Source organism: Chiroxiphia lanceolata, chromosome 4 (genome assembly GCF_009829145.1).
Source record: "Chiroxiphia lanceolata isolate bChiLan1 chromosome 4, bChiLan1.pri, whole genome shotgun sequence".
Taxonomy (NCBI): domain Eukaryota; kingdom Metazoa; phylum Chordata; class Aves; order Passeriformes; family Pipridae; genus Chiroxiphia; species Chiroxiphia lanceolata.
In genome coordinates this window covers 34,035,915-34,315,424 of record NC_045640.1, presented here as the reverse complement: position 1 = coordinate 34,315,424, position 279,510 = coordinate 34,035,915, and the positions used below count along the sequence as shown (strand labels likewise).

The 279,510-nt window shown below is 42.1% G+C and overlaps 4 protein-coding genes across 11 annotated transcripts; 2 read left to right on the top strand and 2 right to left on the bottom strand.

Moving 5' to 3' along the window:
• Positions 1-601: 601 nt before the first annotated feature.
• On the bottom strand, positions 602-7,413 carry RWDD4 (RWD domain containing 4). Of its 4 annotated transcripts, none has more exons than XM_032686748.1 (9): positions 7,309-7,405; positions 6,885-6,965; positions 5,950-6,073; positions 5,349-5,461; positions 5,094-5,238; positions 4,189-4,303; positions 2,910-2,959; positions 2,739-2,741; positions 602-1,638 (listed from the first exon to the last, which is right to left on the bottom strand). In XM_032686748.1, exons 2-9 carry the CDS (start codon positions 6,926-6,928, stop codon positions 1,606-1,608), a joined length of 627 nt encoding a protein of 208 aa, XP_032542639.1. In that variant the 5' UTR covers positions 6,929-6,965; positions 7,309-7,405; the 3' UTR covers positions 602-1,605. The 4 variants fall into 4 exon arrangements, with proteins under 4 accessions (XP_032542639.1, XP_032542640.1, XP_032542641.1 ...); XM_032686749.1 differs by having other exon boundaries at positions 5,950-6,049; XM_032686750.1 differs by lacking the exon at positions 5,950-6,073 and having other exon boundaries at positions 5,349-5,458; positions 7,309-7,413.
• A 284-nt stretch (positions 7,414-7,697) lies between these two features.
• On the top strand, positions 7,698-33,886 carry TRAPPC11 (trafficking protein particle complex 11). Its single transcript, XM_032686296.1, has 29 exons — positions 7,698-8,023; positions 8,954-9,123; positions 9,394-9,464; positions 10,331-10,445; positions 14,311-14,410; positions 15,153-15,226; positions 15,439-15,535; positions 16,324-16,457; positions 16,801-16,948; positions 17,418-17,511; positions 18,849-18,928; positions 19,024-19,102; positions 19,188-19,242; positions 20,042-20,187; positions 21,281-21,342; positions 21,444-21,576; positions 22,165-22,295; positions 22,815-22,970; positions 23,499-23,686; positions 24,360-24,508; positions 26,045-26,166; positions 26,823-26,942; positions 27,300-27,365; positions 27,468-27,624; positions 29,185-29,293; positions 29,789-29,880; positions 30,768-30,901; positions 31,281-31,448; positions 32,899-33,886. The coding sequence occupies exons 1-29, from the start codon at positions 7,817-7,819 to the stop codon at positions 32,941-32,943; spliced, it is 3,402 nt and encodes a 1,133-aa protein (XP_032542187.1). The 5' UTR covers positions 7,698-7,816; the 3' UTR covers positions 32,944-33,886.
• Positions 33,887-52,756: 18,870 nt separating this feature from the next.
• On the top strand, positions 52,757-198,277 carry STOX2 (storkhead box 2). Of its 5 annotated transcripts, XM_032685462.1 has the most exons (6): positions 171,818-171,882; positions 172,204-172,337; positions 172,487-172,679; positions 178,803-178,955; positions 185,871-188,136; positions 192,546-198,277. In XM_032685462.1, exons 3-6 carry the CDS (start codon positions 172,661-172,663, stop codon positions 192,739-192,741), a joined length of 2,634 nt encoding a protein of 877 aa, XP_032541353.1. In that variant the 5' UTR covers positions 171,818-171,882; positions 172,204-172,337; positions 172,487-172,660; the 3' UTR covers positions 192,742-198,277. The 5 variants fall into 5 exon arrangements, with proteins under 5 accessions (XP_032541350.1, XP_032541351.1, XP_032541354.1 ...); XM_032685459.1 differs by lacking the exons at positions 171,818-171,882; positions 172,204-172,337; positions 172,487-172,679 and adding an exon at positions 52,757-53,117; XM_032685460.1 differs by lacking the exons at positions 171,818-171,882; positions 172,204-172,337; positions 172,487-172,679 and adding an exon at positions 127,144-127,780.
• Positions 198,278-211,140: 12,863 nt separating this feature from the next.
• Positions 211,141-244,400, bottom strand: ENPP6 (ectonucleotide pyrophosphatase/phosphodiesterase 6). The gene is made up of 8 exons (XM_032686441.1): positions 244,043-244,400; positions 233,427-233,606; positions 227,291-227,402; positions 222,882-223,023; positions 221,707-221,886; positions 219,293-219,430; positions 215,178-215,301; positions 211,141-214,374 (listed from the first exon to the last, which is right to left on the bottom strand). Exons 1-8 carry the CDS (start codon positions 244,296-244,298, stop codon positions 214,151-214,153), a joined length of 1,356 nt encoding a protein of 451 aa, XP_032542332.1. The 5' UTR covers positions 244,299-244,400; the 3' UTR covers positions 211,141-214,150.
• Positions 244,401-279,510: the final 35,110 nt, after the last annotated feature.

Genomic DNA, 279,510 nt, shown 5'->3' with positions numbered 1-279,510 from the left:
TTGTCATGGCAACTTGATTTATACACCAAGGATACCAGCAAAGACAAGTCGATTCCCCTTGGTGAACTAGTGAATAGAAAGATTCCTGCTTGTTCTGACACTGGCAGAGACTAAAGCTAAATGCCCTTCCCTGTCACAGGTTCACCACATACTGCCAGAGCAACTTCTACCTGCAGTAGTATTCCCCGTCAGACACTCTTGCTCAGGGTACAGCCATGAGCCTCCAGTTTATGTCAAAGGCAAGACTGCATTGTTTGGAAAAGGTCCTCCCATGTGTACCTTACAACCTTTTACTACATGAGAGTTGAGTTCAAAAAGAAATCACGACTCTCTGAAATGAAGAGTGCTGCACACAGTGGAGTGCACTCTTTCAAAGGGGCGCTGGACTTGCTGCGTGTACTGAACACAATGGATACTGTCCCTGTAACTCTCAGTGAGGTGATTGACCCTCATACTAGTAACACAGCTACCCTGAGTATCATGTAAACATATACCACAAGAGGGAAGACACAATTCTTCCACCAATTTTTAAGAGTGCAAGTCCAAACTTGCACAGCACAGTAGGCACTACACAATTAAAAAAAAATAAACACATACCACAGCAGATAAATAGGCATTTATTAGAGTTCATCTCAAACCAAACAAAAATAATAAAGGACATTAAGGCATCTTGTATTCAATAGCAGTTTATATAGTAAAGATGACTTCTCTTTCTCATACAAGAGAGGTAGATTAGGAAAAAAAAAAAAAAAAGAGCTCACCCAAAAAAGAGTTCTCCCAATATGTTTGACAAATTGCTGACTTCCACTGTCCCACCACTCAGTCAGCAAACCCCGCTAAAGAATGCCCATTTCTCCAGTGAAAGAGCTACAAAACCCCAACACTTATTGAGAGACTGCAAGAAAGCACTTTTCCTGCCCCTCAGACATCCAGCCACCTGTAAAGATGCACACTGGAGAAAGACCAACAGATGGGATATTGCAAGAGTAAAGAAGACACACTTCTGCTATAACCATTCATTTTTGAGCAGACTAGAATATCTGGCCTTGCTTTCACTAGTATTTACTATTTTAACTAGTGAAATGAGACCACAAGCTCTAGTCTGTTTTGCAATGCAACACTTTTTACATTCTCCTTCTATGTTCATATTAGATAAAGAAATGACAAAGGTCTTATTTCCATGGAATAATTTATTTTGATGAATTAAGCTGTCAAGTGACCAATCACTGTTATAGTGCTTCTTTCTTCAATTGGAATAAGAACATCAGGAAATGTTTACAGTATCATTGGGTTCACTATAACAGGATTTTACTACAGATTAAAATATAAATTAAGAAACACTGCAGCACTATTCACTTCACCACACTGGCTCTCTATATCCTTGATCACAATCTAACCTTCATTTAAGGCAAGTTTGTTGTTTTGTTTTTTTTTTCCAAAGAAGACTACACAGTCTCTAGATAAACTTGTGTGACTAGATTTACAAGTTAGGAAATCGAGCTTTATAAAATGTTTACTTCAGCAAATACAAAAGTTATCAAGAGAGAGATGGTGACCCAAAATTGCACTGTATTAAAAGGTGGAGTTTCCTTGTACCAAAGTCCTTTATTCATCATCTTTAGAACCAGTTTTGCTTAACTATAAAAGAGACACAAAAAGAAAGTATTCAAAGTTTAGACTGCCATTCCATTTATTAGGAAACAAGAACAACATTATCTCCATCTCACATTGAACACATGTATACTTAATTAACAATACAGACTGTGCTACTGTACCAAGAGACTGAAAAGCACCAAAATTAATTCTTAAACACTAAATGAGCTTACTTCCTGAACATGAAAGTTGAATTTTAAAAAAACCAGCAACAAATCCCAGAAAAACCTCAGGCTACTGTTTCTATTTAATTTGAAGGCTCCATCACCAGCTCTCCAAAATAAAAAAGATGAAGTAATGGAACATTATTTTCACACATCTCTGAGAGAATTCCCATATAGAAATTTAAACAATATAAAACCAGACATTAACTTCATATTTCTCAGTTTTTAAAGCTAAATTTATAACTATTAAATGCGGCACGCCTGTTATGAAATCTATCTGGAACCCAAGATATTCACTACAAATAGCCGCTTACAACTTAGAAGGACTCTGCCCAAAACCACCCTCATCATTTACTTGCTCTTATTTAACAACTGGAACTGGTGTTAGGTCTTACACTGAAAATTACTCATAGTCATGTAAAATAAAATAGTTTGCTTTCAAAATTGTCAAGCAGCAATTTTCACTGAATGAGCAAATACAAGAGGGTGGAAAAATTCAGTGCTGAGGGGCAAGCAGAAAATAATTATCCACTGGAGTAGTTGTAGCAGAGAATTGGGCTTGTAGGAGACAGTAAGTTGCTCCCACTTGGCACAGCTCCCTTTTTCTGCTTACTTATCCACTGCTCTCCAGAACCTAGCAGCACCACTAATTTTATTTTGAATCTTGTTCTCATATGAAGACAGAATACTTGCAGTACATTTGGTTAGCAAAGCCCTCTCATCATAAAATTAAAATTTAGCTGCTCAGTAAATAAATACTAAAACAATCAAGGTGAAAAGAGCAACCAAAGTCCTGACTAATATTCGGAAGGACTAGCACTTTAAAGCATTTGAGAAATACGTAATTTAGAACCCAAAATAAGCAACTGTTCTTACTCTTTCTTTACTTACAATAAAAAAAGATAACTTGAAAATACTTACATGCTGGACACATATAGAAATTAATCAGACACCATAGTCAAATCCAAACATAGTTGGAAGAAAAGCAAGAAAAAACACATCAGATCAGTTTTCTTCAGATATAAGTACAAATCATTTTTAATGTACATACACAGTAGTTTCATAATACTGCATATAATACAGTCATGTTACCTTAATTACGTCCACCCAGTTCCATCCTCGTGGAAGCTCCCCTTTGTTATCTGCAGAACAAGAAGGTTTTATTTTCAACACACAAGCTAAGGGGAATATTTATCTTTCTTCAAAATCAACGCACAAAATTCTAAATATCCAAACTCGTCAATTTCTCCACTACGAAGCCATGAGGACAAAACAGCTTGTTCTTTAACCAACCCCAAGTGAACGCGCGAGAGGAAATGGCCTTAAGCTGTGGTAGGAGAGGTTCAGATTAGACATTACAAAAACATTTTTCACTGAGTGGTTAGGTACTGGAATAAGTTGCCCAGGGAGGTGGTGGAGTCACCAAGAGACATCTGGATGTGGCACTTGGGGATACAGTTTAGAGATGATTATGGTGGTGCTGGGTTGATGGTTGAAGTGGATGAACTTGAAGCTCTCTTTCAACCTTGATGGTTCTGTGATTATGTGATTCAAAGTAATTCCGTTTGAATAAAAACAAAGTAATTCCATTTGAATAAAAACACCTCAGTCCATCTGAAATTTAACTTAGAAGGTAACTCCAACATGAGCTGGGCTGACTAGCAATGATGAATTCTGTCAAAGAACAAAATTTTATGCAGCTTTTCCTCTACACAGTTTACATTAAGTCTACCAACTATACATTAGGTTAGGTAGATTATATGCAGAAACCTCTATCACAGGGTACAACTTATTGCTGCAATAGGACTGTATTATCCAGATCATTAGTAAAAGCTAAGGCTGAACATGAGTCATTAGCTGAATCAACTGAAGTAACCAACAGCTTTCAATCAAAACACTACTATTTCATTGAAAGCATTAAATATCTGCAGAAGCACCTCTATTTCTAAAATACAAACTAAATCAGATGTTTTATTTTGGGTTTCAAAACAAATACTTTCATTTAGAAATTACATTTTTAATAATGTGAATTATTTATGAGGGCCCATCAAAAAATACATCTTCTGTTGGTAGAGGTCCCAAATCCTCTCCTCCAACAAGTATTGAAAATTTCACTTTTGTCACAAAGTGAATTAAAAAAAACCTAGAAGACAATGACATCATGAAATCTCTACTCTGTAGAAAGTTGCTTTAACTAGTACCAACATCTCAGGCAAGAATAATTCACATAGAACAAGTAAAACAGAGACCACAGACTAAAGTAGTTAATCTTATAAACAAACGACTACTGACTCTGACTCCAGCAAGATGTCATTCCTATAAAATTTGGATTTTCATACTGACCAAAAAAAGAAAATTATAGTAAACAAACCTGTTTTATCAGCTAGCTTTCGTTTCTGGGTTTTGGATAACTGTTCCTTTTTCTCTTTTTTCTTACTTGCAGGCACATCAGGAGTTCCAATTGCAATACTATTGCTTACCGAAGTCTGAGAAAGACAAAGGTGGTTGAAAATATTTGCATATTAGTTCCATGAATACCTCTGTGTGGTGTGATTACCAAACCTGACATACTGAAATATCCTGGCTGTCAGAAAGAACTAATGTTGACAGCAGCCTGCAGCTTTTAATCAACATACAATCAGGACCATAGTTTTGAAAAACATGTGTTGGGGACTAGAATTATTCTCTTTTACAGTTGGAAAAGGCACCTCTTACACTTTTCAAATTTATCATGGAGTGTGATTTACATTTTAGTGAAGGGATTCAGACTTCCCAAACATGGAAATAATTTCTTCTTCCTCAGAGCAAATCTGAAGCGCTATGATGGCAAATAACGTCCTTACAGAACACAGAAACTACAAATTGACTCAGTCTGACTCCTTAAGACCCTGGAGGTGCACTTATGCAATCCATTGCATATCAGGAGGGCTGCAGTAAATTGCCACCCTTCCAACCCTCAGCAGACACCTTAAATCTCTGTTTCAGCTTCCTTTAGTTTTGCTTCTGCCCCAAGTCTCCATTTTTATGTTACCCTGTGGGACAGAACAGCAGCCCACAAACATTTCGGTATAACAGCAAAGTAACAATCAAATATAACAACCATGACCACGGAGCACTGCAGCACCATACTCTGTGTGATAATTTTAGCCACTAATGTGTATACCCAATGAACTGATTTACAACCTAAAGAGAGAGCTATGAAGTACTCAGAGAAATAACAACCATTTTTTTTCAGTTTTAAAAGCACAAAAGCAAAACCTGAATTTATCTACTTACCACAGTGTTAACAGGCTGATTTTCCATGAACACCTCCTTATTGTCTTTGGCATATTCAAAAAGTGTGTATGTCATAGCAGTTCCAAGATTCGCTTCAACTTCTACCATTAACTTCTCCAATATACTTTGCTTAATAGCTGCAGATCTAAAAGAAACCATTAAACTAAACTGTAAAGCAGACAGATGAAGAAAAGTTTACCAAACAAAAAGCCCCCGCATACAAGGTCAAGGAGTGAAGCTGTCATAAATACTTACATCGTGTTGTTGAAGAAAGCATCCATCGATATGACTGGTGCTGTTTGTGGATATGTTTCCGGCCAAGAAACTTCTATTAGAAAGGCTTTGGGATCACCACTTTCACCTATCTGAAAGGAAAAGAAAAACTTCATCTGTTTCCAGTCACCTACTAAGAATTACAATATCAATACAGAAGTCTTTCATTTCTTTTAGACCAACCAAATTTCTTGAGAGAACAACTATTTTCATAAAGTTATCAGTCAGAAAATAAAGCTGTTATCTAGAAATAGCACTTTGAAGCACACTGATTACAAAACAGCTGTGCTCCGTATGCGAGACAGGTGCAAGACATGACGGTCTGAAAGATGGCATACAAATTTTTTGTCATTCACTTACCTGCGTTATGCCTTCTCGTAATACAAATCCTTCTTCGGGGGAAAGGTGTATTACTGTCTTTGTCTGACACTATGTTTTACTGCATTTAAACTGAGTTATCCTAACTTTTGGCAATTATTTTTCATCTAATAAAAACTAGAAATGACCAAAGCTAGTGAAATGTAAAACAACACACTGTAGACTTGTAGACATGTCACATTTCCCCTTCTGAGGAAATTAAATTTACTAATGCATATAGCATTTCCAGAAGTCTCCCTTCTGTCCCATGGGTGCCTAAATTTTCGTCAGTAAAGTCCTCCAGCCATCCAAAGATCTGCCTCAGTCTGTGCTCAGAAGAACATCCAGGTCTTTAAATCTGAGAAAGCTGGCAAGAATTTCATGCCATAATCTAGCTGCATATCTTGGGCTTGGCACTCCTTGTATGTCTCTCCTGAGCAGAACGGTACCAGTGCATGTGCCCAAAGCATTTCATGGATTTTCTCTTTAGCAGGTAGACAGAGCATGTCCAGCTGCCTCCGGATGAGAGACTGGAACCTTGTAACTGAGCAGCAATGAAGGTTCAAAGTTTTACATGCAAACATCTCTGTAAGTCTCTACATTTCTGACCAGCCAGGGGACATATTACTCAGCAGGCTGGCTCCTTCAGACAGTTTGACAATTCTCGCTACACCAGGCATAGAGATGCAAGGCTAAGGGATAACTGGCTCGTAGTGCCAAGCAATAGGATGAGAGGTAAGGGGCAGAAAGTGATGCACTGGAACTTCCATCTGAAAATAAGGAAGGACTTCTTTACTGTGTGGATGACCAAGCACTGGAAGAGGTTGCCCAGATTGGTTCTGGAGTCTCTCTCACTGGAGATATTCAAGAACCATCTGGATACAATTCTGTGCAATGTATTCTAGGATGACCCTCCTTGAGGAGGGAGGTTGGACCACATGACCCTCTGTGGTCCCTTCCAACCTGATCCATTCTGTGATAAACCCACAGTGGGAGCAGGTTCCTAAATATGAACTATGAAGCATCACTGTACCAAAGATTCTGAAACAGCAGCCTACGGATCTACCCTTCATTGAACATCGGACACCTCTTCGGCTTAGAAACCCCCAGTACGGCAACTACAAGGCAGCAAAGTAACTTCAGGGTGCAACTTCGCCTTACCCTGTACTGGAAGGACACGGGGCTGAGCTCCCTGAAGCACACATCTCCCTCGTAGATGGAGCGCAGCGCCTCCAGCTCCATCTGCAGTCAGGGCAGAGCAGGGGTTACCGATCGCGGCCCCGCACGGCGCTCGCACGCGCGAAGCCGCGTCCGGCCCCGCCACCCTCGGCTCCCTCCTCCCTCCCCTCACTGCTCCAGCGCCCGCTGCCTCCCGCGCCGCCCACCCTCCCCATCCAGCGGCTCCATCCATCTATCCATCCATCCATCCATCCATCCATCCATCCTCTCTCTCTCCCTCCCTCCCTCCCTCCCTCCCTCCCTCCCTCCCTCCCTCTCCCCCTCCCTCTCCCCCTCCCTCTCCCCCTCCCTCCCTCTCTCCCGTCCTGGGCCCGCTCTCCTGCAGGGAGCAGAGCCTAGGACTCACCTCCTGGTCCTCGTTGGCCGCCATGGCCGCAGCCCCGCTCCCCGTGGCCCGGCCCGTGCCCGTTCCCGCCGGGGCTGGGCGGGCCTGGCTGCGCGGCCCCACCGCTCTCGCACGGACACGCCTTCACCGGGGCACCGCCCCCTGCTGTCCCATTGGCTCGCTGCGCGCTCGCCCGCGCTTCCTCCCTCCGCTCACTGGCTCCTTGGCCAGTGACGTCCCTCCTGACTGGCCCGGGCGGTGCGGCCGAGGCGTTGATTGGCCGCTCGCGCTGCTCTTCCGACGCCGCTCGGCGCTCGCTTCCTGAGGCGGGGCCCGCCCGCGCTGCCTCCCGTGACCCGCGGCCGCTGCCAGCTGGTGCTTCCCGGCGCGTCCCGGCTCTATCCCGCCGCGGTAGGCGGCGTTCCGGGGAGGACGGACCCCGGACAACGGGGCGCTCCTGCGGCCGGCCTGGGCCGCCCTCCCGCCACCTCTGTCCCGCTGGTCCGCGGGCCACCGTGCCGGGTGCAGGATGACCCCGCCGACGCACTGGGACTTCCCGGTAGAGCTGTGCTGCCGGCCCATGGCATTCGTCACGCTCACCGGCCTGGACGTGGTGTATAACGCCGTGCACCGCGCCGTGTGGGACGCCTTCTGCGCTAACCGCAGGGCCGACCGCGTCCCCATCTCCTTCAAAGTGCTGCCCGGCGACCACGAGTACCCCAAGTGCAGGACGAAGGTACCGAGTGCCCCCAGTCCTGCAGGGCTCCAGCCCGCTGTCCCCGCAGCACGGCCTCGGGAGTGAGGACGCGGGAGTTGGTGTCTCCCTGAGGGAAGGGCCGTGGGCTGGTCCGCAGGGTCCGCAGGCGGCCGAGCACCGCGCCCGGCCGGACCTGTGCTTCCTCTTCCCCCGCTGTTGGAGGGGAAGCGTGGGAGCTTCAAATCAGGGAAATTGTGAGGGTGAAGGGGAAGCCAAGGGTTGTTGTGAGGGAGCGCAGTGGGTGCATAGGAGACCGGGTGCCTTAGCTCGTGAGCCAGAAGCAGAGGAAGACAGTATGGTTTGTATTTTAAAGTACTTGCTGTTCTTTGACTCAGCGCTAAGGCACCTTGTAAAATTTGAGCTTTAATGAAACCTCAAATTTAACTCTGGAGAAATTAGATATTTGGAATTAGTGTGTTCTGAAAACAGCATGAAGCCTTTAACTAAGTGAAACACAGCAGAAGGAATATTTCTGGTCTACTCTCTGCTTTGCAATGGCAAGTTAAGAAGCAATGTCAATGGATTTAGCCCTTGGAAAACTACATAACTCCATGATGCTGGCAAAGGCAAAGAATTTAAACTGCTGTGTCCTTGCTCTGTTTGAGAGCCCTGTTTTAAATTGAGCCTGATGTTTCATGGCACTATGCGAAACATGCTTCTGAACTTGACCCTTCTCCAGTCTACCTGGAATATGTTGTTCTTTGCTGCTGCTATCTCAGACATAAAGTCCTGTGCCAGGTATCAAGGGATATGTCTTAATAGGGAGCAAAGGCTGAAGGGGAGGAATGTTAAAGGGAATTGACAAACATATTCTCAAGTGACAAGAATGTAGAGACAATTCCTTTTCTCCTGCTACAAATGTTTGTAAATGGATTTGGTAGCTTACTTTAATATCCTCAATATTTTCAGAGGACGTCCTATGAATGGTATATTCCAAAAGGAATCCTGAAGACTGGTTGGATGAACAAACACCTGAATTTGGTTCCAGCACTTGTGGTGGTATTCTATGAACTAGACTGGGATGAGCCACAGTGGAAGGAAAAGCAGTTGGAGTGTGCTACTCGAGTTGAAATTGTCAGGTAGACTTTTTTTTTAACAGTTTATTTGTAAAAGTTACTTAAGTAAAAACAGCCCCTGAAATTTTGCTTGCTAAACTCAGTGCAATTATCCTCTCCCAAAAAAAGGGAACACAGCATTCTGTGAATGATGGAGTATATTATTATGTTTGGCTTTTTCTCCTATGTAACATTCTTCTAGTGCTTCCATCTAGACTGAAATCTCATTTTGTTCTGATTATTCAGAATTAAGAAGTGAAACCTTGACACTGTGCTTTGTTGTCTTTATTTTAGGCAAAGTTTGCAGGGAAGAAATACGAAAGTCGCTGTGGTTTTGATTCAGAAAAAAACACCGTTGCCTCCAGGTACTTGAAAACTCTGTGCACAGTTGTGAAGTTCTTGTTTTTCAGAAGACCAAAGGGACTGAGCTGACTATTGTTTGTCACATTATCTGCAGTTCTTCATCTAATGTTTTCCACATATATTAAATGTGACTGCAAGAAAGTGTAAGGATAAAAAGCACTCAGGGCAGTTGACCCTAAACATTTGATACTTTTCTCCTTAATGTCTTCCTCTTAAGTCCAAGTCTGACTTTTGATACACAGTATCAAAGATGATTTACTAGTGTAATGCACTTGAGGTGCCTTCTTGTAAGCAAGTTGCATTTTAAACTTTGCTTAAGATCAAGAAAAGCAGTAAAAGTATTGAGAGCTTAGAGGAAAGGTATTTGGTACCCGCAAAGGTCTTTTGTCTTAACTCTGTTTCAGTCAATAAAATTTTGGAGCCAGGTGGAGCTATGAAATGTGATACACTTTAACCTTACATTTCTGTAGAGCTGCTGCTTCAGCTGTAGCTGTACACTTTTGAGTGTTTGGCAAAATGGTTTTTTTTGTTTTTGCTCTACCTGCTGTATGTGTTTAACTTTTCTGGATGCTGTTGTATTTCTCAAGACATAGAGTATTTAATTTTGTGAGAGATGAAAAACTTACGTAATACTTGTAGTTTTTTGCTAGAAACTGCTAGAAAGTTTCTGCAATGTGTTCTGCTGGATGAAGCACATAGTATTCTGAAAGAAGTAAGAAAGAATATAATCTTGGTTTTAACTTTAGTAGATTTTTCCATACCTTTTAGAGCTTTAGGTTTACCCAAGGTTTGACTTTTAAGCTTTTAGAGCTAGTTTGACATTGTGGCACCACATACCACTTGCTTGTGCTTTCCTTGACTTCTCTAGGGGAAGATGTTATTGCATCAGAGAGGGCAGCGGCTTTATGTAATGCTTGTGACCTTTCTGGAAAATCACTCTTTGTACTTCCACACACTGATCATCTTGTTGGCTATATCATAAGGTAAGCACTGTTTTGCTCTGTTTGCTGATTGTGGGTAGGTTTACACAACACCAAACCTGCTGGCAACAGCTGGTGTACACTTGTCTCAAATGGGGGAAAGAGTTAGCTGAGCTCGTTAAAAGGGCTTTGAACTAGACTTAAAGGGGGAAAGGGTTAAAACCAGGTAAGCCTGGGGACAGCATGCCAATGTATTGGTGTGCTAGTGAGGACCTTCATTCTGATGGGTCATTGGAACTAGGGGATGGAAATTCATGTGGCAGTGAAGACACAAGGGTTATGGCTGTGTTAGGAATCATGGAAGTGTCTGAGAATGATCACGTAGGAATTAGGGCTTCTCCCCTCAAAAAGATGGTGGGATCAATAGCCCAGTTGAAGTGCATCTAAACCACTGCACAGAGCATAGGCAACAAACAGGAGGACCTGGAAGCTCTTGTACAGCTGGAAAACTATGATCTGGTTACCATCATGGAAATATGGTGGGATGTTTTGCACAAGTGAAGTATTGCAGTGGATGACTATAAACTATTCAGAAGGGAAAGACAAGGAAGGAAAGGCAGTGGGGTAGCCCTGTATGTTAGGGAGTGTTTTGATGGGGAGTGTTTCAATTGTCTAGAGCTTAAAGATGGTGATGATAGGGTTGAGTGTTTATGGGAAAGAATCAGGGGGGAAGGCCAACAAGGCAGGTATCCTGCTGAAAGTCTGTTACAGACCACCCAACCAGGATGAAGATGCAGATGAAATATTCTATAAGAAGCTGAGAGAAGCCTCGTAATTACTAGCCCTTGTTCTCCTGGGAGACTTCAGCTTACCAGATGTCTGCTGGAAATACAACACAGCAGAGAGAAAAGAGTCTAGGAGGTTCCTAGAGTGTGTGGAAGAGAACTTCCTGACACAACTGGTCAGTAAGCCAAGTAGGGAAGGTGCCTACTGGATCTACTCTTTGTGAACAGAGAAGGACTTGTGGGTGATGTGATGCTTGGAGGCTGTCTTGGGCACAGCAATCACAGAATGATAGCATTTTAGATTCTTGGAGAAGTAAGGAAGGGGGGTCAATGTCCTGCTACACTGGACTTCTGGAGGGCAGAGTTTGTCCAGTTTGGGAGGCTGGTTGACAGAGTCCCTTGGGAGGGAGTCCAGGAAGGCTGGACATTCTTCAAGAAGGAAATATTAAAGGTGCAGGAGCAGGCTGTCCCCTGTACTGAAAGAAGAGCCAGCGAGGAAGAAGACTGTTCTGGCCTGAACAGAGAACTTTGACTGGAACCTGGGGAAAAAAAGGAGAGTTTATTTTATATCCTTTGGAAGAAGGGGCAGGCAACTCAGGAGAACTACAAGGATTTCATGAGGTTATGCAGGGAAAAAAGGAAACTTAATCTGGCTGCTGCTGTAAAAAAAAAAAAAACCAAACAAAAAAACCCACAAAAAAACCAACAACAAAAACTCCAAACAAACAATTAAAAATGTTTCCATAAGCACATTAGCAACAAAAAGAGGGCTAAGGAGAATCTCTGTCCTTTATTGGATGTGGGGCAAAACATGGTAACAAAAGAAGATGAAAAGGCAGAGGTACTTAATGCATCCTTTGCCTCAGTCTTTAATAACCAGACCAGTTATCCTCAAGGTACCCAGCCCCCTGAATTGGAAGACAGAGACAGGGAGCAGAATGAAGCCCCCATAATCCAAGGGGAAATGGTCAGTGGCCTGCTACACCACTGAGACATGCACAAGTCTGTGAGGCCAGATGGGATCCACCCAAGGGTACTGAGGGAGCTGGCAGAAGTGCTCGATGAGCCACTTTCAGTCATTTACCAGCAACCCTGGTCAACCAGGGCGGTCTCCAGTCTGATCTCCTTCTATGACCAGGTGGCCCACTTAGTGGTTGAGGGAGCGGTTGTGGATGTTGTCTACCTGGACTGTAGTAAAACCTTTGACACTGTCTCCCACAGCACCAGTGGTGTTCCCCAGGGCTCAGTAAGAGGGCCTGCTGAATTCCACACCATTTTGTTTCTCTGTGAATTTGAGTAAGGACAGTCAGATATGTTGCTTTTAAAGGAATATTATTAAGTATCCCAAGATGTTCCGTTCCTCAAGTGAGACAGAGGCAAAGTGAACTTTTCTACTTCTGCAGTGGTTTTGGCCCTGCTGGTTCTAAATGATTTTCCCCACAAATGTGTTGTTGTTAAGTTTAACTCTTGGCAGGTTTCTGTTTCCCACCACCCCCCTTCCTGGTTGTGCAACTCTTTCTTTCTGTTTATTCTAAGACAGATGCCAATCTGTCTGGCTGCAAATATTATGTCTTTGTCATTTTATAAATTTCTTGTGCTTTCTGTTTTAATATTTACAGGGAACACAACATCAAATAAATTAAGAAGACTTCAAAAACAGATTAGGAAAAGGTTGAGAGACTTGTGTAGATCTAAAAAGAAAGGCTCAAACTAAGGCAAATCATGGTTTAATAAAATTAGTTTTAATTTTCCAACATATGCTCAGGGAGAGAAGTAGTCTTGGTCTGAGAGGCTAATTCTTCTCTCACCTTTGTATTTATATATAAACAGCATAATTCTCAACATAAATTGATGCTGGTATTGTATCCAAGCTGCTCAAAAACTACCACTGGAATTCATCAAAATAGGGTAACCATTACTTCTAGTTTTTCATATTTTACTTTTATTTTGCTCAAGTGGGAATGTTCACTGTGTGTTAACTAGTGTCAGCCTTTGCAAACTGCATTTTATTATGAGATTTATTATGAGATTTGCAACAGTCTCCAAGTTGGTGGAAAAAAAAAAAACAAACCAACAACTGTTTGTGCATATAATCATGTCAGAAATTCTGGTATAAGTCTTTTAATTTTGACATCTTTAATTGAGATTTCACAGTAATAAAAGATTGTAATTTGTTTTACCCCGCAGACTGGCTCATGTTCTCTTATATGACCACAATATAATACCAGAACAAGTATACTAGGTTGACTTTGTCTTGTCTCCCTGTTGTGACTGAATTCATAGTTAACAATTGCTGTCCAGTGGTCTTTCCCATTGTTTTCATCACCATCCTCTCAGTTGCATGGCAGACAGAACACAAGTTGTGATCTGCCTTAATCAAGGGCTACAGTGATCCCTTCTTGGCCAAATCGCAGAGTTGATACTTCAGCCTTTATTTCCTGCACATGTCAGTGCTATTGCAAGTATTCCTCTCCTGGATTCTGGTCTTGTTCTAGTTGATTTTACTCCTTATGGCTTGATCATACAGCATATGGTTCTTAGGTTCTCCTCAGCCTCATACTGCATTTGGTGTTCTTTGTCCTCTCCCCCTGCAACTTGCCTTGGGCTATTTATCTTGCAAACACAAATCCCACGGTTACCTCTGCAAACCAAGTAGCTATTGATGTTTGGACAGAATAATGAAACCTAGTCTGTGCCCTCATAATTGTGTTTACTGATATTTTTTTCCTTCCCACTACTGCCCTCAGCAAATAAGTCCAGCAAATAAAATCTTGACCTGTTCAGACATTGTCTGGGAGCCTCAGCAAGGTTTGCTTGCCTTGATTTAGGGGCATCTCTCCACTTTCTATTGCCTTGCAAAATCAGAACAGCTTACCCTCAGACTTTCTTAAATTAAATGCTAGAGATTGTTGTATAAGAAGTCAGTATATAAAACTTGCTTGTTCTACTTCTTGCTATCCTTATGTGAAGAGTTTTTGTCTGCAGACTCTTAACTGTGTTTTAACTTAAAGAAGAGTTTAGTAATACCTCGAGCTACTTTGCCAACACTGAAATAAGCAGGATTAAAAATAACTTATTTTGAAGAACTTCAAATTTTGTTTGTGGGAGAAACTTTGTGACACTTATGAGCAACTTTGTTGCAGGTTGGAAAATGCTTTCTATGAGCATGCACAGACTTACTATTACACAGAAATACGAAGAGTTAAATCTCACAAGGAGTTCTTGAACAAAACCACTCATCAGGTAATGTTACCCTGTTTTTGAAGTACTGTGCAAAATTATATTGCATGTTAAAACATGAAAATAAGAGTTGTTTATTGCTTAAATTTTTTTATTCCCCCCTTCCAACTTGAGATGTCCTCTCTCAGTATAGAAAGTAAATCAGGTTTTATTTTCTGCAATTTAAGCTTTAATTTTGTTTGGTTTTGTTCTTACATTTGTCTTCCTCACATCTGCATTAGAAGAACTGCAGCCCAAAAATCAAACTCTCAGATTAAAAAAAGAAAAACTTCTTAATTATCTCTATGGTTTAACCTATTTGAGTGTAGTATCTTAACAAGTTGTGGGATGTGCTTTCCTTAGACATTTTGTACTCAAAGTTACACTTGATTTGGCTTTTTAACTTTTGCTTTTCAAATCCACTCAGACACACAATGTTCTGTTGAGATTGCCAGCTTCCCTCTCTTGGAATCTGGAATCCAAGTGATAAGCTGCAAACCACAATCAACTCTGTTGTAGAGACTTTGGGGTGTTACAAAGCCTCTCCCTTGTTCCAGGGTGAAAGACTTTGGATAGATTAAATCTGTTGAAAGATCACTGCTGTGTCATGGTGGCAGAGAGAACTATTAGGAAACAGTTGCATAGTCAGTTTTTCAAGTCTAGTGCTGTATTATGTACATTTCTGAAGTTATCACCTGTATCTGCTTTGTAGGTAACAGGTATGTTCGAATGTTTGTGAATGATGTACACTGTTTGTGTTTTGCAGCTTTTATTTGTTAGACACCAGTTCAAAATAGCATTCTTCAGTGAGCTGAAACAGGATACACAGAATGCTCTCAAGTAAGACTCATGTAATCTTCCCCCACCCTCTAAACCATAGACTGTGATAAATATTTTCCTGAATGCAAAATTATTTAAACATGTATGTAAGGGGCAAGTTCTTCACTGGGAAGAACACTGTCATTGAAAGGCAGTTTTTTGCCGTCGGCAGTCCTGTTCTTAAATTTTATTATTTTGTATGATTTAACTCTAATTAAAGTATTTGTGCTTAGGAATTACAGAACTGCATATAATCTTGTGCATGAATTGAGGGCTCATGAAACAAACATGCTGGAAATCAAGACCATGGCAGGATTTATAAATTACAAGGTAACAACTGTACTTCTAATCTTTGACAGTCTTTACTTAAAAAAGAACTCGATGCATCTTTAATGTGTGAAAAGTTAATTTTATATTGCTTTTACAGAGATGGATTAGGAAGAGTGGAATACCAGTTACACTTAGACTTGCAGAGACTTCTGAATTCCATACAAAAGAAAGATCCTTAGCTGAAGTTTGGGATTATTTTGAAGGATTGAAGTTCATTTGAGATGCAATCATCTGAAAGACTAGACTCCTTTAACTTGCACTCTGTGCAGGGGGAATGAATACAAGGGCTGCTTGTTCCCTGAATATTTTTGTCTTCTTGAGAAACTTAGGGCAATATAGTTCAGTTACTGCTTGCTAGGAGGAGGAACTCATTAAGAATCAGACTATACTTCTGTAGTGTTTTAGAGGATTTTAGGTAAAACAAAACTATCCCACCATTTACAACAATCTTGGAGTTGGATTCCGTCAAATTCCACTTCCACATTGCAGTCTTCAAAGATAATGATATTAATAGTGGCTCTGCAGTTCTGTGTTACATTTGGCAGTGAGTTATGCACTCTTCCACTGGTGTCCTGGGGAGAAGGGGAAGAAAAGTAGCATTAGATGAAATAGAGGACCATGTGGTTTCAGGTGTAGTGCGTTATGGTTTACATCTATTTTTCTCCCTATATCTTTTATGCAATTTTTGCTCTTCAGAAATATGTAAAATTAGTTTGGGGGGGTTTTTTGAGTGTTAATTCTTAGCAGCCTAACACAGTGGTTTTTCCTCTTATTTTGATGTTTTTTAGATCTGTCGCCTTTGTTTTCAGCATAATACTCCACTGGATGCAATCGCACAGTTCAGGAAGCATATTGACCTGTGCAAGAAAAAAATAGGAAGTGCAGAACTGGCTTTTGAGCATGCTGCCTGGATGTCTAAACAGTATGTTTTTGCTTAGTAGTGTTTCTGGCTTAGTTTTATATAACCTTATGTAGTTCACTGTTTTACTTGTCCAGACAAGATACAAATTCTGAGCAATTTATCTAAGATAAAGATACATTAGAACATATAAACTGTATACTATTGTTCTGTTTTGCACTGATTATTGACCAATTTTCTCTTTGAATGAACAGAGTATGACACAAATACAGCCACAGAATTTAGATGCAAAAGTTCAGAGAAATGTAATCTGCCTTAACACTAACCAGAACTTTTAATTGTAGGGTACCTTTCAGTTCAAATTGCTGTTCTGTACATAATCTTGGTTACAAATTTTTTTTAACAGGTTTCAGGCTTTTGGTGACTTGTTTGATGAAGCGATTAAGCTGGGATTGACAGCAATTCAAACTCAGAATCCAGGTTTCTATTACCAGCAGGCAGCCTACTATGCACAGGAACGGAAACAACTAGCAAATATGCTTTGTAACCATGATGTAAGTTGGGAGGGGAGAAAACACTTGGCAAATAACTGGATAGTAAATTAGCTAATATTGTAGTCTTAAATGGAAGTGGAACAATCTGTAATATGCATAAATGAAATCCAAAGAAGGAATATGTGTCTTTCTGATGCTTACTAATGTTACGCGTGTTTGTTGTGTATGGGAAAACTTACTGCAGAGAAAATGCATTAGTATTTATTTTATTACAAATAATTCTGGCATGTTCTTAATATTTTTTTTAAATCTACTTTCTACATCTCTGGATACTTGAAAACTTATTGGTTTGTTTTTCCAGTATATTTTTCTATATGTGATTGTATCTGTTGACTTATGGGAAGCTGAGAAACAAGAGCATTAGTATCAGTACATGGGGGAGGGTATTGTTTTAGGATTTTTCTGATGCTTACGTGGCAGAAAATGAAACATGAACCCTTTTTTGTTACTGTATTTGCTGAATTAACAGTCGTCTGTGATGTACCCCAACCCGGATCCCCTGGAAACGCAAACTGGAGTGCTTGACTTCTATGGGCAAAGACCATGGCGGCAAGGAATATTGAGTATGTCTCTGTGTCTTGTATCTGTGGAGTTTGGACAAATTTTTTTAACTGCTGGACCTGCCAGCTAGCTTAGCAGGCATCAACATGTAATCTGTTTTCCACTGAGATGGATGCAGGGCTGAGACCTCACTCTCTTGTTAGTTGGTTGTACGACTTGAGCAGGTGTCAGTTGGCAGCACAGGAAGTGTGCTTAATCTCTATAATGAACAGAAAAGGAACCTCAGGTTTATGCAGCATCAGGTCTTCAGCAAAGTTGCATAGGCCATGTTGAAGCTCTGCTGCTGCTTTGTTTCTATTGCTGCCCAAGCCACCTGTAATCACTGTGCTGCAGGAATCCCGACTGCAGTGAAACGTGATCCTGGGAAGAGAAGTTGGAGAACTGGATACAGCAAAAGTAATGATGTCTCTGAAAGTGATCATTATAAGTTCATCCTGCCATCCATACTGTGTCTTGTCAACTGCAGACAGGAGCTCAGGACTTTTTTTTTTTTTTTTTTTAAATGAAAAAGTTTTTTGGATTTTGAAATGGATTGAGAGGATCAATTCTTAGATTTTTATCTAAGAAAGGAATTAATGATTTTCCTATTAAGGAGGATGTTTTTCTCAGAATTTCTGACTCTGCATTGTAACATCTTTGAGCTATATATGAATATACATGTAGTTCTGAGATCTTCATTGTTGTCTGTGGTTTTACTTCCCTTTCTCCCTTTCCATTTGGTCTTCTATATTCTCTGCATATTCTCTGGGCTTTACTGCTTTATCACTGCCCTCTTTAAGACTTTATTTGGTTTACTGTAAATACAGTACTGTCTAACCTCTTTTATCTTGCAGTCCTACTGTTTTAAAATTATTTAGAATCGACTTCTGAGGTTAAACAGTTTTAGATGAAGAGAAACTTTATTTGTTAATATATTAAAGTTAGGGGTTTTTTGTTCCAGCAAGAGTTTATAGTCTTTTAAAGCCCTATGCAGTTCATGTGATGGTGAGCTCTGTGCTGCAGAAACATAAGCTTGTATCCTTATTTGATATCAGATTGAAAAAAGGCTACAAATTTGTCTTAACGTACACACTTTAAATGTTAATAGATGCAGTATAAAGACTAGGTGGTTTTACTGTAACTTGCTAATTTTGGGTAGCTTTAGGTAATTTCTTTTAAACAAGGGGAAAGATGTTTATTTTCTAGAATTTCCCTCCTAGACAGATATAACTGTGTGTCAGGTGAAAGAATGTGCAACTGTGTTAAAGTTGAAGCTTGCATTGCATATTGCTCATAGAATAAATAGTTCCATTTGGGTCTGGACAGAATTCCAGTTTCATAGATTTTTTGTCTTATGCAGGCTTTGATCTTTCTGATCCTGAAAAGGAGAAGATGGGGATTTTATCTCTACAGTTAAAAGAGAAAAATGTCCTTCACTCGGTAAGTTTTATTCTACAGAAAAAAAAAAAATCTGTTTTTAGCACAACGCTAACGTTTGTATATCTAATGATATCAGTAATGATTTTGTCTGATAGGAGCTAATAATCACTCTGTTGAGTAATGCTGTCGCTCAGTTCAAGAAATACAAATGTCCAAGAATGAAAAGTCATTTGAGTGAGTATAGATAATCAGATGCGTTTTTTAAATTTATTTTGCAAAGGCTTTCAATATTGATCTGGAATTTTTTTTTTTTAATCAGTGGTTCAAATGGGAGAAGAATATTACTACGCTAAAGATTATGCCAAGGCTTTGAAGTGAGTATCTTTCATGATTGCTTCTTTTGCATGCTGTATTCTCACCAAGACCCCATGTCATATTGCTGTGAAATAATGTTGGAAGCTTGTGTAAGATCATCCTAGTACCTGGATCTGATTGAAGCACAAGCTATTGAGTCTACAAACTCCACTTTTATTAAAGAAAGCAAAACAGATATGATGAGTCAGTTATTAGAGCAGAAAAGCTTCCTGCTCTGAGCTGTTGTGGGAGCTTGCCTTACTGGGCAAATATATATTTCTAGCTCACTGATTGAGTGCTGTCTGTCTGTCTCTTGTTTGAAGACAGACATGTATTTACTGTTGTTAGTAGCTGACTGAAATTTACATGGAGGAGAAGATAGGCTACGATAAGCAGATCAATTTGTATCAAGCTTCATTGTTCTATGGAGAAGCTTTTTTTTTTTTCTGTTAAGTAGATTTTTCTGAAGTAGGCAGAAATTCTTGTCTTAAACAGTTGAGCAGAGTTTAAAAAAATCGCTTCTCTGCTTTTCTAGTAATAACAAACATTAGTCAGTATTAGGAATGTATTAAGGTATGTGGTTTTGTTCTCTTGTGAAAATTTTTCTAGTTTGAAATAGAAAATTCACGGAATAAATGTATTTCTTTGCCACAATTTCATGTTGTTTTCAATAATCATTGCCACATATAAATGGTAGACTTGATTTTAACATTTGTATTAGTGAAAATGAATTTTGTATTAATGATACCAAATAAAGGCAAGCTTCTAAAACCTGTTGGTGAGTATAACTTGTTTTCTCTCGATTTTACTGTGTTGCAGGCTTTTGGATTATGTTATGTGTGAATATCGCAGCGAAGGATGGTGGACTCTTCTCACTTCCATATTGACAACAGCACTCAAGTGTTCATATCTGATGGCCCAGCTAAAAGATTATATAACATACTCTTTAGAGCTATTGGGTAGAGGTAGGTATTCTTTTAAGAAATCCTCTCAGCCTATACAGAAAAGTTTAAGTACATGTATTTTGAAGTATGACAAATCATTGTCAGATACAGTGCTTACAGTACTTCAAATTATTTGACTACAAAATAGCTGTGTGCCTGTGCTGAATTTTTACTACCTTCTGTGGTATGCTGGAATTTGAGTTTTCTTGCTCTTCTATTATAAAATTCATCGCATTCAATTAGACTGTGTCAGGGATATCTGAGGCACAAAGCTTCATTTGAGACAGTTGAAATAATGTAACAGGAACTTCCTGAGCTTTGGGATGGGAAAAGCATTTTTCCTAGTAACAAAGCTAACACTATATTTCTGGATTTAAAATCACAAACATGCTTCTCTTAGACCTTTTACTAGAACTCTGCTGATGAAATATGTATGTGGTATGTTTTAAGGAAAAAATGTGACACAGGGTGGCTGCACAGTAACAATGCAAGCACTCTGGTCCATGTAATGTCTTTTACTGGACATTGCAGAAATAATCCTTTCGGGCCCTACGTTGCTAACACCACTATTAGGGTAGGTGTGGTAAAAATGTGTTTGCATCTTCTTTTAGGTAGCCAGGCCACTCTGCTTTGTATTAAAGAATAGCAAACAGTGCAAACCCACCTTTCTTCAAGAGAATAATGTGTATTTTAAATAGTCCTTTTTTCTTCCTGTTACCTTCAGTAGTTGTTTTTTCTGACATTATCGGCACTTGCCTCTCTGCACGTTCCAGAGTTTTCTATGCTTTCTTCTGTTTTTAAACATAAAAACCAGGAAGGCATAAGCATTGTTCTTCTGGGATTTTGCTCCAAAAAATTACAAAATGCTTGTCTAACCAAAAAATATTTTACTTGGTTCCAGTGAAAGTAAGAGGAAACATTTAAAATAGGAAAAGTTCTGAAAACCAAATGAATCCTTCATTACTAGTAGATGGATGTTAGAATTTTTTTTCCCAGAATGTGTTATTTGAAAGATGCAATCTAAAGGAAAGATTTATTGTTAAGTTAAAAAAAAAAAAGAAAGTAGGAACACTTGCTTCTGTCTTGTAACCTTTGGTTTTTTTCTGTTTATTAGCATCTACTCTTAAAGAAGATCAGAAATCTCGAATAGAAAAGAATCTGATAAAAGTTCTGATGGTAAGTGGCAGAACTCTTATTATCCTTTTAAATAATTCTAAGAGTGGTCAGTGTCTGGTAGCCTTCTTTTGCTGTTTTTGTAATCTTTTACCTGTGTTTAGAATGAAAGCCCTGATCCTGAACCTGATTGTGACGCTGCTGCTGTGAAAGCATCACAAAAATTGTGGGCTGACCGTGTTTCCTTGGCAGGCAGTAATATTTTTACAATAGAAGTCCAAGATTTTATACCATTTGGTAAGTAAGAAAGCAAATTTATGCCAAATCGTAAATTTTGGTGTAGTTATACCTTGAAAATAACTGATTAGAAAAAAAACCCCATGAAGTCTGTATTAAAGTGAGGAACAACGCTTCAGCACTGCTGTGTTTGTCTAAATCAGCAGGATAAGAAATAATGAGAGAATTCAGTGATCTGTTATCCCTGATATGGATTACTAAAGAAGAATTTCTGCTTTTTGGAAGACTTCTGTCACTCTGATGTGCTTTGAAGTAGGATTCTGAGGAAAGAGGGCAAAATGTGTGCAAAGTAATACTTCCCATAGAAAGGGGGAATGAGTGACTGTTACAAAAAAATTGCGTGCAAGTATACAGGACTATCTGTTTTCTGCTGGACATCTGCATCTGTTCTCCTCTGCAAAGGTTTTGGCCAAAGTGGCTTTCTGTGACAGTGTAAGTAGTCAAATTTGTCCCACTTACAAACCAAAGTTGTAGGAGTGTACACAGAAAAATCCTTACTACAATTATTTCAAGAGTGTGCTTCTGGACTATAATGTGGTAGTTTATATTTAACACCTACTTCTTGTTTCTTTTCTTTTTCAATTCCAGTCCAGTGCAAAGCAAAATTTCTTGCTCCTAGTTTTCATGTTGATGTTCCTGTGCAGTTTGATGTATACTTGAGAGCTGATTGTCCTCATCCTATCAGGTTTTCTAAGCTTTGCATCAGTTTCAATAATCAGGTAACTATGTTCTTTATATCTCTGAGCTAGTGATAGAAGCTTGTGGTAAGAATGGAATAATATCTATTAGTGTTTTTAAACATAAAAAAAATAAAAGCTTTTTTGCAAAAATTTTGTTAATACTTAAGCTGAAAGGTGTTTTTGTGGTTTCTTTTCCATTATTTATCACTTTTGACAAGTGTATTGATACTGGGATAAAACTCCAAAATGCAGTTTGATTGTATTCAATTTATTGTATCTTTTTTTTTTTTCTGTGAAGCTCTCTGTAGTTTCAGAAGGATCATTTTGGTGTCTTACTTCTTGTAGTGCATGAAGTTGCATTAATGTAATGGATATCTTGTGTCAAAGAATTGCATTGTAATTACTTGCAAAGACTAACTTTGATAATGTGAAAAGTAGGAAGAACCCATATAGTTTGATCCAGTTACACGGAGCCTTAATATTTGCCATACTGCCATTATTCTCTAAAGATGTCTTCAACCTGAATTTATCAACTTTCTTCCCACTCCCTCATTGTAGGATTACAACCAATACTGTGTAGTAGAAGAAGCCTATCAAAAAAGTGATGTTCTAGAACAGTCATCGCAAGGAACAATGTGCTTAGTGCCTGGCAAAACAAGAAAGTTCTCCTTCAAATTTGTTGCAAAAACTGAAGATGTAGGAAAGAAGATTGAGGTTTGTCAATTTATGTTGCAGCTTTCTTACTGTTACATACAATGAACTCAGACTACAGTGTGCCTCTGATCTGGCACCAGTTAAGTCACTGCTGTTCTGAATGTTTGAATTCTTGAAACTGAGTATCAAAAGTGAGAGTAAAACTCTTGACAATGCCAAAACAACAACAAAAAAAATTACAAGAACTTAAGTACTGCTCCAAGATTTTTTTGGGTTTTTAAGTTGTTTTTTTTTTAGATATGTGCAATACATTAAAAAAACCCCAAAATGTGAGGGGTGGTATAGCACTATGGGGGGGTAGGAAACTGCAGCCTACTACGCTGCACACACATGAACATGGATACTTTTCCCACTGCTGTTTCATTAAATGAAATCCTGGGGTGGTGAGGTGCTCAGTCTGCAAAGCTGCCAGAAGCTTTTTGATGATACATGTGCTTATTGTGCCGGCTTATGTTGAAAAACTATATTCTTACAGTAGGTGATCAGAAGAGAAAGTTAGCAATACATGTTCAAATTTCTGTCCATCAGATCACTTCTGTGGACTTGATCCTGGGAAGTGAATCTGGCCGATGTGTGATTCTGAACTGGCGAGGAGGAGGGGGAGATGCTGCCTCTTCTCAAGAAGCATTGCAGGCAGCACGTTCTTTCAAGCGAAGACCTAAGCTTCCAGACAATGAAGTGCACTGGGACAGTTTGACTATTCAGGCAAGCACTATGTGAGTAAAAACTTGAAAATATATATATGTATATATATAAATAATGTATCATTGTGAGTCTCCTGTGAAGTCCTGATCACTCTGTTTAAGAAGATAAAAGGCTTGTTTGGACTTCTTCAATACAAGCTTTTTAGTATGTCTTTGCTTAACTGGGGATAAGATAGATACAATCCAATTCTTTAGGACTCTTTAGGCTCCAGATAGCTGGGAGCACAGAAACAGCTTGCAATGATCTCTGAGTCTGTCAAGAATACTTTAATTCTCCCCTTCACCTAACTTTGCTATGCAGATTTTTCCCAGATTTTTGTGCAAACTGGGAGGTGTTATTGCTCTCTTATGAAAGCTATCGCACAAAGAATCCCTTAAAAAATATATTGGAAAGCTATTATTAGTAATAAAAATAATTAAACTTGATTGCAGTTGGTGTGAGTGCTTTTTTTCTTTCCTGACAGAACATCTGAACCATTAATGTTTATTCCTGGGGTTCCAAAGTGGTCTGTTTTTATTGAGGTTTTCCCATCATACTGCTTTTCAGGAGCCTCACATGTCTTAGTTTAATAGGCCACCAGTTGTCAGACCTCTCTTAAACAGTAGACTGGTTCAGTCTCCTTTAAACTAGGCTTAAAACATGTTATTTAAGAAACATACAATAACTGAGTCTTTTCTCTTAAAGGATTATTTCTAGAGTGCCAAACATTTCTGTTCAGCTCCGTCATGAACCTCCTGCCCTGACTAATGAAATGTATTGTTTGATTGTGACAGTCCAGTCACATGAGGAGACAGTGGCCAAAGATGTTAAGCTTACAGCAGGTTTAAAGCCAGGTATTTGGGGTTATTTTCTTTTAATCCAACAGTCTTATAATTGAGTCCTTGTTCTTGATGCAATGCAGAGAAATATAGTAAATGGCTTTCCCACAGTAATTAAGAGCCAAACCAAAGCAAAAGTTGGGAATGATGAAATACCAGTGGTAAGAACAAGAGCTAACAGACTCATTCAGTTACAATTATTTTAACCATGGCTTGTCTGTGGCGTTTACCTGGGTATTTTCAGAATATAAGTTTTTACCAGCTTGAAAGAAAACATGGAAGCTTTTGTATTCCTTTCTAGCTTTTTATTTAATTTGCTCATAACTAAGCTTTTTTTTCCCCTAAAGAGAGATCTTTTCCTTGCTGAGACTGAGATGAAAGCATTAGACAGCGCTAGATAAATGTTTTCTAAGTATGGTCTTTGTGGGTTTTCTCCTAAGCTCACCCTGTGCTTTTTTTCCCCTGCTCTGGACTTTGTACTTTGGCTTTTAAACCACTTCAAATTTGGAGAACAATGGAGAACATTTCTTTGAATGAAAAGTTAAAAATGCAAATATTGTATGTGTAAGCCCTAGTTAGCTGTATATAGATATTGCGATAGTTTTCAATATGTCAAGCCCAAATGTTACTCTTGGTACTCCTATTAGTAGCAATTATCCTAAAAGGCAAAAATATTTTTGAGCCACTAACATAAAGGATGCCATGTGTTCTGTGTATTCTCTGCAGTTGTATGATTCATTAAAGTCAGTGGACTGTTCTCGAAACTTGTTTAATTGGATGTTTGGGCTTGGCTCCTGAAGCAGCGTTTAATAGATGGTCTCTTTTTTTTTCTTGGGTTTTTCCCTTGCTTGATCTTAACCCTTTAATATGTGATATGCAAGGTCAGTGTGGGCTTGCTAGTTGCATTAAAAGAACAATTGAAATGTGACATTTCATTGATAGGGAAGGTGATGTATTTTCCAGTTGCAACTCTGGCAAGATGTGGCTTGTTTTGCTTTGAAAATTATCCCACATAATTGCAGTAATGCCATTATTCTAGTTAAGCTCTGACCAAAGAATAGTGTCACTTAACATCTATACATTTGTTTTTATGTATTTTCAATACCAATTTGGAAGAACAGTTTTAAAAATACATGAAATCATTAAACCATGCTCTCGAAAACAAAAGAATCACAGAACAGTGAAACTTTTGTTTTTACTTCATTATAGAGTATCAAGAAAACTTGGATCACATAATCATGTTGTGTTACATATTATGGTAGGGAACATCTAGATGTGATTTCTGATTTTTGAGATACTTTTTCCCTGGCCTAAATAGCTGAAACAAACTTGCAGGGATGTGAACCCTTCAACTTAAACACTTAAGATGGTGTTCAGATCTACCCTCTGCTGGTACTTTTGAAAGATTCCCTCAACAAAATCAACAATGTTAATTCCTTATGCATTGCTTTTTCGAGATTAATATTGTAATTTAATATTGTATTTTAGTTATTGTTTTCATGCTTTAGTGATGTAAGCCTGTGTGGATATGAAGACAGTTTTTAATCCTAGGGCAAGATGCCAACCTGACTCAGAAAACTCAGGTGACTCTTCATGGAACAGATGCCTGTGATGACTCTTTTCCTGCACTGCTTCCTGACATTCCTGTAGGAGACTTGCAACCAGGGGAAAAGGTGAAGGCTTAAAACCTTACTTCTGTATCACACTTAAGAAAATAGAGACCAACTAATAAACTCTCATAGAAGGCCAAATGTTTACTTTCAGATGTATGAACCAATAAGTTAAATACTTATGGCATATTTAACCTACTATTTACATGTAGTTTAGTATTTCTTTAACTAGATTCTCTTTTGGACTAAATTTAGGAATAAGGTGTGTTCTGGGATTGATGATACAGCGGGGAGATGAGAAATAAGGAGGCTAATCTCAACTGTTAATTAAATGCCTGTCTAATGGACAGTACATAATAGTCAGCAAGTGTGATTCAGTGTGGTAGAGGATCAAATATGCAGGTTTTGCACCAAACTGAAGCTGTGATCAGTAAATTAGAAATCGGGTATACCCATAACATATTACACAGTTATGGGTCTTTCCTTGTACTGTTAAGTAACAGATGAGCATCAGTAGCAAAGCAGCTGGAGCTGTGCTACTCTGATTAAAACTCACTGCATGATTAAGATCGAAGGAGATTTCTTATGGTCAAAAAAATACCCATTCTACTATTGCCCTCTTGGACCAAGTAAGATGATTAATATATTTTGGACAGCTCTAGGCCTAATTAATATGATTTAGGTATAGCTTAACTCACACAATCTCCTTTATTTTGCAGCTGGAAAAACCAATCTACATTCGTTGTGGGACAGTTGGTGCAAGAATGTTTCTGTTTTACATTTCTTACTTAATCAACACTGTTGTTGAGGGGAAAGAAATCCTGTGCAAGTGTCACCGGGTAGGTTTTAAAGATGCACCAATTGCTGGAGATACATTCATGGAATGCAAGAAATATTCTAAAAGTTGTAGTTTCAAGTGTCTTAGAAACCTTTCTTGTAGATTGAAAAAAACACTAATTCAGCATTTGGTATAATCAGCATATAATCAGCATAATGGTAGCCCTTTCTAGGGTGAGCCATTTTGTAACTATAAGCAGAAGTTTTCTACATTTATTCTTAAATATCTTTAAAGATATATTTTTCCCTGGGGAGGACTTGGTTAAAATGATAATTAAAAGTAATTTTACATTAGTAATCTTTGTCATCAACAGCCAGGTCTGAAACTCTTCTTTCTGCCTCTTTTGTTACCTATACAGGATGAAACTGTAACCATAGACACAGTATTTCCCTTTGATGTTGCTGTCAAATTTGTTTCCACGAAGGTATGTGTTTGAAAAGTTGTTGATATTTTGGAATCACACCACTTTGGAGAGTTGCACCCTGTTTGGTCAGAAATAGTCAGAATTTATGTCTGTCTTTGACAGTTGGAGCACTTGGACAGAGTATTTGCAGATATACCATTTTTACTGATGACGGACATCCTGAGTGCCTCTCCTTGGCCTCTCACCATTGTAACTAGCCAGCTACAGCTGTCAGCTTCCATGACCCCAGTAGATCAACTGGAATCTTATGTGGAGAATGGTAAGTTTTCTTAGAGTATGCTCTCTATCAGGAGGATACTTTTTGCATAACTTGAGAGTAATAGAAGGGTACATTTTAAATGTTTGGTTATCAAACTGTGAGTAGAAGAAAGCTGCTTAATACTCTAGTTGCTTGCCAGAATGCAACTTGGACAGCAGTCTGCTTCAAATTGTAGTTCTGCTTCACTAGATCAAGTAAGTAGACTTGAATAATGGATGATAAACAAAATTCTAAATATAACAGATGTCAGGGAAAGCACCTGAAAGTACTTCTGAAATGCAACTTAGATATCCATATGAAAAGATACTCAATGTTTCCAGTTTTTATGAGCTAGTATACTTTCTGGAATGCAAACACTTTACCATGTGATAGAGGCAACATCCAAAGACCAGTGATCAATGCTCATGATTGCAGCCACAAAACTGAAAAATGTGAAGCTAGAAAGGGTAGGTTATAAAAAACAATTAGTAGTAAGTGTCTTTTTTTTTTCTAATATTGCCACAATTTACTAACTTACTACTTAAATTTAAAAAAAATTATCTTGCAACTCTTACCTATTAAAACTGCAGTATGTTAAAGTTAAATAAATGGAGTACTTAACAATAGAGCCAATCCAGAATCTTCCAACAAAACATTCTTTGCATTTGCAGGGTCGGAGATGTGAAAATATGTATTAACTTCGGATCAAATGAGGCAGTTTCAGTGGCTGCCTGATTGTGGGGCAACTGTCCACCCATGCAATCACGGACTTGCAATACTCTAGTTCCTCTGTAGATTCAAAGGTTGCCTGGCAAAAAGCAATTACTTCCCATGTCCTTTACTCTTCAAACTATAATATTTCATCTTCGGCTCTGGCACCTTGTGCTTCATGACTCCATTGATTGCTCCTAAAGAGCAAAGTGCCAGGACATATGAGCCCCACAGGTACCAACCATAGCTGTCCATCTTTTGGTTGATTTTTTTTTTTTTAAAGATTAATGTTTAATTTTGAAAGACTAAAACCTATTCTGTTAGTACTTTTTAAAAATCACTCTCTAAATGAAAAGGTACTTTTTTTTAGTTCATTTGATCAGAAAAGAAAACAAGAAAAAGAGTGAAAACTCAAAGCCAGTAGATTTTTCTTGTGTTCCTTCTCTTCCTCACCTCTCGTCCGTTTGGGTGGAAGAGGGGAGATATCCATGTTCATATTATTTTCAAGCATCAGAGACCTCTTATGCTGATGTCTTGGAATTTGCTGTAGGAGAAGTGCAGAATTTGAATTGGCATTATTTTGCTTTTTGTGTGTGTTTATGAACTCTAAATTTCAAATGACTCATTCTGTGTGTACATAAAAGACCTCATAATGCTGATCAGAAAGTAAACTGTCATATGCTTGCTTATGTCACTCTTTCATGTGTTGAAATACTTTGCAATCTATTGAATTTATACATTATGTAGGTATAGTTTGCAGAGCACTTCAAAGGCCTTTCTGGCTGAATGCTTGTGTCATATTGGATTTTTAGACTTGGTGGCTTCTGCAAAAATCTTATGCTTTGATTTTAAACAAAATCTTGCTGATAGTTGTTTTACAGACAGGTGAGAGTGCCAGTGAGTGCTTCTGCCTTCGCTGTCCTCCAGTTACTAATGCTACTGGAGTGGCAACTGGATGTTATATAATTTCCTGGAAGAGGTAAGCATCTCTTGGCCCTGATGGGGAGACGAAGTAAGTTGATTTGTTCTTAGGGATGATAGTGAGTTGTTGGTTTGGTTTTTCTTTGCGAGGGGGGGAAGTGCGAAAAAGCAAAAAAAAAGTTTTGGATCTTTCTGTAGCAAGACTTTGGACCTTACTAATTACTGCTTAGTTAGTTAGACTTTTGATAAATTCATATTTCACTTGAGAGATAAATATAGGATTATGGTTTTAGCATTACAAAGAAGAAAGCTTCATTCAAGATCTTAGATCAATTACAATTGATCTGTTTTGTCACCTTCTACTCTCTGTCTTCTCCAGTCACGAAATACTTGTGTATTTCTGTTTTTTCTTTCCACCACTGAAACTATTAATTTATTTGAAGCTACTGAAATATTAATTTAGTCACATATAATGATGTTCTTTTGGTGTACTTGCTTTATACTTCATGTTGTATAATATTCAACATGGTCTGCATTTTACTTTTTCCTGCAGAAGTTCACCTGTGGAAAGTGTACCTGTTGTTAGCACAGTCATCACTCTACCACACGTGATCGTAGAGAGCATTCCCCTCCATGTTAATGCAGGTAATATTAATTTGGCAACATATACGTCCCAGTTAGAATTTTTAGGACTGCCAAAAATTTGTTACAGAACCCAGAGCTTGCATTGACTGTAGCAAAAGATAGAAAACTGATGCTGGATATTATGGGGCTAGTGAAATAAACCGTATCATCACTTAGACTGCCTCAAGCCTTGCCTTGCTTTTCCCCCTTGAAGGGAAGAGCAAGAAGCTAGTTACATGAATATTTTCTCCTAAAAGCTGTCAATGGATTGACCTTTATTACACGGCAGCACAGAGGCTGAACTTACCTGTGCTGATGCTGCCTTCCCAGTAGGTTTCTCTAGATGCCTATGGTGACAATTGTTCCATCCACGCCCACCCTGGCTGCATCCAAGGAAAGAAATAGCCTAGAGAGTTGAAGATGCTTGTAGGCAGGTGAACTGTCTCTCTTCTAGCATTTCACCTGCACAAGAACAGAGAGGTACTGAAATGCTCACTGAACACACATAATTCTGATGCTTTCCTTGGTTTGGTTTCATTTTTACTGAGATTCTTCCACCATCCTATCCTATACTTTAAAGGAGCTTCTTGACAGTATCTGATTAGATTTTGGTAAGCTGAAAATACCCAGCAGCAGCCAAAGTGAATTCCTAGTTATTATTCTTGGGCAGTGTTAGCAGTTAGGAGGTTTGTAACTAGATGTTGAAGAAGTGTTACTGGAAAATTGTAATGAAGTTGTGTTCTGTTCTTTAATCTGTTTCTGAAAAAACTTGTCAGAAATACTTTAGATGCCTAGTTGTTGTATCTTTCTTTCTTCAAACTTTTCACTGCTTTTTGCAATAGACCTTTTTTTTCTTTTTTTAATGGAACTTGAAATGCACTTTGAGATTTCTTACTTTTCTTCTGAAGATCTGCCATCATTCGGTCGAGTCCGAGAATCCTTACCTGTCAGGTATCACCTGCGAAATAAGACCAACTTAGTCCAGGATGTGGAGGTGTCCGTGGAACCCAGTGATGCCTTCATGTTCTCTGGCCTTAAACAGGTACAAAACTGTCACATCTACTGGTTTTGCTGGTAGTGAAGAATACATTGATTAGACTTCTGCTGATGTGCAGAGAGGACAAACTCGTTGGTTTTTAGGTGTTTAAAGTATGGTAAATTCTGTCGGGAAGAATATGGAGATGCAGATTCCCTTTGAAAAAGGGCTAAATGGAAGTCTGACTAGGAGCTGTTTGTCATGTTGTTTATAGGTAACATGGTGTTTCAGTGTAGAAGCAATAGTTTAAATTAGAATAGGCAATTATTTACATTCTTTCCAGCTTCAGAAAGTAACCATTGTATAAGTAGAAAGTAACCAGAGGACTGCTTTTAGACACAGAACACCTATATTTCTGGCTTTCTTTTTTTTTTTTTTTTTTAAGATCCGATTAAGAATCCTTCCTGGCACGGAGCAGGAAATGTTATATAACTTCTATCCTCTGATGGCTGGATATCAGCAGTTACCTTCTATTCACGTTAACTTGATGCGATTCCCAAACTTCACCAATCAGTTGCTCAGACGATTCATCCCGACACACATTTTTGTAAAGGTAAGGCTGTGGGAAGTGACCTGTGTTTAAAGGCTCTCCTTGAGGCTCCTCAGGTTTTGGGGGACAGCCACTCCAGCTCTGTTCAAGCTGAGTGTTTCCAAGCAGACTAAAACAGCCACCTTGTAATAGAGTTACTTGCTTTGAAAAATCTCGTGTTGTGCCTTGGTGTTGTCAACCAAAATCTTTAGGAAATCTGTCTCGGTGCAATGCATATTTGGTTACCGCTAGGTGAACAAGCTGAACGTGCTTGTCCTTTCCCTGTTGTTTTGTTCCATGTCTTACTCTGTTAAATGAGTTTTAAAGTTTCCTCTATGTTGAGTGTAGTGGAGTGAGCTAAATATAATGAAATACTTTCAATACCAAAATTTGTAGCACTTCTGAAAAAAGAAGTGTTTGAGCAACCCATATGACTAGGTTCGGAGACACTGTAGCATCCCACACCTCCCTAAATAACTTTTAAAACCACATTTTGTCAGTGAATCACTCAGTCTGGATTTTTTTCATAAGTGATATAACTCTGAAGACAGTTCACTCATGCCATGAAAATCAGATCACGGTGGTCTTTTGACTTTTTAAGAATCATTTAAATCCAATTGCCTAAAACAATGCTTCCTCATTCCACTGCTGCTGTCTCCAGAATATTTTCTTCACTTTTTATTCAGGCTCTTAACAACCAAGGAACCTGAAGAGTTTGTTTGTATGATTTGAGATAGACTTGTCTAGACATCTTTAATCATGTTTCTAGGAAACAGGCCTGGCAGTCTTTCAATTTTGTTTTAACAAAAACAGATAGGCAGAACTTACTTTTTACATGTAAAAATTGATTGTCAAGGTGTCTCCCTAAGTAAATTGAAAAGGCATTTACCCTCAAAAGCGTGGTGTTCAGAACACTCCTGTGGACTCTTTCAGGCTTCAGAATTCTTTGATTTTGCTTTGGAATTGTCAAGACCTCAGAAAAGCTTATTGACGGATGCCTTTTCTTTAAAACTTCCACCTTGCTCTCTCCCCTCTCTAGTGATGTTGCTTAAAATTCCTCCAAGAAACTGTCAGTCTCATTCCCGTTTTATGCACTGATAATTTTCAGCTTTATGTCCTGCAATAAAGCTCAAAACTCTGATCAGCTGGGCCTTGTGCTAAGCTGTCCAGATGTGTATGGAGAAGGCATTTAACAGGGCAGTTAAAGAACTGAAGCCTCTACCAAGTACTCACTGGGCCAAACTGAAATTTCAGCTGGATGTCCTCTGTGTTTGTGCTGCTATTGGAAACGTTTAGAAGTCAGGATAAACTTAATGCTACACTTGTGTACCAGAGCTACATTGATAACACAGCGTATTGCAAAGTTTGTTTCCTAGTAGCCTTAGCCTTTTCTGTTTGGTTTTTGGGGTTTTTTTGGGGGGGCAGTTGTTTGGGTGGTTTGGTTTTTTAATTCTCTGTCTTTATTTTCTTAAAGCCTCAGGGTCGTCAAGCAGATGATAACTCGATTGCAGCTGCATAACTTCGAGACCTGTACCTCTGCACTTAAAGAAAATGGGATGTTGCACAGAATATGTAAAACTTACTTTGGAAATATGGCTGTGATCAAACCATAAGAATTAAATTTTATTTTAAAATTACAACACTTAGCAGAACTAATGTGTAAAAAAAAAAAAGCTAATATTTCACAGACTTTCTTTAAGGAATAAACATATGGGGAAATCTTGGTGCTTTATTTAACAGGAACATTCTTTTGAAGTTAATTTTGAATGTCAAACTCTGAAAAGCATTATTTAGGCATATTAAATGTCTTGAGTATTTAAGTGAAGAAATGCTAATTCATGTGACCAAAACTGAAAGATGTTTTCATAGTTAACAGTACAAAGTTTAAGTGCAAAGTTTGTACTTACTATTAGAGACATACAACAATGAAAATGATCATTCTTTTGGGAAGTTTGCCCTGTGCCACTAGTCTAGAGAGCAGAATATGTTGTGCAGTAGCACCGTAAACTACAAATGGTTGCATCATACTGTTGGAATTGAGCAGCCTATCTATCCTTTAAAACTGTAGCCTTAAAAAGCCACAGTTTCTCCTGGGTAAGCCATACATTCAAATTGGAATTCAGCAGCTGGTCTAATGAACAGAGGGATTTGTTCTTAACAGTTGGACTATCCAACCTGAAGCTGATATGGTTTGCAGTTATTTTTGCACACACAGTTTCCAGATGAAAGACGTCTTGGTAGTCTTCTGCTGTGTGAATTTAAAAATAGACATCCTACTGTTGTACAGCTCCAGATGAACTGGTGTTTAAAATACAGTAAATTATGTATATATAAAAACCTGCATTGTGAAAACTTGCATTGTTTAACTTTCTAAATAATTACATTTTGATTGCTTGGGAAATACCTTATTTATTGTCAAAGTGAAGTTCTAATAAACGGCTTGTGACAGAGTACTGCTGAAACCGTGTCCTTAATTGCATTGTTTTCACAGTTGTTTCATAACTCTGGTCTCTCTTGTGGGCTGATTCATTCATCTGTGGCACTGAAGTCCAAAATAACAGCTGTGATACTCAGAGTGAAGTCCTGAAAAAACATGTGAGCATATGCAGTTTTTTCATGGAGTGCAGATGTAGTTATATTATGAGGGTCTTTTCGTTGTGTAGAGGAGGATAAGAACATGACTGATAAACTGTGCTAGGAAAAAGAAATGAAACCTTCCTTATTCTTTGCTTAAATATACTGAACTAAGTGGCAGTCATGGAATAGGTGTCTTATCTCTCTTTTTTTTTAAGAGTGGAAAATGTATTTCATTTCCAGGTATTTTAAGTCACCAGTCGGGTTACAGCATCTCTGGCACCTCCGTTACTGCTTCTTAAAAGACATGCTGATGCAAGTAGTTTAAGTGTTTGGTGGAGAGCTGGGGTGCCTTCCCTCAACCCCAAAACTGTCTAACACTGAAACAGTGATTTTTATTCCTTTCAGAGGGGAGATAGCATAAAACACTTCCATGGTTACAATAATATTGAAGTCTTAAGTGAAGTGTGTAAATAGCTTCCTGCTTAAAATGGTGAGTAGTAAAGGTAGGAACTATATAAAAATGATATGGAAATATAGAAATGCAAATATATCTCACAGCATGAAAAAAAATATTTTGCCATAGTTACGATTCCTATTTTTTTTTCATTCACAAAGGGAATCTTTCCTTATTTTGTGTGATCTTACTATAGCCATAAACACTACAAAGCAAAGATTTTTGTCTTAGTTGTCTCTAAAGTGCTAGGCATACCTTTTATGCTATGTAAATGACTGATATGAATGAAAACATTCAACAAGCAGGAACCACCTTGTTAAAAATGCTAGAGAAGTGATTAATGATGACTATCTTTCTGACTCATAAAACCCTAATGCTGAGGGGAATGTTTGTGATTCATAACCCAAATCCCTTTGGAAGTCTTAAGGAGATAAAAAGGGCACATATATTTCAGTGTAAGTGCAATTTTTTTTATTCTTTACTGTATTTTGAATGTTGCTCATCAAACTTCAATGTATGCTACTTAAATGAACTCTATTTTAATTGGAACTAATTAAGTATCAAAGGAAGAGAAGCTACTTAGAAAATAGTTTAAAAATAGCTCTCAGGGAAAAAAGATTGAGATCAACATGTTCAGACTGCTACTGAGCTGGAGACTTAGCCCCAGCACTACTGTTTCCTCCCCTTTTGTGCTACTTGGCCCATGAGAGGGGAAGAACATGTGCTTCCCCTCTCATGCACTGAGATGGGACATTTCCCCTCATCTCTGATCTGGCTACAGCAAAATCTGGAGCAAAGAAAGTACTCTATTCCTTCTTCATTGCTTCCAACCACTGAACTCTATTTATAAGAAGTTAAGGAAAAGTGAAGGATTAAAAGATTTTCATTTCAAAGTAATTTTTAGGGTCTTGCATGAAGTATTCTCAGATTGTTGATTTATACAGGGGCTTTGGAGGTTCTACCAAAGAACCTAATGTTCATGTCCTAATGAACTAATTGTTTCTCTTCATGCTTTCTCTGCCTTCACCTGGGGGATTGGCAGTTCCTGGGTAAGAACACTTCAGTTAGGACCCTCCTTCAGGTTTGAGGTTACTGTATGTTACTTACATATGAAGAAGTGAAAAACCATCTCAAAAGCACCTTATTCCTTAAACCTCCTCTGCTGCTTCATTTTCTAAAAACAATGAACTCCTGCTCCTTCATGTCATTGCAGTGAAGAAGTTAGGCTCAGGGGAGCAATGGTGAACTTGGGTATCTTACCCCAAACTACCTTCCCAGTAGGGAAGTAGGGCTGAGTAGCAATCTGCTTTATTCCGAGGATGAGGCTTGTTACAGGGTTAACTGAAGTGGAGGATGGAGAACTGTGGAGGACTTGTGACTGTGTTCAGCTTTCTCAGATTCATGATGACTATGCAGTGTGTTTTGCATCTCAGCGTATCAGGTGTGCCCTGACAGACACTTGGCTTGATAGGCTACTGAGGCAGCTCCTACTCACCTTGTAGGTTTGTCCCATTGCCTCACCACACTGGGTTGTAAAATAGTTCCTGATTGTAACACTTCTTACCTCACAAGGACCATGGTTGTTGAGTAGCTGTGAGTTGTGTTGTCGATAAAAAATAGTGTATATCCCAGTTAATTTTAGTGCTTAAAGACAGTTCACAAAATAAGATTATGCAATGTGTAAAATAATTTTGGAAAATAGGTTCTTTAGAGCTCTCTGCAGGGATGGTTCTGGGTACTGCAGTATGATAAACTAGATAAAAGGAAAAACAGTTTCATCTGCTTTGAGGTTTCTGCTAGAGTAAAACCTAGGGATGAACAAACCTAGTGGGAGTATTAAATGCCACCTAGGACCTGTTTAATCCTGCTAAATTTAAGGGCTAGCATGCTGGGCTACACCTGTGTGCTTTGTAAAAACATGCAGAGGTGACTTCAGGTAACATAGATACAGATGGCTCCCGAGTTATGCAAACTGGTCAAAACTTATCCCAGCTGTTCTGCTCTGCCTTTGGATATCAGCTCTCTCTCTCTACTGGCAAGGATGCCATCCATGCAGACTGGGACTGACTGCTTTTCCCCTTCCTTGCAGAGAGGGCTTGACAGGAGCAAGCTCTCTGCTTTTCAAGAAGATTGCTCGAAGGTTCCCTTCAAGTGGCCTGAAGTTGTGTCAGTAGAGGTTTAGGTTGGATATGAGAAAGAGGTTCTTCCCCCAGGAGGTGTTTGGGCGCTGGAACAGGCTCCCCAGGGAAGTGGGAGCACAAGCCTGAAAGTTCAAGAAGCATTTGGATGATAGCCTTGGGCACATGGTGTGACTCTTGGGGATGGTCCTATGCGGGGCTAAGGGTTGGACTCAATGATCCTTGTGGGTGCCTTCCAACTCGGCATAATCTGTGATTCACACTCAGGCAGTGACCTTCCTGCTTGCTCATTTGTCTGTGCAAATAGGTACTGGCTTTCAGGAGTCAGTGTGACCTTCTGTTTGATCTTCTTATGTTATCGTGTTTCTTAATAAATTTTTTTCTCAAAAAGCTCTGCAAGTTTCCTCTAGAATGAACTCTAACTTCTGCAATTAGTCAGGGAACTAATTGGTCTGCTGCCTATCGTAGACCCCAGAACTCTATGGCTGAAATGTCCTTGGCATCTCGGACGCCAGACATGCCTTAGCTTTCTGTTTGTTCAGGACAAAGCACTCCTGGGAAAACCCTTATCTGGATCTCTTTCCCCCCATGGCATGGGGCGGCCCAGTTGTAGTTCCATTTCCATCTGAGGAACCATTTCTGACGGCTTAAGTGGATGGGGGGTGACTCCAGTGCCAGGGGTTTCTTCAGGTCCTGAGCCTGGAGGGGAGAGGTGCTCTCCCCTCTCTCCACCCACGTGGCCCCATGGCAGGCACAGAGACAGCACACCGGCGTGGAGAGGAGGCAAGAGAGAGTTTATTGTTGGAGGGGTTACATTTATAGGGTTAGAAGGACTCCCAGAGTAACCAATTAGAAGTCTCAAGGGGCTTACAGGAACACCCAGTCACAGGAAGGGGTTAACAGGGTCCAATGAGAACACCTTAGGACATCTTCCCAGGACATTCCTGAAGGGGATAACACTTGTCATGGGGGGTCTTGGGAAGAAGAAAGCATAAATTAGCAAAGAGACTACAAAAGCCATTTGAAAACATGTTTAAACCCACAGTTTTCTCATATACTGCAGATTTACTACCACACCCTTACTTTGTTTCTACAGCAGATTGTGTTGGGACCTCCTATGAGATTGTGCCCATGGATTTCTGTGACTAAAGCCTGCTTTGAGATAATTCCCTTAGCCTCAGATTGGGAGAGAATACTTCTTGGCATTGCCCCACATAGGAGAGTGCATATGCACCGTCTTGCTGTGGAAGTACCTAGGTATGGTGCAGGACTGATAGAAGTTTCCAATCCTAACACAACTCTGAGACTTGTCTTTGTTTATCCTGCAGAAACTGTGGGCACTGTGACTGGGCAGAGCAGCAGGACTAGAGTGGGGACAGCGGCCTTTGTGAACCTCGATAGAAACAGTTTTAATCTGGGGGGAGGTGAGTAAGGAATATATGTTGCAAGTACTAATAGGAATGAACAAGATTTTAGAAAAATAAAACTCTACATATCTCAGTTTTGCAATTTTTCTGCCAAAGAGATGGCAAGTGTTGGATAAGTAAACCCAAGTATTTATGTATTTAAATAGAACTTTAAAATACCCCAAAGATTTATCCAAGACAGTATAACTTCCCTCACCTGAAAAGAATGGAAATATTTTATTCTAGTTTTTTTTCAAGAAAATTATGTCAAATTTCCTTGCTGAATCTCTAGATGACTTGCTGGGTGACAGGATACTGTGAAAAGGCAAGAAAGTTTGTATGGCTATGCTTATAGGATGTGTTGTATTAATGCAAAACTATGTTAAGTATGCATGCTGGTTACCATTGTCTGAACTTGCCAGTGGGATGGGAAGATCTGTGAGCTGGAAATTTATCCCTAGAAAGTAAATTAAAACATGTAGCTGACATTTTTTGCCTGCGTTTAGGAGTTGATAAGAGGTATCTGATTCCATTGGGATATTCAAAGCTGACCTTGAGGCTGAAATTCCAATTAATCTTTCTAAAAGTCTAACAGTGTTTTTACTTTGGAGCGTGCACGTGCTTTCTCCATGTAAACCATTTTGCATACAAAAGTTTAGCTTTTCTGTCTTATCTGCACTCTTTAGCAATTACTGTGGGGTTTTTAATATTTTAAAGTAGGTAATGGGAAAGCTTGAACTTGTAAAAATATTTGGGTTTTTCATATCCTTTTTTTTTGCGAACCAGTATTTCAATTATTCATTTCCCAAACTATTTTAATAAGTAATTATATGACATGTATTGAATCCAGGTGGTTCTCTTTATCTTGCTTTTATATATGCATACGTGTTTGTACACACACCTATGTATACCAGTGAAATAAATAAATTGCAGTAAAACAACAGTGAATACCTAAATGAGGATAAACCCCCTTAACATTTCAGTCCTCTGTCCCACTCTGAAGATACTCTATTAGCCTGCAGCATGGGATGAACTTAGCCTGATTTTTCTCCACGGTTTGATTTCCATCGTGGAAATCTTCTTGCCACCTGTTTTTGGTAGGGGTGGCTGCCTTGCACCCTCAGCCAGGGGCATTCCAAATGCCTGTTTCAGCCCTAAAATGTAAGTAAAACCATGTAACTGCTTCACAGCAGCCAGTACCCCATCCCTCCAGTCTCACTAGCTGTAAGCCTGGCATAAGCACACATGTACACATATATACATGTATGTATAGTGATACATACATCCTCCATTTCGTAACTGACATCAAGGAATCCCACCTCAGCATATCCTGGAAGCTTCATACTTGGGCATATGTGCTCAATAATGGATTGCTCTCTCGAAATAGTTCACAAGTGACAGAACAAACAGCTGCAGTAAATATCAAAATGTATATGATAATCACAGATAAAGGAAATTAGAAATGCACTTGAAGATATCAGAATGCTCACTAGTTGGTTTTCCGTACAATGGTTTCTCTGTGGGCCAACATTAGGAGGCTAAAAAGCAAAGTAAGGATATTTTAGTCTGGTTTTCAACCACCACCCTCTTTATAACAAGGAAAATGCTAATTATTATTTATCTGCTACTAAATTGCCTGTTTATAAGATCTTTACCTGCCTAGGAGGTTGCAAAGAGGTCAGAAAAATGTTATTCTCTCTCTCTCGGGGTCACTTTCTCCTCCACTGAAGACTTTCATGTAGATAATGTAGCAATTGCTTGCGTTAATTTATGACCTTGAAGATACTCATCACTTGGAATGGATTTGGACTTGAGAAGCTTTTAGTTCAAATAGTCTTATAGCCCAGGAACAAAAGGGATGCTGATAAGAATGATTAATGAATTCAGTGAAGAAGTTTTTATGTAGTGAGAAAGGAATGCTCTTATCCCCCTCAGCCAGATACTACTGAGTACACCAGCTAATTTTAACAGAAATGTTTTTCTGATTCCTGAGTTAGTTACACATCCCTGAGAGGCTGTGCTCTTTGCAGTCAGCAAACATCACGTAAGCAACATCAGGTTGGTTGCTCCACTCACTGGAAAGGAGCTGTGCCCATTTGCACCTGGGGGAATCTGGCACAATGTTCTTTGTGCCGGGGTTGCCCCATGGGATGAAATGTGCACTGCTGAAATGAGCACGTGGGATTAAACTGGGATTTCATTAATAGGGGAAAACCAGCATTATTTCCAAGCACAACCACTTATGAGCTATCCATGATGAGAAGAAGGCATAGCATTTTCTGTGGGGAAATAGAGATGTACAGCTATGATTAAGCTTCATGTTTGTTACTGTAATGCAAATCATTGTGGTAAACTTTGGCTTGTGATTGCTGTCCTATTTCTAGCTAAATTAATTTGATGTTTTATTAATTTATCCATATGAGGAGATCTAAAAACGCTGGCTGTTTGAACTCTGCTGCATGGCTTTACTGCAAGTAACCTGCCTTCTTAAATTGTAAAACTGATGGCTGTCTCCTGCAAACCAGGACTGGGATCTCCTGGAGTTTCCCCTACCCTGTACCCACAGGCTGGAAGGAAGACTGTGTTCCTGCCTGCTCAGGAGTAAGATGCCAGGTGCTGTCCAAGCACATGTTCCCAGGGTAGCCATGGCTGAGGTCGCAGGTTATTAAGTATGGTGATTTACAAAAGGATGAGCTTTTCCAGTTGGATTCCACTAAGCCTCAGAGAAACAACTTTGGCAATGAATTAATGACACTTGGTAAATACTTGGTTAAATTTTTCTTTTGTTGTTTTCAGACTGTCTTTCTCACAATAACGTCAAAGCACTTGGTCTGCTCTCTGGGTTGGTGTTGGAAGTCATGCCAACCTGCAGCTGGCAGAGCCAAGACACGCCCTCCCCACCCTCTGCGAGTGCTCTGGTGTTGTACTGGCCCTTCACCTGTTCTACTGATAATTCAAAAAATAATGAAATTACATTTTAGTGACCACACGGTATCTCAAAATCAGCTGGGTACTTTCATTGCCTTTGTCTTGGAAAGGCAACTAGCACCAAGAGCACAATCTGGTCATGTGGTGAACAGCAGACAGGTCCTGCGTGGTGAGCTACGTCCTGTGCTTGCTGTGTCCTGGAGCCACAGTTTCCATTGTTGTTGGAAGGAGGGGGAACATTGCAGGGATGTTGCTGTTATGAAGTCTCCTAAGGGTATATGCACACCAGTGATTGATTTTGTATAGCTACTTCTAGAAAGAAAAGCCCTCAAAACTTACACAAATCTTGCTTTCGCAGACCCTTTGCAGGGATGAACCCCAGCTCCTCCTCGACCCAAGCCATGATAGGGTCTGAATGCAACAGCTACGGCCTGCAGTTCTGCTGAGAAGGGCTGACTGATGAACGGGTGAACCAGGTGCTGCTAAAGACCAGCTCTGCGGGACTTACATATTTCTCTTGCCATCAAGACTGCCTGTGGGCAAGAGACTCTGTCCTGCCTGTCCTTGGCAATGCTTCATACACATCAGGAATACACCTGCGCTGCCAAGACACGCAGCCATGGCCACGGTACAACCCAGAACTGGACACAGGGTGGAGAATGCCCATGGTATAAAGCACTGCTCTCCTCGACTGGTACGCATGTTGCCAGTTGAATCTGGAGGGAATCTACTGTGCTCCCAGGCAGAAATCTACACCTCTCTCCCAGAACTGCACAGGGATCCAGTGCAAATAATCTCACCTCAGCACAAAGAGGGACGTTTTTGTAAAACAAGAGCAGTAAAATGCTCACAAATCTTCTTAAATGGTGAATAAAGGACCAGATCTATTGAAAGATTAATGCAGCACTATGGGAAAACTGAATGCTGGGGGCTGTAATGGTTAAACAGTGTGAAATAAAATCCTGACAGGCCATGGAAAGTGGACTGGGAAAGGGACCCTGAGGACAAGGATGTGTGAGGACCCCTAGCTGTGAAGTACTGCTGCCCACTTTGGAGCCTGGAGATGTCTTGCTTGGGGCTTTGACCCCCAAGAAGAGGGATGATCCAGCCATTCCCTCTTTGCCCTGGCCTGTGTGACACCTCTTTCCTTCAATTCTTATTCTTTGGCCCTGGAGAAGAGGAAGTTATTGGAATGGAGAGCAAACTGCAAGGACTACCTAAAGCAGCATTGGTGGAATAGTGGGTCTGCCAGGTCATTGTCAAACAAACTTCTTCCATCCCTGGTTTTCAGTGAGTGCTGGGTGTGCCCATTTGTGCTCTGCTGTCACCTCTACTCCTCTGTGCTTTCAGGTTTCCCCCAAGGCTGCCCACAGCTAGGAATGTGGGGCAAGACACAGGACTTGCTGACCGAGCCCTGCAAATGCCCACAGACTCCGTGCACATTGCTTTGCATGTCTAAAAGAAAGATCATGAGTTTGAAAACAAAAGCTGTTGAGCCTCAGATTAGCAGCAAACCCAACTGCTCCTGCAACCTTCCGTACAGCACCATCCAGTGACACCACCTGAAGCTGGATTTCCACAGCCACAAGCCAGTCGGAGCAGGGTTACCTCCAGCTCTGTTCTCCACAGAGGTCTTTCCAGTTACACTGCCTCGAGTGTTTTGCATGACAAGGCAGCATGAACTAAAAAGAAAGCAAGGAAACACTGAGGTTTCCTCCCTCTTTCCCCCTTCCACTGACTGGATTGGTGTGAACCTCCTGGAAACCATCCAGCCTTTGAAAGCAGCAGTATGTTGGCCTCAAAAAGGGACCACAAGTATGGGCTGAACATGGCTGATTGCTGCAGCATCTCTGAATGTGCCCTTTCAGTGTGGAAGCAGCAGTGCAAAAGCTGGATGTTGGGTTCTGTAACTTGCAGCATTTGCTACGGAAAAGAGAAGGAAAAGCCCAAGTACTTTTTTTCTAAATCTACTGCATACACTGGCAAAGCTCTTCTCATAAACCCCGTGGTAAAAATTACTCATTCCCACTTCTTCCTTGCAAAGAAATAATCTGATTCTTGGCTATTACTATGTAACTCTCTTCTGCACAAATTTGAAGCAACGATGTGTCTACTTTTTGTTAACAAATATAAAACCTCATTTGCATTAAAATCAAGACAAAATTTGTATATGAGTCGTTTTTACTACCTCAGCAGGAAATGACGCTCCTGGGTCTGACAAGTGCCAATGGAGCGGGCTCAGATTTAGCCGCTGAAATGTGCACTGCCCAAGAGATTAGACTATTTCCTGATATGTCTTACAGCCCCACTACTGAGCTCTTGAGCTTTTGGTGAACTTTCTGTTGGAGCCCACCCTTCTTAACCTGGTGGGACTGGGGTCTCCTCCCGAAGCCACAAAGGGGTCAGAGCAGCGCTGCTGCCGTTACCAAGGCCAGCCCCTGCTCTCTTCTTCCACATTCTGGGCATGGCAGGGAAACCCAGGGTGGTATTCCGTAGAGATCCCCAGGGAAAGCATGAAAATGAAGGGAGGGGAGGGGAGGAGAGGAGAAGGAGAAGGAGATGGGTGTTGCTGGATGGGGAGGAAAGGAGAAAAGAGGAGTGTAGTGGAGAGAGAGCCAATGCCTGCCATACCTGAGATGTTTGAAACAGTAAGCTGATAATGGCTAATAGAACAAAAGCTAAACTTTCTGGTTTAGCCATGGATAATCTTCAAAGAGGAGCTACAAAATTTAAAAGGAATTAAGCTCTGGGAAATGTTAAATCTGGCACATCTGGTTTACAAAGGGGTTTGTTGCTTTTTTTTTCTGGATGCTGCTGTGTTTTCATTTTTTTGTCAGAGTGCCAAAGGCAATTCTCTCTGTCAAATGCAGACTCTTGACCTTCTAGTCAGGATGACAAGAGAGTTATCCCAGGGTGTGTCCACACCTGTCAGGCAATATTAGGCATGAAATAGAGCTGTCTGTCTTCTTTAGCTAAAATGGCTTCACAAATACTTCATAAATGCCTGTCTTCACAGAGCAGAGAATTGCCTGTATTATCTTGGTGCATTCAATATTGAGATTGATGACAACTGGGGTCACTGGTTAAACTGTCTAATCCTGACAAGCCGAGGCAAAAGGAAGAGGCAAGAGAGCAGCAGGATGGCTGCTTAAAATTACCTGTGAGAGAGATCAGTCCTGAGAGTAGGCAGGGCTAATGAGGAAAACAGCAGGTCTTCGCTGTGACTCATCCATCAGATCCCGCTGTTCAGGGACACTGCCTCACAGATGTGGCTGTCCTTGAGGATCAACATTTGTGACATCGGACAGGTTTACCTCAGCTCCCATAAAATAAAAGCAGAGCTTGCAACTGTAATTACAGCTATTATAAAAAGTCTAATGCAAGAGAGCAGTGTTCAGGAGATGGGAGCCAAATTGCCATTTAGGCAAAAGGCTTAGCTATAATGAAGGGTTATTAAACCAGAAATAAATTCTCTCACATCACCCCACCACCCCTTTCACCAACTCCTTGTTGCCAAAGGGGACCTGAAAGTGAGCCTCTAGCACATCAGCCTTCATATTTGTCTCTTTGCTCTGAGTGAAATGAAAATGATGGAGGAGCAAAGAAGCTTAGCCGATGCCTGGCAGACATCGTAATCTGAATGTGCACCAGTTCTTGGCACACCCAACGGGTACAAAACCAGTGCTGGAAGAGCCGCAGCCAGTCTTCTTGGAGAAGACGCTATTACCTCCCTCCCTGTGCATGTGAGCATTGACTGGGCTATTCCACTGCCCCTCACCAGTTAAAAGAGCAAAAGGGGATGTTTCACAGCACAGTGTAGCAGGTCTGTTTCTAAAAGTAATAATCGTTTGTTATAGGCAGCTGTAAGGTGCCTGCTGTTTTCATATTTGTAAACCAAGCATGGCTTAGACTGAACTAGCTTATCAAGGGCAAGCAACTTAAGGCCTGAAGTGAAATGAAAAGAGAAGGTTATTAATAAGAAATTTCTGTAAAAAGGAAAAAGAGAAAAAAATTTCCCATGATGGTAATTTCTTTCTCGGGGATATTTTGTTCTTTTCCAGAAGCATCTCTATCAAAAAAAACCCACCAGAAATTGGTGTCCTGATCAAGAAAAGGTGGAGATGTGTTAAAAGCATGGTAGTAGGATGTCAGTGACTGGAGAAGCCGCAAGCAGGAGCAGTGAATTAAAACCCAAGGTGGGCATGTTATCCAACATCCTTTACTGCATAGTTAGTCCCCCTTCCCATGGGCATTTTCCTGTGCTTGAGTGCAGAAACCCTTTGGGGGTTGGAAAGACATGCTCTTGGTTTAGAGGAACCCAGAGGAAGGCTGTAAGCCTGTGGGGGGAGGCGGTAGGCCCGCTGAGCCCCTAGAGCTTGACAAACATAATATATTGGATGATATAAGGCCGTTCCCATGAGAGCAGAAGCTAATTAACCGTCCCCATAAACAGAGCAGTCTTGAGAAGCCAAGAGTTGACTGGAAAGATGATAAGCAGGATGGAATGTGCAAGGACAGGGATGTTGGCTGTGTTCACAATTGCAGGTGTTAGTACTCCGGTGTTTTGTAAAAATTATATTTAGAGAAAGTGTGTAGGAAAATGTGGGTTAGCTGCCTCAATAAAGGAGGCTGCTGTGCTAACGCGGCAGACAACTCGTCTCAACTGTGTGTGTGTGTGTGTGTGTGTGTGTGTGCTTTTTCTATCGACCAAACCTAACAATACGATAGATACCCTGCGACATAAGCCCAGCTCACATTTTCTGAACTGAGTCATGGTCAGTGGACAGAAAGTGGAAAGATGTCACCGGCCACTTGCAGAGAGCGAGCCCGCAGTCCAGCCTGTGCTTTCCGGCAGAAAGAGCAAGAATGTTGTGCCACAGGTGGAGCCTTATTGTATCTTGATATACTGTATCCCTCTGCTAAGTATCTCTATGCCTGAAAGGCAAGGCAATATCTCAAAGGGATTTTACCCAAACTCAGCAACACCAGTTGCTTTCCGTTTCCCTAGTCAGAAAAGAGGAGCTGTCATCCAAAAACTGGCAAGCCAATAAACCGGGGAGCTTCCCCATCCTGTGATCTGGGAAAGCCTCCCCAGATCTCTGCCACCAAGAGGGTCTCAGAGAAGCCAATGTGAATCAACTTGTCCTTCCAGCTACCCATGCCAGGTCCCCCCCTGCCAGGGGACACCACTGAAACTGCCTCACCTCTACCTGCAGGGATGGACTGTATGGTTCCCACCAATGCAGTTTTTTACAGCTCCAGTTAGAGAAGTGGTATTCCTACCCTTTTCAAGCCCACATCAGAGCTGTTCAGCTCAGACTGATGCCTACTTGTCACCTACAGCTCTATTGTCAAGGCAGAGCCAAGGCTGCTTACAAAGCCCATGCCCATCTCTGGTTCTCTTCCCCTGTATGCTGATCACTCTACCAGCAGATTGCCTTGTGGTGTGGAATCCTCTTATTATTTTTTTCCTCTGGTGGACATTTTAATAGCACCCCCTGATTAAATTCTTCTGTAAGGTGGAAGAGTTCATTTAATTGTTCATTTAGAAATGGTCAGCTCTGCCTACCTTACCTTCTTGTTTAGGCACAAAATATACTTCCTAAATGAAAGTGTGGGATCACAGGTCATCATTCTCTCATTTTGGCCCCCAGTCTAATGGAGTCCCTGCAGGAAAATCAAGGCAATACAAGTTGGAGCTTTTGGCTGTGCATGTTACATGAACAAAGATTTTCCTTTACCTTGCTTTGCCTATGTTTGCCATTTACATTTGTGTATTTAGGAGTATATGTATTTCACTGCAATTTTTATTTCCTGAGTGCAGCTTTGCACTGCCCCCAGAACTGAAAGGACTTGCCTTACACTACATGAGAAGGGCCAATAGGGGGAAGACACATCTATTTAAAGAAGAGAAATTTCAGATTAAAATGCCAAGGCTGGTGGAGACCTTCTGATCTCCTTGGTCTGACTTTGGACTCACAGATTCAGCAGTGTGAGATCTGCCAGGGATCAGCCACATGCCTTTACTAGGCTGGGTCAGGAATCAGCAGAGTCCCCATACTTCAGGCCATGGGCTGTGAAAGGAAATGTGAAAAAGGGTAGAGAAATAGAATTTATTGCTCTTTCTTCCAGACTGCCCGTGAAAATTAATGGCCATTTCATTCACAATTTCTTTCTATTACTGGTAGGGGAATCATAAAAACAAACCTTAGTTCTTTTGGCATGTCAGTGCTTGAGCTGCCTCAATGTGTTTTCAGTGGTTCTTGCAAGACAATGTGGCAAGGCAAGCAGATATTTTAGGCAAACTGGTGGGCCATTTCCATAACTAAAATTGCACGTTGCCTGCAAATATTGAGTCCTTCCTTTATGGCTTCAGTAGAGTACAACTGCAGAATTTATTTTTGAAATGAAATCCTGTCTATGTCAAATACAGTGTCTGACTGTAATCTGGCCAAAAGCAACCATCAATATCATAGCAGATAAGAGGCAATTATAGGTTGGAAGGCACATACAAAACCCTCTAAAAAATATATTTAGAAGCTCAAGATATAAACATGCCCTTCTCTTTCCTCTTTATTACTTTACAGTCAAGAATTTTCCATGCAGGGAATATATTCTGGCCCCTTTTAACTGCAGTGCTATGATGAGTTGTACACCAGCTTTTTGGCTTCAAAACATCTGTAAGTCTTGTTTCCCTCTTTGCAACTTCATCAATAAATAAAATTAAAGGGCTTTCCAATCCAGGTGTTTTAGTGCTGTGCTATTTACCTGTCTAAACATAGGCACCTGAGTTTGAACATGAGAGAGCTGTACCCTGTATTACACATGTCCTGTGAATAAAGTGGGAGTTTGTTTTCCATGTCTGCTGGGAGGTGATTTTCCTCCTGGTCAGTGTAACTTCCCCAGTATAGGTAGGCTATTGTTAAGCAGACAATAGGTAATTGTCTACCTACCAGCTCACCTGTCCAAGTAGCACTCACCTCATTGCAAAAATTAAATACTGTTGCCAAAGATTTTCCTGAAGAGGAAGATGGGCACGCCTGCCCGTAACCTGGGATCTCCTCTCCTCCCCCAGGTTGCATCCTGCCCCCAGGATCCTTCTTGATGCCAGCAAGTCTGAGTCAGGTAAATGCACAGAGCTTAAAAATGATGCAGTCAGCTGTTTCCTACTCTGCTCATTAGTTGGGTGTTTAGTTTGGATCCAGCTCATCACTCTTCACGCAGGAAACTCCCATTGACTTCACCGGGAACTCTGTCTGAGCAAGGACTTGTGAGCAGGGCTTCTTGATGGAGGATGGCAGGACAGAACTGAGAGCAAAAGTACTTGGCTCCTACCAAAGCAGAGATTGACGAACAGCCATTCCTGATTTTTAATAGCAGGTCTCAAGGGACTTTACAAATGTAAGATGTATTATTATCTCTCTAGTACAAAAACTGGTTACCAAAACAAAAGGGTAAAGCTAGACAAGGTGGTCTTTTAGGAATTCTTAATGGCAAAGAAGTGTCATAATATGATGCAAACTAGGCAAATGTAGAGATACAAAGGATGCCACACTTCTGGGAAGAGTTTTAAGGAACAACTGCTAGCACACCCCTTCTATCTTGCTTTCCTTAAGTGCAAGTCGGCATCACTGTTCATGACCTCTGTTGTTTTAGAGCATTCACTCTTCTGAGATTGCACCTGGTTTTTCTCAAGGTATGACAAGAAGAGCAGCGTCAGGCCTATGTGTCACCAGTATTCCTGCTCCTGGCCCTTCTCCTGCACACTTGCAACAGCAAAGCCAGACCCAGTTTGCGTTGACTCCGTGTCCAAGAAAGTCTAGCCAGGCTCATGTAAGTCCTGAATGGGGCAGGAGGAGGAGGTTAACTCTTCTCAAAATTTATTATTGAGGTCTGTAAGCTCTGATCTCATTAAGGCTGCAGTCAGTGCCATGTCTGATGATGACAGTCATACTGAGTTGTGTGTCACTGCACCACCAGTGTGAGTCTCAAGCTTCAGTCAGCCTTCCACATGGGAACAGACGCAGGTATGTTCAAAAAAAAAGTCCTGCCAGAAATATCTTAAAAATCTATCCTGTAGCTGGCAGTTTCTTGTCACACACACTTCAACCATCTGAAAAACCACATATCAATGACAGCAGCTTTTTCTCAGGAAGGAGGCAACTCAGCTGAGAAGTACTCTCTTGACAGGTAACAACGCCGGATGGACAGTGGGAGGAAAGGTATAATTTCTTCTTGTATAAAACAACTAAGAGATTAAAAAATAGTTTTCTGATATGAAATAGTCTTTCAAAACCTCTCCTGGAATGTACTTGCTGACTTAACTGCCTGAATATCGTATTTGAAGCAGATAACTTGCTGACATACTACATAGGCTGAGAAATTGTGTAACTTGCTTTACTATGTACAAATCAGGTATGTACAACCACCATTAAATATATATATTTCACCTCAGCCTTTCTTTTCTATTCAGTAGCCTTGGATGAATTCTAGGGGAATACTCTTTTCACAGGGAGTTTTTAATGAAGCAATGTTTGCAGCAGACAGAGGTGCCACACCTGAGCTATGGATCAATACAGACAGGGTTTTCACCCCACTATCAACACAAGCTTCTGCCTTTCCAAACACTTCAGAGGCACTTAGGAGTTCCACTTCACTCACTTTCATTACTTGACCATAAGAAGATTGTAGACAATCTTCTCGCTTGTATTTCTGTTGGAAAATACCAGATTGATTTTAATCTGGCTATAGATATTTATTGCTTGAAAGAAGTCCCTTGAAGTGAGAGTGAATGGCAAGGAAGGAGATGCTATTCAACCCAAAACCAATAAGACACAAATTATAAATAAATCAAAATAAACAAAAACCCCCAAATTCTGAGAATAAAAAATAATTGAATCAGTAAGGAAATGGGAAAAAAAAGGGGAATAATGAATGATGAACCATTTATTCAGTACATACTTGCTGTCCACAGCCTCTACCCTGGCCCAAGGGGAGTTTCTTAACCAGGCCCTCAAGATCATGCTCAGGCAATCCTTGCACTGCTTGTATGAGTACCTGGTGTATTTTGATTTGTGCCACAATTGTTGTGCTTTATCTGACAAGTTTTGGACAAATCATTGCGTACTGTCTTTACATTGCCTTGTCTTTACACCTGTGTGTGACACTGCATGTGTGCAAGCTGCGGAGAGGGGCAGTGCTGAATAGGGCAGGGAGTGAGGGCCAGCCTGCAGGCACAGAGGCCTGAAGCAGCGTGAGAGAAGAGCTGATGAAAGCAGGGTAGGAGAAGATTAGCAGGTTGAGGACTAGCCTTTACAGGAGAGTGAGCCAGGGGTAGGGAAGATGTTGACAGCCCACAAATGTTACTGCAAGGAGAAGGCAAATGACTGTGTGGAGCATTTCACCACACCAATTGCTTCAGAAATTAGTACTGAAGGGGAAAAGGAGCTTAGCTAATGGAGAGAGCAACACTGATGTCGTGACCAAAGGCTGCCAGGCATGCTACCCTGAACACACCTCTCTGCCAGAGGCAGCAGAGGAATCACAGATTTGGCTAGCACTTGGGATTTGGAGGATGTAGGCAAAATGTGGGGCCCCACATCTTACTGTTCGGTGTGTATCTGGTGCAAAAATCTAAAACCCAAAAAGCTTAATTTGGCTCCTTTTTTCTTGCAGATAAGAATAAAAACTGAAAACTCATCCAAGTTACCTGAAGTTACCAGGTGACTCTGATCAGCAGCTGAGATGTCAATGTGATGTGCTCCACATAAAGGCAACACAAAGGTGAGCCCTGCCCAGGAGAACTGAAATGCAGGTATGATGGGCAAGATAAAATGCTGATACAATGCAGAGAGGAAGAAGGCACAAGGTAAAAATAACATGAGTATGACAAGATCATGACAGTAGTTTCAACACACAATGCTAGGCTCTTTTAACAGGCAACAAATGGCTCAGGTTTGCTTTGGGAAGCAGTTTGGAGGACAGTGAGGATACTGGGGGTCCTCTTGCAAAGCTTAGTGCTGAATGGTGATGTGGAAGAGCTCCTTTGAAATCCTGACAGCAGCACCATCAAAACTATTGCTGGCTGAGGCGAGTGGCCTCTTGAGGTCTTGCTGTGCTGGATACTTGGGAAGGGTTTAGAGACTTGCAAACCGAGTGTTAATACACTCTGCTCCTAGCTCAAAATGGCTCACAGCATTTCTGGGCAATTTGTTTTACCTCTTATTTCTCTTTTGGAAAAGTGAATTCCATAGAACTTTTTTCCTTGTAAGACTCTTTGGGATGCTGATAAATTTGACCTTTCTTGTTATGGGGCCTAGACAGCACTGAATGAAACCCAAAAGTAGGGAGCTGGGATGTCAGAGGAGCCTGACTCTTACACAGTGCCCCAGAGAAGGAATTGTGTGAAGCCAGCTGGAGAGTGGCACAGGATTTGAATGAGGTTAGAACCAAATGGATGATGATTTAAGGAGGCCAAATATGTCAAGGGATGTTGATGTGAGCGAACTCAGGAGCCACAGGTAAAACACTGTTTGTGCATAGCATGGGGTGTGGTGGCTGTAGCAGCTCTTATACCGCTGTCTGGTAGAGCGGCTGCTGCCTGCTCCCTCGTCTCACTCATCTCTCCTCTGCCTCCGCTCCTGCCCCCCCTGCTCTACAGCAGTTTTCCTCTTTGTGTCCTTTACCTTTCTGGTGCATTCCCTGCTTCACTGCCCATGTCCCAAGTGCCATGGTGGCCTGCTCCCTGGGGCAAGGCAAGGGTGTTGCTGAGGACACCGACACAGTTCACACACCACCAAGATGTCCAGCAGCTACAGACCATTCAGGAACTCAAGCTCTGCTTTCAGAATCGAGACTGAGTTTTGCCGTGGGTTTGTGGGTTCCTATAGAGGACAGGATCGAAGTTCCTAACTCTGCCTTCCCACAAGTATAACCGGCACCTTGTTGCCAGCACCTCGAGCTCAGCAGCCACCTACCACCTGGATGCATACCCCAGGCCAGGCTGTTTCCCACCCCCCCAATTGTTCCCCAGCAACGACCTCTAGAATTCTGCTTGCTCAGTTTTCCTGAGCTCTCCCCCAAACCTTACAGGCAGTTGGTGACCCAGAGCACAGAGTAGGCAAAATATTGAACTGCTGGAAAAAAGTCACAGAAGTTAGAAGTGAACCTTACACTTGCTCCATCACCATCAGATTTCAGAACCACTAAGACACAAAGCAGTACAGGATTACAGCGGGTGAAGAGAAAGGCGTTTGGACATGACAGGGTCAATGCTGCTCGCTGGGTATGTTATCTACATACGTGTAACCACTGGAGGAAGCAAAAACATAGGGAATTATGTGACTTGCTGGGATAATCTGGATGTGGCTGAGGGATGCCCCTGTGTTTCATTCGGGGAAGGGAACGGGGAGGGTCTCCCGAAGGCGGGGAGGAGTGGGGTGGTGGTACCAGGAAGCCTACACCGCGGCCGGGACACGCAGCGGGATAGTTTCGCTTCTGGGGATGGTGCTCCCGTGCTGGGACAGGGAGGCGTGCGGCGGGGGGCGGGGGGCTGAGAGGCGTGCGGGCCTCCCGGCCGGCATACTGCGGTCGCTGCCCGCTGCGGGACCGGCGGCCGCGGGATCCCGTCCCCGCCTCGCCCGCGGCAGGACCGCGCCGCGCCGGGGGTGTGCCGGGGGCGGAGCGGGCCAGGACGGGCCCGCGGGGGCGGAGCGCGGACAGCCGGCCGCGGGAGGCAGCGCGGCCGCGGGAGGCATGTCCATGTCCATGTCCGTGCCCGTGCCCGTGCCCGTGTCTGTGTCCGTGCCCGGCGGCGGGCGGTGAGCGGCCATGCCGCGCAGGGCGGAGCGGTGCCTGCAGATCGCCCCGCACTCCCTGGCTATCGTCCTGGACGCCGCGGCCGGGGGGCGTCCGGGGGTCGGCGGCGGGGCCGGGGCAGGTGCGGGGCCGGCGGCGGAGCTGGGCCGCCACCGCATCGGCTACGAGATCTTCGCGGACTTCAAGCGGGAGAACATGCAGCACTTCTGGGACCGGCGGGCCACGGCGGCGGTGGCCGAGACCTTTTTCCTGGGCTGGATCGACGAGCAGGTGCTGCTGGTGCAGGGCAAGGAGGAGCACCTGGAGGTGCTGCGGCAGGGCTGGGCGCGCCGCTCCCTCAAGCCCCCCAGCGGTTTCCACATCAAGTGCCTGGGTAGGTGCCGCCGGGCCGGGCTGGGCCGGGGGAGCAGCCCCAGAGCTCCCGCCGCAGGTGCCCGGCAGGGCTCCGGGAGCGGGGGGCAGAAAGACGGGCCCTCCCGGCCGCGGGGTTTTAGCCCCCAAAAGTGGGTGTGCACGAAAGGGGTGAGCCGGGACGGGAGCAGTGGCATTACAGGGATGCGCTGCGGGTGAGTGAGGTTCTCCAGGAGAGCTGCGGGCCACGGCTTTATGGTCGGTAGGTGCGTCCCCCTATTTCCTTCAGCGGGGGAGGTTAAAAACACAAAGTGGAAGTGTCGGAATATACTCCCCGCAGGGTGAAATGCCTGCCGGTCTCTTCCTGCGGGCCGGCCTCCGCCCGCGGCGTGCTCCCGGGTCCTCTTGGCTCGGGACTTTAGAAGCTCGTTTTAGTATTTCTAGGTTTGCTAAAACAGCGTTTCACTTTATATTCGGATCTGCTTGCTACATCAAACTTGGGTCACAGTGTTGCTGTGAAGGTGTCTTACATAGCGAGAAGCGGTAGTAGGAAGTGAGTAACGTATATCTCTTTGTGGTGCAAGGCAGGTGGCTTTTGGGAACTGTAAACGGCAAGTCTGTTGTGCCGTGGTGGGCTGAAGGTTCAAGTTACAGTGTGATTGCACAAGGGAATCCCACCAGTGTGCAGTGTGGCCTAGGATGAAACCCACCTCATCCTGAATTTTCTTAAAGAAACAAAAAAATCGTAACATGGAGAGCAAAAATGTTTGCAGCACTTTTGATATGAAAAAAACCACACCCCCGAAAAAAAAAAACTAAGAAAAAAAGCTGTGGCTGTTTGCTGTGTATATTGGGGAGTTGTGAAGAGCAACAGAGCTGAAGTTTTCCTTAGGTAACTAGCAACCTTCAGAGCTTGAAACGCAGCTTCTCTTATGGAGGGAAAGCAAATTGTGAGGATTTGTTTTATTGGTTTGAAGGCCTGCTGCAGTGGTGATGGGGAGACAAACTGTCTTTTCCTTACATACAACTTATATCATCTGTGTCCTATTCAGCAGGCACTGGGTCACAGAGCTAGAGATGCTCTCTCTGCACTGGGAGTTTCAGACCCTTGAAACAGGATGCTTCCATGCATTTATTTTTTTAAAAAATTAGCTGAGTAAGGTTCCTGCAAAGAATGGAACATGAATGTTCAGGGTTTCCCGGTTTCCTGTTTTTAATCTTGGTTTTGAATGTTTTTAGCTGCCTCTGTCCTTCTGGAAGAAGTAGTGCAGACTCTTATCACTTCTGTTTATTGACAATCTTGTCTCTTGTGGAGTAGTCAGATGCTTGTCTGTCACTTGTCTGTTTTCCCATCAGATTACTTGAATATTACCATTTTTTGTGTGCTGAGAGGGAAGCTTAAGACAAGCTGCCCTTTTAAAAATGAGCTGATGCACCTTTTTTCCCTCATTATAGCTAAATTTCTTTTGAATGTCAAATGACAAAACAGTGTTGGAGAACAGGTGGTTCATCCTATTTTGTGATAGAAAAGTTTTGTGTACTCCACCACTATTTAGAGGAGGATGAAAAGCTGGGAAGTGGTAAGTACTTGCTGCTCAGCCCAGCTCATGAGGGCTTTTTGCCTGCAGTTGAATAGAGCATGAAGAGCTTTTGAATTGACTCCATGACCTCACGGAGTGTAAGGGTCAGTGTTTGATTTTTGGGGTCTTCTTGTACCTTGCCCATTGGATGACATTCCTCAGCTTGCTGCCAAGGAGCGCTGTGGAAAGGTGTGCTCCAAATCTGATGTTACTAAAGCCAGACAAGGAATATAAACAGGTCTTTGTGGCCCATTTTAAAATACTGAAACAAAACTTTTGCTAGAGTTCATGTTAATAAGTAAGCTCACTGGTGTGTAAATAATATGCATTCCTTGGGGGGTTATCTTTGCTGCAAATTTACAAAAGACTGAAGCTAAAGGTTTTCATTTGACTTTAAAAAATAGCAAATGTCTCTCAGTATTTGATTAAAGGCTACGAAAGAAAAGCAGGGACCTGCTGGAGTCTTGCCTGTTGTGTAGTGCTGCATTAAATACGATGGGAAGAACTGTTTGGTTTTTATTTTTTTTTCCACTCCCAAACTGATAATTCAGGTCTTGTATCTAAGTAGATTCAACTTGCACTTACTGTAAAGTTAGGTGGTTAAAGAATTGTCTAAGCAATGGGCTTGGCCTGTGGGCACGAGCATCTGCTTACATGTGTGTAATTGTATTTTCAGCTAATTAGGTGCCTAATGTGTAAATGGCTGTGACTTATTTGGGAGCACTCTCACACTTCGGTGTCTACTTTGTTGCATTAAGGCAGCAAATAACAGATAAAAACAGATAAAGTCCCCATGCTTTTCAGTTTTAAAAAGAAAAGTGATCAGTGTCTTAGGCAGAGAGGAAAACCTGCCTGTTGGGAGGTGCAGAATAGTAATATTTTACTCCTGTTAATAAATAACTGATGGAGTCAAGGGGGAAAAGTGGCACAATATTTCTGATGAAGGTGAAGCCGCTGTTTTCTGTTGCTCTGGTCCAGCCAGTAGTCCCCATGCTGTGGTATAGCATGGCAGGGCATAGCAGTGGGGGGTGCATGAGGGGCTCACCCCAGGGGTCTTTTTATGCACCCCAGGGCCATTGGGATCCCTGGACAATGCTGTGTTAGGCTGTTGGGTTGGTTCTTGCCTTATCTCTTGGGTGGCTGGCCCAAGGTGGGGCAGAAAGGTGGGAGCGGATTTCTGCCTCACCTGCCCTTGGAGCCCAGCTGGGACAGGGTAGCTGGAGGACCAGCTGCCTGCCTCACGTGTAGGGGGAGCATCCAAGCCTCCTGTTGCTGCCTGGCACAGGGAAAGTGGCAGAAAGGTCTCCTGCTCTAAGCTGCATGACCTCCATGCACAGGTACCAGAGAGCTTTGGACAATGCTTCCCTTCACCTGTATTGTTAGCTGCTAATGTGACTCAGAAATCACAACTGCAACCTGACTTTCAAACGTCTGCTGCTGTTGCTGATGTTTCTTGTTCATTGCGGTCCAGAGCCTTGGCTGGTCTGATGAGTAATGTGTTGTGATGGCTGCAGAGATAATAACTGGAGGAAAAAGTAATTTGTGAGGAAGAGGGAATTCTACACCTGTAGTATGAACAGCATGTTTTCTGCTGCTGGGATTGTAAAATGTAAACCAGGAGACTCATTGCTGAATAGTCTCTCCACATTTAAGTCACCTTTGGTTTGATAATGAAAAATTCATGAAAGTGTAATCTGTAGTTAACAGGGACTGGACAGTCCTAGTATGCTCAGTGCAGGTGTACCTGAGCCACAAAATGGATTAAAATCCACATGAGATTCTAATGTCCGAAGATTTGACTTTTGAATTATAAAATTAGACCTTACAATGAAATACAGCATAAATATGAAGCACATGAGAAACTTGCATATAGCACTGATAGCTTAGGGCTGGAGGATAGAGAATGATGTGTTTCATGTGTGACTTTCAAACTTACTCCTCTGGTAGTTTCCTTAAACTAAATGGTTACGCCATAAAACCTTGGTCAGCATTGAGTTTCACAGTGATCAGAGTTATTTGGATATTAAGAAATTGGTGAATATATCTAGGTTTTTAAGTTGGCTGAAGGGAAACTTTGGGAAACATAAGCAGTCTTTGAATAAACAAAATCCCCAAACCATCACTTGCCTAATATGCTGATTTAGGGGGTCATGGAAACCTTATGCAAACCTATAGGTCCCGTGATGAAATTCATTGTCTTTGGAAGCTTTCTTGTAACTTGCAAGGCTTTTGCAACTTAAGTCTTTAATGAGCATTAGTATTTTAATAAGATTTCTTTCTTTGACACACCTTCCATTTGCACTCACTAATATTTGCCATCCTGGAAGCCGATTTTTTTTTTTCCCCCCTTTCAACTCTTCTGTGCAAGGTGTAGCAGGATGTTCCACCTTGTTTTCATGTCTTCATTGCCTTTTGTGTTCCCAGCTGAAACTTCCTTCTGTACCTCTTGCACTTGATTCCTGTGCCATGGACAATGGGCATCTTTGAGAGGTTTTCATATGCTTCGCAGAAAGGCCATGCCCTTTTGTAAAGATTGCTTGAAAGGAAGTGACCAAACTTTATAATAACCCTTTGGTCACGCTCAGAGCAATTTCTCCAATTAGAAGCTGATGTTCAAATGAAGTTTTCAAGAAATGTATGTGCAATAATTAAACTAACTAGCAGGAGTTATAATTCAGTGAAGTCGTCAGGGCTGGACTGTTGTGCATTGTTCCTGCTTGGCCAGGCGTAGGGGGGCAAACTTTTTTTGCCGCATTGGGAGCTGGAGCTAAGTGCTCCCTTTCTTTTCTCTCCCTGCCACATTTTCTCTTGCCACCAAAAAAAATTAAATTAACACCCCACCAGTTTAGGTTTGGCAATTTTCACAATAAGTTTTTCAGTCATTAGTGGATGATTATGGTGAAGTGTAGAGTGCTGGACATTAAACGTTATTCATTTATAGCCAGTCATAAAACTTGAATTGTCTTTTTTTCCTTCCAATTATCTCCTTTATATAATGGAAATTTCTTTTCAGTAGGGGAGCATTAAGTTTCATAGTAATAAAACCTCCGATGACTTTACCACACACTCAGCTATACCTTTTGTATGCCTAGTGGTATTACCATGGGAACCTCAGTGGATTTAAACTACAATTTTTTTCTCCTTCTCTCCCACTCCAACTTAGAGCCAGTTAAAGATTCACTAAGCACTTTTTATATCTGTGAAGTGGTTATTGCAGCCTGGGGGGAAAAAAAAAGTAAACTTAAGCTTATGGCCAGGCTGAGGTGCTTATGAATTTACTCCCAAATTTGTGTAAAGAACTTTGCTGCTCACAAGTGTTGGGTTGGGCCTTTAATGTATTTTGGGGACTGGGAGACAGACACAAGAGCTAAATGAGATTGGACTGCATATAAAGCGCCTGATTTCTCAGTATGTGGTTTGTGCTTGTGTTTGTGAGAGTGAAGTCTTGGAGTCAGAATTGCTTTCTGCTCTTTAAAGACAGCTGTGGATGGCCTGCAAAACTAGTGCTGGTTGTCTAAAATGTATTGTGAAAATAAAAAAAAAAAACACAAAGAAAGAAAAGATACAGCTTATTAATTTTTTCACTCAGAGCAACTTCTCTTGAACAAGCAAAGTCAAATACACAGATCCATGCTATTCATTGTGCAACTCAAGGGAAGGATTTATACAATTAATGGCCAACTAGTACTGTCTTCCCACCTCCTTCCCCTCCACAAAGGGCACCATTGTATAGGAAAACATCTTTTTGGTGGCAAATAAGTCATCCAGCCTTGTAAGTTAAGTGCATGCTCTGTGTAAAAAGCAATGCTGAAAGGGCACCATGGTGGCTGAGAGCAGCCCTCGGCCATGAGGCTTTAATGAAGCAAAAGGTCTCTCCCTTTCTCCATCTATTTTTTTGTGCATGAGGGTCTGGTCTTTAATTAAATATTCCTCATTCCCCTCCTCAAAGGGCCCTTGTCTTTGCCAGGGAGCAGCACAGTGAGTGTGCACTGAATGAAGCCCTTGTCAGGTGTTATTCCCAGTGCTTAAATGGCTCCTGGGCTGCCAGCATCATGTGCCACTGGACCACTCACTAAATCACCTTTCCATCTGTCCTGCTCTTCTTTTTTACATAATAATTTTTTATTTTAAAAAGACTGAGGTGGATGAAGTGTGCAGGGGCTGTCCTGCCTACTCCTCTTCACCATTTTGTGGCATGAAAACTCAGTTGTGTTTCCCCTTTTGTCCTGTCTTTGTAATTTGCTAATAAGAGGCAAGTTACTTAATATTCTACTTATCAAACTGTTATGATTTTTGTTGACTAGGTTCAGACCTTCTGTGTGTGTTGCCACAGTTTAAAATTTTGCTTGAAGTGGGTTTTGATTCATAGATTGGCTTGGGTTGGAAGGGACCTTCAACAATCTCGTTCCAAACCCCATGCCATGGGCAGGGAATCTTCCACTAGACTAGGTTGCTCAGAGCTCCATCCAGCCTGGTCTTAAACACTTCCAGGGACGAGGCACTCACAGCTTCTCTTGGTAACTTGTTCCAGCGCCTCGGCAACCTCACAGTAAAGAATTCTGTCCTAGTACCTACTCTAAACCTACTCTCAGTTTAAGGCCGTTCCCCCTTGTCCTATCACTACATGCCCTTGTGAAAAGTTTCTTTCCAGCTCTCTTGCAGGCCTCCTTTAGGTACTTCTAGGGGGCTAGATCTCCCCATAGCCTTCTCAGCCTGTCTCCATGAGAGAGGTGCTCCAGCCCCGATTGTGGAGAATCAAAGAATATGCTGAGTTGGAAGGGACACACAAGGATTGTTGAGTCCAGCTCTTAGCCCTGCACAGGACCATCCCCAAGAATCATAACATGTGCCTGAGAGCATTGTCCTGATGCTTCTTGAACTCTGCCAGGCTTGCTGCTGTGACCACTTCCCTGGGGAGCCTGTTCTAGTGCCCAACCACCCTCTCGGTGAAGAAGCTCCTTCTAATATCCAACCTAAACTTCCCCTGACACAACTTCAGGCCATTCCCTTTGGTGTCACTGGTCACTACAGAGAAGAGATCAGTGCCTGCCCCTCCTTCCCCTCATGAGGAAGTTGTAGACTGTGATGAGGTCTCCCCTCAGTCTTCTCTTCATCAGGCTGAACAGACTATCAGCTGCTCCTGATATGGCTTCCACTCAAGGCCCTTCAGTATCTTTGTTGCTCTCCTTTGGACACTCTCTAATAGCTTAAATATCTTTCTTATATTGCGGTGCCCAAAACTGCACACAATATGCAAGGTGAGGCCGCCCCAGTGCAGAGCAGAATGGGACAATCCCCTCCCTTGACTGGCTGGCGATGCTTTGCCTGATGCCCCCCAGGACATGGTTGGCCCTCCTGGCTGCCAGGGCACTGCTGACTCATATTCAACTTGCCATCGACTGGGACCCCCAGGTTCCTTTCCATGGCACTGCTTTCCAGCCTCTCATTCTTCAGTCTATACGAACATCTAGGGTTGCCCCATTCCAGGTGCAGAATCCAGCACTTCCCTTGTTGAACTTCATATGGTTGGTGATTGCCCAGTCTTCTAATTGGTCAGGGTCTCTCTGCAGGGCCTCCCTGACTTTGAGGAAGTCAGCAGCTTCTCCCAGTTTTGTATCATCTGCAAACTTGCTTAATATCCCTTCCAGTCCTGCATCCAAGTGATTTATGAAGATGTTGAAGAGCACAGGGCCCAAGATGGAGCCCTGTGGAACCCCACTAGTGACAGGTCACCAGTCTGATGTTACCTCATTCACTATTACCCTCTGTGCTCCACCCATGAGCCAATTGCTCACCCACTGTATGATGTGTTTATCCAGCTGTGTCCTGGACATTTTGTCCAGAAGGATCCTGTGAGAGACAGTATTGAAAGCTTTACTGAAATTCAAAAGGATCACATCAACTGGCTTCCCTTGATCAACTAGGTGGGTTACCTAGTAAAAAGGTTTGACAAGCAGGACTTTCTTCTCATGAAGCCATGCTGGCTGTGACCAATGACTATGTTGTCTTTCAGGTGTTTTTCTGTACTTCCCAGAATAATCTTCTTCATGACTTTACAGGCATTGAAGTAAGACTGACAGGCCTGTAGTTTCCTGGGTCCTCCTTCTTGACCTTCTTGAAAATCAGGACAACGTTCATCAGCTTCCAGTCAGCTGGGACCTCTTCGGATTCCCAAGACTGCTCAAAAATCATTGAGAGAGGTTTTGCGATGCGCATTTAGTGCAGAGAGGCTCTAGGAAAGGTCAGCTGTGTATGAAAGCACTGCTGTCCCTGAGCTTGAGTGGCAGGTTTTTGTTTCAGCTGTTTTGTAAAGGTGCTCTCTCCCAGCTCTTCTAGTGCTGTTTCCTCAGGCCATTATTTTGGGTGGTAAGCCTGTCCTTCTCTCTGCAGGCCAGGAGAATCACAGCTTGTCCCCCAGCAGGGCAGGCCAAAGCATTACCATTCTTGTCTGCTTTTGAGACTGCCTTTTAGAGACAGTAGCAGAAAAGGTGCAACCCAGGTGGATTTTCTGTTCTCTAAAACTCTTGGCATCCAAAGCTGTCTTCTGAGCAACATTGCTCCTTTCCTTGGCTTTGGCCAACATGTGATAGTCAGACTTCTTTTTTTCTTAGTAGTCAAGAAGAGACTGAAGTGTTCAGAGGAAATAAAAAGTGCAACCAGATGGTGGTTTCCCCTGCAGAAATTGTGGCTGTGAAATGTGAAGATGGAAGGAACTTCCTAATAGTTTTTTGCAGTAACAGAAATTTAACAGAGTGCTGAAAATTCAAGCTCTCTCCATACTTTGTTTCTTAATTTTAAATACAAAAGTATAAATGTTTTGATTATTTTCTAATGATGTTGACTGCTGGGAATGTTATTGCAATCTCCAGTTTCCAGTATTGAAAGTGCTCCCTGGGTGGGCCAGATCTGGAAAGGTCTTTAAGGATATTACATTCTTTAAATAAAATCTCTTCACCTAATATGTAAACTGCTTTCTTCTGAGATCTTCAGAGATTGCTGTACTTGATCCCTCCATTTCTGACCTGGGATTTCACCTGAGAAATGTCTGAATGTAAAGAATGTACAGACACTTATATTTTGATCAAACAAAGTGCTTTCCTGTTGACATTTGAGCAGGACTTCACAGCTCCTTTTTTAATCAGGCTCCTGTTCTGAGCCACAGTAGCAATTGAGGACACAATCAAATGTTGATAACTATCCAGGGAATCTGAACAGTGGTTCTTCTAGTTGCTTTTTTTCCCCATAACAGAAAGACAATGGTGTAATATTGCCATCAGCACTTATTAAGCCTATTTTTTGTTTTCTTATGAAAGAAAGTTACTATACTGTGCACTGAATTAATGCACAGAGTAATGACTTCTGTAGTGTGTTTTCTGGAACTGGATATACTTCTAATCCATGCAATACGAGACTTTGATGATGTTCTTCTGCAGGGGGACAGGACGGGGCACCAAAACAGCAGAAGTTGGAGTAAAATACAGCAGCCTTTTAGCTTAACCTTGAATTCCATTATCAGATAATTAACAAAGGGATATCCAGGTGTATCAAAGATTGCTCTTTTAGAAATGCCAGCCAATTCACTTAAACTCTAGGAAACAACTCCAAACTTGATTCTTTACAAAATCTGTATACTGTGACTGTGGAAAATGTTTCAATCTGAAGAGCATGGTTTGGGTACCTTCCAGAAGCTTTAATTTTAAAGCAATTTTTGCTAACTAGTACTTCAGGGGGTACATATGCTACCTCATGCATGCCTTTGGAGGAGCACAAGAATGCTGAAGGCCCCATTGCTGGCCCTGGTATGGGGAATCTCACTGAAAGAGCAGGATGGGCCTCTTGGATGATGACCCAGTGGCTTTCACAATAACATGGCCTAAATTGCAGTGGGCAGCAGGACTGGGCTGACCATGGGGCATGCTGATTCCTCCTTCTGGTACCAGCAGAAGGGGAGTAAAGGTGTGTTTTGGGAGGGGAAGGTGTGGCACTGGACTGTGGCTGAGCAAGTGTCTTAGTCACTGCATTGGTAGCAGGGCAGTTGCCTTGCTGTGTCCATCCTCACCAGTAACTGCAGCTCCAGCAACTCCTGCTTGTCTGCTGCCTTGAAGTTGCTCTTGCTGCTTGTTCAGTGCAGGAAGGAGTGAAACTGCAAGGATTGTATTTCCACTGGAGCTGTAAAACTTGTGATGTATTAGAAGAATACATTAGAAGAAATTTGGTGCTGCCAGTGTGTTTGAGATTTGGTAACAGAGTCTTAGGTATTATTGAGCAGCTATAAAACAAGTATTTCTTTTTTAAAAATGAGAACTTTTTTTGTTTTTTAGAAAGAAGTTTCACAAATCTAGCAAAACTTTTAGATAAAGAAGAAAGACAAATTAATATTCACTCTTTCAGACTGTAGTTATATTTTCCACTTTGGTCATAATATCCATGGATATCTTATTATATCCAAAGAATATGGAGAAAATAGAGAGGTTTCTGGATGCAGCAACCTTTCTCCAGGTCGTTGGGAGGAAGACTTAATTGCCTAATAAATATATCATGTCTACTTACCTTGTCTTAATAATATCCTTGGATCCATGAGCTTACAGAGTCCTGCTACTGTGCCAATAGCAATGCATACAGTTTGTTATTTATGTCCCTTCACAAAGAGATCAAACTGACATGAATGGGATTTATCATTGCCTGTTAATTTATTGTTTGAATTCTAGAGGGATAACTGAAGTCCTGTAAGCTCCATGTGATGCTGCAGTGAACTATATGTTTGGTGGGGGCTTTTTGTACTTTTGAGATAGGGTTTAGTTTTTCTGGGGGGTTGGAGTTTTTTTAATGCTTTTCTTTTAGGGGGGTTGTTTTAGTAAAAGGATTCATGGTGTGTTTTTTGGGTGACAATAGTCCTCAGCCTGCCCTTGAGCCTTCCAGCCACTCTTCAGCCTGTGTGGAAGTGGACTGTGCCCTTGACTCCCAGTCCAGCAGACTGGCATTAAATGTTTGCTCTCTTGCTTGTGTACATTGCAGGGTTAGTGCCCAGACAAGTTCTCTTTTCACTGACAGATGAAATAACAATAGCTGGCATTAAGAGAAAGCTGAGTGTTTTCACTGGGTTCCCCTGAAGGGCCTCCTTTGTACAGGGAAACCTGTACACCTTGCTAAATCTGAGGGTGCTGTTGAGATGCTCTGGCTTCTGAAGCCAGAAGTAGGTCAGCACCTGTGTGAAGAGTTCTGTCCACTTCTTGTGCCTACTAGTGGGAGCCTCCTGGTAAAGCTTTGCAAATGGTCCCTGTCCAGTGGGGGAGTCCAGGCTGATGTGGGCAATCTTGAAGGCCCAAATAAGAGCGTGAAACATCCACAGCACTGGGAAGGAGAGTAGAGGAAGGAGGTCCTGGTGGACTGTCCCATACTCGGTGTTCACATTTAAGCCTATTTAAGTCAAAGGAGGAGCAAGTTGTGGACAGCTGGATGATCCTGAACAGATCTTTACAGGTGTTTGATGTCACATGAATGGCCCTGGTCGGCCGTGGGAAGTCAGCAACTCGCCTGGACTGTAGGAATGTCCTAATTAGTCTCATGTTCACAAGCTGGTTTAACCAGTTGAAAACCAGGATTTTAAGGTCTATTTTAAAGCAGTATGTAACACAGTAGACATTATTAGTAGACATAGCAGAAGGGGTTATTAAAAATAAAGGGGAGGGGGATTTTCCTTCTAGTTTAATAATAGAAAAGAGAATTTAAAGTGGGGACATTCACCCACTGTATCTGAAGTGAGGAGGGAAAAAGCTTTGAGGATACTAAGCTTTACTACTGTCATTTCTCATTTGTCTCAATTATCCTATTGGATAAAGAGAAATATCTTATTGGTGTTACTGATTGAAAAATCCTATGCAGCTAGAGAGAAAATTGATAGTTTTGTGAGAAGCTGCAGAGAAGGACAATCACAAACGGGTAAGCAGTGTGTAAAAACAGGGAGAAGAAAAAGAACTCTCTGCAATCTTAGATGCTCTAGAAAAAAAGTTTATTTTTCTAACATATCTTCACACCAGATGTCAGCTTTGTAGAGAATCCTCCTTTACGAATGTGAACATCTGGAAAGGGTGGGAGATTAAAAAAGAAGGGAAGCCAGCCAGCCAGCTGGGTTTTTAGTGATGTGAACAGATAGTCTTGGATGTAGTGCTTCATGTCGTAGGGAAGCAAGGCTGATAAGTGTCAAGTCTGCTCTGTTTTTATCAAAAGTGGAGATTTTAATGGGACTTAATGCATTTTCTTAGAGGGTATAGCTTCATGCTGTCATCTCCATCTTTCAGCAAATTGGGAGGTGTCTGCAAAGTGGGGATGGAAGAATATAGGGCTCAAAGGACCATGAAGCTTTGCAGTGTTTCTCAAAGAAATCTTGCTTAAGCATTACATGGTAGATGCTTAGGTTGATTTTCAGTTGAGTTCCTTTGTATAGATACGTGTGCGAGAGTGTATGTAATGTTTAAAGTGCTGTATAAGCGGAGGTTTTCCATTACTTTGAGTGGTCTTTATTCAACAAGGCACATATACCCACATGTGCTTATAGCAAGTTAAGTCTGAGTCTGGTGGGAGGACTCACATTTTTGAATATAGGCATGTTGTATGTTCTTGTATTTGCTCGACTGTTTTTAGGAGATTTGCCAGAGGAATCTCTTCCTGTTTAATTCCAGGGTGGGTCAACTGTGTCTAAGCTGGGAGCCCTTTGAGAATTAAGCTTGCAAAATCAGGAGTAGTATTATTTATTTTTATTTTGATGCGTACAGTAGTCTGAGAAATAAACCGCAGAAGATTTCATCCGGGTTTTGTAGTTGCCTTCAGGAAAAGTATGAAGAGGAAGTATTAATTAATACTTTGTCAATAGAGATGAAGTCACAAAAAGTAGGCAACTTGAGCTACAATTATTCTGATTCTTTCCTTGGGTAGGAATTAGTGGCTATCATCTTGCCAATTTTTATTTATGGTAGTAGGTTGTAGCCTTTAGTTTCTAGATTTCTTATTAATTCAAGGTCTTTTGTTTTGTTTCCAAGGTATTTTTTGATTGTTAGTTTGTCTTTGCTAGAGGTGTACAGCTAGAGCTTCTCGGTGAAACTGATGCCAAATAGCTGTTGGAAGGTCTGTAGGGACTTGCTTCTTGGCTGCCTTTCAAGTGCAGTATGGCTGTAAAATGTTTTAGTGTCAGAATCACTATATCTATCATTGTTCTGCTTTTCTCTGTCAATAACTAGTCTCATTCAGTGACATTTTTGATCTTAAAAGGGGAAAGCAGATTCATCTGTGTGCCAACACATGAGTCTTTTCAATTTTTCTGCTCAGATAATTGTTGGGCTTCAGGTTTCAGACTTAAATTAATCCCAGTGCTGTCTTCCCAGTCTCTTCAATGTTTGTGTTGAGAGAAAGGCCAAACATATCCTGTCTTTTGGGAGCCACTAGACACCAATCATCTGGTGAGATGGAAGAAAACTGAGCTACAGACTTCAGTGTTGATTTTTGTGATGAGTGACTGGGGTAAAAAAGGAAATAATTTTGACAGAACTTTTCCCACTAGTTAGGACAACGTTTAACAACTGGAACATGCTAGTTCCATTTTTCCCTTCTTTTCATGCTGGGAACACTTTTGCTCAGTGGCTTGTGCACCTATTTCTAATTCCTGAGGATTTTCCATTGCTTTGAATCATTTACACTGCCTCCTGTCCTGGTGAGTAACAATCTTGCTAGTGTGATGATCCTCAGCTTTCTTTAGTTTGCAGATTGCTGCTTCCAGTGGAAATACAGCAAATGTAAGTGGTGCTTTTCACTTTTATCTTTCTGTAGACCATTTGGAAAGGAGTTCACAGATCATTTGGGGACCTGCAGACCCCAAGTTGAAAAGCCCTGACCTCGTCAACCCCGGCACTTGACTCCTGAATGTGCAGGTACCTGCACAGCTGAAGCTCGTGCTCCCCTACCAGTGTGCTGCAGACTTATCAAACCTTCCCTTCAAATAGTTCAGAATTTGTCATCTCTGACAGCTACTCCAAACCTCAGTGCTTGCTCTGCAACTTTTCCCTTTCTCCTCTTTGCTTCAAGGACACCTGTGGTGGTAACTTATGGAGCAGCAGGGATGGCTGGCTTCAAGGGCCACAGGCTGGAAAGCTTGATCCAAACATTGCTCCTTGTCTTGTGTTTGAAAGCACAAGTCTTTTGGGGCAGAGAACTTGGTGGCTCTGTCAGAGTGATGTGCTGGGCACTGTACTGCAGAGCCAGGGCTGAAGTCCATATGTGCTCTCTCAGTGCAAAACTTTAAATAATTATACACTCATGTGAGGTTGCTTGTGAATGAGAGGTAATCTGTAAATAGGCAACCAGGCAAAGAATTCTTGCTCAAAACCTGCCTGGATTTGCTTTACCTGTTTCCTCACCACTTGGGCTGTAGCAATTACTTCTTGTGGCAGCCCTCAGCCTGCTTCATGAATGAGTTGCATGCGTAAGTCTTTTGAAAGCTTTAGTAGAACTATGGTGAGTTTGTAATAACAGATACTGAATCTAGAGCCATAAACATGTAATACTTCACAAATGGCTATCCTTACTTTATTTGCTCTGGTTGTTAACTAAGAAAATGAAAGCGGGGCTCATTGGGTCAGTAGGCACAAGAGGAAACGTCATACTGTCCCAGTCTGTGGTCTTGCACTCTTAGTGTATGCCATGTAAACACTAACTGTGGCTGCACAGAAGGGAACTGGAGCCTGTAATGGTTTATATGGTGTTTCTTTCAATAAACTTCAAAATAATGATTCTTGTGTGACATTACCTATAAGTTTTATTACTGTCTATGACTTCTTGCAGGCTTTTCTTTCCTAATCTTCTACTTCTACTGAAGCATGTTTGTCAATATGGTCCTTTTCATGTTTGTCAGTAGGTTTTCTTCTCTGTGTGGCAGTGCCCGGAAGTACATCTGGGGAAGCAGGGGTGTAAAGATAAGTGGTATCTTTCTTTTCCCTTCCTGAAACCATAGGTCTCAGTGCTTCTGCAAGATGACTAAAGTTTCTTTCAGTAATGGGCTCCTTGATTTTTCCTGCTTGTGTTTCAGCTGAACATAAATGTATCTGAGCTAGTTTTGAGCTAGCCAGCTCAGGTGTGGTTTGCATTCTTCAACTCCAGCAATAATTATGTTTTTCAGCTGTGTCTAACTCCCCTTGCCACTCAGGCAGCCTGTGATGAGCTGCTGCAGTAGGTGTCTTCAATCCCTAGATTAAAGTTAGCTCAGGCTTATCTAGACTACACTGCAGTGCTGGGATACTGTAACCCTCCTTTACAAACTGAGCTGTTGCAGTGAATTCCTCAGAGCTTTGTGCTTCCTGCCTTTTGAGTTTCTTTTTCTATGAACTGAGAAAGTGGCTTTTACCTTTATCCCTGACTGACCTTTTCTCAGTGCTATCTCTCTGCTTAAAAGCTTGTGCCAGCATGTAAGCTCTTGTCATCTTCTCCACCAGTGGCTTTGTGCCAGGATCACACTAGCCTGATAGAGTACCCATAACAGCTTGTCCCTTCTCAGCCTACCCACCCTGCTGCTTGTATGTAGCATCATCGTTCTGTTGGCTCTGCTCCAGCTGCTTCTACAATATCTGCCTTTTTCGGAGACATCTTCCCTCTCCTGATGGCTCCAGAAATTTCAATGGCTGCATTTAATGCTAGCTGGGGCTGAGCCTTCAAAGCTGCATTCAAAGCATATCTTGAAATGGATATGGTGCTGTTTTGCTTTGGAGTCAGACTATGTGTTTTGTGAAGGGCATATTTTTGATTCTTGGAAACATGAGATGGTTAAGGCAAGGCATGATGTCAGACAGCATGGGGAAACAGCATGGGCTTGAGAAACCAACCATTGGGATCTACTAGGGTAGATATGGAAAGTGCTTGAGTCAATCTATACCATTATTGTCCCTAACTCGCCTTTTTTCTCTCTGGTTTTACTTCATTGAGGAAGGCACATGTCCATTTTCACATTTGACTGCAGGACTATAGTCCTTCCCTATTCTTAGCAGGAACTGAACTTCCCTCTGTATCTGCACTGGCATAGTGGTTTGAGCTTGTATGGGTCAGAACTAAGAAGGTCTCATAGCCTTTGCTGTCCCTTTTGCTTTGGCACAGGAGCCCACAGTGGGCCATCTCAAAGGAAAGAACCTAACCTGGAATGAGGAGAGAGGAAAAGAGAGTTCAGGATAAATTACTGTGGACCTATCTTCTCTTCACTATAGTCTGCAAACAAATATACATGGGATCATAAGGTAATTTGTGTAGGAAGGGACCTCCAGAGGTCTCTGGTCTGACCTCCTGCTTACAGCCATGGCATCAGGCTAGGTTGTTCCCATCATCTAACCTGTAACACCCTGTTGAAGACAGCAGCTCTGGTGGATCTCATGGATGATTTCCACAATTCCTGCATGTTTTGCTCTGGACAGGTCCTTTTGGAATTTTGGCTCCTGCATAGCAGGTTCCCCTGGTCCTTCAGCCTCCAGTTACTCTGTGCAGTGGGAGACCTGGGAGCAGCCAGCACTGTCTGGCTGTCTCTTCCACCCACACTGTTTGAACACTGGCTTTTTGAGGCAGATAGGATACCTTTTTGGATGCTCAGCTATGAACAAGATTAGGCAGTTGGTGCCTTTGGTTGCAATGTGTTTGTTCTTAAAAAAAAAAAAAAGAAAGTATACCCCCCCCCCCCAAAATGTTGGCCTGTCTCAGATGTATTTCTGTGTTTTGACAGATCCTTAAGGTGATTGACAGAGCCATAGTTGCCAGCAGGTTTTTATAGGAGCTTTTCTTATCACGCTGCTTGTCTTGGGAAAGACTTATTTTTCCACTAACCACTTAATCTATGGTTTAAATTTTTTTTTAAACTCCCTGCAATAGCTGCTTTAGGTAATCCTGATAGACCTTTCGAAATGGCCAGTAAGTCTACCCTTTCTTTAATTTTAAATGCTGAGAAATTAGGTTGTAATGACTTGCTGAATGTAAGTTATGGAAAGCAAGTACACAAAGTACTCTTTCTTCCTCTCATAATCTCATTTTCCCACTTCTTTTCTGAATTCTCTGTCTGCAGTTGACCTGCTCCTCGTACAACCACAGTCTTTCTACTCAGCTCTTTAAATCATGTTTTTAGTCTGGGTTTAGTCTCTCAAACTGCTCTTAGAGAACATTTCCTTCTTACCTCCTTCCTTTTAGCTCTTTGGCAGAAAGCACTTAATGGATGTTACAGGCCTTGAAGTTGGTCTCAGAATAGAGGGAAGGAGACACTGACCATTCACACTTTATTTTCAGCGTCTCTGCAGTCTGACGGATACCTTCTGGGCTATATAATATGTGGTTCATTGGCTTGCAGAGAATTCATCTTCTGAATAAATGATAAGAAAGAATGATGTATTTTTGCATATTAATATCAGGAAAACCACAGAAAACATACAAAGTTTGTGGGCACCTTGGCCCATCTGCTACGATTTCTAATTCAGCAGATCTGTTAATCTTTTCCTGATGGAGGGTAAGATTGGTCATGTTCAGTGTGCCTGGTCAGCAGATTTGGGTATCTGCACCACAGTGGATCTGGGAAGGGACTCGCTAGAGGAAGGCATGTAGATGGATGACCCTTGTGCTTTTTATAAGCTGTTACCTAAAACCTGGTGGGTTACTGGAGTAGGCAGGCTTGGTAACTATAGAGCTTCCTATCCCATCTTATATAAAAGATCCAACTTTTATTTCCATCAGTGGAAATTTTCCAGAGGCAGTAGGAGTTAGATGGTGTTTCTAGTGAAATGAGAAATAGAGATGCCTCAAGCTAAGAGGAATACAGGAGAAAAAGAATATATGAAACATAGACTTTGTGCTTTGTCTTATTCTTTCTTCTAATATCCATTTCCTTTCTTTTTACCCAAAAGAGGTATTTTGCTGTTGAATTATTAACAGATCAGCTTCTGAGGGTCCAGCCAGGAAATACTTTCTCAGTCTTCAGAAATGAGAGTGCTCTTTCAGAAACAATTTGCAGGTTTCAGCATGGTTGTGAAGATAACATGAATGATGACAGTTTGGCAAAACTGTTCTGTAAGTGCTGGAGCCAAACTCACCCTGGATTCAGTAAAGAGGGTAGGTCACAGTTTTTACTGTTATTCCAGGATAACTATGAAGGCTGCTGGTAAATTTGAATATTCATGTTATGCAGTTGCTAGCAAGGGTAAATACATTTTTTCGATTATCTACAAACTGTAGCTTTTTTTGTAGTGTCGTAAGCAGCTGTTTTCAGTGAATTGTAGAAGGTACAGTAGAATAAAATCAAGCAATTGTCTGCTCATGTGTTCCAGTTATTCTGTTTTACTTTTAAACAGTTGAGAAGTTTATGTGTGTAAGCAAAGTTTGCTGCCAACTGAGCCAGATTATATACCTTTTCTGATGGTGTAATTCAAACAAAATATGCTGCCCAAAGCATCACTAGAAATATGATAGAGTGGCATTTGCAAGCCCAGGCAAATATATACGAGATTTTCTACATTTCTAAATGTAGAATCCAGAGCTGCCTGTCTGACTAATACATTGGTAATGGCATGTCTGACTTTATTAGCTAGGAGTCTCTTCTTTTGCTTTATTAGATAGGAGTCTGTTATTTGGCTTTATTAGATAGGAGTCTACTGGCTTTATTAGATCACTTTTTTTGTTTGTTTTGGGGTTTTTTGTTTGTTTGGGGGTTTTTTGTTTGTTTGGGGGTTTTTTGTTTGTTTGGGGGTTTTTTGTTTGTTTGGGGATTTTTTGTTTGTTTGGGGGTTTTTTGTTGGGGGTTTTTTGTTTGTTTTGTTTTGTTTCTGACTAGCTAGCAGTGTCTGGGCAAGCTATCTCACACCTTAGCACCTGACTCCTTGAAAGTAAAAGTGTTTCTTTGAAGGTTTGCAAAATTTATTACTGTACATCATAAACAGGGAGGGGAGAAATAAAATAACGTTAAAAGGATTATTGTTTGTGCAGTTTGTGTTTCCTTCTTTCAGTCCACTTGCCACTCACTTAAATCTCTTCTTTCCCCATTCCATGTTTGTGCTGGGTGTCAAGGTGTCTATTGTTGTTTGTGGTGGTGGCCTGGGCATCACACACTCCTGGCACTCATGACCAGGACTTCATGCTGATGACTGGACAATACTGAGAATGCAGATGCACAACAAACACAATTAAAATGTCTTTGTTCCTTTTAAGAACATGTTTGTTAGGTATATTTAAAGGCAAGGGTGTGAATCACCTTCATAACTACACTTGGTTTTGTTTTTTTCTTTGAAGGTCACAACTTTTCCATTGGAGCAGTTCTTGTGCATTTTTTCTGACTGACAACTGAACCAAAGGGTTTGCTCACCTTTCTTTATGCAGCAGCCAAGTACTTGGATATTTGCTGTCTAAAGGATAAAAAATATTTGAGAACCTTCTAAGTCGATAACAGAAAGGTAAATAGAAAAGAAATAAATAAAAACAAAGGCAGGAACTTAACTTCCTCTTTGATTTTTTGAAACTTACTATAGTGTTTTGCCAGTTTGGTTTGAACTTAACATATGTTTGGTTTTTTTCCTGCAAAATGATGATTTAAGAAACAGGAAATAAAACAGATGGTAGAATAACAATGTAAAAAAATCCAGAGAACTAGAAAAGATGCAAGGATGTGTATTCTCGAGGTTTGGAGAATTATTTTTACATGTAGGAGCTGTATTGTAGAAGAGTAGAGCAATGAAGTTTTTCTGGCTTTTTTTCTGATGTAGGGATTTGAGTGGATAAAATTAAAGTATTAGAAGGTAGGCCTGAAACAAACAAAACAGCTGTATTTTCAGAAAACATAATAAAACAATGAAAAAAAAGTGTTTTAGGATTTTTGTATTCTCTGTATCTTATATGAAATATTTCTCATAAAAACAACAGACCAGCAGAACAACCTTTTTCCTCAAAAAGCCTGAAAGTTTTTCTCTTTGAAAATAAATAGATGCATTCACAGAAGAAAAATTTGGCATGCACAAGAACTCCTTTGTGTGCTGCCAGACCATGCCTGGCTCCCCCTATGTCTCATTCAGAGCTATTTTTGGTAGCCACAGGTGGCTCCCAGCAGAGTTCACAGGAGGAATTGTGTGTGGAGATGCTCCCTTTTCTGTTCTGTGTAGCCCAGTGGTTGCCGAGTGTCTAGGGCCAGGGTAAGTACCTGGCCTGTGATCTCAGAGCCGTGAGAGTTTGACTTGTCTGAGAGGTAGGCAGTAGGCTCTGGAGACAGGGGCCCCTTTTTGATGAAAACCAGAGCACAGGGTGCATTGAGCAGAAGATCCCAGCCTGGAAATGCTGGTTTGAGTTCCCCATCGTGGGTTGAAGGGGGTCAGTGCACTGGTATGCCGCCTATTATACGATCTTCCTTCTACTTTTACAGACGCATCATTTTCTTCATCTGATAATTTGCTTCAAGGACTAGAAAAGTGAGTCTGAGGAATTTGCCCCCACTGCTGAAAGAAAAACCTGGGGACCTCCCAGGAGCTTGTTATAGAGTTGTAAGGACCTAGGTGAAGCCAGGGGTTCTTGGTGTCTGGGGCTGGTTACAAAAGGAGATATTTGCTACAGTATTCATTTCAAAATGGGCTGTTTTATTTAAAGATGCTGAGCTTGGAACAAACTAAGTGCAGCACATTAATGGGTTTTGGGTCTTGATCTCTGCAAATGCCAGAAGAGGAGATTAAATGTTTCTTCATAGAGGTAGCTGTAAATGGCTTTGGTGTGGTTACTCGTGCATATTTTCCATAGCGTGACTGTGAAGTACAAACATTTGGGATAATGTGTAATCTAGGAAGGCGGGGAGAATTCTTTTGTCACATCTTTTGAATAGCATGAGCAGAAAAAAGGTAACAGTTCATTAATACGTGCAATAAGAGAAAAAAATAATTATCACTACCCGTGTGATGTGAAACTATTTGACAATTAAAAATATGCTTGCTGAACTTTTGTGGAACAGAGGGTCTCACACAGGATCTCATTTAAGATTTCTGCTCATTTCTGATTGTTGCTTAGGGAGTTTTTGGTTTTTGTTTTTTATTTTTCCTGCTGGAATAATTCAGCATGGCAAATCACATAGCATGAAACGGTCATAGTGGGCTTTTTTTCTATTGGTATTATTTCTTAAGGTTGGGTCTGCCAATAAGAATGACTTCTCAATTTTGGCTTGCTGTATATGTCTGTATGCAACAGGTAATAGGAAAGACAGCAGTAGCTGGGCTCTCTATAGGTAATGTATTCCCAAGAAGCAAGATGCTCGCTTGAGAGAGGCCTTTCTTATACTATCTCAATGTGGTGGTTTGAGAAGCAGTTACTTGGAAATCTTTCTCTGCCCAAATCCGCTCAAGGGCTGGTTTCATGAGATGCGATGCGCTAAGGAAGAGCTCATCAGCGTGATCTTAGGACTTACCTTGTGTTGACACGAGCTATAATTGGGTGTCCCTAAGAATTGCTTTGCTTTGCCAACCCTAGAGAAAACAAACAGCATGTCCTTAATGTGGCAAAAATGCTAGGAGTGGTGGAGACAGAGGAGGGGCTCACTGCTTGGGGCGTAAGATCCAGCCTGTGTAGGGTGTTGGCAATTTGCTGGGGTAGTGAGAGGGGAAGCTGAGCATGTTAGGGACTGCACCCTTAGCTGCTATGCTTGTGTGCAAGACAGATTGATGACAGCTTTAGGAGCAAGGCTTGCAGCTGTTGGTGTGGCAGGCTGACGAGAAAAAAGAAATTTTGGAATATTTAGTTCTTTGCAGTAGTTTTTCCATGCTGTGGTGGCTTCAGCATGATTCAATATTATTCTGAAAATCACACCCTTGTTTCCTTACTTGTATCTGTGGCTCAACCAGAGCACGTCCTACAACAGCAGTGCACCTTGTGAAATGCTGCATCCTAGGAGAAAGCTTTAAATCCCAGGGATGCTTTGGGATAACCACTCCCTTATGCTTCAGTTTGCTGGGCGGTGCATAAAACAGATTTTTTGACAGATCATTTATTGCACTGATAGCTGCAAACGCAAAGTAAGATTGTATATTAAGATGGATTTATGATGTAACTGCATGCAAGGGAATCGGGTCTTCAAGCTTAAGAAAACTAAAACTTTCAGAAGCAAATCCTAATATCAGAGGTTAGTCCTTTGTGTGACCTGGCTGGCCCAGCCAGCCAGGTTGATGGCAGAGAGACACCAGTGTGGCTGGGATTTCAGTGCTTTGACCTTTATTGTAAGCAGAATGTCAAAAAGATTCTCTGTCTAGAAGACTTAGAAATAATTTGTAAGCTTAACGTGATATTGAATATTCATATAAATAGAGTATTTATATAAATAGAGTATTTATTGATCAAAACCTGAACAGACTTGGCAAGGAGTGGCTTCTTGAGGACCTGGATATTACCACTTCATTTTGGATTCCCGGTCTTCTTTCCTTCCAAGCTTTTTTTCCCCACTAAAAACCTCAGATGAGGTAAGATGTATTGGTATGGAATTCTAGTGGAATTCCTTACCATTGTGTAGGGTTGCTTTGCTGAGTATTTTGGAGGATTTATCCCTGTGGGGCTCTGTTGGCATTATGAGTACTCACTCTCCACTTCTAAAATAATGGTTGAATTTTGTAAAATCAGGCCTTTATCTTTGCTTTGGGTAAGCTTTTTTTATTACAGAACAGCAGTCCAGCAACGTGCATCTTTACTTGCATTGATCTACGTAAACCTACTGGTTTTGCCCTCTCTCTCACTTTTGAGGTTGAACTTGATGGTTTCGGGGGTCTTTTCCAACCTAATTGATTCTGTGACTCTGCAATGACTGTTTTTGTCCAGTTTATTAGTCACCTTGTGGAAGTGAAGATATGTGTGTCTTACTGGATAACTGGTAACTTATTTTGCTCTAAGCTGTTTCTTGAGTTTATGTTACAAAAGGTAACACAGAGCAGAACAGAGGTTCAGCTGTTATTATGGATGTAATTATCTCGGTGAAGAATGCAGGACGGTTAAGTGCTTCTGTCAAGCTAGGCTGTGTTTTAGACCCATCTGACAGGTAAAGAAGGCTAAGAAATAACCATATTCTTCTTCCATGACCTTGTTTAGAGGTGATACAGGATCTTCCTCCTCCTCCTTTTTCTCTCCTGCAAAATACACATTTTGATTAAGTGCTGAGCTTGCCACCATCTTCCCTCCATGCAGTCCTGTGAGCAGTTTCAGCTTGACAAGGAATGCTTGATGTAATCTTCTGAAATTAGGCAGGTAGGTGTGTTGTGCTTATTAGCCTGCTAGTGGCCATTTAGCTATTTTATCTCAGTAATAATTAAAACTGTTACCAGGAAAGGAGGGAGAGGAGGTGGGTCAGGAAGCTGGAGCTGAATCCAAGACAGGATGTGTTTGGGCTTGTGGATGGGAAGTGTCTTGCAAAGATGGTGCCTATAAGTGTCTTCTAGCTATCAGGCTACCTTTATACTGAAAAAGGAGATTTCTAGTTCCAAAACATCAATTTACACTGTCATTTGAAGAGGTTTTTTACCACTTGGTGCAAAGTTCTGCATAACTCTCCTCAAATCACCCCCATCAATGGATAGGGTGTTTTGGTCAAACTGAGATAAAGCATTTTCCTCCTATAAAACTATGTATTTTCCCCTACAGGAGGTGAGAAGATGCATACAGTTTAAATGTGACCTGCAAAGCATGGCTGCTTGGTTTTGAAGTATTTTGTTTTAGGATCTCATACAGACCATGTCTTTCCTTGTGAGTTGTGACTGACCCTTCAGGCCTCAGGGAAACAAACTGTGCTTTTGTTTCAACCTTCTTCATCTAAAAAATGAAAGTAAAGTTGAAGACCTTGCACGTCCTTCTATTGTTATGGGATTCCCTTGGAGTGAATTTGACAGGGATGTTGATGGAGAGCTCTTGAAAATGGCTGGTGCTCTCTGGCTCAGTGTTTATACATCCCTGAAAGATCTATGGATAGAGGACACTAAGCCAGTTCAGAATTCCATCAAGAGACTGGGAAATCTCTTCTGTCTGAATTAGTGCATTTGAAGTGATGGAAGTTTATTTGTAGGGGTAAAATGATCACCCTTTAAAAGTAATTGGTAGTGTCATCAAGGGAGTGGTTAAGTGTTGTAGCATCCTGAAGTTGTCCTTGCAGAAAGCATGCCGAACAGTTCCCTTTGCTCTGCAGAATAACAGCCAACCTTGGATTACCTGTGATAGGCCAGATGTGGCCTTTTGCCAGAAATTAGTGACAATTCAGAGAGGAACTAAATTTAACTTCTGAATGGGAAAATAATGGTGTAAATGAGATCTTTGAAATGTTTTTATAAATTATTTTAACAAGTGCCAAGTGAATTCTTTCTTCGGATGAAATTGTGGACGGAGTCATTTTTGGTAGAAAATGAAACCCCGTTTCTTTAGGGAGTAGGAGGGGGCTGGGACGAAGCAACAAACTCAGAAAGACACTGAACATTGGCAGGTCTCTGGTGAGGAAGGAAACTGGCTGTAGCTGCTGTCAAGGAAGGGGTGCTGCTTCTCATAACCCACAGGAAAGGGTGTGAAATGTGGTAATAATTGTAGGAAATAATTGTCGTCGTCGTTCTGGCTGGACTGCGTCCTACACAGTGAACGGAAATAAACACGTATCTCCCAAATCTCATCACTGTGCTGGTTCAGCCTCATGGTGCAATAAGAAAGGAGATCATGAAGTAAAAGGGATCTTGGTAGGCTTTAGTTTTCCTCTGCAGAGAGATGGGAAGGAGAGCAGAGTTTAAATGTACCCTGCAAAATGTGTTGGTTTATTCTGAAGTATTTCAGGGTGAGGCAGAAGGCAAAACATCTATATAAACTTCTGACTTGTGCCTGTGGGCTACATCTGTTCTGGTATTAATGCTATATAAAATTTTTGGGTTTTTTTTCCTCTGTCTTCCCTATAGTCTTTCTGCTGTGCATGAGGAAACTTTTCTCCTTGAACTTTGATTTATCTTCACATCTTGTCTGTCTCAACGCCCTTTCTTGGTCAGGTCAGTACCTTTCACCATCTGTGTTTGGGTGCTTTGCTTTCAACTTCCCACTTATCCCTGATCCTCATTGCCTGCTGGCACCTCCTTGGTTCAGTTCTCACTGCCCCTTTCTGGGCTGTTCCACACATTCCTGTTGGCTCTTTCTCATTAGTCTGACCCCTTGCCTGCTGTACCCCAGCCTGCTTCATAGTCTTGGCCGCCCTTCCCATATTGCTCACTTGCTCTCCCTTGTTCATCTCTTCCCACTTAGCCTTTTGTCCTTTCTCATGACACTCCTCTCAGTGTAGCTTACTGGTGGCATGAACCATCTCCTCACCCTCCCTCCCAAACACCTTCTTAACCCATTCACAATTTTTGCTTGTCATATCCCATTTGGACGTAGCGAGTAGTTATCCAGTCTCTGCCTCTTGCTCATCCCATGCGTCCAGATTATGCACACAATCTTCGGCTACAAACTTTCGAGGAAATCTAATGCAGTTTTTATGAGCTCAAACCTTTGCAGTCTATAATTACCTCTTGCTGTCATCACTGAGACCTCCTTCTTGCTGGCTTACCTGACGCAGGCATGCATGCACACACATGTACATATACCACATCCCTATTTCCCCCAGGTCTTTAGCCTGTGTGACCATTGGATCACCTGCACTGGATACTTGCTCTCGCTGCCCTTGGCCCAACTCTTTCAGCTGCTTCAGGCTCTACCTAGTTTTCCTCCTGTCTGCTGAGCCAGGTATTGTTCCCCACATTACCCTTCCTCATCAAGCTGGCGAGGAAAGGCTCACTTATGTGTGTCTGCAACTCTTTCTGGGTTGGGTGGGCCTCACTTTTGCTATGTTCAAATACCCTAGGTGGTTATCTCTACTGGATACCTTCTTACCCTTGTATGGAGATGCCTTTTCTTTAGCATGTCCAATCCCCTGGGAATGCCCAGCCTTGACAGGACTGCCCTGTTTTTGTTGTTCTCTTATTGTTCTCCTTGTCTTGCCTTCCTGGTCTAAGACAGGCGGGCACCTTTCTAGGTAAGGGGTCTTCCACATTTCAGTCTGTCCTAGGAAGTGAACAGCATCCTAATTCAGTACTGAAATATTTTTTAACAGCTTTGGTGAACTCATCCCTACTGTGACATTGCCTGTCAGTGAGGTTAAATTTTTATGCTGACCTCTGTAAAAAAAAAAAAATCCACTTTGGAAATTATTTGCAGGGTGTCTGCAAATTTACAGGGGGCATAAAAAGAAACTTTTTTTGGAAACACAGCCTTTTGTCAATGTACCTGTTTTGTCTGCCTCTAGATGTACTGTGAATATTGTCACTGCTATTTCTTGCGTTAAATGACTGAAACATTAAAATGGAGGAGAAGAAGGTCCTGTCTCATGTGAGACATGAAGAAGTGTTGCTGCATTCACTCTGGCTTGAGCATGCTTGTCTGATTTCAGAATTATTGGAGCAATCATAGTGTGTCCCTTTGTCTTCTCCCTGCTTCTCCTTGGAGGTCCTCTGGCAGGTTGTCAAGGGCAGAACTTGCAATCCAGGATTGTTTGATTTGAGATTTGAGAGCAGAAACCCAAGGAAATGTAATTTTAAATATACAGAAAATCTCTGCCTATCCAGCCCATCAGCACAAGGCATCGAGGTGAAGGTTTCCCTCTCCTGTCCTTTGTCCCTTGATTCATTTTCCCCATTTCTTGCTGTATATGACTTCATATACTTCAAGAAGTGGGGCAGCAGGACAAAGCAATGTTCAAAGGAAATAAAGACCATTTATATCTGGTTTTCATTTCCTTTTTCTTCTATTTGGTTAACTGTGCAATATTTATTAATAAAAGACTTGCTCATTCTCGTACTCTGAATTATTAAATCTCAGAATCTCTGATTTGGCTAAAGAGTAATTAGCGTGTGTAGTATCTTCCTGACAGGTGCTGGAAATGTAATCAGGAACCAAGGTGCTCTTAGCAAATGCTTTGTTGAAGTATGTTTTAAAATACCATCTTACCAGGAATGGAAAAAGCCTGTCACATAAAAAAACCCCTCCTTTCAGAAGCTGAGAGGTTTGGGAAGATGGGATCAGGTATACGTAGTGTTACAGACAGTGCTCATCTGCTGGGTTTATCCTCCATTAAATTTTCAGCATAGATCCTCATAACGTAGTGTCAGCAGAAGCACAGGCAAAGCTTAAGGGATTACACTGATTAATATGGGGATGTGAGTTTGGGGTTTTGTTTGTTGCATTAGAGCTGAAGGAGTCTTTTGGGTGCTTCACTTGGACTCGTGCCCATGTCTAAACATACGGTACAGCAGTCGATGGAATGCAGATAATAACTTGATTTTCTTTGCTATTTAGGTTCAAACTTGTGCTAACAGGTCCCCTCCCAAGTTTTGTTTCAACCCACTATGTGAACCTCGTAGGGTTCATCTCTCCTTGCCTCAGTTTCCCCATACTGCAAACAGCAATAATAATAATAATAATAATAATACACTGCATTTCTTTTAATGTGTTTGGAGTGTACAGATGAAACACACAAAATATGAGCTTGCTATTTAATTACTGGGCCTATTGCTTGTACTCAACTTGTCTGGGGAACACATGTGACTGGGAAACCTGGACTTCCTGTATCTATCTGGACAGTGCTGCCAGCCTGCCCAGTTGTGCCAGGACCTACAGCATGGCAAATATAGCTGGCATTAACCGGCTGGCCACTTCAAAGAGTGACAGTGAGAAGGGAGTGAAAACTTGCAAAGGAGAAAGCATGCTTAAAACCTGAATGAAGCAAGCTTTTTCTCTTCTGACCAGGAAGCCTGAATACACAGGCAGTACTGCTTCCTAGGTGATTTCAAGCTGTATTAGTATTTCAAAAGAGAAGTGAGTCAAACCAGCTAATCCATGTAAACTGTTGTCATAGGTATGTGGTGAAATCCACATCCATCAGCTCTGAGCAGTTGCTGTGTGGAGTTGGGTCAAGGCATATTGGTGCCTCTGTTTCCCTGAGTGATATCGGAAGCAAGGTCACAGGGTGTGGGAATGCTAGTTTCTCTCTCCTTAATAAATCGGTGATGAATGACTTTTCATATTTGGGGTCCTAAGACACTCTCTGTGAATGTGGATAGCATGTTTTTACTACTTTTTACAGGATTAAACTTAGCCCGGGGGAATCTGCTTTGGAATAGACTTTGAAATTTGGAGGAAGGCTAAACCAGCCCCTGGAGGGCTGATAGCAATGTGTGCACTATTCAGGTGTGTCGTGACCTTCCAAAGACAGGTTTAGATAGATATATGTCTATTTTAAATCTTCCCATTTTAAAGCAAATGTTTAAACCCTGCAAATAAACCAGTGGTTTAGAAAAATGTGTAATATGGAGCGATTGTACAAAAAATTGTATTGTACCATAGGATTTCACCAACTGTACCAAGCCTGTAGGCAAAGGCTCATGCTTTGGATTTAAGGAGTATATGGTGTGTCCTGGTCTCACTGTTGGAACCACATGTGGGAGGAGACAGTTTCAAGATGCAAGACCTGTTGTCATTAGTGGTTCCTCTGTCTCCTGACTCTAAGACTGCTTGGCCTGAAAGCAGCAGGAAATCAATCAGATCACTTTAAAGGCTGTTGGAGCTGATCTTCAAAGTCATGTGATTTTTATAATGTTTTCAAGGAAAAACCTGGATTGTGGAGTCACATGTTACTCCATGAAAACTTTGGGGAGGTGACAGTGGTCCAAAAGTTTTGCACAGATATAGATATAAGCATGCAGTTAGGTAAAATGAATATTAAATATAAATAGTTCATAGTGCCCCTAAATTTAAAAGCAAATAAATATTTGATTTCATAGTTCTTATCCAGTTTATGCCAATAGTGGTATCTTCCAGTAACAAAGTTATGTCCTCTAGATAAAAGGGAGAGCACTGATTTCTCTTTTAAGCAGGTGAAATATAAATTTGTTGATGCGGTGTGAAAAAAGTCTCGGTATCAGAGCATCCCAGGTGTCTGCGATCTAGTTTCAACCTAGCCATTTTCCTGCGTAGTGTGCCCTACCTGACATATTATTTGCTTTTCCCCTTTGCTTTTTTCCTTTTCAAGTTTCATGGCTGTTTTGCTGTCCTACTGTGTGGAGACAATGATGATGATATCTTCTTTTCTGCATGTATAAGCTGCCTTCTTCCCTTCTCCTGCTCCTTATCACTGCTGTTGTCTCTTCCAGTGATGGCCAGAGCTTTTATGTGAAATGGAAGTTATTAAATGTAAATGGTATCTCAACAGCAATTAAAAGTGTAAGTACCTGTAATGAAATTGGTTTACTTGTAAAAGAAAAAGGGGCAAGTGACTCTGTATTTGATTTTGATGCCATAAGCAATTGCTTTATTATCTGAATGGCCTGAAGAACTTTGATCTAGATTGTGCGTGTGCTCTGCAGATTCATAGGTTTTGAGAATTATTTGTGCATCAAGTAGTTCAAGATGATCACAGTTTTTGCAGGAATGGTGTTAGAACATCTCACACTAACTTTTTCAAGCACCTAGCCTACACAATGTGATTTTTTTTTCCCCCCAGTTATGCTTAAAATCCAAACCCAGAACTTGTTTTCAGTACTAGCTAATTATTTTCTTGGTGTGCAAACTTACTAATTCTGACTGAAGTCACTGTAGCATTAAATCACAGTGCAAAAAGCAAGAAATATTCAGGATCCAGCCCATTAGTTGTACATGGTGAGGAAGCAAAACCCTGCAGCATCCCATACTTAAAGCTTCCTATTCAGCAAGCCCTCAGTTTAATACATGATGTCCTCATTTGTGTTACGTAGGACAAAGTTTATATGTGAAGAAGTGGAGAAACTTGCTCTTGTCTATGATTTTGACATTGAAAAGAAAATATAATTTCTGGTTTCTTTGCATACGTTTCTCCCAATGAAACAAGGTGTCATAGTCTGCTGGAGTGAGTGGGAAATGGAACTGAAAGCGTCAGTTGCCGCACTCCCCAGCTGGTAGGCAGCTCCATGCCTTGCTGTGGTCTAGACCAGATTTTTTTTTTGGCAGATGCTTCCCACTGGTGTTAGCAGTGATGAAGGTGAGTGTGTAAGCAAGGCTTACTTATTTCTGCTCTCATTAGTCATGTCACTTAGGTCATTACTGCTGGCCTCAGGAGCCCTCCTTTCTTGGCCCTGCCAGCCACCTCCACCTCATGGGAGAGGTATGTTGGGAAGCTGTAAAATGGTAGGGTAGAGGCAGTCTAGGCATGTACTATTTTTTTCTTTTTCCCCTGCTTATTACCTTTTCCAGTATTTTCCAAAGGTCAGGAGCTGCAGAATGCTTGCTGTCAAGCTTGCACTTGCTCTGCTGCTTTTGAAATCGGAGCTAATTTTGCCTTTTTCCAGACTTCCTGAATGACTGCAGGTCTTGGAAGTTTGATGTTTCAGATTACTGAATAACTTACTGCTACTTGTGTATTATCCTGACTTTTGGTCATGGTTCTGCAGGCTCATTTCAATGCCTGCTCTGTTTCTGAGGGACACTTATTCAGGGGGCAGTTTTGGTCCTTCTCCAGTAGGAAATGTCTCACATGGCTCTTGGTGATTCTGTCAGGGGCTTGATGGAGCCGGCTTGGTATTCTGCTACAGGGAGAGCGAGTGAGGAGGTAAGAATTTGCCTTTTAGCATCTGTAATGGTTTGGAGCTATTGAACACATCCCAGACTCTCTGCCTTTTCAAGTCAAGGACTGGACTTGATCTCAGAGGTCTTTTCCAACCCAGTTGATTCTGTGATTCTGTGAAGTCCTGAGATCCTGGGAATGCTGCTGTGGTTGCACACTGGGAGTCCTTCAGCATCATGGCAAACACCACAGTGAAATGCATGTAATAATGTTTGCAGCTTCTGCATGATCAGATGGACACAATGTCTTTATAACTCTGGCCAAGACCTGTGATAGCTGCTGGCTGCAAGAAGGTCTCATAACTTGCAGAAACAAAATCAAATGCAACTGTGAAAATGTCTTGTAAACCTTCCTGGGTTTCCTTAGCTTGGTTGTGCCTGGCCTACTCTGAAAGTCCAGCCCAGGAAAAAAGCACTGGGCCTTTGAGAATGTTAGAAAGAGGGCTTCACTCTTCTTTTTAAAGAGGGTTAATCCAGGAGTTTCCATTTTTGGGGCTGCTCAGGACAGATCCAGAAAGGATCTTCGTAGACCATCACATGGATGGCCCACCTCTGAGCAGGCTCAGCAAGCTGATGTTGCCACAGTGCCATTTTGCAGATTTTCATGTGAGCCCTCCTTGGTGCCAGCTGCAGGAAGGCCATTCCTGGCAGATCACTCATGGTGAAGACGGGTTTTGTTGGTCCATAGAAATCCAGTCTGGGAGAGTGATGGGGTAAAAGAAGCATATGCCATGGAAATGGATCGGGAGTACACTGGAGTACAGACTTGGCACCAATTCATGAGGGTAATGCTATGACCATGGCCCTTAAACACTGCTGTTTCACTGCTGCTAGATATCATAACCTACCAGGAAACAGGTGGAGAAAGTGTCTAGGAAAAATGGACCAGACTTTTGCAATAGGCACTTTGGGTTTTGGCAGGTGGGGTGAGCAGGCCTGTTTCCATTCAGCATCTGTTTCTCTGTGAAAAATAGCAGGAAATCTGGTTTTTCAATTCCTTTGACACTTGTCTGTGCATTCACTCAAATGCACAAATGCCCCAAATATTTCACAGCTGAGATAATATCAATAAAAAATAATGTTTAATTTCAATGTTGCAAAAATCTGAAGCAACATTTTTTTAAAATATTGCTCCCATCTAGAATGACCCTTGTAAAACCAGCACTATGTGTAACCCTCCATCATGTGAATTGGTAGCTAGAGAAAGCATTATCCCTTCTCCTCTACCCATTTGTCTTTGTCTCTTGCTCCTCTGTTTGGGTTTGGACATCCCTCATGTTTCCCCATAACAAATCTTTCCAGTTCCCTTAATCCACTGGAGTGATGCAATGGAGTTGAAGGAAAGTTAGTGTCAGTCCTGTCCAGCTCCCTTTCCCTCCCCTAAATTTGTGCCTGCTTAAACATACTTTTCATAACTGGCAGACGGGCAAGTCTATGTGTTCATGTGGCAAGTCTATGTGTTCATGTGGAGTCGGGAATAAGAGGAGCATCAGGAAACTCCTGTGTTACACTTCTCAGGTTCTGCTCTCTACTTCTAGATCAGGGCAATTTCAGAGCACTGACATTTTTGCTCTTTGATCAAGATGAAGACTAGGAGTGTGCAGCTCTGAGTCCTGTGCTGTTATACCTATGGAAGAATGAAGTGGGCCCTGGAGGACAGGAAGTAGAACACTGGTCACAGGCTGCCTTGTTTCCAACACTAGAAATACCTCATTGTATTCTTTTTACCTCTACCACCCTGGAAGGGTCCCTAGCTGCAAGGCTGTGCATGTGTGAGCTGAGCAGAGTGGTGAGTGTCACACCATCTGGCTCTGTCGCAAGTAGCATCAGCTTCCCTCTACCTTCATGATATCCTGGGCCAGCTAACCCCTCTGCAACCCAATCGCTTGGGTTTTCCTTCACAAATTGCTATGAAATTCTGCAGCAATGCAGTACAAATGGCTGCACAGCTTCTTTTTCCTCAAGATCAAACCTGGACAGAATTTTACTTCTTATGTGCTGAAAAGCCACAAACATAACTTTTTCTTAAAAAAAGAAAAAAAGAGAAAAAAAGAAGAATTTTTAACTATGTAAAGTCTATGAAACATTCAGATTTTCAGAATGCATAGTGTATAGCACAGGTATACTTCCAATGTCAAACCTTTTTTACAGTGAGGAGGTCAGAGCTCTCCTGCAATTATCAGCAGGGCTGTACCTTTAAGTTGCTTTGACAGTGAGCAAAGGGTTCTCTCTCTGTAGTGCCTTGCTAAATGCTATACTCTAAAGCAGTTTGCATACATTCAACTGCTGTTGTGAACTGAAGATTCACCCACACATGCCCCCCACTTTTTCCCCCCCTGTTTTTTAGCTGTGGAACTGCCCTGGAGCATAGATGAAAACCACTAAAATGACAGCATGACAGAAATACTCCACAAGTGAGCAATTGGGGATTTCTTTTCTCTCCCCCCCCCCCCCTTCTTGACTGACTAATCTGTAAAAACAGCTGGAATGAAATGCATCCAACTTCATGCTTGGAGAAAAGACATCTTTGGGTATTTCACTAAGTAATTGCAGTAGCTGAGATTCAGAGCTGGCTGTAGGGCCCCTTGCTGTCCCTGTGTTCCTGCTAGTCAGTCTGGATTGACCTCAGTATTTATGGCATGGGCTGAAGGCAGAGCCTGCATACAGAGGCTGTGGGTGCTTGTTGAGCCTTCCACCACCATTACCTAATCTTCCTAATCTTCCTCCTCTTCCTCCTCCATCTCTGGGTGTTGTGGCTAAGCCCAGCCACTGAGGCACTTGGCAGTGTGGTGATCTTTGTGGCTTGTAAATGAGAGGCCACTCCTCTCCAAAGAATGAGCTCAGGAACACTGACCCTATTAATTTATTTTATTTGGCATTATTACAAAAAAGACCCAACCCCAAACCCTCTGTTGTCAGGATTTTCTTTAAATAGCCGGTTTTGGAAACAGGAAATTCCTTTACCTCTGGAAACAGGAAACATATCTGACTATTACATATTTGTTTTAAATCTTTTAATTATCCACTGCTGCCCCTCACCTCTGACTTTCTTTCTGCTGCTCAGCAAAATTCTCTATTTTTGATAAGCCAGTATCTGGGGTATTGTGCAAGACTCAGGGGTGTGCTGCTATGGAGTAAATCAGTGCATTTTGTTTTAAAGCCGGCAGGGCTGATATTTTCTGTATCCATCATGTTCATAATATGTATGAACACAAGAAATTCTGTTTGCTGAAGTTTGATGACTCAATAAAATAATTTAAAAAAAGAGGGAAGAAAATGAGAATTGGCATCCCACAACTAAATGAAGGACAAGATTTTTATTTTCTCTTAAGGCTAATAATCAAAGCCTACTGACAAGAAAGGACGTACCAGTGGAACTGGAGTAGTCTTTAGAAATTCAGGGCCAGAAGCAACTTCAAGATATCTTCTAATCCATCTGCTTGCCCCCAAGAAGGATAGATGTTTATCTTCAAAACCTCTTATGAGGGTGATTTCACAACCCATCAGCAAATCCTGTGCTATGCCTTTACTCTCTCTATAGTCAAAAAGATTTTTCATAATACTCTAAAAAATTATTTTGAACAACTGATGACCATCCTTTTTGAACAGTTATCTGGTCTCAGGACTGTGTATTCTCAGGATGTATTTGCCACCTCTGTAACCTCTTAAACATCTGAGGTTTTCCATATAGACCATGTTTCCAAATATCTTTTGGCTCTTTTTGCTTGCTTCTTGGACTCTATGCCAAATGTGCCTGCCTTTTTTTGAAAGGGTTATTTCTTGGACTTGCAAAGTCTCCATCTTGAGTCTCACAGCTGACGAGCAGAGAGAAAGAGCTGGCTCTTGAGCCATGACTGTGATACCCTGTAAGTCTGTGGTCTGGTGGTCTATGCAGAAGCTGCGTGTCATCGATACCTGACCTGTTTGCAATCCTCTGTAACTCTAACTTTGGTGCTTTGGTGGTATTGCTGCCTTTCTGTTTATTCTGCTTTTGTTTCTGTGGAGCCCTCCTTTCTAAGCAGAGCACGGAGCTATTAAGTGTCCTGGGAATGTGTTGGCTCTTAAATAATCACAAGCGGAGCTACTGTGCCAAGTTTTGGTTTGGAGTAACTGTTTTTTCTGCTTCCAGACCTTGATGTAGCTCCAGAAAAAGAAAGGTGTTTACAGATGCATTATGAATTAGCACCCTGGTTGCCAGTCCTTTGTAGCCAGGTCCCAGCTCTGGGTGGGTGCTGCGATGCCTCTCATGCTGTGAACGTGCTTGAGCAGGCGAGAGTCTCTGTCAATCTGTTGTATTCATGTCTGGGCTGTGTCCCTGCCATGGTGCACTGGGTTGTTCTCAAAGTAGTAGCCTCTTGCACACTCATCTTTGCTCACCCCAGCCCTGCTGCCCTTGACACTGAATTTGTTACCTCTAGGTTGTTCCCTCCAAGGCTGTCAGGGCATCAGTGCCTCACAACCTTCTTCCCAAAGCACCGCAAGATGTGCAGAGCTGCAGTGGTGACAGAGGATCAGCAAGCTGTATTTGCTGTCCAACCTGCGTGATGTTGGGCTGTAGAGATCTCCGGAGTGAGAGGGAGGAGGGCTCTCACCTGCTCCCCAGCACTGCAGCTCACCCTTGCAGTCCCAGGACATGGCATCAGCATCCAACTCATGTGCTCCCTGTTTGTAACCATACTTTATGCTTAGCTGACTTCTCCCATAAGGGTCTCAGGAACAGAGATACAGAGGTAGTGGTTAACACTGTTTTAGCAGTGACCCACTGCCAATAGGCGTAGCTGTTGATCTATGTACACCCCCCTGGGAGCCAAGCAGAAAGTAGCAAACCTGGGGAAGTTGATCTTGTTCAGTAAGCAGACACCCGAACCTTTAATTCACTTCTGGTTAGTACAGAACCTGTAGTATCTTGTCAATGCTTTAAACATCACGTCTGTGCTGGGCACATTGCACAGCGCTGCTCACCCCTGCAGTTCTGCCTGGTCCCTAGCATTGGTCTGGTCCAGGACACAACTGCTTTTGATGTTAACTTCATTAGCTCTCAGCAAAGGGTAGCTGCTCTTGGCAAAGGATCCTAAAACAATCGCCACACTAGCAATGAATTAAAACAAACCTGAAATAACTCTTTGTTTTAATTCCAGCGTAACGTGTCAGAGCAGTTCGAGTATGCTTTGGCATGCTGAGTGGTAATGGAGATTTTTTTCATTTGTGTTGGTTAGTTTGAAAAATTGCAACTGAAACAATAAAGATGTGTCTTCCAGATCAATTGTAGCTCACAGGGAGTCTGCACAGCTCACTGACCGTTCTGATACCTCCTTGTTCCAAATTAGTGTGATGGTTTTACTTTTGAAACGTAACCGGGGAGAAAAAAATAAGTGATTAGCCACTAGTTGGAGATAAGCTTCCAAGTGATGTCCCCAGAAATGTAAAGAACAAGAAATAGCTTTTTTGGTTTTTTTTCCATCCAAAAGAATATTAATTTTCTCTTTGTATTAATTTTTCTCTTTGTCATGTTTCTCTGGAGCCTGTCATGGTGTGTGTTAGGGTTTACCTGAGGTCAATAGGAGCCTTGCTGGTGATTTCATCATAATCTCAGTGCAGCTCTGCCATGGTGACAACTCACCTTTCCAGCTCGCTTGGGGAGGAAGGTGGAAATCCTGATTCCAATGCAGAGGAGTGGAATAGCCAGCTAACCGGTCTGGCTGGGTGGTTTTGGTGTCATCTTCCTGAATTACAAAAAGGCAGCTGAATCTGTTTTATTGTGTGTCTCTGAGGCAGGGTGCTGTTTTTGTGCCCACATTTGGGTGGCAGCTCTTGACAATATCAACTCACGGGGTGTGCAAATGTCATTTTACATAGAGGCTGAATTTCCTACTTATACAGCAGTGACTTGCCAGGGCACTTGAACACGTACATGAGCTCTGCTTGGACGCAGTACTTACACCGACAGGCACTTCCTGGCAGCTCTGGCCAAGGATGTGGCTTGTGGCCATAGCAGAAGAAGAGGTCTGCTGCTAGAGTAACCTCCAAGGCTGACCAGATATGCCTCCTGTGCTTCCTTCACCTGGGAGTTTTATTCAGAGTTCATGATATTTAATTATTGCTATTCCCATCAACATATATGAAGGTGTAAATCACTCTTCTAGTGTTCTCCAAGTGCTGGGCACTAAGCACAGTCTCTGAGACTGCACTGTGTATTTTTCTAATATGATATTTGTTTTCCTGCAAATAATTTATGTGCATGAAATGATCATTATATTCCTGTTGGTATGTGAATCAGAGGACTCTCTTGGTATAAAGTATGCTAGCATTTCGGGCATGACTCATATTGAAGGAATTCAAAGAGTGAAGTATGTTCATGTGTATTTCACAGGCAGGCATGTGAAAAATGGTAAGTAGGTTCCCTCTGCTGCCTTGAAGGAGGGTTGCCCTTTTTTTTTTTTTTTTTTAAACCATAGATGATCTCTACTGTCTGCCTTTCCTTTAAATAAATGCATAGCTTGTAGGTTTGTTGCTGTTTTGTTGAACTATTGAAACTTTGACCTGTGGCTTCACACATGTATCTTTTTTGTTACTTTCTATAAAATATGAGTGGCACATCGTGTTAAACAGTCAGATTGCTGTGTTTTTGATGGCCAGGGGACTGAAGCATATGCTGGGGAAGAAGAGACTTGAGGACAGGGGTTTGTTCAGCCTGGAGAGGAGATGGCTTTAGGGTAGACCTTACTGCAGCCTGCCCCTATTACAGGGAAGTTAATGAAAAGATGGAGCCAGACTCCAGGGTACAAAAATTGCAAACTGGAATGGGATTTTCTGAGAAAATATGAAAAGAAGAACATCTTCATGAGGAAAATTACACATTGATAAATAGCCTAGAGCAGCTCTGGGAGCTCTGTCCTCAGAGTTTTCAAGGCCAAAGTGGTCTAAGCCCTGTGCAAGATCATGTTAAGTCAGGGTTGTCCCTGCTTTGAGCAGAAAGCTGCAGACTTCCCAAGGTCCCTTCCACCTGAATAGTCTTATTTAGTGACATTACCCATAAATATGGGCCGCAGAGATGAATTACAGTGCAGTGTGGCCTGAGCTTCCATTCCCTTTGGTATTCCACTTCTAAATGGGAGTTAAAAAGGGACTCCACCGGGATTTCGTGTCAGTGGGAAATTCTGTCGCAGCAAATGTTTCCATAAGGAATTGAGTGCTGCCTGCCTAATTGCATCTCCATGGGGTAACACTGGCAGGGTGAGTGGAGTGTTTATCTGTGATGCAGCAAATACAGCCCTGAAGTCATCCAAGCCTTCAGCCTCGCTGTTATCCCTTTTCCAAATTGATGTGTGAGCATTGACAGATTTCTGTCTGTATGAGTTGACCCAGATCATGTTGCAAATCCAGGTTTCATTGCAGGAAACTGGAAGAAAAATAAGAGAAAAGTTTTCTGTGCTCTCTGCAGCCTGCTCACCCCAAGCATGCTGGTCCTTCAGTGGTGCCTCTTCCAGAAGCCAGGGGCTGAGCTATCCATGAAGGGGGATGGCAAGCCCTTGTCAAGCAGGTTTCGGAACAAAGCTGGTGTCTGGTGGTCGCAGGGCGTGGGTGGCAGCCGCAGGTCGCCCAGCATCCTCGCCAGCACCGACTGGTTTTGTGGTTGCGTTTCCACCAATTCTGCAGCCGGTTCTGGGAAGTGAAGCCTGCGGAGCGCGCGGATGGGAGGGGGACCCAGCGAACGCGTTCCGCGTGTGGGTGACGGTACGGACGAGATGCTTGGTTCAGAACGCCCGCGGCTGCTGTTCGGTGACATCCAGAGCCGGGTCGGCGGGAGTGGGGCCGGCGGGAGCCGCTAGAGGCCCCTCCAGGCGCGGGGACGGCGCGGCCGCGCCACCCCGCCTTCCCAGGGCCCCGCGGGATCCACTCGCTGGGCGGGTGGGGGAGGAAGGGTTCCGCAGTCGAACCGACCTCTTTAAAGATTAAAATCCTCTCAGGAGAAGGGAAGGGGTGAGGTGATTCTGCCCCTCTACTCCGCTCCGGTGAGACTCCACCTGTAGTACTGCGTCCAGCTCTGGGGTCGACAGCACAGTAAAGCCATGGACGTGTTGGAGCGGGTCCAGAGGAGGGCCATAAAAATGATCGGAGGGCTGGAGCACCTCTCCTGTGACTACAGGCTGAGAGAGTTGGGATTGTTCAGCCCGGAGAAAGAAGGCTTCTGGGGAGACCTTTGAGCAGCCTTCCAGTACCTAAAGGGGGCCTACAAGAGTCACGGAACATGCTGAGTTGGAAGGGACCCACAAGGGTTGTCAAGTCCATCTCTCAGCCCTGCACAGGACCATCCCAAGAGTCACACCATGTGCCTGAGAGTATTGTCCGGACACTTCTTGAACTCTGTCAGGCCTGGTGCTGTGACCACTTCCCTGGGAAGCCTGTTCCAGTGCCCAACCACCCTCTGGGTGAAGAACCTTTTTCTAATATCTAACCTAAGAAAGATGGGGACAGACTTTGTGGCACGACATGTTGTGATGGGGTAAGGGGTAATGGTTTTTAACTAAAGGAGGGTAGATTCAGACTAGATATAAGGAAGAAATATTTTACAGTGAGGGTGGTGAGGCACTGGAACAGGTTACTCAGAGAGGTAGTAGGTGTCCCGTTCCTGAGAACATTCAAGGTCAGGCTGGATGGTGCTCTGAGTAACCTGATCTAGTTGAAGATGTCTCTGGTCATGGTGGGGGTTTGGACTAGGTGACCTCTAAAGGTCACTTCCAACCCAAACCAGTCTATGATTCTGTGAAAAGGGAGACAATGCATTGTGTCTCTCTCTTTTCGTGGGATCTTTGGCACCAGTCCTCTGAGCAGATCCTCAGACAAACCCCACAGGAGTTGAGCTGAGCTGAAACAGCAGCAATGGGTGCATGTCTGCCCCAACAGTGGACCAAAGCAGATTCCTTTCCAAATTTGATCTGTGTCTCAGTCTCAATAGATCCCATGTTTTGCACTAATTTCTGCAAGCACCGGTCCATCTGCTGACGCACAATGTGAGATCTCAGAAAAGCTGAAAGTATTACCTCTGCCTTTTCAGCTCTGGATTATTTTATTCTGCCTCAGTTTGTCACATTCTCTGGGAAATCTGTGCCCCTTTAGGTCACTGGTACTTAATTATTACCTATTTTCTTTTTTGCCCTGTCTCTCTTCTCAGTCAGGAGGGTTTTAAGACAGAAATTACTGGTGGTCTGAAAACTTCAGCTGCATAAATTTATCATATGGATTGTGTTTGGCCATTGCAAAGTATGTTTGACAGCACTAAGCTAAGTGGCTAAATGCTGTGGTGATTTATAGTCCTCTTAGGGCACAAACATAATTATTCATTTACCTCATCAAAACAAAGAAGTTCACTGTTAATGAGGATAGTTCATCACAGCTCAGCTGCCCTGACATAGTTGGAGACTCGGGGATTGCAGATAAGCTCTGGGAAGGGTGCAGAGAGTGGAGCCTGCATGCTTGGCTTGCTCAGACAAGGTGTCACTGGGTTCTTGCCCTCTCCTTGCAGCCTGCCCCGGTGGGGCTTGAAGTAATTTCAAGTGAAAGGGAAGGAAGCATTTTTTTTTTCCTAACATGAATACCCCTGGATAAATTTTTACAGGTTTTGGGCACTATCCTGTTAAGTATAGTGTCTATATAATAGCAAGCATTATACATTTAAAATGTGCCCAAAGCTGCTTTTCAAATGTAGGGTAATCAAACAGTATTGAGGTACTCCTTCACATTCAGGAGCTTTATTGAATTTTGGGCAAACACTTCTGTGAAAATTATATGTATGTAATCACTTAAAAACAAACATACGTGATCAACTGATGAACAGCACATTTTATACTGTTCTTTCCTTTCTCTCTAAATGATATTAGTTTTAATTTATTTTTTTAGTTTAGAGGCACACTAAATCAGATTTTTCAATATAGATGCATTATTTTTATAATCTTAAGTACAACAGTACTAGGAATGTAGTTCTGAGCTGAAACTTGAGCTCCCAACTTTCTGCCTCTCAGTCAGACTTCATATTTTCGTTTTTAAGCTTGTAAAAACTAGGGAGTTAGAAGTTCTGACAATCAGTGCTTCAGCATGTTGCAATAACACTCAGGCTGCAATACCTATCTGCACAGCTCACCACCATCTACCTGTGTCTTTCCCTCTACTGTTTTGTCTCTTTATATTGTTTAGGTTTTACTGTGTCTAAACAATAGGCTAGTTGCCTATACACAGTATCTTCTGCTATTTTAAAGTATAAAGTAACAGAGTAGAAAGGTGGGGGAAAATGTTTCAGACATGAGAAAAAAGGTGAAAGGGAGGAAAAGCCTACTTGATCCATGACTTTTAAGGGATAAATGGAAGCTATATTTCTATTAGCTCTGGCTCTTGAGGGTTTTGACACACCATTTCCCATCTTCTTATGATGGGAGATCTAGGAGAGAAATTGAACTGCTCATCCATCAATCCATCAGCAGTAGCCTGGTTGTTTCTTTCTCCATCCCAACTGCTTGCTCTTCAGCAGATGGATTGCCCTTCCACAATCTTCTTTGGTTGTTTTCCTTTTTTAGGGGTCAGCTTCTGTTTCCACCATCTCTTCCTTCAAAGCTGCTCTTCTGGTTTTTCACAGAGCTATCTGTCCTCATCCTCCATCTTGTCCTGCTCTGCAGCTATCTTGGACATGCAGGGCACTGTGGCTGGTTCCTACTTGTATCCCATGGTTGTGCACCTTGTTGCTGGGAGGGAGAATGGTCACTGGGATCCAGTGAGCAACCTGAAGGAGTCAAGCCAGCATGCAGCCTTTTACCAACGTGCAGATGAGCGTGCAGTGTCAAGCCAAGAGAGCAGGAATGAAGGGCAGGAGTTGTGATGGAGACAGCCAGGTCGTTTTCCAGGTTCCTGCAGTAGTGCTGCCTTCTTGCCCTCCCTCACCTGTGGTCCCACCCTGGGCTGTGGCACCGATGCCAGTCTGACCCTTTGGAGGCTTGTGTGGTTTTCAGCTTAGTGGGCTGAGACATAAATGCCCCTGTTGCACAAAGGGGAAGAAAGAAGACATTTTGGCAAGTTTGTCATTGATTATATGGCATCAAGTCAAAGCAGACTTGGGCTGTGGCTCAGCTTTGATATCCCAGTGATCTTTACTTTCTAAAGTTCTAGGATAATAAACATAGCAAAATGTGCAAGAGAGAAAGTGACAGTCTCCCTGCCCTTTCCATCTCTGTGTCTAGCTGTGCTTTTCTTTGGTCCTGGGAATGTTCTTCTTTGACCAAAGAGGGTATAAATTATGGGATTTACTTCTGAGTAGCCCTTGGAATAGCCCGGGGCAAGTCATTCCTAGAAGATGCTTTCCTCTTTTTAAATGGATCATTAACTTCAAAGCTAAATACTGAAGCAGGGAGAGGAGAGAAACAAATAGGGGAATAGTTTCCTGAAAGGGGGTAGAAAGACCTGTTATTCAGTCATCAGGATATTCTTAGATGTGCGTGGAAACAGCCTAACAAAAGGAGAGAGCTTGAGAGAGGCAAGCCTGGTGACAGTGATTTGCATGGGACAGTCCTGAGGGAGTTTGAGCCATGTCATCCTTAGGCAGAGACATGCAAATTCTTCCTGAAGGAGGTTTCTTCCCTATATCCCATCTCAGTCCCCTTCTTCCAGTACAGGGAACTGTAGGGAGGGGAGGTGTTTACAAACTCATCAGCTTTGATTACTGCTGTGTGTGTTAATTGTGATGTTGCTGTTACTCTGGTGCAAGGAACTCAAGGGAGACATTGTGATGCAGAGCTGATCTCAGGTGAGATCCCAAAGTGTTCATCTGCTCCAGGGTGCTCATCCAGAATAGCAGGATTGCAAGTGGAGCAGGGGCAGCCCTTGTCAAACTAATGAGGGAAATGTGGCTCTCGGAGACTGGACAAATGCTCTGAACAAGGAGTGTGTGGCTTGTGGCAAGGAGAACAAGCTCCTCAGGAGTCTGGTTTGAAGCTTGAGTCAGGTTAGGAGAACAGCAAAGGATTAGAGCTCGGCACCTCTCTCTGTTCCCTACTGTTGGATCACTTTTGACCCCAGTCAGATTTAATTACTTTGGATAGGGAATTAACAGCCACTCTTACTCAGTAATTAGGGGAATGTGTGATTATATTGCTGAGGTGGGGGGAAAGTTGTGGCTGCAAAGTCCAGCTGGCAGTGCTGCTTTCATCTCTGTGCAGCATCCACCAGTACAAGGTCGTAATATCCCTGTAGGTCTTCAGTCCCTATGGCAGCAGCTGCAGGAGGTATTGCTATAGACTGCTTGCATGTGTGTTTGGCTTTTTTTTCCCCCGGTCATCTAAAATGAAAGAGTGATAAAGCGGATTTTAAAGCATGATATACAAGAAGGGCAGTTTGTGGAAATTGTGGAAATACCAGCATTGCTCTGCCTGGCTGGCTAGCAAGGCTAGGGGAGGTGGGAAGGTTTGTGCTGAACTTCCTTGGCAAGAGAACATGGGCATTTTGATGATCATCTCTCCAAACTTTGATAAAATCTTGGATTATAGTGGCTGTGTCAGGATTTAAATGCCATGTCTATTATCCTGTAGCTAAAAGGAGACAAAGTGTATTAATAGGTAGCAAGATTTTGCACCTGCTTAATGAAATTATCCTTCCTTGCAATATTTTACTCCTGTAGATGCATCTAATAGGTGCTGATGGATCTACTGTGGCATAAGAAAATAACATTTGTGTTGCCTGTTAAATTAATTTCCCTGATAAAATGAGGCTACTGGGATGACCCATCTGACTCCATCTTTTTATAAAGAACGGAATTGAGTACTGTTGTTATGATTAGCGTATTAAAAGTATTAGGTTTGTTGCCTTAGCTGCGCTGTGTTTTCTCGTGGTCTCTCTTATGCTGATTGCTAATGACAGCCTTTGGCAGGAGCTAACCTAGACAGTCCTTCCCGTGATGGGAACCAGATGGATGGTTTTGCTCTGGCTGCCCCTCCCACAGAACACCAGGAACAGGAGGAGGGGGAGCCCTTTTGACGGGAGGAGGTGGGGGTGGGGGGCACTAGTAGAAAAGTAAATGAATGGCAGAGGACCAGTTCTCGTCTATCCACCACTTCTTTTCCCTTGAGGCTCCCAGTTTTGCAGCTTTCAACCTCACCCTTGGCTTCAACTTCTTGGCTTTCAAGTGATTGTGCTATATGCTACATTTTCATTACTGGTAAAATTGATGGAAAATCACATTTTATTATGTGAAAAATGCAGTGTTCTTGTCTGTCAAAGCTCCATTCAGATGGAAAAAATCTATGCGAGGCACTCTTTTATGTTTCATGTATTTTGTGCATTGGCTGGAATGAAAAAATAATGAAAGGCTGTATTTTGTCAACTTCTGCATCTGTCTGACTGGCAGCACTGACTGATTTGTTTTTTAAAGGTATTTATTTCTTGCACTAAGTACTATTATTCTCCACCCTTTCACGATAAATGCAAATAATATGTGGAATGTGCAAATAATATGTGAAAAAGATAGATGCAAATTATTCGGTCCCTCCAGGTAGGTCTGCGAAGAAACTGAAAATGTGACTGTGGTGTGGAAAAGTACTGTCTTTATACCAGCTGGAGCAATGATAACAGGGCTACCTCTGTCTGTGTTTCATGTTTCTGCGGACACATCTATTTTATTTTTTTAATTTATTTTTTTGTCTTCTTTTTTTCCCTTTCCTCTCTTGCTGTGAAACTTTAAGTGGAATCTGGGCACTCTGAATATCTGAAGTACATCACTCAGTCCATAGACCCTTCTGCCCCTCCTGGGACCACTGCTGCTTAGGTGTGATATGCCCAAGCTGCTGAGGTTGTGCCCAGGGAGTGAGCTAAATAACCCTGGTGTCAGGGAGAATGAATGGATACCCCTCCTGAGATCCCGACTGGAATACCTTTTAGCATGAATCAGGCTTTCCCTCAGAGGAGAAATGTGGCTTCCCTCCCTGCACAGCCATGTGCCAGCTGTGTTGGTACATGGGCATGAGTCAGACGGAAGGGAGCCAGACTGACTTGGCATTGTGAGATGCTGCAACTCTTGGGATATCTTCGCGTCAGGAGTAGGTTTTGCTCCTGCCTCGCCATCACCCCTAACCATGCTCCTGCCCAGGAGAAGATGCTTTGCCCCTCTGCACCACTGAGCAGTGGGTTGTGGCCCTGGGCGTCTTGGCCGTGCTCTTGAGAAGTGTCCGAGCCAGTAAGCTGGGGAGGAGCGTGTGGTGCAGCTGACAGACCCAGCCAGCCAGCCAGAGCGTACTCCATGGCTCAGGCATACCTGCGATTCAGGATCTCCCCGCAAACTAAAACAGTGTTTTCTCTTATTACAACTTTTTTTTAATGTCACAATTGTCTTCATACCTAGATCACTGTAATTGCAATTTCAAGTGAAGAGCCTGTGAAAAGAGGCCTGCTCCTACTCAGCATTGTTTCATTGTTGCCACTTGTAAAGTTCACTCCCAATTCCAGTTAAGATTTTAATGTGACATAAATTTTCAGTTATTCTAAATACTAAAAATGTTATGTCTTTCTTCTTGCTAGTTCCATACAGATTTTCTTTCAATGCAAAACCAAAAAAAAACAAACCAACCAACCAACCAAAAAGTAAAGTGAGCAGTAGAAACTTACAGAGAAAGTAGTAGAAGTAAAAGCTTACAGAAAAATCTAGAAAATCCTTTTTACCTGAGTCATTATTTATGTCTGCACTTCTTGACTCCCAGCTCTTGAATGTGTTAGGAGCTCCTCAGTGATGGCCACTAGCCATTAGGAGAACCTTGGTCTGGAGATCTTCCTGACTGGAGGAGGGTCCTCATTGTGCTTTTGTAGTTCTCTGGCCCTGAAATTCTTTGAAGGGTGCTGGGTTTGTGAGGACTTCCTGACCTGGATAGTAAATGGGCAGCAGCATGTTGGTTTGAATGACAAGGTCAAACAGAAGAGGATTGTAGGAGAAGTCAGGTAGGAAGGGACCTGAGGAGGTCTCTGGTTCAACCTCCTGCTTATGGCAGTGCCAACTGTGAGATCAGACCAGATTGATCCAGTCAGGTCAGACTGGAAAGTCTCCAGAGATGTGGAGACCTCTTCCAGGAAACTCTTGATAATTTGATGTTTGTTACCATGTGGCACTTAGAGAGGTCAGAGGTAAATATGTGCCACCATTCTCTCAGTAGAAAATGTTCCTGAGACTTTTTGTTTAGGAAGCAGGGTAAGTAATGACCCCACAAGCCTAGGACACTTCTACATGGTGCTCCCTGCCATGAAGAGGTGGGTGCAAGGGATGAGGACCTCCTTTGTCCTCTTTTGGGGGTAGGTGTTGGGCAAGCAAAGCCATCCTGCCAATCCAGGGGGCAAGAACCAGTTCAACCCCTCCTATCCCTGGTTTTTCTTGACCTTTTTTCCCACAGCCACATGTAAGTGATGGAGTGGAAACTATGGTGTCCTCATTTCTCCCCAGTAAGCTGTACATCTGTCCTGGCTGAAATAGCCTGCCCTGGGTTGGCAACCTGGTAGCTGTCACCACAGTTAATAGCAGGGCTGAGCCTTGGTGCCTGCTATTGGCAGAATTAATTCTCACTATGTGCATCTGATCACAGGGCTGAGACAGGAGGACAATGCAGCACCTCACTCAGGGCCTGAAATCCGCAGTATAAGCCTTCAGAGAGATGAGCACCTCCCACAGCTTCAGCTGGGGATAGAAAGCCAAGCCTTGCTGGCAGGACGCAGCCCAGGAGATGCCTATTGGACTGCCTGTGCATTTGTGTTTTCTAATCTGCTGCCTAAAGCATTATCTTGCTTGCTTAGACAAGTCATTCACCACATCAGGAACGTGTGGGAAAATAACTCAGTCAGTATAACCAGAGGAAAATAAATGGTTGTGTGGTTGGCCATTTGGGAGCTGAGCTAGCTTGGGAATTTTTTTTTTCTTTTAGCAACACCCTGAAAAAAATGTAGTGTGAATGGGTGTGAAATATAAAGAGAGTTTGCTTCCTTCTTGCATAGGCATGCATCCAGAAAAAGAGAACAGTAAATATACAGACATCTGCTAAATGCTTTGTTAGGGCTTTAGAGGATCCAAAGATTTAGTGTGTTTGACTGGTAGAACATCGGATCTTCCCCACTCAAATGAGTTTTGAATACAAGGGAAGTCTCTGACACGGAAGAGAGGAGAAGCCACAGGGATCACCTGGGGTGTTTCAGTGTTCTGCTCAGTCACCCAGACTCTACTTCTCCTCTAGATTCTCCGTTTATGTTTGAAGAGAGGATCCCACACAGAATGTAAGTACAGAGGGGGAAACCATGCCCTGTGTTAGGAGCAGCAATACGAGACTGCAGTGGGTCAAGTCCCAAAAGGGACTGATGTTTGTTACGGGGGTGGGAAAACAAAAAATGTGTTCAGGCTAAGGCAATTCTAAAAAATGTGGAGTTACTTTGCTTCTGCGAGATGTAAAGTGGATTTCAGAGCTACTATTTGCTGTTGCTATTTAGGAGATGCCAGCGAAAAAGAACAGGATAATGTCTTCTGCTGCAATAGAAATGCCAGTGTAAATAATTTATTTGCTAATTAGTAGTCATTGCTCTAATGACAGAGATATTTAACAAGTTATTTGTATCATACCAAACTCTGTATTCTAGAGGTGGCTTTTCCCCTCTGTTGGGTGTTAAAGCAGTTGTGTGGATTAATCACACTATAATGCAGCCAAACAGCTCTTGTTCCTGCTTGACTCAGGGAGCACAGGCTTTTTGGCTTGATACGCACATGAGAAAAATCACATCCAAGTTTTACAAGTGTATTTTGGAAATAAAAGCTGAAATTTAATTTAAAAAACCAAACAAAACACCTTGTTTTTCCCAGTAAATGAGGTCATGCAGCCTGATTGCCTGACCCATCTGTTGCTGTTCGTAAGTATGCTATTTTTTTAAAGGCCAATACTAAATGGTATTTTGTAGTTATCTCCTTTTGTATGCCTCTTGGCTTGTCAAGCACTGTCATTATATCAACCGCTGTTCTTAAAACAGGATCTTGGTTAAAATAGTATATACCTGCCATCTGGTTGAAAAATGTAAGCTTCCTACACAACTAAGTGGAGTTGTACTGCAGTATTAGGAATAGCTCATGTTCTCTTGAAAATAGCAGCTCATGGCAGATTGCAGAATTCAGCCAGTTATCAGTTGTCATTAAGCTGTTTGATATCTGACACACATGGAAAGCATGCTATTTATAAGTATGTAATTATGTTATAGAAGTATTCCTTTTTTTTTCTTTTTCTCTCTTTACTCATTTAAATATGTTGGTTTGACTGGATTGGAAAGCAAAGTCTCCCTTAATATTTACAGAATAGATGTGCTGCAGACTGTTAGTAACATTTCTGTCATTAAAAAGTGGTCTGAGGGGGGTAGAGAAATATGTTTGGTGTTCCTGTGCTATAGAACTGTAGATGTCTAAAGAGAAATGTCAGCTACAAAGAGCCCAAAAAACAGAAGTAAGTGGAACCAACTGGTAGAAGATTGTACAACTAGGAATTGTAGTGGAAAAGATGCATTTTACTTCAATATGTATTTGCGTTTCTGCTAATAGGAGAAAAGAACTCAAGTCTTAGGATCAACTAAAGCAGAAACTATAAAGGAGTAATTATTTGCTAAACCTTGGCAAGACACCAGAGGCTCTCAGAACTATAGGTTAGTCACTAACATGAAAGCTTAATGCTAACCACTAAGCAAGGATTCATGTACAACGCAGGGCAGAGGATGCTGCTGGAGAAGGCAGTGAAGCATGGTGATGCTATGACCTGTTCCCTTGTCATACATTTTGAGGTAACTGATGATTACAGAAAACAAAGCAGGAACAGTCTGCTAAAAAAGACAGATTAAGTATTTCTTCTGTGAGTGGAAATGTGAACAGGAAGACCCATCAAAATAGGATGAGGTGCTTTAAGGCTATTTTACTCAAAGGTGGTGTGAGGAGGTAGTATTTTCATGTGGCCTGGGGGTTAAACCCTGATTAATTTGCTTCAATGACTTTGAAATTTTGTGAGCAGATCCTGCAAGGTTTTGCCAAAAAAATATTACCTATAAATAAAATATAATAAAAAATTTAAATGAATATACATAATAATCTGTAAATAATATCTGATTATTCTCAAAAGATTTTGATTACATTAAACCAGAAATGTTTTGAGAAATGTGAGGAGTTTGTTGACCCCACTGGCAAACCTCCGATCTCTCCTCCTGTTGACTAGAAAATTAAGATCTTTGCTGTTTTGGCTTTAGCACAATCTTAATCAAGTTTGAATCTGTTGGGTTTGGATCTGAATCTTCTTCCTTTTCAAATGACATCTGAGATTCTGGGTGTGAAAGGTCTCTAGTCATTTTCCTTTTAAAAGTTACTTTACCCATAACTATCCATCCATAATGAAAAAGTGTTCAGCTTCATAATTACAAGTTTTAGGTTTTTACAGTCAACAGAGGTGTGTTCTAACAGAAAATTGGGTAGCAAAAGTGTAGGTCAGAGATTGTGGTTTGTTTTTTATTTACTGACTTTTCCTCAACAGAGTATTTGGAAATTTTATTGTGGAGACTAATCACATGTCCCTTGCTTCAGGCTTTTGGAGACCTTCTTAGGCCATCAAAGCAGCTTCAGCAGTCTCAGCATTTTGGCAACATTGCAGCTACCTTGACCATAAAAAGACTTGAAACTGGTGCAGAGAGCAATTCCTGCAGTGGAAGGTTTGCAGGAATGAGCAATGCCCAGAAGCAATTGCGGCTATCCAGTGCTCCTTTCCAGGTGTGCGCACACATGCCAGCTCCCTGCACTTTTCTGCTAACCAAGCTGGTGTTCCCAGTGAAAATCCATGGTCTGCAGGTGCTGGGGAGAAGTCTTCTGCTGGCACACAGGGAAGACTGGTAGAGGAGGTGGGACAGAGACCCTACAAAGTAAAAAATGCAAATATTTGACAGTTCAGGGCGGTTTGGCCGAAAGTCTTTCTTCCTCTCCACTTACCAGACTGCATACAGTTATTTGCAATTCCAAGCTGATTATTCTCTAATTTAATAGCGAACTACTCATCTGCCCTGGTGTGCTCCTCCTCCTCTCCCAGCTGCCAGCTCTCCCTGCTTGCTCACTTGCTCACCAGCCAACAGGAGCAAAATTACTGCCTGGTTTAGTCCCCTTTGGCTCGGCCTTCACAGGCCAATTCAGCTTCCCCACCCTGGCAAAAGGTTAGTGAAAATGCTTTTATCTGCCTCTCTTTCTTTGGTTTGTAATTTTTTTCATGTCTTTATCTCCACAGCAGAAGGCCAATAAAAAACCCCAATCAAATAATCTAAGTGTGTATTGTGGGGGATGGTTAACAGAGAAAACTGGGAGGGAGAACAAGCACTCACAGATCAAAACTATCTGTGTAGGTAATTTTATTTAAGGATAGAACATGGTATGGTGTTTTATTTCTTATATTTGAGGGAAAATGTGTTAAAAACACTGATTATAGTTGAAGAAAGTATTTTTAAGTGTATCAAAACTTGTAAAGATGATCAGGAGTGATCTGTGGTAATTAGGTATCAGGGCAAGAAGCTGTTTCTCAAAGGATCTTAATGGTTTTGCAGCTGCATAACAAAATTTTCCTTTATATTGTAGGCAGATGCCAAAAGTACTGGATATAATAGCATGTTATTCCTAGGATTTTTATAAGGAGGTTAGGAAACAATATAACAAAAAAGTTGTTTTCTCACATGGGTTCTGAGAGTCTTGTGTGTCCAAATGAATTAATTGTGTCAGGTGTAAATGTGAGAACTTAGTAGTCCTGAAGTACTAAACTTTTCCCAGCACAAACTTGTCTTGGAAATGAGCTTTCTGGGACATTGTTCTGGTGCTGTTCTCAGGTTAATTGTTCTGGGTCAAGTTTTCTTGTGAAAGCTTAAGTCATTTTCTCAGCTTCTCAAATTCTGACCTCTTTATGTCAGTGGGGAATCTGGTAACACCCATATTTAGGCCACCAAATGCACTGCATTATGAACATTTGGGGTTTTTCCTTTTTTTAGGGGAAGCAAGAGGTGGGAAAGAGGAACTCTGAAACTGGGTTTGTTTGCAGTAGCATATAACTTGCCTTGGCTTAAGGGAGCGTCTTTTCTTTGACTTGAGAAGTTCTGCTTTTATCAAGAGAGAGCTAAAAAATGAAAATTTTCTTGCCATGGCCTACATTCCATGAGAAATTTTAGTTGTGCCAGAAAATATGTACTCTGTCCGACCACACAGCCTTTAAAGTAGCAGCAAATAGAAAGGCTCTGGGATTGCCTAAGAAATTGCGAGATGAAGGAGAGCTTCCTAGCACCCAGCCCCAGCGTATACCCCGAGTACCTTGCTGAAGGGCACCAGGTGATAAAGGAATCTTTTCCAGCTGGGAGCTGCCCAGAAGCACCCTCCAGGCCCTGCCTTCAGTGCTGGGGATGCAGCTATACCTTGTTCCTACTTTCTCACAGAGTAACCACAACCTTTCCCTATCATCTCATGGTAGGGAGAGTTGCTCAAGATGAGAACCCATGTGCTGAAGCTCAGGATCAAGTTCCATGGGCAATGTCCAATGTAACCTGTCTAATCTGAAGATTTTGGGTTTGTATAGTTTAAGTTTTTGATGAGTGTCATGTAGTAGTTTCTGGTGCCAACTGGTGTTCTGAGTATATTGCACAGAAAATTAGAGTTTTGGCTTAAGATGGGGAAAAGAAGAAAGAATAACTTTTAAAGTCTGTAAACTTGGCATAAAGTACTCTTGGTGGGAACAGTGGTAGAAGCAACATGAGGCCCATCAGGGCAGTATGTTTTGGGATAACAGCTTTCCATGATGTAAGAAAGCAGATATTTAGGGTTGTGTGCATATACTGTGGGGTGTGCATACGCATGTAATTAGCAGCCTTTCCATTTTCCCTAAGATACTTTGGGAATTTATGTACTAAAACCTGAAGTTAAAAGCTCTGAAGGCAACTGCTTTCAACTTAAGAAATAGCAGATATATAATTTCTGGTACAATGTAAAGTTTTGATGCTGTCCTGCCTGTGGGTTATGATGGACAAAACCTCTTTTGTGGTATATGTATGAACCTTCCTGTCTCTGTAGCAGAACATATATGACAGTTTTCTGACTCTGTGGTAACAGAAGCCCTTTAGGGAAGGATGTGTTACTGTTACCATTTTACAGCTGAGAGCATGAGATAATATATAACCATATACTATGTTTTTCCTCAGGACTTCTGCTTCATACTAGCAACACAATAGGTATATAAGGGAAAATACAGTGAGGGCCACTTGAATTTGGGCCGTTGTACTAAGAAGGATGTCCTATGGCAATGCACTTGTGGCATTACTGCAGTACCTGAGGGGTTCATAAATCTTCTCACCAACTGGATATTTTCGTAAGATACAAGGAGAACTGGAAACTAACATGCTTTACCTGAAATTATGCAAAGATCCTTATTAAATGCTTTCTTTTTGCTGTAGGGGAGACTCGCTTCATGACTGCGGTTATTACGTGCAAAACTAATGGTTGTGAACTACTCATTAGGTCCTGCTGAAGCAGATGGTTCTGGTGTGTGGGGTTCCTCTGGGCTCAGGAGGCAATGGGCCCGTGTCTTTGTGATCCTGTACTGTTCTGTGTGAAAGGGAGGTATTTCTGCTTCACATAATATAAAGAATTAACAAGGGTCTTTAAAAGAGCAATGTCCTTTGGACTTTTTAATAATGAAGATATAATAATTAAAATGTTTCCTTGACTACAGGAAAGTAGTCATTTGTGTGTACAAGTGGTGCATTATGTTACCTTCTCAGGTAGCAAGCAGAAGCCCATGCAGCGCTGTACTTGAGGACTGTTTTGAGTTGCCCTTGGATCAAGGTCTTGTCTAGCTTAAAGGCTCAAGATGAGTTATGTGAGGTGCTGCAACTGCATGCATATTCTTTGCTCATGACAAATATAAGGTTATTTGAATTATTTGGCAACTCAGGTAAGAGCCCTGGGACTAAGAGTGCAGTGATAATGTTCAGCTGGTTCCTGGTAGCTTCATTATGAATTGATTATTGAGAAAAAAGCAGGAGTGTTCTCCATATTGTGCTGGGTTGATTTTATCACACTGATCACTCCCCGGTAAAGTCTTACTTAGCAATGAAATGCAGGTTAGCTTGTTTTAAACAGGAACAGGCTGAGTTCGAGCAGCCAACATAGATCTAAAGCAGACCTGCCAAATGCTTGAGGGTTGCCTGATGTGTGATGCTTCTCAGCCCTGATTTAAATAGATATTTGGCATCACTGTTCTTCTATTCCCATCACCCAGCAGAGATGCCTGCATTTAGTAGGGCTGCAGGATGAGCCAGATGGAGTGGCTCGTGACCATGGAGCAGAGTCCAAGCATCTCATTTCATTTTGGACTGTCTGGAGGACTTGTAGGACGAGAGATGGCAGAGATCTTTTCCTTTCTCCGCAGCAGTGCCTACCATGCTTCTCTTGCTTCAGATAGACCCTAGTAGAGCCCCCAGATTTCTAGGAAAAACATACAGAAAACATAAGTCTTGGGCATCTGGCACATTGCCAGCTTAGCTTATGGGCAGAAATGAAAGAAATGGGAAGGACGGCTCCCTCACTTTCCTCCAGGGGGAAGGAAACTGGACAAAGCAAGCCAGCTGGCTGTACTTCCCTTTCCTTGTCACTTTATTTAAAGGAAAAATGAAGGAGAAACCTGAAACTTGGCTAGTTATGTAGATTCCTAGGGCAGAACCAGCACAGCAAGGATATTAGCTATCTGTACTCAGTCTGCGTAAGACAGAAAAAAAGACGTATGAATGTGTTCTTCCTTCTTCTCTGGAATATCTCCCTTCATTCCAGGCTGGGACAGGGATTATCAGTTTGGAAAAACTTTTTTTTTAGGAAGAACTTTACTACCATGACATCTTCATGCCACTTTTGGTTCAAGTACAGTGTAGAGACATTGAATGTTTCATGGTTCACATAAAAAAAGATGTCTTATGTTTTTGTGTCTGTGCAGGCATGTGACATGCCTGTTTCATGCAATGTGAATGCATGCACAGGACATTTTTTTATGACCTAACTTCCTTGAACAGGTTTTAATCTTGATCAACTTTGTTCACATTGATTTTAAGCAGAATGCTTATAAACTAGTTAAAATGCACAAACTTTGCTTCTGAAAAATATTCTGAGTTCATGAAATGGATCAGAATTAACAGTCTGCTGCAAAAGAATTTCTGTTAATCTTCTTAGAGGCAGGAGATAAGATTTCACAATCAGGTTAAATATTTGAATTCCACATTAGGAGACCTCCTTGGTTCTGTCTGACAATCAATTAATCCTCTTCAGAGTCGTGGTTCCTCTAGTCTGCATTTACTTCTTTCACGTTGTATGTGAACGACCTTTTATAGACTGTTAATGCACATTTATTTGGAAGTTGAAAATTACATCAGGGGTTTGACCTTCCTTCATGTTTGTTTGTCTTGGTTTTGTTTCTTTTAGCTAAGAGTAGGGAGAGGTAGGCAGTTCCTGCTCCCTAGAGTAGAGCAGGTCTCACTGTTCAGCCGTCATGAGCATCTCATGATTGAATCTCATGCTGAGGGTGCTGTACGCTCCCCCACCCAGCCACCCAGCATCTCGACTCGCTCAGCATGAATTTCCCACTATGTAGATGTGGGAGGTGAGGTGACAGCTTGCTTGCAGGCAGAACACAGGATACTAGATGGGAAGAGAGAGCGTAAAAAACATCTGCTCTAAGCTGGTACTGAAGATATTTGCATAATTTATTAGTATTTTTAGAAAACAAGTGTAATTAAGAAAATAAATATTTGTCATACATACAACACACCGTGTTGTTTAGTATCAGATGATGTCATTGTTCAGTGGCGCTTTGCCTATTACCTCTGTGTGCAGTAGAGGGCACTAAGTGGTGCTTAGCTTTTAAAGTACAGGAAAATTCTGCTTTTTTTTTTTTTCTTCATTACCCAGATTGCTGCTTTAAGAGTACTTCTTGTGTGTCTCAGTTACTGACTACCACTTTTCTTGTGCACCTTTGTCACATTCCTTCCATTGTGTCTTCATGGAATCTAGAGAGATGGCCCATCCAAGGGCAGTCTGTCAGCAGTTTTATGTTTAGAAAAAAAAAATCAAATGTTATATTCATTTTCTGAGTCAATCGCTGTCACTATGATTCCTCATAAGTTCGCAGGCATAATCATGGTGAAACTGGGGAAGACCCAGAGAGATCTCTCGTCCTGCCACGATGATGTAGGTGAACTACTAGAAAATCAAGATTAGAGTTTAAGAATTTGCCAACCTGAAGAAACCACTGAAAGATTGGAGACTGAAGTATTTTGATGATTTCTATAGCAAGGATACTTTGCACAATGACATAACCACTTTTCTCAGTATCAAAATAATCTAAAACAACTTTTCTGGAAGATGTCTGATATAAAAAATATGTGTGATGGCTCATTACAAGTTCCATAACCCTACACTAAAATGTAATTTATATCCCTATCATCTCTTGAGTACATTCAACTTCCCTGGTTAAAAAATAAATTAAAATAAGGCAAGAGTTGATTGCCTTAAATACAAAATGTATTTAAGGGATGAAAACGTTCTCGATGGTAAGAGATGAGGAGTTGTTCTTCAGTTAAAATTATGTAACTGTTTCTTCAGTAAAATTATTTGGGGGGAAATAAAATTGAAGGGAGATGGATTCAAAAGGAAAAGGAGGTGATTCTTCATGCCAAAAGGAGTAGCCTGCAGGACTTCTATCCAGATGATGCTGTGGGTGCAAAAAGTTTACATAGGCTGATGGGAGAGCCTGGGCAACCCTCTGGCAGAGAGGTCTCACAAAGACTCGAAAGAAGAATCAGAGCAGGCACGGCATACCCTTGGAGCTGAAAATGCGGGGAGACACAGAGATTATTAGGAGGAAATATGAGCACCACCTTATTCTTCCCTGCTGCACACTGCTGGCCTCTTTAGGAGGTTAAATATCGGACTAGATCTGTATTTGGGATTGCTAGGGTCTTTCTTCCATTTTAATGGTCTTCTAATTCAAAATTAAAAAAAAAAAAAAAGCTGTTGAAAGCAGTTCTTGTGCAAATGAATCACAAATGTAAAGGAGTTTCAGGTGTATGACAGACTACATTCATTGCTTGGCTATCAGACTATAAATCATAGTTATAAGCCCATGCCTGTGGAAGATTTCTGCTGTATTTATTCAGATGGCTTTCAGGTCTCGCTTAAGAATGTATTTCTCAAAATGTTTTCAAATACTACGTTCTTGTATTTTTTTTTAATAGCTTGCTAAAATGGTCTGAACTGAATAGTCACACTATTAATATTTCATCCCTGATCTCCATAGTCTGTTGGTTCTGCTAATAGATATCAGTTTGTTAGATTAGTAGGGTGAATAGTTGCTTTCTTTAATGTCTCATCCTGAGAGTCACGATATTTGAGCTGGTTACAAATACTATCTGCTATTCAGATGACCAAAAAATAAAATTCTGGACTAAATGAATGTGCATTCATTGCAGGAGTCAGGTGGCCAAAGTAGTAAGTCCAGTCTTATCTTCTAGCAGAAAGGCAGCCAGTCCTGGCAGGGAATTACAGCTGCATGTCCTGCACTCGCTGCATCTCTGTCTAGCTGAGTATCACCAGTATCAAAGGCATGGCTTGACATCTTTGAAGGGAGTCTTTTTCTTGGTCCCAGTGTAATCTTCCTAACCCTGCACCGGTGGGTTTTACTGAGCAAAGAGAAGCCTATCTTATCGCAGCTGTGGCTCATGCAGGGGTTTGCACAAGAATACCAACCAAGCCTGTTGGTGGGATGTTCCCCTGCCCAAGCAGGGCTCATCTTCCTGTGTCTGCCAGGATGTGCTGGGCACAGAGCAGGGTGTGGAAATGCCAGGGGCTACCAAAATGCTCTGGATGCCCGGAGCAAGCAGGCACTAGCTTCTGATGGGGGGTGTGTGCCGTATTTTTGCCATTCTCTGGAGGAACAATTTTCCCTTGGCTGGGTTTTTCTGTGGTTGGCTGGCCTGCCCGGGCTTGGGAGGGTGCTCAGAAGTACATGCTCAGTTTTTGATCTGCATTGCTTTAATCATCCCAAACAAGCCAGTCCTGTCCACATGCAAATACTCAATGTCAAACTTTGTCATCATTTTGTGTTTCATTTAACAGTTTTGTATTTTTCCTAGTTTGGCAACTCGCATGTCTTAAGAGAATCAGAAAAAACCCTTTTGCTTGGAGTTGGCCCTTTTTTTATTTGTGTATACAATTTCAGATAAGCATCAGAATCTCAAATCCTTCTGCTTTCCCCTTCTTTCTAGCCCTGAGCAGAAAGTGCTCATGGTGGGATGGTCTAGAGGCAAAGAGGCATGCTCACTGGGAATGGGGCTGAGATGGGGCAGAACCAGTTTTCAGATGTAAGCTGATTGCACCTTGAGCCTGGGGCTGGTGGGGCTTGCCCTGACCCAAAAATCCCTGTGAGGTGAGGGGTTTTTGTATGGCAATAAGACCTGTGAGCAGTCTTCATTCTTCTTCCTGCCTTAAATCACTGCTGCTTTGAAAGTACGTTCCTTTTTTTCCTATGCCATTCTTCCCTGTGTCAAACGAAAGTTTTATCATAAAGTTGGGCAAAAAAATTAAATGCTTTTAATAATTTGTTTTCAAGGGGCATTGTACAGGTAGTTTAACATTAAAGATAAATGAAAGATTGGAATCATTTATATCTGTGTATGTCAAAAGCTACCTTGTCCTTCTATCTATGCTTGTCAGTTTAGGGAAAGCTGACAGATAGCCCACAGATAATATATGCATGAGGAACAGCTTTCTGATCTCTTGTTAAGATGCAGACTTGGCACTAGAAGATGTGAGGACTGTTTCTAACTCTGTTCCCTGCATGGTGCTGGATGAGTTCCCTGGGATGCTCTGGAGAGCAAGCAGCACACTGGGGTGTTCCCCTTTAGGAGTCTCAGTTGGAGCCTGCTGGGAACTGATTTTCTCCTTGTTTTTCACCTGGGATACTGAAGCCTGGTGAGAGCCAAGTGGCCGCATTTGTAGTTGTGGGACTTTGGACTTCTGTGAAAAATAAATTTAAAAACATCATCCTTTTCACTGTGAAAGATGATGTAAATCACTGAACAGCTTTTAAAAACAGAGAGTGCTATGTTGTGTGCCTCTGTCTGACTAGCTGTCATATCTCCCAGAGCACAGGAAGGCTATTTCAGTTACTTGCATTCATTTCAAGCTACAGAAATGCTATAAGTAATATGTATCTATTCTATAATTAATAGACCACACGGTTGTCTGTGTAATAAACCATACTGACATGACAACCCAAGTACTTGGAAATTATTTTTTTCCTTTTAATTTTAAAATGCAGATATGAATTGGAAAAAAATGGTTAGTAATTTCACATATTTAAAAAGAATTTTTTTTTCCCTGATCCAGATTGAAGTTTTTATTGTATTTGCATTAATGTATGAAACTTAGTGTTCTTTTTTGTAGTAGAATGAAAAAAGATACCACTGGGAAAAAAAAAAAAGTTGTTTTCTCTGTAGATTTTACATTTCTGTACAGATGTAAGTATTGCATGAATTTATGTCTGTTAATTTTTATTGAAATAAGGGTTTCATGTTCCCACAGAGTTTCTTTTTTATTTTTTTTTATTTTTAAGAAACAGTGCAAGCAAATTCAGTTAGAAAACTAAGAGCAGTGTTCTGGGAGATGAAAAGTATGTTTTCACTTTGTTTTTTTCTTCACGATGTACAGAAATGTAAAAAGTAGGATTGTATTAGTGCACTTAGACCATCTCAGACTGTTACATGCTGTACATGATGGAGAAAGGGAGTCAAATGCCGCAGTTAAGCAGATGGTGTTCATGAATCTGTCTGTGTAACACTTCCTACACCACGGAGTGGGTGGAAAGATGGGAGTAGACTTCTCTGCACTGTCACAAAGGCTCAGATGCTGCATCAGATACAGCACCAGGCTGTCTTGCACCACATGTTGGTGGGTCAGATGGGAGCATCCTGCTTGGAGCCCAGCTTTCCTACACTGTACCCGCTTCCCTCTTTCAGGCTTCAGTCTCTGGACTGTAGGATCTGCTATTCCCACATTACTACTCAAGTCTTGGACTGCAGGGGTACTTGTTGCAGGAGAAGTTGTTTGGAGTTCAGTAGTTTATTCAGAGACAGTCCCTGTCCATCTCTGTGGTAATATATATATAGATGTGGAAATGTGAAGAGGATCTGATCCTTAACAAACCGATCAGTGCAACCATCTGTTATGATCAGGTTCTTTAAAATTATTAGAGAGATGCCTCTGCCTGAAGTAAGGTGCAAACAAGATCATATGCCAAAGTCAATAGAATGGTTTGTTATTTAACAGTAAATGTGAGGTGAAGGAAATGGGAAACAGAGAAAAGGGGGTGTGGGGAGAGAAAGAGAGTGGCAGAGAGACAGATTAAGTAAAAAAAAATCACCGCTCCATGAATTCTGGTGGCGTCCTGTGGGCCCTCGTTTTCTAAACTTCTCAATGGTGAGAGACCTAATCTTGTCAAAGTGATGGTTGCGGTCTGGATCCATTGAAGGAAGCCCAGGGTGATGAGGAAAGAAGCCCATGTATTGAGTGAAGTCTGCAGTGGTAAGAGAAGTCCTGTGAGTTGAGAGAAGAAGTCTGTCTGGCTTTTTTTAGTGTTAGGCTAGGTGTGAACACCCCCAGTACCTCCCCTGGGCTGGGGAGTTTTACAATGGAGGATGTAATAATGGATCATGGGACATTTCATCCCTAACGAAATGTTGTGCCTGTTATGTCAGCACAGTTGAGTCCATTATGGCCCATCAGCAAAGATGAGTATTTTGAGGCTATGTGTGAGTTGTCTGGGTGCTTCCCGGAGGGGAGTTATCACAACTGAGTCATTTGCGTAAGGACAAAGAAATACTACCTCACCTTGAAGGATTTGCCTTTCTCCTTATCTTATTCAACACCCAGCTTGTAGCCTGAGGTGGTGGGTGTGCACAGCCTCAGCACCTGGGCGGTTACTTTGCACATTGTCAGCTTGCACCCTGATTGTCTGAGCCCTTAACATTCCAGTCACTCAGACTTGTGGATACATTCTTCTCCTGGGATAATAGTACCACCTTTATCTTATCTCAAGTTCCTATCACAGTCCAAATTAGTAGGCATATTCAGGAAGGGGTGGGCTTCCGTGAGCAGTTGCTTCTTTGTACAGTTAGCTACAGTGGACAAAGGTCTTTTAGTGATCTTAACAACGTTTAAGCCATAAACCATTTCAAACTCTCATACTATCCTGTGCCAATCTTTTCAGCACATACTGATCTGTGAGGGCACCTATAAACACATCCTGTACCTGTAAAGACATCCTGCATCACATTTACATCCTGGCAATTCAAAGAATCTCCCGAGAAACGTCTTGCTCTACTTCCAGGACTCTTGCAAGTATGTAAAGTTACACTGACTACTTTTAATCCTTTACTCACTTTAGTTGCAGTACAAGAACCTTTTGCTGGTGGGAAAATAATGCAAAAGCTCTTTGCTTGGAAAATGTGCAGTAGGAGGTGGTTACCAGTAGCCTTTACAATTGTTAAGACTGGTGGTTAACCGTAGCTGAGGGCAGTAGCATTACTGTAAGTGCAGCTAGAAAATACTTCCTGGTGATTTTCAGGGGGTTAAATGGTCACACACTTACCTTCCTTGATTTTCAGCAGCTAATTCGTTGGCTAAAATATTTTAATTCTTTTCACAACATTGTATTTTTACATAATTGGATTTTATATCCTTAGAAAGGCTGCATTATTTTTAATATGCCCAGATGATAATAAGAACAATTAAAGAGAAGATAACAAGATCAGTCCAAAACAAGGGGTGAGATGATCTAAGAAGAACCTGTATTTTTAAGGGTGGTTCATGTGACAGAGCTCACTTACAGTGATGCCTGTTGCTTCAGGACCATATGACTGCGTACATCATGCAGGGTTAGCATGGGGGTTGCATTAACAGGGAGTAGTGAACAGACAGAGGTTCCTGGATAGTGTGAAGGGTATAGCCAGTAATTACAGGCTCACTTCCCTGCCCTGGAGGACCTGAGCACTTCTGTCCTGTCTCCAAGCCAGTGAGCAAAGCAACTGTAACGCTGATATCCTTTTAACCCTTTCTTGAGCTGTGGTGTTAAACATACCAGTCATTTAACTCTGTGGCTCTGGGAAAGGTCAACTCTGACCTTTGTCATTGCAGGAGAACCCATAATTAAAGGGTATATACTTGATCCCTTAATGTTGTGTGTAGGTAGTGGTATGTACTGTGTATATAATATAGACATAATACATAATATAGTTGCTGCTAACATAAGTTACTTTTTTTGCAAATATGTGAGTAAATAAACAAGTTGAGCCCACATAAGTCATCAGACCAAGAGTGATAACTCATTGGCCATCTGCTTCTCTCTTCGACTTTGTTTTTGTTGCCTGCTTTTTGGATACAGAAATGTATCACAGGAGCTTCATCTTGGCATCTTTGGATAATTCAGTTGTTGCAGTCATCCTTGGGAATGATGGGTGCTTATGTTTGGTTTCTGACTGTGAAAATCATGATTTCCAAGAAAAAACTGACTTCCAAAAATGCCAAGCAAAATGTGAACTCACACACGAATTATGAACATGATTTTATCCAGTTTGTCAGAATAACTATTTTGTTTCTGAAGTTATTTAATTTTCATCCAGAATGAGTAATTCCCCTTATTGGTAAATGTGAAACCCTACCTTGTGCAGGAATAGGTTGAAACTTGGGTAAACATAATTAATAGGAGCATTGAGTACCTGATAACTTGCTTCCATCACTTGGGAAATATTCCTGCTTGTAGTACTTGTAATTTGTATTTACATTGCTGCATATATCTCTATAACTGACTCTAAAGCTATGCATCCTGTTTTGGAAAGGGATTGGGCACTTCTTGCCATTAAAGGTGCATAGTGTCACATTTTTTTTCTTAAAGAAGGCAAAGAGAGTCCGAATGTTTTCTGAATTTGTTCTTGTTTTTGACCGCTGAATTTACTCACAGTTGGTATGCTCAAGTCTCTTAAACATTATTACATGAGTTAGAAGGTTTGAATTTCTTACCTAATTGTTCTGGAGGTTGGAATATTGTTATTAGAAGATGGATATGGTGAAATTTTTGTTTCTAGCCATGTCTTCTCTTGATCTGTTTGTTCTGAAATCACTAAGCTTTGCACTGATTTTCAAGGTGTAGCAGTCAGGGAGAATGCAGTTTTCTGAAGTGGTACAGATAAACAGGAATATGTTCAGACACCCTCTAAACAAAGACCTTGCCACTTTTGAAATGGGCTGCTCAGCACCTCAATTTGCTAAAAGAGGAATCCATGTTATTTTAGTCACATGCTCAGAGATCAGTGTTCTTGTTTGGTTTGGTGTTTTTCTTTAAATAGGGAAAAAAGTAAAATGTGTTGGAAACTTCTCTAACTGGTTACACAGAAAAAAAGAAGTAGAACTACATATTCAAGTGAGGTGTCGATAGCATACACTTAAGAAAAAAAAATCTTACTTTTATAATGTTAATGGTATAGGTCTCAAAATTGACAAGAAGTCTTGTCAGAAATATGTGATTTAAAAAAGATATTACTGTTGAATCATCTACATTCTTTTGCAATTAATGAGTGGTTGGTTACATTAGTTGAGGACAGAGAGTACTAGTACTTTCATTTCATACTGAAATATTATCTTTTTTCTCTTGGATAAACCAGGCTGACTGACTGTAGTTGATATCACAAGCAGTGTGAGTCAAAGCAAGCCTGAACTGTATCTGTGAATCATTGCTTCTCACTCCTAGGAAATTCTATGGGCTTGATCTCCCCCAACAATAAATTACCTACCTACTAGGGTTTCTTTAGTGATGCTTTTTTTAGATGTATACTTTGCGGAAGCCTAGGTGAGGTTACGACTGCCTGGAGCTTGCTCTTTCTTGTTTTACAGGGTTAAGGAGTCCAACAGACAGCCAGAGATCACTATATATCTTGAGTTGATTCCTGCCATGAAGAGTGAGGAGCATTTTTGGCTGCCAGGGCTATGTCCACCAGTGCCTGTTCTTCAGTATATTCCAAAGGCTTTGTGCCTCTTCAGTGGCCTAAAGCAGGGAGTCAGGGCAGAGCCTCTGTTTCAGAAGACCCCTATCTTCTTTCAGACCATGGAGAGCCAATACTGCCTGTGTGACTGAATTATTGAGTCATGTTTCTCTGTGAGCTAGTTTGGCATGTTATAAAAGATGTCTGTGATCTGTAATCATAGTTTCTGTGCTTGTTTAATCATTCAGGAACAATAATTCTTCTGCTTACCCTCTTTTGCCTTTCATCCTCCTCCATCTCACCTTGCCAAAAGTATGTGATGTTCCTGAGCTTGCTATAACCTTTCAGTCTTTTTCTGTAGCTGGAACATTTCCATGAACAGGCCTTTCCTCCTGTGAAGGTACCCAAATAATTTACTGATATCTAGAAGCAGAGGACAGCAGCTTGTCAAACATGCATATAGTCACAGCAATGGCAGTTTCTGTGGGCTGGGCTACACTACTTTGCAAGTAATCAAACAGTCAACATCTTAAATAATTTCAAACTGCAGCAACCTGGTTCTTCAGGCTGGTTTTTCACCAGTGATTTAAGCATGCATTTGCTGCTGGCTGGAGTGCTTGCTTCCATTAACCACTTCATGTAGTTAAAGAGGTTTTAAACTCCTGGTAACTGTCATAACACTGAAGTCCAAAGGCTCCTCAGACTGTGGACATCACTATGGCAACCAGTTATGTTCCTCCTCACCTACACAATCTGTAAATTTGGACAGGGGTGCTTTTATGGATGCCTGGTAGAGCATCATGCCAGAAGCTAGTATGGACAGGGCTCGTGAGACTTTATGAGAAGAGCAAACCAAACACAAGTTTTTCAAAATGAATGTAAAACTCACATTTTTCATTAAGTTTAAGATACCCAAAGGAAAAAGGAGAGGTGCAGGACAGAAATAAAACTCCTACCACCCTGTTTACCTCTAGGGGAATGGAAGCAGACAGGAAAATGTGACCACCTACCAAGAGTTTTGAACCACAAAGCTCACTGCTTACAGCTGGACCCTATGTCAGTGGCAGGGCACCACTGTGTCTGCTCCCCAACCCTGCAAACAACTCTCTCAGAGTTTAAGGTGACAGTACTCGGCAAAGCTGGTACGCTAAACTGATTGCTTTTTTTTTCTTTTACCTACTTTGAAAATCCCATCTTGCGTAATTATCTGTGTTTGTTGAGAAAAGCTGCAGTGGAAAAAAGGCTTGTTAGTTTATGGGATAAGAGGGGATAAAACAGGTTTCTCAATCCTCGTGTCTTTTGTGTGCACTGGAAGACTCTTGGCAGAAAGATAGCTGGATTTCCATGCAGCAGGGAACCAGACTGGCTTCTATTGCATTAATTGGGCAGATGCTACAGAAGATGATGCAATAAAACCTATATGTTACTTCTAAGTGGCTGGGCTTTTTATAATTGCTGTAGGACCATTTATTAGGTAAATTAGTCTTTCCAGATAAGAGGTAGGATACAATATACATTGGAGAGATTTATGAGAGCTAAAAGGTAACACATGCATATATTGGCAGCTGTTTACAACACTAATTTGTGTGCTTCGTTTAATTCCTGAATTTTATTTCAAAAGCTTCAGACAATGCAAGATTGAGAATATGGTGGCTGAAAGCAAATGTATTTGAAAAGCCTGCATATGATATCCATTCCTTTTATAAGGAATATTTTCTTTGTGACCTCCTCCTGCTTTGTATTTAACATTTCAAAGAACTTTGGGGGACTGTCTGTAGGCTGTGTCTTCATAAAGCCAGTAGCCAAGGATTTAAAGTATTGTCACTGCTGGCCCGAAGCTGAAAACTGCAGGCGGTTTTAATACCAGGGTGGGGGGGTGGATGTTTAAACCCAGCCTTTTGTGTTCAGATTAGGGAGTGCAGGAGGATAGACTTAAGGGGTGTTAGTGAGAATTTCTTCACTGGCAGCTCAGTAATAGCATCAGGCTTTGGAAATACTTTTTTCCAATTCTTTGTTATTTTAGTAATTACTATGCAGTGGGTAGAAATCCGTAGGGTTTGTGGTTTTTTTAAGTACCACAGTAATGACATGGGGATGTGGGCAATAAAAAGAAGTATTTGTTTTTATAACTTTTTACTCTTTGGAGGACTGAGGGGACTTAAATGCCTTTTAGGATAGTCTATCATTGTTTCAGTCCTGATGTCTGTGTTTATTTTGTCTTAGTTCCGTCACCTGGGATAATAGTACGATCCATCTTTGGAGAGGAAGGAAGACAAAAACAATTTGACACTAGCATCATGCTCTGACAAATCTGAAATTTGCCAGTTGTGAAGGCAGATTGTCTGATCTACTTTACACTGCCTGAGAGATGGAAAGGTTACTAAACATCTCCCCCATTAAGAAAAAGATCAAAGGCAAGTCGCTGAGCACTTGCATGTGGAGTTTCTTTTACTTTCTTTTAGAACCTAAGAAACATTTGTCCTGAGTATTTGTTGGTTCCTGGAATACCTAGGGGTACAAAGCACTTGAAATTTTTTTGTATGGGAACATGGTGACTCCTTGCTAGAGTTTCTGAGATGAGTACCATAACTAATAAGATTTACCAAAGTTGGCTTGTGAAGGTATTGAGTTCAGCTCAATAGTAATCAGTTTTAATGAAGACTAAAGACTTTCTAGCTCTTAATTTTGTATATGGTTCTTTCAAATACAACTCTAATGCTAGGAAATTTTACTTTCATGTAAATGGTCTCACTTAAGATGTTTGTTTCATTTGAGAAAGATGTTTTTATATTTCTGGAAGTATTACGTATAAGTGGTTCTCTGTGCCTTACAAAAATTCATTATAATACATAAAGCATTTTGAATGAAATCTTATCCTTTGCTACTGCCATTCATATGCTTTAAAGGATGTAAGTACCCTTTTTTGGTGGGAGTGAGGAGTATGCTTTTCAGAATTAGAAAGGAATTTTTTTCTTTATTTTTCCAATTTGATTTTAGTTTACTTTTATTAATTTCACAATTTTATTTTGACTATTGCAATGATGCTCCTTTGTAATAAGGGAATCTTTTTCTTCATAACTTCTACATGTTTCACTTGTTCTCACCCTTGTTCTCATCCTTGACTCTGGTTAGAAAGTTGTAGGTTGAAAAATTCACACCAGAGACTGCCCTTATATGCAGTGTGACACTTCAGTTCTGTGTATGAAACATTTTACTAAGGTGAGGCTTTGGGTGCTGCTCCCTTCTGCTTAGCTCCACAGAGGAGTCACAGATTCTGCACTGCCCTCCAGAAATCTGGGAGGTAACAGTGCTCTGCTGGATTTAAGTCCCTCTTTGTATTTAAAAGCAAATTAATTAATAACAGAGCAACTGACAGCCACACAGTAATGTAGAAAGATAGATAGAAAAAAAAAAGTAGCAGAGCTTCCTGTGGTTGATACGTTTGCTTTAACAGATTGCAGTGTTATGGAGGGTAAGACAAAAATTATTTTATTGGACTAGTCCCCAGCTGAAGAATTTAACTTTCTTACAAGGTGATGGGAGAAGTTGAGACCCAGTGCTATAAAATGTTTTTTTCTTGTTCCTCTACTAGAATACAAAAATCTCTGCACTCAGGAGAAATGCTAAGAACAGCTTCTACAGAGAGGCAAGTGCAAGTGGTGCCTACATAAACCTTCATCTGAACAGGGCAATGGGAAATTGTCTCTGGTTGCACACAGGTGGGTAATATTAGAGCTTCAAAAGCCAAGCGGAGGGTGGCAACAAGCTGTGGTAACGAGGAGTAGACAGGGCAGGTGTCCCAGGACTGGAGTCTTCCTTCTGAGGGTGCTACTGCAGAATCAGAGAGAACAGAGAAGCTCCAGGGTCCCACTGAAAACCAATGACTGAAGAGTACCACCTTCACAGGAACAAACTGACTGCAACACTGACGTCTGGTCCAGAGAACATGCAGACTGATAGTTTTGCACTGATTTTCCAAAAGCCTTTGAGTTGGGCATGTGTTGAGTCATCTAATTTCTGTCTGTGTTTATGATTCCTCTCTAGAGTTTTTTCATGCCCAAGTGCTACTCTGTGCCAATGAGACAGCCTCTGAATCTAAGACTATAATAAAATATCCCAGAAGTAATTGAACTATTTTTCTGTGAGGTGATGAATCGGTGCTTTTTCACTTTTGGGTTTGTTTCTTGCTTGCATTCTCTTCAAATTTGTGTGTGGGAACCATTTTCAGTACTAAACCACTATTTTGAAAGCCTGTTTAATATAGGCAGAATTTCATGTGCATATGGAAGTAAATTCACAACAAGAGGTTGTTTACGAAGGGTGAAGTAGTCTATTTTCAGGCCTCCCAACTTTTCTAAGGTTTTTAAGATCTCTGCCTCTTGTTCCTGCTATATATATACAACCATAAAATATACTCACTATATTGCACAGCTGTATAAGCAAGAATTTTGAGAGGGAGCTTACTACTGGGTTATTCAGCAAATGCTCTGTGGTGTTAACAGCAGCTGCTGGGATTTAGTTCCCTTGGTATGCCGTTTTTAGGACTGCAAATATGTTCATTGCCCTATTTGCCTGTGGTGCTTTGCTCAGTTTTGTGTATGGCAAGTAATTCTTCTCAACAAGAATTTAGAGTTTAAAACTAATATTCTGATAAATAATAGCCAGGTAACAGTGCCCACCTACTACTGTCAAGGGCTGCCTTTTCTTGATGAATTTTTCCTTTGTACATGATCTGACACACAGAATCTGCTTGTTGTTTGTGTTGATGTAGCATCCAGAAGCTTCACAAGAGCCCAACGTCTGCACGTGCTTGGTGCTGCCTTTGCAACATAGGCTCTGTGGAGGAATGGGAATAGACACAGAGATGTGTGAGTTAGTCTTTAGAAAGATAATCTATAATGGCCTTTACTGCTGGTGGGATCTACATTAGCTACTCACTTCTTGCTCTCTGTTTTTCTTGACTTCCAAAGCAGAAGGTTAGGCTGTCTTTCTAACTTACAGTACAGCTGGCGCCCATATATCAGTGTGTTACTTAAATACCAGGGTACTAATGATACATGACACCAGTGGAAAACAAGAATGTTGAGGCCAACATTTTTGGCATATCTTTTGCTTCTACATCCTTTGGAAGAATAGCCAGTGAATGAATTGAGTTGTGATTTGAGTTGCTGTAACTCCACTTCTCCAAGGTTTTGAATTATGTTATATGAGAGAGGTTTAATAAATGCTTGACTGTGGGGAAATCTCTGCAGGATTCACAGCTTGTCTCTCTCTCCAGTTAGTTTTGTTCACTGAGGAATTACAAGCCCAGTTTCCATCCATTTTAACTAACCAGCTTTGAGTCAGTGATAATAGGAGAGGAAAAGCATGCATCAAAGCAAAAGCTGTATCCTACAGCCTCTGTTCCTGCTGGTACACTGGTATGTTTTTAGGTAGATTTGGGTACCCAGATTGAAACCCCTTCTTCATCAATTGTCTTCTGTGCAGAGGAAGCACAAATGCAATCAGAAGGTCTGGCATGAAAAAACCCCAACAAAACAGGGAGCCTTTCTTCTCGTAATGGAGACCGGCTTTTCTTAAAAGTCATGCAAGTTAAAATAAATACCACAGCACATAAGGCAGCACACAGAAAAATGAATTGGTGAACTACAGCATGTGTGCAGCAGCAGCGCTGCATTCCTGTCATCACACATTCCCAAAGCATAACACGGAGAGAAATATGATCTGAAACTGGTTTAAGAGGTGCTGTAACTAAGCCAGGATTACTACCATGGTATAACACAACCTGATAGCAAGACTGAAGATTTGCTTGTGATAAGTTCTGAAACATTTTCCTTTTTTATTTTTGGAAATTTTTGCACTTACATCTTTGCCCTTGGGATTTTTTCTTTCCCTTTTTGGTGGAGTTTCTCAAACGGTCTCTCCAAGGAGAGAGTTGTCTGAGCAAACCAAACTTTTCCCTTGCCAATAAATCCATCAAGAAAGGCTGCTTCACTTTGTGACCTGGACCACAAGCATATGTTACAAGTACTTGACTTCTCTTGCATATTTGAGTAAGAACAAGTACTAGTAAGAGGTGATGAATTAATAGCGTTAGCATCAAAAGTCTAAGGGCCGCCGTGATAGGGTGTGCTGCATTGTGAGTTTTCTGGTTTGTTCTTGCTAGTTTGTCTGATTACAAATATCTGGAAGGGAAAACTAGTGCTTTTTACAGCCAAAGACAGTTACAGCCTGTTGCCAGACCTCCTTAACCAGTAAGGAATTGCTTAAAAACATGTCTTTTAGAGTCTGAGTTCTGCACCTTTGTTAATACAGAGCCACAGGAATCCATGCATGAAAACTGTGAGTTTATGCAGTGGACAACTTTCGCCTTCATGGATTTATTAATATTAGAAATGCTGGTAATCAGGAAGACTATTATGCAGAGCTGTAAATCTAATAAACGCATAGCTTACTAAAGCCTGTGATGTTATACCTGAGCTTGGTGCCTTTGCCAAGTTCTTAATTACATTTTTCCCACCTCTTCTGACACTCCGTTTCCCCCCCTTCTCTTCCTCTGCTTTACAACTGCCTGTACTCCAGGCTTTTTTCCCCTTTTCCCCCTCTGTATTTTCTGTTTATTTCTTCTGCTCTCCCTCTCTCATAGGCCCTGCATTTTCTTCCCAGAATCTTGCAGCATCCTCTCCATCTTTTAAAAAGTTACAGAATTTGATGGTTTTGTTTTCATAGGCCACAAAATGACCCTCTGCTCCTCTGGTTTACCTGGCTGCCAGCGACTTAGTGCAGAGTCTCCCATGCGTCCCAGTATTACCAACATTATTCATAATCTTTGTTTCTGAAGCTGGGACCAGGAAACCATCCTTTTCATAGACTTGCAGAGGCTGAAGCCACGTGGCTTTGTGTGGCACTTGGCATCTTGTCAGTGTTGGGTGCTTGTCAGACACCAGCTCAGCAGACAGTAAAAAAGTGAAGTCCTTGTAATTTTCTCCTGTGAGGCAGCCAGTGGGCTATGTGCAACAGGCAAGGTTGTGACAGAGTAAGGGAGAACCCAAGCTTGGCATACATAGCTTGAAAGACAATGATTTTAGAGATGTAGCTTGTCTTAGCGAAGAAGGGGATTGCTTTCCTCTTTGCATGTCCTATTATTTTGCCATTTTTCTTTCAGTGTTTGGCTTGTGTGCTTATTTCATTTGAAAACCTCATGCAATCAGTCACCAAGCCAATCTAGCTGAGGCAGAAACACCAGCCCACCCTGCTACTGAAGCCTGCTGCTCTTTCTGTGGAAACTTGTTTGTCATAGGGAGGAAAATAGAAGTACTCCTGACTGAAACTTGAAATACTACATTACATGAGAGTAATTACCATATATGCACAAGCACACATGTACATACACATATAGAAAAATATACATATATAGCTCACCATATTGTACTCTGCTACATAATTATTATTTTTCAGTTGAGGAAAAATAAGCCTATGAAATGGAAGCTGGAACCCTAAAGTTTTAGAAGTGCATATGCCACTGATTTATTACAGTCTCCTGGGCCAGTTATGCCCTTTTCTTTATTACATTTTCCAAATGTAAAATGGGAACAAACTGCTTATCAACTAATAAATGAGTCTTTCTGAAGATCAAATGCAATAGATATCCTTAGTAATATTTGTTTTCTCACTTTTTAAAAGATAACACAAGATTTTCAGAAGCAGAGATTTTGAATTGCTTCTCCAAAAGCCTTCAGGCTCCTTATGAATGTGGACTGAGGCAGGGTTGTAATTGAAAGCTTGAACATATAAGAATCCTTTGTAATCTCTTATATGTACCTAAGCTTTTTTGAAATTCATAGTGTTAAATCAGTGCCTTTGAAATGGCTATTACGTTGCCAATTCCTGATAAGGAACTGTTAGGTTATGAGAGAGGCAGGATGCCTCTTTTTGGTTTAGTTCAGACCTTTTTCCCCACGATCTCTATGGTATATTTATCCAAGCTTCACCTCTCTCTCTAGTAATTCAAGAAAGAGATGGTACCTGTTGGACTTTAAATACCAAATGATAAAAATGAATGCTTTATCTGAATCTCAGTAAAAAGCTTCTGAATTGAATCTTTCCCTTATTAAAAAACCCTAAAAAACAAATAAACCCCCAAACAACTGGAGATGAATTAAAGAAAAAAAAAAAGTGCAAGCAAAAAGCTTTGAAACCATCTCCTTTTCATTTTCCCATCACTTCAATTCCTGCCTGGAAGAAGTGTTTTTCCTTACTCCTAGCAAGCTCCATCAGACTATTTCCATACTTCTTTTTACAATTAGGCAAAACTTTACCAGTGTGTAACAGGTAGGCAAAAATATTTGTAAACTAAAGCAGAATTTCCCAGTGGTTTCAGCCAAAGAAAATTGACCCTCCCTGCCCCTGTTGGAACTGTTGGATTAAACAGCATATTTTTATTTATTTCACACTGTGCTTATAAGGGTTCTGTACCATTGTTCACCAAGCAGGACAGCCACTGATAGCTGAGAACTCTTCTTTTCTGCTCTGACATAGGTGTATGAAGCCAGAAATTTATTTCCTTTTATTACAAAAAAGTAATTTTAAATGTCTAAGAATAAATTGTTGTGAGTTGGTTTGTTGGTTTTGTGTTTGTTTTTTTTTAAAGCCCTCAAATTTTACCTTTCAGATCACATGAAGAAAACTGTTTTATTTCAGTTTGGCCACTGAGGCAAAAAAAATCAATTACATGCACAGTTCTAGCTCTTATTCCAAAGAAAACAGCCAAAACTTAAACTTTGTCTTTAATTATATATTTGATTCATCCCAGTAACAAAACTTGACTTCAAACAATGGAAGAACAGGAGGAAACTTGCTCTGAATTCCTCTCTTCAAAGAAGAGAACTCTTTCAGATACTATGTCAGAAAACTTTAAGCTGAAACCAAATGAGATAACTGTGAGAAGACTAAATACAAGGAACTTCAGCTGACCACAGGAATAACGTCTCAGTACTGAGAGGAGGCCTCCAAAACTGATTTTGAACAAATATCCCTACATTTGAGAAGGGAAAATCAACTTTGCTAGATGGATTAATTATTCCTCTCATTCCTTCTTCTTTTTCATAGTTGTAGGAGCAAATTATTATTCATTTAAAATTACCACACAATGAAAACACATTGTTATCTGTGCCCAAAACTACAAACCAGTTTAATTCCTACAACTGATAAGTAGAATATACCATGTGTTAATTGTATGTACTATATTACTCTCATGACAGTTCATGGAAGTGTACAAATTAAGTCAATTAAAGCTACTTGAAAGACTTCTGTACGCTGTCACCAGTTCATTGGTGCACAGCAAATTGCTTGAAAAGAATTGGGACGTATATGCTGTATCTGACAGTTACAGAGCCGTCCTCTGTTTTTTTTATTTGATATTTGTTAGACTATTTTAGTTGGGAATAATTATACAGAAAGCCAGAGTAAAGATCACTCTGGTCTTGTTTGTTGTCGCGCACGCATGTGTGTGTGTGCGTGCGCGCGTGTGTGTCCTGCTTTGTTCTGTCTTTCTACTTCTTGACCTCATTTTTCCTCCTCATTGCTGATTCCTATTTGTCTCTTGTCTCATGTCTTTTTTTAATGGAGCAGATTGATATCTAGGGCTGTGTCTAGACTAGGAGAAAGGTTGAGTTTAGTTCAGCTGTAAGTTGAAGTTAGCTGGCCAGCTATATTCAACCACTTCTTGACTGCTGAAAAGGCAAAGCCATGAGAATTTATGCTCCTGGCTAGAATTTAACTTGCTTTTACATCTGGTAAAATAGGTATGTCTTTTATGTTTGACTTAGTTAGGTAGTGCTAACCAATCTATCCCAACCTCAGCCTTCAATGAGAAAAGCTGAACAATTCTAAAAGTTCTCCTTATGGTTTTTCTGGTCTGAGGGTGAAAACATGTTCTATTATAAGCTTTGCGTAGGTTGTTGAGTAAATTGCTATATGAGTAAGCTGCATGATGAAAAACCTTGTATTTTTATTAGAGGAGCTCTAGGCCATCTTTTTTCTCATCTTAACTTTTTGCGGTTGCTACCAGTATACAAAGCATCAATAGACACGTCATTCCTATTGGCTTTTCATGAAGTTGGAAAAAGATGAGCCTGAATGAGAAAGGACCCCATAGCATTTACTTTTTTTTCCTGATATTCAATAATGTAATTTCTACTCATGTGAAAGGAACTGCTGTATGCAAAATCCTGAATGATTCTTTGGTGTGTGTGTGTGTACAGTAGCCGCGTGGGCTGAGGTGGACACTGAAGTGACTAACCCATAGCCATGTAGCAAGGCAGCTACTGGATAATGTCTCATGGTCCATGGCTCTGATGCTCAGTTCGTTCACTGAAGGTCATCCTTTTACTGGTTCACCACTACTGAAAATTTCCAATTACAAAATTATAGCTGTTTTTCCACGTTCTCAGGAATGTGACACAACCTGATTAATTATAAAAATCTAAATATGTAGGTAATTTATTGGCAACATTTTCACATCCCTGCATTGCAGTTGTCCCTACTGCTAACGCTGGCAGCACATGACACCTAGTGTGCTCGAGAGTTGTCCCGCGGGGGAGGAAGAATTGAGTCCCCTCGCCCAGTTTTGGCTAACCCGAGTTCATAAAATGCCCAGGTGGCCTGGCCCCATTCAACACGATGCCCTGGGTGCAGATGTGGGCGCCACTGGGGTGGCAGGGCGGGCAGCCCGCGTGCCACCGGCGAGCTGGGCATCCCGGGTGTCCTGGATATCCTTGCGGAGTGTGGCATTTTTTTAGTGTGGTGGTGTTACTGACCAGGCCCTGCGGGGAAGAGCCGAGAAGCGGTGTTCTCCAGGCGCCGAACGGGAAAGGCGGCCAAAGATCACTGGGTGAACCCCACTGGCTCCACGCAGGGGTGCCCCGAGTATGCAGCTCTCTCCCGGCCCCCTTCTCTTGGCTGTGTCCCGCGGCTGGCCCGGGGCGGGAGCGGTGCCCGCAGGGCCCCCAGGGCTGCCCTGCCCACCGCTGCCCCTGCCCGAAGTCCGGCGGTGCGGGGTGCCCGGCGCTGTGCACCCGGTCCCAGCGCTGCAGAGCCACCACCAGGAAGGAAGGAAGGAAGGACGGAAAAGAGGCGGAGCAGGAGCGGGCGGGAAGGGGCCGGGTCCCCGCGGTGGACGGCGCTTTGTACACTGGCGGGCGCGAGTCGGAGCCGCCCGGGGCAGCGCGGAGCCCGGCGGGACTAGCATGAGCCCGGGCGGCGGCGCGGCGCCTGGCGCTCCGGCAGCGGCTGCTCTCGGCGCAGCGGGGCGGAGGGCGGGCGGCGGGCGGGCTGGGCAGGCGGGCGGAGTGGCCGGCGGCCTCCCCGGTGGCCTCGCCCCCCGCGCCAGCCGCCCCTAGCGCGGAGCCGGCGGCGGTCCAGCGCCAGGCACAGGCGGGCGGGAGTGGGCGCCGGCCATGGCGAGGCGCGGCGCTGCCGGGGGCCGCGGGCCGCTGTCGGCCGCCCGGGCGCCGCGGGCCTGAGGAGGGCGGCGGCGACGGCGGCGGGGGGGGGTCGCGGCTGCATCCGCTGGTCCCACGGCCGAGAGAGGCGCCTGCGGGCCCTCCCTCTTCTCCTCCTCCTCCGCTCCCTCCTCCTCCCTCTGCTCCTCCCGCCGCGCCGGGAGCTGCCGCCGCCTCCCCAGCGCCGGGCGCGCCGCGGTCGGGGTCGCAGTCGGCGGCCGCCGGGTTTTCCTCGTTTGTTTGGGCCTTTTGTGTCGCGGCTCACAGTTGGCTAAGCACGGCCGGGCTGAATCGGGCCATTGTTCGGGACCCCCGAGCTCCCACGCCGCACATCTCTCGTCCCCAGCCCCCCTTCAGCCTTCCCCCTCTCCCCCCCTTTTTTTGCCTGAGAAGCCACATAACGTGCCTTTCCTCCACGCAAATCTGGGAGCTGTAAGCCGGACCGATTGCAAATGAAGTGTAATGCATTGTGGGACGTGTGTAAAATTGGATCATTCGAGGGGGAAAAAAAAAAAAAAGGAAGGGACCTGCGGCTGGCGCCCTAGAAGAGGGAGCGGCGAGATGCGCGCAGGTTGCGCCCCGGCGGTGGCCGCGCTAGGCTGATGCCCGGCGGCGCGCACCCCTGACCCATGCTGCGGCGGGAGGAACAGGCTCGGGCATCCTCAGCATGAAGAAGACGCGGAGTACGACCTTGCGGCGGGCCTGGCCTAGCTCCGACTTCTCCGACCGGGCCTCAGACCGCATGAGGTCCCGCAGCGAGAAGGACTACCGACTGCACAAGCACTTCCCCCCAGCTTTTATTTCCCAGGCATCACGGGGCTACATGACATCAGGTTTGTAACATAATTTGTGTATGCGAGGGAGCTTTATTGCGAGGCTGCTGCGGAATGTGTGTCTGGCCGGGAAGGCTGTGTTGGTGGGTACGGAGGGGAGCCTGCGATCGGGAGGCTGAGTTGTTATGAATAATGCACAAAAAAAAATAGCATACATCCACCATTTTGTACCTCTGCAAGATTCACAGCAAGGTCCTCGCAATATGGTGTTTAAAATCTATTAGTCAGGCGAAATAAATATACGAGATAAACGGTTGCATCTTTCTGTCGTGGAAGGGCAGATAAAAATGACTGGCTGTGCAGAGCATGGAGCCTTTTGCTCCTTTTGTGTGTAAAAGCATGCGCTGGATATTTACTGCTGCCCCACACATTCCTTTTTAAATGCAGTTAACTCTAGTTAACTGTTTTTCCATTTTGGAAAGGAAAAGGGTCACCTGTGATTGCAAATGCTCTTGCCTTGTTACAGGCTCTCTGGGTTTTGGCTGCACGTTTCTGCAATGGCAAAGCATGCGTTGGTGGAAATGACTGTAAACACATTTGCATTTGTTTTTTGAGGTGTAGAAGGAGACTAGACCTGTGTATGTGGCGGAACACACACGTACATGTATATTCATTTGTCAGTTGCTTTCAAGGAAGGCCGTTGGGAAATAATGGACCAACACGTTTGTGCATGGGAAAGAGAAAGCGCAAACAAAACAAAAAACAGCTCAGGGAAAGGCAGTCGTCAGGGAGAGGCTTGGTCTCCGATGGAGAGTGCTGGGGAGATTTTGGAAAGCCTCAGTACTGTTAGTGAAATCTGCTCCATCCTGAAATGCATCTTAATGGCCTTGGAATTAAGACATTTCATAAACACCCAAAAGAAGACTTGGGAATATGCTGATCGGGAGGGGACCAGGGGCAGAAAATCCTGGAAACCTCCTTTGTTGTTCTGCTGCCTGCTTGTTGTGATGATAGGACATAACGTTTCATTATTATGATGGCAAATGCCAATTTATCACGAAGGCACGTTTTTCCCTCTGAGGCTCAATTTAGGTTGAGTAGGCAGATTCTTTTAAAGGAGAAAGGTGTTTATTATGCATTACTGAAAACGTCTCCAGCCCCGTATTCCGTTCCCCCTTCCCCATTTCTACTACAAAGGTTGAGCCAAAAATTGTGGTTGTCAGTTATATGCTCACTTTCCTGTCTCTGGCCCTAATAAATGTATCTCTTTAGTCAGGATTGGTTTCTCATGTTTTAAAAATGTCTTCTGACTGTTATTTCTTTAATGCCTGTGTACAAGGAAAATAACATCCATTTTATTGAAAAATTTACCTGTATAAGAATATTGTGCTGTTTTGGCAATGTTCTGGTTTTTTCCCTTTCCTGGGAAGTCACATATTGAGAGGAAATTACAAAGATAATTTATGCTTGAACAGCTGAATGCTTGTGGTGGTGGAGGGATTGATTTGTTTCGTTGGTGCTGCAAGACCTGAAAGGGGCTGGAAAGCTGAATCTGTCCATACTGTGAAGATTTTTGTTGTTCTGTGTGAATGTCCTGATATTCCCGCTGTAAGATAACGCTGTGTCAGTTCTGTTGAAGTAGGTACTTTTAGGCCTTTCTTTCAGTGTGGAAGCGTGTACTGAAAAGAGAAGGAGCTCACGTGAGCATTTTGTGCCAAGCAGTGTGGTTTTTGCTTGTTTTCAATTCTTCAGGGAAGCAGTCTGGCTCTGTGAAAGCTTTGTCTTGGCAAAATTGGTACAATCCAACCAGACAAACACCAGCAATCTGCAGAATCAGATGTGTCACCCTGAATTTTTTACCAGATACCTGTGTCCTTTGGGGGGTGGGAAGTGGCACAGAATTTTAATCTGTTATGAATGTTTTGAAGTAATCTCCAGACCTTCAGAATACTTGTTTATGAATATAGAGCTCATTGATTCCAATTGCAACAACTGAAAAAGAAGGGCAAATGTCATGTTTGGTTTTACTAATTTGCTAAAGTTATTGGAGGGAGAAACACATTGAAAATTAAAATCAGCAAGTGGTTTTTGTTTTTGCTGAGGTTTTCTTGTTTGGTTGGGTTTTTTTTAACCCAAACAACAACTTAATAGGCTTTTATCTGGAAATGCAGTTGTTCTCTCTTGATGGATAGTTTCTACATTCATTTCATTTTAAAGGATCCTTGTCCACTGCCTTTTCAAATATTAGTTTTGGGACGAATAGCTGCTGTATCTAAATGCTTATGACTGTTTGAAGGAAACTCTCTTCCTTGCAGGAAATCTATAGGAAGTCCTCTGGTGTAAAAATTGTGGGGATCAGGAATACAAATACTTTCTTTTTCACCCAGAATGTTGTAGGGGAGAAAGTGTCCTGAAACACATGGGCTTTTCAGAAGGCTGCATACTGTTTATCCAACTATTTAACCTCATCACCATTAGCATTGTTGTGGTTCTCTTTTAATTAAATGCCTCATTGTTTGGGGTGGGGGTGGAGGGTGGGAAAGAAACCTTGAGGTTTTGCCTCAATTACTGCGCTTAGGGAAATATGGAAAAGCAGATAATCAAACAACGTTCAGTAAGATGCTGAGAAGCTTAATATACAAGTTAATGTACAAGTATGCCTCAATGGAGCATGGAGAAGCATCTATATATTTCTTTCAGCACAGAGAAATACTGAGTAATGGTGTTGCAGTTAATGCCGTGGTGTTTTATTTGAGAAGAATACAGTCTCTAAGCAGAACATGTTTATAATGGAAGTGCAAACCTCATGGTAGAGTGGTGAAGCATACCTGATTTTAAGCAGCCTTTTCAGTAAAACTGAGTAAGGACCAGTTTGATATTTGTTTGATTTGAAGCAGCATTGGTGGCTGGCCAGTCACATTTTCAGTACTCAGGGAACAAACTGCCCATAATTATAGAAAATTGATGCAGATGCAATTCATATGAAATCTAAAGATTGTTTGACAGATGAATGGAGATGGAAGTAAGGAGGGAAAAAAGCAGACAATTTAGAAAATCACACATTTTTGCTGCTGAATAATCTCTTGATACATGCTATTAAATAGGCTGTACTCCAGGGTTTCTTTAGGCCTCCTAGCAACCACTAGGTTCAAAGGCCATGCAAGGAGTTCATTGTTCATGCAGAATATTAATTTCCCAGTGGAGGACTGTCTTGGAGAAAAAACACTGAAAAAGAAAATTACAACAATGTAGAGCTTTGACCTTGTGTGAAAAGAGACATTGAAAAGTTTGAGTCCAATAAAATTCATACATGTTACTGATAAAGAGGAAATATACTTGGAAGTTTTTGATAGATTGCTGCTTAATTCAAGGGAAAATAAAGAAATCATATGCAACTGCCAAACAGGATAAAACTTAATGAAACTTAGGAGGCCTCCAAGCAGTCACATGAAATAATACGTATAGCTCTTGAAACGCTGGAAGCCTCTTTCTTTTTCCCCCCCCCCTTCTAAATAACAAAGGCAAATCCTGGATTTTGTTTTAGCAGAGAGAGGAACTGCACCCTGTGATTGACCCAGCCATTAAATGTTACGAGAACTGAGTAGTGCTCTTGAAAGAAAGAACTTTTTCTGCAGCCTTTCTTGAGCTACTTCAGTTGAAGATTTTGGTGTTGGAGGTGTATCGCGTCAGTTTGAGATGGAGGTGGTGTAGGGTAACAGGCTAGCACACACAGGAACATCTAAAGAGCTTTCTACGATGGAAAAAACTAACTCCGAAGCATGCTCATTTGAAAGTTACCGTCTGAAAAGTATGCAGTTACTTTATTGCTCTTTGCATACAGTTTCCTTGCAGAGGTTTCAGTCCTCCAAAGTTGAAAGGTAAAATTCAGTCTATATGTTGCCTGCTGTTACTGAAGTTTGATTACCAAGTTAAAGAAGAAGGGAAAGGAGAGAAGTATGTAACACTGTTATCCAACTGATGGTATCTATGTGCAAGTCCCTTTCAAGGATATTTGATGAAAGGTGTAGGACAGCCTCTTCAAGCTCCTTGAACAGTAAGAAGGCTCTTGGGAGCCATTTGAGCAAATTCAAGGGTTCTGAATATTTTTTTTTAGCTTCAATCTCTAATTCTAAAAATTAATATTTGGAGATAACCATGCATGATCTGAAGAACTCAGTTTAATGTAATTGAGAAATGACAGATACACGCAAAGCCTTGAAGCTAGTTCAGTTCTCCTGTCCCTTAATTCAGTTATCTAAAGGAATATGTTCTAGCTTGAAAGTAGCTGTATTGTAATTAATATTTAATGGAATAATCAGTATTGCATCACCTTCTTTTTCTCTCAGTGTGGTATTAAGAAACACCTTCCCATTCATCTTCTTAACAGTAATGTGATTGCTTTGCCTCCCTGAATTCTGAGTAGTTTTAGGTTGTCTTAGGCCAGACCCATTGCTGGGACAGTGAGAACTGAGAATGTGCAGGTGTCAATGGCTAGCAGGACTAGCTTTGCCTCTTGGCTCCTGCTCTATCTCCTTTGCTTTAGTCTGTGCCAACCTGGTAAACCCCAAGTGGGTCACTCTGTTCAGCTACTTGAGGGGCTATGCTTACTTTATTGCTTGGAAAGTTGCTCCTGAGCTCACTGTGTCTACCAGTCCCTTTTGGCCTCTGTGGCATCCACTTGACAGAAAATTAGGAACTTTCACTGCATCCTCATCTGGGGGGAGCGTGTAAGTGTGCTCTGTCTTCACACCACAGACTTGGTGCAAGTTCATGGACCAGTCATTTTTGCACAGTTTCTAGTTCATTTTGTTCCCCCCCGCCCCCCGTTTAGTTCTCTTGCCTAAACGAGAACAGAAGACAAGCTTCTCTCTCCTTCTGTAGAACCCTGAATGAATGGTTTTCATTCTTGCGGTTGCATGTGCAGTGTGAGCTCACAGTGCTGTGCCCATGCCAGTGTGTTATGCCACACATGTGCCTGGTCCTTGCCCACCAGATACCAAGACATTTTCTGCATATCCATGGCTTCACTTTTAGTCCAAGCTGTGGACAGTGTCCTGAGCACTGCTTGTGCAGTTAGCTGACCAAACTGCATTTGGGTACCTGTTGCTCTCCCTAGCCATTGTGACCTATGAGCAAGGGGATCCAGAGTGTCTTTTTTCTTCATGGCATTAGAAGTAAAATCAAAGAGGAATGGATATAAGAAAGAAACAGAAGTCTATGTGTGTGCCTGTCTTACCTGGACCTGTTCAGGTTTCTATCTCAGTTCAGAGCACTCATCCCTGCAGGGCTGTTTCAGGTTATTTTTCCTCCCCAGCCTCTTGTTGCTGCTTGCATTCAAAGTCCCCATGTTGGCTCTGCTGCTTTGCTTGGACCTTCAGCCTGGTTGGGGTGCACAGAGGTGCTCCAGGATCAGGTCACCAAGGGGTGGCAGTGGCAATTGTACAGGGGTGTCAGTCTGAGCACATTTCTAGGTGTGTTTTCCAGTAGTCCTGTGACCAAGTAATTTTTCTGTATGCTCACTAGGCATCATGATAGCTACTGAAGATACAGGAAGCTCCTCTTTCAAGAATAGACAAGCGTTGAGAACAAACACAGTACTGATTCATCACAAATAGCTCCCAGTCTTTCACATGTGTAGAAGTTATACTCTGTTGGCAACATTTGATAAACCTGAAGGGTGTTGAATGTCTTGCCATTTTGGAATTGAATAGCAGCCATGTCTTTGCAAAATGCATTACTTGTTGGAGGGGGCTGAAATGTGAGGATTTTGCAGATCACCTTGAGTTAGCCCAGTGACCTGCTCAGTTGTGAGCAACAATAGGCCTTCATTTGTATGCTGGAGAGTTAATCCCAGAGTAAACTATCATCTTTGTGACAGTCTTTGAACAGTTTAAAGAGGTATAAGTACAATCAGGTGTGAAGACTAGAAGAATGATATTTTGCTAAGCACATTGTAGAAATCCTCCAAAAATTGGGGGTTTCTTTTCAGTGTTCTGGGCAGCTTCTTTAGCGTGACTCTGCTTCATAGCCCATAGCAGGTTGTAGAATATCTCTGTGACTAGCATTAAAACAGAATCAACATCCAAATTCTGGGACATAACTCAAGTAAAGCAGTGCTGAAAAAAAAATTTCAGATACTCTTGGATCCTCCTGAGCGTGCTTTTACATGGTTAGAAGAGACCAGACAACATTAGAGCCATGATCAAAAATTGTGAGCTAATTTAGAGCTTGTGTGAGACTTGCTAAATAATACAATATTAATGGTGTTTGGGTTCTTTTCCTTGAAAATCATGATACTTTACATTATTTTAAATGATGAAACTACCTTTAAACTGGATATCTGATGGTTTTGGTGGTGTAGATGTAAATCTGAGCCTAGAAATATAGGTTGCCCATTGTAAGAAGTGTCTAATGAATACTTCATGCAATTCTGTGTAACCATTGGGTTTGATTTTTACCAGAAGAGGGAAGAGGAATAGTGGCCATTGAAACTGAGACCTGAGTGCCTGAAGTTAAAGTCAACACTTTCAGTTATAAGTCTTTTTTTCTAGGTGAATCAGATAGGACAGGAAGCAGAAACGAGTGTTAAAAGCTTTTCTAAAAGTCTCATGAAAGTGTGTTTCTGTACTTGTTTTTGCAGAATTTTTGGTATCAAGGCCAGTGGCAACCAGAGTAGTCATGGGGAAAGTGCTTGAATATTGATGTTTCAGAACTCTCCCAAACCAGTATTTGTTGCTCCCGAGTGACTGCCTGTAGCTATGAGGGGGTATGAAAGTTGTTTATAGCTGCTGGCTTCCTTTTTTCAGCACATTTATCAAGTTGCCTGCTCTACTGATGCTGTTTTGTATCTCACTCTTGGATGACATAGAGGTGCTGGAATTATCTTGCTCAAATAGACTGTGGAGAAGAGGAGGGTGGCAGGGAAAGAAAAAAGGAAGACCTGGCTTTACAGGAAGTATATTTGGGCACACAGCATGATGTAGTTGGGTAGAGCAGTCTAGTTCAGACAGAACCCTGGGCTGTATTGGCAGGTTTTAAACAGTCTGCAAAAGGTAACTGAAAAAAGAAAACTTGATTTTCAACAGGCTTGAATTCATTATAAAAAGGATAGCAACTCCCTTTTCCTTCCCTCAAAGAGAGATTAAAATCACTGGGTTTGAAAGTTAGGAGGTGAGGGAGGTATTCCCAGTTGTGTCAGTCATTGACTTTGTTTTCCTGGGCACTTTTAACTGTTTCTGCAGTTCTCTACACTTAGATTGTAATCTGCTCAGTAGGAGAACTGTCTCATTTGTTTTATACTGTAATATTGCCAGTCACAAAAAAATCCTTTCTCAATCCAGGCCTTGAATTGGTAACTGTGGGTAAGAACAGACATCCAAAAATAGGTGCATTCAGTGTGAACAAAGCAGTCCTCATTCTGCAAGCGAAATCCTGTATTCAGATCAACATTTGGATGCCACCGTGTTCTCAAGAATTTTCCTTTTCGCCTTCCTGCAAGCTGAAAAAGAGAGCCTGTTTATAATACCAGCAGTAAATGATGTGGAATGATTGTTATTCAGTACTGTTATCACTTCTACCTTGTCAACCAACTCCTCACAACCCAAAGATAGTTCTGTTTTTCAACAAATTGTAGATGATATGATTCCTATAATTTTTAAAGTACAGGAGTGTTCGTTGTTACTTCGGTGGGAAATGCTGTCTGCAGCAGATAGCTACAAATGCACAATTTATTAGAAATTTCAAGTTGTGGTATTGAAAAAACAGATCTCAATAGTTTTATTAGATTTGATAGTGTGTGAAAGCAGTAGAGGAAGAATGAACAGTGTTTGAGGAACTGCTTTTATTTTGTGAACTTTATGTAGGTATTTGAGTATTGTGAAAAAGAATGCATGAGAAATTGATCGTATTTTTATTAGGTCTTTCTATTTAATGATAGTAAGAAGAGAGACAGCAGAGGCATCTTGCAAGTCTTTCATTTTGTGTCTGTCTTGTAAAGTTACTCTTAACTTTGGTTTCTCTGTGATACATTAGAGGTATATGCAGTATGTTACGTTCAGCTTTTAGGTCAATGGAAGCAGTAGCTGCTTCTGTTTACCGCTTTTTCAGAAGTTGTCCAGAGAGCCTAGATGAACTGTAGCCCTCTCTCTTCCTATCCCTCGCTGACCAGGGGTTTTATTTTGAAAAGTATGTCTAACATTAGAGTAGAACAGGTTCCCAGACACTAATTGTCACCTTCCTAGACATGATTGAGAATGCAGCTGCAGTTTGGCTGGGATGCTGGAACTGAAGGAACATGAGAATGACATCTTGTGTTTGAGTACTGTCCTCTAGTATATGTGTCTTGAGGTGCCAGTAGCGAGTAGAAATCTGCATTGAATGATCTCAAAACACCTTTTCTAGTTACAATTATCTTTCTCAGCTATATTATTTAAAGAAAAAAAAAAGAATGGCTCTTTGTAGTGAATCTGAGCTTCACATTTTGAGGCTTGAAGAGTATAATAGACAATTCAGAAATACTTTCTTAATATGGCCTGGAAAAGGCAAAGTTCAGTGTGCAAGCTAAGTTCATCATAACACAGGAAGCTGTGCTGGGAGAACCTAGATTATATAAACTAGTTTGCTTGCCCATTTGTGTTCTTTTAATTTCCTCCATAATTTCCTATGAATTTCCTGTAGATGACCTGTGACCTAGTTTCGGAAGATGAACTTCTGACCATATGTGATAACATTGTAAAATGCCATAAATTGGACTGTTTATTCTGTAAGCCAGTAAAGATGATGTACTAAATTTCATTGTGGTACTTAACTTTGCCTCTTACATTTTCACAGCATTTTAAAGTGAAGTACCATTCTTCATTTTCATAGGATGTTCTAAATTCTACTCTCCTGAGAATTTACATTCTTGGACTGTACAGTGATCTGTTTCACTACACATAAGCCTTAAACTAAATATTTTTTTTAAACAGAGTGAAACGGAAATTTTTTTTACAAGGTTTTCTTAAGATTTGTGTGCTTTTAGGTGTAATTACTGCATTGCTGGCTGGGGGAGTAGAGGGGACAAAAACTTCAGAGGAGAAGTTTACTGGCTTTAACATAAAATTTGGAACAGCTGCAACCCCCACCTGTAAATTGGACATGTCTGCAGCACATCTCTTTGGAGTACATATGTCTTGAAATGGTATTGGCATGGATTGTCTGCATAAGAATGGATTTGGAAATGGAAATGTTTCCATAAGAATGGAAATGTTTTCACAGAACACAGATACAAAAAATTGTTTTCTGCATTTTTTTCCATCCAGCTCTAGTGAAGTCTCAGTTTCTGAACAACTTTTAAAATTTGGAAAGAGATATAGCCATCTCTAAATGAAACATTTTGCAGTTTTTGGTTTTTGCTAAAATCACGAGGCATTTTCCTCTGAGTCAGTCTAAATTTCAGTCTGTATGATTATTTTAACTGCAGAATTATTCTTCAGGAACCATGAGGGTAAAATTGAGGCATCTTTTAGAACCCTCACTTTAAATATCATATTCTTAACTATCTCTTTGCACAAGAGGTTGAAGTAGCTATGTGAGGTATTGTTTATTTAGCCACATGCAGGAACTTTTTATCAGACGTGGTCTGCCATATTGCCATTGTGCAGCACAGTAAAACATTGTTTATGTAAGTTTATTAAATTTGATATGTTGCAAGTCTGTGCTCTGTGTGAGTGCGCTAATGGTTCTACATGAGAATGCACATTGTGTGTGTGCCCCAGGGTCTGATTCCGTTCTTTAGTGGTGTGCTGGTTTGAAAGTTAACCAGCAGAGGAAACCAAGCCAACTCAAAGAGAGATTACAAGTCAGAATAACAATTTAATAAAATAATACAATAAGTACGACCACACAGACAAGCAACAGGCAATAACCCACAAAACCCAAATGTACAACCCAGCACCCCGGGGCACAAACGAAGCGGTGCTACCTGGGCCCCCCCCCCTTGAGTCCAAAGCAAAGGGAGAGGGGAAAAACCTGCTGGTGGGAGAGCTGCTGCAGTCCAACCAAAAGTGGTAATTGTAGTCCGGCCAAGGGTGGTGAAGAGCTGCAGGTTGAGAGCGATGAGCTGCGGTCCTCCTCTGGATCCCACGAGTGGTCCCAAAGGTTCCGAAACTCCAGGTTTATATACTCTCCAGTTCAGGTGGGAATGTTCAGTCCTCCCCTCAGAGCGGGGAATTCCATAAAAGGGTATGAGGGTGCTCATTCCATAAAAGGATATGAGGGTGCTCAGGAACATTCCCCCCCCCCCACCCCCCCTCGCAGGCCTCTACTGACAACAGTTTCTGGGAAATGGCATGGAGGGCTATAGAATACACAGTTTGGGCTATACCCATTCAGTGATGAATCGGTCCCAGCTGTTCTAACCAGGACAAGTGGGAAAAGTGCACAATGTTTTGTTTGACTATTCAGGTGGGAAGCCTTAGCACGCAGCAGTGCTGCTTCCATGAACAATGCATGTACCCATCTCTCTTGCACATATTGTTTGCCTGGAAAAGCTGAGGAGGACTTAGCTGTAACTGCTGAGTAATGCTCCCTTTTAATTGAGGTCTGCCTTTGAAGAAGGGCCATAGGTTGGACAGCTGGAGAAACTGGGGCAGGCTTACCAGAAACAAGGATGGGTGCAATGACAGAGAACAAAAAGAAGAGTCGTGAACAGAGTTGCTGTTCTGCCAGAGCAGGCTTGTGTTCTTGTGTCCTGGCTGCAAGAATTATGCTTCACCTTCCCCAGTTCACCCTTAGATTTCAATTTCAGTCATTTAAGTGGCTGCATTTAATCAGGACCATCGCTCCTTCACTTGCATGTCTCTGAGCTCATTTCCGAGGCTAATAATTGATTCAGCTTTTTTTCTGCCTACCAGATGATAATCTTATTCAGTTTTCATCCCAGTGCTGATTATTCCAAATACAGCAATAGCCATGTAGCAGTACAGTACACTTGGCTTTTCATGGTTATCCTTTTTTATGCTCTCAGTGATCCCTTTTTCACACCCACAAACAATGTATTTAAGTAAAATGAAGCGTTTCACTGTAGCTTGCATTTAGAGTTAAATCATGAAAAGGTAAGTTAAAAGAGTTGAGGTAAAAAGCTCTACCTGACTCTGTCATTGTAATTAATTCATTAAGTAATGTGGTAGTTGAACAGGATGGTGTGTATCAAGCAATAAGAAAGCACACAAAATGGTGTCAATATTGAATTTTACTCATGAGTTGGTGTCAAACCAAGCTTTGTTAATTCTAGGTATATTATAATTGTCTGACGGCACAGCTGCCCTTGGGAAGTGTCATTTTATCTCTAATAGCAAAATATCAAACCCAGCTTTTCAGATCAGAGCATTTAACTTGTTTTGTACTTCTGAATGGATGCATGTATGTGATTGCTGTGCATAACATTGGGAGGGCTATTTTGTTATGGCAGACCAGCAGGAAGCAAAACAAAAATCTAAAACCTGCTCTGATATACATTGCCGTGCAATGACAGTTTTGGATGATGTTTTTCCAGCAAGAGCTAGAAGGACTGTAGAAAATTTCATTTTTTTATTTTTTTTTTTTACCATAAGTGAGAACCTAAGGAGTGGCTTTGCCAGTTCAGATCCAGGTCTGTCTTGCCCACTCTGCTGTGTCCAACTGTAACCACAAACAGGTGCCAAGGAAGTGGAAGGAGAGAACAAGTGTGTGTGGTGCTTCCCCCCCCTCATGCTTCCCACCTCCAGCTAGCTCAGTTTGTTTAGCAGTCCTCATCATGTTTCACTTGCAGGTTACTGTGTGACATCAGACAGTGTCTGGGGAGTGACAACTGCTCACCTTGTGTGCATTTTCAGTACTAAACTTGCATTAGGTCTCATCCTGTCCTGTTTTGTGGCTTTTTTTGCTAATGAGGACTACGCACACATGTGAAGAAGTTTTGAGGTTCTTGGTATTTTTGGTGATGGAAGAGCAGATCAGCTGTTGGGTCATGAAGCAGCATTAATCCCATCTCTCCAAACACAACATACACATTCCAGATTCCTGTAACCAGGATATTAATAGGATTCGTGTCATCACACATTCTCTTCTGAAGTCATGAAAGAAGCATTTGTTAATCATTTCTGTAATTCAGCTTATTCCTCCTTTAATTTAGTTTTCTTCCCTTAGTTCCTTCTATTCCTTTCCCTCTGAATTCTGGGTCTCATGAGCTGTCTCATCTTGAAGGTGACACATACCTAGATGAAAGGCTTGCATTAAGCAGGAGTTTCTTGTTATATCAATGCTTGACATTCCAAAAATGTCAACTCCTGATTCAAATTGCAAGCAGGATGTGGTGCCAAGGCATTAGTTGTTTCTAAGTCTCCCACTTATTAGTAAGTCAGAACTGCTGTTTCAAGACAAGAGTTGACCTGAGAAAACGCTGCAGAAGTGGATCCTAATGTTTCATGCCTCCAAGGTATCCCCTTTCCTTTTCTTGGAGGCGCTGGCTGGCTCACAAGATTAATCTTGGTTCAGCTAATAGCTAAAGGCCATAACTTTCCAGCATGGCTTCCTGAGCTTGTGACACATTGGGTGTCTCACTGAAAGTGCTGGTTTTTGCAGGAGCCAAATGTTCAGCATCTCTGGAGGCTGATAAATTGGACTGGGCAGGTTTAAAAATCCTCATACCTGGATTTTCATATGGGCCTGAACTGACCCAATCTATATTTTCAGCAAAAAGTCTGCTTTTGAAAACAGTGGTGGAATGTAGAGCTGAGTCCAGTCACCACTAGCTCTCTGCAGAGCTGCCAAAGTATCCATGAAAATTATGTCCCCAAGCCCTGTCAATTCATAGACCAGCATTATAGAAATGTTTTCTGAAATAGATTTCAGGTGCGTTGTATAGATGTGGATGGAGACAACTGCATGTGGCAGTTCTTCCAGAGGTGGTCTGTGTTATGAACTGCACGTGGCCAGCCCTCTCAAGGGACCCTCTGTTCACATTCAGTGATGCTCATGGGAATCATCTTTTTGATGTTTATGTACAGAATAACTGTACTGCATGTGCTGAGTGGCATCATATATTCATGTTGGTTATATATCATTTTACTTTATACTGATATTCTTTTAAAGACTGCTCTCTTTAATCTCCACCCTTCTGCTGAAGGTTTTATATATTATTTGTTAATGTAACATCAGAGCACATCCATTTAATATATTTTATTTGAGGAGACTATTTTGTATACCAATGTGTGTTTTGTTTATGCTTTGTGTACATCTGCAGGTGTTTAATTTAGTTGTGCATGCTGTTAATAATTGTCATTGACGTTGCAGATGTGTTTCCTAGCAAGGATAAAATATCAACATTGGAAAAACATGCAAATGGTAGAAAATTTGGGATGCAAACCAGTACAAATTATTTAAAAAGTGTTGAAATTTTAATAATAGACTTCAATTTAAAAAAAAATTATTAAGGATTCACTCTCAGCTATCTTTGAATTTGTCACTTCTTGTTTCATTTGCACAAGTGTTGTTAATCACTGTTGTATCACTGAGATTCTTACAGGAGATTGACTTTTGTCCACTCCGGTCCACGATCTAATCTAATTTTAGATTAAGCACTAGTGGGTGCTTGATCAGCATACCTCCAAAGTACATGATTTTAGAGTCTGAAGTTGCTATTCCACAATAAAAAAACCAGCATTTTAAATTCTAGTGCACAATAAGAACATATCAAATATCCCTTACAGGATTTCAAAACTTTATTTTGTGAACTCTTGAAAAAACATATGTGGTTTTAATCTGTATTAGCTAAGCTAGAAGCAGCAGCAAAGGTCAAATGTTAAATGTTTAATTTGGTTTCTCTAATTGTAGGGTCATTAAAAATGACCTAGTAGAGCATTGAGTCAGATTCTTCTTTGTATACTAGTACAATTCTATTGATTTTTTAACTGAGTTATTGCTAGTTTATTGTAGCGTGAGAGCAAAAGCAAGGCCTTTGAGTCCATTGCAGGCAACAGTACAATAGTTTCTCTAGACAGAGCCAGGCAACTTGATGATGGTCAAGGGAGACCAAGGATCATTTGCAGTAGGAAAATCAGCATGCTTTAGTCCAACCACATTTGTTAGTGGTGTCCATGAATTCCTAATTGTCTGATTTAAAGGGAGATAGTTACGCTGACAGGGAGTAATACTATACCTGTCTTTGCAGTAGCTGTCATTAACATGAACACTGCTGTGGCAGTGGTGCTCTCAGTCTGGTCTCACATGTGCATGTAGGCTGGTGATCCCCTGCTTGCACATTGGCAAAAGGGACCTACCCCCTCTTGGTGCTCAGGTGGAGGCACTTATGTCCAAAGCATGTAAGTGAGGGGAGGGGAAGAACTGGAGTGTAAAGTGGCTGTTGTTGAGTATTACTTGCAGACTATCTTAAAATCAGGGTACGGTGCCAGGTTTTGTGGTGAGATGTCATACCTTGCCAAAATATGCTGTGGTGTAACATCATAGAGTTTTCCTTTCCCTCCCATGATCCTGAGCTGCACCTTGCTGTTGTTGCAATATGGCAGTCCCTTCCCCTTGATTTTACAGCAGAAAAGCAAAGTGTTCAAAGGGAGATTTCTCTGGGTGGAGGCTACAGGGCTTTCCCCAGTAGTTACTCACAACTAGCTATTAAAGTGAAAAAAAGCCAGGAAGTCTTTGTGAGCTGCATTTTCCATCGCTTTCTCTCATAGATGATTTCTCCCTTGTGGATGCTCTGATGTCTCTTTTTATGTCAGGGCTTTGGCTTCAGTCTTTCTTCAGTACACCTTGTGATGGATCACCAAAACTTGTGGGAACGTAAGACCTTGGAGACTCCTTCCTCTCTGTGAAGTTTGCTTGAGCCTGTCCAAGAGTAACAATGTGGAAGAACTGAGAGTGCAGGGGTAAGAGGGACAGCAGTGCCACACCACACATTGAGTCATGAAATCAGAGCCTCCAAAAAGTCTACAAACATGTTTCCTATGTGGGAACCCAACTTCCATAGCTTTTAATTTACAGTATAGTTAGGTTATAGAAAAGCATTTTGTTAAGTGCAAAAGGTATCCTAATTTCATGTTCTCTTCACTAACAAATTGACAAATTTCTTTCATATTTTCCCTCGTCTCATTCAGCAGTGGAGAGGAATAAGTTGGGTAACTGCTAGAAACCTGTAGCTATGCTCTCTTGCTCTCTGTTGCAAAGCATAAGTGCCCGTTTCTACTTTGAAGCTTGGATGGTATATTTAATTTGACATCAAGGGGAACCTTGGATGTGTAAATATTAACAGAACGGGCCACAAATAAAGTTGGAACATTCAGCGGCGCTTCACAACGCTGAAATGAAATAAATGAAGTGCAGTGTTAGCAAATGTTTATATAAAACATGCTACAGTATTACACTGAACAATTATACCTCTCTTATCTCAGGCACTTATCTCTAGCTAAAGCCAAGTGGCTCGCAGGTTTAAATTGCTCAGTATTTTTGAAGTCAGTGTGGTAATGAAATATGCTAAGCAGCTGTGTGTGAGCATTTTTGATATTTTTTTTGGCCTGACTACTTTTATCTTTGAAGACACAAAAATGACACAATGTCCTTCTGAAGACACAGAAGGAAAAGGCCAAAGTCTAATGAGTTTAATTGCAAAGGCAATGTTGGTAGTTGCACTTAAACGTTCTCTTTGGCATTTGCATCTCATTTTGGCTGTTTTTGTAAGTCTTTTGTAGAGAAATACTTACATTATGTGAGTGTAAATCCTATGCCCCCCCTCTTGTCACAGCCAGAAAGGGCTTGAGGACAGTGGGTTTGCTGTTCCCATGGTCAGGAGCAGTGTGGTGGGACTCTGAGGCCCTCTGCACAAGGAGCTGATGGCTTGCCACCAAGCCTGTCTGACCAAGTGTTTGTAAAAGGATGGAAGTAGTGCAAGCTAATTTGTTGAATGTCTCATGGCTGCTGCTGTGTTGAATACTTGTAAAAGATGCCTGAAACCAGTTCAGAGCAACAGTGAGAGTAAATTGAGGCATGGCTTTTTTATAGAGATCTAGAAATCATAATTATGCTCAGGTATTTGTTGGTATGGGTGGATTTGTTGTATTGCTTTTGTTCTTTGAAAAGAACAAAATAACCTGCTTTTGTAGCTTGTGTTCAGATGAGAAGTTCATGTTTGCTGTATAGTTTAAAATGGCAGAGATTTTTTTTTCTTTTAGTGTGTGAACCACAAAAGTTGGAATCTTATGTTGCTTGTCCTCACATTCATGGTTATAGAAGATGTCTCCATTGTGATTGCAGCTATAGTTTACATGGAGGAATAGCATTAGGGAACAAATGCATATTGGATTTATGGCTTTTCATAGGATAGTTCATCAAACAAGAGCAGCCAGCTCTTCTTCACTGACGTTAGCAAATGCTCTGTGCCTTGCCAGTAGTACTTGGAAATACTGCAGTCTGGCTTTGGAGATCAAAGGTGGGATGTGCTTTCTGGGGGTTCTCAAAGCATCAACAGTATGGAACAGGTGTGGAGGTGTGCTTACCATCAAGACCATAAAAACCCACATGTGCTTTTACTTGGTTTCTTTTTATTTCAAATCTAGCACTCCGGAAGTTCCTACGCTTCTCATCTTGACTAGTCAAAGATTAACTGTTTTTCCTTCTTCCCTTACTTCTCACTCTCTTCACTCTTCCCTTTCACTTCCTACATCGCAGTCAGGTATAAGTACAAAATTCAGTGTCAGAATGCCTAAAAATTCCTAAATTCCTCCATATCGGGACCAGTGAAGCCAAAGAAGTAGGTATTTCTTTGTAGTCTGATACAGGAAACCCAGCAACTTGGTGGTATTTAGTGCTGATTTGTAGCTTCTTGATGCTGCCTTCTGTGTTTAGCAGTGCTTTGCCAGGCATTGGTCAAATGGACCTCAGGTCCAATATGACATTTTAGAAATTTTGATCATGCCCCTGACTCTTGAGACAAAAAGCTTAGCATCAGTTTTACAAAGTGGAGTTGAGTCTGCCTGGAAGGAGCTGAATTGTGCTACTTAGAAGAGCAGCCAGACAAGTGTACATGGAGAAACAGTTCAGGAACTCTGAAGCCAAAAGTACTGATTTGAGAAGTGATTTATAAGCTGTTTTTTTGCAGGATTTATAGCCATTTTTTCTCAAAACGTCACTGACAAACCCTCCTCACACTAAGGAAGCAAATTGTATTTCAAAGATTGTGTCACCGAGAGAAAGAGATCATTTTTACTTGTTGGTGTTACTGATATATTAATGGCATTCTCTAAAGCACCTTCATACTGTTGATGATTTGACAGTGAGTGGCTCTATTCTGAAATTTTTTCCAGAACAAAACTTTTACCTCTTCATGTGTACTTTACCAGTAACTTTCAGATAGTTTCCTGTGACATTTGTAGGCAGTTTGACCTGTAAAATGTCAGCAAGTATGAAGAGAATTTCAGAAAAGCAGATTAAACCACTGATTTTGAGCTACTAGTATTTCTGCTTTATCTCTGGTTCTCAGTTCTCACAGTTGAAAATCCATCTGTGCAGCAGTGGCACATTTTTACTCCTGGCCTTTACCCTGAACCCTCCTGCCTTTATCTCACCCTCACCTCTTCTGGGTGCTCTGCCCCCAGCTGATGACCCTGCTTTCAGGAAAGCACCCTTCCCACAACTTCGCTTTCCGCTATTGTAAAACATAGGCAAAGCTTGAAGTGCAAAGTTTGTTTTTACAAGGGAATCAAAACAGAACTGTGACTAATCAACATAAGCAAGGTATCAAGACCTGTTGGATTTGGGAGTACAAGCAATTGCTCTTTAGCTTACTTTATGGACTCAGTTGCTTGTGCCCAAAAGTAGTGGTGCTTCCCTCACACGTAGTCAGGACATTTTACTGGGATCTGTACAGTGCACTCAGGCCAAGCTTAATGCAAATCAATGTCTTCTCAGTAAAGATGCAACAAGAAGTCATAGCAACTTTGATATATTTTGAGTTTTTCTTGCTACCTTTTTATTAAACAACAGCTTATTTTAAAAATCAAAACCAATGTTGTGCACTGATCATTAACGTGAATAATTTTGTTATTTTTGGGTAAGTTTTTTTTCTTAGTTTTGCTGATTTGAAGTCTTAGGGTTTGGGGGAGAGATGAGGTAATTGTATTTATTGTTTGCACAAGCAATGTAATATTTTTTCTGGAGATGACAGTGGTATGTTCAAGTAACGGTTTAAAACTATTTAAAGACAAATACATGTTTGGTGTGTAAAAGTCACTAGCCAAAATCTGTAGTAAAATTATCTTGAATTTGTTGACCTAACTTTATGTAGCAGATAGCAAAGAAGTTTAATCCCAGAAATATAAATTCTGATGAATTCTGATGATCTGGATGCTACCGTTCCCCCATTTTTAAGCCATTCATTAAAAAGAAGGAAAAGAAAAAAGAAACTAAAGGTTAAGGTCAAAATATTCTGACTTTCAGTCTAGTCATTCTTCTGGGCAAAAAAATACTACTCTTTTTAGGTCACGTGGCTCACTTCTGTTGCATTTAGGTTCCAGTGGCAAGAGTACTTGTTCTAATTTAGTGCATTCAAGATTTTAAAGTAGTTTAGTCAGACTTTTATGTTTGAACTAAAATAAATAGGCATATGGCAAGTGGAAGAACATGTAGTCACTTGGCTGCCTCAAAATTCTTTCGAGGTCAAGAATTTGAAAACAGGAACCTATAGTGCAGTTTGTGAGCACAATAGGAACAGCTGGTGCTCAGCACTTTTGAAAATGAGGTCACTTTATTCTTGGTGGAAATGTGCAAAATGGGTCATCTGGGCATAGGCTTAAGACAAAGGCTAAGCACGTGGCCATTTATAACGAAGTTGTCCATGTTTCCAGAACTAGTTGGTTAAAAGGATTCAGTTAAACAGGGAAACACTGGGATACGTCTGCACTTTCCCAACTTTTGGAAGCATAATTCCTACTAGGAAAATTAATTACTGCCATGTATTTTTGAAGATCTGCTTATCCTGAGGATGACATCATCCATATTTTTCACAGTCACCCCTCCCTCTGATGCCTTTCTGCTCATCCTTCACATAACCTACTTTAGGAAACACTGCTCCATTGTACAGTTGTTGGGAACACTGCTTCTCCACCAGTCTCAGCCCTGGGAATTCCCTGGTCCTGCCAACAAAACAAAGGAGAAAATCCGAAACATGCACAAACCCCAGAGCATCACTAGCAAAATCTAAAGATGCATTAGGAAAGATAACAAGAACTCAACTTAGATTTGACTTTTGATTCTTTCATTATAATATTCTATTCAAAATATACATAAGTTAATGGCATTAAGGCCATGTTTTGCACTTTTGTTAATTGAATAGCTGTTGCTAACACATCCAAGGTGATGGTATGAGTCACAGGATACAGGTATATCAGAGTTGGCAAATTTGAGACCTGATACTGATCGCTGTTGACTGTTGAAGTTTGGTAGAACTCATGTATTTCCAATAGGAATGTGCAGGTCTTGAATTCCAGACCCTGCCCCCCATCATCCCAATAGCCTGTACAAATTGGCATCTGACTGAACACCTTGAGTGTCAATATCATAGGAAAAACTCAGATTGGAAGGGATCCCAGGTGTTTGTAGTCCAGCCTCTTCCTTGTGAATATACATTATTCCTCTCAAATGGAGTTGAATCTTTGTGCATAAACAGTGCCTTTTAAATCAAAGTAAATTCTGTTAATTTAATTGTGGAATATACATGCAGATCACACTGGTTTTAAGCAAAAGCTTGAAGTCCATGCTAAAATAAACTGCACTGCTAATTCAAGGACTACCCATTTTGTCATTAATGACCTTACTTTAAAGAGTATTTTGTTAATCTAGCCATTTATTGCTTTAGTTCCAAAAAACCACTGATTTTATTTATTACATAATACTTTTATGTCTTTGTTCTCATTTTTTTATGCAGTTTTGTGACCGGTTGGTGGCATAACCAAGAAAGTATATAGCATCATTGGCGAGAATAAACAAAGCAGAAGGGAGAAAACCCCCTATTGTCAAATCCTGTGTATTTTGCCTCCTGAGGTGGACCTGTGCTGGAGCTAGTCAGGGCTGTATCTCAGAGCTAGCACCAGATTTCAGATGTGCCCATGAGAATGGTTCTCATTATTTTCTTATTATCATAAGTTTCATTTACTAAGGCAGGCTTGAAGATTGCCTTTGTACGAGTGAGGAAATTTGCCTGTCTAAACCAGGCTCACATTTTGGCTATTTTCTAAAAAGAACTGTCAAAAAGAGCATGGAGGAAGATGACAAAGTGGTGACAGCAGCAGTACAAGGAATTCTGGACTGGAAAAGCAAAATACAATGAGATAGCTCCATGGTTGGCAAAGTGCAGCCAGAACTAAGCTGGGATATCGGCATACATTGTTGCAGAACAGTGTGTTGCTTTTCTAGTGTGTATTATAGGTTTGCATTTGAAAAGTGTTTCTCTTCCATCGAAGAAACTTCCATTGAACTATATATATGATGTGATAAGTATTCAGTGACAGCTAAGTAGTTAGTATGAAGATGCATAACAGGTTGGGGTTTTTTCTCCCTACTACAAGGTCTTGGATGTCTTTCAGCAGTCAGAAATACTATCTTTTGATACCATGTGGCTTTACTACTTTCAGGTTCACTGGTAGAGGAAAGCACTTAAAAAGCAAAGCATAAGATTCCCACACTGTCTTTCTATCTTAAAGGTATGTCTTGGATGAATTGCTGCATTGAAGTGTAATTAATCACTAGCTGGGAGATAGAACAAGGGTGGCTGGCATAGCAGACAGAAGAAAAATTGTCTGTGAGATGCCTAGATGAATGGGCCATGTCTGGAGGAGCAGTGGTGGTGTCTGTCTTGTTTTCATGACATACATTGTGTCTCCTTTTTGACTTCATCTCAAGTTCTTGTAGACAATTTTCAGGTCATGAGGGAGACTTCTCCGGCTTTTGCAATCACTGTAACTGATTCTGGCTTTGCAGAAGAGGTATTTAAAGGGTAACAGTAGTATTTACTAGTCATTTCACAGCACGTTTTCTATTTCCTTTCATCCTCATTTGAAACTGTTGCTGAACTAATAAATATAACACTTCATAAGTTATTTCTCTAGGATATCATATGTAGTCACTCCCACCTTTGCAGAAGTTGCATGCTAAAGAGCTGTGTATGATGCAGATTCCATTTAGAAAAGACCCATTTCTGGCATCCCTGCAGTATCTTTTACATGACCATGTTTTTCTTTCTTAATCAGAGCTAAAAGCTTTGTGCATGTGGTATATGGATAAAACTGTGTGCCATATAATAATGCAGCAGTGATTTGGGAACTCTGTATTGTGTTATACATTTACCTTGAAGTGAGCAGTTTTCTTTTCAACTTTCTACACAGCCAAGACTTGAAAGCAGCCCTCAATCAAAGTCTAAATATCAATACAGGTAGGTTGCAAACCAGTTGTAGTCCTGCTTTAAATATAGTAATTGAAAACATTTAGACTGCATCTGTCCCCTTAATGTGGAGCAAGAGGAATAGAGGTGCATCTCTTTAAGCCTGTGATCTGCCTGGAGAAAACTGCTGTCAGTGCAGAGACCATAAAACCATTTTAGGGATGCCTTTAGAGGACAGTGCGCAAGCATTAAGTAGGGTGACTTCAGAAAAAAGAAGGTATATTCTGGGATAAGACTTCTGCATGCTTGAGCTTCAGGGAGACAGCTGTCATTAAACAATTCCTGAGAGCCCAGAGCAGGGCAAGGGGCGAAGCCCAGAGGGCATCCAAAGTTGCCTTCACCAATCTGACATTCTCCATTAGGCAGTAACAAGAGGAGACCAGAGCATAACCTAATGTGCTGGATGTCTGTGCTGCAACAAGAAAGGGGCCCTGGATTGTGAATTTATACATTTTAAACATAAACGACCCACTGCTCACCAACTCTGCCTACGTCAAAACACTTTACTTCCTTAGGTACCTAGGCTAGTGACCACATAACAGCTCTGATGTCTTCCCCTGTAAAATGCAGTGTTGCAGCTTACCATACTTTGTGTTGACTGATGCGTCAAACCCCTTGATTTAAGCAATGTTCAGGTATAATTAGCTTAGTCTGCAATATTCTAATATTAACTGTCATAAGAAGTTTTACTGAGAACCTTACCTGGGCTAAAATCTTTCTCACCTGCTCTGAACTTCCCCCCCCCCCCATTTATGTTAACTGTGGAAGAAAAATTTATTCAACAAGTAATGCATGTTTGCATGTATGTATACATATTACAGATACACAGGCATATTTGTTTCTGCACTTTTTAACTTTTCTGTGTCTTTTTTTGTTCTTTCTGTACTGTTTAGTTTATTTCAATGCAGCTTACTGTGATACTAAACACTGCATCTTTTGTAGTGTTTTTACATTCTTAATTGAAAGCTGTGGGGGCCTATGTAGATTCTTTGTCATGCATATGAGCACATAATGTAGCTTACTTTATCTCCATGAGTCTTGTTTTAAGTGTTTTCTGTCTATCTTTTGCTTTTTGTGCTATGGGTTAAATCAGGTACATGATGCTTTTGTTTTGATTTTGTGGACAGGTGACTCCCAAACTCGAGATCCTTTGTGATTTTCTTTGTCACTCTGAATACTCATACAAATCTTCACAACATACGTATTTTCACAGCTTACTATGCTCTGTATCTCTGAGCAAAATTCATTTAATGTACTCTTGAAGACCAAACACAGTGTTTTGTTGATGTTGCTACAGTGGGTTTTCGTTCCTATTTCATTGAATTAATACATTTTTGCCCAACAATAATACTCAGTTCTTCAAATATTTGGTGTCAGATGCTTTTGTCTTAGTCTTTTTCAAGAGTATTTTGGCCAACAAAATCGAGTCTTTGCTGTTTTAAATTGCTTCTCAGAGTAATTCTTAGTATCTGTCACACTGTAAAAATACTTGGTGTATGATTCTGAGGGGAAACAGTGGGGAGGACCTAAGGGATAATTTCTTAGGACCCATAATGATGGTGAAGTTTTGGTTTAGTCTGACCTCTGCTGGGTAAGTCTTGGACTTGGCTCTCTCTCTCTATCCCAACACAATACTGCTCTCCCTTTTGTATTGTCAATAACTTCTCCACAACCAGAAATTCAAGTGCCTGGTGTGCAGATGAAGAGAAAATGCCTTTCTATTCTTATTGTAATTGTTTATTTGTATTGCAGTTGGGTACCTGTTGTGTTGGGGACATAAAGTATTGTAAATGCTGCAAAGCCTTAAACTCTGTGTAGTGAAAGAGGTGCAAAATACATGCAGAATAAAATATTCTCCTACCTTTTATACTGCCAGCAAATTCTGTCAGTGAAATAATTGTGCACAAAAGAAGAATCCAGATTGTTAACTATTGTTTGCAAGAGAAACCTCACTTTGGAATTTGGGGAGTGTGGAGTAAATTATATTTTGGGAGATTGGGAGCTTTTATTCCCTCTTTGTGCAGCAGAACGATTACCTTCCCTATCCTTGTAGTTATGTGTAGAAAAGCTGAGTTAAAAACAACTTCTGTAAATGATGCATAAATTTAATTGATTTTTGTTTTTAAAAATATCAAAAAGGAAAAAAGAGATAGGAGTGATTCTTAACATTCTGTCATTCAGCCCTTGTCTGATGATGAGAACCTCTGTGTGTGTGTGTGTGTGTATGTAAGGGAGTATGTATATAAATGGAGAAAACTGTTGGTAAAATAGAGCCCATCCATTCTGAAATGAACAGTCCCGTCTGCACCAAGGATGTAGTATGTTCTTTAGCATTTGAGTCACTTCTTTCTAGTGGTTTGATGTTAATCTCTGTTTTCCCAAGACATGGGGAGAGCAGTGGGAATTTCCTGTCTGCCTCCAAATCACTGCAGCTACCAGAATAGCCATAACTGTCTTAACACAGTGGCTACTGAAATCCCCCATGATGTCTGCAAGCCCAGACTGCCTGGGGGTTCTTCAAGACAAAGCTGGGTTACAGACCTGCTACCTGTCATCACTGAGGATGAGAAAAGGGAAAAAAATGGAAATGTGGGGTACCATATTCTCTCATGTCAGCTTGACTTGATGGAGGAGTGCTGTAAGGGAAATGGTGTGCATACACTGTTGTGGCACACATTCAATAGGGAGCACTGTGCTACATGATGGGGACCTAAGTGGTATTTGTTTTATGGGGTATTATGGAATTCTGAGAACTTGTTAAAAGCTGTGACTATAACTTGCTGAGCACTGATACCTATACGTTGTGAAACTAAGCTGATTTGTTAACAAGTAAAAAAACTGGAAGGAAAAAAACCCCAACCTTTTGAGTTTGTTCTAGCTGCTTTTATGTAGTTGTATTTTCCTTTAAATATGTAAAACAAAGGATGTCCTAGTGCGTGGGAAATAGGGTTTCTCATTTCTAACTAAGCTTATATTCTTCATATGGGAGGTACAAGCACTGGTATGAGGAGAATGGGGTTTGTGGAGGTAAAGTGTCTCCTGGTTGTGTATTCTCAGGAGACATTATCTGTTGCCTGTGTAACTAAATGTATAACAAGAAATGAAGATTGGTAACCCATGGAGGCAACCACTGGAAAATTATCTACCTGGGGTCTCACAAACTGTCTTGAGCTGCATCTTAATGAAGAGTTCTCAAGTGATGCATGCCTAGACTGGGAGAGATTATGGGTAGATATTAACAGGATGTTGAGCTAATTGCTGACACAGAGCTGGTTCTCCTTATTTCTTGCCTTTGAACCTTAATTACATCCTGAGAATGAAGACTGGACCAAGAAAGAAAAATAAAATATAAAAAACAACCCTACAGTACCCCAACCCACCCCCTCCCCCAAACAAACAAAACCCCCAAAACAATCAAACCTCCAACCCAAAAAAGGGTTCTTGGGAATCAATTTTGGATAGCAGGGAATGAAGTGAGGGTGCTGCTGCCTGGAAGGAATTTGACTTCTGCAGTAAACTGGGTAGAAATTCTATCTCTCTGCACTACCAGGTTGTTCCATGACTAGAAGTGCTGAGCAGCATTTGGAGGCTATGGATTCCACCCTGCTTCCAGTCCTGCCATCTTCCAGGCCAGCAGATGAGTCCTGTGTCCAAACAGATGCATGGAAAATGTGTTCAGGATGCTCAGTCCATCTCTTCATCCCCCATGGTCAAGTGAAGAGCTTGTTAGTTTTGTCTCTTTGGTCTGGGTAGCCAAGGGACCACTGTGCTGATGCTTGCTTGTTGGTCTGCCCTGGTCATAGACTTGTCCAGTTTTGCTTTGAAGGAAAAGCATTTTCCAGACACCTTCCCCTTCAAAAAGCCAGGGCTTCATTATGGATGCTGTCAGCATCTACTGGCAACCCCCTCAGGACAGGTCTCTCTCTCTCACTTTTTCCTTTAAATCTTTTGTTTGTTTGTTTGTTTAGCTTAAATCTTAAGAAATTACATCTGTTTCCTGATTGCTGTAGATTTTTTCCTCTCAGGAATTTAAAAACTGTCTCTTTTTTTTTCTTCACAACTGTTTAGATCCCTTCTGTCTCCTCCACTCCCACTTCCTTCATTTTCCATCTCATTCTGGAAGAGCATTTCCCCTTTCTCATTATATCATGTGTGCTCTTTTGCTCTCCCCCATCACTATCAGCCCTCCCCCCCCATCCTTTCAGGCAGGATAGAGCACACTTTATCTTCTTTCTGAATCTTAAGCAAAGCCTTTCTGATCTCTCTGTGTGTTCTGGAGCAGAACATGCCAGGATCGGAACAGGGTGAGGCTGAAAGCAAAATCACTGAACCAATGATTGAGAGTCATCTTGAAAGTAGAAAGTTAAGTTTGTGATTCATTATCTTCTACACAAGAGCTAAAAGTTCTTTCCATGATTGTATGTTTAAAGTGCTTGCATTTTGAATGAGCTCAGGACGTTTTTTTGAAGATGTAAGGCACTGGTGTGAGAGTTTCAAGTGCATTGTTCAAGCACATTTATGTGTTTTGGAGTCTGCCATTTGTCACATCAAAACACTTAAATTGCTCTGTCTTTTTGGTTTTGTTGGGTTTTGGTTTTGGTATGTTTTCTTTCTCTTTTTTAAGGGGGTGCAGCGGGATTAGCCAGAGAATCAAGATAATGGCTTTAACAAACGGAAATAGTTTGTATGAATAAGTCTACAAGCAGCTCCTCATTCAAGCATTATTAGAAACACATTTTAAATCACTTTCACCCATACAGTTTTGTGTGCATCCTTTGGGTTTTTAATAGAAGGTGGTACAAAATTAACTCCCAAGGTGAGGAATTCTCTCTCTGAAGAGGTTGCATGGCGTCATCTGCGGTATTTCTGAAAGATCATAATTTTTTTTTTCCCCACATGCTTTTTGTGGCAGGTCTTTATAAAAGTATGAAATCCAGTTAGATAAAGCAGAAGTTCAGGATGAAGTTTCTAGCTAAAATCCTTTTCTGCCTCTGAAAGTTTAGGTGTGTGTTAGTTTACTATATTTTCAAAAAGTTGGTGCTACTTTTTAATGGACGTGTTATTTTTTTCAGCTAATAGCTGGTTAATGAATAGCCCTGACTGTTGGAAGGTTACAAGAATGATGCATCCAATACAAGAGAGGCATGGGGACATTTCCAGTGGTATGTCTACCTTGTTTTGTGAGACAATATCCATCATTAAATTGACATTTAAAACAGCTGGTGTTGTGTGCTCATCTTTGTGAGAGGCAGCAATAATGTCACAGGACTTTCTCTTTTACATCTTGGTAATAGATAGTGAATGTTAAATGATGCTATTAAGGATCTGGACTCTGATAAGAGACAGTAGAAAGAGTTGCAGATAATCTATATTGTTGATGACAGAGCTCAGGCATAAGATCACAGAGATGACAGACAAATGCCTGAATGTTGTGTCCAGGGTTCAAGAACCTGTCCACGGGTTGGATCCTCTTTTCACAGTGCTTGTTTATTATTGCTGTTGGATATGTTCACTAGCAGTGAGAAAATGACAGCTTTTCACAGGCTTTGACCATTGATGAGCTTTAAGGCAAAACCACAACAGATCTTTAAACAGTCTTGGAGCTTTTGCCATGGAGCAACCCAAACTCATTTTTCCAGAGTATTTTTGTATGCATTAGAAATAGGTGACACAAATGTTTTCTTAGTATAATTTGTTCACTTACAGAAAGTTACCCTTTCTGATCCCTTGAACATCGAAGTAGGAACAAACTGAGGGCTGGCAGTCCCCTCCTACATAAATGCTTGGTTAGGCACTCCGAATCTTATTTGCAGGATCAAATTGTCTGCTCCTGAGACTCTCACCTCATTCACTGAAGTTGCTTAATTTGCAGCATTGTACCAGGTCCCAGCCTGACCTGAAAAACCCTGCTAGCTCCACATTCTTCCAGCAGCAAGCCTGGGCTGCTAAGCTTGACAGTGTCCTTCTGAGCTGATAAGCAACTCACAAGGTGGGAAGGATGAAATCATGCTTTAGACAGCATCACCATTCTGGTTCCTTTGCTTGGGGCATGACTTTATCACTTCAGAATCAAGATTTGAAATTAAAAATAAACATTTTCAAAGCAGTCCTGTAGCCCCGCAGGGGTTTGTCTTAATTCTTACTGCTTTGTAGCCTGTCTTCCAAGTATTCAGATGCTTCTCCAGCTAACATCCTTCCCACAGTTGCCTTCTGGTAGGGGCCTGATTCTGAAGACAGATGCACTTGGGGTCTTTGAGTCCTACCTCTTGCTACTGCTGCAGGTGACTGCTAAACCTTTTCATAAATGACTCTAGATCCATTTTAAAACCACATTTTGTCCTCATTGTTCCTCTTAGAAGACTGTGCAGTTACTCACTGCTGTCACAGCTAGCGATTCTCAGTTCCAGTCTGAATTTTCTGTTTGCTGAAACAGTACTGTTTTCTGGGTGATGCACAGTGAGCATCTCCCCAGTGCTGGCAGACTTGGCTCTTTACTGTTTGTTCTGCCTAAGTGCATAGCTTTAGTAAACTTCTGTGGTGCAAAATTAGGTGTGTTTTAAGGTTTATATTTTAGATTAGAAGAAGAATTCTTGTGACGGTTACATTAGATGCTGACTAAGTTTTTGGATAGAATCTGTTCTGTAGTGTATCTGCTGTCTCCTTTTGGTTTCTTTTCAGTTTGTTTTTATTTGGGTGTGATGGACAAGATCTCTGTCTCAGACATAAAATATTTTTGCTTTCTTTTTGAAACATTTCTTCTAGCTCTTTTTTTTTCTTGCATGCATGAAGTGCTTAATGCCCTCCATCTGCATGAAAATCTTTTGTATATAGCTCTAAAAGCTCCCTTAGGACTGTAGATTTTTTTAAATGGAGCGATTTAAACATTTTCCACACAAATGGGCACTTGGGGCAAATGTCATTATAAAAATCATAAGAATATTTGTTAGATATTTTCACTGGGTTTTGTTGTTTGTTTTTTCTTTTAAGACCTGCCTCTCCAGTCACAGTGGAAATTACAAGTCAAATAGAATCAGCATGATTTATGTTATTGGCAGAGAAGTAAGGAGTTTGTAAGGCTGGGAAGGTAGACATTAATAAGAAAGAGAAACAATAGACAGTCTTCTCTGCTTTAGTCAACACAGTGCAGGTGTTGAGGCTGATGTAATGGCATTGCTGCTTTCCTACTCTGAGTTGTACATACATATTTATAAATACATGCAAATCAATCAAAAATTGAGTTTGCAAGATAAATTAATAAAACAGAGATTGAGATGCAGAACAAAGCAAAAAATTCAAATCCTGCTCAGACTGAATGAAAGTTTTCATTTGAAAATAATGTGTTAAGATTCTCAAGTTTCAATTGAGGAGATATATAATCTGCTGGATATTCTTGTAAGGACATATATTGAAATTTGTGTTGTAAAATTTGAGGCTTATGTACAGTTGACTAGTAGACAGAGGCTCTATTTTGTGGAGGTTTTGGGATTCTAAGGAAATTTTTTTCTGATTTGAAACAGAGCTCCAAAGTAGTCAGATTTCGTGTGGAAGAAAATCCTAAACACAATATTTTTAGATCACATAAAATACTTAATTTCAGTGGATCAGACTGTTCTGTTTCAAATATGACTGTTTAAATGTTTTAAATTGTTGCTCTACCTAATGCAGCCTTTCAGAAGAAACTAATTTGAAGGGAGAAAAAGAAACACTTTATGTAGGAATGCAGTAACAGGAAGTTCTGACATTTGTCAAAATATTTCTCCCTCTTTCTAAAATTAATATTTCACAATATCAGAATGGTTTTCTGATACATTTTAATATCAGTGGAATTGTATTATACACAGTAGGATTTCTGCCATTCTTTGTGACTGTGTGTCATCTATGTTTTGGGGAGATACTCCAGCAGTGGGTGGAGAAATGCAGGATTCTGCCTGTCTTCTCGTGCATGTTATTTTCCATTACAGTGGTCAGTATCTGATGTCTAATAGACGTTCCTTGGGAAACTCAGTTATTGCTGTTGATGGTTTTTAACAGATCTTTGGTACTACTGATGAAAATGGGTATATGCTCTCTGTCAGAACAGCACTATTTTTAAACACATTCTTGGAATGTGGGCTTGCTACTTATATCCTTGTTTATTCCAGTGATGTGTCCTTACTTTGTTCAAGTCTTGATGGTCTATTGGATACAACAAACTACACTTACTTTTGCAAAACTTGCCCCTTATAGTTAAAACCATCACTGATAGACTTGAACCCAGATGGCATGAAAACAGATGGAATTTAGTAAGCCTTTTTAAAGCCCTTTGAAAATTTCAGCTGTAACATGGTCTTTCTGTCAGAATAGTGGCTGTGTCAGTCATTTTTGTGATGAGTGGCCATATTACCATGGAGTTTCATGATAACTGAACAATTCTTACCTATAACTGGTGGCTCCCAGCACAGGAGGTCCTGCTTCTCCATTGCCTGTGGCATACTGCCTCCTACTTTGCTCTGAGACAGGACCTTCTCTGTCTTAACAGGGCATCCAGTCAGGGTTTGGCATAAAATATCCATTATTTCTTTTTGGCAGGACTAGCCTTCTGCTAGGTTAGCTCCCTAAACTAACCCATGGGAGAGGATCAAGCATAAATGTGGGCTGTCCTGGAATGGGCAAGGAGACCAATGGATAGCATTTAGGTTGATTAGCTCTATTATGCAGTTAGGCATCTATGATGGATGCTTTGGCACATGACAAGCATTGTCTGTGCAAGGACTTCCATTTTCCTGTGAACAAAGGAGTAGTAGTCCAGAAAACCACCAGCATGGGGATGGATTCCTCATGCCGTCTGAAGTAGCCATGATGACATCCAACAGCATTTTCAGTATTGATCCAGAGGATCTAGCTGAAAATAGTTGTTAGCATTGGCTTTGTTTTCCACTGTAGGTCAGACTGGGATGGCTTGGTCTGTTTGAGGCTTACCCAGCATACCAGTTGGTAGTGTGGCTGAACAAGGGTTGAGTGCTGTGAGCTGATTTTGAGCACGTAGCTCAGCTTTGGTTTCTCCAGAGCTGTTCAAGGGAGTTTGGTTCTGGTTCCTCTGCAAACTCAAATGCTTTGCCTAATAAGATCACCATATTTCCTAGTAAGGTGTTAGCACAGATTGAGTACATAATTTCCATCATATGCATCTGAGTGAGCGTTTTCAAGGGCAGTATGGGTATGTATGGTCTTTTTATTGCCTATTTAACCCTATCTCTCTCTTATAAATGAAAGACTTCTGGCATGGGAATGAGACCATTTTGCGTAAACTATTCAGTAAGGTTTTCCAGATGCTTAAATTTCAAAATAAATGAAAAAAAATCTAAGAGGGCCAGACATGTATCTAGGATAAGGCAAGTACTAGGGGCTGTATAGGCAGTCCAGAGCTCACTCTGGCCCAGGCAGCTCTGTTAACTTAAGCCATGTAACTGCTGCACCACAGTGTTCAACACAGACTACAAAAACTATTTGAATGGTGAGTGAGTTTCCCCACATGGGCAGTGTGAAGCTGACCCAGGCACATTTCTGTCAGGAACAGTTACAGCACTGAATGTACCACAGGTTTCTCAAGTAGCTTTTCAACATCCTGACCACCCCTTGCTTTTGAATCAAAGCTGTTTCCCTGGTGCCATTTTGGGAAACTTGATGATTAGTCTGCAGGAGTTAGGTGTCCTGGATCTGTCCTGGAGCTTTTCCTGGTGGCTGGAAGAATCCAGATGTGCTGGAGTTCCTACTGGTGAGTGCAGGGTCTTGAATTTAGTTCTTACTGTAACTAATTTGCTCGATGATCATCTGTTAGTTCAGTTCTGGTTGACATTTTTAAACCTGCATCTGAGAGAGATGAGGAGTTGGAACAAATCAAGGACCTAGTCTAGCCTAATCCTTGCCATAATCTTTCCTATTTAGCAATGAAGCAGAAAAGAACAAAAACATCTGTACGCTTCCAGCTTCAGAATTTTAGTATCTGGGCAAATCCTGTATGTGGAGGTAGTAATTAGATGACTCCAGGCTTTCAGTTAACAGAAACTATGTGTAGAAAGCTAAGGAATCCTTTGCTTTCAGATACTGCAGAAATATGTGCGCAACAGATTTTTTGTTATTTTCTTTAAATACAAACAAGAGATGCCAATAGAAATTATGGCTTTTGATTATAGGCTTATCATCCTCAAGCTAACAGTCATGGCACATCTTCTATGGATTGTGCAATTTGGTTGAGCAGTTGCTAGTTTAGCTGTAAGCTATTGTCAGTCAGCTTGTCCTCACTGGTTGATTGCCAACTTCTTCCTCCTGTACTTGAGGAAAAATGGAATCATGAATGTTTAATAACTGAAGGTATTGGATGGTCTCAATGTAAAACACCAAAATTGATAGAATCATTATGAGTCTTTTTTTTCCTTTTTCAAAAGAAACTTTTAAAATAGAAAAATAGAAATAACTGGTGAGTATGTAAAGCTGAAGAGCACAAGGAGGAAGTGATCTCATGCTCCCATGGCCTCACAGATACGATTGCATCTGAAACATGCTGGCTCTGCCTGAACTAGGCTGTGAACTCCTTGGGGCAGTGCTGGTCTTCCAGGTCTTGTAAAATGCCAGACACAGCTGATGTCACCCACTAAAGAACCATTTTCTCATATTTGACTTTTAGAGAAAGTGATGGGTGTCAGTGGCATTAGTGAAGGAAATACAATTACCAGCATGTAAAGGTCTTGGAGATTAATGGCAACAGAGAAGCCAAAGCAATACTATGGGAAATTGATGTACAGACAAGAAAATGCTTTGGACACAGTATGGTGGTATGGCTTTTTAAAAAAACTTTGCACTGTAGCTGTCTTGTAGCTTCTATGCTGAGCTTTGGCCCTGGATTTCCTGTATGCCAGAGGTTGCGTGACAGTAGGAATCACGTGCTGTTGCTTTTTTATACTGCCTGTTTTGGGGAAATTTGATTTATGAAGGAGTTTTTTTATTGGGTTGTTTTTTGTTTGTTTGTTTCGCACTCAGCTATTTGTTTATTATGAAAGGGCAGTGCCAGTGGCCTTGCGGATTGTGTGTGGATTTCCAGTGTGTAGTTGCACGGTGAGGGAGATCCTAGCACTTGTGCAGTTCTCAGTCTTGCTTAGAGGGGTAGCAGTTGCCTTTCAAAATTGGTTTTACTCTTATGTGTTACCTTCTTGATCTTTTTTTTTTTCCATTCTTCAAGCCAAAAGTTTCCATTTTGTTCAACTTAGTTCCACTCATGGATTGCATGTCAAAGTGTGGAATAAATGCATTTGTGCAGCTTCCTTAAGTAATTAAAACAATGAGTGAGCTCATAAAGAGAAGAATATTGAAATTCAGGCTGAATCAGTGGTTAATTGGCTGCTAGTCCAATCTCAGCTTCCCTTGTGCCTGAGTGCTGAAAGAGGATGAGGTCATGGTGCTGATTCTTGACCACAGCACACTGCAGACCTCCTACTTGCATCAGCTGTGTCCCACAGCTTGCATCAGCTGTGTCCCAAACACAGAGTTACAGTGACGCAAATACTGCTTTAGCTTTCTGCTAAACTTCCATCAGCTTGGTGTGGTTAGGTTGTACATGTTGCTGATGCCTGTGGACCATGAGAGACACCAGCCCTAAACCCCAAGATGCTCATTTACACTCAGGAAGAAGGCCTTCAGTCCAGGTTCAGAGCAAAGTTCAAATTCATCCTCAGGATCCACAACAGGCACCTATTGTTACCCTGTGATTTGCCTTTATAAACTAATTATCTTGCTTGCTTTTGATGAAATGAAGTGATATGGAGAATGTGGTTTGGTTTAGCTTTCTGATTTGCTTTACAGCTTTAGTTTTCAGCATGTGTGCTGATCACTGTTTTTACAAACCCTGTTTAGGTCATATAGAACCTTCTACATCTATTCAAGATAGAGGCAGTGGGTCTTTCTACCGTTCTTGTGCAAAAACGTTTCTGTGATGGTTGTCCTTTTAGACAATAGCTTCCTCTTAAATCTAAGTGGTAAATTGGCCAAAGTTTTTGCACAAGTTCAGATACTACCTCAATAGGAGCCAGAGGGAGAATACTTTGTTGTTGGTTCTTTTTTTTTTTTACCCTCTTAATCTCTAAAAATGAAAGAACAAAAACCTTGGCTCAATCGTGAAGCCATGTTGACTTTAAAAGTTGCATAAAATACTTGAAGAGTATGTTGAAGTGCTTTTGAAGAAGGGGGTAGATTTGGTTGCAGTGGCTGTTCAGATTTACCTCTGGAATCAGCAGCACATCATGCCACTGCCCTTAGGGAGGCAAAGCCTTTACTGCTTTTCTGGAGTACCAAGCCCCCACTGTGCCCTCACTTAAGGCAGGAGGGTTTCCCATGAGGACAGTGCTCATAGAGGAATCGGACAAAAATCTGCTTTACCATTATGTAAAATCACCAACCTCAAACAAAAACACAAAGCCCCAGGACCTCAAGGCCAAAGACACCAATCAACAAACCCCCCTTATTTTATTTTCGTTTCTGAGCTCCCCGTGGCTGGGATTTTGGATGTTCCTGAGGCAGCAGCAGCACACAGAAGTGTATGTTCTGTGGGAATTGCTCCTGCATCCAAAATGGCAGGGGAACCGGTGGCCTTTGCGGGAGGAGAACAGCGCGATGGGTTTTGGTTCAAAATGTGTCGTGCAAAGGCAGGGGGTAACGTCGCACCTTCCGACTAGGCGAATATTGCTTTTCCTTCCTGTTTCGGGCGCCCTGGAAGGTTGCCAGCTTTCCTCAGAGCACTGGGGAAGGGAGCTGTTGGGGCCGCGCCCCGCACGCGTTGCCATGGCGGCGGGCGGGCGGGCGGGCGGCCGTGCCCGCACCTCGGCGCTGCCGCGGGGCCGTGGGGCGCGGTGGGACGGGACGGGACGGGCGGTGCTTCCCCGTCCGGCTCAGTTGCCCGCTTTGCTGCACGCTAAAAGATTGGTCAGCAACGCGGCGCGGTGCGAGGCTGGCGGGCGGGTTGTGCCGGCGGGGCAGCCCTTACCCCGGGAGACGCTCGGCTGAGCGCCGTGGTCCGTGTCTCACGGCTGAACCCGGCCGCGACTGACAGCCCTAGGAAGCTGCAGAACTTAGTGGCAAAGCGAGTAAATCTGGTCTATCTAAGCACTTCCTTTGAGGTTCTTCATTGCTAGTGCTGTAGGGCAAAAGAAACGACGTTTTTAAATAGGTTACAAAATTTCAAAGCATATTTAAAGCACTGTGAAATGTTTCGGCAGTCCGTCTGTGTTATTTCCTAACTTTTTTAATAGTTGTCTGTTAAATAGAGATCTAAATTTTCCAGACTGGTGGGTAAGACTCAAGGTGAAGTCTTGATCAGCTACTGCAGAGCTGTCCAATGTTTTTTTCCAGTTCTGGAATGGAAAGTGCTATTAATGCCTATGCTTATGATGCTGGAAGTATCTCCTACCAGCTCCAGTAAGCTGCAAGCAGGCCCTGAATCAAAAGTCTTCCTAAAGTTGCAAGCAATACACTTGGCTCAGTAGGTTAGAGCATGGTGCTAAGAATACCAAGGTCACGGGTTCAATGCCTGCATGGGCTGTTCGTTTAAGAGTTGGACTTGATGATCCTCATGGGTCCCTTCTAACTCAGAATATTCTGTGATTTGCTATTTCAAGTGGCTTCTTCTGTGAAGATACTCTCACACTGTACAACAGCTTGTACTGACTGCATCACAGCTCAGATTGAAAATTACAAGCCTGGCTGTTTCAGGAATTTTAGATCTTAAAATCTGGGACAGTCCCTGATAGATAAATTATGCATACATAGTACACCTGATGTGTTGGACCTGCTGCACATGTGAGATGAGACTATATGCATGTAGTAGCTGGTTTCCAGACATCAGGCAGCCTGAGTTGCCAGGCATCTGGAAAAGTGGGCAATTACTTCAAAAATATGGGAAAAGTCTTTGCATGTGCAAGCATGCATGTGGCATAAGATTTCTGTGAGTAATGTAGTAAGTCTGTTGTCACGTGGTATCATCCTTCCTTTCATTCCCCCTTACTCCAACAGACTACAACTCCCTGCAAAAGCTGAAAACAAACTTGTGCTTTGGATAGTTGCGTGGTAACCTCGATCATTCCTTGAGGGGCAAGGAAGCATTCATTGGAGGGGAAAATATGTGGTGACTCTGCTTTACAAGGTAATTTCTGCCCTTGAAAGCAGTTATCTTAACAGGAGAAAAATGTCACTGGGAAGTTACGCTAGGCTTTTGCGTCCTCAGTCTCCAAAGATGCCATGAGGAATTACCAGAATTATATTCTCTAAACCCAAGAACTTCTTACTCCGTTTTGCAGAGTTTTGCAACCCCCAGACTTTTCTTGGGAACTCTAATAACATCAGAACTTCCATTGAAAAATGTTTGTCGGGAGCAAGGCAAAAGATATGTAAATCGTTTTCAAACCTCTGTGTCCTGAAGTAGACTTTTAGGGTCTTGTTTGAAAATGGAAATATGAAGGAGATGCATCCAAGACTTTCAGGTATTTCCAGATAGGTTACATGCAACAAGTCTTTTTATGTTCCAGAAATAATTGCCTAAAATTAGGCTTTTCGGTAAGTCCTGATTTTAAAAAGTACCGAGAGTACAGCAGCACTCAATGGAGATAAAAGGAAGTGAAGATCTACCATCAGTTTTGAAACTCAAGCTGTGACTATTAGAAACAACATATGGCAATAGAAGCCACATTTGGCTCCTTTAATAGCTCTGCCTTTTACTATAACAGGAAGTTTTTAGAGAAATAGTACTTGAAACTCTAAATGTCAGCGGTTATATGCTCTTGAAGAGTTAAGCTATTGGAACCCAGAAAAAAATTAGTAGAAGGTTAATTCCTTTGTTTAAACATTTACTTTTTGAATAGGGAGTATATGATTGAACAACGGGAAGACACATGGTTGCCTCTAATAAAATTAGTACTTTATTTTTACTACTGATTATTGTATTTTTAACTCACCTTTTTATGCATGATCCAAAAAGTCACACAGAGGGAGTTTGCATGATTATGCATATACATCTAACTCCATTGATAAAACTTTTGGAAGTTGTGTAAGCTAAATCAGGTTAAACAAAACACTCTTATTCCAGAATAAATAGGTATTTACATAGGTATAATTACACCACGATAATTCTGGCAGTAATTTAGTCTTTTGGACCAAAGTGCTGAGGTCAGTTTTCATGTTAGCCCTGTTGCACAAACATTCCCAATTTGTGTTCAGAGAGTGTACCAAACTGGACGGATGCTGCATAACAAATCTATGTTAGAGTAACTCAATTAAATGTAGTACCAGAAATTAAATAGCACAGTTGAAAGAAAAAAATCACAAGCCTTATACATAGGCTTTGCAGACCATGGAGGACATGCAGGATGCCCTTTAGGCAGCCTCACATTTCCAAGTTCTTGTGGATTACACTTTCTTTCTGTGAAACTGCATGTGCATGTGGGTTTTGAAGAGTTTCTCATAAAACAGCAGAACACTTCTAAAGACAGTATTGGTGATGACATGCTTAACTGCTTTCACATGTTTTCGTTCAAACTGCCCAAACCATTAACATGCTCCCTTAGTGACATTGCATGTGTGTCTTATTAGTATGCACACTACTAATTTATTCTCAACTTTCTTTACTGTCCTGTAAGGTCCCACCCTTTCCCTAGCTTTGATCTCTCATCATAAAAGCTTAGAAGCAACCCTTTGGAGATCAAGCTAAATGTTTCTTTTTAGCTATTCTGCCTGTTCCAGATGCTGGGAAGGGAGGAGGGCTCATTCCAAGGCGGTGTAGAATGCAGGTTCCGGAGCCCCACGCTCTGATGGGGATGGTCCCTCTGCTGGGTCATTGGCACGGGGCTCAGGCTTGGGGCTGCAGGGCAAGATACCTTTGTTCTTTCAGGCTTTTAATTGAGACTTTGAACGGAGGCTTTCAGTGAATCCTTTGTGTGGCACGGGGTGGTCAGCCTAGAAAACAAAACAAAGGCAAGCACCAAGTGGATGCAGAGCACATGCAAATCAGCTGTCACAAAACAACTGTTCTTTGTTCACTTCTTTCTTCACTGATACATGCAGCCATCCCCACTTTGCTTATCCCAGCAATTCTGTAGACTATTTATTTTTTCCCCAGCCTTCCTATAGCTGGAGGTACTAATTTCATTTCTTACCATTTGGTTATTATTTCTGCTTCCATTTAGCCCCGCTAAGCATTTGGATTCTTTTAACAAGTTTTCTTTCATCAGTAACATCTCAGATGCTGCATGGCCTGCTTTAGCAATCAAACAAAAATCAGCTCTTCCCTTACATTTCCTTTTAACCTTTCCTGTGTTCTTTCTTACTTATATTGTTTCTTGTTTTCCTCTCCAGTCTTCTGCTGCTAATTCAATCTTTATAGCCTAGGTTTTTATTTAGGTACTCTCTACATCAGTTCTTTAAGATTAAAACTTGTAGCTAGCAAACAGGCAGGAAAAACAGCAGAGGTTTCAAAAGATGCTTTCAGGGTTACTTGAATCCCTAGTGGGTGTTTCTGAGGTCTGGTCTGTGCAGCAGTTTCAGCCTCTAAAAGGGGATAGCCAGGTGAGGAGAGGGGCATGTACCGTCCCCTTCACCATGTGCAATGCAGTGTGATCAGAAATGCTTTTGAAGCAGAGAGCCTTCTCAAGCTCTGGCTCTGACCAAGACACTTTTTACCCTTCTAAGCAGGAGGTGCCCTCAGGCCCATAAGGTCTGGGTGAGTTAAAGTGCTGCCTGTGGGGGTAGCTCATTGAAAGAATATGATGGTAACCATAAGACCTTTTTTTTTATGGTCAAGAGTAAGGAATTACAACATAGTGGCAAGATAAGGAATTACTTTTGTCGTTGTTGTTGTTTTAATCTGTGTTAGGAAAATACTGTATTGATATGGCATAAAATGTAGTAATTTGAAGCTTGGTTTTATATATTCCCCCGTGCTTTGATCTCAAAATTTTTTTGTGTATGATTTTCCCCTTTGTATCCAGTGTTTACTTCTGAAATCTGTTAAAGGAATTATCTTAATTCTCATTTTGCTAGTCTTTTGGTTTAGTTCAGTTAAAGTTGAGATCATCATCAGCTTCTGAGATCATCTCAGGAATCTAGCCTTGATATCCTGGTTTAGGTCTTTATACTGAATAAGAAGGCAAAGACACAACTATTTTTATGCGCTCTCATCTTTCAGAAAACTGGGTCATAGCGACACTTGGGGAGCACAAGAACTCTTCCACGCTCTAGTGCTTTATAAATGCTTGGTGAAAGTCCAAAACAAAAGTCTTGTCAAGCTCAGTTTAGTATAGAGAGCAGAAAAAGGAAGAATGGCCATTTCTGGGCCCTGGAAATGGTTAACAGTGTTTTGTGCAGCAGGGATCAATAACAAATGTTCGGTGTTTAATAGCTGTATTAAAAATCTGAAGGATGGAATGGATAATGAAGCAGTAACCCTGTCTATCAGATCACAGTTGTTCAAGTTCATTAAGACTGCTGAGGAGGATTTCAGAAGGCACTAGTGACAGCTGAGTGAAACAGCTGAGCAATTCTGTAGAATAGTGACATAAGCAACGTGGTATAAGGCAGTGCAGTGAACGCTGACAAAATAGAGCTTAAATATGTTAAGTTTTGTGCTTTTTTAGGAGCATAGTCTGCACGTTGCTGGAGTCAGCAGTGAATGCGTTAGATGAGTCAGGAGTAGTAATTAAAAGTCTAAACTTAAGATTCTGTAAATGAGGAGATATGTAAGAAGTCATGCAAGAGAGGTCTCTGTGAAATTGATAATTTCATCCTTTTGCATACCATTTTTGGTTTTATGGCTCATGTACAGGGAGATTTTCAGATTCCTGAAATTTCGTTTAAAAATAAAAGAGCAGTAGATAGGGTGGTGTTACTGTTGAAATAGTAGCAAAATGTCTGTTGTAGGTTTTGATTTACTGCTTCCTGTAGTAAAATGAGTGCTCAGTAAAATTCAAAAGCAAGAAAATATGTGAAATGGACAGGAGGAAATGTTTCATCTAGTGAGCTGTTTAATTGGGGGAATCCCTGATTCCAGGTACTGTCATTTGTTTGGGGAGGTAGGTTTTGATTGCTGCATTTGCTAATAGTCATACTGATTGAGAGAAAAAATTAATATCTGCCAGTCCTCGAGGATCTCAAAAGAATGGTTTCTGTCTGGAACAAGGGCATTTCCCTTTAAGGTGCAGTGTAAATTGGTGGCAATGTGCAGTTGGTTTTCTAATGCTTCCTCTAAGATGCTTGACCAGCATGAGGGAGGCAGCAGATTTGGTGAGTTGCTGAACTGTTGTGTTCCTGTGTTCCCATCCTCACAGCTGATCCCCACACAGGCTAGACTAAAGGACAGAATTTGAAAGTATTTTGAGCCACTGTGGGTAACAGGGGTCACTGCATCTACCCCATGCAGGTGGAGCAGAATATAGTAGGATAGCTTTTTCACGTATTGGGGTGTAAAATATTTCAATTTCACAAGCATTAAAGTACATCTCCTTGAAGGTACTCTAGCCACAGTGAAAACTGTTTCCATGACAGGGAAAAACATGACCCAGTAAGCTCTCAACTGCTAAGTCTTTGGAGCATCTAACCTTTTCTTTTTAAAACCACTTTGGCACTAATTTAATTGATTCCATGCCTGGCCTTTTCATCAGTTATCTCTCCTAGCCAGGAAAAACTGGGCTGTTAAAGGCTGCTGCAGTACCATGGGACTTGTGTTCAGTGTTGCAGGTTCTTATTTTAACTTGAAGTTATCTGCCAGTCATCACTGTTGGTTTGAAAAGGTGTAACCACTGCAGTACTGTCTTTGGGATGAAAATCTTTTAATGATTGCAGCAGTCAATATAAATGAGAGAGAGTGCACTATGCCACTGGGTTGTGTTGCTAATTATCGCTTTACCTTTCAAGAATTTTAGCTGCTGACTAGATTCTTGCTGAATATTAACTGCATCTCTAGGCACACTGCAAATGTGTTCTGGCTAAGCTGAAGAGGATAGTGAAGAACATGTGGCTAAGACTTCCAACAGCCACATTCTGTGCTTTCAGGAGTGTTTGAAAAGGAGTATTTTTTGTGCCTTTTTAAAATTTCCACCCTAAAAAAAAAGTCTAGGTTTATAATTGTTTTTTGGTTTTTGTTTCTTTTGTTTCTCATGTGCTCACTCCCTCTTGCCAAATCTCCTCCAGTGTCAGATTTTTTAAATGCTTCTATCTTTGCATTTGCTGTTTGCTGCCAGAGAACAGGCAGGCTTTGTTTTTGACGAGGTGGGGTGTTGGTGTGGTTGAGAACAATATAGCATTAACATTATTCAAATTAATTTGATAGTAGCACGTTTCTGTGATAAAAACAAGCCCAAATCCTCCTTCCTTCCTGTCTTGTGGTCCTAGCGAAAAAATCTGTTAGAAAATTCTTCTGTGTGGTTTAAAATATCACAGACTTTCCAGTGAACTATAATTTAAAGAAGCCTCTTTTAGTAGTTGAATTCTAAGAAGACAGTTGCTTTACCTACTAGGCTTTTGAGGGAAGGAGTTTTGTTGATTGCTTTGTTTTTCCTGTTAAGACTTGATGGGTTCATTCAAATGCTCTTTCCTGGCTTGCTGTATTAGGAAGTGTGGCACTGGTTTATGATTCTGTCCTGCATTAAGTAACATTTAAAGTATAGCTTGTTTTTCATTTTAGGTTTTGAGATTCTTTTTTAGAATGTGCTAAGTGGAGATGCTTAAAAAACTGGATAACAAATGAGAAGAATTGGATGATCAAAGATCCTTAATCATATCTGCAGAGTGTGCTGTTGAAGGTCATGGTCCTGGGAGTCAAGCACAGGAATATTTGCTTCAGACTCAGTTGCAGGCAGAATAAAAAACATAACTGGAACTGCTGGTTCAGTTGCAGGGTGGCTGATGGTGAGACACCAATATAGTACAGCTGTGGAGGAAAAAAACAGGGTATAGTGTGGGGTATTTCCACTAAAGGTAAGGAAATTTCAATTTCCTGGTAACTGATGCAGGTGAGAGATTAGCTAGAATATGGCACAGAATTTTGGCTCTTGCTTTTAGAGGAAAGTTATGTAAGTTAGAGAAAATGTAGAGGAGTTCTCTAGAAGGATTAAAGGGACAGGAGGAGCAGATGTGTGAAAGAGCGCTAAAAGAATGTGCTTTTTTAAAAGCCAGTGGAATGAGATCTGAAGGAGGGGAGGTGTGTTCTCTGCTAATTCATCGGGGTGTAAGCAGCAGAAGTAAAAAAAAAAAAAGAATGTTTAAGCTCCTAGACAATATTAGCACAAAAACAGATGGGCATTACTTGTTGAGATACTACTGAGCTTAATATCCTGATCATACTTCCTCTTGTGTTTTCTTAAGTGAATTCTTAAAGAACTGGCAGATTTGTTCAGGTAAGTCAAGTGGAACTTATTAGCATACTACAAGTAAGTTATTATTAGTGAAGCACTAATATGTCACAATTTCTAGTATTAAGAGATTTCCTAAAGAAATGTAAGTATACGTCTGATGTTCCTTAGTCTGGTGTGTTCTGGAGCCACAGAGTTCGTGGTTTGTGTTCTTAGTGTAGTGGCTGGGTGCTTCCTGCTTTGTGAAATTGGTTCTTGTAGAAGTAATCATAATGGTAGATGACTATAGTCTCTGCAACTACAGGCTTTGCTGAGAGCTGATGGCTGATTTTAGCCTCAGAAATTTGGGATCCATGGTAACTGGTACAGGCTAGTCTGAATTACCCTCTTGGTAACCTTCTTGGACTCTTCTGACCGTGTTCTTTTTTAGCCTTTTTTGTTCTCTGTCATGTGTTGTTGTGTGCGTGGGGGGTGTGTGTGTGTCCCCATTTGAGCATATGCCTTTCTTCCTCTTGAGTTTCCCTCTACTGATGGTGAAAGGGCTGTGGCAAAGGAAGGGAATCCCAGGCCCTGACTCAGGAGGACTTAAGGATTTATGCAAGCTAATGTTGAGTTTGACAAAGGAGTCTGTGTTCAGCACTGTGTGCAAAGGAAGAAAATGGGATCTTTAGATCATCTGTTTCCTCACTGTAGGATGGAGATTGATCTCGGGCTATACTGTATTTTGTACTGGTCTATTTGAATGCACATGCTTGCATGGAGTTACACAGAGAGAAGTGTATGGTGCATTTGTACTGTACACAGCCCCAGGGAAGGCAAAACTCCTCTAAAGTTGCAGGCAAATTTCCTGGAATGAGGCCTTTCAGGAACACAGAAATTGATGTGTGTATAGCAAAGCCCTAGCTTTTCATGTTGAGGTCATGGCTGCTGTGTAACTACAGGTGTAGCAAAGCACCTGGTTAACCTTACACAGGTAAATTAGCCTGCTTAAAGTATGGCTTTACTGCATAACAGTTGCTATAGACCTGCAGCCAAAAGTGATGTTTGTTAGTTGTGTAACCCAAGTATTTACCTGTTGTCTTGAAACACTTGCATAGGCTTGGTTGGACTCTCACTGCCAGGGTTGTTGTAGGGCCAGGGCTTGCAGCATAGGGAGGTGGTGACTTTTGTATTTCATTTGGTCCTAAACACCTGGTATGTTCATTTAGGGGAGCACCTAGGAGAACTGCCTATTCCAGCACAGCACAGGTGAGTCCTAAAGTGCTGTGTTTCACTCATTTTGGTGACTACATCATGACTAGAAATAGTCCTTTTGCAGTAAAGGCAATTTTGAATATTTTCCCTATTTTAAAAGAAAATCTCCAAACAACTAAAAACGTTTCTTCAAAACAGCAGCATCTGTCTCTCATCACACATTATTCCTACCTCTTCTGTGCTTTTCTGATGCTTTAGCTAGCATGTCCTCACCAAGCAATGGAAAACCTAGCACTGAGTGAGATCCTGACACAGTGACCTCGTTCTGAGCATTACCTTCTTTGTCAGTAGCAGAAGTTGAAGCAGCTCTGCTGGCCTTCAGCACTTGGAGCAGTTTGACTGGCATGGTTTCAGGGCTCACTTTTTTGTGAGCCCAAATGGTGAATGGGATGATGGAAAATGAGCTTGCAAGAACTTGTCCACTGCTTCTAATTTTTGGATAAACAGTTTGCAGCAGCACAACTTTGATCGAGTGTACAGCAGAGTTGTTTGTTACATGCAGGTCTGCAGCATTCTTCAGGACTGACAAAGGAGAGTAAATCTTTCTTTTTAATCAGTAGAGTCAAAACTGGTATGTGTCATGATAAATAGTGAATAATTTAAGAAAATACTGCTCTCTGTGTGTGTATACCCACATATGTCTGTGCATTTGTGTTTCTGTGTACTGGAGGAGTTGTGTGTTACGTCAGGAAGATATGTTAGGGGTAATTTTTTTGTCTTGACTAGAGGGTTAAAGCTTCAACTTACTTGTCTTTGCTAATGCATGTAAATAGCTTTCTTGTCCACTTAATGAGAAGGCTGGCTTGTTATCCTGTACAATGCAGCTGGGCACTGTTCCAGAAGCATAGGCACTTCGTTTCAAAGACAAAGAAGCCAGCGCAGACACAGGGAGAAACCTGGAACATTGCGCTGTGGATTTTTTTCAGAGCGATGACTCATTTTGGTTCACAAAGGATTCTGGGCAGGGTAGTGAGAAGTCAGGTTGGCTGATCCATTCCTATGACTTCACTTTGCAGAGAGCCAGGGAGAAGAGGAGTGACACTGCAGAATCCTGAGGCACTGCAGTGGAGAGGTGCTTTGCAAAGACTGTGAGTGACTTCGGAACAGGGGGTGGTGTCAGAACGTGATTCCAGCCATTCCATGGAAACAGGGCAAAAAGAGATGTTTTCAAAACACTGTGTGGGAGTTATATTTGTAGACCCTTTTAGATTCTCTACCTCCGCCTCCCCTGTAATTTCTTAACCATTTATTTCTCATGCTTATGTGAGAATTGTGTGAAATGGTGTTCCTTTCAGTGGACCTGCATAGATAACTGCATTTTTTTTTCAGTATGCCCCTATTTCCTGCTTTAAGAGGTGGGTGTTCAGCATATTAATGCCTGAAAGCATGCTTTGTTTTTCTTCTTTCAGGTCCTGTGGCACTGAGCTATGCTGCATTCAGCCAGCCTCCACAGTGATATAAAGCCCCAATTTGCACATTGTTGTTACATCACAGCTACTCTGGATACTGTACTGGAGCATGGAACCAGACCATAGGGGTTCAGGTAAGTCCCCCTTTTTTAACATATTGTGTGCCAGGAATATAGACATGGACATTTATTAAAAGATGCATTTGAAAAATATTGTTTGGGAAAACACATTCTAGAGCACACAATATATTAAAAAACTACAGTCCCACCCTCTTCCTTCCCAGGATAAGCAACACTACAGAAATCTCCTCAACTGACTGAATCCTCTGGGAAAGTTCCGTGCTCCAGCAGAAACTTTTGATGATCATAGTTGTAACGTGTGCTGGGATATCACTTTGGACCAGGAGGCAGCTGGCCACAGGACATGAACAAAGAAAAGGAAAACTAAATCACAGGAAATGCACAAAATGGGTGCATGTAAGACCAGTCTGCTGATTGTGAGCAATTTAGCACCTGTTTCTGAAAGTTAGTGCCACTTGGTGAACCTGGAGGTCGTTATTTTAGCTGGGTCTGAATGATTAAAAAAATCAGTTTACGTAGTTGAAGTTAGTAGCTGGTAAGGAACTAGAAATTTGTTTAGAGGCAAGTGTTTGTTATATGGTTATACCAAGTTTGCCCTGTTTTCTTCAGCATGTTTAGATTTGGAGTGGTCACATTCTCTTGGAAGTGTTTATTATTTGTTTTGGTGTGCGTGCATTTCAGAGGTGCAGAAGGAGCTTGCTGGTTAGTGAATGAATGTGTGTTGCTGCATTTGTTGAGCCTTTGTTTAAGCTGCTTTAAACAGAAATAAATGGATGAATCTTTAATGTATTTTTTTATTATTGTTATCAGTACTCTTGATACGTGTAGCTGTCTAGTAAACACAGCCTGCAGCTTTTTTCATAAAAATACTGCAGGAAATGTAGCTTAAAAGGAGGATTTAGGCTATGCCTGAGAACAGTGCAAGCAACACTTCTAATTTTCTTTGTTTCAGATTTTGCCAGTGATATGTGATCTTTTCTGTGTTAGTGTACTAGTGCAGATTTAAGGTATTTCAGAGTAGCCTGGGTAATACCACAGGAATCTGCATATTCCTCCTTTTCCCTTCCGTTGTTCAATCAAATGTGAACATCTAGCTTAAAATGGCAATTGTATGTCCTCATTGTGAATTCACATAAGAATATTTTGCTTACTACATCTATGTAAGTTATTTTTTAATTAGAATAATTCAGTCACCTAGGGAGTTGGGGCAAAAAGGGGTAATTGTGCAACCCAGGCCAGACATGTAACTTCTTCAGCATCTGTCCCTTTTTGAAGTAAACCTGAAAAGGTACTTTTTCTAGAAGAGATTTTTTCCTTACAGTATTCTTGAGTAAAAAGTGATAATATTCTAGACTGAAGAGCCCTCTTTTTGCCCATTACAAGTAGTTTTGGTTTTGTTAGCTACCTTTTGTTTGAAAATGACCTTTATGTAGTTCTTCCCAGAGTGAAATCATAAGCGTGTGTTGATCAGAACAGACTGTTCCAATCAACAAGATCAGAAATTGTTTGCAAGAAAAAATTTTGTTTGCAAGAAATTTTTTGTAGGGGAGTCCTGTTGCAACCACCACTATAATCATGAGGTATCATGAAGTTACTCTACTCTGGTTTTGATGTTTTCTATTTAATAATGTAGTTCTGTAAACAGTAGAGACAATGAAGTCAGATTTCCCTTGACAGGTGTTTTTTGACTGGGTTCTTTCCTGTCTAGTGGGAGGTGACTATGCCTAAAGCATTGTACAGATTGAACATGCTTAGCAAACACTTGTTTTAGAATCACGGTTGTCTAGTGAGGTTCAACCTTTTTGGCACATGATTGTGATTGTGCAAACCTCATTTTCTGTGGAAATCAGGCTAAAAATCATGTTTAGAGGTTGCCTTGATCCATAAGAAACAAAAGATTAAAAAGATTTTGAGAGTCGGAATGGAAAGGTGAAACTTTGGCTTCCTGTATTTTACAGGATGCAGAGTGTAATCAGAAGATCTCTTCCCTATTTCAGGGGAATAGGGTGTATAAGTTCTCATAAAGTGTGGGTTTACACTGTAACTTATTTAATTTTCCTTCACAATGGTTCCATTTATAAGAGAAGAGGTGATTTTTCAAGTAATCTGTGCAAAGTTCATGAGACAAAGAGTTTGACTTCCAGGTCACTTCTTTCCAGCAGTAGAATCGCTGATAAAAATTCTGTCATCACTATGTACTTGATAGTTGAATTGCTGATACATGGTGCAGAACGTAGTCTGCCTCATTTTCTCCTGAAATGGTGCTACCCAGACATTCAGAGAACAAACACACTAGATACACTAGCACAGGAAAAGTTCCAGCTAGTATGGATTCAGGATGTGTGAATTTTCATTCACAGCTATGTTAGACCATCACTTTCTCATCTGTATGTTAAGGATAGTTATAGTTCCCAATTTTTCAGAATGTTTTGAAAACCACTGAATAAAAGTGCTGTGTAAGAGCTAAGTGTTTATTTTATGTGCTACATAATCTTTTGTTCTAAGTAATAAAAATAATTTTTCCCCCAGGGTAGTGCTGCAAATCCCCAGGGCATAAAATGAGGACAGTTCCCATTCACTGTTTCTTAAGTGCTTAGACATTCCTTAAAATTAAGTGCTACTTAAAACAAGAAGTCTAGAAAACTTTTTTTTTTATTTCATTATTTAGAGAAAAGTTTGGACAGACGCTGCAGAAACAGAGCTAAAACTATGTATATATATGTATATGTCTTATATTTAAACAAAGCATGCAGTCAGCTGGTGAAAACTGCTCTCTGAGCTCCGGTTTTCATTTAATTGGGAGCATAAACATATGAAAGTCAAGGCTAGTAATTTGATTTCGAAAGAAAGCGGCTTGAGACAAGCATCAGTCAGAGCTAACAGGAGCCATATGCTAGATGCTTCATGTAAGTGATGTGGTCTTCAAAAAAAAAATAGGAAAAGCTTATTTACTTTTTTTTAAGCAGATCTTTCCTAAAGGAGTTCTAGTAAACCTTCTGTTCAACAGGCTAAACAGTATTTATGGGCGTAATTGATGTTAATATATTATATTATCTCATAGATGCAAGATATTTGCTATTATTGTGCATCAAAGAAGTTTGTTCACTTAACTATAACCACAGAGTACATGTAATTTCCCAGAGCCACAGGATAGTCAAGATAAAATCTGGCAAATTAGAGCCTCCCTGAGTGAGGGGATTTTGGCTTTCTATGATTAGGTCTGCTCAAAATGTGTGCTAGCCTTTTTAAACAAGAGCTAGTAACTATCTCCAGACAGCTAGAACAACAAACTATGGAGATCATTCTATCACAATGGAGGTGAAACCAGAGTGCCCTTGTCATAATGAAGAAGGTTGAAAAGCACTCAGTGGAAAAGATTATGGCTTAACTGTTGATAGTCCCTTACAAAACAGAAAGAAAGGCCCTCACATAAACCAATATTTGTTGAACATTTGTATTGCATTTAAAGCCGTTTAAATTATGATTTTATGGACAATTATAGTAATCTTTATTGTTAATTAAATGGTTGTTAAGCTCCCAGATATTTGCAAGTAGGATGTGTGTTACCCTGACATATGAACTACAGTGTGCTTTGCTAGAGGTTGTGTTAACATTAAGGAACCAATACTGAATGTTTTGTATTGATGAGTAATGTAAAGTATAGTTAGTATTACAGTGAAAACTCCTGGCTTGTTCCTGGTGACAAGAGTCCAGCTGGCAGGGGGTCAAATCTGCAGACTGAATGTTTTCTGCACACTAACCTACAAAGCAATTCGATGCTGAAAGCCTGCTTTGAAAGGAAGGATTGTGCAAAGTTACTAAACTAAAATCCAGGCAAACTTTATTTTTTTTTAACTTGTACTTAGCCAATTTTACATTAACAAGTCCTAACTGGAAGTGATCCCAGAAGTGGATCTCTCCAGGCTCTTGGCAGTCAGGGAAGAAGGATGGGCTGTTCCTGGGAGTAAGCAGGGCAATTATGAGTTCTTGTCCAAGCATCCCTCTGGGGGCAGGTGCAAGGCTGCAGGGCAGGTGCAAGGCTGCAGAGCAAAGCTTCATGTATAAAACTCCTTGAGTCCCTTTCCCACTTCAGGAGGCTGATTATGGTATTAAGGCCCATTTCTTATATCCTAAGTATTGTTCTGATTAGCTATGAATGAATCGTTCCCATTCAAGGGAAGGAAAGAGGTCTTCCTCACACTCTCCCATCCTGGCACTTATATAGGTGGCAGTGTGAGTGCATGGCTGGGAGCAGGCACAGGGATACTCCTGCCAGGGTGCCTGAGTTTAACAAATTGCCAAGTCTTTGATGATCCAGATAAAACAATTGAGTAAGTTGCTGTCCTTCACCTTAAGGGTGCCCTTAAAGGTACTCTATTCCAGGCAAAACCAGGACACCAGAGAGCCCATTCAGTGCCAAGCGAACCTGATAAGATTAAACCTCAGCTGAGGCCAATATATGCCAATCTGTTTGACATTGCACTGAACTCAATTTAGTAGTGCTCACAAGAATACCCATGACACATAATTTCTTAAATTGCTTAGCTAAATCTGCATAATTCTTATCATAATTCTGATACTTCTTAGACATGAAACTAATCATTAAAGAAACTGATCCCCTACACAAAGTGAATGATGGCTGGTGATCAGAATTGGTAAACTTATGTGTCTGGATGATTACAAAGATTTGGCTATGAACGAGTTTAAGCTGACAGCAGATATAATTATTAGTAAATAGGAATATAATAACTGTGATGTTCTTTTCCATTATCAAATGATGAAAGAACAAATGGTGTTTGCTCCCAAGTCATGTGGAAGCGTATCTCTCATGTCTCCTGTAAGCTACGTGTGATCTTCTTTGCTATTGTCTGTAAGGCATGTGGCAAGAACTTTTAGCTGTGTATGAATAAAAAATGTCCAGAGAAGGTTATATTTTAAGGTTATAATTTTGTGGTCTGATAAGAATGAGGATCTTGGACTGCACTATGTTGAAGCTTGAAGCTGGAAGAATGCTGCTGTGTTGGGAATGCAGTATTGGTCTGGTCAGGCCTCATTAAGCAGAAGCAATCAGGAGAACATAGCACAAATGTCTATTCTTAAATCTTTGTTGTGTCTTGAGTGATGTGTTTCACTGTTGTACAACAGATTGTGCAGCTGGTGATTGAAAAATATTGCCCACAAGTCTCACTGAGACAGTTATGCAATTTGCTACTCCCACCAATTCTTTTTTTTCCCTCAAAGTACTGAGTATAATGCAAGATTAAATGCACTTTGATAATCAGTCTTAGAAGCTGTTCCTCTCGTTTAGTAGACACAATAGGAATATAGAATTAATAGGGCAAATATTGGATTCTCTGAATTGTGGGTGAAAGTTTCAACTTGAATTAATTTCCGGTAATTTGATTCATGATTTGATCACAAGGTGTTGCTCTGTGGCAGCAAAAATAGGATGATTTTTCTGAAATTTCAAAGCTATTTAGCTAAAACTTAATCCCTGACTATTGACTGACCTGTGGCCAGAATAGGATTTGTAGTCAAGCACCCCTTGTTCTATCTGTTACTCTTTATTATTCCTTTTCCACTGGCAAGGAAAATGTTTTAGGCTGCTGCTTTCCTCTTTGACATCATTGGGGAACTGCACTGAGGAACTGTTACCACTTCAAGAGGAGGTACAGAGCAGAATCAAAAAGTATTTTTGTACTTGGATAAAGTATGTTAAAATGCACTTGTGTATGTGTATTTGTGTAGTCATGCTAGTATTATCAAATTGTAATTTCTCCTATAATTTTTTTTAAGATTGTTCATTCTTTTAAAGTATAGGTTAGTGAATTCTTTGTAAAGACAACATGAGAAAAATTACAACGAAGTTAATTTTCGGGCCATCCTGGAACCTTTGAAACTTCTCTTCTTAAAAATATGTGGTTTGTATGAAGGCATTTGACACGTAGATCCAGGGGAGGTTTATTCAGAGGATCAATCTTAAGGCATTTTGATGTTTTTGGGACTCTAAAGAGTGTTCTGTGCTTTTTCAGCTGAATGAAAATGTTATTCATTAACTGAGCAACATTTTTTTTCTGGTCTTTGTTACTATTAATAAAAAAATATCATGTCAAGTGGAAATGATAGGTGATCCATACCACTCTCCTTTGAAGGGGAGTAAAATCTCCCCTTTTATGTCCAGAGAAATACATGCAACTATTTTGTTTGTGCAGTTACCTAGTAGGATGTTAAGCATGAGGTTTTGCAACCATGAGTACTAATTTGTTGGCATTTTTCTGAATCTGTCTATTGCACCCTTTGAGAAACTGTGTCTGCATAGCATATATTTCCCATTTTCCAAAGTTCACCATGTCTAAGTTTTGAAATAAACTGTCAGATGGTTCTCTGTTGTAAGGGTTTTATCTCCAGCCCAGTACTAGAGAGTTCTGAGAATTCTTGCTAGTTGTATCTCTACATCCTTGTTCTATGAGCAGATTTTTAAACAAAACGCTTCATTGCACATCTGTTGTCTTTTTACAGGTGATGTATCACCCATCAGCATGTCTCCCATCACTCAGTCGCAGTTTATTCCACTTGGGGAAATCCTTTGCCTGGCCATCTCAGCAATGAACTCTGCCCGAAAACAAGTCACACAAGAAGCACTAATGGAGCACCTAACCACCTGCTTCCCAGGTAACCAGTCATTAATAAATCATCGGTTAGATGAATGCATGTCTGTAAAAGGGCAGTTAAACAATCCCCAGTCCCTTCTGGATGGGGATATTGACTAATCCTGACATGCTAAGCAGAAGTAAAAGGACACCTTAGAGTTCTAATCTTAGAACCTTTTCTTTATTCTTAAACATATGGAGAATTGAGTTCTCTGTGATAAGGCCATTCTTGTGAGATGCATTTTGCAGGGTTAATTCCTGACTTTATGTAAATAATAAAAATTACTTGAGGTACTAAACAACAAGCTGTTGGCTTGTTTCTTTTTCAGATAGTATCAGAATAAGCTTGTTTGTGATTTTTCTCACATTTTTCTCTGTCATAGTCAAAGGAGTTTAGCACTTCTTTAGTAGCTATGGGAAAAAAAGCGTGATGTGTCATAGCCAGAGCAGACTTATTTCACCTTGTGGCTTTCAAGCCAGTTTTAACTAACTCATAAGAGCTCTGTTGACATCATTCAACCAGTTCATTGTCCAATCTCCATAGAGATAACCTCAGTGAGGTCTCCGTAGAGAATTCTCTCTTAAAGAGCAGGATTCCCACATGCTGCATGTCTTCTTCCACCTGGAATAGGCTCTCAATGTGTGGCGTGATGCAAGTTGTAGAGACCAGTGACAATGATGTGCCTGCTTCAGGCAGAGGTTATATTTAGACTGAAAGGACGATGTCAGCCTGCTTTCCAGGGATTTTCAGATCCTTCTTGGACACAGTTCTGGCTTTTACTTCTGTACTGCCCTTGCTTGAAAAATAATAAAACGAAAGATTTAAAGATAACTTGACAACTCTCTTCATAACTAAATTAAAATGTCTGGAGAGCCATAGGTACACTGACTGTGTTGATAAATGCTGGTGAACTGTTCAGAAGATATTCTTGGAAGCACTTGATAATACTTATGAAATGCTAAATGGAAATTATCTTGGATTAAAGATACTGTAACATCAAAAAGAGGAATCCTATGACAAGAATGTACTCTTGAATATGTTGCTTCACTACTGGCCCTCTGTATCTGGAGCTGGTGAATTGTGCAAAATGCATCTTACAGAGACATTTTAATTGTGGTGCAAAAGCACTGGGCAGAGGTTTACTGCTCAAGAGAGCACAGCTTCTTTGTTTGTGTTTTGTGTGATTTTGGGCAAGGTGTTTAACTATTCTGTGCCTGCATTTACAATTCTCTAAAGCAGTTGAGAAACTTCTCCACTGTACCTATTTTAAAGTTGCAAAAAGCAGCTAATGCAAAATGCTTCAGCAGGAAAACTACTGATGCATCTGTCTCATCTAGGCAGCCTAACCATAGCCATGATCTGCTGTCTGGAATTTTTTTCCTTACATTTCAGAGCAAGAGTTACTTAAAACCTTGAAAGTTACATGGCTTTTGCTATAGCTGGTAGTAAGTTCTGAAATTTTAAAATGTAATTCTGGATTGAGAATTGTGTTTGGAATAAACAGTTTTATCTGACATTTAATAATTGCACAGTGGAAAAAAAATACTGTAAGCATATTTTGTAAATACTGGCTTTCTCTCCCAGTTTGTAGTTTTGTTTATTAGTATTTTTTTTTCCCATATGCTTGACTGATTTTGAAAATACTGGTAAAAGTTGAAAGGTAAGGGATAGAATACAAAGAAGTCAAAATTCACAATTGTAATTCCTTTTAATTAATTTTGATGATTTTTTTTACCAAGTCATCTTTCCTGTATAGATGTGTACTAGAAGAATTCCGTAGATTCCAAGTATTCTTTCAGTGATTCTGTCAATATCTTTATATAAATATTATTGCATGGTGGAAATTATACTCTATTGGTGGCATCCCTTGAGTTTCCTGGGAGCATGATTATCAGTAGACTTGATGTGTTGTGCTATTCTTGTTAGACAGAACCAAACATGAAAAATAATTCAGCAGGCTGGATTATTTTCTAGACACTGCTCAGAAGAAGCCTAAGGCAAGTTAGCACATAGTTTCTTGCTGCCTTTTTTTTTTTTCTGCTAGCCATTGACATGTGAATTTCTCAAGTCTGAGATAAAAAAAGAGAACTTCACTTCCCAAAATGTAAAGAAAGTTATTTGAAGAAAAAAAAAATCCCCCAAATTGTTGTCCAGTTTTTTCCCTTCTCTAGAGAAATGCTTTTCTCTACCAGCCATGGCATGTTTAGCATAGCAAGCATACACGTTCTCTCAGCATATGAGGATTATCTAAAGAATTTATTCTTTCCAGAAAAGAGAACTTCTTATGCTAAGTGATATTTTTCACTTGTCTGCTCAAACTCTCTAATAAATCAGCTGTAGCTTTTTGAGCCCTTGTGGCTGTTTTAAAATATCTGATGTCATCTCATATTCTGATAATTTATTTTTCCTAATTAGGTGCTGATGCTCTGAGGGAGAGGAGAGCATTACCACTGTAGATATATCTGTTATTGTCACGTAACATCTCTGTATCTTTTCAAGTAGCAGCACTTGTCTGCCGGTGTTGTTGGTGTTTTAATGAACAGATGCTTCACTGCATTTCATGGTGTGGATACATTTCCTAAGACCCCAGATGCTATTCTCAAAACTGCCTAAGAATAATAAACCTTTTTCCTCAGTGCAGGGTCTTACAGTTGCAGTCTAGCCCTCTAGTTTGCTGAGCCATTGTGCAGGCATAAATCTGGGCCATGGCTCTATCTGAAATAAGGTATGCTAATTATTTATAACATCACATAGCAACCACTCCACATCCTTAACTAGTATTTCATGAGCCAATCAGAGTATTTCTTTTATCCCTTGTTAAGCCTTAGCATCAGCTCAGGAGAAAATCATTTTAGCAGATTTAACACCATTTAAATACTACTTGAGATGTATTTTTCATGAATTTATTTTATTCAGAAAGTTTGTAATGATAATGCCCATCTTATTTGTGGTTTCTGTTATTTGTCAGGTTTTTAAAAAAGCAAGAGGGCTGCTCCTGCACCTGCTCCCATTATTCTCACTTAGAATTAAACAATGAGATGTTTGCACAGCCTTATTTTGTAATTTATTGACCATGGTTTAAATCCCATACATTAAATGTAAATCTTTGAAATCCAGTATAAGGAGCTAAGAATGTAACCTCTGTTCTGTTCTGTGTTTGGCAACCAGACCCTCTTATCTGTATGAACGTGGATGAAGAAAACATCAAGCCTTAGTCTGTGCTGCCTTTAATAAGGATATTTTTCTTTCTTCTCCCAAATTTTGTCTACAATATATTGTCCATATTTAAATAATTTTAAGATGTTCAAAATTTCAAAGTAGAAAATACATGTGTATTGGAGTAGGTAGGTTGCTTTTGAAGCAAACAGTTTTCTGAAAGCTGGCAAATTCCTCTGACATTCACCTTTATAATTGTTCACTCTCTAAATATGTGAAGTATATGTGTAGCACTTAAAAGAAGTGTCTTACGTTAACTGAGTTCACTCTAGGTCAGTGTTCTTTGTGAGCAGCAAACAAGACATAATCTTCTGTCTGGAAGCTCAGTGGATGGCATAGTAGACTCTCTTGAGATACGGAAAATGTACATGTCTGATGATTCAGTGTCCAGACAGTTTTTGCTTTTGAATTATTAAACCACTACATAATCTTAAATAACACCACTGCTGTCATGCAGTATTTTATGTGCTAGAGTCTCTAAGCTACTGGGGTTTTTTCCTTTGTTTCTATTAATGGAGGAAGGGAGACCATAAAGAGACTTTTGAATGCAGGGGGTTAGGTTGTGTATAGACATGATGTGGGCAGATTGCTGTAAAGAGAAAAGTCTTGAGGAAGTCAAGAAATCTGTATTTAAAATAGGAACAAGGGGAGCCAGAGTAACATCATTGTTCCTGTCTGCCGGGCAGGAAAGCGTAAGTTGAGTTTGGGTCTGTTTCTGCTTTTGTAAGTACCTAACAGAGCTCAGAACAAAACCCATAACTACCCTTAGCTGGCAATGCTGAGCTTCAGAGATCTGCATCTGCCATCATCATTGCTGGCTTAGTGAACCACAGGGATGTACTGTGTCCTAGGAGTAATAAAAGTGATAGTCTTAAACTCCAGAGAGAAGGCTGACATGATTAAGTTTACAGTGTTGTTGACTGTCCAGGCACAATAATTTTTTTTCGTGGTGTTTATCTGCACATTCTCCGTTGACAGGAGTTAGTCAGTTAGTGTAACTACTGTGCATCCAGTGTTTAGAGACCCACTAACCCAACATATTGTAACCATTATGGTTTACTGGGTGAAAAATACATATTATGTTATTATTTTAATAGTATTATATTATTATTTTTGCCTAAATTAGTGTAAAACCTCAGAACATCCATTTCAGTCTCTTTTCCTAACTTTTCTGTAAGCTCCCAGGAGAAATGTTTTCATTGCTTTTATTTTTGTTCTGATGTTTTTGAAATATCATGTTAAGAAAAATCTTATAAGTAAAATAGGGATGAAGAACCAAGTTCTCACAAAGGTAAGTACATGTTTGTAAGCTCCTGGAAACATGCAATGGATCGGGCAGATTGTTTATGTAGAGGAAGGAAGAGTAAGTGCAGAGTAAGTGCACCTCAGTTGGGCCAGGGTTGGACCCTGCAGTGCATTTTCAGCACGGAATGGAGAAACAAATGAGCTTGAGTTTCACGGTCATCCACTTCCTGTCGTCATGCAAGGCATAATGGAAAAGGAGTGGGGTTACCCAATCAGACATAGCAGCTCCACTGCAGGAAAGAAGAGATTAGATGACTGCTGGTTGTTATGGGAATCTAAATCACTCTGTGTTCCTGTGTGTTACCAAAAGCTCATACAGCTGACAGCCTGCTCTCAGGTTGCCACTGCTTCACAATCCAGAGGAAGCTCACCATATTGTTTACTGCAGTTCAGAGAGATTTGGAATTTTGGGCTAGGGAGGGGTAGTCCTTTTCTTCCCCAGCTCTCTGGATTTCAGCTTTTCCCACCTATTGCTATTTCTGGTATGTTAGCTCATCCAGGAGTTCTGGGGGGTCTTCGTTACTCTCTCTAGGATTATTACATAAAATGTGGACACCTGCATGAAAAGGAGACAAAACCACTCCAGATTCTTCATATTTTTTTCCAATTTTCAGTCTCATTTATGCCCTCAAGTTATATCCTGTCTTCACTGTTCTTCCTTCCTGTGTTTGGATCGATCCTAATCTCTCAGCTCTATGGACCGTGCATGAAATATGTTTACTGCCCCCATGTACTTCTCCCTGATGCCTTCTGTGCTGTAACTGCTTTCACTCATGTCCATGTTATTTCTAACACTTTGTGGTTTCCCTTGTAAGATTTTATTTACAGATGTGAACAGTATGGTCATGTAACTAAGTTCAAACAACATTCCATAAGGAATATTTACTATGTTGCCTGCAACCCAGTTGCAAGAAAGAGGATGAGTTAAGGAATTAGTACAGCTTCTCTTTTTCTTGTTGCTAATCTTTTGGTGGAGGTGTTGCTGTCATCCTCATGTTTGCTTACCCAAGGAGATCAGTGAGCTAGCAGGCTCCAACATGTTGGAGAAGAGTTGGGGACCAGACTCTATGTGCTTGCTTCTGGAGATACCATGTTTGTGACAGGTACCCATGGTTGAAATTTTTCCATCTAAGTTGGCTTGGATACAAGTAGGGGTGCTGACCAAATGACTTCCTGAGTTCCCTTCCAACCTAAGTTGCTCTCTGATGCCTTTTTTTTCCCCCTAGATTACTTTTGCTTAAAAGAAAACCAGAGTAAATAATATTAGCTATTTTAGTTTAAAATAGACTGCACAAACTTTTGAAAAACATTTCTCTAGTTCTAAAAATATAAAAAAGACCAATACTCAGCATTAAAATGCATTTTAGTTCAACAAAATGTATTGATTGAAGATAGCTTTTTCTACTGAAAACTTGGAAGTATTTTTATTTTTTATTCAGTATAAACAGATTTTTTTAAATTAGCCTGTGAACTAAAATTCTTGTTTCCTTAACTCTAGATGGAACTTACTTCTATACACAACATGCTAACTCAGTATTTTATCTGATTAAAGTACTAAAGACTTGGTCCTGCACTCTGAACCCAGCAGACCTACTGGTAGTGGGAAGGACCAGGCTCACAGTGCCGAGTCTACCATATGGCATTGGTGCAGGCTTGTTGTATTTGTCCCTTTCTCAGTACGCAAGACATGCGCTTAGGTAGTGTCCCTTGCATCTCACAAGAAAGGCAAGGAACTCTGAGAAGCAAATAGCTAAATCTGTAACTTCCAGCATAATGGAAAAGTGTGTTTGGGTAAGATGAACTGAATCATTCAGGATGTGTCTTTTTTTGGAGAAGCCGATATAGTTCAAACATGCTTTAATGGGAGAGTAAATCAGTTCAATCAAGTTTGTGATGAAGGGGCAGTTTGAGGGAATGCCTTTTTTTTCTTTGTAATATTCTTCTGTGGAAAAACAACTTAGGCATCCAAAGTAACAAATAACCACTGCTTTATATGTGACAAGGCATTTTAAGAATAGTTCTGGTGAATTGGGATATAAATATTAGTTGGAAGAAGAATAGAAGTGAAATGTTTCCCCTGACACTCTTTTATTTTCAGTGATTCCATCTTATACCTTACGGTCACCTGCACAATGGAACTGACTAGAAATTCTTGAGTTCTCTCCTTTTTGTTTTTTTAGCATTTTATTAATGGCCTCCTTTCTATTTAATTAATAATTGATATATCTGAAGGGTAGGAGATGAGTGGAGAAACAAACAGAGAAAAGAATGCCTAACAAAGTGTTTTACTGGAGTTGTTTGCTCAGCATATTCCACCTTGTACGTTGGGAAAAACAGCTTTTTGTTGGGGAGGGGGAAACCAGAGAGTTCTGCGGTTTTATGCAGTCCCTGATATGTGTTTACTGTCATTTCTAGGAGTTCCAACACCCAGTCCAGAAATCCTTCGACATACTTTGAATATGCTTGTACGGGAGAGGAAAATATACCCAACTCCGGATGGTTATTTCATTGTAACCCCGCAGACTTACTTTATAACACCATCTCTCATAAGAACTAACAGTAAATGGTACCATTTGGATGAGAGGATACCTGACAGGTCTCAATGTACCTCTCCACAACAAGGAACTATAACTCCCTCCACCTCGGGATGCGTCAGGGACCGAACACTACCCAAAAACCACTGCGACTCCTGCCATTGTTGCAGAGAAGACATGCACAGCATGCATGCATCTACCCTACAGAGGAAATCAGCAAAAGACTGTAAAGACTCGTACTGTCCTCCCTCATTATGTCAGGTCCCACCTACTGAGAAAAGTAAAAGTACTGTCAATTTTTCATATAAAGCAGAGACGCTCACAAAGCCTAAGGATGTAGAAAAGCAGTCTAAGAAATTTGGACTCAAATTATTCCGATTAAGTTTTAAGAAGGACAAGACAAAACAGTTGGCAAATTTCTCTGCCCAGTTTCCTCCAGAGGAGTGGCCACTGAGGGACGAGGACACCCCTACCACTATACCTAGAGAGGTAGAAATGGAGATTATCAGGCGCATTAACCCAGACTTGACTGTGGAAAATGTCATGAGACACACTGCACTAATGAAGAAACTTGAAGAAGAAAAAGCTCAACGAAGCAAAGCAGGATCTTCAGCTCACCACAGTGGACGAAGTAAAAAGAGCAGGAATCACAGAAAGTCTCATGGGAAATCAAGGTCGCACAGCAAGACCCGGGTGTCCAAAGGAGACCCATCAGATGGCTCTCATTTGGATATACCTGCTGAAAGGGAGTATGAGTTCTATGATCCCTTGACTAGATCCCCACGGGAAGGCTGCTTTATAATAGAACACAAGGGAGATAATTATATAATGCACAGTAATCCTAACATGATTGAATCTCACTTTCCCATGACACCAGAGTGGGATGTGTCTGGTGAGCTGGCCAAAAGAAGAACTGAAATGCCTTTCCCTGAACCTTCCAGGGGAAGCTCTCACTCCAAGGTCCATCGGAGCCACAGCCATACACAGGATAGAAGATCAAGGAATGAGCGGTCAAGTAAGGCTAAAGAAAGGTCTAGATCCATGGATAACTCCAAGGGACCTCTGGGCTCAGCAACTTTAGGAACACCTGAAGATCTAGGTGAAGGCTGTAGCCCAGATGACCAAACAACTAGCCAAACTTACATTGATGATAGTACCTTAAGGCCATCTCAGTCGCTCAGTCATCAAAGGGCTCTGATTTCATCTGCAAGCTACAAAGAGACTTGCATCCCTGAAAAAGCTAGTGGCAGTGTAGAAACCCCCAGTTCTTGTAGTTTATTGGAACAAAGCAAGCTTACAGAGAATTTGCCATCGTATAGTGAGCTCAACTCCTGCACAACAAAATCTGCAGTCGATGACTATTTTCAGTGCAACACATCCAGTGAGACTGTGCTGACTGCTCCATCACCACTGGGAAAGAATAAAGAGGATCATGATACGCTCACAGGGACAGATGGGCTCAAAAAAATGACTCCCGCAGAAAGACAGGCTCAACATATTACAAGGGAGCCTGGAGTGCACAAGGAGGAGTCCCCAAAGGGCCCAAACAGTGGTTCAGCGGTTGCCGGACAAACTCCAGAGGTGATTGCAAATGGGCGGCTGGTTCAACACCATAGTGCTGAATCAAGTAGCCTTGATAAAAGGAAAGAAATATTTAGCAAGGATACACTCTTTAAACCTCTGCACAACACTCTTTCTGTGAATAGTTATCATAAGTCTAACACACCTCTGCTAAAGCCCCATCAAAAGACCCCCTCTGACACATTGCCAGTCAGATGTGAGAAACTTGAACAAGCGATAGTAACCTCAGTCACACAAGTCATGCCCGTTTCTCAGAGACAGCAAGAGACAGCTGGGAACCAGGAGGCCTCCTTCGACTACTACAACGTATCTGATGATGATGACTCAGAGGAAGGAACAAACAAAAATGCTGAGGAAGAAAAGAACAGGGATGATGTTGGTACAATGCAGTGGCTCCTAGAGAGAGAAAAGGAGAGAGATCTGCAGCGGAAGTTTGAGAAGAATCTTACTCTTCTCACCCCGAAGGAAACAGAAAATAGCAACAACCAGAGAGCCACCCACTCAGCCCGCCTGGACAGCATGGACAGCAGCAGCATTACTGTGGACAGCGGGTTCAACTCTCCACGGTAGGACTGTCACATTCATTGCAGCTTTACAGACTAGGAAGTTCCATTTATAGTTATATGTGTGTGATATTGGTGACAGAATGTAGGGCTGTATTAAACAATTTCACACATTTTCAGACAGTGTTTTCTCTGGAATCTTCTATTCAGATGTGTGGGTTTCCCACCATACCATAAGAAGGCAATGACCATTTGCGGCATTGACTCTGTATTAGTTCATTCTTCTGTTTGCTGAAAACCTCCCTGTATCTTTTTTTTTCTGTATTAAACTTGGGTTTGCATTTAGAATAGAAGGGATGAGCTCGTTTTACTGCCCCCTTCCCTTTCCCTCTAAGATACTATCAACGAGACTAATGGGAAGACTAGGCATGACTAGGTGGCATAATCTTTGGCTCAGACAAAAACCGGAAATTATATTGTTTTGTGTTTAGTCTTTTTTGTTTGCTTTCTTCACAAATGTTGGAAGTATATCTAGTTACCATCCAAACTGGTGAGACTGGAACAGCCACTCCCCCTACAATGCTTAAAGTACTCAGGATATTTGAACTTCAGAGGTGATTCAACGCTGCGTCAGCTGAGAGAGAGGTCCCTTGCCTAAGATGCTTGGGAAAAGAGTCCAGGTGTTTGCATGTGGTGGTGCTGGTTAGTAATTTCCATTCCAGAGATTTCAGACATCATGGAAGTCTCAGTGTGCTAGAAGTCTTACAGGTGTAGGAAGGAGAGAGTTGCTGGTATGCTCCCTGCCCTGGAGATTTCACAAGCTCATTTCCAGGTTTAGAATCCTTTACTGGAGCCTTTTTCCTTGTCTCTCTGACCTTTGGCAGTCCTAGCTCCTTGAGAATGGAGCTTGACCAGTTTTGTTTGGCCTGGATAGCAACCCATCAGAGTTCAGAAGAATGACACTAAGAACACAGAAATAATTTACCATAGTAGTTTTCTTATAGTGTGTTACTTAAGCTTAAATTATTTATTGCCTGTGTTTAACAATAAAACCTTCAAGAGTGGGTTTGTATTAGGTGAAAAAACGTTGGGGTTTTTTGCTTTGTTTTTTGTTTTGGTTTTTGCCCTTTTTTTTTTCCCTCAGTAAATGGTGTTCTTATTCCACAGAAATATGTGGGGTTTTACATCTATAGCAAAGTCTTCCAGAAAGGCGTGTGAAAAATTTTGTGTTTCTACGCAGGACTAAATTTCATTTTCAGTTGAAGTCCTGTCATTGTGAAATAAATTCCTTTGGATTTGATGGCTACTCCCATTTGATGTCAATGACGAGGCAACAATTAGTGAGCCTCATGCAGCATGCAGTGATTATCAAACTAGAGCAGGCTTTTAGCAAATGTGTAATTTTTCTGAGTAAAATAATGAAAAATAATTTGAGTAAATTGTACCACTTACACTGAGTTCACCTTAAAAAAGAAACCTGAGAAGGTTTTGAATTTGTTTGTGTTATTGATTGTTCTGCAGATGCTTCTCATCTTTCTCACATACAACTGTTGTATGAAGCTGTTTGCACTGTTCTTTTTTAAATGTAATCTCTTCCTTTAGTTGAAGTGCTATACTTGCAGCTGGTTTTTGTGGGGGAGTATGTCATGGTGTTTGCTTCTTGCTCAGCCTGCCTTACTCCACAGAGTATGAGTCACCTCCAGGATAGGATATCAACTGGATTAAAAATCAGTTCTTGGACTACTTTTGTATGCTAGCTGAATATCAAACTTGTGTTTCTGGTTAATGCAAAGCTAGACATTTTCTTCCCTAATTATTTACACAAAAGCTAAAATTTCTGTTTAACATAAACTTAGCTAGCAAGAGAACAGAATATGTGAGCATATAGTCTGGAAATTTCAAAGGCTTTTTCATGAGCTTTACATCAAAATTATTAAATTTGATGATTTTGCTGAGTTTTGGCCATTCCTTGGTATGAGTCTATAAAAATAAATTGAGCTGAGGGTGAATTCAGCCCTTTGGCTGTAATTACCATGCTGTTATTACTTTCCTACCTCAGAACAAAAAATGTACTCCACGGCCCTTTTCCAGGAAATACAAAATAGCCATCCAGCATCCATCTGCTAAAATCCAACTAGATCTGACAGCGTCCATTAGCAGATACCTAGGGAAGAGTATAAGAACAGGACATGCATGTAGTGATGTTCCTCAGGTATATTCTTTAAGTGTTCACTGATGATGTAACTTTCGACTTCCTGCCTCCACTGATGATGTGACTCTCTACTTCCTGAGGTGAGGTGGTATCTTTTCATTCAAACTAAGTGTGCAACATTGCTAGGGAATCAAAATTACCAATTCCAGACTATGAAAGAAGTATATGTTTAAAGTGTGACAAATTGAAAAAAGGACAGTAAAACAAAAAACCAAACCAAACAAAAAAACCCCAAAACAACCAACCAAACAAAAGCAAACAAACCAACCAGATGTAGTTACAGAGATTTGCAATGGTTATTTGACTTCCAAAGTATTTTGTTTCAAAGTTTGTGAACATACCAATCACCATTGGGAAGAAATCCTCACAATATTTTGTGTATTGCTTTTATGCAAGTTTATATAGTAAATGTTAGCTGTCAAGATTAATTTTATTCCTTTATTCTTAGAACTTATATAATACTGTTGCTCCTTTGTCATCTAAAGAAAGAGGTGGTCATAATTTTGACATTACTTTACATGCAAAATTTTTGCTGCAGTCTTTGTGTGTACATGTTGTAACGGTCAGTTTGTAATACCAGAATTGAAAATTATCTGGAATTAGTGGTCCCATAAGGAATGGTACAGTACTGAATCATCTCTGAAAACCAAGGTTTGCATCTATTTTCATTAAAAAGCAGAGGGAGAAGAATCAAAAAATGAGCAACAGAAGTGCACCATATGTCATTGCAGCTCACAGAAATCACATACTATATACATCACCCATCATAGCTGTTTGGAACTATGGACAGGAAGACACTCATTGGCAGAAGATTATCAATACCATTTTGATAAATTTAAAAGATCTGTGGGAGTTTTCCTAAAAGCATCATTGATTTTCCAGATTCAGTCAGTTTAAGATTATTTAAATCTGCCCTACAACGAGGCAAGGTGTTTCTTCCTTCCTCTGTGCCATGCACTGACACATTTCTCCCCTGACACATCCAAAGCTGTGCATTCCTAATCTTCTCCTGATGCTAGCACTAATTTTTTTTATTTTTTTTTTTCTGAAGGCTAGTATTTAACTGAGAGCAGTCCCTGATCTGGCTGGCTGCAAGGCTGGTATCAGGGAAGCAGCAGAAATATGTGGCAGGGTCAGGTCCACACAAAGCAGGCAAGAGCTGCCCTTTTCAGTAGCAGGTAAATTTAGGTTGACTTTAAACTGACTATGAAACTCTTGTCATTAGTATCTTTGGTTCTAGTGCTTATTTAACAACTGCATTTAGTCCTCTAATATATTGTGTAAAGATCTCCATAGCAAGTGGTGATGTCATTTTACAAAGAAATAGGGATACAGGTGAAGGTTACATAACCAGGGGGCCACATGGCTATTTGAAAGCAAATGTCTCTGCACAGGAACACATTATTTGAAGATCAAAAATTACTAAAAAATGTAAAGAGAACAAAAAGAGTAGTAGTGATAAAACTAGTCTTAGCATGCCATGTCTGAGTTTTTAAAAGTGTAGACTAAAATACAGGCTTCTCTGCCTTCATAATTAGATGTATTAAAAGATTTAATCTTTTAAAGTGCTAAGTGTTCCATCACTCCCGTGAATAAATGATATGTTAGAACTAAAGGAACATTGTCCGTTTTCTGATGAAATAGCAGCACTGGTTGTTCAGGGCATGATCACAGACCAGACAGTTAAGATTTCTCAGTATCTTGGTAAGTTGCAATTGTCTCAGCTGCAAAGCAAAATTGAAGTGTTATGTTCAGAAGCATTGTGGGTTTAATGTAAAGTAAGACTTTTAGTTAATATTTTTTGTATAAAAACATAGGTGGAAAAGGAGACAACAGAGGATGCTGTGTTACATGATTGCTGTCCTGGCTCTGCTTAATCACAGAGCTGATTTGATAAAGCTACTTTGTGCAAAAATGCACCAGTCAGGAAAGAAAATTAGTATGTTCAAATGCAAGATGGAAGCTGTTTCTTTGGGTGAAAAATCTAGATGCTTGATACTGGTTCAGCTTACACTTTGTGTGACAGCTTCAGCTGTGCTTAGTGCTGTGCCTGTGTGTTACAGTATGATGACTGCTGAGCACCTCTGGAACGCATTTTGGAGGAACATATGTGTAGCATCAAAACGAGGTGACTCATTGATGTGACATTACATGCAAACACAGGAAACCTATTATAAAACACTCTATTCTCCTTTCCTGTCTGGTAGATATATAGACATGTCATATATGAGTGTGTATATATATTTCTTTTCCATTCCAGTACTCGTGAGAGCCTGGCATCCAACACTTCAAGTATTGTTGAAAGCAACAGACGTCAGAACCCCGCTCTGAGCCCTGCACATGGAGGCGCAGGCCCAACGTTCAACTTCCGAGCCACTGCAGACCCACCCACAAGTGAAGCTGAGAAACTGCAGAAACCTGCTAACTGCCTGCAAGCTTCTGTCACTAGTGTCTGATAGTCATCCTGCCTCAGATTGTCTGTCTCGTCCTATACAGCAAAGTTTACGACACTGGGACTGATGTTTACATCTTTGGGGAAAAATAAAACAAACATCTCAACCACAGTTTTAGTGTTTACTTAAACTGTGCTGCTATGTAGACTAGGGGCAACAAAGAAATCTTTATTTCGAGGTATTGCTTTTCACATTTGCGGCTCCGTAGCAACAGAATAGCAGTAGGGATAATATGTACACTTTTTGCTTCACTTAATTGTAACTGAGCACATATATGAAAGTCTAGACACTGTAAGTGTAATCTGCATTTTCAATGTCCATGCAGTTGCCAAGTTCATTTAAAAAAATGCCACAGATGTGTGATGCCCCTGGTCAGAAGCTAAACTCTGCTGCAGAGTTGATAATTTTTTACTTCAAAAACTGAGCCACTGCTGAAAGTAACCAGCCAGGATCACCATGAGGAAAAACAATGCCAAACATGACAAGTGATGACCTCAGCTCTGTCTGTGAATTATTAATACTAATCAGTCATTTTCACTGTGCATTTTTGTGACACAATTTTACAAATACCTGTTTAAGCGAGTAAAAGGAGGTTTGGGTTTTGTTTTGATTTGCTTTTTGCTAAGTATGGAGGGTGGGATGTGAGGTGGCTTCTTCTTTCATTTCAAAAGTATGAGAGATGTTTACTTAATGAGACTTGCTACCTGACCTTCCATAGTCATCAGTGAGGAGGTGGGCCTTTGTGTAGAGGGGGGAGTGGGGAGGGAAGGGAAAGATATAACTGTCATGGAGCCACAATGTGGAGTGACACAAAATATATCAAATGTCTTCAGAATAATTCACATATTTTCAAAATATAATCTAATTCTTGTGTCACTTCTGGTATTGCAACTTGCCATTAATATAAGAATCAGGATAACTAATTTCTTGGAACAAAAATATCCTTTATGATATAAATGACAAGTATGGCCTGAAGAATTGATTTCTTTCTAGTGGAAGGACATAAATCTATTTTATGTAGCTTATTAAATAGAGTGCCTAAATTAGGCTATTAAAAATAGCATACAGTGTAGTGATTATCAGAGAACAAAATTTAGAGAATTATAAACTTCTGGCCTTTTTATTCAGTGGATGTTATTTGCAATTTAGCATTTTATGGACATGTCTGGTTTCTAGAAATTAAATGTGTCCACTTGGTTTGCAGTAGAAATCTAAGTCCTGTAGGCACAGTACATCCTAATTGCTCTCCCTAAACTGTTACTCCAACGTAATTAGTTCTGTTCTAATTACTGCAGAGTAAATTCTACAGATAGTTAAACTCCAAGAGTAATTTTTAGGTATAGGGTCACATTCTACTCTGTTACTCATGCAACCTGGTAGTGCAACGAACAGACTTTTTTTTCAGAACAGACAAACTGGTGAAAGAATAACAAAGATACTAAAATGTGCAACAGCCCAAATTGTTTCATATAAAAGGGATGTTTACCCTATCTAGCTCTTGTAGAACACAAGTGTGAAACCCAACTGTACATATTAAAATCCAGTATTTTCATCAGGTTCTGGTGACGTGTATTACTCTGTATACAAAGTCATTTGAGCTTCACTTATGTTCTCTATTGTCATCAGAAGTCTTTACTGAAGATTCAGCCTTATGTTACACCGTTGGATATAGTTCATTTACTTATAAAACAACTCTCTAACTCTGGACACAGTCAGTTTCCAGTTCTGTCAAGAACACCCAGTCAATGCACAGGTCTGTTTTCATTGATTTCAGTGTATAATTTCCATTTCATAGGAGCAATAAGACCTTTCAGTGCACATAAAGGAAATTATTGTGCTTTTGGTTGGTTATCAAAGTCACTTGGCCTTTAGCCTTCTGCCTTATCATACCTTCCAAGATGTGCTCTAATTACCATATAATGCTTTGCATGATGCATCTTATTATTCAATATGTAACTCCAGCCGTACTTATTCCATGCAAACTGTAGAGTCAGAATTTTTGTGGGGAATTGTCATATACTATGCAGTGGCTGACTGTGATTTTGTTTCTGAGATGAGCTCTGACATCAGTAGTATGTATCAAATCAGTAAATAAAAATGTCGAACCGATAAAATTTACAGTGATGATCTGAAGTACTAACAGCAGTATTAAAATGTGAAGAGCAAAAACAGATTTCACCTTTGGAGAAATAATTGTTTGTCATAAGCTAATCAGAATTTATGCAGGCAGCTGGTTGTACAGAAGACATCATTCCAACAAAATGCGATAGTACATACCTATGAACTGTATAGTATGTTATTTCCTAACGTTCCCAGAGACCAGCAGACAACATAAATGTCATATTAATGTTGACATGGCATTGTACCAATATTAATGTGACTCTTGGAATATGGAATGTAAACAGAAGTTTCAAATAGAAACGTTCTAATCTTGATTTATTTTTTTTTTCCTTTTAAAATCAACAATGGAATATAAGGAAATTCCATCTTGTTCTTGTAACAAAACCACGAGAGTGGAGCTTGAGTGCTTTATGTCGCCCTAATCCTTTGATGAAATCATAGCCTTGTATTACGTGGTTGCTTATCTATCATTCTTCTAATGTATCAATTTAAAGGTTTACAGAGTTAGATTAGGTTGAATCTGTATTGTGTTCAACTGTAAAGGGTCAACACAAATCTGTCGGCATTTTGCACACTTAATATGTATTATTATAATACAACATGTTACTTTTGTGGTAATTTTTTTTACACATATAACTACCTCCATGAATTTGATGAGATGCAGCAACATGAAAAAAGTGTATTGTACAGAGCAAGGTTAAAAACTTCGAAGCATTAGGTCATGGCGTTCTCTTGTGTGTCAATGCTTGCATATGAAGTCATCATGTTTCCATTGCCACGATTTCCTTCTACAGTGTTAAAAAGATGGCTTTCAGATGAGTCACTTAAAGACTTTGACAAGGCTGCATAATTGGGATAGAAGCGAAAGGGAGGCTGAAACCTTCCATCCTCTCCCCAGTTACTGCTAAATTTCTGCCTGGTAGAACTTGAAAATGTATTTGTAATTTAGAAAATTAGAAACATCTACAGTCTGTGAAATATGATTGACAGTTTGAGGTTTAACAGAAGACACTGTGGGTATTTTCTTGGCAGCCTTCAGATACTTTGGGCCCTAGTCTGCCTCCATCTTTGTCAACATTAGTACGTCATGGTTTCTCTGAACTGGCAAGGGTGTTAAAACAGCTCTTCCTTTAAGGATATGCACTCTGGTCTCTAGATTGTGTGCATCTAAAACATTTGCTCCTATAGAAATTACCAAGAGCCTTTAATTGACTTTGCTGGGAGCAGTATTAGGGTCCCTACTCAAGATATGTGCCTATTGTTCGAAGAACATGGGCAAGTTTCCAAGAAGAATTAAGCTGACTTTGAAAAGTAGCCAGCTGCAACAAGCCACCTTTCAAGAGGGAAGAAAGAAAGGTTTTTCCAAAAACCAAAGGAAGAAAGTGGCAGTTGAACCTAAGCAGATCACATTTATATACAAATCCCAATTTATGAACACTTTTCAGCAAACCTAGTACCATTATCCTGGTGCAAATTAATATACAATCATCAATTGAGCTAATTTTGCCATTTTAAGTATTTCAGTTAAAAATTAGAAGAAGTCATTAGCCATTTGCCTCCATGCACCACTGTAAAATGACTGTTATATGCGAAACAATGTTCACTCAGCTTTGAAAAGTAAAAATGTATTGGAAAACAAACATTTTAATGAAAACCGTGGCCTAAGTGTTTGCCAGCAGTAGTCATTTTTTGAAAAGAGAACAAGCAAACCAGTATCCAGAGGCCATCATAAACACAGATAATACTTTGCACTTAAATCACACCTTTTTGCCTGAGGGCCTTGAAGCACTTGACATGGTACCAGCTAACCCTTGTGAGCCTGTGAAGTAGGCAGAGTTCACTGACCCTGCTTTTTGTCCAGGCCCATTGGAAAAAAGCTAAGGCTAAGAGTCTGCAGACTAATTTATTAACTGGTTGCTTTCTTAAAGTTACTGGAGTAAGTTTAATAGTTAACCAAAGTGTTCCATGTTTATACTCCAAAATTATTCTTTTGATGCATTCACTTTGTTTAAGAGAGAAACTGCTTTACAGGCCTGCAGACACTCTTGGATTAGCAGTGCCAAAACCAAGTTTTCAGTCATACAAGTACTGCCAGCAGTGGTTTTAGAAACAGTTATGTTAATTAGGAATCTGTTTTTCAAATACATTTTGCAGTGCTTTTCCCAACACAATTGTTCAAATTGTTGTGCTGAGAAAGCAAATAGCACTCCTAATCTGTCGTCCTACACACAGTTTACAATTCTCTTTACTCTTCTGAAGAAAACTGTACAGTATTAGAGAGAAAAGTTCTATTTTTTACAAAATTCTTTTAAAAAAAAAAGGTATATATCTAAAATGTTCCCCCCAGCATAAGTAAAGTGCATCGTTCCTGCATGAGAGGCATGCAGTGGACCCACCAAAAGCCAAGCTGGTGCTAGAAGAAAACGGGACTATCACACTTTATAGCGGCGCTCTAAATGTTAGTTTCAGATATGTGAGTGTAAATCTGGCTTAACTCCCCTGATCTCCTGCGGATCTGAGAGAGATGGGAATGGGTCGTTAACTCCATTGAAGCTCAGTTCTGAGCTGAGGGTTTCCGTGTTCCTCCCCCCCGCCCCAAGACACTAAATGCAGAGAAGGAGCAGAAGGCCACGCACACGCACCTGGCTCTGGAAAGGCAGCCTGGGCTGAATCCCTGCTGAAACGCACAGCCACCCAGCCGGGATGCCGTGACAGCCGCCACGTGTTCCCCACCTCGGAAGGGTGATTTCCCATGTGGTGCACTGCCCTCGAGTTGTATAGCGGTTAGAGCCACCCGAAGGATACCCACCCAGAAGTATGAAAGGGCTCTTGGAGTAATTGGCACAGATGTTACTTTTATATGTGGAGGAGATTTAAGTTTAAAGGGATCATAATTCTGCAGGTAATTTTCTGTGAGTGACTGAATGTGGCTGTTGCATTAGGTTTAAATGAGTTAATAAATGCAAGTGGGACTTACTGTATGTTAGAAGGGAGTTTTGCAGCCAAGACTGCCTTGTATAAATGTGTTTGCACTGAAAAAAAAAATTAAAAAATTACTTGGTCTCTGGTTGCTGTAAAGGTCATCCAAGATGGATGTTCTGTTTATATTGTATAGTATTTCATATGAAATAATTGCAGTTCATGAAATGTCTTCCCTAACGTTACTGATTTATAACAGCACATTTGTAACATGGTTTTTATTGTGTCAGTGTACCATATTGTAAATGATGATTACTTGTCATGCTTAGTATAATAATTTAAAGGAAAAAAAGGACAGGGATTTTTGTAAGTCTATATTTGAAAGTCCCTCCATATGGTAATATTGTGTTCATGTTGTTTCTGTAGTGTTGTGTGAAATATCCATTTTGGATTGTGTTACTTTTTAAGATATTAAATAACATTTGGTTATATGTTCTAAGTGGATTCTTTGCACTCATCGGTGTTTCTAGGATATGCTTACATTTCATTTAGAGAATATACTTACATTTCCATTTAATATGCTGTTTCGCTCCTTCACTTAGAAACCTTGCACAACAAACCAGAAATCTCAGAAAATGAAGGGGACATAACAACTTGCTGTGTTCCCCTACACTCTATAAAAGCTCTCTGGGCCATTAAATAAGAGTGCAAGGGAGAAAATTCATCAATTTGAAACATACTGGTTTGGACTGGACATGAAGGTGACAGGTGCAGGGGGAGTGTGATCTCCACTGGATGCATGAGTGCACAGCTGAGATGCACCCGAGCTCCAGGAAATGAGAAGTCCATTGCTGCCAAGAGCAACAGGTGTCAAGTCCCTCTTTTCCTCTCCTCTCCTCTCCATCCTCATGAGCCAAAAGAGGACCTGGTACATACAGCCAAGAGAAAGGGCTCTAACAAGGAGATTTTTTCACATTCTTCAAAAAAAACTGATGGGAAAGGCCCAAGTGGACAATGTAACATGCAGGTGCCATTTTTCCACTCTCTGTCACCACCTGAAAGAAGGTTTTGAGGAGGTTTAGGGTTCAGGAGATTTGCCAGAGCTGTGCCACAAGAACTGCTGTTTGCCAAGGTCAGCTATGAGTATTTACAACATTTACAAGACAAACAAAGGAGCACCTGTTTTAAGAAGGTGCTGTCATAAGCACCTTGTCTTGTCACCTGCCAGTGGCGCATACTACTACCATGCTATCTGTAGTCTTTCCTGGTTCCCCTTCATCCATCTGCTTCCTTTGTAATCCATCTCCATGAAATTGTGCATTTTGAATTACGAGGGGGGAAAAAAGCCAAAGCCAGGCAGGGTTTTGGCTAGGGCTTTATGCTAGCAGTGTCCTAGTGCCTTGCACAGGCAAAGTCAGTTTTGCGTGTTGGTCAGAATTAGACTTTCCCAGCGTTTTCAGTATCGGTGGAGAAGTTTGCAAGCACTATTTCCCCCTCACAGAGAGCTTTGTTTTTGTTTCCGTCCTTACAGTGCGCTTGTATTAGGCTGATCAAAAAGTACTATTGTCTAAAGTCACCTCACTTTTCATCACACTTTGAGCTTTAAAACTTTTTTGGAAGGTTGGCTTGAATTCTCTTTATGCCTACTCTGCTGGCAGGTAAACTGAAGATCTTCAGCAAGTGACATCTTTTTGGTGAAACATGGCCTATAACATCTGGAAAATGTCTAGGGCTGTTGCTTGGCAGAAGTACTCTCTTGATTTTAGATCATGCCTTTCTGCTGATAACACTGAGTAAATTTCCATCCCTCTGTATCTACTCTATATGATAACATTTTTGAAAGATCTCTCCAGATTTTTCTTCCATCAGCCTCTCAACTGTTTCTTTAGTTGTTTTCCTCACAACTGATTTTCTATAATGTCCTTCTTCCAATGAATCCCCTTGTCTTCTGGTCCTTTTTGACATTTATTCTTCTTCAGGTTGGTTTTTTTTTTTTTTTACATGTTATTTGACATGAGATGCTCTCTGCCCCCTTTCTCATCCTCCCCTCTCAAAATGTCATCCTAATTCTATAGTGTCTTTTTCCACTTTTCTAATACTTACCCTTTTTCACTGTTCCTGCTCATCAGAAGGACCTCAGAGAAAAAAAGGTGCTCAGCTGCTTCAGGATAGGTGCTCCTGTCAGCACTTCCCTTCAAGCCATGCTGTTGCAGGCTTTTAATTTTAAAAAAGTTCAGGAATGTAAATATGCCCCCCTTTTTTTGTCCTTTCTGTTTTCTTCCTACTTTTTGACTGCTGCTTCTGCATTTTTGACTATGTTCTTTTCTGGCCATCATGTCTGTGCTTTGAGGGCCCAAAGAGGAGACCCATAACGCTAAACAGCACTGGAACAACAGGTCACATTTGTCTTCCTCAGGGCACCAAGCAAGGCCCCAGATAAATGCTTAGGAAAGTGATTCCTCCAGCTGTGCTTCACAGAACAGTTTGGGAGGAAAATGGCCTCTACTTAACCAGCCTTTCCTGAACTGCGGGGAGGTAGCAGCTCTGACACTTCAGTTGACTATAGCTGATATTTGAAGGGAGAAGGGTTTTGTAGCAGTACAAGATGCTGGGACTTCGATAGCTGCCCGTGGTTTTGTGTGGAGATGGCTAAGCTTGCATTTATAAGCAACTTCCTTCTGTGCCTGTAGGTCCTCATGTTTAGCAAAGTATTTTTAGCACAGCTGTCACAGAAGTGATGAATAGGGACTGGGAATGGGAAATCCCAAGTACTTTTTTTTAGCATCCTTTGTTTTTAATCTTTCATCCTAATAAGCACATAAAACCTAACCTTGTTCTGCCAGCTATGTGAAAGTAAGCAAACAGTAAATGAATCTACCAGCATGTTTGTGCGTACACTGAGATAGTTATGTACTCTGCTGATTGCTTGCTTGCTTAAGGAAACTTAAACCCTTTTGTTTTGAGTTCTCTCCATTTTTCTCCTCTTCTCCCTCTGCTTGACGCTGGTAAAATTAACTAGTAGGTGCTAAAGAGGGTCAATCTGGCAGGAAGCTGCAAAAGTAGCAGCTTCCAATATGTTCAGTAGTGCGCTGGTACCAAGAGGACAAGCAGGAGCCAGGTCTCTCCCATGGATGTAGGCTTTCCTCATGCAGCAGTTAAAAGGTACACCAGCACTGGCACTTCAGCTCCAAGCAGGACTGTGCTGCAGCAGGGGCTGTCCTGATTGCTCATGCTCACTGTGCTGCAGTTAATTGCAGTCAGTCAGTCTCGGCACAGAGGGGCTGTACGGCTTGCTGATAAAACTTCTGTGCCAGAGGACGCACATCAGGAGCACAGCCACAGCACTGCAGCCCTTTTGGGTCTTACTACCTCGGTTTTTGGAAAATGAGGACCTAGGTAATTAACTTTACAGGGCAGCTTGTTGCATCAGAGGAGTTTGAATGCAAACCCCATCCCATGACCCACGTACATAGAAGCTGCCCTCACTCTGTCTCCATCATGCACATCACTACGCATATACCACTGGGCACTGACTGCCAGGAGCAGCCATCAAGCTTGCAAACTTGATGACTCAGGAGTGCAGACCTCCAGGCTAGGTGAGTCTTAGGATTGTGGGCGGTGACTGGGACAAGGACAGCAGAGAGGGGCACTTGTCTTTCTGGCTATGGTAGGTGAATGCTGCCCCTGCCTCCACAGCGAGCCCCCTCTTCATTCAGCACTGCTTTTCCTTGCAGCCCAGTACCCAGTAGCCTTGAACCAAATCCCCAGTCTCAGCTTCCTGTTGAGCTGTGGGGCTCCAGCCCCTTGCTGCTGCTCACCCCCAGCATGGGGAGGCCATGGTGGGGGAGAGGCTCTTCTCTGTCCAGTTTAGTGCATGCCTCTGGCTGAGGCCCAAAATGAACGTGCCAGAGAAGTCCTATTTAGCATCCAGCTGCAGCAATTTAACATGATTCTGTGGGACACAAGCTGGTGATGACTTTCAGATACTTGTAACTGGTCCAGCTGTAACCGTCATCTAAGGCATGACCCTGGCAGAGCTTCTCAGTAAAACAGCAACCACCTTTTTTTTCTCCTTTTATTTTTTTTTAACCTAGACATTGTAGTATATTTTTTTCTTTTCTTCTGAAGGAGTGCTGAAACTTCCCAGGGAATTTTGGGTTGAGGCAGAGGTCAAATGAAATCTGGCAGAAGCATCACAGGAGGCACCATGAGGAGGAGAGGCGCAGAAGCCACTTTGTCCATCATGGTGCAAACACACAAGGCCACCCTGGTGACCAGCCCCAAGGAACAGAGGTGCTAGACTCCAATTGGAGCCCTCGTCCTTGCCCCATAGAGGAGAAGGACACATCCAGCCCACAAAGTAGAACAAAAAACCCAAAAAGCTCCTCAGCTCTATTGTTGTTGTGCTGTCCCTTGGCTCCTGCATCTGGCAGGCTGACAGCTCCATGGGAGCCCTCCCTGGCAGCATGTGCTGTACTAGTTTCCCATCTTCTCCTCCCCACTTATTTCTGAAGAAAGTAATTTTATCTTCTAACCATAGTGTTTTATTTGTAAATACTCACCAGTGGACCCTAGAGATTTATTATTAATTCATGATGAAGAAACACAAGAGTCCCCAGACCTAAGACAGACAATATATTTATTGTTGCTCCTTAAAGATAGACGCTTTGCCTTTGTGGTTTTATTATTATCTATTATCCAGTATGGAGAGACAGTATCTCTCATGCTTTGCTGTTAGACAGCAGATAACAGTTTCACCAAATCACAGTTTGTATAAGAAAAAAAACAAAAGTGAGAAATCCACTTATTTTTTGCAGACAGAAATAAAATAAAATCACAGAAAACTAAAACCTTACAGAATGACAAACAGCTTTGAAAAACTTTCATTGAATTTAAAACATTCGCCTGGACATGAGCGGACTTTCCTTGATCCAGAAACTAGTAAAAGAGTATTGCCTTAAAATATTTAGACCACTGCAGATTTCTGAACAGTTTGTCTTTATGAAAATTAGTTTCTTGGGATGTTGCTGAGGACAAAGTTGCCTTTTTTGGCACTGTTAGTGTGGGTTAGTAGTGGTCCAGTCAGTTGAAACCACCAGCTTCAGTCTCAAGGCAGAGCAAAGCAACTGAGTTAGTCCCACATCAGGCTAAAAACAAAGACTATTGGCATTTATTTTTTTGGTTAAAAAAAAAGAAGACTGTAATCTCTGGACTATACAAACATAGTGTGTGAATTCTGTGTCTCATGACTGCTGCCTTGTGCCATGGATAATGCAGTCAGTGGTGCAACCCTGGCATGGGTCTCCATGAACATACTGGTCAGCAGGCAACCAGCTTCTGCCCAGATTTCCTCCAAACTGGTATTTCTGCAATTCGAGGGGAAGAGAAGGAGGGTGGATACCTTTCATCAGAATGAGAAAAAGGGAACTGGAGTATAAGGGCTTAGAAACTCAAGAGATTTCACCAAAACAAAGAGGAAAATGCAAAGGCAGAGGAATGTGAGGCTGCACTTCAGTAGCTGGGGAGTCATAGTTGGGACCAGCGGTTGGAGAAGAAAGATGTCGGTTCAAGACAGAAGAAAAAATCTTTACATTATATGGAGGCTGAAGGATCCTGGGCTCCCAAAAGCCAGCTGAGGCAGGGAACTACATGTGCCTGCCTTCATGGTTTATACAAACCTAAAATAAATAGCAACTGATACTGGAATGTTCTGACATATGTCTGTAGTTGCGCAGTAAAGATGTGGTGTCCCTGAGCAATGTCCAGCCAGGAGGCAGGAGACAGGAGGCAGTGCAGCCACTGAGGGCAGCAGGGGCTGGGTTACCTGAAGGTGCCTCATTCACAGGCAGAGTGGGGTCATGGAAAAAGGGGCAGAGAGAGATCCCAGCACGGCCACCTGGGAGTGCTGCCATGGGGATCCTCCTCTCTGCTGCCCAAGTACAATGGCCCTCCTTACTCCTGGTTAGCTTCTGGTCTGAAGAACAACTTGCCGTGCTTCACCCACTAGGTAGGAACTAGCCACATCTTGCAAAACTGGTGAGATGCTCAGCACTCCTGAAGATATTTCCCTCTACTCAGGCAGCCCCCTAAAGCACAAGTTGTAATTGCTTGTCTCAACATATCAGCCTTCCCCCTTCCTGTGTGTGCAGGTTTCTGCTCCTGAAGGTTTGGTCATCCTCAAGGCACCCATATTTGTCTTGGAATAAAAACTTCTTCTTTTTTTCCCCTCCATTCCTATCATACATGCAATAAGTTGCAATTTCTTCCCTTGTGAAGGCTCCAGAACACTTCCAAGTATATTTTGCATCCTAAAAGACATCTCTCTCCAGCAGGAGAAGGTCTGTGATGTATCTCAGATATTTGCACATGGCAGCAGTCTCCATAGAACAGATTACAGAAGGAAGATGGATGGGCAATCAACAATTGCCTCTCCTCTTGCCACTTCTCAGAGGCAGGGAAGTTTTAGTACTGGCTCTGTTTGCCACACTAGTATATGAAACCATTTCAACATCATTCGGAGGCATCTCCATTTCTAGCTGTGATTGTCATGGAGAACTGGAAGGGGGACACAGAACAGTTTCAGATTATTATGTAAGATTCATCTTATATCTTGTCTTTTTTTACTTGCTGCCAGTTCCAAATTAGCCTGTTCCTGTCCATTCAAACAGAAGAAAAGCACTGGCAGAGATTGTCTTGGCCCTGTGGCTGCTGTTTGTGTGCTCAGTATAGCCTCTGGCAGTGTTAGTGGCTCTCTCTGGTTGCCTCCTTTCTCCTACCCTTGCAGGATTTTTGGCAAGGACTATGTTTTGAGGCTGGGTTTGTTACCAGCCAGCTGAGGCCCTCCTCCCTGGACGAGACCCTGGATGCTGAGCTCATTATAAAATAATTTATTCAGTCTTAGGATGCGTTTTTTATATGAAAGCTCTTAGGCCAAACAGAGTCTTGTGCTGCAATGACTACCTGTACTCAGGTACAGAAGTACTGTGAATGGCTATTTCCCACAGTGAAGCTGCCTTATTATTTGAAATTCTGTCTAGGATGGCACTGTTAGGTCTGTCACAACCCATGCTGGTGACAAGCAGCAAGGCTAGTGGTGGGGGATGAACACAGAAAAAGAGCTCCGTTTACACAGAAAATTTGCTGTGCTTCATCAACACTGTGCTGAAAATAGGGCCAATGAAATAAGATATTTTTTTAAAGAAAAGTGGCTTAAATACTCAGCTTCGCAGAGACAGGCAAGCAGCTGAGCAGTTCTTCACTAGAGATATTTTTTTTTAGAGGTTGAAACTGGTAAAGACCTTGTCCACTCTGCCATGTTATCAGCAGCCTCAAATGAAATGCTGTTTTGCTCAGCTTGCTGGAAGAGTGCCAAAGCTTAACATTAGTGAGAACAATCCTTTTCTTGGGGACAAGGGGGGAAAAAACCCCCAAAAAGTCATCTAGATCAATCTGTGCTGACAGCTATTTCTGAGAAGTAGTCCATACAATTCACAACGAGAAAGAGATTTGTATCAGCAAATTACTTTGGAAGAACAGACTTTGAAGAGGCAAATGGGACCAGTCCCCCAGCCTGCACTTTGATAGAAGGTAGTTTCTACAAAATGCTGTCCTGGTGATACCTCACACCCCCTGGATGTGTGGAGAGAGGCAGGGTAGGAGTAAATGTGGGAGTAACAGCACTGAGAAATTGTGATGACAATCATGATGGCATCCTTTTCCAAATGGGTTGAGGAGCTCTGGCTTGTACTGATTCATTGTTTGCATGGCACTATTTTTAAATCTGCTCACAGTTCCTAAATGGAAACCCTAATGGCAAATTACATATCCCTCATAATTGGTCATGTGTCTGAATTATTTTATGTATTTTCAGTGGGAAAAATAACCATTTTCTTGACTTATTTAGAGCTGTGAGCACTGGAGACGGTGGACTGATCAGGAACAATGAAGCACTGTATGTGACACCTGGCTGGATGTTGCCTGCTGGATTGGAGCAGACCTAGCTCTTATTGGAGCTGATTTGGGAAAATCCACCCTTGATCTCAGCTCCTTGCATTTTCTGTCACAGGGCATTGCAGACATTTTCAGAGGTGCCCAGGCCATCTGCTCCAGACATCCACAACTGCAGCTATCCCCTTGGCACCATGGGAAGCCATGTGATACACGGAACAGCAGCTCCTGCAGCTCTTGGGGTCCTTCAATGGGTGTTTCATTTGGAGCCTGTCTGCAGAAGGCATGGGGCAGCTCTTGAGGGCAGTGGAGACACATGGCTGTCACTGCTTAGCCCATCCCACATGACAAGGCACTTCACCTTCCATGGAGCAACCCCCTTCAAAGAGCAGGTCATGTTTCAATCGCCTAAGCTCTTACACCATTAATTCTTCTATCCTCCTACTCTGTATCCATTTCCCAAGCTGCTCTAGCTGTCACATCTGCACACTTGCCAGCTGGTTTCCCACTTCTAATTGCCCTCAGAGGGCTTCTTCAAGAGCCACACCTGCTTTTTTGTGTGTCTAAATTTGTCACTGTCCAAACTGGAGCAGCAAGCATTTAAAATTCAGCCTCTATGAGTGTGTTGTATTTCTTCAAATGTGTGATTAATTGCTAGGCCTTTTCAGGCTGCATTCAACCATTTCTGCATAAAACATAGTCTATCTTTTGCAGGAAAGCTCCCCACATCATGGATATTAAATATCGTCTTGTCAGTGGGACTTGGGTTTGTTCATCCCATTTGTTCTTGCAGAAAAAGGTAAGAAACAAAAAGAAAGCTCAGGGCTCTCTCAAGTTTATTCTGTTTAGAGGGGGGAAAATAGTTATTTTTCTTTCCCAAAACTGTTTATGTAAGGAAACATTTGAGATTAGGGCTGGAGAGGATGTTCCAGGTCATCCCACCCAGTCCCTGCAGTAGTGTAAGCAAGCAGGTTGTATAATCCAGCTCTTAAACTGCTTGAACTCCACCTTAAAAAACATTAAGTGTTTGGTTTTGGGGGTTTTTTTTGTCCTCTTTCATGGCTGCTATGGGAATGCTGCTTCAAAATCTTAGTTTTAAGCCCAAAATTATTTCTGTGTTATATCCGTACTCGGAGAAGCCCTCCACGGCTGGGCAAGGGGTGCTTTCCCTCTCTTTTACAGCATCTTCTCAGTCAAGGCATCTGTCAGGTGTGGGATGTGTTCAGTGGGGTTATGCCCCTCCTACCCCACATGGGTTACCCTTCTGCCACCCGCTGGATCGTTGTGGATAATTAATGAGCTGAAAACCACCTTGCTGCCTACTCTGGCAAACACAGAAAAAACCTTACACCCCAAAACTCCACCAATATGGAGGACATGGAAAGAATATTAAGAGAGTGAGATTTACAGGTGGATGGATGGATGGATGGGTGGATGGTTGGTTACATAGTCAGGCAAATACACATTTTCAAAAAATTCATTTTGAATTTGTCAGAGCCTCCTTCTGCCCAGGAACGATGTAGAGGGTGGGAGGCACCTCTCAGAAATCAGAAGCAGATCTTCCTGAGTCACTTTGTATGGTTCTGGGCTGCAGGGGTAAAACTAATCTGAATAGGGGACCACGTAACAGTGAAGGCAAATGTACTGGTTGTTCTAGTAATGTAGGATGAGCAGCATGTGGGACCACTGAAAAAAGGCTAAAACTGCCTGTTATGGACACGTGGCTCAGTTATATACATTTACATGGCCAGGAGCCCTCGCAGGGAGGGAGCCCTGTGTGAGCAGCAGATCGGCTCGGTGTTCAACAGGGATTGTGGATGATCCCCTGTGAGCCCTACCTGCACTTTGCAGCCTTTGCAATGGCTGGTGCCACCTCAGCCTCCCTTTTTCTGTCTGGCAAGGAAGCAATTCCAGTGTCTCCAGCCAATTTTGAGGCTTAATTAATATTCACCAAACAATATATCTAAGTGCTGAGTAATGTTTTGGCATATTATTAATTTCTTGAGAACAACAGAAGGCTGCGCAAGAGCTGTCAGTGCCCACTCCTGCAACCACAGAAAATTGGTCATGTAGGAGATGCCCACATGGTTCCAGCAAAGGATGCTGACATTTTGGGGCTGGCTGCCTGCAACTTCTTGGTGAGGGACACAGGAACATCTCCTGTGCATGCACTGGTGCCCCTTGCTCCTGAAGACTGCTCCAATCTTGATATTAAAATGCCTCATTTGCTATGACTAAGGGAGGAATAAAATGAGCTCTCCAAAGCTCAGCTAAGTCCTGATCTGTGCTGGTGTGGGAAGTGGGCACTGCATCTTCCCCATCTCAGCCCACTCTCCTCATCCCTCCTCACCATTTCTTTGCTGCCTGTGACTGCTTTATTCAGTTCCCCTGTGCTGACAAAGACTCAAGAGTCCTCATTGAGGCACTGCTGGGACACCTGACCTGAGGATGCTGCATTCAACCTTGCGCCAAGCTGCAAGTGATTACGAGTAACAAAGCAAGAGCTACGTCACTTACCCTAGCTGCACTCTACTCCCTGCTTTTATGTACATATTTTGTTTCCCACTGGTGAGATCAGGCTTTAACGACAACATAGGTAGCTCGAGGTGCAGCCCAAGTCCTGACAGTGGGGAGTAGATCCAGGTAGTTCCTCTCACGGGTCATTAAGGGCCACGTATACGCGTGGGTCTTGCCGAGCCCTCTCATCCTCCTGTGGAAACGAGGGCAGGAGGAGGCGGGAGGTTTGCTCAGGTTGCTACATGGAGGCAGTGGGTTTGGGGCACCGCACGAGGAGGAATCGGCCATAGAGCAAAGGGCAACAGAGAGAGTCAAAGGGGAGAAAGAGGAAAAGCTACCATGAGACACACAGAATGAAGGAAAAGTCCCGATCCTTCCTATCCTTGTTAAAATCGGGATTACTTTTATCCCAGATCGCGGTTTGCCGGTCAGCCGGCAGGGGGCGCGGCCGGGCCGGGCCCGCCGGGAGGGGCCCGGGGCGGCTCCGTCCGGGCCGGGCAGAGCCCGCCGCCCTTGGGGGCTGCACCCTCGCAGCCTTCGCCCTCCAGAGGGCAAGAGAGGCCGTAAAAGCAGCGTGAGAGGAGATCTCTGTCTGGTTCTGGGATCCTCAGCACAAGAGAGAGACAGGGAGCTCCTGGAGCAGGTCCGGTGGAGGGCGACAAAGTTGGTCAAGGGACTGGAGCATCTCTCTTACACGGAAAGGCTGAGGGAGCTGGGCCTGTTCAGCCTCGAGAAGAGATGACTAAGAGGGGACCTCATCAATGTCTATAAGTATCTGAAGGGAAGATGTCAAGAGGATGGATCCAGGCTCTTCTTGGTGGTGCCAAGCAATAGGAAAAGAGGCAATGGGCAGAAACTGATGCACAGGAAGCTCCACCTGAACATGAGGAGGAATTTCTTTACTGTGCAGGGAACTGAGCACTGGAACAGGTTGCCCAGAGAGGTTATGGAGTCTCCCTCACTGGAGATGTTCAAGAATAATCTGGACACAATCCTGTGCCACATGCTCTGGGATGACCCTGCTTGAGCAGGGAGGTTGGACCACATGACCCACTGTGGTCCCTTCCAACCTGACCCATTCTGTGGATCGTTGATCTCCACTCCCAGGGCCTGTCAGGCCTTTCCCCCCACCTGCCACCACCTGTCCCCAGCCTGCCCCAGCCTGCCAAGCTGATGGAGCATGTACGGGTGTTCCAGGGCTGCTGCTGGTGGGTGTCTTCCACCCTGGAGTGTATCTTCAGACCCCACAGGTAGCAAGTTCTGGTCAGCCAGGGCAGTAGCAGTGGCCTTGGTGCAGTGGTGCGGGTGCAGCAAAGCATTCCCTGCATCCTGGGCAGCCTTCAGGCAGATGCCTGGCTGGGGTAGGGAGAGACCAGGACAGGCCTGCTGGCAGCTCGTGGTGGTTTCCAGATGAAATTGGCCTGGCAGAGTGGAACTGGTGTCATTGATACAGATCTGCCAGATTTGGGATACCATCATACTGGTTTGCAAGTCCATGGCAACTTCCATGTATTTGAAATGTTATCAGAATAATCCATAGAGCTGTAAACATCTGTATAAAGTTTAAGAATTACACTGCCCAGTCAACTGTAACTCTGAAATGTTCTTATTTTTGGGCACTCCCCAAAAACCTTCCCTTAACTTAAATGTGTTTCAATACCTGAAGAAAAAATGTTTTTCCATGTAGGTGAAAGTTGTCTTTCAGAACAGCCCTTAAACCCTCCTTATGCTAAAATGGAGGGTTTAAAATTTTTCCCTTCATTAGGCTATGTTTTCTTTTAAAATTCTTGTTGGATTTGCTGTCGCCTGCCCTCTCTCCACAGCCCCACAGGGAAAATGAGGCGGGGAAATGTTACAAAATGTTACATTCCAATACCTTTCAATTCCCAGTGCCCAGAGCTCATTTGGTCTGCATCTCCCCCTTAGGTGTGGGGTTTAACATCTGACAGATATTTTGACTTAGCTGTTAGGAGACAAGTAAGATGACCAACACCACAAAATCTTTTCATCCACCCCTTAGTTGTGAAGTCCCCATAATTACGGAGGGCTCAGGCCCATGTCTGGGCCAACAGGAAAGTCTCCATGAGGCTGCAGTCTGTGCAGACAATGTGGGCTACATCCTGAGGGATGCTGGAGGGCCCACATGCTGAGCCTTGGCCAGCTATGCCATTTACATGGCCACCAAGCTCACGGATAAAATGGCTTAGTTTATTTAGGTGTGAAATTGCCATTTTTGGCACTGTTACAGGGAGCTGACTGAGGCTGATTCCCATGCTGTCTCTGTGCAGGCAATCCCTCAGCATCCTCCTGCTCACAGGACCCGTGCTCCTGGAACATGATGGGAGTATCTCTGGCAGACTTTGACAGTGCTGCTGGTTTGAAGGGAGCCCTGCTGAGAATTAAAGGACTCATTGGCATACCTGAACTGATTCTCCTCAGCATCTACTCCCTGCCCCTGTGGTCAGTTAGCATAAAGAAAACGAGCTAAATTCCACTGAGTAGGTTTGGAGACTTATTTCTATTAAATTAGTCTCTTCACTGAACATTGTTGGTTTGTGAAGCTTAAAGGGTGGGTAGGGTCCCTGGTCCTCGAGACCCGTAGTGTTGGTTTTCAAGGTCTTATTGCCATTTGCACCATCCCCCGCTGGGAAGTGGGGGCTCTGGAAAGCCTGAACCAGTGACAATGCACTTGATTTCTGTGCAAACTGCTGATGTGATGGTAACACAGTGGGCTTGGAGAAGTGGGCCTAGAGAGAGCATCCAGGGCTCACCTCTCTTCTTAGCAGAGCAAAATGTTTTGTCATGTCCATTGGCTAGTGTGAATTACATGTCCCTGGATGGATGTTCAAAAGATTAAATACTGAAGTAGATCTGGAAAAAAGGACTGTGTATACAAGCTACAGTATCTTATGTGATGTATTTAATGTCCTTAATTTACATGCTGACAACTTTGCCATTTCTAAACAATGTTTACATTCATCTTTCTGATAATTAATCAGCACAAGCTTCAAACACTGTTTATCACACTTTGATGCAGCGAAGACAAGAAAGGCAAGGTGTTATGGGGCAGGTTTGGGGGGGGGGGTTGTTTTTTGTGTTTTTTTTTTTTTTTTTTTTAAAAATCCTACAGTATTTACAAAAAGATGCATTTTTTTCCCAACACCATTCTTAGGATTATTCACTCATTCACAATCAGTCACTGTATAAAAACATCATTCAGAAATAGGTTTTAAAATACACCCACTTCCATTGCATAGTATACAGAAAAATAGGCGAGAGATAAGACACTTGATTTTTGAATGAGAATGTGAACTGATTCAGAGGTACAACATTTCTGAGGAAGAAAGATGCACTTTTCAAAAAATAATGAGCTGTAGTTCTCCTGAAACTAATGAGCTTCTTGGAGGTCTACTATCAATTTCCCTTTTGCAGACCAAGTATCTTTTACCATACACACAATGCTTGCATTAAGGCCGAACAAATCATATTGCAATTAGAAAATTTACTCTTCAGTACTTGCATGTGGACACTGACAAAAATTAGTTACACAAAGTGCTCACAAGGATCAATGTTGGTTTCATGTGTCATGGCTCACCTGTGGAACAACTCAATGGACCCAATTTGTTATTTCCAATTTCTGCTTGTATAACTGAGAAGCTGAATATACCCTTACACCTTTAGAAACTTTTCTTCTGTAAGACCTTGGGTTCTGTTCACTGGTAAGCGTTAAAATGGCAGGCTGTGGAGGGATTAGCAGGCACTGATGGCATCTAGCCTGTTGATTTTCAAACAAAACTTGGTAATTTGGTTATCTTGCATGCTGATATGCTGATTTTTTATTTTTTTCTTGTTTTAAAAATGTGCTCCAGTGATTTCATTGAGCATGGTCCATTAAAGAGCAACAGGGAACTCTGAACAATAGGTGCTTGTTTTACAGCTACTGCAAATGTTTTGAAAGCACTAAACTGTCTTTTATACTCAACAGTCTAATAACAAAGACTGATTTTCTCCCTTTTTTCCCCCAATTGATTTGATGGTTCACTTGAGCTTTAAAAACACATTACATAAATCTTTACAGCTATTACAGAAGTCTTTGTGAAGTTTAATTTGGTGTTTGGTTTTTTTTCCATGGTGTAATCATTCACTCTTAAATGTACTGTACCACACATACCTGGATCATGCCTGACTCTGGATCCATAAGAGTAGTAAGTCCTAGAGGTTTGTTTCACATGGAGAGAGACCTAAATCCTTCCAAAGGCAGTTTGTTGCTGAAAGTTCCCAGTCCAGAGGTATATCAGACAAAGCAGTGGGCACTCCCAAAGGCACTTCTGGCAACAGCTCTATCCTCTCCTGCTATTTAATCTAACTTTACTGTTACAACTTTGTTTGTGCTGGATAGCCTGTGGTGGAAATAATCGCTAGGATTAACTGGGAGGGTGGGACACCTATCAGTGTAGACCTCTTTCCCTGCTGCAGAATAAAGAGGAATGTGCTGGTCACCCGGCAGAGATGTAGAGAGCAAGAGCTGGTAGAAAAGCAGCAAGTTTCAGAAAACCTTCAGAAACGCAATTGAGTACAAAACATCAAAACCTGAGCAGATCGTATTATCTTCACCAGGAAAAGCAAAGAGACTGTTAAATTCAAGGCTTCTTCATCCTACTTTCTCCCAACCCTTGCGTGTCCAGATGCCTTTTCGTTTTCCCACTGTTTGAGGTGGAGGATTTCTGTTGCTCTCCCCTTTCTCAGCCCTCCCCACTGCTGTGGTCCATGAGGAAAGCCAGGCCTTGGAAAATTATTCAGGAAGGATATTGAGGTCCTGGAGCAGGTCCAGAGGAGGGCAACTGGGCTGGGGAAGGGACTCAAGCACAAGTCCTATGAGGAGAGGCTGAGGGAGCTGGGGCTGTTCAGCCTGGAGAAGAGGAGGCTCAGGGGAGACCTCATCACTCTCTACAACTCCCTGAAAGAAGGTTGTAGCCAGGTGGGGGTTGGTCTCTTTTCCCAGGCAACTATCAGCAAGACAAGAGGACATGGTCTCAAGTTGTGCCAGGGGAGGTTTAGGTTAGATATTAGAAAGAATTTCTTTACAGAGAGGGTGATCAGACATTGGAATGGGCTGCCCAGGGAAGTAGTGGATTCTCCGTCCCTGGAAGTTTTTAAGATGAGACTGGATGTGGCACTTAGTGCCATGGTCTAGTAACCGCAGCGGTGTTGGATCAAGGGTTGGACTTGATGATCTCGGAGATCCCTTCCAACCCAGCTGATTCTATGATTCTATGATTCTATGCACAGCCAGGACTCACGCTGGGGAGAATGAAGAAGGAAAGGCTGAGAGAAATAGGATGCTCTCACTGCTCTCTTGCCGGCCCACCTCTCTTAGCATTATGGTAACTCACCAAAGCTCTTGGCACTTTGAATGGGTCAGTATAGACAGGACTTGGCTGGCACTGTAAGAAGATGGGGCCCTGCTGGTGATGGAGCTGGAGATCAAGGAGTGAAGCAGGAAGAACGCAGTTAAATGCAGAGATGTCAGTCTCTACTCCTGAGCTTCTCGGTACCAGGAGCCAGAGAAAGATGCTGTGTGAGATGTGTTTGATGCTCAGAGATCCCCATGTGCACCCGCCAGAAAATATTGTGGGTAGCCAGCCAGGATTCTGCTCTCATTGCCAGAGCTGTAAATCTACAGAAACAACACCAACTTCCCTGGCTGTGTTTGGAGCATGTTGTTTGGAACATGTTCATGTTACAACTGCTGTAAATGCAGGATGGGTCAGATTCACGCCTGGTGGAGCACAATGGAGGAGTGGGGGACAGCACTCTATTAATGAAGCTATTATTCAAATGAAGAACTTTAAAAAAAAATCAGAGAAGAATGGAGTTGCTGGTGACACTGACTGACATTGTTCAGGGATCACAGTAAGGAGATCGGCTTGGCGAACAGGGAGAGCACAGCTAGTGCCAGGGCACAGCTGCTGCACGGGGGGAGTGGTGCCAAGGGCGCTGTGTTTCGGAGCATGCACTCCACCCTGGACCAGGAGCCATTGTTGGGCAGTGGCTGAATTCCTGCCAGGCTGCACATGATGTTGTAAACATCCACAGATCTGATGGGTGGTGCTCGGTAGTTGGATCGGAAATCTGCAGGCAAAAGAGAGGAGTTGACATCATACAGCTTATGGCTCGGTGCTTGAAATATGGGGCGCTGCAGGGCAAGGGCTCCTATGCCTTTCCTGGGACTTTCCCAGCCGGCTGGGATGTGGCACACTATACAATTTATAGCTATAGGATAACATAGATCAGCAAAAACATTTTAAAAATTTTCGTGCATTATTTTTTACTTCTAGTCCAATTTTATTCTGAAAACCAAAAAAACCCCAAACTTTTAAGGAGCTACTTTATTGTGTGCGCTTGGTAGATTTAATAGCCTGACATAATTCTATTGCACATTCTGCTTTGTTTTCACTCCTGTCTGCGGTTGCACCCTGGTGCTTTGCAGCGTTTAAAGGTCCAGATGAAGTGGAAATCAGGAGGGTTGTGTCTGCTCGTCAGACAGGTGGGTGAGGTATGCTGCAGCCTTCCCAAATAAAGTGCTCTGCGTTATTGAGTCCAAATCCTCCAACAGAAGAAGAATTTGTGTGTTTCAAATGGAATTAAAAATTTAGGCCAAAATTTAGGAAAAAAGAGCAAAGGGACAGAGTTACTGTGCTGGGACATTAGAGAGAGGCTGACTAAATCCCTTCATATTTCTCTGCCCTGTTTCTCCAGCTAAAAAACAGAGCTAGAAACCTTCTGCAGTGAGGAAATCCTGCCATCTATTTGTAATTTTTAGGCGTCACAGAGTGCCACATCAGGGTCCTGACGTGCCAGGGGCTGCAGGGCTGCAGGGGTAGGGACCATGGTGCTGCAGGGGAAGTGGAACACCAGGGATGGTGGCACTGTACCTGGTCCATATGCAAGGAAGAAGCCTCTCATGTCCATGAGCTCATTGTCGTAGCCATGCCAGCCATTCTGCCAGGCCTCCTTCTTGCCCGTCCCGTTTTCCCAGAAGGGCAGCTTGTCCCTGCTCTGGGTGACAACAGCAGAGCATGGTTAGTGCCTGCCTGCCAGGCTGTGCTGGGGTACTGGGGGTGCTATGCTGTGTCTCAGGACCCATCAGGACCCCCCCTGTGCTGTTGGCTGCACGGGAGCTCATCCCCAGGAGGGGTGACCCCCGGCTAAGCTGCCGCAGTGAGTAGCCATCTCTGCACTGGGAGAGGAGGACAACTCATCTAAATTTCTGCCACAGGCCCAAAGTACCACAGCCGTATGTGACATGTGTAAGCAAGGTGGTGTCCCTCTCCCCACTCGTGCTAGCAGTGCCACTCTCCCACCCAGCACCATGCTGTGGATTTGCTGGTGTGTTGTTCTGTCCCATATGCCACTGGCACCTTAGAAAAATAAGCCATTTTTGCTCCACTTGATTAGTCAGCCTAAACAATACAAGTATTACCCCTACTATATATTTTCTAATTATTACTTCTTCTCCCTACTCGTTTTAGTATTGAAGAAATCAGGTTTGTTTCAGGGAACACTGGCTCTGACCTAAGACAGTCCCTCTCTCTCTGACCTAGATCACTCTGTTTTCTTTCCTTGCTCAGTGGATGTATGCTTTATTAATTTGTCATTATAAATCTTGTTCTTCCTTGCCCATATTGCACTAAAGTAGTACTTTTAAATTCCTTCCTTACTTTCTCCTGTTTCATATGAACAGCTCTTACCAGACTGTCTACAATAGTGTCATACCTGTCAGAGCAGCAGGCCCTAGGGGCTGATCAAAATGCTGGACCAACTCTGTCCACAAGTTTCTCCCGTCCCATGCTCCTTAGGGATGGCAGCAGATGCGGCATTCCAGATAGCCCCAAAACTATGGCAGGAATTTTACTTAGATATTCATCAGACCCTTGACATTAATTTCTCTGATGGTTACAGAGAAGGATCTACACAGTTCTCTAAAGCAGCGAGGTCTGGGCTTCATACCCAGCCACAGAAGTACAGAAGATGCCCCAGAAGAGTTTCCCACATTACAACCCCGGGCAAGTGGTGCCATAACCCCTGCAGATGATGAAGCAGATTAACTGAGGATGTCTTTCCTTTCACAAACATTGATTTTGTCTGATTTTTATCTTCCTCCTCCAGAAAGAAAATTGACTGTGCAGTGAGGACAGCAGTAGTTATGACTAAGAGGTCAACTATTCTCTAGGGGAAACCCCAGAGTATCCCTTTATCCCTTGTGTTTCTTCACATGCAGTATTCAGCAGATGTACCAGATAATTCCAAAATAACACAGAATGGGTCAGACTGGAAAGGACCACAGTGGATTATGTGGTCCAATCTCCCTGCTCAAGCAGGGTCATCCTAGAGCACATTGCACAGAATTGTCTGCTGACAGTTCTTGAATATCTCCAATGAGGGAGATTCCACAATCTCTCTGGGTAATCTGTTACAGATTAAATTAAACTATTTCAGTTGACAAATTTCTTTTCTTGTCCCCATCTATTTCCCCCATTTATTTCCCTGACAGAGCTCAGAGCAAACCTTCCTCTCTTCCTACCACAGCACCTCCTTATGCTGTGGCTCTGTTTACCGCAGTTCCTGGAGACTACCTGTGCTGCTCACCATCAGGTGACCTGTACAGCATTTGCTAGCATCAGCTTCAGACAAGTCAAGCCACGTCAAATTTTCAGTGGTTCTTTGGTAGTATCATGACATCAATGAAGCCACACCCCTCCATGGTCCTGTCAGATGTCCTGGACTCTGTTGCTTCCCCAGGAATGTTAAATCCAGGAGGTATGGGTGCCTTTCCATAACTCACCCAGGCAGCAAGAGATACCCACTCACAACTGACTGTGCAGTCAAAGGCACAGTCATTTCCATCATTTTTGCTGCTACTTGGGCCAGAAAACGTATTACTTGCTTTCACAACTGCAGCTGAAGTGAGAGCTCATGAAATGGAGCCACTAACAGCAGTAGCTTGAGAGACAGGGCTGTGCAAGCACCCCAACGCTGCCCTTCTAGAGCATGAGGCTCTGCCTTACAGCAAACCTCATAAAATCCTGGGGGTTCTTTGGGGCCAGGGCACTGACAGCACCCTGAAGTGCCTGCTTGACAAATACAAATGGGATGGCAGACTGAACTGAGACATAATTTTTCATGCTAAGCCTAAGCCTGGGCTAGTGCTGCTCCTCAAAGATGAAACAGGCATGTCTGGGACTGCCGACAATGGACTTTTCCCTGCATGTGAATGTTTAGAAAATGTACTGCAATTGCTCCCTAAATCTTGGGAAAGTACACTGGGATAGGTACAGAACGAGCACACAGGCCTGAGGGCTAACACCAGTGTTGCACATAGGAGAGTAGCTGGGGGAAATTCTGCTCAAAGGATGGGGACCACTCACTCATGTGGAGGGAACAAGGCTTCGATACAGCCAGAGGTGTGTGAAATCCCTCCTCATCCTGCTTTAACCGAAATGTAGATGGGCTTTAGTTCTGGTTTACCTACTTAGAAGTAGGTAAGATCTATAACTTAGAAGTTATAGATCCCCAGCTCCTTGCTAGGAGAAACAACAATTTTCCAGATACATCCTCTTTATCCCTTTCAAAAAACAACAATCAAAAAATCTCCTTTTCAAACACCTTATAGCTATCCACTAACCAACAGAGAGTTAAAACACCCTTTGAGCATGACAGGGAAAAGCTGAACATCCTCTCTTCAGTGGTTTGAGCAGGAAGCATAACAGAAGGCTCAATTATTGCTTTAAAAATGACAGGAACCTTTCATTTTCATATCCCATTCATGGATAATGAAAATGTACTGAAGAGAAGGAAAATCTGACTGTATTAATGAGAGGACACTCTTGAAAATCAGAAACAATGGGAAGGAATGGGCAGAGAGACAGAAATAATTACCATAGCAGCAGTGTTTGCTGCACTGTTATTAAGGTTTGTCAGAGTTTCAATGACTTTTTTAAGTACCTTTTTTATTTTCTACAGAATATGTTAAAATGTTCTGTTTTGAACTTTTGTACAAAAGAGTTTAGTTGTAATTTTTTTAAATCATTTTGGTGAAATTGTTTCAGATTCCTACTTTACATGTCTAAATCTTAACTCTGGCTTTTTATTTTTTTTTTTTTTAACCAGAAATGTGCTCATCAATACATACTCAAATGCCACTGGGTTTTTTTAGAGGTGTATTTTTATTCAGCTGTAGAAATTATTATCCTAAATTCAATTTGGCTAGTGAGAAATGTGGTGGTGTGAAATGCCCTGAGCAAAGCTTGGTGAGCAGTAGCTCTGAAAGTCATGAAAGAAGATGCTCAGCTGAGTTACAGTAATCTGCAAGGCAACAATGTGCAATGACTATGCTGGGACATTAAAAAAACCCAGGACATCTTGGTTCTGCCAACTTACTGTTAGTATTTGTAATGTGGAGATGCCCAGTAGTGTTACAAATACAAAATAACAACAGCAAATTACAGTAAGAAAATAAGTTACTATGAAAAATCTCTTCACATGTGAATTCTTTGCTTAAGAAGTTCTCAGATTTTCAGAGTGTGAACAGGGCTTGTCTGAGGAGGAAACCCTCAGTCTGACCCTTTTGAGACTGGAGGGCTTGGGAGAAACGGTGCTTTTTTAGTCTGGTGGGTAGGAAGCCAGGCAGAATGAAAGGTTGCTACAGGTACTGCTGAATGGAGGGACAGTAAGGACTTGAAATGGAAACACTCCTTTTGTGTCTGAAATTAAGGTAGATGGCAGGGGGAAGAAGAGTAAAGCAACAGAACCGGAATGTGAAATACGAGGACTACTCCTGTGTTATGACAACAGAAGAAAAAACACCATCTTGACTATTTAACTCTCTACCTATGGGATAGCTGCAGTACCTTTAAGCCCCTTTAAGCAGCAGTTCTGCAGTCAGCCCATTGAACTCAATGATCAGCATAGAATTGTACAATTTTCTGACTGTTTTCATACATTGCACCTTTTGACATTCATGTCAATGTATTTTGCTTCTATACTTTACCTCTACTATGAACCATCCTTCCTCTGCCACAAGGGTTAGTGGAGACACAAATTTTCCTTTTTTGTAGAAAAACCTGTTTGGAATATCCTGTATGTTATAAACATCCATGTGTTCCACGGCTTTCAATTTTTGATATATCTGCAAAGAAAACAAATGTTAGGACACCATATGTCTGTAAAGAACATATATGCACCAACGGGTACATTGAAACACCTGAATTTGCAAAATGGCTAACCCCCTTTAATGGCTAACCATTAGCACATTCAAACCAGGACTCTGCCCGTCCAAAAATGATGGCTGGACAAAACCTACCTACGTAGTTTAGGAGATTCTGAAAACTTGGATTAGAAACACATAGGAATGCATGAATTCAGGTATTATATATATTTATGATACACACATGTATGCATGTAAGTACACCGGCCTACAGAAACAGACCAGGAGGAACCACACCATCACTGGAGACAGTGGTGAAAGTAAAGTGGTGAAAGATGCTCAAAGGCACCATGTGGATTGTGTACAGATGTGGAAAAGGAATATTTTCTTTATCCTCTGCCATTCATTCTCTCTTTGTGCGCTTGAGTGAAGAATTAATATCACCTCATCTGTGCTTCTTGCACTTAACCAGTCAATTCCTAACAAAGGGATTGATAGTGTTTAGTTATCTGCTTCATAAGGATGCCATGAGATTAATTAGCCAATGCCTGCAGCTTGAATTTGCACAATGACAGACAAGTGGTTTATTAATATTAATCATACTGTCTTGAATATAATCACACAAGTGTGGTTAAACCCCAAATTGTTCAGAAAAAGTATTTTAAATGCCTGAAGGAGATGTTCGTATGCCATAAAAAAGGCCATTATTGGAGTCCTCGAACTCTATATTGTTCTTTTGCTTAAATATAAATAATTTTCTGGAATAATTAGCTCAATTCTGCAAAGAATGAAAGGTTCTTCACTAGCCTTTTAGCTAAGTCACCCTTGTGTGCCTATGTGTGCCAGAGATGTGCATCAATATGCAGTGACCGTAAGGACAGGACCAGGGTGTGATGGTGAAATCCAGCCAGACCCTCCCATGAGCAGGACGAGGGTGGTCCTGGTGTTTCACCAGTACTTCTTCGAAATGGGATAATTCTTAAAGGTGATAATCACCATGTTATGATACACTCTGAATTCCTAAACATAGCTCTTTGAAGCTCCATTGGGAAACTGAAAACCAACTTGATTTCACTTAAAAAGCAGTAGTCCAGTAAGAAGTGCTAGAAAGAAAGGAAGGAAGGAAGAAAACAAAACCATAGTGTAGAGGCATTGCACTTTATTCTCCTTAGAGGTATTTGGCTGTTTAATAAGAGAGAAGCATGTGCTTAAAAGCTTTGTCAGATGAAACCCCATGTCTGTGTGAAGTTGCAACTTGCCCTTGTTTGAAGGTCTGGCCTACAAAAATCAGAAGCTCTGGGTTAAGACCAAGGAGAGCATATATCAATGCTGTGAACCCCTGAGATTCACCTTGAGTGAATTGCTTATGCATGCCTCTAAGACAACTTTCAGTCCTGGCACCAATTTGAAATGTTCACAGTACCACAGCTACACAGTTCCTGGAGAGACTGGGTGCAAATATTCTCTTTTTAAAAATTTTGCAAGCTACAATATACTGGAACTGGCTAAAATATAATACAGAAATATAATATAGAAAACAAGATTATTCAAATGGGCACGGCCTGCCCATTTTGTACATTCATACATATATATATTCTGAGGACAGCAGTGCTGACTTCTTATGCATTGGTTTCTGGTTAGACTACAATGTACTAGTCTGTTAGTTACAAATACTGCATTTTCATTCTTTTCAAATAATTTCCAATTTTTTTCTCTATTGTTTTAATTTATCCCTCAAAATCACACAGTTCTAACCTTGGACTTTTATAGTTAATTCAATCCAACATGCTTCGCCAAAAATTCTTCAAAGGAAAATATTTTAAAAAAATTATTTTTTGCAATTCTGGTCTAATGGAGTTAATTCCTCAAACTCTATGGGACTTTACTGGAGTATGAATGCCAGATCATTTGAAAATCACAGCTAGGGTGTCAATAAATTGACTGACATATATATAAAATCCTAAAAATGGATTTTGAGCTAAAATCTTTTAGCTGTTTATCAAAAGCACATAGTGATGGGGTTTGAAAGCACATGTCCTTGCCATACAATGATGAAAGTTCATGCTTTCTAATTTGCCTGGTGTGATTTTCCTTCAGAAACCAGCGGCACAAGAGTGTCACAGGCTCCAAGTCTGACTCCTGATAAGAGCCTCAGGCTGATTTTTACACACATCTCTGAGAGCCAGATTTGGATGTTACGAGAAGACAGAAGTCACAGTTGGCAAAAAACCTGAGGAAACACAAAGACTAGTACTTACCTCTGCATGCTTCTCTGGAGCTGGCCAGAGGCTCACAACAGGACCTCGGTCCTTCATTTGTATAGTATCGCTCATATTGATATATTTGTTCAGCTCAATCACTTTGTCTGTCCAAGAGATGTCTGTCATCCCATGGTCGGAGAAGAGGAGGACATTGACTTCATTCTGAAGGCCTTTGCTCTGTAAAGCAAGTGCATGACAGCAGTTATGGCTGGTAAGAGCTTTGCACTGTCTGTGCCCACTGGAAAATCCCCATCTGGCCTCCACCAATTCAGTGGAAGTTCGCCAGAAGGAGCACATCTGCAAATGCCCTGCAATGTGCTTTGCCACCACCTGTAATGAGGGACACTCACTCTCACTTGCTGCTCTGGAAGAGTCTGAGAGGTTAGCACCAAAGAGAGTTTTTCCAAAATAAATCCACCCCCCTGCTAAACCAGATGCTACATCCCAGACCGACAAAGTAGTTGTCCCAGTTGGTCTTAGACAGGATTTTACTGAACTATTCTTAATCTATTGGCCAAAACAGATGGGGAAGAGTAACTTTGCCATGATACTACCTGTGGCAGGGGTGTTTCTCTCTTCCCCTTGAAAACATAAGCACTTAGAACTTTTATAATTTAGTGAAATTGGAGATCCATATTCCTTTCCTCACTGAAACACATAAAAAACTCCAACATGCATTTATCATTGTTAAGGATTCACAGAATTGCCATTTACCCAAAAGCTTGGCATCCTTTTCTTGCTGAAAATTCATTTAGATGATGTTTTTTTAAAACTGCATTTAAAGTAAGGAGTTCTGAATAGTGCCATAAAAACTGCTATATAAGTTAATTGTCTGATTCCACAAACCTTAGGAAGCACACAGTTTTGATTCGTTTGCCTACAATAAAGTTTAGCCGGCAACACAGTTATAAACTCTATATTGGTTTGTGGCTTCCTGGGGCTATTGGTGTAAATCCACCAAGGAGGTTATAATGCCATCAATGAAAATAAAAATCCAGGGAATGGTGCCTTGACTTCCACATGACCTCAGTAACCTGTTTCTCAGGAAATAGAAGTTTACAGCCAATGCATTCAGTGACAGGTATTAAATAGGCTCTTGGCAGTGCCACAAAGAGCAGTTTTAAAAACCTTTCCAAAGGCACTCAGGAGCTGGGGTCTTGGATGCCACTCACCTTGATGAGTGAGATCATGTTGCTCAAGGCTTTGTCCACCTCCTTCAAAGCGTTCTTCCGCTGCTGGGACAAAGGGCCGTAGTGGTGGCCTTCCACATCAATGCGCTCGTAGTACACCGCGGCCATCTCAGCGCTGCCGTTGCTGGAGGTGGGAGGGAGGGGAAGGAGTGAGAGGCTGGCACACATGGAGACCTCCTGACTGCTGGCGTTACTGCCTTCACCAGCACGTAGAACCACAGAACCCCATTTTCTGCTTCCAGCCTGTGCTGTCCTACCTACTGTCGCACAGCTGGGCTCATTGTTCACACCCAGAGTCTCCTGAGCTTGCCTTAGACTCCTCTCAGAGGTGGCAGTAGAGACTGCCATGTGCAAGCACAGGCTGGCCTGGCAGCCCTCTACTAACCTCTCTGAATTAAGAAGGCAGCTTTCCCTTTAATGACAAAGAAACACTGATTTCTGTGCTCAGTGCCCTTATTAAAAGGATTGTGGGAATTACCAGACAAACATACTTTAATTAAAGTTTGGCACTTCTGGCTTTCTTCTGCATGAGGTCTTCCAAATCACCGAGGTCAACTCAGGATGTGCTCTTTCTTGCAAAATACTGAGCAGTAGGAATTGGGATTAAATTTTGGATGGGGGTTTTATTCAGGAATATGACCAAAGGGAAACAAAGGTAATCTCTGAGGTAATCTCCGCATTGCACAAGTTTAGCTGATCACAGATTTCTGCACTGAATGCCCTCAGCCTAATTAGTGGGGATGACACATATATCAATGCTTAATTACATTTTCATGACCACTTTACAGTTCACTGTAAACCTCCCTGAGAACAGTTGTGTGGATAAAATCACAAACTTATGCTCATGAAGTTCAAACCCAGTCTTTTTCTGCTGTACTTAATATATGCGAGAGTGTGCTATCCATAATACGTGCTCTCATTGAGACCAAGATCCCTGCAAAAAGACTTTGTGTCATGTCCTGACAGGTCCAGCTTCTCTGATTAAAGACACTCGGGTAGTCTGGTGTAATGAGCGAGAGAGAAGAGGAAAAATCAGAAGTGAGGAACTGACTGACTGAATTAGAGTCTGTAATTTGCATTTTTCAGTTTGAGGAAGGCCTCAGAGGAGCAGTCCCGTAAGAAGCTGAAGGTCTCTATTGTGCACTGCTGGCCCTGCAGAATAGTATTGTTTCTCATTCTTAAAGATTTTAAAATAATTCAAATGAAGCAGCCCTCTCCCCAGTTTGATTTTAAGCACTACTTTCCATCTGTATTGGGCATAAATTATTTCTAAAATTTAACCCTCTAATTTCCCTTTTGCATACACACTCATTGAACCTACTGAAATAGTTTTCTTCTGCTGCAGTGCCTATATTAATGAGCTACTTAGACTACTTTATGTCTTCTCATCTGTAGTGATCATTTTGATCAAGATAGAAACCAAGAAGGAGATTTATTGCATAAAACAAGTGCTCTCATTTAGGCTATGGTGAGATTTCTCAGTGAGGGCTCAGTGCTGTAAGGAAGAATACTCAATTACTTCAATGGGACAAGCTCCAATTAAGCAGCATGCTTAGGAGTTTGTGGGACTTGGTACAGCACATCCAGAGCTTCTAAGATCTAATTTGACTTTGTTTCCATTTTTGCCTGTTCTTCTAAGAAAACTAAGCATCTCTGATCATGGCTTGCATGGGAGAAATAATCTGTCTAACCATGTGCTCATCCTGTCTTCTTCCATCACCAGTAAGTTTCCAAGTAAATGACTAAGGAAAGCTTGCTGAAGAAAGTTGGATGGCACCGATGGCAATACCAAAAAGGGGTTTGTATTTTACCAGCACACTTTGCAAGTATTGTGCAAACTTCATGACACCTGTCCAGGAAGGTAGGTAGATCACAACAGCCCTTAAGTTATTACTGTGGAAAAGACACAAGGAAGGTTTTAGTTTAAAAACAGATGCTTGACTTAGTTTTGAATATTTTTTTGTCTAAATAGTGGTCTTAAAGCACCTGTTTGAAGAGACTGGAGAATATTCCTGAAGGATATTTTGCTTTGGTTGCAAGAAGAGCTCAGTGGCTCCCTGATGAGTTAGGTATTTCTGTCCCTGCAGAGGGGATTGCTAAAACTTTAAACTTCAGTGAAGTTAAGATGGGTCAGAATTCCTGTGCTCAAACCCAAGTTAACCTCTAGGTCTCTATGCCATATTAAAGGGCTTACTCTCTCTACCCTGGAGTCTCTGTAAGGTTTGCTAATGGTGGGAGCCAAAGTACAGTTCATTAACTACTAATACCTGCCATTGAGGCAACTGAGCAAGGCACTGCTACAGGCAACAGACTGCCCTCGCCACAGGCTGTTTTCCCACATATAGCTAATGCCAGTCTCAGCCTAATGGGCTTTTCCAATTAGTTGGTGTGTGGAAAGGAAACACTGGATTTGCCAGCCTTTGAACAGCTTCACGGGTAAAAAGCACTTGCAAAAGATGTAAATGACAAGCTGAAGACTCTACTATCAGACATGCTAATATCTGCTAACTGAGTATACCTACAGTAAAGGCATTTCAGAGGCTTTACTTCTTATGGGCTGGCCCAACAGCACAGAATTTTTTTTCCTAAATCTTAAAGGAATAAACAAAGAGGATGAATGAGAGAAAGAATAAGGAAACCTACCTCCTTTTTTTACACCTGTTTGTTCTCTACTCTCCCTTCTTATTTTAAGTCCCTGCAGTATTTGAACCCAGTTTTATCTATGATCATCCTTTTTTGCTCTTTCCTGCCTTGCTGGAGACAAGGTACATAGTTTAAAGAAAAGGAACTTGGGCAGAAATTCAAGAAGGGGTGTGTAAAGGGATACCAGAGACAGGACCTCATGCAGTTCTGGGATGATCTGTAGGTTTTGGGCACTTCAGCAGGCTTTAGCTGGCATCATGGCAGGGATTTGCTCTTTTCTTGAAGAATTTTCATCTCTTGCGAGTTGTTCCACCGACACTGCTGTGTTCCTGCCCTTTTCTTCTTTTCCACCAAAGACAGCAGTGGGCAGCCTTGTAGCTTAGGGTGAATTAGCTATTGAGACGTTTTCAATGGGATCCAGCTACCCAAAAGAACACCTTAAAGCACTGGACCTTTTAACCGTTTGTGCCTTGTTTTAACCATGTTCACAATTAGAAAGCTGCAAACCACCCTGAGCAGCCTTATGCACTGTGCTGCACAGAAACCAGGCAGGGAGTCAAGTGTAACTTGACCCATCCCCAAATGATATCAGACCAAAACGCTTTCTACAGCAATTCTGGGTAAGTCAGTGGATGTCTGTATTCAGTTTTCCATTCCTTTTTTTATTCACTAAATTAAAAGCATTGCAGAAGCTCCAGAAAGCCTCCTGTGTCATATATGACCTTCTCATATCACATGCAGATAACTTTCTGTAAATCTAAGCCAAATAATTTCATGATAAAACATCTCATGTGGTCTCAGGCAGTTTCTGTCTAAGCCCCATGATGCAAACAACACCGTGATTTCTGAGCAGCAGGATTCAGTGTGCAACTGGGAGCAACATCTCCAGCAGCACTCTCATAATTTTGGAGACTTGATTTCAAAAACAATCAACACTCAGCATGTGAATACAAAACTTTTCAGATTCAAATCGCTATGGCAGTTTACAAGTAGTAAAATAGAAACGTTTCCTAGGATTGGATAAATTATGGAACCAACAAGGTTTTCAAAGAAGAAGCCTAGTTATAGCTAAGGTAAGGCATTGGCTCTGCATGTGGTGGTGCAATCTTCCCTGATTTTACAGCCTATGTGGAATTGTCCCTTGTTAATGTTTGAATGAGAGATAGTGAAACTTGAAAGCTGCGTGTGGAGCATACATTTTTTCTAGGAGTTGTCTGAGATATATATGCCCATCAGCTGGGCTAGATGGTTGTTGTAGGCCCTGTCCAACTGAACTATTCTATTTTACTCTGTTATATCCTCATATTGCACAAAATGAATGCCCACTCCAAAAATATTGTGCCTGCGATGTTCTAAAATGCAGAAGAAGCCAAAGCATCAGTCTTGTAAACAAGTGACCGAAGCCAAATTTCAGAATTTCCAAATTCCCTCTCTAAATCCAAGCACTGCAGTGTGCTCTTGCAGCGAAGAGACTCATCCTGAAGCTGCTTGAAACAATAAACTAAAAGTAGTGTCAGGATGTCTCCTCTTTGTTGTAACCTACACAGGAAAAGAGCACATCTTTCCCTCCAATCTTAATGTAAGGGCCTGTTTCTGTGGTGATGGTGGTATTTCTGTGACAGTACTGAAAAGCAGCCTCAGCACCATCTTCCTACCTGGGAGCCAATCCTGAAAATATCCCAGATAGTAAGCCCAAATACTTGTCCTTGAGAGAGGAAACCCCACACTGCAAAAACCTAGTGACATACCACAAGGTCTCGAGGGCATCACTGATGGCATCCGCAAAGTTTTTGTCTGTTGGGACACTGAAGTATTCGCGGCAGTAACTTGGTCTGACTCCAAGGATTTCGACCTCACAACCTATGAGCAAAAAATGTGGTAAGCTCTGTTCTTTTCACCTTGATCACCACACCTTTCGGTCCGAGTTCAGGTTTGGAAATTCCCTCCGAGACTACTTACCTTACACCTTCCCTGCAGGAAACCGTGTGGTTGGGAAGGGAAAAGGGGAGAGAGGCTGGTTTGACGAGCGCTCGCAGCAAACTGTACATTGGATCCTTTAATTTCCCTCTGTAAAAGGAAGGTCTCTGTGTGACCTTCCCACAAAACTCTTGATTCCCTTGTGGCAGACTGTTTCCATTTAAATTGCTAGCTTGTTTTCATTTTAACTACTGTGGCCACATAGCCTCATTTCCAGGTTTCCAACATAATAGATTTAGATATTGTTCCCTGAAAATTCAGCAAATGCTTTCCAGTTAGACACGTTGTATCTTATGTTGTAATATCCTTTACAAACCATATTTTATTATGTGATACTGGCACTCCACTATTAAATCTGTTTCCCAGGAGGTCTTATTAAAACAGCATAAACCAATTAACTCTCTTGGTAACTTGCAGCCTTCCTTGCAAAATACAGTCTGTTTTGTGGCCTAAAAATTTACAGCAACAAATCCTACAGGAGAACATGGCCCTGAACATAGAAAAACATGTTTTTTGTGAGGTTTCTTTGCCCTTTTGCTCTCCAGTTACTATGTTGCAGAATAACATTAATATTTAAAAGAAGTGTGCTTTCAGAAACACTGGATTCAGGTAAATTATTATTCCAGAGCCCTCAAGTCCTCCCATCACTGTTAAGCATTTTCTGGTGTATTCCTTGGGCACAAGGAAGAAAATAAAAAAGAGATCTTTTGCAATGTTGCCTCTGTATACAGCAACACAGTCAGGTTAAAAAGGCAACTCTAAGCCAAAGCCTGAATCTGTCTACATCTGGGTTCCTCTGCTTCTCTTTGGGATGAAAGGAATAGGCATTAAGGACTGTCATAAGTTGACTCATTGCTTGGGGTGGGAGAAGGTTGCACAGGAGGTTTAAGTACAGAAAGGGCACTACACTAAGCAGAACTACTATAAGAGATGATTTACAGTGGTTTGCTTACTGGGATGCTCAATAAAAAGAATTTTACAGTGTCTTGCAACTCAGCCCACATGCATTTACATTGCCGAGGTCCAGTGCTGGGACACAAGGAAAAGGCACACCACTTGCAGGCTAAGCTGGCTAAGAGACTTCTGATTGTGACTATTTAGGAGTACCATGAAAGATTAGAAAAACTTAAATATTTAAGCTTAGGAAGTTTTTTTAAAAATCTTCACTGATTTGCAGAAAGCCAGACAAATTAGATGGAAATTACCCTTTCCAAAAGTTAGAGCCCTAGCACACATGGGAGATTTAGTCTCTTCACCTGTGGCAACAACTCCAATGTCTCCACATAGTTTGCATGTTTTAAGGGACTCCATGTATTATGATTAATTATTTCCAATAATAAACATAAAATGTAGTAAAATAATTTATTTTCCTGTTAAAATACATCTGCATAATCTTAAACCTCTATCTAAATTTTATTTATATTAAAATTGTGGGTCTGTGTGATGATGCTTGCTTTTGATTCTTCCCCTGTTGCCCCAAACATATGTGATTTAATCCTCCCCTTTCTGCATGAAGATATTTTACTGTTTATCTCTCCACCACAATCCACTATGAAACTAATCTGCAACCTGGTTGAAGAGCCTGCAGATTACTTGACAAGAACTGACTCTCTAGACCATCCCACAGTAAAACTTCTATACATCTGCACACAGCACCCTCAAGAAATTATGTTGTGCAACAGAGACAGGTCTCAGCTGCTACCTAACCAAATTATAAAAAAATGTATTCCATAAATTTCCTGAAGTCATATCCAGGGAGCCCCCCCTGCCCTGAGGGCATGCAGCTTCGGTCTTTTGCAGGATGTCTTGGGTGCTACCAGCAGCAAAACATGGGCTTACAGCTAACTCAGATGCTAAAAGTGATGCAGTAGTCCTCTGTGGGCTTTACTAGTATTTCAGGACTGAACTGGAACTTTGGAGCCAATTTCTTGTCTGACACTTGAGTCTGGGAAAAGATTGGCTCTAAAGCCAGGCAAGAAGTTAAGGATGCACTTGGAAAGATGTTGGGAACACTCAGTATTTTTGTTAAGGTGTAGGACGGCTCATAGCCAGTGACTAATACCACCACTTTGCCTCTTTTTTCTTCTTCAGATACTGACATCAGATTGTAGTTCTCTCACATAACATCCCTTAGAACTACTCACAGGATAACTGGAAGCATTAACCTCTTGGGGATCTGGGATATTTTAGCTGTTGAGATATCTTTGCTATTTCTAGATTGTCAGGTGATGAGCATGACATAAAAGACTACAGACGTAGCAACAATTAGAAATAATTTTGGCCACTAAATATTGGTCTTCAAGTATACAGTTCGTTGGCAGTACCACTGAAAATTCAGGCTGCTTAAATATGAAGAGCTTCCTGTTTCTTTTTAGCCTCTATGATAAACAGAACTTAAATCTGGATTTTTGATGTTAAGGCTTGTTACAATTCCAAAATGCTGGCCACGAAGACCCTTTAATATTTAGATTTCATTTTGGTAGAGGCCAGGACAGATGGTAAATTTTCTCATTTAAATATTATGGGAAAGGAAATTTAAACAGATTTGGAGACAGAAAAAGGGAATGTTTTTTCTTGTTTAAACTACAAATAGTTATGCTATATTTATGAAGATGTTAGATACCTTTTTCACAGTTTTGTGTGACACTAAACCTTTATTTAAAAGCCTGAACTACTGGAGCAGGAATAAGGACTTCTTTCAGAGTGATATATAGGCTCCTCTTTATCTATCTGACATGGAGACCTGAACCTCTGCCAGCTTTAAATTGCATTTCTAAACATTTGTTTAAGAGTTGGACACTTCATGTCATAACAAGTTTTGAAAACTTTCCAGATGAGCTGTATGATCTGGTAAATGTTGTGTTTAAATGGCAAAAGTTGAGTTCAGAGCCGTTTTTTTCCCTCTTTCATTTCAGTGTTTAGAGAAGATGTCACTGCACTTCAGCTGAAGCAGCTGCAAACGCAGTTAGCACAGGCTGCTGGAAAATAAAGGAGTTTGAGCACCTATGGTGACAAAATCCAGTGGGCTGAGGATCACTCCAAAGCTTTGACTTTGCCAAGGCTGCTGGGATGCTCTTGCACTCCTCTGGGCATTCTCCATCCACTGGAGCAGCAGTGCTTCAGACGGGCAACCTGGGCATGAACCTGAGAATTTCACCTCATGTAGATTGTGAAGAAAGGAGAAAAATGTCTTTACAAGCCCAGGTCTTACATTTGGTCAGAACTGGTGTTTGTGACCCCTGGCATGGTGATATTTTGGCTCCTCTGCTTCCAGCATCAGGAGATCCCAGATGAGTTCTGCTCATGAGTTGTCTTTGCTGGGTTTACATTGGGATCACAGATAAAGTTGTGATGGATGGTCATTTGCATCCGACAGCCCTCCTGCTCTGTGTTCCTGTTTGCTGGGGTCTGGATTTTACTTCTTTATGCACTGACTACACATGAGAGAGGAATGTAGGGAAGAATATGAAGCAGCAGATTTTGCATTCAGACTGCAAAGCTTGGAACTGGCCCTGAGGAGGAAATGGCAGTGGCGTAAGTTAATCCTGGGAATCAACTCTCTGGCATTTCTGCTATGGTTGATTGATTTCATTTGTCTTCAATGCTGGCTAAAGAGAAAATAGTATCTTCCAGAACAAAGTGTGTTGAATTTGGCTCTATACTGCTGTTCTTATGAAGAGTTTCTGTAACTTTTCCTGTTTGGTTCTTTATCATATTTGTAAGATTCATTACTAAGCAGAAGTATATCCTCAGGCTGGAAAGATAATCACTAACAGCAGATTATATGTAGTGCAAATGTCTGTGGGACCTCTACTTGCCTTGCTTATTAAATCTTTTTTTTTATTATTTTCATTTTGTTTAGTATTGCTTCCAAGTCAAACGTCTTGTTAAGAATTAAAGTTTTAAAATGATAGATCTAGAATTTTTATAAAGGATTTTGTCCTTACTATGGAACTAGAAAACAGTTTAAAAACTTGTATAGGGAAAATGTAATAAATACTACTGCATTTGGAGTGACTTCTGTTTACCCCATATACACCTGGAGTCCTACCGCAGCCCAACAACCCTGTATTTTAGTTCAACAGTTGTACATTTTACCCCACTTCCTGCCCTGTGCCTGACTTTGTATGACATATGTGTCCTTTGAGACCATGAAGACCCTTAAAATAAGCATGTCCTTAAGCGTTTGCTGAACTGAGGCACTGATGGCTTTGCCAAAGGTCACTCATCACAGATAAATAATTAAGGAGAGACAGATGTACATGTCACAGTCCACATCTAAAATACTAGATCCACAAAAAATTCCCCCTGTGTGTCATAAGAGTCAATGCATACACTTGGCAGCATAAGCACTGGGAAAAGGGAGGCTCTACTGTTGCAATTTTCAACTGGAAATAGCAGGCAGAGAAGAGTGAAGGGTATGTATGCAAGGATACATATATATACTCCTCCTATGTCTTCTCCCTGGGAAACACTTCTCAAAGGGCAACATGTAGGAGCTAGGTAAAGTCCAAAGGCATTTAATGGAAAGTGATACTGTTGGGTTTTTTATTTCAGCATCTCTCTGTAGCCTGTTACATCTATTCAGTACATAATTATACCTATTGAGAGCAATTATATTAGTGGGTAAAAATGAATAGTCTATAGAAAGAGGTCTTTTGTAAATTTTTAGAAGAATTCCTACATTCTTGTATAACTACTATTTGCATTGCTGTTAGGTCACTTGGGTGATCTTCAGTAAGAAGCAGCATTTTTTTCAGGGCTGATCCAAACCATTATATGTCAGTCACCCTGACTGCCTCCGAGTCCATAAGGCAATATTGTCACCCTCAGGTCTTTTTGCTCTTCACTACTACAGAAACGCTCTAGATGGCTTTTCAGTGTTTTCCATCTTGATTTGATCTTTCTTCCCATTCCTTAGAACTGTGGACTTTTTATCTGGGACACCATTAGCCACATTGCACGGACAGACTGTGGCCAGGCACACGTGCACCGGGATGCAGAGACGAGCAGTCCGGGAGCCCACGGTGTGGGTCAGCTGCCGCTGCCCTACTGGCACTGGCTGTATCCAGGACAGCTCTTCTCACAGCTCCGCGGTCCTCTAGCCTACACTTGCACATATGAGGATATCTGCATACTGATTAGTATAAGTAGCAGAGTTAAAAGGTAAAAAAGTTGAGAATCTCAGTACTTTGCAAGGCATTTGGTCTGGTTGAAGAGCTGGAACATTTATTTCCATCTGAGTCCCTAAATGGATAGTCTAAGGAGATACTTCTTTTTTAAAAAAAGGGCTCATTTTTATACATCTCTAGTCATTTCAATTGCCCAATATCTAAAAAATGAGGAACAGGAAGGCCAAGTCCCTCCAAAAGAATGGCTCAGACTCAGAGCAACTGGGACCTCAACTCAATCAACAATGAAGGAGGACAAGAGGACAACGATGCTTTGGTTTCAGCTGGATTTTGTTGTCCCCACAGAGTAGATCATCTTCAGCTCTCAGACACTAATTTCCAGATTAAAACCATAAAACCAAACAAGCATTGTGGGAGACTGGTTACCATTTAACTTTAATTGGACCATGAACCATTCATGGAGCAACCGTTCAGCACAGCAGAAGCTACAGGTAGGCAAGAGGAATGAGCAGTGGGTGGAGGAAGGGATGCTCTGCAAGCCAATGCCCTCCTGAAGGTAACGTTTGGTGGAAAGCTGCCTCCAGTGACACTTCAGTCTTTTCCTTTGTAAGCATATACAAATTATCATGACCCAAGAAAAGATAATTCATTTATATGAGTGGTTAGCAAAGCACTCAATTCTTGTGACTGTGTTAGAGAGCCATTCCTACAGAATATGGAGTGCTCACATGTAAAGATGCACTGTTAAGATGGCAGCAATTTTTCACATACTTACCGGGCCAATAGTACATGGAAACGTTCTTTTTAGCTTTCGTCATTGTGACCCACAAAGGCTCAGATCCATTCCACCAGAGAGGCATCAGGCTTTCTTTATTCACACCAATATCAAAAGATACATTTGCCTTCTGGTCCCACATGTAGTTTCCAGTCATCTGATGGACCTCACAGTGGCGACCTTTTGGGGTGGACAAAAAAACCAGCACAATCAGATTGGTGTTCTCCAGCAGAAGGATGCCACCAGCACCACTGCTGCTACTACTGGATCATCCAGCAAATCAGCTGAAAAGATCTGACTTGAACTCAGGGATCTCTTACCTTGCAACTGCTCATACAATCTCCTTGACTGCTACCTTTTATTGAGGTGTTCTAGTTAGCTTGCTATATCTCACAGTTCAGCCACCTAAAAATTAGTTGCTGAAACTTATCAGCCCCCTGTGTTGCCTTCACAGTCAGTGGATAAGAAGAGGCATGTCTAGAAAGCAAATCATGCCACCCCAAGACAGGATTCTCAGATATCTGGAGGTGCATATTGCTCTCTGTTAACAGTAGTGAAAGATCACAGCATTTTCTTAATTTCAGGCAGCCAAATTTTAGACAGTTGAGGCCAGAAGAAACAAACCCCACACCCATGGCCTGCTCACCATCCTGCACCCAGCCCAAACACACAAACCATGTCAGCAGCAACACGTGCGGGGGCCACCTGACTCCTCTGATACACGCAGCACCTACCAAGTCTGAGGCCATTTTAAGGTACCCACCAGCACTCAGAATCAGAGGGCTGTGGGAAGCAGGCTATGACCAGGAGAGGATAAGAACACAATCTAAAAACATTGAATGAAGTTTGGGAAACTTGCATTTCTCCTTCCTTTTTCCATAGGACACATTGTTTTTCTGCAAACAAGCAAAAACTAGGCAAAAACTTTTCTATGTTACATTTATTTTTCCATTATTGTTATATTTTATTTTTTTTGTAATGATCATGCTTTGTTCTTGGTTATGGGCACAGCAATCATTTCATCAGGCATGTTCAGCCCTCTTACTGTATCTTAGGGGCCCTTGGGTGACTTTGTATTACAAGAAACTAGTGTATAATAACTGAGAGATGCCTCCTACTTCCTGTCATTGTCAGAAGAGACTATATTTTAAGAATTATTCTGCAGATGAATTAACAGAAATGGGAAAAGAAACGTTGAAGACTAAGTTGTACTGGAAGTTCCTGATTTCCATATCTTAAAAAGCAACAACTGAAGCATGTGTTAGACACTGTCATCATTAGCTGGTGAATCATGTTATTGCAGGGATCCAGATAACAGGCTTTGATTATTGTGAGCCTGAGCATGGTGATCAGAACTGAAATAACCTTGGTATGCTTGTTTTGAAAAGGCATCATTTCAAGCAGAGGACTCTGTATACTTTGGGTACATGTGACCTTGAAATGAATTTTGAACTCTCCTTCTCTACTACAAAGTATTTCAATTATGCAAAACATTTCCTCGTTCCCAGAGGAGAAAAGCAGTCCCAGTTTGTGGCAGTCACTATTTATGATATCAAACCAAACAGGTTTAATACAGGAGAACTGGTGGATTGGATGGGCAGTAATCTGTCCTCTTCAGGCTGCCAAGTGCTCTCCTTGCTGTCTCAAAAGAGATAGAAGGAAGTCTCTATAGTGCATCAAAAATGCAGCCTTAAACGTAGAGGGCAATCTCAGCTTCTTAAAGTTGATGTATTCCTAAGCATCTATCAACTTAATAAATTGCAGGCAGGCAACTTGTGCCAGCCTGGGAAACTTGTAGTTCAGTACTGAAGCTATATCTGTATGAGACCTACAGATTAGGTATCTATATGATTACAGTGTAGTCTTCACATAGAATCAATGAGCTCTAGCTGCTAGTGATCCTGTAGGACTTAAGGTCTCCTATCTCTTTGTCCCCTGTCTTTAAGGAAGAAATTGGAGATTGTTCTTTGTAGTATTGTTGGGAAGTTTAATTAACGGTTTGCACTAATACAGAGGACAGTGTTCTGATCTCCACATTAGATGACTTTGACTTTCTATGGACTACAAGTCTTTCTTTTTAATATTGAAAAAGAGGTATAGAAGACTGTAAGGCATCAATTTTCATTGCAGATATCCCTGGTTCACAGGGCGAGAAAAGAAAATCAGATGAGCAGACAGATCAAAGGAGGTGATCATTTAATGCCATTCACATCTGCTCACCTGAGGCCTGTGTCCCAGAAAGACCCCAGAATTCTTTGGTCAATAATCATCAATAATCAACTAATCAATCTCTTCCTTGAGTTGCACATCCCGATATGTATCATCAGTAAATGCTGTTCAAAAAGTATGCCTGGTCTCTAATTTTATTTTTGACCTTTGTTAATCTTCAACCATGGCTATTCTGAGCCTTGCTCACTAGATTAAAAAGCCCTCCAATAACAAGAATTTCTGCCCCCCCCCCAATTAATTAATTAATTAATAATTGATTCATTCTTAATTAAGAAGAATTAAGATCACTTCTCAAGTTTCTTCTGGGTCACCTGTACAATCCCAGTTCTTTTAACTTGTTTTCTCCAGCCTAAGAAAATTACCTTTGGTGAGCTTCTTTTGGATCATTATCAAAATAGCATCATGGTGTTTGAGAGTCACCATAAAATGCTGAATTTTTTATTTCTTCCATTACAGCAGCTTTCTTCTGTAATCAAACATTATCTTAAGAGTTTCAAACAGAAGCAGGGCAAAAAGCAGTTTCAGCATACAGATGTCATTATTAAAACACACTGCAATTGTAGTAAAAATTACCCCTTCCACAAGCAATATAGGAAAACAAAGAGGGTATAGTTCCCAGGAATATGATAACTGCTGTATCCTTCTGGAAGAGAGCCAGCAAAAGCATTTACAAGTCCGTGTGCTACAGCTTACTTGAACACTACACTTCTTACAGCATTTGTCTAAAGCACATTCCCATGTCTCCAGGCACTTTTGTCGGCATTCAAATGAATCTCTGCAAAACAAAGATGAAATTAAAAAAACCAACAAAACACACAGCCATTTGGCCATGCAAAACAGCAGCACAGTAACTCTGAGTGCTGTGCACCCTACATTGGCTGTATGTGACATCTGGAAACCAGAGCATGTGCTCCTGCAGCATTTGCTTTCTTCGGTGGTCTTTCGCTGACTGCATGTCAAGATTACTGCATGTCAAGTAGGCACGAAAAAGCGACCACCTGCGTGTAAATTACAAGAGAAAATGCACTTCTGAGACACTCAATCTTTTCTTTACAAGAGAGGCACTGTGTGACAGACGTGCAATGCTATACTTAGGTGCATCGGGCAACAAAATAGAGGTAAATTATCTCTGCACTGAGCAAATGAGATTTATCAGAGAACTCATGGTGTGTGTATTAGCCAACACAGCAAAGGTACTGCAATCTGATGATGACATCAGTACTAAATGTAGCTGAATGTAGCTAAATGTACTCTCTGATATTATATACATACCTTGCCACTATGGTGAGACCTTTTCTCTCATGTCCCATCATGATGTCCTCACTCTGTGGTCAGTGCCCAGGAGGGCAGATGCAAGCATAGGCATGTATAGCATGAGGCTATACAGGCTGGGAAAGAATTAAGTTCCTCCATGCAAACAGTGGATGACTTGTCCTGGGAATTGCTCTGCTTATATGGCTGCCTGCCATAAAGAGGAATAGAGCAGGACTATAAAGTCACCAGCACCATATTCCTGATCTGGAGCAGATACCATGGTCTTGCTGCCCCCAAGGGCTGAGCTTTGATATATGCCCTACTCTGCTGTTCCCCTGATGGGTCTCATCTGCTCTGCTTTGAAAAGAAAAACCACAGGGAAAAAACAAAACCCACATGCGAAACCTTACGTGGCCTGGAGAATACCAGGGCTCATGAGAAGTTCAGGGGGAGCACTGGCCTGGGCAAAGTGGCCCTGCCATCTGCAGATCCCCAAGTGAAAGCAGTACTTGCAAGATATACACAGGCAATTCAAGTTCACAAAAGAGCTTGCTGGCAAAGACTTTCCAATATTTTATGACCTCCAATACCAGACAGAGCCAAAGCATAAACACCTTAGCCTGCATCAGGCAAGACTTTGCAATCCAAGTAGGATCACATCAAAAGGCATAGAAAAATCTCTGCTATACACAGCATTAATTTTTTCCCCTGAAGGGGATTAATTTAGTAAGAGTATGAAACTCTCAATTCAGTGCTTTCATCATGGGGCCAGGGCTGGGGTGCGCAAAAATTGCTTATAAAACATCCAGCTGAGGTTTTGCAGATGCCCTCTTGTGCGAGAAGTCAGGTCTTTTGTCCCTCAGGAGCAGGGGCTTCAAGCTGTCAGTTCCTCTCCTGAACCCTCCACTGACAGTGGTGGGCTGAGGGACCACTCTGGGACCTCTGACCACCCATAGCTGGGTACGACTCGAGGGCACCACAGCTCCAAGCCTACAGAAGGCCAGAACAAAACAGTGGGCAAAGCTGCTGCCTGCACCATTAGAGAGAGTATGAGCCTCTGGCAGTTTTCTGTCAGTCAGCTGTGACTTCGCTCTGGGCAAAGAAATACCTTGCTACGTGAATGTCCACTCACTGCCACTAATAGCTGGTAGTAGGCATACTAGTTGTGAGCTGTGAGGCTGTAGCTAGTAAGAAGGAAAAAACTCCATATTTCAATTCCTAGCATGTGAACTTGTGTTAGAGAAAACTGTTCTGTTCTCCACTTTGGAAGTGTTTCCATTTTTCTAACTGGTAGAAAGCAAACATAGATTTTTACAATATTTTTTCTAGAGGTGAAAAAGAAAAATCCTCGTGCTTGGCATTACAGCCTTTCTGCAGGTGTTGAGTAAACAAAGTGAGAGGAAGAATGTGAAAATTAAAATCCTCATGGTTCCCACTATCTTCTCCAGCCTGCCCTTGCCTGCCTTGCCCTACCCCTTCCCTGCCAGTTAATAGTATTACCACAGACTTCTCCATGCTCTTTTGCTTCCCAACACACAGTTTTTGAAATGGAAACCTAATGAATACAAGAAAAAGAAGGGACTTGATTTCAAAACTGTATGTCATGAACAGAACCTTCTAAATCCTTGCTGCTGCTGGCATCTGTAATTGTTTAAAGAGGAACAAAAGGAAAAAAAATCCTATTCCCTTGTCACTCTGTCCTTGTCACTTTATGTCCTTCTGGCTTTTTTCTAAGCTTGGACAGTGAAGTAGAGGTAGTTCCAGTTCATGTGTAGCAATAATAAACTTCCCTGTTGTACTCCTATCCTTTCATTTTTTATACCTCAAACAACATACAGGTATTGCTTATGTAGTTAAGAACTTGCTTAACTGCTAAACAGAAACTGTCAGCATCCTTCTCTGGACTAGGCTGGAATCTGGATACCATTAAATGGGCAGCAGAAAAGAGGCATCCACTAGAACCAGCCAGACTCCAGAGGATTCCAGGGGTGGGAGCCCAAAGGATATTTGCTACCAGAAGACATGGAATAAATGAAGGGCGGTGTGTGTTGATTTGCTGTGCTCAGGGGAAAACAGAAGTAGACTGGCTATTTATTAGCCTTCAGCATCATCCACCAAAGCCCCTCAGCATTCAAGTATGCCAACATCAAGAGTGAGGAGTGGAGGGAGGACACATGAAATGGGTGAAACCTTCAGTCTGGTAGAGTAGACCTTGATGTCAAGCATCCCTGTGACCTCTGCCATGTTGCCCCTTTCCCTCGTGCCACCCAGAGGAGGAGGTGATGGCAGATGCAGGAATGAGCGGCAGTTACTGAGAAAGCACCACCCACCACCCCTGTATTTTAAAGAAGCCCCAAACATGCCATCACTGTGTTACAGCAAGTCTGGATCAGCCCTGCAAAGGCTGCAGCCCTCACTTTGTGTGCAGGAGACTGAAATGTCCTCTATTCAACCTCCTTCTCCACCTCACAAACTTCATGGGACCTCGCAGCCCCTCTGCCACTTACTTAAGATCAGGTTCTGTCCAAAGAGGGATATAGAGGCCCCCTCCTTGCTTCTCTTCCAAGCAGTTCCCCCCCACCTCTGCAAATCAGGGACTCCCTCTGCTCTTCATGGAGGCCAAGTGAAATACAGCTCTTGGACGTGGGGCCGCACAGCTGACCAGGCAGCTGGCACATCCTCATGGAGGACCTGCCAGAAAGACTTCATTTCTTGTTAGGATCTTGGAAAACAAATCCCCTCTGGGTTTCCATCTCAGATATGATACTGTCTGCCCATGTTTATGCTGGCTGGAAATGGGAGGGGGCCCTGTGTGCCCTGAGCTGGGTGGGACTTCAGGAGAGCTGGGGTACCTCCAGCACCCCTCCAATACCTGTGGGTTGGCAAGTGAGGGAGACCCAAACCCTCACTGTGCGCAGTTTTGCTTGACAGATATGGCATGAAAGGCTCTGAAGCAATAACTCATGCTTGCAGCTGCTGCAGGGGAGACCTCAGACTTTCCACTGAGCTTGGTGTGAGAGCTCCCTGCAGCGCCAGGCCACAGCAGGGAAAGAGAAAAATTAAAAGCTCTCCACAGGATAACAACCCTAGTGGTTTGTGGTCTTAATTCCTTCCTTTGCAAAACAAACAGCACATGGTGTGATTAAGGGAGCTTTTGAGATACACATATTTGGACTCTTTCTTCCCTCCCTTGCCAAGACCATGAAGAGCCCTGCAAAAGCTCTCTCATATGTCATCAGCAACATCTTTTACCTAATTCTCCATTTCGTGTCTTGCAGGCCAACAACTGCAATGTCATAATTGCACCACGTAGAGCTAGGACACCAGGTAGGATTCAGTCTAGCAGCTCAGAAAGCAACTCAACCACCCAAGAACAAGCCTTTATGCCATTGTGGAAGCCAAAGCTGAGAATGAATGAAGTCGTTAGAGAAGATTGCTTTTCAAAGATTCAGATTTTGAGCCAGCACATCCTTGGGCTACCTTGCACAGCACTAGATTTTTGTAAAAAAACAACTTCTCTACTTGAATGTCAGTGAGATCCCTTTGGATTAGCAGTGACTTAGCTTTTGTTTGGTGCTTCTTCAAGCAGATAGCAGGTTATGATGCCATCTACCTGGTTTGCAGGAAGACTAGAGCTTCATCTCAAGCTCTGAATCATTGAGTGACTTTACATAAAGAAAGTAAAGCATTAGCATTTTTCTTAATTCTGTGCTCTGGTTTTCTTTCTCATAATTGTTGTAGGTGTGGAGAAAGGGAAAAGATCTCTACACAGGCTCTCAGCTTTGCTCTGAGGCCTTCTGTGTCACTTTGTGAAGCTCCAGCAAGTATCTTCTCGTAGGTTAACAGCAGCAGCAGACATAAGTAGGAGGGGGACCCATGAAGAGCTCTGCCATCGCCCTGCAGCACTGCATGACCACGGGCAAGTCACCTCCCTCCTATGCTTCCCTTCCAAAATTTATCCTAATTGTTTACCCAGGTTGGGCCCTATTCATCCTGCGGCATAGACGCTTCACCAAGCACCTTGCCCCAGCAAAACAGGGTGTGCTTCTCATTAGCATACACTAAGTATTTGCTTTTAGATACAGGGCTTTTGGTCAACAGTTACAGTTGCATCTATTTGGTTATAGCTTTGAAAATCTGAGTACGCTTGCCATTTCCCATGAATGTTAAATTCAGTAAGGCTGCCCTCTTGAAATCACTGGTAAAGTAAAATATAATGACTTGAAGATCCTGCAGATAATTGGGCAGCTGTGCTGCGTGCCATTGCTTGCTAGTTGCCCATTCCAGAGGAAAGCTGTGCTCTGGCAGGGCTGAAGTGTGCAGTTTGGCATCTGCACTCAGAGGCAGAGGGACGGATGCTACTGATGCTGCTGACATCCATAACCTCTGCCTGCAGGTCTGAGCAGGAGCAAGAGGTGAGTTCATGTTTGAGGAGACTGACCTGTCTCAAGAGTGATGATATTTGAGGAGCAGAGTCCACTGTCCTCCTCCAAAGCCACCAAAATGAAGAAGAGCTTCCCTCAGTATCAACTAAACTTTTCCAGAGTCACGGATGTGGGGCAGTAGGCAGAAAGGAGAGGTCACGTTCACAAGAATGAAAAAAGGTAAGACAGACATGCCAACTGCAGCATTTTCATGCACACACTGTCCTACACCTGGCAACCATGTACGCTCCTTAATTTAAAGGCCTTGCAAATGAGCAGAGAAAAAAGGGACAGGAGTATTTACAAAAAAAAAAAAAAAAAAGGTGGGATATAACGAACAAGCTAGGGGTAGAAATGTGCTAGTGGGGCCAGAAATATCTTAAGCTGACTTAGCTGCAAGAAGCCAATATACTTTGAAGCCACATTCACAAATGTTAAGTACAACATTTTGGAGGTTGTAATGTGAATTTCTTAACAGCTCGTGAAGCAGCAATGTAGGACAAGACATGAATAATAGTTTGTCCCTAATTTCCCAGATGAAATTATGGCAGCATTCAACTTCTAGACATCCCAGTCGCAAATGCAAACAAAACCAGTTACAGTTGTGTCTCTCCCCAGCAGAGGAGATGCACAGCTGGTGTAACGCAGCGCAAGCTTTCCCATGCTCATACAGCAGCAACAGGGAGATGGCAGTTTGCCAGGCCCTAAGCAGGTCACTACGGCATGATGCTCATGTCACCCTGTCATGCTGCATTTTCTCCAAAAGCTGTCCCAACTTTGTAAACAGAACATGCACAGACTGGACACTGCTTAACACTACATCTGCTGCGTGCCCCAAACTCCCAGCCCAACCTCTCCTTTCTGTGGAGATAGCACCATGGCCCCAAAGGGTAAGAACAGTGCAACCATGGGACTTACCCTGCTGTCATGCCAGGACAGAACCGTGGGGTCCAGTAACACCCTGAGGGCTTAAGGGCACTCTTGAGCCTTTCTTTGGGCATGTTTATTACCTAAACTTTGTCCTCTGTTGGTTCCTGGCCTATTTAATGCTACTGTGGCTCACATGATAGGAAGGTGAATTGCTATGTGCAATGAAATTATATTTGCATTGATATCCTCATCATAAAGTCTGGAAGACTTGCAAGAAGAGTTAAAGCTGATCTCACAGATTATCTCATTGCTTCAGGCTGGGGTGTAGCACTCTGGCACCTTAAAAATGCGAAGTCTAGTGGTATTTCATTACCTAAAACAAAACTCCTTTTTGAGCACAAAGTAGGATGTTTTCAAAGTTCCTGAAAAGACTGATTAGAGACTTCATTCATACACACTTAAAAGGACAGATTTCTAAATGTGGTAAGGAGTGAAATGTGTCACTCACTTTCCCTCTTCTCTTTAACAGCTCCATCAAAGACTTTTTTGCACCCATGAAGTGTTAGGCTGGTTTGCCTATGTACACCTAAAGAACATGGTCTGGAGTGGAACAACACCTCTATTTTCAGTCACGACATTTATTCTGCATACATATATTTGCACCAAGTCATGAAAGAAAAAAAAAAAAGTCAAAAACTTGTGGTGATTTTGCACTCTTTTCTGTTCAGAGATGAGCAAGAGAAAGGTGTTTCTCTTGAGAGAAAGGGAGGAAGGGGTTAAGCATCTCTAAAACTAGCTGAGCACAACTGATGTCAAATATCTGTTTTACAATGGCATCTATTTGCTTTCCCAGCAAGCAGTATATGGATCACTGGGCACTGCATTGTTCCAAGGATAGTGGAAGATGCCACATATCTTAGGAGAGGATAGATTTTCTCACTCCTCCTTATTGGGTAGGAGTTCTTGTTTGTTAAATAACTCCAGAGTAGAATCCAATCAGAAACTCCAGAAAAAAATTGTTTTTAATTTTTTTCACTTAACTGTTGTTTCCTGTGTGTCTGACTCTGATGAAATTGGCCCAGCTGTACTCTGTGCAGCTTCCTTGTGTCACTGTAATCATGTAATCGTGTGTTCTCCACTTAAAAGCAAATCAGCATCATGAAAACTGTAACTGTGCTCTCAATTTTCTGAAAGCCCCTCCTGGGCATTCAGAAAAACTGCAGAGGAGCAAAAGCAAAAATCCTTAATGTTTTTCTATTTGGGTATTTCAGATTATTACAGATAGGATGACTTAGCGCAAAGTTAAGACAGGGACTTGTGAAAAGAAAGTCTACTAAGTTTAAACAGAAATGTAATGCTGAACTTCCCAAAACAGACCTACTGACTGGGACTCAGTTCTTCTTGTAGGCACACTGAGTTTACACACATTTTTTATTAACTGAAAAGTCCCTGAGTAGGCTCTGTATTCATTTTCCATGCATTTCCCACTTATTTTTATGTTCTATATATATGCTGTAGCCCCCACCAGTGCTCCCACCAGGAAACCCCAGCTGGCGGTGCTGCTGCAGTGGCAGCAGGTAGGGACCCAGCAACACCGTGGATTAGCAGAGAGGAACTTCAAAAATCGGCTCCAAGCGGCATTTCCAAGTTTGGGGCAGGTTTCAGAAAAGCCATACTGGGCTGTAATGCCACAGCACTTTTAATCTCCCAGCTAAAAGCACGACTTGTGGCATTTTTACATCTTCTTTGGAGGAAAAAGTCACAGGGAGCTGCCCCCGCTTCGGCACAGGGAGCTAGCAGCTCCGAGGAGCATCCCAGCACAGAAATCCAAGTACTCACCCGTCATCAGCGTGTAGTAATTTGGGTAGGAGAGGCTGGGGAAGTCTGGGGTCATGTAATCCACCTTCACCCCCATGTTCACAATGTCCCGAAAGCCCGGCAGACCCTCCAGCTCGCTGTCATCGATGTAGTCGAAGCGAAAGCCGTCGAGCAAGAATACCAGGAGCTTGCGGTGGGCCGAGGGGGCGGCGGGAAGCGGCAGGAGGGCGGCGAGGGCAGCGGCCAGGAGGGCGGCGAGGAGGCTGTGGCTCCCCATGGCAGGCAGCAGAGAGGGATCTGCGGCAGCTCCGGGGCCGGACCTGGCACTGCTGTCCCTGTCCCGCTTCCAGCGCCCGTGTTAAAGCTACAGCGCTGCCCCGCGCCGCGGGCGTGGGAGGTCACAGAGTAATTGCAAGCAGATGATTAACCTCGAGCTGAGCGAAGAGCTCGATACTTCCCAGCTGCAGGAAAAAATGCTTCGCAAGGATGGGGAAAACACAGGCACAAAAGTAACTAGAGGCTCTCGGGACACTGGGCTGACACACCCGAGGAAGGCGAGCGAGGGCACGTTGCCCGTGACCCTGGCGAGGAGGGGCCGCGGCGCCCGGCCACCCTCCCAGCGCTGCCGGCACAGAGCGGAGCCCGCTCCACGGACACACAGCTCCGCTTCGGGGCTGCGGCTTGCGGAGGTCTCACAGAGAGGGGCTGCTTTCTTTAAAAGAGTGTTACTTCTCCAGCAACGTGAACGTGCGCACGCTTCTTCTATCTCCGGCGGTGGTTTGGGGTAGAAACTCAGGCTGAGATTAAGGCAAAGCATCTCTCCATTTGGGAAGTGCCGTATATGAGTTGAGGTCCAGTGTTTCAATGGCATGGCGGTACCGCAGAGCACCAGCTGAGCAAGCTCACCTCTACAAGGACGCAAGTCCCTGCAAAGGACCCTGTCCTCTCTGCTTCCTCTGTGCTGCACTGAGACTAATCCAGCTCCCGATGCACTAGTAGAAAAATTATACATTTCTGGTTGTTGATATTATTTAGATATTAAATGCTGGATGATGCCCAATTTCATATTAAAAATGAAAAACTGTTCACATTTTAGTCACAAGTCACTCTGAGGTTCTTCTCCTTCACAGGAACCTGACTATACCTCTAATGCAATGCCAGCACCTGTTATACACCATAATTGCATATTAACTCAATGATGGATTTTGTTTTTTCCAAATAAAAGAATTTCATAGTATTCATAATGTTGTCTCACACACAGTGGGAAATGACCTTTGCAGATGTTTACACCTGGGGAAGCTTGCGATAGCTGGCCACCACCCCATTGTGGATGTCTGAACTTCTGTTTGCTCCTTCCAAAGCTCCCAGTTGCACATCCAGCATGTCCAGTTGCCTCTTACCAAACACCAGGCTGATGCAATCTCAGCAAGATGGCTTTCAGCCCCCTTTGCCCCAAACACTTACTCACCCCGTGCAAACCCCCTCATGTCCTGGCTTGCCTTTTGCACAATGCCCATGAGCCAAAGCTGCTGCCTGCAGGTCACTGCTCCCAGGATATGGCTGGAGAGGTGCTATCCCTGCCCTTCTCCCAAGGGGCTTCCAGCTCAAAAAAGAAAGTACCCTGCCAAGGGAAGGTGTGCTGGGATTTTCTGTAGGAGGGAGTCATTCCAGGCAGGTGGAAGAGGATGAAGTGGGAGCCTGCAGCTGAGCAGAACTGCTCAGGCCCTTCAGCTGCCTGTGCTTGTGTTGATTTTCTCAGTAAAATTCCTCACACTTCTTCTCTTCCAGTGGACTACATTCATTCCGCATGGACATCTCCCTGTCTGTGACTCACCCAGCCACTCTTTTCTTCCCTTATTTTTTTTTCTACTCCCATCTTGGAGCCCAGTACTTGGGACATACCCTCACGTAAGAGTTATACCTGAGACAAGGACTTGGAGCATTTCTAAGCTCCAGCCCAAGGATCTTCAGAGCAACATAGGGAACTAGCCCCTCAGGGCTTTATCCCTCTTCACATAGCATTTATTTTTGAAGCCTTGCATTGCTAGCTATCATCATCTTGACAACTTTAATTCTATGTTTTGACTTTTCTTATCTTGCTTGGCTTTAGTTCACGTATTTTCTCAGAGTGCAGCAGCAATTTTCTCAGCAAAACCAACCCAGGGTCACACAGCCGTGCTGCACCTCGTGTCAGAGACGGCTGAGCCCTGGGGCCATCCGTAAAGCTCCATGCCTGGAAGGACATCTGGACTGTGGTCCCCAGTCTGCTGGGATGATAACAGGTCCTGGTGCCTTGAGCAGACATTGCCTGGGAGAGCCAGGCGGTACTGGCATGCTCTAGCCTGAACTTTGAAGGAAAACACTCAAGTCCTGCCACGCGAGGGAAGGCCACAAGGCTGCGTGACCCAGGCAGCCAGTCTGTGTTCTGAGGGCGTCCCAGCCTGTGCAAGGCTGCTATTGCCCTGCAAACAGGGGATGAGGCTGCAGCTGCACGCCGGGCTGCTGGGCGACGTGACAGCCTGGGCAGTGGTGTGGGCAGCTGCCTGCCTGAGAGACAGCACGTGCTGTGTGTCACACCTATGCAGAGTCACCACTTTGCTCGGCTATCTCCAGACTCAGCCGGGTCTCAGCTGAGGATCTACCACTTCATCCGCCTCCCAAAGGGAATATGCACGTCCTCCTCCTGCTGCTCCTCTCTGGACTTGAAGAATGGGACATGGCCCTGCAGAATCTTTGCTCAGAGACAGCACTTCTACCAGTGCTTACAGTGGATTTTCACTAAAGCAAAAAATGTATGTTATGGGCTTGGAGCCACCTGTAATGTCATGTCTTGGTCAAGCCACTGTGGTAATTTTTATGTCTGTACTTATGTTGAATGAATTCAGAAACATGTCCAAAAATGCAGAGAGAAATATTATGGTAGACCTCTTGGCAAACCCATGAGGACATTCACATTGATGGCTTGTCTTGTCTTTTAGTGGGTGGCTTCTGGGCTTACCGGCAGGGCTCAGCAGAAACAACAGCTGCTGCCCATGAAGGAATGGGATAATAAAGGAGAGACAATAAAGTGTCCAAAATGGACCCCCACCTTGAAAGGATGATCAGTTGATTGAGGTGGTTAGGCCAAGAAATCAGGCTTCCATCGTGAGATTGTACAAAATATATGTCTTCTTAACATTTCATGTCATTAAGAAATAATGCCTTCCTTTCAAAAGGGTTGCAATCTTCTAGCTCTCTCCTAAGAGAAAGCTCTACCTGAAATGGCACAGTGACATGAGGGACAATTGGTGCAAGGTACCAGAGATCAAGGTCTGCTTTAAGAATTGGAGGTTCACAGGTTTCCACTCAACAAATAACAGAAGGATGAGGCCTGAGAGGGGTTAAAGGACTAGAGATCCAAGTAACCATGACACTGTATAATACCAACTTGTGTTTTGACAGACAATCCCCCTGAAGAGTGGGACTGGAGCCAAACAGTCTAGCTTGGCAGAGACAGACCCTAGCAATATATTTCATCCCTGCCAAGCAATGTTGATTTGCTTTGGTTCACATTCATTTGTAAGCACCCTGTCTGCACAAAGCCCCAGATGGCCGTGGGGACTCCAGCACAACAATATTTTGATACAAATGCTCTTACAAAAGCTATCAGAGCTTGAGCTGGTGTCCAGTGACAACAGTCTTCACTAGTTAGTTGTTAGACTGGCTTTAGAAAGAAGCATGCATAAAGGAAAGAAAATCCCTCAGTTCAATTTGTACATGAGGAGACACCCCATTGATCCAAAATTTGGTTGAGAAAAGATCCTCAACCACTTAGATTGCTCAAGAAATCCTCTTGGCAAAAACTGCCTCCAGTGTCCTTGAATCTTTTTTTTTTCCCTGGTTCTACAGAATTCACAAGCGCAGCATGAGAAATGAAAGAAAATTCTCTGGGCTCACACTGACAGTTCAGTCTGGCTTGTCAGATGTACCAGCCTTCCCAGCAGTACAACTCTACCTGTGCCCTTAGGTCCAGAAGCACATGGAAGAACAAGAGCTGCTAAAAGTAAAACATGGTTTCTCTTTACCCCAGTGAACTAGAAAATCTAAAAGGGAAACTTGTCCTTCTTTCTCTCCTGAAAGAAAGATAAGAAGTCATAACATGACTCGTCAGTTTGTAATTCCTTTTCAGTTCCTGTTCTCCTTCACACACAACAGTAGTTGAACACTTTGGCCAACACAGCCTGACTTCTCATTAGAGAAAACGGCAGGCCACCTCCAGACATAAAAGCCTTGAGCTGCTTGCATTCCTTTGAAGAAGAGGAAGAGGATTTCTGCCAGTGTAGTTTTAACTCTGCTGGACTAAGGTCCTTCTTCCTCTTCTCCCCGCCAAACCCAAGATAAAAAAGACACAAGTGGAACCAGCCCCTCTGCTGACTTTCACAGAAAACCTCTGGCGATATCTGCTTTCTGAACTGACAGAAGGTCTTACCTTGGTAGAAGTCATTGGCTGCAGGAGTTTAGTTTAGTATCAGTTTCTTTGCTCCTGCACTGTGCATTCTCACCAATGCTTCTGTGTGGAGGTCTGCATTAGGCAAGACATCTGCTGCTCCTTCAGGTCTTCTTGGTTGATATTTTGTGCCAAATCAGTTATTTCTGTTGTGTGCAGTAGTTCAATCACGAAGAATTCAAGACAAAGGAAATAGGTTGCTCTTGCTGTTGTCATGAACAGATGTCTATGATAAAGTCACACGCTTGTTAGCTACAGAGAATTTCAAGCATTTCAAAGCTAGAAACTGCAGCTTTCTTGGAGAAAAGCAGTGATCTTTCACTGTTTCTCCAAGAAAGAAGGCACAGTTTACCTCTACCCTACCCAGCTGGTATAAGACTTGCCTTACTGTAAACATTCACATGCTGGATAATGAGTACCTCAAAGTGGGACAGTGACCACACTGAGAGCCAGGGGCTGTTTAATGTTCTTTGAGGTGTCTCAGTCCAGGCAACTGTGTTGTTTAGAGAACAGTTCTCCAAATCTCTTACTCCATCCTTCACTTCAACAGTCATGAGTCATATCAAAACTTTTCTAGTTGAGGAATATCTATTGGAGATGAAGAAACTTAATGAACTAGTAGAGACCTCTAAATGGCTCCCTGTTTCCTTGCAAGAAGCTGCATGGGCTTAGTGCATCATTGACAGCACTGGCCTGTGAACGCTCCCTGACAACGTCCACACTGGTGAACAGGCTGTGCTTTCATTAAATAAAACTAGAATGAACAAAGAAGGTGGCTTTTCACACCATTGCACCATTCAGGTGTGCAAGGCCTTATCCCTGGAGACCCTGACTGTTAAAAGCGTAAGTGGGACAAATTCACAGTGAAAAAAGTGCACCCAGGGCTGCTAAACACAAAGAGCACTGGCTCCGGCCATCCTAGAACTTTTTGTTCTTACAGAGGGTGAACAGGAGTATTTATTCAGCGGGAGAACCTTTTAAGTGTTTTGCTTAGTACCTCTCTTAACCCAGCTCTTATAGGATCACTACCAAGACCTCCAAGAGCATATTCTCTTGATGGTTTTTCTTGAGCAGTATTGCAGCTCATTCCCCCTTGCTTCACACAGATATCTGAACTGCTGCAGTGGACATTCATAGCAAAAAAGAGAAGGGTTGAGGAGACAGCAGCAGGGGGGACATGTCTCCACAGGGACTGAACACAGTCAGTACTGCCATATATCAGCCAGCTGCTGCTGCCCAGCAGGAGAGGCTGCACATCTGCGGAGCTGAGGTGAGAAAGAGGCTGCAAACATCATGTCAAATAAGCCCTCAAAAGAGGCCCCTAAGGAAAAGCATGTTTCATATAGCTATAGTGTGTGTTGGAATAACAATTTTAAGCTGAACGCTGCAGAGCCTTGGAGGTTTATGAATTACTTCCTACTGGTTGTGAAGGCAATTAAGAAATAAACAGATCACCAGTGGGCTTAAACTCACTAGCAGGGAACCTCTGCCACTGAAAGATATGTAGGAGCTCAGGTCACTGAGAAACACTGGGAAGCCTGAACCAGCTGATGGCTTCAAGCGATAGAAGACCACCTCCTTCCTCACCCTGTGGTGTGCCAGCCTGAGCACAGGACAGTATGGCTCAAGGGTATCATGATCTTGAATTGAAACCAGTCTTCACCCCTTCCAAAGGATTTGAGTTTTGCTTGGATATCAACCCATTTCCACAACCAGTACTTCCCCAACATTTCTAAGTCATGTCCCTGGAACGTTATTACTTAACTAGCACTAGACCTTGCTTGCCTAAATGCCGGTGTCATGTAGTGCAGGAGTTTTTACTTCATTGAGGAAACCTTGGGCAATGCGTTTCTCTGTCAAAACCACCAAGTCAAAGCTGCTAGATAGCTAACACAGATTGTCCTAAGTACCTGGATACTGCATTTTCTGCTTCACCCATGCTATGGTCATTTCCCTGTATGGTAGGCAACTGGGATGAAGGATTTTACTGCTATTCTAGAAAGAGAGGTCAATGTGCAATGATGTGGGTGGGGATGGAAACTTGACAAGCTAAGTAGGTTGATCAAGTTGATTTATTTAGTACAAAAAATAAAACTATAATCAGACAAATAAAATAGGTGTTACTGATCCTGCTGTGCTGTGACACTAACATGTTCCTTAGGACTTGAACTCAACACATCTATTCATAAGCCAGTGGCTCCTCCAAGAAAATAATAGGGTATTCTGCATGCCCACAGCTGCCTTGCACAGCAGTTCCTGCCAGTTTATGACCTTGCTTGAGCAGAAGCCTTAAAAGATGAAAGTAGGAGCCTTAAATCTGACAATCTCACACAATCTTACATCTTACAGCTAGCCAAATGTAGACTTATTTAAGCAAAGTATTTAGATTTCAGATTTTCCCATTAACTGAGGGGTAATTTGAGAGACTGAAATTTTAGCAAATCAGTGCTCATGTGCCTACTTTCCAAAAATAAAATAATATTCTGTGTTTGATCTTTCTGCTAGACTTCTACATGGAGCACAAAAGAGACTTGAAATGTTAGCTTAAACTTAGTAAACATCCAAAGTAAACTATTCAGGGCTAGCATAAAATGTCACTTTAAAACCCCAAAATATCTGGCATTTGGCATCGTTTATAGCCTGGAGGTTATACAGAGTTCGACTTTAACTTCTGACATCAGTGCTTAAGAACTGTGGGAGTTGGGCTTGCATCATGACCTAACAAAGAAAAAGGCCTTTATTCTGACAGTAGTTGTTTAAGCTAACCTGAGAATATTTATAATTAGGTGCCAGAAGCTGGCCTCTGACAGGCTGCCTGCAGCAAGCATGCCCTGTGTTGCAGACTTTCCAAGTTGCTGCCTACTGTTGCCCGTGCTTTTTTTTCATGTGCCACTGCACATTGTTCATCTTGGCTTTCATATTTTTTATCTCATCAGTCCTGGATTTCAGTTACTGTGTGTTATTCATCAGTAAGGCTATGCTGTATGTTGAAATCCTCACCTGGAGGACACAGAATAAAGTCTCAACTTTGCCCATCATCCAGAAACGAGGACCGTCTGGTTTCCATCTCACTGACTACTGAGTCACCTCTGGAGAATTTGCTCCCACAGATAAGAGGCAGCTGTATTACAACCCAACCCCTGCTTTGGGTAGAGAAATATTCACATGATATCTGTTTACCAGCTTTGGGTGCTTCTCCATCAGCAAGCTACAACTTCTCAAGCAAAGCCATATCTGCATGAGATTTTCTTATAGGTAAAGTCCCATCCCTGTCTAAACACTGTTGGTGATGTCCTTCCCTATAGGAGAGCAGGGTCACATCAGCGTCAGGATTACTTTCTCTCACTAGCTGTGTGCTCATTTTGGGAAGTCCAAATATACTGCTTATGGCTGCAGCTGGTGTCAGTGATGGCAGGAGTCTTTTATCTGAGGACAGGAGGTAGGGCAGGCCTCAGCCTTAAGGGACCTGATCTGATTTTTCCATCTGGGTATTTCATAGGTCTCTCTCTGAGACAAACCACCTCGATTTCTGTCCTCTTTATCTCTTACTGCAACTCGAAGCAGACTTCAGCAGGACTTTGGTGGCTTTAGTTTCCTCTAAATTCCCTATGCCACGTCTGCATCCTATTTCTAAATTACCTTGACTTTGTGGCTTTAGATTACTGCTCTTCTACACAGTACTGAGATTTATAATCACAGCTTCCAGTTCCAGTAGTGGAGACAGCCTGTCATTTGATATCCTGCTCCTCTCTGTTCAAGCAGCTTATTGTACACTACAGTGAAATCATACCTTTCTTTTCCCTGAAATATACCCCAATGTGGAGGCTCCTCTAGTGCTGCATAAAAATGCTCTTCTCTTTGTAGAGACATCTGAAGTCAATATGTTTTCAACCAACCTCACCTCTCCTAGAAAGCTACACTTTGTGCTAAAACAAGCTGGAAACCTTGAGAGCCCACACTCTCCTCTTCCCCTTGTTCTGTGAATGGCTCGGGGCTCAAGGGGCCATCTCCTGTTTGCAGAGAGACCTCACTGCCTCCAGCTGAGGGGATCCTGCTTGTGCTGCTGTTTGCACATCTTCTGGTGGCATAGCTTTTCCTCTAGCCCAGATCAGCCCATCTGGATGTCAGCAAACAAGCAAAGGGGGGGCATGTGTAAAGCCTATCTGTACTTGTATGCTGATGCCCCTTTTGCCTCAGTGGCCATTGCGCTGTGCTGTTCCTGAGTGTTCCCTTTAACCAGAATGACTTCTGAGAAGTTAAGGGTGTAAGTAGTTTTCTGGTTTTCTTTGAAAGTTTTGTCACAAGTAGTCATAGGTCCCCAAAACTTTTTTTGAGTGCAAATCTATTGGAAAAAATGGCTTCTTGTTTGTCACAGGTCAGGGCTGACCAGGACTGATTGACTGGGCTCTGGACTACATCCTGTTTAGCACGTCCCTGGCTGCCCCCCATGAAGAGGAGTGGAAAGCTCTACATTAGTAGAGCAGAGGCAGCTGATGGCCCTGAAGTGGAAAGCATGAGCTGTTCCTCCACCCCAATCCCTGGGGCAGCCTGACACCAATAAAACTCCCCACTCAATCTGTTTTAATAGCACATGGCTTGTATTTTCTATGTTTCCCCTCCTGACATTATGCTGATGTGCTAATCCACTGTGTGGCATCAAAAAACCTCTGAGATTTCCTGCAGTGCTGTCAGCTGCTGTAACTGGACACCCTGTAATAACCTCCAGGGCCAATGGCCTGCTGCCTCCAGTTCCCAGCAAGGACTTATTTTCCTTGGCATGGCCAACACATGCAAAACCTTCTTTGGATGGTTTTTTGAAAGAGAAAATAGGTGGAAAAGTACTCATTTCTTTCAAGGAAGTTAGGAAATGATGGAGAACAACCTTATACCATGTGAGCACTGAGTGTAGTTGTCCAGCTTCCAGCACAGAGCTGTAAATCATCTCCTGAATGGCTGTCACAAGCACACCAGATCACCACAAAGAAGCTATTTTTTTTTTCATCATGACTGCTCATTCAGGATACAACACCGCTCCTAATGCATTTAGCAGATGCAAGAAACATTTGAAAATGTATATCTCTTTTTCCTTTTTTTTTTTTTCCTTTCCAAGAAACAAGGTTAAGACTTTGTTTGCTCTGCTTGTTTGGAGTTTGGTTTGTTTTGTTATACTTCGCCACAGCTGCAGTCTCCTCCACATGTTGGAAATGGTTGCACCCGCTCAGAAACAACAGTCTCAGGGCAAACAAATATTTCCAGTACTGCAGGCAGGGATTTATAAGGTGCTTTAAGTGGGAATCTCAAACTGCATCAAAATGTTACTGCCTCCACCCCAGCTGGACTGGAGAAGTATCAAAGTCCCCATACCTGGGGGTGAGGCCCAAATGCAGGAGATGATCTTCTGCCTGTGCCCACACACTCCCTATGCTCTGTGCATAGCACTGGAATTATCCACTCCCTTCCCTGGAGAAAGGAGTCGCTGTGGCCAACACCAGCTTGGTTCTCAATGATGTGGTTTCTCCTCATCTGACATGCCAGCAGCTCACACTGCCCCTTGCCAGTCACTGTGCCATTCCCCAGGCGGTTCCTTGTGCCCAGCATCTCCAGCATCCTTCATGACTCTGCCTTCATGGTAGGTTGGGAATGTGATTTCCAATATCTGTTCTCTTCCTGGAATTAGTATTGCACAGAGGTCAGGCACATCCCTTGGGAGTGCTGTGGGGTTGGGTATCACTCCCTGCTCAGTCAGCCCTTGCCCACAATAGCATTGCTGCCACGGTGGAATATGCCACAGGAGTAACCTACCAGTGGCAGATTAAACCAATAATTTCTAAAGATTAATTACAAGCATTTTATTTTAAATTGTATGACATGAGCATCTGTCGGGAAGCTACTAGATGAATAGTAATTAAAGATATATTGCATGAGGCATTAAATGTTTTCCTAGTGGTGGCACTTTGGGCACATCTGAAGCAAAAGATGAGAAACTGAAAGATAAAGGCTGCTCATACCCCAGTGTAGACTGTTTCCTTAGAAAACTCTCAGTAGGTGGGTCCCTCCACAACAGCATTGCTGCCATCAGCCAAAAGGCAAGACTGAGAAGTGCCCTGGAAGCAAGTCAGCATCTCCAAGCAGCCAAAATGCTGAATGACTTCGTTCATGGGATACCAATCAGAGGATCTTGGAAAAGCTCTTCTGATGAAGAGAGGCATCAGTTACTGAACCAAGTTTCATTCTGGATAGCCATAAGGCAGAAACTCATGATTACACATCCAAATCTGTTGTGTTTTATGTAGCCCTTGTGCAACTGCTAGTACCCCTTTCCTCAAAACAAAAGCATTATGTGGTTTTACAAAATATGAAACCACTAATGTCTTACAGCAATCACTTTAAAAGTATACATTGTAACAAAGAACTGGGTTTTATCTTCTCCTTTTGAGCCAACACATCGGATTTTGTAGTTGAGGTGCGCTCTCAGAACAACCTCTTCTGCTGTGGTTTGCCTTGGCAGAGGCAGTGTTTGTCCAAGTGGGCACCTTCAGCAGCAGCAGCTGCATTAGGAATAAGGCTTTTGGAGGAAGACTAATTTTTCAAGTGCTATGATGGCCTTGGTATAATGGAAGAGGGTTATGAAACCCCAACCTCTTGCTATTAACCTTGATGTGTATTGTTTGTGCTATGTCAGACCGTTTTCTCCCTAGAGGATCAGCCATCACAGGAACGTATCCCTTGGCACTGGGGCTGAGCCAGGAGGAGGTCTGTCACTAATGGATGCTTTCAGTAGCTGCAGGGGTTGGTGATGGGTTTGTTACTCTTCAGAGGTTTGTTTGCAGTGACTGTTTCTACATGCCAAGATCAACTCTTTGCTATTTTGGGTTTATGTTGGGGAGGGAGATTGCATGTGGTGTGATGGCAGCAATGCGGTCATGAAATAAAAGAGAGGGTCTGTATTGTGCATAAAGAGTAGCCATAATTGCATATATGTATATATTTGAACACTGTATGAAGTAAAATATGCTATAACTAAAACAATGTGAAGGAATACTTTATCCTTAAGTGATTCAAAGTTTAATATAAAGTATCTCCACGTACTTTCTGGAATTCAAGTGTGTGTACAGAACAAATAGTTTCTTGTTAGGCAAGATGCCCTGCACCATCTGAACGTAAGTATGAATTCCCTGGTTGTCTGAAAAAAATATCTGATGGAAATCTGAAAAGAAAGACCACATATTTAAAGGTTAAACAGCAACAGGAAACTTGCTGAGGAAACTTCAACGGCAGGATGTCTGCTTTGTCAGGATGGTAAGATCTGTTCCCTGACTCCATCTGGCCCTTCTAGCTAAGCCAGCTCCTGCATAAACACCACAGACTTTGACCAACAGCACCTAGGGAGCTCTCTTGCACAAGAGTCCCTCTCAGTTTTTTGGGGAAAGTACAGTACAAACATTTTCCTCTTCCTTCACATATTTATAAGCCTGAAGTCTGTTTCTGCAGCTTTGGATAAAATGTCTGTTACAACTTTTTTTCTGCCTATGCCATGTGGATAGACCTAAGCTGAAAACAGAAAAACACAGATAAAAGATGACACAGGTGACAATTGTTCAGCCAGTGAACAACCAGAAGACCCCAGACCTCAAAATTGCAACAGGTACATAGACTGTTAGACTGTAAGGGTATAAAAGCCCAGGGATTCCTTTTTTTGGGGTCCCTCCCTGGAGCCATCCAGGTTGAGCTGTACCACTCAATTATTTAATATTTTTCCTGAAATCAGATGCCTGACACTTTGCTGCAGGAAGGGAAGAGAAATTTTTTATTTAATTGTATTTTTGAGTGTTCTATTATTATGTTCCTTGCTAGTTAACAGAGCAAAGATACTTGTGGACTTATGGATCAGATCTCTCTAACCAAATTAGAAGAACTAAGCCAAAGAAATGTCGTCTTCCTTCTTCCTTCTCCTCGCTGGGAGAAATGAGTCAGCCGGTTTCTCCCGTCCATGTCGACACTAGATGTCAGCCCAAACACGCGAGTGTGTCTGCTCTGCTTCATGCTTCTTGCAGAGCCACGGAGGAGCTGCCTGGGTGAGACTTGGGCTACGCTGGCAATCTTCAGCCCTGTAGGGAGGGGAGTTGTTGCATTGCAATGGCAAGAGGGAAAAGGAAAGGTGGGTTCTCGCATCTTTGCATAAAGTCTCTTTTATAATAAACATGTATTTATACAAGCAAAAAGGAGACATTTTATGGGATGAAAACTCTCACCCAAAGTTCCTACCCTCGTCCCAGATGTGCTGGAAGGGGATTAACACCTCATGTGGACTGTTAGCAGCAGCTTCCCTGCTCCCCGCAGACAGCTTTTCAGGCAGGTGGAGGACCATGCAAGGGAAGACTGACAGGTGCAGGGGTTTATTGCTATTAAAAGAGAAAGCCACTATGACTGCAACCTTGAAGAAGCTATGAGCTGTGGGCTCTCCTGAGTTCAGACAATGGGGCAGAGCAGGTGCTTTCAGTTTTACAGTAAAGTGAAAACAGTGGCAGGGAAACAGGACTGAGGAGAGTACTTTTTGCAAGAACTTTAAAGCTCCATTAGTGTTTTTCTCCTTTCAGCATTGTTGTCCCAGAGTGTTTAGCTCACACACACCAGTTACCAATGCTAGTGTCAACTGAAAACTCTGAGAGAACAGAAATTGCCCAGTGAAAAAATAGCATTTCCTCTTATTCCCACTCTTGCTGGGGACAGAGGCAATTTCCCTTTCCCTTGTTTAGAAAACAGCCCTCCTTCCCCATTTCCACCTTATTCTCCCAAACTCCCACTGTGGCAGGCCAGTCTGGCAAGGGCTCCAGGCTGCAGAGGTGAGATGCCCTTGTGGAATCCAGAGATCAAAGATTGGCAGTGAACACTTACTCCTACATCTGTGTTCCTGTAGAAATCGCCCAGGCAAAACCCAGGCAAGTTGCAGCTCCGCAGAGTGCAGTGTATTTCCAGTGCCCTTGCCTGGGACACCACTGGCCTGGCAAGGGCTCACCATGGCAGGGGTGCAGTTCCTGCATCTGAACTGGCTGGCACAGGAAGGGCCCAGGCATTCCTGCATCCAGGCCTCCTGCTTCCTCAGTGAATTTGCCCCTTACAGAGACAAACCTAAAGAGACCTTCAAGCTCTGGCACTTTTAAAAACACCTCTGTCTGTCAGTGAAGGGATTTTCAGCAAAGCAAATGCAAAGAATTCTGGGTCAAAAGAACAAGTATTTAAGCTGCTCCAGCCTGGTATCCTGCAATAGGTAGCCTGTTCTGTTGGCTTAGCTGCTCAGTGATATGTGTTTCATTTTCTGAACCACTTCCTTAAAGAACAACTAGATGAGTGGTGGATACAATTTGTTTTTGATTACCACGGGGAGAAAGAGAACAGCAGCACAAACAACCACAAGCGCTGCTCCAAGTGATGACTCTTCAGCTGCTGGGATTTGGGTCAGCCATGACAAGGCTGGATTTCAGGGTGCCAGTGCGGAAAAGTGCACATGATGCCAGGCAGCAGGGGTACTTGGATTTTAATGGCTTGACATCATGCCTTTCCCTGGCTTGATTTTTTTATTTTTAATTTCCTTTACGAAACTCTGCTCCTGGCCTGGATCCTGGCAATGCTTCATTACACAACAACAGTTGCCATGGCCACTAAAGAGGAGGCAGGAAACAGCACTGCTGCAGAGCTGGCAGGAGCTGCTGTGGCTTCCTGGCTGCACGGATTCATGGTGCATGGGTAGGTGGGAGCACGGGTGCATAAAGTGCATGAGGGTGGGAGTGCGCGGGTGCATGGATGAATGGGCAGGCATCCCACCGGTGTTTATGCCAGCACCTCTCAACTCACAGGCATAAACACCCCACAAACAGCCACCAGCCATGAGCAGGCTATACCTCACAGAGAAACTCTGATGTGAATGGCCTGAAATATTTTTCGTGGGCTCAGTATAGATATCTGCAACTTTATGCCTGCTTGGGAAATGGGGATGAGTGTTAGAAAGGGAGGGGATGGAGCTGCAAGGATGCTCCACAGGCTGCCAGCTCTCTGTGATTGTGGAAATCATGAAGGTGATAAAGTAAAAGCCAGCAGCCATCAATTCAAGAAGAGGACTTCTCTGAAGAGGCAGGTCAACCTCTCCTGCTAGTCCTCTCTCCTGCTGTGCACAGGGCTTGTGAAGGTGTCAGAAAGACCAGCTGAAGTTCCTGGGGCTCAGCCAGTCTGTTGACTCACTGCAAGTATTACGACTAAAGAGGGAAGCCAGGCAACTCTAAGGAGCAATTAAGTCATGTACAGTACATACTGGAACTGGCTGTACTGAAAAGAGGGGTTCTGTGTGGGGCATCTACCTGATCAAGGTGTTTGCTCTCACCTCCATACAGATTTATGGGGAACCCCTACAGAGAAGCTGCTACTGGGGGTTACTCATAGCCACAAGAAGCTCTTGCTGAGGTAGCGGTGGAAATTGCCACCTATTGTTTTCTTTTTGTCCCTGCATTACTGGAGATATTGGGGCAGGATCAAGGGCAGCAGATCTGCACTGGCCAGCGAAGCTCACCCGAGTTTGGTGTGCGCTTCTAGCCTGGGAGAAGTGAGGGTTTAAATCCACCATGCAGTGGGCTGCCAGTGGAGGGGAGGCTGCACTGCCTGTCTTGCTACTGTCCCCGTTGTAGCTGAGGTGCAAGAAAAAGGACTGGTAGCTTAAATCAATGCAGTGAGACCAGCTAGTATTGATTTTCCAGAGCTCTGGGTTTCTTATGGTACATTCATTTTGTTTATATTCTATAAAACTAAATAGTTCCCCTCTCAGTGGCTTTATAATCTCTAAAGAGCTCTAGCACATTTCTTATCCCATTTTACATTTGCTTGCTTGTTTCTCAAGCCAGTTCTTCCAGTGTCTCTTAAATCATATCTACTGTTGTTTGAAACTCTTCCAGTTTCTTGTCATCTGTTCAGTGCCAAAGTGAACAAAATATGGTTCATAGCCATATCCACTATGACACAGAAACAGGAGCCTTCTGCAATTGAAGTTTTGGGTCTCCCCAGTCAAATAACATCAAGATTAATGCACTGATCTTTTGCTTCTAGTGACTGCATCTTTCTTCTTATCCTTTTAACTTAAGAAAAGTACATAGGATTTCCATGGGTTAGCTCTCCTCCCCTTCCCTCCCCTCCTGTCCCTCCCCTCTCCTCTCCTCTTCTCTTCCCAGAATCCAGGGCTTGCACTTGTTTTGAGTTCAGAACACACTAAGGCAAAGCTTTAGACCTTAGCTCATTGCCTGTTATGCCATTTCTGATCTCTCCAGCACGATCACTTACTTGGATAGTGGTATTGTGTTTTGCAGTCTCTTAATTGTGACACTTCTTCATGTGGACTTCAGTCACGAAGTGTCCTGAAATCATTCTCTGATCTCTGTGGTTTGAAAAATCCATGTGGATTTTTCAGTCGTTCTGGAGTCAGCTGGGGTCCTGGTTCGTTACATCCGATCTTTATTTTGTTCTCAGAGTCCCAAGAGAAGCTGTACCCCTTACAAAATCCTGAGCAAACAACTCTATTGATGGGTCTTCACTCACATATTGCCCTTCCCAGATGTTGTCATTAACATAACGTTCACACAAATCAACATAGCTGATTCTACTATTCACCATTCATCATGGCTGGGCTTCCCGAAAGAAGATTTGGGAAGGGCTCTACCCACATTTGTTGCAAGCGCGTTGGTGGCTAAAAAGGCCAATGCGAGATAGGCACGACCCGTTGCAAAAGGCACGGCAGAAAGACTCCTTAGATGGTGTATTCTGCAAGGCATGATTCTTTCTATGTTGTCTTTTCTCCTCAAGGGTGAGCTATTCACCATTAATTACTGGAAATTGGAGAAATCACATGTTTTCCTTTGATCCAAGGGAGACAATTCTGCCCGGGCTTTCTGTCTGTCACATCTCCCATTGCATGGTGAGGAACCTTCTTCAGAGCAACACAGTCTGTTATCAGGCTCCTGATCCCCGAAGTACCTTTCCTGGGAGGAACCTTCAGATGTCACTGCTCTTATTTCAGTCATCTAGAGGTCATCTTCTCAGCTGTAGATGAAGCTCCTCAACCATACCAACTTTCACAATGCAGTGTCAGCTTTCATCACACCTTGTGGCAGGGAAAGGCTGACCCATCAGAAACAGCAGCTTGGAGCAGTCCCTTCAACAGAAACTGAGCAGAAACTCCAGATTTTGCTTCTCTGGTAGTCTTGAGTTTCATAGCTGTTGCAGGATCAGGCAGAATTCTCTGTAAATGATATTTATTGTTTGCTGCATCTAATTTATGTAACAGCAAATGAAAGCCCACATGGTGGTTATACCTTCCCTCAGAGGGTAGTGTCAATTCTTAAGCCTTTCCCTCCCTTAGCCAAGACTTTCCCTCTCTGCTGCTTGATATGTGACATTTTTCTCTGAGGTAGGTCACTTTACAGCTCTGTTGGCTGACCTTGGTGAAAACCTCTTCCCAGAAAATTTTGATTATGATTCACTGGCATCATCCAGAGCAGAGATTCTCCTATTCAAGCAGCTCACACCATGCTGTCAGCAGTGTGTCTGAACACCAAAAATTGCCAAGTGATGACAAGTCCGAGAAGCGCTGGTGTTGGCAGGGCAATGTTTTTTCTTGCCATGTTGGGGTTACAAATATTTAAGTGTATCTGTCCTGGGTGCACAGCTATAGATCTTCTCAGGAAGCACCTTTTCTCCCCAGTAAGATCATATTAGAAAGAAGTATTGATCAGAGTAACAGTGAAAAGGTTAAAGCTGTATTGCAGAGTGGGGTGTTGGAAGAAGCCTCAAGAGAATGTCTGCATTTGTATTCAGGTCGTGCAGTCTTCTGCTCTTGTTTTCTCCTGTCTTCAGCTCTGCAAGTGGAAGTGAGGTTGACAAGGTTCAGTGCAAACATTAGATGCTTTGTTCCACATACAGCTTCACATGTAGGTGGGGAAGGGGCCAGGGCTGAACGTGTTCTCTTCTAGTCTCTATAAACAACCTGAACATCTTGCAGCTGTCAGGGCATGGACTGTAATATCTCATAAACCATTTTCAAACCTTTATGTTATATGGAAACTACACAGAACAGGTGGTGCCTGTGAGTTGTTCTTGTTAAACTGTCTGATTCAAGTCAACATCTGATGCGAACTCCAGTTTTTCCAAACTGTATACTGTTTTTGGTGTATGCTAAGGGTCATGAGGTAGTCTCATACTCATAGGGTGAAAACAAGTACTCAACAATAAGCATCCTGCAGGACATGCATTGCAAGAATGATCTTAACAGTCTTAGCCTAGCAGGTAACAGTAAGAAGTCTTTGAGCTATGGGACAGTTACTCGGTTTCTGCAAAAGCTGAGCAGCACAGCCTGAAAACTTAGAAATGGTAAGAATGTTTTGGTGGAGGGGGGGGAAGGAAATGCCCCCACCTCAGGGCAGCCATACCTGATTCTTCCTTTACACCTCATCTGAAGACTGTTGGAGGAGGGTTGTTGCTGCTGTGGCTTTCTCTGCTCATCAGTACACGACTCATTCGTGTATCCTCTGGTCCAGACCATGGTACATCTGCTTTGTATTCAAATCCACTTAGCCAAAGAGCTTGCACCAGTGCAGGTCCCTGTGTTTCTTCTTCCCTGTACCCATTTGTAAGAGGTAAATTTCAATTCCAGAATACAGGTGAAAGAAACCCACAGCAGCACCTTCACTGGCACCCTTCAAAATGTTTGCAGAAACTAGTTAGAAACAATTGCTCAGTTCATGTTCTGCTGGGCAAAGCTCTTGCCTGCGTGTCCATTGCAGCCAGGCTCAGACACATATGGCAGGGGGATGGGGAGCTTGGGCTGGAACCAAGAAGCCTATTTTTAAACTGTCTCTGCTGCATAACACAATATGAGATTAAATCGCATGGTGGTTGCTTACTGACTGCTTACAGTGAAGCCCCAGGAGGCCAGATGGGTGGGTGCCCTGCCACCCCCACATCCACCCACCGCTTCCCCAGGGTGGCAGGGAAAGCTCCATTGCCTTCAAGCTTTCACAGTGCAGTGCTAACAGTCAGACTTTCAGGGCCTGCCCAGGAGCAGGTTTTTCACTTTCTAAGGCATGCAGTGACTTTTCAGCAAGGTTTTCTGCATGGCTTGTACTTTCTAAGAAATGAGCTGAAGCAAAGCTCGACAGCCAAGCAGTGATGCTGCTTACCTGCCCCGGGGATAGCAAGTGCTGTGTATATGCCTGGAAAAAATCCCTGCAGATCAGACAGAGGTGTAAAAACCCCATTAAACCACTTGAGAGAGGGAGTGAGAGGTTTTATACATGAGCAACTCCTTTAAACTTCAGCTGAAATGAAAGGCGGGTGGGGGTTTTTTTATTGCTACTAAAAGCATTTTTCAGTCTGACTTAAAAATGACATAAAACTCTAACCTCAGAGTAGTTTATTTACAGGCTTGGGTTTAAAGAAATCCCTATGTGAGAAGGAGAGGTTATTCTTTAGTCAGGAGGCAGAACTGAAGCTGGGGGGATGACTGGTGGTTCTGGCTCCTTAGGTAATAATTAGATGGGATTACTGTTAGTAACTACAGGCAAGAGCAAACTTGGGTGAGAGAGCCATTTAGGTCAAAGAACCTGTTAGATGTCATCTAACCAACCACAAGCTGGGTCTGGACTTCAGAAAATAAGAGATTTAGGGTCCATCTTTCCCATGAATGCCAGAGGGATATGACTGCTTTTTAAAATGAAGAGATGATATAATTGCTTTATAAATTTATAAAAAGTCAACATGGCAGTATGCTTGGAAAGCTAAGGGAAGGGGTCAGGCAGGGTCTTATTGAGTCTAACAATGTGTGTGGACACCACTAGAAAGACACAGAAGGAAGTGGACATACTTCTAATATTAATGGCATTTTTTCCAGAGAAAAGCCAGGTTATGGAGAAATGTCAGTGTGCGGCTACAAAGTTTGGGCAAGGAAAGGGAGATATGGCTGGCCATGGAGCAGCCAGTGGCAGCCCTTGTCTCCTCCCTGGCCTTTGCCGAGGGAGCGGAGGTTGGGAATAAAAGGTCTAACTTGGTGCCCTTTTTGGTTTCTGGAGTGTTTCCTTCTTCCAGCAGCCATCCTTCTTCCAAGGTGACTTCAGATACCTCAGACAAAAGAGCCTGATGCTGTGAGGTGAAGAGCTCTAACAGCACACAGAGCTGTATTTTGGCTGGCAAGGTTTCCTGAGCAGTCTAGCAATGGTGGCTAAACCAGTGTCTTTCATCTGTGTTGCATCAGTATCTTCCCATTCTACTTGTTTATGTTTAGGATGTGCTTGTTTGTTGATTTTGGGGGGGTGGTGGTTTGGGGGGATGTTGTTTGTTTGTTGTAGTTTCTCTGTAAGTAGATGGGGTGGAAGAAGGTAGGACTGTACGGGAAAGGAAGCTGTTTCTCACTTGAAAGGGATGAAAGAAAAATTGCAAGGTATTCTTGTCCAGCCTCAGCCTGTCCCTTCTATAACTGGATGAAGCATTCTGTTTTATTTTCTGCCATGTGCTTTGCTGTGCCAAAGCACTGTGGTGACACTTTCTGAGACACGGCTCTCTGTGGCTCTCTAATCAATCTTACCCCCACTCAGAAAGCCATGCTCTGCAAAGGATGTCAGCCTCTACCCTCTGCAAACTGGCGCATGGCTCTGAGTTTGAGAAATAACAAATTAGTACCATGGGAAGAAAAAATCTGTGATGGAGGCTGGAGTGCCACAGTATAACCTTGTTATTGTTTTGGGGGTTTTACTTAATGTTTCTTGTAAAACCTGCTGCCAAAGGTACTCATCCATAATGTCAGCTTCCCAAGTTAGATTTCCCCCTTCTGCGTGGTTTCCCCACCACTGCTGCTTTTGTTATGGAAAGGGTTTGGCAGCTCATCACCAGGTGCTCTGTGCTTGGAGGCCCGGACCCTTAAGCCATCCTCCAGGCACCTCTGCACAGTTCCTCTCCGAGGTGGCTGTGGGACTGCAGTGTACAGTGGCAGCCCTACACTGATATTATTGGCCACACAATGCAAGATTGTATTGCAAGTGGACCACAGGTCCCATTGGATAGAAACATCCAGATTCGAGCAAGTGCATTTACAGTTATGGTCCTGGAAATAATATAATCTTCAATAAGATCAGTTAATCCTTCTAATGATGAAATTTCCAGAGTTGTATTACATGGAAAATACTGTATTTTCCCCTTCCCTATTTACTACATACTCAGTATAATGCAAATATAGCTAATGAGTTTATTTAGTATGGATGTATTCCAATCCTTATTTCATGACACAGGGGGTTACTCAGAACTTTTAGAACAGGTCATACAGGAACCTTTTACATTGTATGATAAAATACAATGTCTGATAAGGAATTAAATTTATAACCATCTCCAGGAAAGAACAGGGTGTGATATCCTCATCTGAATCAGCTGCCTCTGAGTCCTGAGGTTCTTGCTCAGTGACACCAGTGCCACCAGTACCAGCCCACTTGCCATAGGGGTGCTTGTTCTGATAAGCCCCTATGCTACCAAGCATACAAGCATGTATTTAAGGTTCAACACTCGAGAATTTCCATTAGACTGAGGACATGCAGAAGTGATTTGGTGGACTGGAACAAAGTTTGGTGGGAGGGATATGAAATGCTTTAGTTTAATAGATACACTTTTTTAATAGGGAGCTTGGCAATTACATAGTATGGCTTGATACCTCTTGTGGTAGTGAGTAGTTAATTTTAAATCTTTGCTCTATTTTTCAGTTTCTTTTTTTACATTGGGTCACATAAATGAAGGGAACATTTAAGTGATTTTAGTTCCTGAATAAAGATGTTGTAGCTGACATTGCTTATTATAGAGCTAACAATATATTAGGGGATTTGGACGGACATACTCTGGTCTCTATACCAACTAAGGTGGAAAAGCTCCAGGATAATATCTAGACCTAATGAAAATAAGTCAGCACCATTTTCCACTTACACTTGCATTTAAAGAGGGGGAAAACTGTGTAAAAACAAGACCCCAGGGCCATCACCTCAACAAAGAGCAGAAGAAGCAGGGGGTATCCCATGAAGTGCTGCCCCAAAACCATGGGGCTAGACTACCACCAGGCTTGCAGAGGCACCATCATCTCTGCCATGCTTGGCTGTCTATGTCTCCCTGTATTTATGTGTTTACATTTCCATTTAAATCTACATACAAGTCTGATTTTTCTAGAGTTTTAGCATGCTTGGTTTTGATAGATAATTGCTACTGTCCTGTAATATGTTTTACTTGGAGTTTATTAATCTGCTCCCAGCTATAATTCCATCTTAGCCTAGTTTTGTCTAAGGAATTTGAAATGTTCTCTTATTCCCAGAGCAACGGATGCAAATATCATCCTGAGGATGGGAAGCTTATCAAATGCCCAGTACAGTACTTTTCACTAATATTTCAAGAAACACTTCATCCTGAGTCTCTTTGAGAGGAGACACTTCTTTCTGACCACTGCATCACACTGAAGTTTTGCCTTATGGAAGCTTTGGAAGAGCATGCCATAGTTTTCATTTATTTTCCTAAAGAAATTGTTACTCAGTGCATCCTTTTATGGATTAGTCATAGACACTACAGAACAATGCTTGCAGTTATCCTATTTTTTTTTTCCCTTTTGCAATCTGCAAACAGGGTTTTCTCTTTTGATCCAAATTGGTTTGGACCATATCTGGAAGATGCAGTAATGAAACTAGAGGAATTCTCAGGGCCCTTTTCCCACTGGAGCAGAGTTGGTGAGTGCCTGATGATACCCGTGAGGCCGCAGGACCTGCTAATATGTTCTCTTTCTAGAGCTTAATAAGGATTTCAGGCTAGATTTGCACTACAGTTGATGCCAAAGTGGTGCAAGTTCTCACTGAATCTTAAGCAGTTTTCTTTGGCTACATTTCACTCCAGAGGTAGTCTGAGATTTCTCAGCACATTGGAAGGCACCAGAGGAATGTTTCATATAATGCCAGCTGGTAATTAATTAGTGGCTGAATTAGTGATTGGAAATAAGGAATTAAAACTATTGCACTGAACCCACTCATATCTCCATAGACCATAGCATGGGAACTGCTCAGTGTGAGGTTAGGAAGTTCAACACCCTTTGCTGAAAGCAGTCCTTTTTATTCAAATTTCACTTCTTCTCTCAGTTTTGGGATTATAAGATTCCAAGAAGAAGTTCCCGTTTCTTTTCTCTTCTCCCTTCCATTCAGTGCGGACTGTGCAAAGGGCCGCTGGAGGGAAGGGAGGGCAAGCACGCTGTCCCTGTCCTGTGCCATGACCTTGTGGCCCCTGTGTTGAGCAACTCTAGACACAGGGTGTCAAGAGGGACCTGATCCCTGCTCCTTGACCCTGACAAGTGACCCTGGCCTTGCTCCCAGGGTCACTTGTCAGCAGACAACCTGTGAATTGGTTGGTTTCTGGAGTTATCCTTCTCACTGCCAATCCACAAGACCACATGGAGCATCCATTTGGGCACAGGCACCACAGCCATGTGCAGGAAAGCCACTCTGGGTCAGCACACAGGAAAGTGATGGTGGACAGTGGGAGTTCTCACCACATTTGTAAGTAATTCCTGCATAATGAAACAGCATTTCATTCACAATTACTACAAAATGGTCAAAGTATTGGTGAAGCAACGAGATAAAATAAATGTCTGGTTAAAACTGATTACCTGTGTTTGTTTCTTTGAAAACCCTGTGAATTAGAAAAAAAAAATTGGATTCAGCTTGGTTTGTGGAGAAGCAGCTGGCATGGCAGTTAGTAAATCCTGCTCAAAAGCTTCTCAGCCCAGTGGCCACTTTCACTCAAGATGGAAAGAAAGGGTAGAAGAAGTCTGCAGGCAAAGAGAAGGATAGAGAAACAGGTGGTTTTACCTTTCTCTCCTCCCCCTTCCCATCCCTGTCAAGTCTAGACTTTGTGGCTAAAGCTTGCAAGACTCCAAAAGGTACAGGGCCCCTGACTGACAGTGACACTTATTTTCATCTCTTTTTTTCTCACCTTAGAAACTTCTCTTTTATTTCTGCTTTTTATCAGGTAGAAAACATAAAGACAGCCTGCTGCCCTTTGCACTGTGGAGACAGCCTGTGTTGTGTGTGCAGGCACATGTATGCACAGGCATGAATGTGTGTGCCCCCCAGGCTGCCACGGGAAGGTGATGCCAACTGCAGCCCACCACCCTGCAGGACTTGGGAGGGATGAATGTCCAGCACACACAGCTATGCTGAGAGTGGGGCTTTCTGAGCTAGGCAAAATGGGGCTCAGCTGTGGCCATGCATCCTGCAGTTCCCCTGCGCTGCAAAAACAAATCTTTTCTAAGCACCTGCTTCCTCTTTAAAAGAAAATAATATTACTCAGTGAAAACCAGACAACAGTCTGAAGGAAGAGCTTTTGAAAAATCCTAAAAAATAGGTTTCTTCATTGAACACAATGGGCTTTTTTCTTTGCACAGTTGGAAGTACAGATGTGCAAGACATTTGCATGCGCTGTCACTTCAGGGGGTGCTGCACCCTTGCAGTCAGGCAGGTAGCACAATGGCAGGCAGCCCCAGAGTGTTTCCAGTAGCAGCAGTGATGGGTTATGCTCTCACTCATGCTCAGTTGCTTGAGCTTGAAAGGACCACTAACGTCAGCAGGTCTCCTGGCGTTAGCAGTGCTTCCTCCAACCCACCTTTCATGCAAACCCCCATGCCCTTAGCACAGCACTGATTAGCTAGCTGCTATTTTTTCAGTATGGTTATGCTGCTGAAGTCTGTGCCATGGGTGCCTTAAACACTGATCAGCCCCAGTTCAGGCTGGTGCCCCAGGAAGTTGCCACTGCTGCCCCCACAGCAGTGCAGGGCCCTGCACACCCACCCCACTGCTTCTCACCTGGGAGCACCTGCAGATGAATCACAGCCCTTGGGCAGCTGCTCATCTCCATTTGGTGCCCTAGTGACCTGGTAAACTCAATTTTTGTAGGTCTCAGCTGGGCTCCTGCAGAGATGGGACCAGCTATGTGTGCCCGGGGAGTGTCACTGAAGGCTCTCACTTCCTACTGCATTTTGCCTGGTAACCGAAATTTAAACCATGTGCACGCATGGTTCTGGGAAATGTGAGCACACAAGGCATGTCTTCACTTTCCTAGCCTGTATATCTGAAAAAATCAGAATGGTTATGGGTAAATTATCAGGCAATTGCTCTGAAGCAGTTGAAGAGCAGTACTTTTTACACAACTTGTAGATAGATGAAGAAACTAATTGTCAGGGAATGTTGGAGTGCCTATTTGTGCAAGGTGTGTCCATTGGGATTATGAAATAATCATTCAGATATAACCTCCAGCTCATAAACTCTCCAAAATGCTGATTAGCAGATGCTGGCAGGATTTACCAAGGGCAAATTCACTCTAAACTTGCCTTGGCTCCAATAATGTCATCCAAAATACTTGTCCAAAATCTTAGAGACAGGATACTGGTCCATTCAGGCTAGTGATCTGACGCACATCCCTGTCCTGCTGTTTAGAAAACTACCTTATGTCTGTAATAACTATTCAGCTGGAAACAGCCCAAACCCAAAGAACAATGCCATGGCACTGAGCACATGTTTACTTGGTCAGGGAAAGCTATGACAAAAAGAGTTTTGCTCCAAGCAGAGCAGAAATACCTAACAGACTTACTCAAAAGTAGAGTGAGAGTGCAGTTCTGGAGGAAAATATGCTTGGACTTGCCCAAAATTGCTGCCTGATTGTGACAATAATGGAGTTGAGCTCAAACCTCTTGGAGAGCGCTTCCCATCTGACAGTAACTGCACCCATATTTCCAGGAGACGCTTGATTTAGCAGGATTGTAAATAGAAATTGGGACAGAGAGGAATAATATTTGATATTTTAAAAGTTTATAAAGTATTTATACCATTTTATTTGAAAGCATGAAGGTGAGCAGCTTGGGCACAAGATGGACAGGCTCTGCCATGGATCCTGGAAAGCAGAGATGATAGACGGTGTGGGGTTCCTGGTGGAAAAAGTGTCGAGCATGAGTTTCCAGGGCAGTGCTGCAGCAAAAGCAGCTACTAGCATTTTTTGAATGTATAACAAGGTATGCAGATTATCAGTTAAAGGACATTACTGACTGAATGAAGGACTCTGAACTTTGTGAAAGGTGCTGCTGATACAGTAAGGGGCATGTAAAAGATCTTCAAACCAAGATGAGGGCCAGGGACACTCCTAAGAATAAGATCTTCACCAGCTTGACCTCTGCCAAAAATCCAGAAGACTTGGCCTCAACCAAAGCATATAAATTTTATCATGCATAATTAATTCTGGGCATAAATTGGGCACAATTTTTTTACCCAGAAGCATGATTTACCCTTCCAAGAAAGAGGGTCCCCACTCTTTTTGAACTGACACACAGCATCCAGAAGGGTGACCCAGGCTTTGGCCAAACACAGCTGGTTTGCTGCAAGGAGAGGTGTCTGGGCAAAATGCAACTGATTTGTGAGTTACAGTAGTTCCCACCAGCCTGAGCCCTCTGGACATCAGGGTATGGCCATTGAGGCCCTGCACCCCTGATGCAGAGTTACTCCAGGCAGCAACACCTGAGCTGGTGTGGGTATATCCTGGAGGTTATCATTGCTAACTGGGTCTGTCCTGATGAGGAGCCTGGGGGGGTTGCTTAGCACAGGCTAAGGGATTATACCATGAGAGCTGTTGTAGCTCTAAGGGACAAACCATGTTCTTTTCTCAAGGTCAACCAAAGCCATTGGAAAAAGCAGCAGAGGTGCTGGGTAGAATGTCTGTCCCCAGCCCCCATGACAGCACTTCTCTAGAAACCCTCAAGCACGCTTTCCTCCATCCTTGGTCTCCAGCAGAGTTCAGATCCATTTCTGGGCTTTGGAGCCCAATCCTGTACCTGACGGCCTTTGTCCCTTCCGCTAGGGACAACTGGCTTGGGGCAGGCAGCTTGCTTTTCCTCATGCTGCTCTTTAAAACTGAAGCCTATCTTTGTAATAACTTCTTTCAAGTCAGCACAAGAAGAAACATCCAAAGGATGACCAAAGTAACCCAGGCAGATGTGCCCCTACTGAGGCCAGGCTTTCCTTTGTAAGGTAGTCAAGTGTCCTGGCATTGCATGTCATTTAGCACAGAAAAAAAAAAAAAAGCCTCCTGTTTAGAGGGTGCCAGCCACTACCACTGATGGACAGCATGCATCTGGCCCTGGGTACCAGCTCCCAGTGTGGCACTGGGGATATTTGTGCTTCTGCCAAGGGAAGGGAAGTCAGTGCAAATCCTGTTGGCCTCATCTGAAGTGACCCAGCTGGGATGTTGTTTCAGCTTGGCTGGACTTTGGTGTTTCTGTGCACAGAGAGTGAGGGGGATAATAATCCTAATAAAGCAGTCATGGGTACCACTGTCCTGCACCTGAATGCTCTCCATCCCCTGGAACAGCAAGAAGCTGTTAACAAAAGAAGATGGTGTTTGGTTAATTAAAGCAGCTAAATAAAAGTCTCATCATCCTGACTCGCTGGGATGGATGTTCCTTTAGCTAATTCCCTTTTTTCCCTTCATCAAGGCTAAGTTACCTCAAATTAGCATTTGCTGCAGACAGTCAGAGTGGATCAGTGGGGTGGGATAACTTGTTCTTGCAGCTAAGCCTGCAGTGAACTTGATTTAGTAGCATCTGTCTGCTTTTAAAGACCTTATTCAGATGGAAACTGAAGAGATTTAAGTAAAACTATTTAGAGCCCAGTTAACCAGATTTCCATGAATAAATGTGGACTTGCTGTAAAGTTAATTCTGCTCTATCTATCATTCTGCTTTGGTTTTGCTTCTCTTCCATCCCATCTTGAACCTGACAATGTAAAACCATAAAAAGAACGGGCTCTGGTGAGGACAACTTCAGCAGAGGCAGCCACTCTGCTGTGCAAAGGAAGCCTTGCTGTAACAGTGCCATGAACTCCCCAGCTCACATTTACCAGTTGCTGTGCCAGCGGGGAGCACCACACTGACACTCTCCAGCTGCAACATGAGCTGGCTGGGATGTTTGGGTGCATCCCAGTCCCCAGAGGAGGATATGCTCAGCCTGGAATTGGGCATGTGGGTGCCCAGGCAGATCCCCCAGGAGAGCTGAGGGGCTGGGCATAGCAGAGTGGGTCATTGATCTCTAGGTAACTGATCCTAAACTGATATCTTGGGATTTTTTTTTCTGGAAGTTTGTACTGACATTTTATTCATAGAATCATTTACTCCTTGATCATCAAGTCAAACCATTAACCTAACCCTGCCAAGTCCACCACTAAACCATGTCCCTAAGTGCCACATCTACATACAACTAATTTTAGAAGAGCCTAGAGGGGAAGCCGTGTGAAGAGTTGCTAAGGTCACTTAGTCTGTTCGGCCTGGAGAAAAAGAGGCTGAGGGGAGACCTCATCATGGTCTACAACTTCCTCGTGAAGGAAAGCAAAGGGGCAGGCCCTGTTCTCTTCTATTGGTGACCAGTGGCAGGACCAAAGGGAACAGCATGAAGCTGAGTCAGGGAGGCTTAGGTTAGACATTAGGAAAAGCTTCTTCACACAGAGGGTGGTTGGGCACTGGGACAGGCTCCCCAGAAAAGTGGTCACAGCACTAAACCTGAGAGAGTTCAAGAAGCATTTGGACAATGCTCTCAGGCATATGGTGTGATTCCTGGAGCTGTCCTGTGCAGGGCCAGGAGTTAGATGATCCTTTTGGATCCCTTCCAACTCAGGATATTCTATGATTCTACATAATTAATTTTAGATTAATTTTAGAGGAGCCCCTTTGAAATGCTCACGAAGAGGTCTTCTATCAGCTTTGCTCGTGCTCATCATTTACATTTTCCCAGTAAATTTTCCTCTACCAACTAAATATAAAATGCTCATAAAGTCTCTCTGTAGTACCACAAAACTTGGGTCTCCAAACAACAGCCACCGGAGTAGCAATATTCTCCTAAAATGCACTGTAAGGCCTTCCAGCAAAATAGGAATTACCTCGTTTTCCCCAGTAAAGTATGGCAAATGCAAAAGGAAGCTGCAAAAAGTGCAAATACAAGGATGAGTCACACTACATGTGCTGGGACAGTGGAAACCTTCAAAGAAGCAGCTTTTAGGGAAAGGCACCTTGAACAGCAGGTGTCTGCAGGACCCTCTGCCCTCATGCTGGTGGTGATGTGGCTGTGCAGAGTGGGGTACCACACCACAGAACCCCATGGGTAGGTGCAGCACCCACCAAGGCACACGGGCAGTGCAGGTGGGTGGGTGGGTGCGTGCAAACCCTGCCTCAAATGGTGCTTCACACATCGTGTCAGGAGGAGCAAGGCAGTGTTTTTAGGAAGGGGAAAGCCCCACACTGCTGACTCAGGGCTGCTTCATTCTCTGTTTTATGTAATCCGTGTGAATTGGTTTATCCTGTTTAATTGCATGGCTGTCCACTGGAGGCAAAAAGGCTTAGGTAGCACAATGGGTCCAAACCCAAAATATAGCCTCATACTACTATGAAGAAAATCAACTCTACCCCAGCCAAAACCAGCACATTCTCCACTCCTTATTCCACACCATTTGCATCATGCATAGGTCACACTATCCAATACATCCTCATTAACCACAAAGCCCCTTCCCAATACACATATATATAATTCCCTTAGTCTATGGATCACCCCTGCAAAATGTCCATAAAATGGCCGTAAAATGTCCACAAAACATCCATCAAGTTCATTTAGTCCGAGACTTTGGCCCCAGCACACTGTCCAAAGGTGGTACAGCATCCAAGTGTTCCCTAAAGATGCCCAGAGCACTAATGGAGGCTACTTATGAAAAGCTGAAAGCACCAAGCCATACAACTGGAGAAAATTGGAAGGTGAGGTGGTGGGGGTTGGCAGGGCCCTACAAACTGGTGGGGGAGAGGGCAGGAAGGCACCCAGGGAAGGTATAAAGGAGGACCAGACTGAAAGGGGTATGAAGCAGGCTCCAGCTGCAGGAGTCACACAGTGCACATGTGAAGTGGCTAAAACCTGGCCCAAAAAACCAAAGCTGTGAGGGGAAGACAAATGGAAAGCAAGAAGGCAGAAGGAGCTGGGGCTGAGCTGCAGCAGCCCCGCAGATGCCCAGGTGGCCAAACAAGCATACAAATGCCATGACCACCTGGAAATTCGGCACAGCCTGCCCAGGCACTGAGACTGACCCCACCACCACAGGCACTAAAAGAGGTTTTAACAGCCATCAGCTCTTGGGGGCTTGTACCAGAAACAAACCTGTACCCCTATTTATGTGCCTGTATTTTCTTTCCCTCAATGTTACAGTGACTTGTGTGACATTATATTTTTTTCTAAATTCTTAAAAAAACAAAACAAAACAAACAAAAACCAAAAAACCAAACCAAACCAAAACCAAAACAAACATTAAAAACAAAAACAAACAAACAAAAAAACCCCCAAAACCTGAGAGTAAAAATACTACCAAAACTGAAACTTGACAATATTGACTGTGAGGGATAACATCTTTAATGGGCACATAGCACTTGCAGGGCTTCCTGCTGCTCCCCCATGTTTCAGGGCAGAAACTGTGAGGGGTTAATAATGCAGCACCCTGGCATATTCCTGTCCTGCTGCCTGGGTTTGGACACTTAAAAGTTTACCTTCTCCTAAGAAACAGTCTGGAAAAACATATGCAAAGGCAGTAAGCTTAAAGGGCAGGATGAGGTGTATAAATCAGCTGAGAAACTGCACATCAAATGAGAGGAGGGAATGAAGGCAGTATCACAGCAGGCACTGTCAAGTATTCTCCTGAGAAGACCTACAGCATGGGGGTCTGAAAGAGGTGGTCGTCCTTACAATATCAAAATAAAACCAGCAACTCGAATTCCTCTCCACTGTCTCTACACCAACATTAGCCTGTATAAAACAAGGATCCATTTCCAGTGACATTTCACCTCCTGACACCAGTCCAAAATTAGCTCTGAACACAAATTCACCAAGGAGGCTGGGCAGTGCTTGGAGTCACAGCAGTGGGAAGCTTGGTAGCACACTCCTTAGCTGCTGCTGAATTATTTAGTCCACGGGCATGAAACTGAGAGCAGAACTAGCCCAAAGGAGCTATCTATCATCAGCTACTCATCACAAAGTAACACACTGAACTTGCACAGGGCTTCTTATGCCTTTGTTGATTTATTTAAAGCCACCACACACAGAGAAAAGCTCATTTGAGGAGCTGTAACGTCCTGTAGCTGGATTTTGTGCATCCCAAGCATTACTGCAACTGCCTTTTCTTCCTCAGAAAGCCTGGGGTCCTGGGCAAAGCACCGTCTGTGGTCCCCATGGTTTCCTTCCTCCCTACTACTATTTTCATTATTGTTGACAGAAACATCGTGCACCTGCTGTTGTTACTGCAGAGGTGGAAACCCCCCTCCAAGCACTCGCTGAAAAGGTCATTGGGCTATTTCTTCTGCTGTTGCATCAGCAGGGAGACAGTGCAGCCTCTCCTGCCTGAGAAACACTTGCAAGCATGCCAGCAATCTGCACCCCCGGCCGCCTCTAATAAATCCAATCAGCAAAAGTAAATAACAGACACTGCAAAAGTAGCTGATGTAAGGCAGCAGGGATGAAGCTAACCTGGCCTGCCACCTGCACTATTGGCTGGGATGATGCCATAAGGGGCACAGGGGTAAGGAGTGTTTCCCCCCAGGCATCTAAGGATGGGAGACAGGGGTCCTGGCCCCTGGCCCTTGTGCACACCTTTCCAAGGCCACCATTGCACAGCTCCATGCCATGGACACCTCCTGGCTCCCCTGCCAGGTGTCTGACCCACACTAGTGACAGGGAGGGAGAGGCTGGAGCAAAGGGAATGTGGCGGTGCCTGTTCTACCAGCTTGGGGGAAGCCCCAGCTGTAAGCAGCGTGGGAGAGAAATAAAAGAGAAAGAGACACGTCTTGGGTGAGAGGGGAACGATGTAAAGGCCCAACTGGTTTCTGCTGGCCCAGGCAGAAACCCTGCAGCAAACCTGGTGACTCCACAGAGCCCAAGAAGAGCCAAAGCATGGACTAGCACAGACAGTTTTCACACTAACTACAGACACATCTGTGTCCCATTTAATCCAGTGCAGAGTGAATGTATTTTGCAGTCCTGTGGCAAAGAAACATGCAGGTTACATACAACTACTGCCTCCGAGGAACTTCTAATAAAGGTGCAAGTGCAGCAAGATGTAAACCACGCTTCACCACCTGCCTGGATGCTAATGCATCAGGCAAGGGAGGGAGCGAAGCAGCCAGGTGGTTACATGCAAACAGGAACCAAGGCCATCACTAACTGCTGGGGAAAAAAAACCCAAGGGCCTGGTCTTCGGAAATTTTGAGCTGACTCAACTAGTGTCATTTTGAATGGGATTTGAATATCTTTGTGTGTGAGGACATTGCCAGGCTCCAGGAGGATGTCAGGAGTGGCAGATGCAGACACCAGCAGGAACCTGGGTTGTAACATTGTGTGACTCATAAACACACCTGGATAAATTTATGCTTGGAAACATTACCTAATTTTTTCATGTTTCCCTCATGAGAGGAAAGCTCTCACTACAGCCTTGCTAAGGAAGAGGCTGTTAATCCTTCACTAGAAAGTTCATAAGGAGACTAGGTGGTGAGAGAGAGGGAGGCTGTGTGTGTGTCCTAACCAACAGGGGAGCTTCAGCAATATCCCCCACCCCAGAAAACAACTCTGAACACAGCCCAGACCCCAAGCAAATCTGTCTTCTCCAGTTCTACTACTCCAGTGATGACTTTCCTCCTACCTGAGCCCGTTGAACAGCCCTTTTGAGAGGATCAGATACCAGAGACCTTGATATCACAGCTCCTTGTTAGCTGAGCTCCCCAAAGGGAGCTTGAGCTCCAGAGCATGGGCAGTGCCTTGGTCACCCACCATGTGGGTGCTGCACAGGGAGAGCATGACCCTTACCTCCCTTCCAGCCTCCTATCAGGGAGATTCCTGCAGGCTTATCTGCTGACCACATCACAGACTTGCACAAGATTAACTTGATATTGCTTGTAGTGCTAACGGAGAGGCACCTGGTTTCAGAACCAAATTTACAGTTACGCTATTAAAGGCTGAATGTTTCCTTATGACTTTGCACTGTTTTGCAAGCACAGGTAAGAAATGCAACTGAACATTGCATTTCAGAATAAATGTCTGATATCGCAGCCCGAAGAAATCCCCCGTTGCATTACATCACCCCAAGGTTGGCCAACTGCATTTGGTCTGAGCAAGCTGCAGAGGCATCACTGCCTTTGCAAGGTGAATACTCTCTTCGATGGACCAGTGTTATGGATACATACTGTAATTCCCATGCTTGGATATCTCTTGTAAAGAGCTTCAAACACAGAAGCCCTAGGAGGAGGGGAATTTACTGAGCATGCACACTGTTCCCAGAGGTATGTGTGCGTGTGTGTCTCCTACTGCACAGCCACCGGAGCAGGGTGGAGGTTGGTGGTTTTGTAGCTCAGTGACTGTCCTGGAAGGATCAAAGGAAGAGTGAGCCAAGTTGCCTGGCCATCTGCACATCAGTGTCGACTCTTGCATGGAATGACCAGAGGTGAGATGTGGCCATGTAACTTGCTTCAGCTACATAAAGGTTAACTCACAGGTTAAGCTGGAGGTGCCTGCCTTTCCCTGCTGAGTACTCCAAAGTTTCATGATGCTAAGAGTAGCAAATCTTGCTGAAGGCAAGTCAGGCAGGACACACAGAAAAGGCAGCTCAGTCCCAACACTCCTCTTCAGCAGCCCTGTTGGGGGTCAGGCTCCTGAGTGAGCCTTTGGAACTGAAAAAGTATAAGTGTTTCACCATAAAAGGCAAATGTGTTCCCTCTCTTACTTGGACATACAGGACTGAGGTCAGGGAGCACTTGTGCAAGGTCAGACAATAAGAGGGGCTTTGCAGGATGGCACAAGGCCTCTGCGATGCTTCCTCAGTGCCACAGTAGGGGCAGGAAGCTCAAACTGCTGTTACAGACAGAAGCCCTCTGCCTCTTGCAGTATGTAATGCATGAGACACAGTCGCTTGCCTGAAGGCCACCAAAGACATGCCCACATTTAACATCTCAAATCTGAACCGTGAGGAGAGAGAAGGCCATTGTGGAGGTAAAAAGCGTCCCTGCTTTCAGAAAAGCAGAAGCCTGGAGTCAGCTCTGTTTACTTCAGAAGATGTTTTATAGTCCCCACACAATCCTACCTCTGGGCTTTCCCTCGGCCTAAACCCCTAACGTTAAACCCAGGCTGCGCCAGAGGCAAGAGCCTCTCTCTGTCTACAGACTAAATAATCCTCAGAGGATGAGATGAGCGCCAGCACTTCGTTTACATTGTATGATGCTTTCCAGCTCCACATGACTAAGCTTTCTCTTTCCTTCAGCTCCAATCCTTGCCCTAGGCTCAGCCTCAGCCACAGCACTGCAGTCCTTCTTTTCAAAAAACAAGCCTTCCCAAGAGCCCTCCACTGGGTTTCCCGCCCCAGCACAAATGCAGTTTTGGGCTTTCTCTTCTACCTAAACCCAACTCTTCCTTCCGCACAACAAAATTCTCGGATGAAACTCTTCCCACCCTGGGTTTCCCTGGACAGCCATTTTTCCAGCCACTCTCCACGTGCAGCTCTAGTTGCAGGGTAGGGAATTTGCCATGAAAAGAAAGGCGGAAGAAAGGGATTCATGAAGGCTAGAGAAGAATTTCCTTGGAAATATTCAAGACTTGGTTTGACAGGGCCCTGGACAAACTTACTTTAAGATCATGCTTTGACAGAAGTTGGTCCCAAAGTGTCCCAGGGGACCCTTCTAGTCCCAGCTTGTCTGTGATCCTGTGAGGTCCCTCCCTAACAAGAGCCCACCATCTTAAAAGGGTCTAGGTGATGCTACAGAGCAACTTCCAAACTTTAGCTGGAAAAATTTACAAAACCAAAGAAGACAATGTTAAGAAATATATAAATAATCCCAAGTGGTTTCAAAACCAAGAAACAGAACCTGCCATGAACGTCATAACCCTGCTGGAAAAGGATTAAGGATGCCAGAGACTCATTGTAACCCCTCCAAACACATGTGTAGCAGACACTACCTCCTTGATGCAGACCAAACCTTATGGCCCAGAGAGACACTGGAAAGGTGAATGCACAACCAAATGAAAGGACAGAGACTACAAAGTTTACATACGACAATTTTAACCATTATGATTTTTCAGCCCCACTCCAAACACTGTTTGGGCATTTCTCTTTCTCCCAAAAGCTTGCCTTCCCAGGCCACTGGGCAGTGGGCTGGCAAGACAAAATTGCAAGTTTCACATGGACTTGTGATGAAATTTGGAATTGCAGCATCAGATGAAGAACACAGCAAAATCCTACTGTTTACTTTCCTTTTGCAACGGCCAGCTAGCACATCTCCCTGTGATACAGCCATTTTTGTGCATCTCACTGCTCATCAGCCCAATATACACCACCCTCAGCTCACCTCTCTGCTGGGTTGGCATAAGAATGGTAATCACAGCTGAAGGGCACTCTGTGTCCACGTATTTTACATACCTGAATCAACCTGTGTCACTTCCAACAGCTTAAAAAACTGCAAGAGGGTGAGTGCTCTCAACTTTTGCCTGAGCCAGTGACAGCTTAAAGTGCATAGCACTTCACAAAGTGTATGGCACAGCCTGTCCACCACCATCATGCAACCCCACAAGCCATTGTGCACCCTTAGTTAGATACTCTACAACTTCCCAGGTATCAGAACTTGCCATCAAGTAGTAACGTTGAAAGCCCTGGGCAATGCTTATTTGACTTCTGATTCATTCCACTAATAAGGAGCTATTGCTTGAAACTGCAAAAAGAGATTTTTCTGAACAAGGAAACTGCAAGCAAGCCACAGGGAAATCTATGAGGAATATGGGAAGTACAAATGAAACTTTGCTGGGTGGGGGATGAACTTTCACAAGATCCCTTCCATGAGGTGACTTGCTCCAAGCCCAATCACGGAGTAA

What these genes read in the sequence shown, in the direction of transcription:
- RWDD4 (XM_032686748.1), bottom strand. Translation starts at nt 6,928, where the DNA reads ATGTGTGCTTCAGGGAGCTCAGCCCCGTGTCCTTCCAGTACAGG. An exon ending in CCGTGTCCTTCCAGTACAGG is followed by an intron (nt 6,074 to 6,884) that starts GTAAGGCGAAGT and finishes TCAGATTTAAAG; the next exon opens with ACCTGGATGTTCTTCTGAGC. An exon ending in AAAGCTAGCTGATAAAACAG is followed by an intron (nt 2,960 to 4,188) that starts GTTTGTTTACTA and finishes CTTGTTCTGCAG; the next exon opens with ATAACAAAGGGGAGCTTCCA.
- TRAPPC11 (XM_032686296.1), top strand. Translation starts at nt 7,817, where the DNA reads ATGACCCCGCCGACGCACTGGGACTTCCCGGTAGAGCTGTGCTGCCGG. An exon ending in CCAAGATTTTATACCATTTG is followed by an intron (nt 21,577 to 22,164) that starts GTAAGTAAGAAA and finishes TTTCAATTCCAG; the next exon opens with TCCAGTGCAAAGCAAAATTT. An exon ending in TCCTGTGCAAGTGTCACCGG is followed by an intron (nt 26,943 to 27,299) that starts GTAGGTTTTAAA and finishes TTACCTATACAG; the next exon opens with GATGAAACTGTAACCATAGA.
- STOX2 (XM_032685459.1), top strand. Translation starts at nt 52,757, where the DNA reads ATGCCGCGCAGGGCGGAGCGGTGCCTGCAGATCGCCCCGCACTCCCTG. An exon ending in CCTAACCACCTGCTTCCCAG is followed by an intron (nt 178,956 to 185,870) that starts GTAACCAGTCAT and finishes TGTCATTTCTAG; the next exon opens with GAGTTCCAACACCCAGTCCA. An exon ending in AGCGGGTTCAACTCTCCACG is followed by an intron (nt 188,137 to 192,545) that starts GTAGGACTGTCA and finishes TTTCCATTCCAG; the next exon opens with TACTCGTGAGAGCCTGGCAT.
- ENPP6 (XM_032686441.1), bottom strand. Translation starts at nt 244,298, where the DNA reads ATGGGGAGCCACAGCCTCCTCGCCGCCCTCCTGGCCGCTGCCCTCGCC. An exon ending in TTACTACACGCTGATGACGG is followed by an intron (nt 233,607 to 244,042) that starts GTGAGTACTTGG and finishes CCACCCCAAAAG; the next exon opens with GTCGCCACTGTGAGGTCCAT. An exon ending in AAGGATGGTTCATAGTAGAG is followed by an intron (nt 215,302 to 219,292) that starts GTAAAGTATAGA and finishes GTTGTCACCCAG; the next exon opens with AGCAGGGACAAGCTGCCCTT.